The 288,358-nt window shown below is 36.4% G+C and overlaps 16 protein-coding genes across 18 annotated transcripts; 7 read left to right on the top strand and 9 right to left on the bottom strand.

Moving 5' to 3' along the window:
- Positions 1-6,650: 6,650 nt before the first annotated feature.
- LOC129238609 (uncharacterized) lies at positions 6,651-12,110 on the top strand. Its single transcript, XM_054873684.1, has 3 exons — positions 6,651-6,766; positions 8,019-8,354; positions 12,039-12,110. The coding sequence occupies exons 2-3, from the start codon at positions 8,064-8,066 to the stop codon at positions 12,108-12,110; spliced, it is 363 nt and encodes a 120-aa protein (XP_054729659.1). The 5' UTR covers positions 6,651-6,766; positions 8,019-8,063.
- A 97,217-nt stretch (positions 12,111-109,327) lies between these two features.
- Positions 109,328-120,990, top strand: LOC129241181 (transcription factor kayak). Its single transcript, XM_054877387.1, has 3 exons — positions 109,328-110,748; positions 118,803-119,097; positions 119,176-120,990. Exons 1-3 carry the CDS (start codon positions 109,555-109,557, stop codon positions 120,435-120,437), a joined length of 2,751 nt encoding a protein of 916 aa, XP_054733362.1. The 5' UTR covers positions 109,328-109,554; the 3' UTR covers positions 120,438-120,990.
- A 13,766-nt stretch (positions 120,991-134,756) lies between these two features.
- Positions 134,757-144,454, top strand: LOC129241160 (short-chain dehydrogenase/reductase family 9C member 7). 2 transcript variants are annotated; one of them, XM_054877361.1, is made up of 5 exons: positions 134,757-134,874; positions 135,023-135,137; positions 140,376-140,772; positions 140,890-141,251; positions 144,283-144,454. In XM_054877361.1, the coding sequence occupies exons 2-5, from the start codon at positions 135,028-135,030 to the stop codon at positions 144,413-144,415; spliced, it is 1,002 nt and encodes a 333-aa protein (XP_054733336.1). In that variant the 5' UTR covers positions 134,757-134,874; positions 135,023-135,027; the 3' UTR covers positions 144,416-144,454. The 2 variants fall into 2 exon arrangements, with proteins under 2 accessions (XP_054733336.1, XP_054733328.1); XM_054877353.1 differs by having other exon boundaries at positions 134,944-135,137.
- LOC129241175 (zinc finger protein-like 1 homolog) lies at positions 144,424-146,350 on the bottom strand. Its single transcript, XM_054877375.1, has 5 exons — positions 145,898-146,350; positions 145,719-145,830; positions 145,449-145,642; positions 145,170-145,383; positions 144,424-145,108 (listed from the first exon to the last, which is right to left on the bottom strand). Exons 1-5 carry the CDS (start codon positions 145,997-145,999, stop codon positions 144,807-144,809), a joined length of 924 nt encoding a protein of 307 aa, XP_054733350.1. The 5' UTR covers positions 146,000-146,350; the 3' UTR covers positions 144,424-144,806.
- An 87-nt stretch (positions 146,351-146,437) lies between these two features.
- Positions 146,438-148,422, bottom strand: LOC129241142 (probable DNA-directed RNA polymerase III subunit RPC6). Its single transcript, XM_054877329.1, has 4 exons — positions 148,317-148,422; positions 147,804-148,253; positions 146,785-147,036; positions 146,438-146,722 (listed from the first exon to the last, which is right to left on the bottom strand). Exons 2-4 carry the CDS (start codon positions 148,194-148,196, stop codon positions 146,486-146,488), a joined length of 882 nt encoding a protein of 293 aa, XP_054733304.1. The 5' UTR covers positions 148,197-148,253; positions 148,317-148,422; the 3' UTR covers positions 146,438-146,485.
- Positions 148,397-148,996, top strand: LOC129241152 (uncharacterized). The gene is made up of 2 exons (XM_054877342.1): positions 148,397-148,492; positions 148,597-148,996. Exons 1-2 carry the CDS (start codon positions 148,400-148,402, stop codon positions 148,942-148,944), a joined length of 441 nt encoding a protein of 146 aa, XP_054733317.1. The 5' UTR covers positions 148,397-148,399; the 3' UTR covers positions 148,945-148,996.
- Positions 148,863-150,565, bottom strand: LOC129241131 (26S proteasome regulatory subunit 4). The gene is made up of 3 exons (XM_054877319.1): positions 150,447-150,565; positions 149,403-150,374; positions 148,863-149,329 (listed from the first exon to the last, which is right to left on the bottom strand). Exons 1-3 carry the CDS (start codon positions 150,447-150,449, stop codon positions 148,985-148,987), a joined length of 1,320 nt encoding a protein of 439 aa, XP_054733294.1. The 5' UTR covers positions 150,450-150,565; the 3' UTR covers positions 148,863-148,984.
- Positions 150,566-151,459: 894 nt separating this feature from the next.
- Positions 151,460-152,241, top strand: LOC129241122 (signal recognition particle 14 kDa protein). Its single transcript, XM_054877306.1, has 4 exons — positions 151,460-151,549; positions 151,621-151,693; positions 151,762-151,862; positions 151,932-152,241. The coding sequence occupies exons 1-4, from the start codon at positions 151,526-151,528 to the stop codon at positions 152,061-152,063; spliced, it is 330 nt and encodes a 109-aa protein (XP_054733281.1). The 5' UTR covers positions 151,460-151,525; the 3' UTR covers positions 152,064-152,241.
- Positions 152,223-160,736, bottom strand: LOC129241094 (endoribonuclease Dcr-1). Its single transcript, XM_054877257.1, has 13 exons — positions 159,950-160,736; positions 159,715-159,884; positions 157,930-159,644; positions 157,251-157,547; positions 156,951-157,190; positions 155,632-156,870; positions 155,424-155,556; positions 154,091-155,352; positions 153,802-153,915; positions 153,640-153,745; positions 152,945-153,582; positions 152,640-152,881; positions 152,223-152,579 (listed from the first exon to the last, which is right to left on the bottom strand). Exons 1-13 carry the CDS (start codon positions 160,576-160,578, stop codon positions 152,414-152,416), a joined length of 6,951 nt encoding a protein of 2,316 aa, XP_054733232.1. The 5' UTR covers positions 160,579-160,736; the 3' UTR covers positions 152,223-152,413.
- Positions 160,737-160,908: 172 nt separating this feature from the next.
- LOC129241113 (chromobox protein homolog 3) lies at positions 160,909-161,911 on the top strand. The gene is made up of 2 exons (XM_054877295.1): positions 160,909-161,184; positions 161,239-161,911. The coding sequence occupies exons 1-2, from the start codon at positions 161,075-161,077 to the stop codon at positions 161,828-161,830; spliced, it is 702 nt and encodes a 233-aa protein (XP_054733270.1). The 5' UTR covers positions 160,909-161,074; the 3' UTR covers positions 161,831-161,911.
- Positions 161,912-161,920: 9 nt separating this feature from the next.
- On the bottom strand, positions 161,921-163,027 carry LOC129241109 (mitochondrial GTPase 1). Its single transcript, XM_054877284.1, has one exon. It carries the CDS (start codon positions 162,904-162,906, stop codon positions 161,974-161,976), a length of 933 nt encoding a protein of 310 aa, XP_054733259.1. The 5' UTR covers positions 162,907-163,027; the 3' UTR covers positions 161,921-161,973.
- A 97-nt stretch (positions 163,028-163,124) lies between these two features.
- On the bottom strand, positions 163,125-164,578 carry LOC129241103 (O-glucosyltransferase rumi-like). The gene is made up of 2 exons (XM_054877271.1): positions 164,343-164,578; positions 163,125-164,288 (listed from the first exon to the last, which is right to left on the bottom strand). The coding sequence occupies exons 1-2, from the start codon at positions 164,485-164,487 to the stop codon at positions 163,195-163,197; spliced, it is 1,239 nt and encodes a 412-aa protein (XP_054733246.1). The 5' UTR covers positions 164,488-164,578; the 3' UTR covers positions 163,125-163,194.
- A 4,494-nt stretch (positions 164,579-169,072) lies between these two features.
- LOC129241070 (ubiquitin carboxyl-terminal hydrolase 46) lies at positions 169,073-273,567 on the top strand. The gene is made up of 3 exons (XM_054877225.1): positions 169,073-169,644; positions 250,413-250,714; positions 269,378-273,567. Exon 3 carries the CDS (start codon positions 269,660-269,662, stop codon positions 270,899-270,901), a length of 1,242 nt encoding a protein of 413 aa, XP_054733200.1. The 5' UTR covers positions 169,073-169,644; positions 250,413-250,714; positions 269,378-269,659; the 3' UTR covers positions 270,902-273,567.
- LOC129241063 (endothelin-converting enzyme homolog) lies at positions 226,141-228,398 on the bottom strand. The gene has a single exon (XM_054877214.1). The coding sequence runs from the start codon at positions 228,381-228,383 to the stop codon at positions 226,263-226,265; it is 2,121 nt and encodes a 706-aa protein (XP_054733189.1). The 5' UTR covers positions 228,384-228,398; the 3' UTR covers positions 226,141-226,262.
- On the bottom strand, positions 239,341-247,353 carry LOC129238600 (uncharacterized). The gene is made up of 3 exons (XM_054873674.1): positions 245,223-247,353; positions 245,049-245,115; positions 239,341-241,559 (listed from the first exon to the last, which is right to left on the bottom strand). Exons 1-3 carry the CDS (start codon positions 247,295-247,297, stop codon positions 239,424-239,426), a joined length of 4,278 nt encoding a protein of 1,425 aa, XP_054729649.1. The 5' UTR covers positions 247,298-247,353; the 3' UTR covers positions 239,341-239,423.
- Positions 261,756-262,714, bottom strand: LOC129241081 (uncharacterized). Of its 2 annotated transcripts, none has more exons than XM_054877238.1 (3): positions 262,510-262,714; positions 262,350-262,444; positions 261,756-262,205 (listed from the first exon to the last, which is right to left on the bottom strand). In XM_054877238.1, exons 1-3 carry the CDS (start codon positions 262,522-262,524, stop codon positions 261,950-261,952), a joined length of 366 nt encoding a protein of 121 aa, XP_054733213.1. In that variant the 5' UTR covers positions 262,525-262,714; the 3' UTR covers positions 261,756-261,949. The 2 variants fall into 2 exon arrangements, with proteins under 2 accessions (XP_054733213.1, XP_054733221.1); XM_054877246.1 differs by having other exon boundaries at positions 262,350-262,441.
- Positions 273,568-288,358: the final 14,791 nt, after the last annotated feature.

The following is a 288,358-nucleotide window of genomic DNA, read 5'->3' as shown; positions in this document are numbered from 1 at the left end:
CCCGCGACCCCGCTCGCGTAGGAGTAGTTTTGAAGGATTTCGGATATGTATATAAAAGAATTACAAGCAATAATTTCATAGAAAATATTTGTTTATTAATAACCATAATATTACAATACCCGGCATCCGTTGCTATGCCTTGAATAAAATCAAAACAACCAATCAGAAAAATATCAAGCAAAATTATTTTTATTAATTTTCTATCTCCAACCGTTTTTTAACTTTGCATTTGGGTCATAGTTGAACAGCTTATGCGGATTATGAAGTCTAGAGTGTGCTATAAATAGTGGGAAATAGGAAAAACTAAGATTTTTTAGATTAAATTTAAGCAAATATTCGATTATTAGTGACGAATGAGAGTAGTGGCGCGGCCTGAGGCTGTGGGAAGGGAGTTCCATCATAAAAACATGCCTATAACCTTCATTGGGTAAAAATATGAATGTATAACAATTTTTACGTTATTTGGTGTTGTCGTTTCGTAATGATGCGCGGACAACGTACAAACATTCACCTTTATAGTATAGATTCATAAGCTCTAAATTATAGAAAATACAGTTATTTCGTTAAAAAATAACACAAAAATAAAAAAAAACCAAATTAAAATACACTTCAAAAACAACCGCCAATAAAGTCTTTTGCCATTTGCAGTAAATAGCCTGTTTCAAAAAAGGAAACGTGAATCAATATTTTGTAGGATGACCCCGAGCATCTATAACACCTGCCTGCTTCTTATGACATGAATTAATTTTTGTACATTATATTCCTGGGCTATGTTGTGCCATTTTTCGAAAAAAACCTCAAAATTTTCTATGGGACTAATATCGGGGCTTTGGGCTGATGCATCTAATAATTTCCTGCAATAAAAGCCACATTCTGACCATATGATGAAGCCCATGAAGCTTTAGATCATTGCACTGGTAGAATTCAAAATGAGGTTCGTTGCCAACAATAAAACCAAGTTTTGTTGCACTATTTGTCAAATGGCATTCCAGAATATTCAAATATTGTCGGGCATCCATTTTATCTTCTATAAACTCCAAATCCCCCATTCGCTTGCTGAAAGAAATCGAAGAACTTATAAATGAACAAAACATAGTGGCAATATCCGTAGGAAATCTCCCGCAGAATTGTTATTAAGATCATCAGTGGCGTACTATGTTATCTCCGTTATTTCCTCAAAAATAAAATTTACGCAATTATAATTCAGAATTTTCTGTAGGTCACGAAGTTTATGCACGTAATTATTCCGGAGTTGAAAGACGGGTTAAAGGAAAACCCTTCAAGTCATTGGTCAATATTTTATATTGGGAATAATCAAGTTTGATCAAAATCAGTTGAAAGTTGGTTCAGTCGTTGCGCAAATTGATACTCATCATAATTCAAACCACTCTGCTTACGACACTCACATTGATCAAGATTTTAAAGATTTACTATTGCATCGATGGCCGATTCAGGAAATTGCTCAGAATTAAAGAATATTTCTATAGTCAACGGTTCTTACGCATCAAGCTTCATTGATGAACATATTTTTAGAGGTGCGGTCAAGCGCGGCTCTCAGCGGTTTTGCAGAAATTAGCTATTTGGCTGAGGTAACCGGGGTCATGACAGAGGTTTGTTTAAAAGAAAAGTGCGTGTAGCGTAGTTCAAATAACAGAAGTGAAACTTTCAAGGCAGACAAAGAAAGAGGGAGAGACCCGAGAGAGAATGAGAGAAAGAGAGAGGGAGAAAATACATATCTAAATATATGCGCAACATTTGCAGAGAATACAAATATATAAAATTTACAGAAAACGGAGAAGGGTCGACCGGTATAGGTAAACGCCGGACCCAAGCCGTGGCAACAATGCGCACTACTCCGGGCGTTTATCACCCGCACAAACGCAGCGATTCCAAGGACGCAGCAACGGCACAAATTACCGTAAAGCAATACCAATAAATCCGACGCCGGAATGGATAACACTTTATAGTACGCACAAGCACTAGCCCGAAAACGGAAATAAGCGCCAAAAAGAGGCACCGAAAGAAAACTCCAAAAAAATTGGGACCAAAAAACGCCACAACAGTAGACACCAAGGAAATATAATGCCAAAAAGTAGGCACCAAATATATATTTCCCACACCAACAAACAAGCGCCAAAAAGTAGGCAGTATTATTTCTCACTAGAAATTGGCAACCACAAGGAAAAACCCAGGAAAATTAGCCTAAAGTGTATCTAAGATATATATAAGGTATAGCTCTCTCTCTCATTTTCCCCTACGTTATATCTTTTTTCTCTCTCGCGGAACGAAATTGCCCAAATCGTTGCATGACCTTGAAATTTTACTCTCCATTCTCGCTCGCCCATCGACGCCTAAGAAGTTTCCCTTCAAAAACTGAGATTGTGTTGGTGTTATATATGAAAAACATCAACACAATGTCACTTCATTGCAGTCTGATCAACGGCTGATTAGACGTGTGCTTGAGTACGTGTGAAATAAGCGAGCAGAATTCTGCTACCGAATACCCGGTGACGTGGCAGCCAATGTTACTCTCACAATTTTGTTTTTCATTATAACGGATGGCCAAACCTGGTAATCTATCATCCTTGTCAAGCTTCTAATACAAATAATTTCAAGCGATCACTGAAATCATCTGCTGCTGGTCATTCTAATCGCAATCACTTCAAAGCTGACATATTTAGTTGCTTGGAAATGTAAATTCTCAGCACTGATAATTCATTACTTATTATTCTACTGTTTGTTCTCTTTTTTTTTGGTTTTTTGCTAAGTGAAGTCTACTAGGTTGTTCAATAAGCTTTGCGGTTTGACAAGAGAAGGCGCTGTTACTAGTCTAAATATAATTTTGTTATGTTGGTACATTCTTCATGTGAACGTATGTGAAGTTTCATTCCAATCTGCCAATTCATTCTTTGTTTACAAGCTATCACCAGAAAGACTCAAGTATCGTGCAGTGATTGAATTTTTATTTTCGGAAGGTTTAAAAGCAAAGGAAATTACTGAACGAATGTTGAAAGTGTATAAGGACTTTTCGCCATCAATTAGTACAGTAGAAAGATGGGTTGCTGAATTTAAACGTGGTCGTGCAACGTTTGAAGGCGATCCATGTCAAGGACGTCCAAAAACATAAAATATTCCACATTGAAAATATTCTTAAAAGTATAAAAATTTGCTTATAAAACCTAATTGTTTGACAAAATCGAATATGCTGCAAGTTAGTTAACGAGTTTTTTGGAGAATACTTAATATATGCCGCATGCTAAAAAAAAGGATGTAAAGGGTGGGATAGAAGGGTGTATCCCCATCCTAAAACTGAAAACCGCAGACTTATAGTTTTTAAGTAATTTATTGTTAAATCTATTTAAATAAGCGAATGGTTATTATTGACAGACACATCAAAGCTCAAAGTTCAAAGTTGCCAGTTCGTTTGCAAATAGAATTTTACAGGGACGCTGACCAGAAGGGTGTTTGTAAATTTGTACAATTAGTCCAACTTTGGTTACGCTATCTACAGTATTTTAATTTTTTTTTTTTTTTTTGTCGGGTCAAGTAGCTAGTAAAAAAATAAATAATTGGCGCGTACACTTCTGTTAGGTGTTTGGCCGAGCTCCTCCTCCTATTTGTGGTGTGCGTCTTGATGTTGTTCCACAAATGGAGGGACCTACAGTTTCAAGCCGACTCCGAACGGCAGATATTTTTATGAGGAGCTTTTTCATGGCAGAAATACACTCGGAGGTTTGCCATTGCCTGCCGAGGGGCGACCGCTATTAGAAAAATGTTTTTATTAATTTTGCTTTCACCGAGATTCGAACCAACGACCTCTCAGTGAATTCCGAATGGTAATCACGCACCAACCCATTCGGCTACGGCGGCCGCCGTCAAGTAGCTAGTACAGCAGACAAAATTAAGTGCATGTACTGCACTCGGGTTCCCTTTTTAATTTTTTGTAAAAAATTTCAACTTTTATTTAGAAAAAATTTTTTTTTTTCAAAAAATTTCGAATTGTATTTTCAAACAATGTTTTTTTTTCATTATTATTCTGCAAAAATTTTATTTAAAAAAAAAATTTGTTTTGAAAAATGTTTCTTTTATTATTTCAAATAAAATAAATCTATTATTTTGACGTAAATTTTTTGTGCGAATGGCTTAAAATTGTTTTATGTCCGATTTTTAGCTACTGGGCGATGCTACGACTACTACCAAAGTAGCGACCTTCGATTTTTCTATGATTTTAACGACATTTTCGATGTCGGGCCTGCTGTGCGAGGTGTATCTTTAACTTCAAAAATACCTGAATGGAATCGGCGAAACCAAAATTGTACGTAATTAGCTATTACAGCATCGGCACCATAAACACCATTCACAGTTTCAGCGGCATGACTTAGATTTTCGCATTTGTCCGAAGAAATCTAAGTAGATCTTGTGGTGCCAAGAAGCCAAGGTGGTCGCTTCTTAACACACCAGCGCCAGTGATTCATTCTCCTCTTCACAAGCTGGGCAGAATACACCGTCTGAAATCCAACTTTTCCATGTGCTTCACCCACAGAAAGAGGCCCGTCAGCAGTCCAACCAGCTGTCTGCAGTCCTTTCTGCTTAATGACAGAAGTTAATATCAGTTTAGTCCATCTGCAGCCTCTCTCAGCCTGCCAAGATCGCTTGTGAGTTAGAGTAACTCGTTTTCTAACCGTGGCTTTGATGGCTGCAGAAGGGAGTGGCAGAACGGGCCAAGGAAGTTGGTCTCAATGCCCATTCTGGCTAAAGAGTTCAATGTCGGACAGGGGTTTTCCAATGCCGGACAGGGATCGTACCAGTTCCCATTGTATTTCAGCCTGCAGATGGCCTTCAAGGTCTCTCCTTCGATGAAAGCTTCAAGTGGTGATAGATCAACCAGAGCATCTAATGTCGGACCTGTAATCCGAAAAAAATTATCAATTTAATCATCCATACACCTTTATAAACCCTGATTGTAAAAAATTCATATGTTCAACTTCCCTTTCCCAATACCAAATCACAACTTTCATACGTCCGAGACACGGTCATACTAAACTAACACACGAACATCTCCTCGACTCTCCTTCCCATACTTGTCAGTTTTGTGGAGGGCATCTCTCAATCCCAAGAATAATAGAAACAAGATTGCCCCCATCAGAGAGTGCTTGACGTCGCATTAGCTGAGTTGTGCAGTGTTGCCAACCATTTGCTCTTCGCAATAATTGTAGTGCTTTTTTATACTCAAAATGCGAAAATTTTGAAGTTTGGTGTTTTTTTTTTTTTTTAATTTAAAGCTACCGAAACTGTAAGTTAAAAAAATGCATTATTAAACAAAAGAAGGTTAAAAACGGTCACTCTGAGAAGATTTTAGTGCTGATGATTTTGTTGGTTCTTATAAAATTTGATATTTTGAAAGTGAAAATTTAATTTTTTGCTCCTTTTAAGGTTATGCCAGAATATTAAATGTCCCTCCTCAACTCTTCTTAACAAAAATGATTTGAAAACCTTTTTACACATTTTAAAAAGTGTTTGAATTTACTGAATGCAAATTAAAACCATAGAGGGGTAATCGTTCTTCCGGTCCTCAATCCTTAGTGGGACTTAAGGCATCAGCCTTATCTTGTTACATAACCTCAAATATAGCAAAAAAGTCGTTCTTTTAACAAAGAGAGAGATTTGACTGCTGAAAGCAGAAGAACACCAACAACAACTGCAATCGTGGGCAATGCGACCAGATGTTAAAAAAAAGTAAAGCTAAATAAAACTGAGTGAATTATTGAACTAATTTTTACAAAATGTATATATTACAAAATTATAAACGTACGATTTTAATTATAATAGGCTAGAAAAATGTCATGAAAAAATAACTAAAACTCCGGGACTAAATAACAAAAAAAAAAAATACTAAATCAAGTTACGAAAACGGTAATCTGGTCATACTGGTGCTAAAACGACGTATGTAACTCATTGTCAAATTGTTCTGAGAGCAAAGTAACGTTACCACTATAGGCGCCATCTCATTATTCTTTCCATCGTGTGTCAATCCAACACATCCTAGACCTCTGTTTAACACTAACCACCAGGCCAACTACTGCATTCGGAATTTTTTACCTATTAAATAACGTTACTTTGACATTAAAGTAAATAATTATATGAAATGTATTAATATTATATATCAGACCATATTTAAAATGTATTTACTAAACCCGACCCAATTTATATATTAAAACCTAATTATTTGACAAAATCGAATAAGCTGTAAAATTAGTTAGCAAAGTTTATTAGTTTTTTCGATTTGGCCCAACAATCGAGCCACCCCTGTAAACATTGTCCACAATTGTATCTTTTGGATTCATTGAATTTCCAGAAATAAAGTGACTTTGAAAGCAATGCCTGCACTTTGTGTAGCAAGCAACGAAAAGTCTTTGCGCTAGACAGGGATGGCAATAGCAGCACTGGCGTGTGGCCTGTCCACTGGCGGTGGAATAACTAATGTGCTGGTGTTGGTGGTGTTTCTGTTGCTCGTACTAGAGCTGCCGATTGTGAATGCCAGAGGAACGTGGTGTGTGAATTTAGTTATTTTTCGCTTTTTGTTAAAGTAACGACGAATTGCAACGGCGCAACGTATTTTTAATACATTCCTGTGTATTATATTATAGTAATAAAAAGGAGTGCTAGTGCAAACGTATCCGAATATATGTAGCGTAGCTGTGCAGATACTCGGACCTACATACATACATACACACATACGTAGATGCATGTATATATTTGTGTAGATGTAGGTATATAATGCAAACCTGCTCTTTGACAGTGTCACAACAACAGTAATAAAATTGAGAAATTTAAGTAGATTTCGTTGGAAAGATTAAGCAACATTTTTATGGTAATATCGAATATGGTTTCGAAAATGCTTTAAGCAGTTGAAGAAAGTTCGTTCGAAAGTCGGTTATGTGTTTGAATACTGCGTGAGTGAGGTGTGAATTTGTTTATCAATTAATTACACGAACAATTGTGTGAGAAAAACAGTAATAGCCAAGAGAAATACACTCGTACAAATATTTGCCGAACCTCTTTCCTCGATTTCTTTATCGCAATTCGCAGTCAACCAACCAACCAACTAACTAACGAAAGTGTGTGGCTATTAACACAAAACACAAAATTGTAGAATTTCAACAATTTACGACGATACAAAGTACGGGTTTTGACATAAGATGAGAGTTGCGTAGTTAAAGGAGAACGTAAGCAAAACAAGGGAAAAAGCTGGAAAAAGTTTCAATTTAAATCACATCGGTGCCCCCTCAATACCGTTCGTGCCCCTCAGAAGTCGCGTCGCGCTTAGTTCGTAGTGGAGTGGAGTGTAGTAGTGCAGATTGGAGTGCGAATTGGCGCAGTTCACATCGAAAAAGCAACGACGGGGTGTGGTGCAACAACAATAACAACAACAAGTAGCATGACATAGAGCAGCTGAGTATTGAAAGAAAAAAAAAAAAAACAAATAATTTGATAGATTTTTGTTAGCTTTTCCGCTTGCACTTCGCGCAGTGGAATTCCAAAGCACAAAGAAAATATAGAAAAAACGGAAAACGTCAAAAGCAAAATTTTTGAATGCTGCTGACGCCATCATAAGCACCAGCGTGTATGTAAATTTCACACAAAGGCAAAAGCGTAGTGCGTAAAGTAGAAAACACAAAACAAAAAATACAATTAATACCATTGGAACACATTAATTTAGCGCTCCCGTTACGTCCCAGTGGCCTCCCCTTTCATTGTCCGCCTGTTTGCTTGTACGCCCCATATTGAGTGTGTGTATGTGCTGATAACCGTGTGTGAACAGCTGTTAATTACAGTGGATAAACTGTCAGCGACGACAGTTGCACATGTGACGAGTAACAACTGTCAAAACGTGTAGTGTTATTGTGCCTATAGTGTGTGCCTCGCCCGCAAGCTAACCCCAAAAACAAAAAAAAAAACGAAACATAATATTACAAGCCCCAATTGCCCTTTATTGAATTTACTTGCATTTATTTTAGAATTTTTCGCTCTGACGTAAGAAAAATTTAAATTAATCATAAACAATGAAAGTTAAAATCGAGGCCGCGAAAGCAAAAATTCCCGCCATACTCTCCTCATCAATCGCCCGACAGCAGGTCGATGTAGCGAGTGGAGACAATGCATTGGCATTAAAGTTGGAGCGACATGCAGACGAAAAATCAACCCCAACCGAAACGCGACACTTCCATGTAGTGGCGGATGACAATGAAAACGAGGTGCCGGACCTCATGAATACTTTTGATATTTTACCAGCTTTATCAACGTTGACATCGACGACGCCAACAACAACAACTGCTACACGGAATAATCTTATCGTAAGTGTGCAACACCAACAATCACTACGACTATCACAAGCAACGTTACCTACATACATACATACACCTCTTGAAATCCTAATCATGTTTCCTAAGGGGCTTCTAAGTAAATAGAATAATCTACATGCCTGCTTATATACAGTTACTCAAACAACTGACCACGTGCTTGAATACCCTATATTCGCATGCTTAACACCACAGAACTACTTGACTCAGCTTAAGTGTGCATTGGAAAAACAATCTTAGAAACCGGTATATTTTTAATTTCAAATATTTAAGTGCAAAAATTGGATATGGTTGATTTTTCGTGTTTAGAAGCAAACAAAGCGAGAATGAACTTAAACGATAGTAATAAGTACCACTGTGCTATGGGGGGAATGGCAATTGTTTTCCAAACGGAAATTTTTACCATCCGAATTTTGTAGCCGAATGGATAATCGAGAGGAGATGGAGCGGGAAACAGATTGGAGTTTTCATTGACAGTCAGGCTGCACTGAAGGCTCTGGAGAACGCGAAGCAAACCTCAAAGATTGTTCAAGAATGTAAAAAGAAGCTTAATTCTGTCGCAAGACAGAACAGGCTTGTACCTATATGGGTTCCAGGGCACTCCGGTGTTCAAGGAAACGAAATTGCCGATAAATTGGCCGACCGTGGATCAGCGGTTCCCCACAAGGGTCAGATCCAATAATCGGTATCAGTTCCGCAGGAATCATGAATTGGATCAGCGATTATGTAGCCAATCTACACGAAGAGCGATGGTTCGGTCTGGAAAGTTGTAGAACTGCAAAGTGATTTGTGATAAGTCCGAACAGAAAACTATCAAACTTTCTACTAAAACTAGGAAGGAAAGATGGTCGGTATCATTACAGGACACAACCCATAGGGTCAGCATATAACCACCATTGGAATCATTGAAGACCCGATGTGCCTGTCTTGCTTGCAGGAGGCTGATAGCACTGAGCACTTCCTCTAAGAGTGTTCTGCTTTTGCTAGAGCAAGGCTACGGGTTTTGGGTTCCGATGTCATGAGAATGAGTAATATTCGTTCCCTCAAACTGGAGGATATTTACAGTTCTGCCAAGGTATCTAGAAAATACTCAGAGGACTAATTACCTTTATCTCTGTCTTTATTCTTTATACCGCCTCCTGTCTCTTTCTCTGGTACTTTTCTCTTCCCCATCTTGACTATGTATGTACCCTCTAAGTACAATTGGCTAAAAGCCTGAGTGTTTTAAGCGCCCCCAAATCTCTTGTTGCTCCTTGGTTCTACCTATTCAAATTTCAAAATTTTCAAGTGAGAGTGAAATGAAAAAAAAAACAGTGAAATTAAGAATACTTAGACACTGGTTCGTAAATTCTTAATATCTTTCATCAGTTTCTAATAACTTTTTATCATTTTTAAAAACAAAAATGCATGTAAATACACTGAAACGCCTTCACCGGGCTATAGAAGCATTACGCCTTTATACAACTGATCAGAAATATGTTCTTTCCGCCTCCAGTCTGCGTAAGTTGATGCAAGAAAATCTAGAGTGCGGAACCAAAGCGTAAATTCTTCGAGATATGAGTCAATTTCAATTCGAAATGAGAGAATGTACAAAAAAGTTTGTACAATACGAGGGTGTTTGGGTGAGCTCCTCCTCTTACTTGTGGTGTACGTCTTAATGTTTTTCCACAAATGAAGGGGCGTACAGTTTTATACCGCCTCCGAACTTTAGATGGCTTTTTTATCGCAGAAACTCACACGAAGGTGTGCCATTGCAGGCGTAGCAAAGAAATGAGAACCAAGATGCTTAAATCTTTGCCCCGCAAGAGCAGAACAACTAAGGATAAGGTGCCAAGATGATTCCACCTCATTCTCCATACAGCTGCGGTAAAAAGCACTTGAAGTAATTCCGAGTCTCACAGCGTGCATACCACGCAGATAGTGTCTTCTGACGACACCTACAAAATTCGAGAGCTCAGGTTTTGCAACCTTAGAAGATCCCTCGAACGCCTCCGATCCACAAGTGACCAGAAGGATTTCGCGACTTAACAAGTTTGTGCACTTGCGCAGTGCTCGGTGAGTTGACGCGAAGCCCACATTTAGAGAAGCATACGGCAGGTGGTTAAGGGGATCCCTCTTTCTTCTCTCCTTTCGCTGGGAAACTACCTCAAAGGTCTGTTGCATACCCAGATCATTTGAGTTGAGTAACATTTGTGTAAAATTGTCGGACTGTGTTTTTATGCCCGCAAAAGTATGCTTGGAAAAGGATGGGGTCTTCAACCTAAGTATACTTTATGGCTGTGTGAAGCGGTTAATACGATCAATTTTATCATATGGATCGGTAGTTTGGTGGAAAGCTCTTGGAAGGGATTACAATATCAAATTACTTAATAGGATTCAAAGATCAGCCTATGCAATTACGAGCGGTGCATCTAGTTCATGCCCTAGGGAGGCTCTTAATGAACTGACAGATGTTACTCCGGTAGATCACCATATCATCCAGATGGCTACCATGAGTGCATTCAGGTTAAATGAAGCGAGGCGCTGGAAGGAAAAAACTTCTGGTCACGTCAGTCTATTATTGCGACAAACTCAGTTCACCACGGGGAGGACTGACTACATCGTCGTAAGGGTGGCATTCAATAGGAATTTCGCCACTCTCTTTCCATTTCAGAAGGAATAGAGTAAGGAACTTTGGCTAAATAACTTCGACACTACAGTGCACAGATGGTAAGAAAATGGATTGTGGTGTTGGAGCTGGGATATATTCTCATAGACTTAGAATTGAAAAATCTGTGCGTCATCCCAATACTTGCAATGTCTTTCAGGCGGAAGTGTTGGCCCCGGGGGGAAGATTGTAGACTACTAATTGCAAACTTCTCTTTTAAGTGCAATATCACTATGCTTTCGGATAGCCAAGCTGCAGTCCAGGCACTGCATACCAAATAACCATGAAACAAGTTGGTAGCGAGGATGTGGCAACAAAATAGTGCGGAAGCGCTGGTTGGATTCTGGATGAATTACCACTTGAAACAACAAACCAACCAATCATTTATGCAAACTCAATAGCTGCCCTCCCAAAGGTTAAGAGTCCTGAGAGAGATCGGGTTCAATTTATGATCCGTTCTGTTCATTAGTTTGGCATCACAGCCTTTCGTAATGGCTCTATCCAGCTCTTTTTTATTTATACCAGTTACTTCATTTATTCGCTATTTGTTAACGCTTAGCGAATCGATGCGGTCCCTTTATTACTACTACCAGAATACGGACTAACACCATCGGAATTGACCGGGATAGTAAACTGGATAACCCAAAAAACACCCTAAATATCAGTTAACCAACATCAGTCTCAAAAGAACTAAATGCAATAGTCTAGACAGACGGTGGAGTTAATTGGGATTAACGACATAATTCGGAATTATCTCAGGTATTAAATGTAACTAATGGGGATTGACAACTAGACTCAAATCTCATAATTTAAGCGGATTAGAGGAATTTTCGATGGCAACATTGCCGAAAAATTACGGTTAATATCTATTGTGAATGGAAAATGAACCGTTTAGAGAGAAGAACAAGAGAGACTGGATGCAATGCTAGTTTACACTAACACATTTGAAATTACATTACTTGGTTTTATATTTCGGAGCAGTTTGAAAAATTGCAATTTACGATTTTTTTAAGTAAATAATTATTTTTTAGTATCAGGGCAGTACAGTAATACCCGTATTTGTTGCCTGCGGTTCATCTTTCACTGACAAAACTGTCCTATAAACAAAACAGCTGTAGGTTAAGTTAGGTTAGCTAGGTTGCTTGTCTAAGACAAGACTCTGGGTGGCCATAAGGCCCATTGTGATACCTGCATTTAACCCTTTGTGGACGAGTGTCGGCATATAGCCACCCAAGCCGTTTTACCGTTCCGGACGCGTGTCGGCATATAGCTGGCCAAATTAGTTCGTAGCTGCAAGGCTCGCGACGTCAATCGTTCTGAGATATAAGATATGCACAGGTATAGTAAAATAGTAACGTTTTCATTCAAAGACATTAGGGGCCATGAGCGATGTAGTCTTATCTTCCTTCTAATGTAAACTTACGATGTGAGACGACGGTAGAGTCACAACGAATTTCAGTTCTTCGATTCAGTCTCTCAGGGTCACTGCCTTAGGAAGCAGCAGGGTTTTTATATATTTTATCCCGCGCACGATTGCTAAACGATCTAGAGATGATACGTTAGATAGTGACAGTTCTGACGAATATTACTTTGAATCTGGTAAGACGGAAGATGATGACATTACTTCGTCAAATGGAAGTGAAATCCGTGCAATAAGGAGTCCACTCAGACATTTCAACATTATCAGTGATAGCAGTTTGTTTATAATTATTTTTTTCATTTTATGAAACATTTTTCTTGTGTTAAATGAAGCCTTAGTTTTTATAACGTTAAACTTATTTATTTTCTTTACTGCGCACTCCAATACCTCTCGTCCTCAGCGACGCTCGCCCGTCGAGCGGCTCTGTCCCCAAAGAGTTAATTTCCATACCCTAACTAAGTTGCTTAAACCACTTCGATCTTTTTAAGAAGGTAACCAGTGGCGCATTTTGCAAATTTCCCAGCCTTTAAAGAAATAATCGCCAAAATATTTTGCACGGCCGCTTTGAAGTGCATGACATTCACAGTGAAGGTTTCGTAACGACTCAATTTCATCTTCATCTCCACAACTGCTGCAGAAGTCATTGTGAGGTACACCCATTCTACTGGTTAGGGTGCCAATAGTGCAGTGACCTGTTATAACACCTGTGAGGACGCTGAAATGCCATAATCAGAGTCCGACCATCACCGAGAGCAGATGAAGAGTTCCAGCTACCCCGAACGATCTGCGTAACTTTGGCAAAACTACTTTTTAAATATTGTAACGGGTTAAACTCCTATTTATCCAGAATTGACCGGGACTTACCAAACATATGTCCAGCATGTAGAGGAAAACCCCGCACGACACTAACCACCTTTTTATTTGCCTCATCAAATCCACTCATCTAGCACCGCTTTCCCCGTGGACCCAACCTGTCGAAATAGCAAATTTCCTGGGCCTACCTTCTACATATTGGTTTCCGCGACTACGCTCAAGTCAATCGCACTTTCCAGTTCATTTAAAGGAATGCTTAAGTCCTCTACAACTCGCTGAATGTCAAGCTCAGAGCCTTTCCTTGAACACTCATCCGCTCTTTCATCTCCCTCCACTCTGGATTGGCAAGGGGCCCGACAATGTGTGCTGTTGTGTTTTTGGATAAGCGAGAGTGACCTCCTGCATTCTTTAATACATCTTGAATTGGTGTGCATTGAGGCCAGTGCTTTGATCACTGCTTGACTATCAACAAAAGTGATAAGGTTCGGCGGAGATGAGTCCCTCAGTCTTATCGCTTTTACTGCTCTGCATATAGCTTAGTTCTCAGCTTGGAAGACGCTACACTGGTTTGGCTGTAGCTGTTCAGTAATCCGCGTAACCACCGTCTGCCACACTACAATTTTAAGCAGAATTAACTGCGTCGGTAATCTCGAGTATCGCCGCTGTCTGTCTAGGCTATAAGCGAACTTGGTAGTAAATTTTCAAGATTATATTTACCGTCTTTAATTTGGCTGTGCAAACGGGTAGATTTACTTTCGCTGATTCGATAATCATTAAATGCGATTATTTAGCATTTCTTTACTGGCCAATATTTCACGTGATTTCAGGATGGTGAATGGATCGGCGGATGCCGTTTATATCGATATCATCGGCCTTAACAACCGCGCTGTTAGTTCTGCCTTCTCCAAACTGGATAAACAGGCAAAGCGAATGGGTTTGGTGGTGAACGAGGACAAAACGAAGTACCCCCTGTCTTCAAACAAACAGTCGGCGCACTCGCGTATCGGCACCCACGTCACTGTAGACAGTTATAATTTCGAGGTTGTAAAAGACTTCGCTTATTTAGGAACCAGCATTAACACCGATAACAATGTCAGCCTTGAAATCAAACGTAGAATCTCTCTTGTCAACAAGTGCTTCTTTGGACTAAGTAGGCAAAGTCCTCTCTCGACGAACAAAACTAACACTCTACAAGACTCTCATCATGCCCGTCCTAACGTATGGCGCAGAAGCTTGGATGATGACAACATCCGATGAAGCGACGCTTGGAGTGTTCGAGAGAAAGATTCTGCGTAAGATTTTTGGACCTTTGCACGTTGGCAACGGCGGATATCGCAGACGATGGAACGATGAGCTGTATGAGCTTTACGAAGACATAGACATAGCGCAGCGAATAAAGATCCAGCGGCTTCGTTGGCTGGGTCATGTCGTCCGAATGGATACAAACGCTCCGGCTTTGAAAGTATTCGATGCGGTACCAGCTGGTGGTAGCAGAGGAAGAGGAAGGCCTCCTCTGCGTTGGAAAGATCAGGTGGAGGAGGACTTGGCTTCACTTGGTGTGGCCAATTGGCGCCGGTTAGCTCGGCCAAAATCGCGTAAGCGGTTATCGCGCCAATTAAGAAGAAGAAGAAGAATGGATGAGAATGAATGAAATATAAGATTTCCAGGCAAGCGAAATTTGCGAAAAAATTATCAGGTCAGTCCATAAGTTCGTGCGCATTTTACCCATAATTTCACTTTTGTACGATTTTCGCATACAAAAAATTATTCGCGGAATATAACGGAACTATTTTTGTTTTTTCTTTGATATATTGTGCATTCAACAAGTGATTTTAATCGCAGATAGAAGCACGTGTTGTTAAAAAATAACATGGAATCTTCGAACGCGTATAAGAGGCATATTTTGTATTTTTTTTTATAAAAGTGGTAAAAATGCAACAAACAACAACTGCTGCTGCAGAAATAAACACTGTTCACGGAGAGGATACCGTGAGTGTAAGGACTGCGCAAAAGTGGTTTTCAAATTTCCGAAGTGGTAACTGCGACGTGGATGATGTCCCGCGCACTGGTCGTCCTGAAGTCTTTAACTCCGACGCCTTGCTCGAATGGAAGCTGAGCCAAATTTGACAGTCGATATGATAGCTCAGAGGTTTAATTCATCGCATGGAACAGTTCACAGGCACCTGGTTCAGTTCGGAAAGGTATCAAAGCTGGGGAAATGGGTTCCGCATAGACTTTCCGTCGCCAACCTTCAGCAGAGAGTGAATGTGTGTTCTCAGCTGCTGCAACGGCTTGAAAATGAAAGTTTTTTGAACCGTATCGTTACTGGTGATGAAAAATGGGTGCCAATGGTTAGATAAAGATGAAACACCAGAACCGACCCATAGAGATGGCCTTCACCCCAGGAAGAATCTCCTGTCTATTTGGTGGGATATGGACGGTATTGTTTATTATGAACTTCTGGAATCAAACCAGACGATAACTGCTGATTATTATTCCCATCAGCTATCAAACCTGAATGAGGCACTTAACAAAAATCGACCGTCTTTAGTGAATAGACGCAAAGTTTTGTTTCACCACGACAACGCAAGACCTCATACCGCAAGGCAAACATTAGGCAAGCTGAACGAGCTCGGATTGGAGCTAATGCCGCATCCACCATACTCTCCGGGTATTGCACCTTGTGATTATCACCTTTTTCGTGGGCTTCAATCCCATATGAGTAACAAGAACTACTCCTCAAAATAAGCTATAAAAAGGGATATCGAGGCATATTTTGGCTCCAAGGACAAACAATTTTTTGAGCAGGAAATTAAAAATTTGCCTAAACGTTGGAAAGACATTGTAAATAATGAAAGAAAATATATTATTGATTAATAAATACTTTAAACATCTTTTTTATTAATTTTAAAACTACCTTTAAAAAACGCACGAACTTATGGACTGACCTGATACAATCTTCGATTTGACCATAATTAAAATTAATTTAAATTATCGCAATAACATTTTTATAATATTTCTTTTACTACGAAAATTTTTCACAATAATTTTTTTTATTTATTTTTTTTTTTTATTAATATTGGGAACTCCTTCAACTTGCTTGCAGACTTCTACAATGGCTTGCGAGAAATTTTGTCATAGAACTGTTAGAATTGCAAATCCTATTTATATAACCTTTGAAAACATATTTTCACACTTAAAACTACGTAATTTCCAAAAACGTAGAATCCAGTATCAACAAATACATGCTTATGTGCAATACATACAGATGTATCTATGCATATACATATATGTAGTCCGTCTATGTGTGTTGAGCTCTCATACAAATCTTTAAAATCAATTTAACAAAACTCGTTTCCGAACGCTAAACGTATTTATTGTTTAATTACTTATTTTTGTTCTTTGTTTTTCTTTTGCCTGCCCCCATCACGCCAACCCCTCTTGCTTTCAAACCTTTATTGTGCTTTATATCTTCTTTATCTGACTATCTGACAGATACAGTAGGTGCAATAGCGATATCAACGATGCCAACGACAAATGTACATTGTTCGGTGGAGGACGAGGAGGAGGAGGAGGAGGAGCGAAATATTGAGAAATACATTCACTCACATGTTGTATTGTGTTTGTTTTTTCTCATGCCAATGCCATTGTATTGTTGCATTAATGCCAGTATTTATTGTTGTTTCTAGTATGTTGCTTTTGCATTTTATATTTTATTTGGTACGCTTTCGGAATTTCAATTTACACTTTTCTTATTACGTCGTTGCTTTTGTCTCGATTCTGCTGCCTCTGTGCTTCTTATTATCGTCTCCTCTACTTGTCGTATTTCGTTGTACGATGGCGTATTTCTCCAGTTGGAATTTTTCTCGCTTTTGACATTTCAATGTTTATTTATACATACCCACACATGCATAGAAACTCTGGCGAAGAGTACCGCTCTACAGCCATACGATGGAGCAACTGTCTCTGTCTGTTTCACACTTATTTCCAGCAACGAAAACAAACTCTTAAATACATGAGAAAAATATTGCATGTAAGAAATGCCCGCTGTTTCTGTTATTAACATGCTGTATGCGGCTAACAGCGGCGAGCTTCATGTTAATGTAAACATGTTTTGATTATTTTTGCGTTTGCTAGCAGTATTCGCATTCAACACGTGCATGATGGGGCAGCAAATGTTTGCAGGCTTGTACATGCGCATACAATATATAATATAGGTATGTGTGTGTATGTGTGCCTACTTTTATGAGTTTGCTCTCATATGCATGCAAGAATGTATGGGGTATGATTAGCTCGTAAATGTTAGAATTCGCTGCGCATTCACATTATGCTCGAGTCAAGGTTGAATGTTGGAATAAATCTTGCAAATTGCGAAATTCGTTATTTCATTTATAAATGGATGTATTACATAAATAAATGTGGTAATCGAATGAATAGAGTTTACAAGTTGTTTTTATTTTTATTAAATCCTTACATGCTTGAACCAAATACATACATATACATACATACATACGTTTTTTTTTTCTTTTGGTGCGGTGAGGTAGGGTTCAAAATGCCTTCGCACTTACAGCGACCGTCGTCTGCTGCGTCGAGCAGGGTGCCACTAAAACAATCCCTCCCCTTCCTCTAATGGATGCATATTATCATTTTAATTTATTTTCTTATTTTTCGATGTTTTGATTCAATTCCACATAACTTCTTGCATGCCTTTGTGCTTTAATACAAGAAAACGTATAAATGTCAAATGTATGTTGGTTTTTTTTTTCAAAATTTTTCTAATGTTTTGAACTCTCGAAAAATGTTCAATTTTTGATAAACAAACGGTAGCGTTAATCGGAATTACCGCGTATTTAATTCAGATTAAAATTGTTGATGGTTGTTACGCGGATTAGTGAACAGCTACAGCTGATTTGCTTATTAGATAGTTTTGTCAGTAAAAGATGAATCGCGGGCAACAAATACGGGTATTAGCTGCCCTGATACTAAGAAATAATTATTTATTTATAAAAAACCTCTAATGGAAATTTCCCTAACTGCTGTGAAATATCAAAACAATTAATGTAATTCCGAACGTGTTAGTGCAAACTAGCATTGCATCCAATCTTTCTTGTTCTTTTATGACGTGATAACGTCTTCTAATTCGATTTAGCCGGCTGCACGCACGAAAAAATGTGTCGTTACCTTGCTCATTTATCGTTACCTTGCTCATTTGTCGTTACCTTGCTTATTTGCCGTTACCTTGCTCATTTGTCGTTACCTTGCTTATTTGTCGTTACCTTGCTCATTGTCGTTACCTTGAATGAACTGCAAGCGAAAGCGCGGAACGAACGACAAAGCAAACAAAGCAAACGAACGGCAACGTTCGACATCTTGCTCTCTCCTAATTAAGTGAGTGTATATATGTATGTACATATATCCGCATTTGTATATAAATTCACATATTTGTATTTGCATATGCCTTCTTCCTGTGTGCAGGTAATGAACCATTTCTCTGTTGAGAATAGGACGATGATAGAAAAAGTAGGAAATGAAAGGGAGTGTTTCGAGTGTAAAGTGTCTTGAAAAAGGCAAATCGATAATGGTGCCTCTTAGTGTGGTTGACTTATTAACGTCTGATGCACAATCGAAAATGAAGATATCTTTCATGAATTTGATAAATGTTTCGTCATTTTTCACGTTTGTGTAAATGTAACTTGACCTGTTCCATTGCAATTCCATTTACCTCCTCATCTATATCCATACAAAATATCTATCAAACAAATAAAATTAAAATTTTGTTTTGAAAATTGCAACCATTCCATCAATATTTTCTTATGACGTTGTCACGTTAAACTATCGTCAGTAAACCGACTTTACAGACAACCTCTTTTTTTTAAAGTTTCATTATTTTTCATTCACAATAGATATTAACAGTCACTTTTCGGCAATGTTGTCGTCCAAAATTCCTCTAATCCGCGCTTAAATTATCAGAATTAAGTCTACTTGGCAATCGGCATTAGTTGCATTTATTTGTGAGATAATTCCGAATTTAGTTGTTAAGAGGACAGATACCTGTAAACGGCCATATTTTTCCTGATTTTCATTAAAATTATTTAAAACTAAGAAGTCAATATATTTTTTTCAAAATTGGCATACAGTTTATTTATACATTAAAATAATATATTTACAATTTTCAAAAACTTACTAAATTCACATAGAAAGTAATATCGTAAATAAGATGTGTGCAAAATTTCAGGGGGATCGGTCAATAATCGTGGACGCCAATTCGAAAAATATATGTAGTTTTGAGAAAAACGCGTCTAAAGTTTGAATACAACGTAACTATACCTCTCCCAGCGCTCGAATGCAAAGAATAGAGTCGTCACGGTTGACAATCTATAATATCTGTGGTCATAAGCAATAATCGCCTAAGTCGACTTAAGAAAGAAATGAGTTATGTATACTAGCTAATTCAACTAATAAAACTGTATATTTACGCGAAGTTCCTATCACTCTAACTATTTTTTTAGTGTAAATATTAATAAAAACATATTAGCCTAACTCGCAACGAAGCGCTATTGCATTTACTATATGAGTCTAAGTATACTTAAGAAGATGATCAATTACAATGCTGTTATATTTAAATGGCCTATAATAACTTAAGTTGTTTTTGCACCTAATTTTTTTTTAAGTTTGTCATACACAAGAGAGTTGACATAAGAGCCAACGTGAAGGTGAGTGTTTGTTACAAATTGAAAATACATATAAGCATGTACTATCTCTTCAAAAGTTGTTAATGCATTATTGTTGTGAGTTTTTAAGAGCGCTATATCTTCATACGCGACAAATGCGAATGACATATGCTCTTATTCTTTTTTCAAAGTGCAGTTAGATTGGTATGCCTAAAGCGAGATTTTAAAATCATTTGAGTTAAGCAATTTCCTGTGATTAATGCAGAGGTTATAAGAGGTCAGAAATAAAAAGTTTCGGTTAAATTGAATATTTTCTGAACTAAAAAAATATAATAAAACAATTAATAAAAATATTTAAAATTAATGAAATGGAAAACGAAGTAAATGTAACAGGTAAGATTGAACAAACAAATAGCTTTGCTAAGTTGCTTAAATTTTTGCAATTAATAGGTTATGATGAAAGCAGTCACATGTCGTTTTTAGAGGGCAGTGGGGCTGATTTACCAACAAATGTTTCTAATACTCCACTATGCAGTGATAATGAGGCAGATAAATCAAATTTACAGGAAAATCTCCGTTTTGACAGTGATGACTCAGTCCTAGATTCCGACTATGAGGACTCAACTTCTACTAATAATGGAAATAGTAGCAATTTAGATGATGATGAACTGCTCAACGAGGCCCCGACTACATCCCAAAGAGCTTATTCGAGGAAAGAATCATGCACAAGACGGAACTTGGGAAAGGCATACGTTAATGTAAAGGGTGTTGTTGTGTCGGAAAGAAAATTGAGACCTCTTATTATTGATTGTCGCATGAAGTGCAAATTAAAGGTTCCGCTTGCATTTCAGAAAAGCATTTTTAATAAATATTGTCGTTGGGTACGTACAATCAGAGAATTTTGTTCATTGGTTCCTTAATTGAAATCAACGACAAAAAAACTCAATATATGCAAAAACACTCTGAAAGGCCACGTGAGCGAAAATTTCAGGCTGCTTATTATCTTGAGTTTGAAGGCCAAAGAGTGCAGGTATGCCGAAAATGCTTCCTGCAGTGTTTTGATGAGAGTGCCAGTTTCGTCAAAACTGTTTTGAAGAAGAAATTACACTATCCTAACAGTGACCTTGTTGATAAGCGGTGGAGGAAAAAATAGACTTACGGATGATAAAGTTCAACTTGTAAGGGACCACATAAACAGCTTTCCGAAATACGAAAGTCACTATACCAGGAGAGATACAAGTTGCCAATACTTACATGCGGAATTATCCCTGGCCCAAATGTATACTTTGTTTTGCGATAAATACAAAGCCAACGTAGTTAGTGTTTCCTCATACAGTGGTATTTTTAAAAGTAAGTTGCATCTTTAAGGCCTTTCTACACGATATGGCTTGTACATATGACTTGTCATTCTTTCTACACTCACGTATTGTCGTATGACTTCCAATGCTTTAAGTAGTTCAATTTATTTGCTTTTTTCTTACAAAAAATAAATAACTGCAAAAAATGTTGCCAACAAATTAAGGAATAGGTTAATGTAGTTATGTGTTACGCGAAAATAGAATCGTTTCTATTTTGATCTGCAGTTTTTTAAATAGACATATACATATGACAAAACATATAGTGTAAGAAGCCTTTTACGCTTCTTATAATTATTTAATTAAAAAATGTTTTACAGCCATGAATATAAAATTTAAGAAGCCAATGCTTGATACCTGTTCTCCGTGCGAAAAATTTAGAGCTAAAATTGCTATTGCTAAACAGGAATCCGATGATATTCTACTACGTGATTTAGAAAAGGAACTCTTAGCCCAACAGAGTAAAGCAGTTTTTGCATATGAGTCAAAAAGAAATGACAAAACTTGCGCTTTCGATGATCCCAAAGTTAAAGTGTATACTTTTGATTTGCAGCAGTGCTTGCCTACCCCATACTTAAGAAACTCAATAAGTTTCTACAAAAGGCAGCTTTGGACCTATAACTGCCACTGGCACCCCACATTGCTTTATGTAGCATGAGGCACTTTCTGCATCATGCTTATTCAAACATATAAACAATCTTCCACACGTAAATCATGCAATCTTTTATAGTGATTCCTGTATGGGACAAAATAAGAATTCATTCGTGTGTGCAATGTTCACATTGGCTCTTGAAATTAACCCCACTTTAGAAATTATTGATCACAAATTTGTAGAACCTGGGCACACGCACATGGAATGCGATGTGGATCACGCTGTGATAGAAAGAAAAGAGAAAAGAACTGAGGCACAAATACATCATCCACGTGACTGGTGCAATTTTATAAGAAGTGTACGTTCCAGAAATCCGTTCAACGTAATTGAAATGAACTTGAAGATTTTTTTTGATTTCCAGCTTTTCTTAAAAACACAGCTAATGTGGAGAACCAATAATCTAGATGGGGAAAAATTCGTTTGGAAAGATATTAGATGGCTAAGATTTACAAAGAGTAATTTTTGCAAAAATTCTTTATAAAACCACTTTAGACGAACATGCTCCTTTTAAAACATTGAACTTGTTAAAACGTGGTGTAAATTCAATACCAATAAGCGACATATCAATGCTAACTCAAGACATTAAGATCAGCTCAAAAAAGAAAAAGGATCTCCTTGATTTACTACCATTTGTAAATCCATGCTTTCATCCTTTTTATAAAAGTTTGTTAACAGATAACTCAACTGATGTACATCCAGACTTAGTAGAATGTGAATCAGAAACCGAATAACTTCGACTGATATATTATACTTATACTTTTAAATAAATATTACATATAAATATTATAAAAATAAGTTTTCGGAAAATGTCATTTAGTTTAAAATAATGAATTTGTAAAACTCCTTTTTTTTTAAATAAACTCGTATTAGTGAAATGGACTAACTCTTTATCTTGGTAAATTTATATATGCAATAGTTCCTTAACTCAATATGTGTCACACAAACAGCAACCAATTCTTTTACAATAAAAGCCTTAGTCAACATAGTCATTCTTATATCATATGTTATGTTTGCAATAAACACTTTTATTTCTTTTTATTAAATATCTCCTAAACAAAGGCAAGTTTCATTATAATTGTTTAACTGAGCATTGTGCTTAAAATGATCAATAATTATGTATATACAGTTTTTTAAAGCTCCTTTCTACATTTCTCAGAAACGCTTCTGAATATAAAAAGCTATTTATCTCGGAAGCAAAGTTAACGACTTAGGCGATTATTGCTTATGACCACAGATATAAAAAATACTTAAATTTACGTTCTAAAATTGACATATTCTTAAAGGATTATATTAACATTTTATGAAAAAAAAAATTTTTTTTTTCGAAATTTTACTGGTATCTGTCGCCTTAAACGATATGAGTTGTCTCTTAGACCAGATTCAACGTGTTTCAGGAATTTATATCATTGAAGGTGAAAAATGGTGGTGCACCCAGGAGTTATAAAAAGTGGGTTGATTCTATGCTGCCATCACCGTTGAGGGGTCAGAATAGGCTAGTTTGGGATACAGCCAGTACTCACCGCGCTAAAGACATGAACAACTTTCATGCTGATAGGAAGATTGATCAAATAATAATTCCGGTAGGAATGACTGGTTACCTCCAGACACTTGGCATTGCAATAAACAAGCCATTCAAGGTTCATTTGCGGATGGAAATCGATGAACAGGCTACTCATACAAGAAGTATTCATCTAACGATGGCTATAACGCAAGACATAGAGATTCGAACCTATGATTCAACAGAAAATGGATTTGGTGAAAATCAGAATATACATAAATTCAGAATTTTTTATTTATGACGATGTTCCAGAAGCAGATGGCATGACTCTAATTGAATAAATTTCAATTTCAGTATTCTGTGTAAAATAAATATTAAATTAAAATGTATGAATAAACTTTCATTTTTGCCCTAGCGCGTATTTTGGACCAAACAAGAAAGTAAGACAGTGTCTTATTTTCGGAAAAAGACGGTACGTTTGATTGTCACGGCAAAGTATTGGCAAAGTAGAAAGCAGAGAATGAATTCGCCTTGCTCCATTCTGTACTGACATCAAACAACAAATCAGCTGATTTACCGATACCACCTTTAATAGATTCGCCTTGGTTTTTTAAATGTTGCTTAAGCATTTTAGTTCTTTAAAACCTGAACATTTTTTTCGACTTTTTTCCCGATCAGAAAAATTTAAAACAGATTAAAAGGCATTCATAAAACCTAAACCAGAGACTGTATTTGTTTTGTGTACAGTTTTCTATAAATTATTTTTATATAAACGTTGCATCATTTTGTTAAAAAAAATCCAATTAAAAAAAACATGATAAGTTATTTCAATTTCGAAAAAATGCATAGATTTTCGCCACGAATAAATTCATCGCAATTAATCTAAATTCTGAGTGCACGATTCCATCAGTATACTCGCCTAAGGACAATTTGTGCCACATGCGCATGAGAATATTCATTTTGAAGAACATTTTGTAAATCACAATGCTTATGTGTTTGTATGTGTGTATGTGTGCTTTTGTATTTATTTACTTACAAATATTTATCGAAATATCATTGGTGTCAACATTGAATTCGTGCTTTCCCGTCGCAATGAAACCGAGAATGTGACGATGTAGCCCCTGCCATAAAAGGCGTAATTACAAAAAAGTTAAGATAAAAGCTTAATATAAAATTTAAAAGGAAATGGCAATACATTAAAAGTCACGATTCTGCATCATGGCGACCGCGAATAAATGCGTATAAGTGCATATCAATGTTTGAAATACCCAGCACAGAGAAGTGTGCGGACTTGACGAATCGCCGACATTTGTAAGAAAAATTACAAGGCAATAAAGTAAAATATTGAATGCTACGTTAAATTTGAAAAGTACTTCAGTTTAAAAGAAAAGATGTACCGCTCTAGAAAGACTTCTTATAAATTGCGCTATTTTTTAGTAATTTCAAGCAGAGTAAGAAATTTTATTATCAAGTGTAGGAAAGTTAAAAAAATTATTTTATGAACTAAAAATTAAATAATTTAAAAACTAAATAATGAAAAGCCAAACCTATTAATAAAATGGGTGTTTCGAACGTTGCAATTGATGAAATTCTTCTGGGGCAAGAGGGAGTTAAGTTGGTTATTAGACCATAAAAAGAACCAGCGACCACAATTATGTTTAGCTTTAAAGTTTTAACCAAAAATCATACTGAAAAATAAGTGCTGCGTGCGTAATCATTGTTGCACGATACATAAAGCGTTTTTCAATAGGTGCGCTTCAACTTTTTTCCGATAGGGAGGGCGAACGACGCAATATTTTTTATTTTTCGCTTGTCATTTGTAAACTTCATTAGTATACATTTCATCATGGAACGCTACACACTTGAGCAACGATTGCAAATCGTGCAAATTTTTTATGAAAATAATCGTGCAAATTTTGTATGAAAATTTATAAATTTTCCAAAAAATCATCTTCAGTGATGAAGCTTACTTTTGGCTCAATGGCTTTGTCAACAAGCAAAATATACGTTACTGGGCAGAAAGCAATCCACACGTGATTCATGAGGCACCGTTGCATCCCGAAAAAATCACTGTTTGGTGCGGTTTACATGCCGGCGGCGTAATTGGCCCATATTTTTTCGTTGACGAGAACGATCGCCACGTTACTGTGAATGGAAATCGATACCGCGACATGATAAACGATTATTTTTGGCCGCAATTGAATGGTATGGACTTAGACGGCATGTGGTTTCAACAGGACGGGGCCACAAGCCACACAATTGATTTGTTGAAGAGTAAGTTCGATGAGCGCATTATTTCCAGAAATGGACCGGTCGAATGGCCACCGCGCTCGTTTGATTTGACGCCTCTAGACTATTTTCTTTGGGGTTATGTGAAGTCATTGGTCTACAGTAACAAGCCGGCGACGATTTGTGAGCTCAGAGCCAATATTGAACGTGAAATTGCTGGAATTTCGGCTGATTTATGCAAAAGAGTGGTCGAAAATTGGGTTCAACGATTGGACTTCGTAAAACGTGCACGCGGTGGTCATGCAAAAGAAATCGAATTTCATACTTAAATGTATATGTTCAAACTCGATAATAAAAAAAAATAGTTAAAAAAGTAAAAAACCGTTTGTGTTTTATTAAAAAAAAAAGTTGAAGCGCTCTTACTGAAAAACGCTTTATATCTATAGCTGTACTTTTATTCTTCGCTTTGTTTACATAAATTATCTCGAAAAATTCAACTAACAAAGTTCAGAGTTTTTTATATTGTTTTGAAAAAATAATTTTTTTTAGATTTAATAGGACTATGAATAAGTTCGTGCGGTTTTACAACAGATGGCGTAACTTGATTATTATTCCATCGATCCACATTTCCAAACATTCATTGGAGAGCTACTGTCGTAAGGCACAAACGTCAGTATAAGTTTTTTATTTGAAGCGTAAACAACAATATTTTTACCACACTTGAAAATGTCGAATTTCGTGCCAAATAATGTGTTTTTGCGGGGAATTCTTCTTCATTATTTTAATATGAAGAAAAAAGCAGCCGAAAGTCATCGTATCTTGGTGGAAGTTTATGGTGAGCATGCTCTAGCTGAGCGAACGTGCCAGAAGTGGTTTGCACGCTTTAAAAGTGGTGATTTTGGCTTGGAAGACGAAGAACGCGAGGGTGCGCCGCCAAAGTTCATGGATACCGAATTGGAGGAATTGCTCGATCAAGATCCGGCTCAAACGCAAGAAGAGGTTGCAAAAACTTTGGGAGTTGATCAATCAACCATTTCCAAACGTTTAAAAGCCATGGGAATGATCCGAAAGGTAGGCCATTGGGTGCCGTATGAATTGAAGCCAAGAGACGTTGAACGCCGTTTTATGGCATGCGAACAACTGCTTCAACGGCACAAAAGAAAGGGTTTTTTGCATCGAATTGTGACTGGCGATGAAAAGTGGGTCCATTACGACAATCCAAAACGTCGGGCAACGTATGGATACCCTGGCCATGCTTCAACATCGACGTCGGCGCAGAATATTCATGGCCTGAAGGTTATGCTGTGTATCTGGTGGGACCAGCTGGGTGTTGTGTATTATGAGCTACTGAAACCGAATGAAACGATTACGGGGGATGTCTACCGACGACAATTGATGCGTTTGAGCCGAGCACTGCGAGAAAAACGGCCGCAATACGCCGATAGACACGACAAAGTTATTTTGCAACATGACAACGCTCGGCCACATGTTGCACAAGTGGTCAAAACATACTTAGAAACGCTCAAATGGGATGTCCTACCCCACCCGCCGTATAGTCCAGACCTTGCGCCATCCGATTACTATCTCTTCCGATCGATGCAACATGGCCTGGCTGACCAGCACTTCCGTAATTACGATGAAGTCAAAAAATGGATCGATTCGTGGATTGCGGCAAAACCGACCGAATTTTTCACAAAGGGAATCCGTGAATTGCCAGAAAGATGGGAAAAAGTAGTAGTAAGCGATGGACAATACTTTGAATATTAAATTTGTAACCATTTTACGTCAATAAAGTTTCAAATTTCGAAAAAAACCGCACGAACTTATTCATAGTCCTATTTTTAACTTGAAGTGTAACCATAATTTCTTGAGTTTTTTTTTTTGTGTTTTTGCTGACAACACGAAATTATTTTTGGATTTTTAATTATTGCTCAAAAAATAAAATACACTTTTTAGTGCTATTTGTTGCTTAAAATATAAAAATCATGTTTTGAGTTTTATTCTTTGCTCTGAAAAGTGAAATAATAATAATCCTTGTTACACTGCCTATCTAACGGCATTAATTTTTTTTTTTTTTAATAGTAGCGCTCGCCCCTCGGCAGGCAATGGCAAACCTCCTCCTTCTACCATGAAAAAGCTCCTCATAAAAAAATATCTGCCGTTCGGAGTCGGCTTGAAACTGTAGGACGCTCCATTTGTGGAACAACATCAAGACGCACGCCACAAATAGGAGGAGGAGCTCGGCCAAACACCCAAACACCCTTTGCGGAAATAAAAAAGCAAAATATGACGAAAATGTTCCTTTTAATTTTCTATTTTTCAACGAGCGCCAAACGAAAACTACGCAACCGATTAAAACAAATTTTTTTTATTGATTGACAGCCAACTATCAAATAGCAAAATAACAAAATGTGTTTTACATTTTAACTACGTCTGCAAACCTAAAAATTCAACTGAAGCCATCTATGAGTGAAATCCGCAATTACTTAGTTACCAACCCAGTATAATTAATACTTAGTATTTTACAGTTAATAATACAATAATACCTATATTAGTTTGGGGAAAAAGAAATCCATTGCCTTTGCTTAAAAAACCTGTAACTCACGACTGAATGGAACAAATAAACAACAGCAAAAAATGTGTTTAGTGTTGAATATCACCTTGACATCAATACTTTACGAGATGTCGATCACTACAACCACTTACTGAAAAAACAATCGATTTCTTTCCCCCCAAACTAGGTTAGGTTAGGTTGGTATGGTTGCCCAGGGAGTGAGCACACTTGGGCGAAGAAAGACTCGTCCTTTGTGATACCATTATGAAGGAGGTGAGGTGAAAGGGAAAGACCGATGGGATGCCGGGAGAGCGCGGGGAGAGGTGGTGATGGGATGGTTAGGAGCGTGCGGATTACGAACGATGACTATGTTTGCGTCAACCGCTTTGTGCTGCTGATGAAATTCAACAGATTTTTAATGTCAGCGCCAGCTATATCAGCAGGCGTGGCAAAGAAGTAAGAGCCAAGATGCCTGGATCTTAGCCCCGCCAGAGCAGAGCAGCTAAGGAGAAGGTGCTGAGATGATTCCACCTCATCCTCCATACATCCAGCGAAAAAAGGACTCGAGGTGATTCCACATCTCACAGCATGCATTCCTCGCGCATTGTGCCCTGTGAGAGAACCCACTAGATTAGAGAGCTGATATTTTGTCAGCCTCAGAAGCTCGCCCGAGCGCCTCCGGTCCACACGTGGCCAGAAGGATTTCGCGACATTACACGTTTGTGTATTTGCCCAGCGCTCTCTAAGTTGGCGCGATGCCCATCTTTCCAGGAGCAGACCGCAAGTAGTCAGGGGGATCCCAATTCTCTCCCTTCGCGGGGAAATAGCCTCACAAGTCCCTTGTCTGGCCAGCTCATCCGCCTCACAGTATCCCGCAATGTCGCTGTGACCGGGCACCTAGATGAAGCTGATGTCAAAGAATTCGGACGCAGTCGAAAGTGAGGTCAAGCATTCCTTGACCAATTCCGAATGCACCGTCATAGACCCGAGGGCCCTTATTGCCGCTTGGCTGTAGGCGTAAATATTTACTTTCTTGACTGTTTGTAAGCATTTGAGCAGCCAATTAGCTGCCGCCTTGATTGCGGCTACCTCTGCCTGGAACACACTGCAGTGGTCCGGTAACCTGAATTTGAGTATGGTGGGGAGCCCCTCGCAAACGACTCCTCCGCCGACCTTTCCTTCCAACTTCGATCCATCCGTGAACAAGTTCACCATGCCCTGCCCCCAAGTGTAGCCCTCCGTCCACTCTTCCCTTGACGGGATGTGAGTGGAGAATGTTCCGGTTGGACTAAACGCGGGTATACACTGATCTTCCCCCAAACTAATACAATATTAAATATTAACTTAGTTGGTTGAAAATGAATTTAGAAGAAACAGTGAGTAGCTCACTAACTTAACATACTGTAAAGTTGATGCTGATTCCATTTCAGCTTAAAGCTATAAAGAAATCTGATGAGGAGTTGTAATATGCCGACTATTTTTTCCTGAACCATTTTCGACATACAAAAACCAAATCAACTGACCTGAGCTCGTAAAAAGTTTAACTAACTTTTCACTAATTAAAATTTAAAATTGCTTTTCTACTATTTTATCTTTATAAATTGCTTAAAATTCGCGCCAAAATATTCATAGAAATTGCCATGCAACATTCCGAAACTATTAAGCAATCGCATTTGTGTTTTATTACGTAAGCTGATTTTAAACCTTTTATTGAAACCAGCCAAATTTGTTTCTTAGTGATGTGCGAATAACCAAAATGAACAGCTGTGTGTCGCTATCCATGCAATAAGAATTTAAATAACTTGCATCAAAAATTTTCTAACTCCTTATTTGTAAGTGTCTGTATTGTCTATGGTTCCTAAATCAGCCGCATATGTTTTATATTTACTCCGGTGAAATGAAATCTCTAACACCGGCGACTATAAAGCATTTTATATTCAAAATATAAGCAGTTAAATAAATAAGAAAACGAAAACAATCAACTGATGCCTACAAAGTCGCAAATTTCTCACATACACTCACATACACACACAAATACTAATAAAGTTTATTCAAAGTATAAGATCAAGCCTTTGCTAATAAAAAATTAATGGAAACGCTTAATCTTTGTTAATTAGTGAATCGAAAACGAATCGCTCTGTTTTTTTTTCTTCATTTTACATCAGTTTAAAATTCATAACGTCTCTTTGACGCCTACAAATAAATGACTTCATTGCATGCACATTCGGTTTTTATCTCTCCGCTGGCAGCCGACGAATGGGGGTGTAAAGACCTCTCACATATTTGCTAACAACAAAAACTCTTTAAGTTCACAATTTTCAAATGTCTTTTGTGTGCATTTTATGGCGTTAAGCTCAGGTAGTCGGCGAATACGTTACGCTAAGGCGCATGCATACACACACACACACACACATGTATACATGTATATACACATTCATCAGGTGTCTGTTTACACGAATCGGTGTGCCGCCAATTTCATATAATTGAAATAAAATTTGATACAGCCTTTATGGGTACATTTCATTTGTCGTAATAATGAATCGGCAAAATTAAAGATGTTCAGTTCGGTAACTTCGGTGAAGTGGTTAGTTTATTGTCTATTGAAAAATGCTCGTCTTTGTTTAGGAATTCTAAGATCACATTGATTGGTGTAAATCAACATAGGATAAATACATGTTCAGTATTCAATAGTAGAATTATTGTAGATTCCGCAATTTCGGGATGCTCTTTATATAAATTTTCGGGATCGCGGGATCAGTTTCTGGATTTTTTTAAATTAGTGCAAAAAACTAAACAAGATAAAGTTTTCAACAATCACCCTATATTTACTACATAAAAACTTTCTCCGAAATTTCGGAATACAGTTTATACACATTTTCGCGATCTCGGACCACTTTCGGATTTTGTTTTAATTAATGCAAGACAGTAAATTAAATTTTCAACAATTACTCTATATTTATTTCATAACAATTTTCTCCGAAATTTCACTTTATATACATCTCTGTGATATCGAGATCAGTTTCGGGATTTTTGTTTTAATGAATGCATACAACTAAGCAAAATTAAGTTTTTAACAATCACTCTTTATTTATGTCATAACAATTTTCTGCGAAATTTCGGTATACATCTTATATATTACCGGACCACTTTCGGATGTTGTTGTATGCAAAAACTAAATAAAATGACATTTTAAACAATCTTTAATTCATAAAAATTTTCTCCGAAATTTCGGAATACATTTTATACACATTTTCTGGATCTCGGACCACTTTCGGATTTTTTTAATTAATACAAAAAACTAAATAAAATTACATTTTCAACAACCACTCAATATTTCTTGCATAACAATTTTCTCCGAAATTTCGGAATACACTTTAAACACATTTTCGATATCTCGGGATCAGTTTCGCGATTTTTTCTTTTTTTAAATGAATGGAAAAAACTAAATAAAATTACATTCTCAACAACCACTCAATATTTATTCTATAACAATTTTCTAAGTGGTGGGTCCCAAACCCAGCGCACAACCAGCTATCCTGGATTGCTTCGCCTTCTCACGTTAGCTCACTCCCGAACGGGTGTTCGGAAGGTACCCAGAGGATACGTGGACTAATCCCGGACCTTGTGAGCTGCTTGAACCATATGCAGAAGAATCGTCCTGACCACTCCCAAGTGAATGGCGATCAGTAACTTTCCCCACTTGCGGGGACTTCTACACATGGAACCAGCGGACATAGCGCATTTAAAACTAATGAAGCTTTGCTCGTTTATTAAAGCTACCGAATTATTTGAAAAGGAACCCATAGGGTAAGGATAAGTTCTGTGGTATCACAATGGACCTATGACAGGTTTAAGTGCGTCATTGTGACAGCCACCCCACTTACCTACCTAGAAGCTTAGATATTTAAGTAATCGAAAGACTACCTTATCTTCATCCTCTGTTTATCCTAATTAATTCCTAACATTTCATTTTTTAGACTTCACCAAATTCCAGTCGGTAGTTTCGACTTTCGTTTCAGTTTTTTTATTCAATAAATCGATACAAAATCTCGAATCAAGAACTATAACAAACTTGGAAAAATTCCTACGTCACGTTTCACTTTGTGGTGACTATAGAAAATTAATATCGTTTAATGGACTTCTTCATACGTATTAAACATACCAACATACAAGTGCATACATAAGTAAAAAACGTAATTTCCTTACATTTCCTGAAATTCCATACTTATTTTGCGCACGCGATGCTTAAATAATAAAAGAAACGGTTTGTTATGAGTCAACTTGGTTTTCTGGTTTATTTAGAGCTTATGCTAAAAAACTGAGTGTCCGCTAAACACAGGTGGGGAGAATTAGGCGCCAAGCAATATGTCTCCCATATAAATAGGGGGTGGCCGAATGCAATACAAATGGCGCCAAACACGATTACAAGTAGGACTAATGTAGATATGGGTTTTTAGCAATTATATGTACACATACCTACAAGTGCATGTGTTAAATTGAAGCGCTAATGTAGTATTAGCACGTGCGTAGATATTTATTGCTCGCACACTGCATTGTAGTACCCCTACTAAATAGTCTGACGCCAAATGTGCATTGGTGTATTGATGCGTGTGAGAGAATTTACTATGACTATGGACATTTTGTAATGAGACAAGTAGAGTGAATCTGTTTGTGACAGAAATTTTTGGCATTTTCATTAACAGAAAACTTACATATACACAAAATTCTTAACAAAATGAATAGGAAAATTATTGTGTTAAGATCACAAAGAATTACACTGTACAACACATAACAAAATATGGCTTATGGTAAAGAATGTCAAGGAATAATACCTGAAATAAGTATTCTTTCATCTGAAGTAGAAAATATATTCAACAATTTTATGTGGAGTATTGCGAAGTTGATTTCGTGGAAACATATTAACTCTCTACTTTATTCACATATGGAAATTTTTTATCTCTTACGTACTAAACTTGTATGACAAACACTTTTGTACTATCTTTAAAGTTATTAGACAACTGATTTATTTCGGCTGCAAATGATAAAAAATAGACAAATGGAGAAGGAGGCGAAGAGTCAATACGTTAAAAAAAATAAATCGATCGAAATGATCTAAAAAAAATTATCGCACTATTCTATTGAAAATAGTGCTTATGGTTTCAGGAATGTTTCCAACCACATTCAGTGAGATTATGGAAGGAGCTTTGGTATTACTCAGCAATTGGGCCACGGACTGTGGTTTAAGTGTAAACCCAAGAAAAACTGTACTGATACTATTTACCAAGAAAACCAAGGTACCAAACTTTAACCATCCCAAAACTAAACAGCGTTAATCTCACGCTAACCCAACAGGCAAAATATCTAGGTGTTATCCTAGACCCCAAACTCAGCTGGAAGACCAACGTAGAGGACAGAGTACAGAAAGCGAGACTCAGAGACATAAGAAGCTGAACAACAAGGACGTACGGTCATAGTAAGATCCTCCTACAGGGGTCATAGTAAGATCCTCCTGCTCAAAAACAGATCAGACTACACTGTCCCGACCTTAACTGCAAGAAAGACTTTATGGTACGTTTTCCACCGAGAGCCGAATGGAACAAAGGGAAGGTGATTGGAAGATATGATAGCAAAATCTATACCGATAGTTCTAAGATAAACTGTGGTGTGGGAGCTGGCTTCCATTCGGAGCCACTCAACCTATCTCAGTCAATTCGTCTTCCTGACTATGCCAGCGTGTTCCAGGCAGAACTCTTAGCGATCAGAGAAGCATGCAAATCACTAAAACTCTACAAGGAAGTTGGTGCAAGAGTAGCTATCTTCTCAGACAGTCAAGCAGGCCTTAGACTCCAACTCCATTTCATCCAAACTAGTCTTACAGTGTAGAGAGGAGCTGGAATTGCTTAGTCATTGGCTTGAAATCACTCTGATATGGGTTCCCAGTCACATAAACATACGGGGTTATGATTAAGTAATTCAATAAAAATTTGGTATTTTATTTTGTTTAAATGAACAGTTTAGTGCGCTTTTGTATCCAAAGCTGGGCAACACTGTAGTAGCGAGAGAGAGGTTTGACTGCTGAAAGCAGAAGAACACCAACAACAACTGCAATCGCGGGCAATGCTACCAGATATTAAAAAAAGTAAAACCAAATAAAACTGAGTGAATTATTGAACTAATTTTAAAAAAATGTATATTTTACAAAATTGTAAATATTACTTTTTAATTAGATCAGACTAGAAAAATGTCGTGAAGAACTAACACTCCGAGGCTAAATAACAAAAAATGCTAAATCAAGTTACGAAAATGGTAATCTAGCCATACTGGTGCTAAAACGACGTAATAACTCCTGATGACGGTCAAGCATGCATGTCCTGCAGCTTGTATGTATGCGTGTCGGGTGCATGACGCTAATATCTAAAATTTTTGATTTTCATCATGCAAAAGCCGACAACAAGTATGTGTGACACGAAGCAAGCTCGTGTGTCACCCGACACGCACACATATAAGTTGCATGACATGCATGCTTGAGCGTCACCAGGAGCTATAACTCATACAACAAATTCGCTGAGAACAAAGTAACGGTACCACGATAAGCGCCATCTCATTATTCTTTCCATCCTGCCTCCAAACATCTTTTCACCATGATGTGAAGTTTAGCCCTTCTCCGCCTGATCTTTCCAACACAGAGAAGACCTTCCTCTGCCTCTGTTACCACCAGCTGGTGCCGTATCGAATACTTTCAGGGCCGCCTTAACCGCTTGTAAAATTTTTCAGGCGTAAAAGTTCAATAAATCGAAGCCTCCACTTCATGTCACCAACTTCGGAATACAATTCAACAAACAAACAAAAAACGAAATAGACAGCAATTTTCGTTAATCAGTTTGCATACTGGTAGGGTTACATACATATATGGGTATGTTATATTAAAAGAAAAAAATTTTGCTCTAGCTAAACATTAGTTTTTTATTGGAAATGCAAATCCTACGTACATTTGTAACTCCTTCATTTTGACAAAATTTATGTCATATAAAATGTGTCCAATCACTATGGAACTGCATTAGCAGTGTGGATCAAAAGATGCACCAATGCAAAAGCACACAGCTGTAAAGAGCCCGTAAGTTAACAACCATAAAAGCGTCTGTACGACACCAAAGGAATGCATTCTCAGAAATTTGCATTCCAGTACAACAATAAAATAAAAAGATATTGCAAATTCCGCAACACACACGCCTAATGGATTTAGCTGGTTTGAATGCTTTTGAGCGTAAATTTTCTTACTAAATTTCGCGTACCTTTGATTTCTTTTTGCCTGCGTCAAAAAAGATGCTGCAGTAGATGCTGCCGCAAATCACGTGGTATATATGTATATATGTAAGTATGTATGTACATATGTATATTCAAGAAAGGCTAAACGCACAAAAACCGAGTTCAATTGAAATAAACCGAAAATAAAAATAAAACAAAAATAGTAATAAAATGAAGAAAAAAACAGAAAAAAAATAATTCAAGCGCTTTCTAAGGAATTCAGGCATTAGCAGTGCTCCGCATATGTGCAAATGTATGTATGTATGTCTGTATGATATGTAGATAGATACGCACATTATGCCGCTACTTTAACGCATTTCACCATTGTAGCACGTCATTTGGACTCAGATGGTGTAAAGTTAAATTTCTTCTCGCCTGACCATAACGGAGTTGATTAACACGTTTAACAACGTTTCGAGGTTGTACGATTGGCTCAACGTTTATGGTTTGCTTTTAGGAGGGAATTTTTATTCTAAATTCCTATCTGGGTATTTCCGCGCGAGCGTAACCATTGAGTGAAATGTAAAAGAGCATACGCTGATTTAAAACGCACTGCTCTCTCGATATTCACTACTCTCTCGACATTCACTACTCTCAGCACTACTTCTACTCGCACTCTCTTTCAGACTGGTTAAAAACAAGTATTCAAATAGTCGCTTGATAGTACAAGTGGCGTTGAGTGTGTTGTGTTCAGAGCGCGCACGTCCTATCCACTACTGCTAATAAACAACAAAACCATCGAGCGAAGTAGGCTCCATACCGGCCCCAACAATGGTGCGCCAAAGGTGGGCAGTGAGCGGCGAAACTGCTTTGTTTGCTAGTTTGTTGTTGGCGCATACATACATACATATGTGGGTATTTACTTTACGCTTGGCACTTGTGCAAAGTCGCATGTTTTAACTTGAATTGAATTCTTGGTAATATGGATGAGTCATCGGGCAACAATGGTAGCGCATCGCGCCACTTTTGCTTGCTAGTTGACTGGTTCATTCATTCATTCATTAAAAATGGTATTTTACGTTGGCAATGTTTTTGTTATTGTTTTTATTTCAGCTTTTTTTATAGTACTTATTTAAATAAATATTTTCATACTAGGTTTTCCCTTGAACTACTATAATATTCTGCGAGTAAAATGCAAGTCACTACTACTCTTCTATTATTTTCATTGATAGTCATTTAGTGTCTGTGCTCTGTGTGAGATTTGCCAGCCACAAAAGTGACATTTTGCTATTTCCGCTGTTTCCTTTATGTAATACTCGTCGGAATGCTATTATGTTACATGTTTAAGTTGCAGTTGGAGTTGGAGAGCTAACTGTTGCCACTTTGGCCGTGCTTTATTAAAATAATCTCTGAAAAATATGTGAAGGGGCAAGATTTCAAGGGCGCCCAGCGTTGACGTTGACGTCGGAGAGATTTAGCTAGGGTGAAAGTGGCCATGACATACACACAAACACACATACCACTTACTTATACTTACTACATATACTTATGTGTGCGTGTATGTATATTTATACGATAGTTGCTTGCTTTAATCAATGACATCAAATTTACTAATACAACTGACTTGTAAATAGCGTCACGCGTATTCTCAAGCGGAATTATTGTTTTTTTTATTGATGCGGCAGTGCTTTGAGATAAATTGAAGGCGTCTAGAGCCAATTTCAAGGTTATCCATGACTCTTCAAAATTTGTCAGTACATTTGATTTTTTTCAATTTCGTCTTCCTAAAAGGCATTACGACGCCTGAGCGCTTTTGGGGTAATTCAAAAACGCGCACAATGGTTTTTTTTCAAGCTCGACCAAAGTAATACAAATGAAAATGGCTAAGTGAGGCCAAGCTGATAAAAGGTTTATGATGTTTACATTAATATACTTGATCCTGCCATAAGTTCTGTTACAATTAAAGGCCGTCATAGATATGAAATTATAATACTTTTTTTAATGCAGGTAGTTTTATTTAATGATGTAAATATTAAAGGGAAAATTTGGAAGCTTTAATACGTCATGTTTCGACTTGACTTTAGCAGAAGTTCAAAAAAAAAAATTAATAATTGTAAAAGATATCGCTGTTTGTATGGAGCCATGTCTCCTGCGGTGATCATCACAAGTCCTTGGAGATTCATCTAAAATCAATCGAACAAGAGAAATTAGTTTTGTTAATAGATAACCGTGTGCCTGATCGAAACTTTTTTTTTTAAATTAACAATAATCAGGAAATATTTTTCAGATTTTCGAGAAAAAAACCCACAATTAATTGGTTAAAAAAAATCGAAATTAAAACAAAAAATGTCGATGAGACACACGATTATCTATTAACAAAACTAATTTCTGTTTTTCAAAACCAGTACACATTTTTTTGAAATCTACCAAGCGGTTTTTAAGTTACAGTGATCACCAGTTCAAAAAACATAGTTTTGAGAAAAACGCATTTAAAGTTTTGCCTTCGATTCCGGATTGTTCCCTTTGTGAATTGATGAATAACTCGAAAAGTATTTGTCAGATTACTTAAAATTTTCACACAATATTTTTAAGACAGTATGCTTTAAGAAAATGCAAACAAAATCCAATTTTTTGAAAATTCTGACTACGCCTAACCCCTTAAGGGGGGGGCCTGCTTTAGAGGCTTCAAAAAATCGATTTTTTCGTGAATTTTTTTGGGAAGAAAAGAAATATTCGACTAAAACGAAACTTTCAGGTCTTATTGTTATATATTTCAACAGTCTTCTCAAATTTTTTCATTAAAATATATGTCATTTTGCATTTTGCATTTTGCCGAGGCGCCTCAAGTGTGCATGTGTCGTGCGGCGGGAAAGATGCAGGTCGCAATTTTCATTTGAAACCAAAAACCCAAAAAAATGTTTATAATAGTATAGTATAGCTTCTAGTTAAACCAAGAAACTTAAACAAAAAGTGAGAAATTTAACATTTTTTCGCTAATTAAAAAAAAAATCATTTTTTTGGAAAAACTAATTCACTTTGGATTGTTTAAAAAGTGGGTTAATCATAATTTTCTTAAGGTTTTTTAGGTTCAACTGGAAGAGAATTTAATTCCGAATACAACCAATGTTATCTCGTTTCGATAGGACGTTTAACTTTTTCCCTATCTTTCCCGCCAATAAAAAACCGAGAAATCGAACTTCGAGCGATCCGGCCCCTCGTATACCTGCTAGACGCTTGCTCACAATTTCTTCTGTAACTCCGAAAATATTTTGAATTTGCTCCAGAAATTTTGAAGACACATTTTTTGATAGTTTGGGAAGACATTTATACAAAAAAATCAATTTTTTCAAGCCTCTAAAGCAGGCTCCCCCCTTAAACGATTAATTCATTCAGCTATTGCACCACGGATATTGACCAAAGATTGTTTGAGACTCCCCAAATTTCTGAGGTCATCGACAGGCCATGAACCCTGGAATTGGGTTTTTCCGCCACTACTGGGTGGTTTTTGCCTTATGGGCTTGAACGGAATTCTTCTAGAATGCTCTCCAACACATTCGATTGAAGGCAGTACTGCTCAACTGCGTCCGCACGCTTTCGAAGACACCCTCCTGGTACACTTTTGATCCGGTCTTAACCCCTTTTTCGCCATTACGGAGCCTCGATGGTGGTCACGTTGAACCCTTGGAACAATATTTTTTCCGTCTTTAGAAGTTTTAGCGTAGATTTTGTCATTTTGCTTATCAAAAACTTCTTCAGTAGTGAACATTTTCTCATCTGTGAAAATAATATTTTCATGACCATTGACTGCGTGCCACAGAAGAAGCTGCTTGCAACTATCGAGTCTCATTTTCTTCAAGCGCCTTGTCAAAAGATCACCTGTTGAGCGACGGAAGGCTTTCTTGTAGAGATCATCTTTAATTAGTTTTGACATGGATCTGTTCGATGCATTCATTTCGCTTGACAGGATTTTCTGCTTTCGAAGGGGATTTCTGCGAATTCTTTCTCGAACGGCTTTTATGGCTGCCCTGGTTCGAACCACGCGAGGACGAGCACTTCTTTTTCTGTCTATCACTGCAGACGATTGGGAAATTGAAATATTAAGTTTTTTCAGCAATTCGTAAATCTCACTTGCACTTTTACCACATTCATGAAATGCAATCACTGCAATGCGATTTGTCTTAGCTTCCAACTTCAATGTTAACAAGCGAAATTTGTCACGAAAGTGAGTATAATTTATGATTAGACAGTGCATATGAATAAAAGCAAAAATAACGTAACCTTTTTCTGCGAATTTGTTCTTTTTTTTAATTTTCAAAAAATTTCAAGTGTTTTTTAATTCTCAAAAAAATGTAAACTTTTGAAGTGAAACTTCTTAGGCGTCAATGGACGAGCGAGAATGAGGAGTAAAATTTCAAGGCCAGGCAACGTTTTGGGCATTTTCGTTCCGCGAGAGAGAAAAAAGATATAACGTAGAGGAAAAGGAGAGAGAGAGCTATACCTTATATATACCTTAGATACACTTTACGCTATTTTTCCTGAGTTTTTCCTTGTGGCTGCTAATATCTAGTGAGAAATAACACTGCCTACTTTTTGGCGCTTGTTTGTTGGTGCAAACTTGTAGGAAATATATTTTTGGTGCATACTTTGGGACGTTATATTTCCTTGGTGCCTATTGTTTGAGGCGTTTTTTGGTCCCAATTTTTTGGCGTTTTCTTTCGGTGCCTTTTTTTGGCGCTTATTTCCGTCTCCTGGCTAGTCTTTGTGCGTACTATAAAGTGCTATTAATTCCGGCGTCGGATTTATTGGTATTGCCTTGTGGTAATTTGTGCCGTTGCTGCGGTCCTGGAATCGCTGCGTTTGTGCGGGTGATAAACGTTCGGAGTAGTGCGCATTGTTGCCATGGTTTGTGCCCGGCGTTTACCTATGTATCTATGTCTATTTGTATTCTCCGCAAATGTTTGGAATTTATTTAGATATATATTCTTTCTCTCTCTTGCTCTCTCTCTCTCATTCTCTCTTGGGTCTCTCCCTCTTTCTTTGTCTGCCTTGAAAGTTTCACTACCGCACTTTTTTTATGGTTTTTCATGATTTTGTGATCAAACTACATAAAGAAAAAATAGTGGTAGTTTGGTTAAAAAATTAATGTAACCTTGTGTTATTATTATGATATTATTGTTAATCTACGCTTTAGGCAACATTAGTCACTAACAAACTTTACAAAAAAAAAAAAGTAAGTTATCATTTAATAGAATTTTATCATAAAAGTTGTAAATATTTCACTTTGTGGGCCGTTTCACCGAATGCCGCATATTAGCTGAAATATATTTACCACTCTTTTAATTCCTTACCCGATTGAGTCGTTAAAAATTCACTTCAAAGTATTTCCCAGAATCAGATGGATACTTAAATTTCCACAAAAGTTACAATAAAAAAGTAATTGAACCTCAATTCAGAGCAACTGTGCGTATTTGCTTTACAATACAAACTGATAAAAAAATATATCACTGAGTTATTGGAATTCACTTGAACGGAAATACCAAAAGTGCACTTCAGCTTGATTTCCTTATTTATTTTAGTAGACTTTATGGCGCTTCTCTATTGAAAATTTATAAAACATCAGCGTGTCTATGATTTAATTTTATCAGCTAAAACAAATAAATAGCCCGTTTGGAAGATTCATACAGTTTACTGTGAAAAAATGTTTAACTCATGCGTTTTTTCAAGGTCACCCAAAGTAATTCACTGTGCAAGTATTTATTTACGCAGGTACTCATGGAACTCTATCTAACGCACAAACAGCTATAAGAATGCTATGTTTATTGAATACGTGCGCATAACCTTGGCGCAGCAAAACAAAAAAAAAAAGCAAAAAAGTAAAAGTCATCAACACAGACCGAATAGCTTCCACAGCTCTAATTCAATAAATTATGATTCTAGTTGCCAAAAATAGTTAAACATCACGTTTAATAGTATTCCGGCGACAGCAGAATATATTTAGAGGCAATAGACTTTATCTAGGAATACGCGTAGATGTCGCCAACGTAGGCGGATATTTGATAAGACCCACTGCACGCCATATTGTGCCCATGTGTACTATGCGTGTGTGTGCCTTAGAACGTTGGATTTGTAATGATATGCCGAGTATTGCCGAATGCAATACAGGCATACACACATACGTTGATTTTCGTGTATGTGACTGACGTTAGCCAATGGCCAAACGATTTCTTGGAGTTTTGTGTTTACCAATACGGCATATCGTAAATGAGCCACCACAAAAAAAATCTATATGCGTATATATGTATGTACATTTATTAAATACAAAATACGAAATATTAATTCGCCAGCTCTCCAACCCATTGCCGCCTTGCCTATACCGCAGCGCAACAGAAAAACAGTCACATTTCTTTGAATTTATTATCGCACTGGATACGTTTGTGCGCGTTCTTGCCATAAAAGGCGTGCTGTAGATAAGCCAATGCTGGCGAAAAATATACATAAACATATGTATGCCCATATCAGGCAAAAAATACTACATGCATAATCTCATATGTGGCTACACATACAAAGAACAAGTCATGTAAGAATTCTTAGGCTAAATTAAATTTGTAAGGCTGCGGATTTAGTATGGTTTTTTTCGCTAAACGTTAATTTGGGTATCGCCAGGCGTTAATTTGGGTATCAAATGAGTAGCTCTATCATGTTGTTGTAATCACTTATTTTTTGTTGTAATCACTTAATTAATTCAGTTTGGTTGTAGTAAAGTTGGGGTAAAAATAGTTTTTATACTTACAATAAAAAGCAGAAAGTCAAAAATATTAGTACACCATTAGTTCTAGTTTTTTAATAGTAAATTATAAGGTTCGCAGCTAAATTCTCGCTGTTCTTTTGATGAAAATACAACTTTATTCTGAAAAAATGGTTACAAGTGAATCATTGAAAGTAAGGCCAATTGCTGGCTAATACTTTCTCCCATCTTTCTGATAGATCTCGTATACCATCACAGTAAAACTGTTCATCTTTTGAGGCTATCCACGGATCAATCCATTTTTTGATGTCTTCATATGAATGGAACAGCTGGTCAGCTAGTCCATGTCCAATCGATCGAAACAGGTGATAATCGGACGGCGCAATATCTGGAGAATATGGCGGGTGGGGTAGAATTTCCCATTTCAGTGTTTCCAGGTAGGTTTTAACGGGTTTGGCAACGTGAGACCAAGCGTTGTCATGCTGTAGAATCACTTTTCCATGCCACTCCGCGTATTGCGGCCACTTCTCGCGCAGTGCTCGGCTTAATCGCATCAATTGAAGTCGATACCGATCCCCAGGTGATGATTTCGCTTGGTTTTAAAAGTTCATAATAAATAAAACCAACTTGGTCCCACCAAATACATAGCATAACCTTCGCAGCGTGAATATTCGGCCGAGACGACGACATAGAAGCATGTTTATGACGTTTAGGCTATGTTAGAATCGACTAGCACACACTCCTGAGGGCATCTATTGACAAACAGCGGGAACTTAGTTGCGCACCTAATAGTTGTGTCAAAAAGTTTTTAGTTCTCATATTTTGGGGGAAAAAAATCAAATGAAAGAAATAGTATTTAGTGCCAATTTTATATTATTAGGTTATAGATACTAAAACAACTCAACAATACCAATTTTTGTTAGTTTAAGGTACCTTTCTGGTCTAGAGACATGAAAAATGAAGGCGTTGAAAATTGAAGAAAAACAATCGGTATCAATCGAAAAGCATTTTTATTCATTATATCAATTATTTATTTACAAAAAATATATATATTTTTTTCAATGACAATAATAAAAAAATTGCTTCCCCTGACATAACACATGACACTGGCGTAACTGATTGGGCTGCTCAGATACGTCTGAAAAAAAAACGATCGATTATTCATTAGGAGATATGTCGCTATGGTGGGTAGCAGATTTACAAAAAAAAATTTTTTTAGATATTTTATCTGTTTATTGGGAAAACAAAAAAAAAGGATTTTTTTCACGTTCACGTTCTCTTAAAAAAAATAGCAAAATTGATTATAAAATTATAATTCTGCCACCCTGGAAGCCACAAGACTACTCAATAAGATATTAAAAATTCAAATCAATCGGTTCAGTACTCTTTGAGAAATTACCAAGGCCAACTGAAAAAAATATTTCGAGAAAAACACGGTTAACGCGCTTATACCTGGGCGCCGTACTCCAAACCGGTACCGTTTTAAGGGGAACGCCACTGTGAAAATTAAAAAAAATCGATTTTTTTTTACATAAATTGTTAGTGTAACTACTCAAGAAAATGTGGTAAAAATTTTAAAGCGAAATTCTCTTTATTATTTGCATTGAAGTGAGTGCCCGTCGGTTCGGCCCTGTAGCGCTTACGATACGATGCTTTATTTCAAACGCGTTTTTCTCGAAACGACTTTTTTGATACGGTGGCAACGATTTCCCGAAGACTAATGAACCAATTTTAATTTTCTTTTTTTTTTAATTTTTGTTATCGCATTGGCTATCGTTGTACGTAGCCGATTTTGAAAATAACTATTTTTTGTACCTGTTGAAAATCGAAAAAATGGTGAAAAACACACATCGTAATTCAAATCACCACCATTTTGTCAAAAACAAAGCAAAAAAAAAAAAAACAGCTACGTACAACGATAGCCACTATTGTGTAGATTCATAAAATTTTTGGTTTTTTGATTTCAGATGATTATTCATTGCTGTATCGCTGCCACCAGATGACGTTCTTTTTTTATAACTCAATACGTTTATTTACATACATTTTTTCAATTTTCAATAACTTTTAATAAAAATTTACATCAACATAGTTTAATAGATATATAATAAATTGCCTTTGGTCCGATCCTCGAATAATCATTCCTACTTCCAAAAAAAAAATTCCCAAAAATCGACTATTTTTGACCTCCCACAGTGGCGTTCCCGTTCCGTTAAAGGACTGTTACTACTAACCTCAACAAATTTCAACATACAAATTTGCCAGGATATTTTTGAAAGTGTAAACTATCATAACTTGAAAAAAAATCGATTTTTTTCGAAATTCTAGGCCAGAAAGGTGCCTTAATACGCCACACGAATTTAAGTTCCGTGAAATATGAGCTTATTTCTGGATATTTTTAAAATATTTAACATTAAAAGTTTTGATATGAAAAACATAAATTGACCTAAACTGATAATAAAACTAAAAGAAAAATCTGTGGAACGAAAAAGTTTCAGCCTAATGTTATTATTTTTTAAATTATTATTATATTTAAAATAAAGAAATAGAATTCTCGAGTTAAGTTTATAATTTAGAGCTTAGTAATGTGTGTTGGCTACTCCTTTGTTTAAAACTTATTGAAATCGTCGGGGTATTCATTTAATTAAGTTTTTTATAATATTTTATAAAATTTTGACCATCCAAAAACAATCGCACTTTTTAGTGATTTAGCGCCATTAAACTGCCTAACATTTTTGAAAACCGATTGCAAAGTATTGTCCATACATTTTCGATTGGATTTAGGTCAAGGCTGCACTTAGATCATTCTATCATAAAATTGGTATTTTTTTCGTTGCCACAAACTCTTCTGTTGCTTTGAAAGCATGAGCGGCTGCGTTATCATGCTGGAAAATCCACTCCTCATCGAAATAATCATCAAAAAAGTAATAAGTGCTTCGTCTAGAAGCTCGTTATACTTATCGCTATTCATTTTTGGGGATGTGATACTTATAGACCTTTTGCCCTTGACACTAATGGCTGCCCCAACCATGACAGAACTCTCTCCGAAAATACGAGCCATTCTCTCCTTCTTTTTCTTCCGTTTATCATGCCAATACATTTGGGAGCCATCTGATCCCCCTAGATTGAATTTTTTTTTTTCAACGGAAAAAATTACTCTTTCCCATCTTCTTCTTCATCTTCCCCAAATTGGTACTTTTCTACCTATGTCAATCTGGTTTGTTTGTGTCGCGTGATTAACTTGAGTCTAGGTACTCGTTTTACATATTCAATCTAGAATTTGCTTGTAAAATTTGCTGTACACGGCGTAGTAACTTTCAAATTAAGGGTGTGTAGAATGTCAGCAGGGTTATTTGATTTATTTATGCTAAACGTTTGATTTCCCGAACATTTCTAGCGTTAGTTTTTGGGTTTCTACCACTTCTCTTGGTGCATCCCTACATTTCTTTCAAATGGAAGTATTGTAAAACCACAATTTTGCTTCTTTTCAATTTTGAAGCTATCTCTCGCATTGTAAGGCCTCTCTCTCTCTCTCCATGCTAAAATTTGTTCCTCTTCAAATTCAGACAAAGCTTTTCCGCACGTCATATTTTTGTTATTTCTAAACCAAAACAAACCACATAAATATGATGCGGTATAAAACGAAATAAACCAATCAAAAACATTGATAATATAATAATTTTAACGTAATAACTTACAATGTAATCATTTAAATTAATATCAAACACTTTAAGACTTATAATTATTTCGTTTTGCACAGAACAAGAATTTGCCCAGCAATAAATGCGAAATAATTTCCGTTATTAGATACCGTTTTGAATATACCTACAATGAGTGAAACGATATTGGGGCATTTTCCTATTATTGCTTTAGCAGATATCATAATAATCATCTTGGTCTTATAATTTCCTCCTGCGGTGTATTTATTTATTTATATATTTTAAATATAATTATAAATAATTACATTACAATAGCAAGGCAACCAGCATCTGCGGCTATCTATCGGCCTGTTCGTGCAGTGTAGTTCGGTGGCTCACTGAATACATCGGTTCTCGTACGATCACCGAATCACCGATTAAGCAGCGTCGGGTGCAATTAGTACTTGGATGGGGGACCGCAGGAAAGTTTTTTTCTTGTTCAACTCTCTCTGTTACTCCATTACTCGCTCGATTTTCAATATTTTTCAATGAAAATTCAGGAAAATACTTTTCAAATAATGCAGAAAATACAAAATCCCCTTACTTTTTGAAAACCCCTCGTTCATTTTTATATGTATTGCGTGTTACTTCCAACCAGGAATTGCAAGTAACATTTCGCAAATCGCTTCATGAATGCACTTCTATTCATATACACACATAAATATGTATGTATGTAAATTTATGCATACTAAGTCTTTTCTGCACAATGTACTCGTAAATACATAAAAATGGCAATTCAAAGTCGAACTTGTTTACATATCCGTATATGCTCGATATGTATGTATGTAAGCTCAAATGAGTATAAATGAGTGTCCTTCAAGCTCAATGAGCGTACGCGGCTTAAGCGGTCTGCAACTTGTAAGTAGTATTTATTTAAATGTTTTTAATGCATTCAAAATAGGTTCATATATGCGCATGTATATGTGTTTGTATGTATGTACATATAAAATTGTTGCACTTATAAGGATATTTTATTTTATTTCTAAAATTTATGTAATTTGTATTGCATTGCTCTAACTTTAAAAACAGTTGCTGATTTAACATTTTTTTCTTTCTTTTCAGGTAAGCATTTTATACAGATTACATAGAGAATTACAGCTGAATGATAAGTATACATTTTATTAGTTCGTTAGTAAATATTATCGAAAATTCGTTTTAGATGTGGCATTTTTCAAATGGATGAACAAATAAAAAAATTTCTTATTTTTTTTAATTTTAATGAGTTGACATGAAACATGCAAACTCATAACAAGGCCTACTTGAACGAAAACTAAAATTCGTCCACTGTGGTGCCATCGCAAAGAGCGATGCAACAGGAGCAAAGGAATAGTTACTTCCTTTACCTAGCCTAGCTCGGACAAAATATAGTGTTAATGTATTGCATTTTTATTTCACCTGAAATAAAATCAAAAAAATGAAGGTGATGCTCGAACTGGCACCGCTTCACATAGTTATTGAGCAATCAGCTAAGTGTACCCTGTTGAATATTACTAGGGAAGGGTAATGTTTGGTAAGGGAAAAGTGATGCCATCTGAGAACATGGAATTGCTGAGTCTGCAGCTCTCACTTACCGAGCTACCTAGAGATGATATCACGAAAGTCATCAATTTGAACAGAAGTTCAGAACTGAATTGGAGGGTAAGGTAAACTGGAGTATATCTGCATTTGAGAGTAAACTCCAGAAGTGTACCCTGCACTAGTATACAGATGGCTTGAAGACACCAGAAGGCATAGGTGCTGAAATATATGGCCCTCGAACCAAGCGCTTCGTGCCGATGAGTAGTTTTCCAAGCATTTTCCAAGCGGAAGTGTATGCCATCTGTCTGTGTGCATAAATTAAATTAAACAGAAATTTCCGAAATTTGCGAATTACCATTCTGAGCGTCAGTCAGGCGGCACTCAAGATGCTGTCATCCTCTGAGATTAAGTCCTCATTGGTCCTTGAACGTATCGAGAAATTGAATCAAGCACAATCGCATCCGGCTAGATTGAGTCCGAGGATACAGGGGTATAACTGGGAACAAAATAGCGAACGCACTGACTGAAGAGTGACTCCGGCCTCGTTAAAAATAAGACCCGCGCTCTTTCTTGCTATGGAGTAACACACAATAAAAGAAAAGCTTAGGAGTGAAGGTCCTAGGCTAAGGGAGGTTAGGTTAGGTTAACCCGACTGACATTAAGCCACGAATACACCTTTTGGTCCCTAGCGATACCAGTTGGAGACTGACCTTCATTAAGGTTTAAAGTAAACATCACGTAACGATTTTAGCAAACCTGGCCTCGGTAGTCTAGCGTAAGTGCACTAGCCTGCCATCCCAGGGGTTGTGGTTCGAATCCCACGTAAAGCACGGTCCTTGCAATTTTCCAAACTTACCTACTTTCCTAGTTTCCAAAAAAAAAAAATTAAAAACAAATCATTCCTCAACCCCAACAACCCTTATCCTTCCAATCCTTACTTCAGGCATAAAAGTCAGCGCATTACTTGCATTGTGGTTGCTAAAACAAGCAAAAAAAACAAAGAAAAAAGAACCAGTTACACATTGCATCAGTGGCGCCAGCAAGAGGAAGCGGGCAATCGCGGTAATAGCGCAGATAAATTAAATTTAGCGAAGTCCTCAACCATCTGAGTGATCCTTCTGTCAGAAAAATGTGGCATACAGATGACGCTTCAAGCAGTAAGAAGGCGTTGCTCCTAAGCAACGATAGGTGGGCACTCCCACTACTTAGAACTGGTAGCGGCTGGCTAATCACCTACCCTGAGAAAGCAAAATAGATTAACGAAACCAACGCAATACTGAGTCTTGTCGCGGCCCTATGCTCCCGAGTGGAGTGAACAAGGAAAAAAAGCGCTGATATCCTCCAGACTCTCAAACTGTGGGGCTCCCAGACATTTCGAGCGCGTTTTGGATAGTGCGGACAAAAACATAGAAGGGAGGTTAGCTGGCGCCCCAAATTTTGGAGGTAAGCTAAATTCCTGCTGGGGGAGTACAATCAAAAGAGGTTAAGGAAAGTCATAACCCTGCCTAAGAACCCTAAGAATAAACTGAGAATGCTGACGGGCAATCTGACAGGACATTGCCGAGTTCGCAGTCATCTGCACAGGATTTGGATGTGATTCACTGACTCTTGTCGTTTCTGTGAGACTCCAACACACCTTTCCCTTGAATGCTGCGCTATAGCGCGGAGAAGTTTGAAACGTATCAACCTATCGCAGCCAGAAGAAAGGCATATACGCTCAACCCAACCCGACCCTATCTTGAGTTTAGTAAGGGAACTGGGTTTTGGAAGAGGTACTGTGGTGAGTAGAGGGCACAAAACGCCATGAGGTTGAAGTGCAAACCTCAAATGAAATCGAATCTGATCTAGTCAAAAACTATTACTTAGTTGCTTATATATAAATTGAGTTAATTGAGTGTAACCCAGGACTTATTGACAAATTTTAACAATTTATTTGCTTCTTATTTCATTATAATAATTTTTTAGATTTTTTTTAAAATAATTTTTTTATGAAAATATAGTTCATTTTCCGGCAAAAGCCATACACATATTTTTTGTTCTCCTTATTCACTCCTCTCGGAAGCAAGGGGCCTCGACAAGACTCTTCCATCGTACACGGTTCAATGTTGTTGTTTTTGCACCGTCCCATGAGATGTCGGCATCTGCTAGTTCGCGCAGCATCGACCTTCTCCAAGTGTTTTTTTTTGTCGACCGCGACCCCGCTCCCTTGCGGGTTCCAGTCTAGTACCATTCTTGTGATGCTATCTGGTGGTTTTCTCAATGTGTGACCTATGCATCGTCACTTTCTGCGTTTGATTTGCCTAAGGATCAGTTGCTCGTCGTTGCTCGCCACAGTGCGTCGTTACTGATGGTGTTTGGCCAGAATATTCTGCAGATTATGTGGAAGCATTTGTTGATGAAGGATTGTAGCCTCTGTGTGATGGTGTTAGAGACCAGCCATGTTTCGCTTCCGTACAACAATACGGACTTCAGTGCCTAAGACCTCAAAACGGATTCGAGCGAAGGCGGGGTAAACGCACAGGAAGTGGTCCGCCATCTGATCCTCCGCTGCACAAGCTGGGCAGAGTACACTCTCTGAGATGCCCACCCTTTCCATGTGTTTCGCCCACAGAAAGTGGCCCGTCATCAGTCCAACCAGCTGTCTGCACTCCCTTCTGCTTAATGACAGGAGGGTTAGCGAAAGTCGATCAGACATGACAGGTAGCATCAGTTTAGTCCATCCGCAGCCTCTCTCAGCCTGCCAAGCTCGCTTGTGGGTTATAGTAATCCATTTGCTAACCGTGGCTTTGATGGCCGCAGAAGGGCGTGGCAAAACGGGCTCTGGGCCAAAGAAGTTGGCCTCAGAGTCCATGTTAGCTAAGGAGGCCGAGGTCTCGATATCCACGATACCCACGTGTCCCGGGACCCATGTTGGCATCAGACTATTATGTCTGCAGACACAGTTCAGCCTGGATTTACAGGACTCGGCTACCCCTGATGTGGTTGGGCGGCTGTCTAAGGCCATGCGCGCAGCTTGATGCTTACGAACTCTCCTTTATAGCCTAAATTTGTCGATGTCTTTGTCAGTTGCAGAAGTAGTTGTAGATGGATGATCCGGATGAAGTAAACTTGTTCTCGGTCGTATCCATATGTTTCCGGCATTGCCTAGTTCTTGTTGTCTACCGTTTACGTTTTGAAGGCTTCGCACATACATTTTTTGTTTGTTTTTTTTTTTGAAAACACAAAACTTCAGACAGACTCTTTAATCAACTAAAGCCGAAATATCAAAATTCGCAGAGAACAACAAACAATGGTTTTGAAAAATCTACGCGTACACAATCTACTACATCGCTTTCGAAGGTGGCATATAAAAAGCTCGCAGATGAAGATTGTCTCAGCGCACCGTCCCTTTTATCCAGAAATTTCTGGTATTATTAAACAGAAGAAAAATAGAATAGCACAAAAATACGTAATATTTTAGTGTTAATAAATACAAGGCAACAACTATCGCTTTGAAAGCGATAGGTACTCTTATCAGCGAAATTAATAATATTTATGGCACTTCCACTATCGGTATGTAGTTATTTTGGAATGCAGCAAATAGCTAATGGCGATATATTTATATGAACGTTAAAGAATTTAATTAAAGCATGTTTGTCTAAGAATGAAGTGATAAAAAAATTCAAAATATATAAGAAAATTCGAAGGGCTTAAATGCATTTTACTTGAAAAATAATTTAGGACAGATGCAAGTAACACAACAACTGCATACCTACATGCATACTCACTCGTAAAGAGTTTTAACAGTATGACAGTGTGCCTATGGCTGTTACACATACATGTCTGTTTATTTATCGACATATGACGAGCATGGAAACGAAGTTGAGGGCTCGTAATTTAGCTGAGACACAAAATTTATAGTATGCAGAGGAGTTTTTCAATAGATGCTTTCCATTTCAATTCAACCGGGCTATTCGGGTCATGTTCTTCGATTTCGATGTAACTCAAATATGTTGCTCTCTGGTCAAAATAATGAGACACGTATTTTTTTGTTCGCCCGAAAAAAATTTTTTTCAAGAGTTATCGGCAATTTTGTTTTTCGGCTCAAACTCGATTTTTTTTAATTATATAAGAAAATTTTTTTTTTAAATGTCCATAACTTAGTCAAAAATGAACCGATTTTAATAATTCTGGGTTCAAAATGATCGTCATTACTTACAGAAGCGACTTAATGTAGAAAAAATTGCAAAAAAGTAGTTGAAAATTTTTTATTTAGCAAAAAAGAAAAAAAATTGAGATTTTTTCGAAATTCAATATTTCAAAAAGTGTATTTTTTTTTTTTATAACTTTTTCCAAATCAAGAGGACACCTCAAACTTTAATTGAGCTGAATGCCTAGTAGCTAAAATGAGTTGTTTTTGAGTAATGAATTTTTGAGTCAAAAACCTGTTTCGCACTTTTTGTTTTTTACAAAATAAAAAATTTTCAAATACTTTTTTGCAACTGTTTCTACATGAAATCGCTCGTGTAAGTAATGGCGATCATTTTGAACCCAAAATTATTGAAATCGGTTAATTTTTGACTAATTTATGAGCATTTAAAAAAAAATTTTCTTACATAATTAAAAAAAATCGAGTTTGAGCCGAAAAACAAAATTGCCGATAACTCTTGAAAAAAATTTTTTTCGGGCGAACAAAAAAATACGTGTCTCATTATTTTGACCAGAGAGCAACATATTTGAGTTACATCGAAATCGAAGAACATGACCCGAATAGCCCGGTTGAATTGAAATGGAAAGCATCAATAGAAAATAGCAAACTATGAAGCAAGCAGCTGTCATGCTGCAGTTTCGAAGAGCTCTTTTTACTAAATTGATGAATAATTGAATTAATATATAAAAGTGATGAGCTGTTAGCATATTTTTCAACTCTTAAATTGTCAACGATAGAAATAAAGGGTACACCATATAACTTTACGGAATTAAAAATGCTATAAAAAATATCAATATTTTTCCAAACTGTTTTTTTTTTATTTTGAAGTACAATCCTTCCGGTTAATGATCGAACACAACTTCATTCATATGGCTGCCTCAGCTAGCCATGCACCATCCCATACGATCGGTCCAATTTTTCAACTCATTTTCGATTGTATGCGGCTGTATTTCAGCTATGACATCGCGTATGTTGGTCTTCAGTGCATCAATTGTTGCTGGTTTGTTGGCATAACACTGGTCTTTGATAGCACCCCAAAGATAATAATCCAACGGCGTCAAAGCAAGTAACGCACATACGCTTCATTCGGTGCTTTTCTTCTTCCCATTGCCGTACGTAATTTTCGTACACATTCTGCAACATTACCATGATTTTCAAAGTAATGTCGCAATGTTTCCCAGCGTTCTTTGAGCGTATACACAACCATTTTCGTTCAGCGGAAGAATAAAACTAATTTTCTGTCAAATCAGATGACAGCTAAGTGTTACCATTCTTCAAATAATAAATACCTAGTTCAAATCCGTAACGATAGATGGCGGGCCCTGTAGAATTAGGCGCAGTTTTTGTAATTAAAATTATCGAAATTTTTTTAAGTGCAAAAACAGTTATTTTTTTTACGAAATATACTGACTTCAAGAAATTCAAAATTTGAAATAGAACCCCTTTTTAGGCCTCCGATGATAGCTATGACATTTTATATTTCTGTACCATTTTTTTTTTTTTTGACAAACGAAATAATGATAATTTGGCGGTTTTTTTCATTTTTGTGGATATTTTTGAGTACTCTTAAATATGCGATAAAATCGCCTTTAGACTACCGGAATGCCACACTTGTCGGAGAAAGTTGGACACATTTTTAAGAATATATATTTCCTTTTCGGTATTTTGACTTATATCTAATGGCCACATGTCTGCCAAATAAAGCACTTATTGAATTTTCGATTTAAAATTAGGAGAACAGCAGCAATAGTGTAACTCATCAATAAACTTTTTTAGCCCTCCGTTGGGTACCCTGGTCTGGCCTCTTTTCATCCTGTTCGAGGATCCTTTTTTAAAGGTTATATCCATAAATAGATAGAAAACTAAATTTTAAGAAGCTACCTGGAACCCAGAAAAGCCAGATACGTTTGGCCAACCCGGGTGCCCAATGGAGGTTTAAAAAAGTTAACCGATGACTGACGCGATCGTTGCAGTTCTCCTAACTTCAAATCAAAAATTCAATCAGAGCTTCATTTGGCAGACCTGTGGCCTAGTGCATATCTGGTGTGTGATATATTTTATACATTTTATCGTTAGAGAATTTATGACTACAAATACCCGATTTTTGCTTATTTTTGCATGGCTTTCCACGAAGAAAACGACCTACGACGAGCGATTTTAGAATTTTCATACATAGCAACGAATTCCGCAATGTTGTTGTTGTTGCAGCAGTTCAGTGTAGTTATTATTGTTGCAGGCAGTACGGTGTAGTCACCGGTACGGTAGGAGTGCCAACCTAATGCTGAAAACAGTCACCGACGTACGTAGTCCCTTACCGCAGCCCGTAGAGAACACAAAATTGAGCAAAACTCATCCCCTGAGAACAACTGCGTTCTTCTAGTTACATATTTACACAATACATCGGTTTGTGTGTATATCGCACCCTAAATACACAAGGGGCACAACTCAAAATTTTCCACACTCGAGCTTGACTTGTTTACAGTAGCACAGAAAACAAACTATGTGACATATCACGCTGAAATTTGCCACGTAAGCTTATAACAGTCCTACCAAAAACCAAAAAATTTATTTTTGCCATATGTCATCCGCGGACCGTTTTATTGATAACGTCTCGTTCATATTTGAGCTTCTGCTCATTTTGAGTTGTGACCCTTTTGTATTTAGGGTGCGATATGTGTTTGGTTGTATCTACACAATGTTGCCACTGATATTTTTGCTTACACACTTTTTCACACATCTGCGTTATCAGTAACAATTTTTCGTTGTTTAATAAACCAAAGCCAAAAACCAACCAATGCAAATAGTTTATTTATCTATAATTAACAGTATTCAACATTATTTTTAAGTTATTTTAACAAAAATTAAAATTTTTCCAAGTTTATTTTATAAATTTTTTCGAAATGTACTGTTTGGCAACACTGTGTGTGAGAGAGTAATCAGCTGACACGGTTCTACGGGAATTTTCAAAAATCCTGCTATAAAATCAATGATACTACGATACGGAATGAAAGTAATTTTTCATTTACATGGGGCTCTCATTAGTTTGATCGTAACAGCTGACAGGGGACTGCATTTACGTCGGTGACTGTTTGCAGCATAACAGCCAATGAGCAGTGACACACACAAGCCACGACCTTCGAGATGTTCTCTCTGCTCTCATGAGAGGTTGAGCAATTCTCCTGAGAAAATAAAGAAAATAATGCAGAATTGCATATGAAAAAATTCTTCGGACAGTTTGTGCTTAATTCGATAGTAGGTAAACAGAGAGTTGTGAAAAAAGTAGTTTGTAGAACTTACGCATGAGGTACAGAATGCAGAGCTGTGGCCTACATCAGACCGTTAACCGGCTCTCAGCGAATTTGAATGAATTTGAAAGATTGGCTGACGTAACAGGGGTAATGATAGCGCTTTGTTTACTCAAAATTTCAGGTTGTGTTGTTGGTGATATACGAAACAGATCAATATAGTCTACGCTCACGTTACTTATTTGCCAGCTGCACAACAACTTTATTGGGCGAGTGTAAGAGTACGTGTGAAATGAGCGGGCAGAATTCTGCTGCCGAATCTTTGTTTGCCTGACAGCCGAAGTTACTCTCACAATTTGGCTTCCAATTGCCAAATCTGGTAGTATATCATCTTTGGAGCTAACGGAAAATCATTACGGGTGTACGAGTACAATTATTTACAGTATTTTGAAGTTGAGCGCGATTACACTGAATAATAAAAGAACTATTTTTATTTTTATTCTTGCTTTCAATGCCTTCCTACTGACCTGTAAATAAATTTTCAATTAATTTTCGGCGATATTAGTATGTAGAAAAACATCGTAAAAACACTTCACTGATATGCAGAAATGAGATAAGTTGTTTGTTATCGCAATTTTTAAATAGTTTTACACATCGTCTCTAATTTTTTTGTTAGTCTTAACTTAAAAAAAGAAAAATCAGCTTTAATAAACCAAACCAGTTTTATTTGTAAAGGCAAAGGTAAAAAACTATAATTTCCCTAGCAAAAATATTTACATATCTACATTGTCAGCGCAATTTTATATCTCGTATATATGTACATATGTACCTACCTATGTATGGGTATAAATGTATTTGGTGCCAAGCACAGTACTTCATTTTGTTACTTCCTTATCTATCTTTCTTGGCGCAGCTGCGCGCAATAACGCACTCCTTTGGAACTTAGAAATTGAATACAAATTTAAAATTAGCTGATTATGTCACATGTGTTTGTGTAGATAGAAAGATAGTTAGATATACACACATTCACATACATATACATATTTATATACGAGGGCGACTCTTTAAGTCTGTGAAAATTAAAAGTGAAGGCGTTGTCACCTCACATGCAATACTTTGCTTGCCTAGAAGCATCAGTTGGCGACCGCCGTAGCCGAATGGTTGGTGCTTGACTACCATTTGGAAGTGCGTAGGTTTGAATATCCGTGCATGAAATAGCAAAATAATAGGAAAAAGTTTTGAAGTGAACCTTCTTAGGCGTCGATGGACGAGCGAGAATGGAGAGTAAAATTTCAAGGCCATGCAACATTTTGGGCATTTTCGTTCCGCGAGAGAGAAAAAAGATGTAACGTAGAGGAAAAGAAGAGAGAGAGCTATACCTTATAAATATCTTAGATACACTTTAGGCTATTTTTCCTGAGTTTTTCCTTGTGGTTGCTAATTTCTAGTGAGAAATAACACTGCCTACTTTTTGGCGCCATTCCGGCGTCGGATTTATTGATATTGCCTTGCGGTAATTTGTGCCGTTGCTGCGGTCTGGGAATCGCTGCGTTTGTGCGGGTGATAAACGCTCGGAGTAGTGGTGCGTTGTCGCCACCGTTTTTGTCCGGCGTTTACCGGTCGACCCTTCTCGGTTTATTGTAAATTTTGTCTATTTGTATTCTCTGCAAATGTTGTCTCTTCCTCTTTCTTTGTCTGCCTTGAAAGTTTCACTTCTGTTATGTGTACTACGCTACACGCACTTTTTTTCTAATAGCGGTCAGGCAATAGCAAACCTACGAGAGTATTTCTGCCATGAAAAATCTCCTCATAAAAATCATTCGCCGCTGAGAGTCGGCTTAAGGTTCCTTCATTTGTGGAACAAGATCAGGAGAAAGGAGGAGTTCGCCCAACAACTAAAATGAAGTGTACGCGCGAATTATTTATTTATTTTTTTTAGAAGCATCTTGCAAAAGAACGCGCAATAATTTTCTGACTGATCTATCAAGCAGTTTTTTTTTTCTTTACAACCATTTGCAAGATTCGCTTACAATCATTTTCGTAAAAATCGAATGAAGTAAATTTCGTGTGTTTATTGAATCAAATTTTAGAGCGAAATTTCCATTACGCAGACCAAATAAAAGTTTGAAAATTAATATGGGGCGGACACCCTTCCATTAGTTTACTGAGTTGAGGTGCAGTTGAACTCGCTCTGAGTCGCTCTGAGCAACTCGCTCTCCCCCACAGGAGAAGGTTGAGTTTTTGTGATGTTTCGTAAAGATGAAGAAAAAATAAATAAATCACAGCTTGCCCACAGATGAAATAACTATCGAGACAGTGAACTTCTTGTGGCGAATGGGAGCTGACGAATGCCAAGGTGCGTCTGTCGGCCAACAGAGTCAAAGCAACAGTTTTATTTAATGCGCGTTCATCTTGAAAAACATAAAATGCTCAACGGCGATTTAAGCAAAAAATATCATTTGACAAGGAAAAGGTTTGCTGCCGCCAGGAAAGACGCACAGAAGTACAAATTCGCATTCGAATTGTCAAAGCTACATGGATTAGGTCCACTATTAAGTAATAAATTTCACCTCATACAGATTTGGCTACTTGTGGAAAAAAGAGCTCCCACTCGGACGAATAATGAGGCAATAGATTAAACAAGTGCTTTTTTTGGTCCTAGAAAAATCGAATTATTTGGGGGCTTCAATAACTTGGATAAACATTGGAATAAGTTTATGGAGCTAAAATAAAGTTTCCACATTTTTTAGCGAATATAAGAGGAACTATTTATTTTTAAATTAAATGAAATTTCCCCTAATTAAATTTTCAAGTAACTATTGAACCACCCTCGTGCATATAAAAAAGTGGGTGAAAAAGTGGTTAAAAGGGAAACGGGCGGCACAAATTACAAATTGCATAAAAGCAAATAACAACGCAAGATACGGAGAAGATGATAAGCTTATTTATATATGTGTGTATGTGTGTATATATGAGATGTGCATATATATTTGCACCTGTGTTCAAAATAATAGCGGCGCTACATATTGCAAAATTTTGACTATTTACTTATTTTTGTTGAATTTTTTCTTCATTTTTTATAAAACTTTAGTTAATACTAATTGGCGGCCGCCGTAGCCGAATGGGTTGGTGCGTTATTACCTTTCGGAATTCACAAAGAGGAACGTTGGTTCGAATCTCGGTGAAACACCAAAATTAAGAAAAACGGTCGCCCCTCGGCAGGCAAGAACAAACTTCCGAGTGTATTTTTGCCATGAAAAAGCTCCTCATAAAAATATCTGCCGTTCGGAGTCGGCTTGAAACTGTAGGTCCCTCCATTTGTGGAACAACATCAACACGCACACCACAAATATGAGGAGGAGCTCGGCCAAACACCCCAAAAGGGTTTACGCGCCAATTATATGTATATATATATATATATATATATATATATAGTTAATACTATGACAGAAAACATATAAAAAAGTAAAAGCTTCAAACTTTCTACAAAATTTAAAAATTTTCAACAAATTTCAAAAAAAATTTCAATAAGCTACCTCCCTCAAACTTAAATGATGGTTTTCTAGCACCATTTCTTTGACTTTATCGTTGTTTTCATCCGTTGAAAGCATTGATGGGCGACCAGATCGGGGCAAATCTTCCACGACTTCTCAGCCCTCTGCAAAAGCCTTATACCGCTCGTAAACCCGTGTCTCGCTTTTGATAAAGCACACTCGCCATAGGCTTTCTGCATGATTTTCAACGATTCGGCATACGAAATCCCGTCCAAAACACAAAATTTAAGAAAGAGTTCTTTGTTCGATATTTGTATCCATAGTGAGAATCGCAGAGCATACCTGCGGTTGACTGATATAGTTAAATGCCAAAAAACAATAAATAATAATTGACAGATCACGCTCAAACTCTGCGATACTATAGAGGACAGTTGTACCAACATTCCAGCAAAAAAATTTTAGACACATGTGAAACGAAAAGTTTGAACTTTTGATGAAAATTTGTCAATTATTTTAAGCTTTGAGCTATCTGGTGTTTCTTGTAGTATGAATTATTTAATAAAAATTATTTTTATTAAAAATAATAAAAACATCACAAAAAAATAAAAATTAAATAAATAGTCAAAACTTCGCAAAATGTCGTGCTGCTTTTATTGTGAACACAGCTGTATATATCGCTCGTTTGCTGGAAGAGCGGCGTAACTTTAAAACCCGAAAATTCGAGAAAAATGGCTTGAAAGTTTTCAGCTTGCCATGTGGCTCTAAGTAGAAGTGAATACAAATTCTTATCCGTTCCCACAACAGTCGGTTCTAAGTAACCGGAATGACCCGAATTTATATCCGACCAAAGACTGTCACTCCAGCAGTATTCCCCGTACATGTATTGGGAATGTTTATGCCGCTACAACAACAACAATAAATTCTCATCCAATGAGATGTTGTCATTAGATTTCCAGAGCTGGTGGTAATTTCTACATGCTTATCTACAAAAAACTATTTTTTTTTATTTTTACTATTTTATTTTATTATTATATTTTTTTTTATTATGACACTCACGCAACAATTGAGCGATGTGTAGATGCTATACTGGTTGCAAGATTGTGGCGAATAGCTATAAGCTGAAATCCGCATAAAGTGACGAGCAGATACAGATTAAGAGTTATGATGATAAGAATTTAACTAACAGTAAAAAAAATATTATATTATTAAAACAAATAAAATAAAATTATATGTGCCCGCTTTTGCTCTTCTCCGCCCATATTTTGCACCAGGCAAAAAACACGCGAAATTCTTTGAAATATTAAGTGGCCACCACTCGGCTGTGCCAAATGAAATTCCAAACACAGCAATAATAACAACAACGAAAGCTATAAAGCATAAACTGAGAAACCTACTTTCATACATATACACGCACACACATATGCACATACACACACTTACCTCAATCGAATCATGAAAATTAGCAACAGCATTTTGGCACAGATTTCAGTAGCCTTATACATTTCACTCAAAATCCAATAAACATTGGCCCCCTACTGTGTAGTTGGTGCGAGCGCTGGCAATATTCAATGTCACTCATACGCCCCGATGGGCAAGCATTGCGATATATGCAATTGATTTTGAGTAGATTTGGCAGAGTGGATTGACAAGTGTGAAACAACGAGAAATGCGTAGTGTGTTTTGAGTACATCGCACAAAGAGAGAGAGACAGAGGGAGAGAGAGAGAGGGAACGAAAGAGCGAATGAGCGAATGAGTGCACATTGAGCAGCGCGCGTTCACTCATCTGTTATCGCCCCCAATGCACTGTCGTATTGTCGTTGAGCTCACTCATTGGCGACATTTCATATAAAAACGAAATTTTATAACGATGACGCATTCAGTCGATTCCAATACGTTGAAGACAATAGTACCAAAACGGCGCGATTGTCGCCATCGTTCAACTCGTTCACTCGTGCCAATCAAAACAAAGTGCGCAAAAATCACAAAATACAGTACGCGCTTATAAATAACAAGTAGCACAGAAACAGTAATAAAAAATTTGTATTATTAGTTTTTAAAACGGATTTCTTCAATGGCATGCTAAGAAAAGTGTGAGACCGGAAAAAACATTAGAAATATCAAAAAAAAAACTCAACTGGCTGTTAGCCGCAGTGTGTGCGTGTCAATAAAAATAAGTATAGTGCGCTAAATAGATTTTTTTTATAAATTCAAAAAAAAGCGCAAAAAAAACTCATTTTGAAAGTGCATTCAAATCAGTGCAGTTTACGCAGTGACTTTTCGTTTTTATTCAATTTAGACTTGTCAGTCGACAATTGGCTCGTTGTAATCGTTTCTGCGCAGCCAAACACAACTCAATACCAACAAAACAAATCGGCATAAATAACAACTGTTAAAACAGACACAGCAATAGCGACAACAACAATAGCAAAGACAACGTGTTAATATTTATTTATAAAACGTTTTTCGCTAGAAATCGTATTTGAGTCATCTGTTTATTTGGCCGTGTGTGGCATTTAAACGCAATTCCCTCAACATACACTTGTAATACAATTTGTGTGTGTATACGCGCTAACTTGGCCAAAACCACAAAACAAACGGCAACAACTTTTTTGTATACGTTTCTGGAAACATTTCACTTGCATTGAATTGCTAATTAATGATTTGAAATAGGAAAGTGAGCAAATTTTTACCGAAAAATACCGGAAGTAGTAAATTTCGCGAACTATTTTTTTTGTTTTGTTCTTTAAATACGCTGATAACGGAATTGTTTGAGCAGATAATCAACAATTGCAAATATGACGCTGGACACCTACAACATTTTCAGTGAAGATTACTTGAGCCTGCCGTTTAGTGCAGCGCTCTCGCCACTGCCCAAAGTAAGTACTGCGAATGTTGAGTTTTATTTTTTACAGAAAATTGTTGCGTCAGGTGAAAACGATATATTTGAGTTATTTTAATAGATGAATATCGAAATATGTACGAGTATGTTGAGAGTGCATTTCGCTACATTTTTCATAACAAATTGTTTTTTTATAGTTTTTTTCATTTTTTTTTTTTTGTTTTGATTAAGCAGATAAGTCTAATGTTTATACTTTAAATTAATTTAATTAAGAAATTTGGCGCCATTTTCGATAAAATAAACATGAACTCAAAACTTTACATTTTGTTGTGCTGAGTATTGTTTCATTATTAAAGTAAATGTTTAATATCGAAAAAATTAAATTTTCGATTTCCGTTACAAAACGCTGATGCCTGAGAATCCATTAACTTTTTTTTTGTCTTTGTGAGTAGCACCAAGAATTATAAGGTAAATCAGTAAATAATTATATAAAATAAAATAATATAAATAATGAAATAAAATCAATTAATTATAAAAGTCAAATATATAAATAAAAAAATAAAACAAATTAAAATTTATTAACAAAATAAAATAATTTAATTAATAAAATAAAATAAAATAAGTAAATAAATAAAACAAATTAATTACTAAAATGAAATAAATAAATTAATTAATAAAATAAAGTAAGTAAATAATTAAACAAAATAAAATTAATTAATTATTAAATAAAATTAATTAATTAATTAATTGGTGAAATAAAATAAATAAACAAACAAAATAAAACAAACTAAAAATAATAAATAACAAAATAAAGTTAATTATTATCTATGGATAAGTTCGTGCGGTTTTACAACAGATGGCGTAACTTGATTATTATTCCATCGATCCACATTTCCAAACATTCATTGGAGAGCTACTGTCGTAAGGCACAAACGTCAGTATAAGTTTTTTATTTGAAGCGTAAACAACAATATTTTTACCACACTTGAAAATGTCGAATTTCGTGCCAAATAATGTGTTTTTGCGGGGAATTCTTTAATATGAAGAAAAAAGCAGCCGAAAGTCATCGTATCTTGGTGGAAGTTTATGGTGAGCATGCTCTAGCTGAGCGAACGTGCCAGAAGTGGTTTGCACGCTTTAAAAGTGGTGATTTTGGCCGCGCCGCCAAAGTTCATGGATACCGAATTGGAGGAATTGCTCGATCAAGATCCGGCTCAAACGCAAGAAGAGGTTGCAAAAACTTTGGGAGTTGATCAATCAACCATTTCCAAACGTTTAAAAGCCATGGGAATGATCCGAAATTCAAATTTCGAAAAAAACCGCACGAACTTATTCATAGACCTAATAATAAATAAAATAAAATAATTAATTAATAAAATGAAATAAATAAATAAATATATTAAAATAAATTAATTAGTAAAAAACATAAATAAATAAAATAAATTAAAATTAATTAATTAACAAAATAGAATTATTTAATAAATAAATAAAAATAAATTAATTAATTGGTAAAATAAAACAAATTAATTAATAAAATGAAATAAATAAATAATGAAATAAATTATTTAATAAAATAAGATTAATTAATTAATAAAATAAAAATAATTAATAAATAAAATTAAGAAATTAACTAATTAATTAATAAAATGAAATAAATATATAAATAAAATAAATTGGTAAATAAAATAAGATTAATTAGTTAATAAAATATAAGTAATTAATTAACAAAATAAAATAAATTAATTAATAAAACAAAATAAAATTAATCAACTAATAACATTAATAATAAAATAAATTAATTAATTAAATAAAATTAATTAAAAAAATAAAATAAAAAAATAAATTTGTAGAAGAACCAAAAAAATTTAAATCAAAAATTTTCGTTTAAAACATTCCCTTGAAAAGAATTTTGACGTTTTTTCCATGTGTAGTTGAAATGTATGACATAATCTTTATACACTATGTATAGAGCTGGTTATACATAGGAACGGAAGTAACTTACTGAACGATAGACTATTAGTTTTTATTTTAGCACCAACGGCATAATTGTAGCCCTGCCGCTAGTGCCCGAATATACATTTTCTCCTTAACCCGCTAGGTGCCACTATTTCGATAATTTTTTTACAAAAATATTTTTTATCATCTAATTAATATTCGTTCTTAATTTAAGCCAAAACGAAACAAATATGCCTTTTCTAAATATCTGAACTGCAGCGCCATCTACGAAATCAGTTGGTGGCCTATATCGCGAACAACTGTCTAAGGCATAAACTAAACAACATTGATTGAAGTCCCTTCATTAGTTCGTGAGCCATTTAATTACAATGGAAACTACAATTATTTTTTTTTTTTTTTTTTTGCATATAAACAAAAAATATTTATTGCAGAGTAATCTAAGCGAGAGAATCATACGCTGTCGATTTATTTGTCTATTTGTAAGAAAAATAGAAGCGGCTGCCCCTTAAAACTGCACTTCAAAGACGCACTACCTCCATGAAATAGAGACCTTTTGCGATAACACGATTTAGTTTTGAGCCTCCATTTTGCAATCATCTACAGTCTCTGAATGAGCTGCATCACTCCTTTTACAGCGATGTTTGCTGACGGACTTAGGCTTGCCCACAGAAAACGTATCTTACCCTTCGCAGCATTTATAAAGACGGTGGAACATCTCTTTACAAAGCAGTTGAGAAATCATTTTTTGCAAGTTCTTCAGTTTATCCGTTCAGAAAAACGTTCATACTTTTCCGCGTGTCTTATATTAAGCAATGCCTTGCTACGACGACAATTTGTTTATAAATCCGACAAATCCTGCTTTGCTTGTATCTTTCACCAACTTCTTTACATGAGTGTCAATGCTTCAACTAGCAGTTCGCAAATGTCATGCGGCACACGGCATGCAAATGCACTTTTTTCAGTTCAACTAACAGACAACTTGCTTCTGTTTTGCCGCTACTGACGCTCCAAGGGAGATGAAGTTTTTGTATTTACTCTTCGCCTGCAGAGAAGCTTACAATGCAACATGAATGAGTCCATAGTCATAATTCTAGCCAGGCTGCTATATAGCCTGTATAAACGCTGTAGTTTCAGCTTCGACGTCGCTGCACCGTTCGAACTACTGAAAAGTTCAAGCTCAAGTGTAGAATAAACAAGAAGATGCACTGCTGTCAAGCTTTGCGCTCTGCAAGCAAAATTCGTATGTTTGTTTGAGTGGCAAATATAGCCTTAATTTTAAAGCTGGAAATTCGCACGTGTTCTCTAATTCATATAGCATTGGATGGGCACTTGTGTGTGAGACTCCAATAAAATGCATAGACGTGCATATGAAAAGGTCGTTGGACTTTGAACCTGCAGTTTAACTACTAAAATTTTAAAGTTGAAGAGCTTTTATGGCTTATCCGTAATAAAAGTCTACAACAATGGGTCAAATACTCGTATGTTCGAGCGCATTTATTTCGATAAAGTAGTATTCGTTCTTTCTTCATTTTTTTAATTTTTTTTTTATATTTTTATTTTACATTGTGGGTATGTTTTGCTTACATTTTGATTATTTTACTGCCATATCTCATTTAAGTTAAGCCCAAAATACACGATTTCATTTCCTACAACGCTTATCATATTGGATTGTTGCTGTATCGATATTTTTTTATCATATTTGGGTTTTCATTTTTTTGTCTTTTGTTTTTTGTTCTTTTTGTTTTTTTTTTTTCTTTTTTTTATATTCTTTTCTTTTTTTATATTTTTTTCTGTTTTTTTTTATATTTTCTTTGTTTTGTTGTTTTTGTGACTCCACTAAAGCGCAATCAAAGCCAACTTCCTTAAAAGGAGGTCATGAAACTGGTTCCTAATACTTTAATATTTCATACACAAGTAAAAGAGCTCCGACTGCCGGTGCCGCACCTTATCACTTCGCATGCTATATTAAATGCTGGATACTTAGGCCTTATCAGCGTCCAATGAATTTTCCAGAATGTCTTGAACAATGTTTTCATTATTATTGTTTACACACACGCAAACACAAGGGCACACACACAAATTGACGTCGGAATGGAAAAATTAGTTTATAGGTAGCTTTGGTTGCTAAAAGAGAAGAAGAATAAAGGAAAAAATTGTGTTTTAGGTAGCTAAAGGTGTTTTTGTACGTTCATAAATGAGAATACGTGTATACATACATACATATATACATACATAACTGTGCATTTTTTTCCAAAAGAAATTATTTAACTTTAGTATATTTCTTTTAAATCAGTAAATTCTGATATTTTATAGAAAAAGCAGTGAATTCTACATAAGAAAAAATTTATAATTTTATTGAAAAAATTTATACTTTTGGAGCAATGAATTCTTAGCTTTTGTAGAAAAAATGTTTTCTAAAACCATAGTTTGGCATAATTAAAAGTATACATATTATATTAAAACCCAACTATCAATGGTAGACGGCTGTGAGCCGATTTAACTTTTAAATCCTTCATGGCGAGTAGACTCGTCAGAGCGAAACGAAAATATTTCGCACATTGTCGAGTATACTCTTCGTGAATATAAAAAAAATCGCTTTCGTATTATTATTCAACGAATCAACTGTAATTATTTCCCCTGAAAAAGGGCGATTTTTTGCATTGGTTTCGTTAATCTATTTTGCTTTCTGACCGGGTAGGTGATTAGCCTCCCGCTACCAGTCCTAAGTAGTGGAAATGCTCACCTGTCGTTGCTTGGGAGTAATGTCTTCTTACTGCTAGGAGTGTCATCTGATGGTTGAGGGCATGGCTAAATTTCGTATCTCTGCGCTATTACCGCGATCACCCGCTTCCTCTTGCTGGCGCCACTGATGCAATGCCACTGATTTTGCTTGTTTTAGTAGTCAAAATGCAAATAAATAATGCGCTGACTATTGTGCGGGAGTAAGGATGGAAAGGATAAATATTTGGGGTTGAGGAATGTTTTTTGTTTTTTTTTTTTTTTGTTTACAGACAGGGAAAGTAGGTAAATTTGGAAAGTGCGAGGACCGTGCTTTGAGTGGGACTCGAACCCACAACCTCTGGGACGGCTGGCTAGTGTCACTTATGCTAGACTACCGAGAGTGAATAAAGATCTTTTAAAAAATGTACATTTTAGAATATTTGTTAGTCTGGCAACCTTATTTATTTTAATACACAATAGCTTGGTATTAAGCTGAAGTAACAAATTCTGGTTATTCTCAGCTGATTGTGCGATTTCATAGGTGAGAGAGCGAAAGGTGTAAGAGTCTTGTGGATTTTATTGGCAGGAAAAGTAATAGCAGATACTTTTATTCCTTTGAGGAAAAGAATTGTGAAATACATAATTTTAATTATCTCTACCAGGTGAATTATTATATTAGTGGTATGTCTTTAAACAGAAGAAACGCAAATGATAATTTTGTCGACTTCTGATAAGAGCTGTGATGAAGAAGCAGCTGGGAGTGATGAAAGTGCAGAAAGCAGTGTTCAAGTTGAATACGAGAGAGGTGTATTTCAAGAGATCAGTGATGAAGATGGAGAATGCAATGAATCAGAAAAAGAAATGTTTTTTATTTATTTATCTATAACTAGGAAAAACAATAAGTTATTTTTACATGAAATAAACAGCACTGGCTGCCATGGTCTTCGGCTCGAAATGAAATTAAAAATAAGTCAAGTTCAACATGGACGGCTGAGAGTAGAGTACGAGAATCTTTTGAGTTTTTATCTAACCCTGGGACGTCGATACGTCTTCATCTTACAAAACCAACTGTTTATTTTATATGGGAAAATATATGGATAATAACCCAATGAAAATAGTAGTTGATCAGACTTTTTAATTCATATTCAGTTAAGTGTTTGAAAAATTGGTCGCAATTGAAAAGAAATTCAACATCTAACAAATGGTGTTTTCTAAAAAAACCAACACGCAGCGTTTGATTTTTAGACATATGTAACTGTGTGCTTTTACGGGTAGAAACATTTTGCTCTGTTTATGTCGCGACATCGGTGTCCCCTTGACCGTTGTTAAAGGGAAACTACACAATTTCTTTCTAAAAAAGCGCAAAACAGATAGGGGTATGTCTCATCGTGTACCATTTCAAAAACACTATGGCCTCAATACGATATATACAGAACGCTTAAGGTGATGGGAATCCCCCGTCATTCAATGTCTAAACTCATTGCGGTGTTCACTGGTCATTGGGTGATCGGTACTCATGCGGAGAAGCTTCCGATTCCGTGCAGAAGCTGTGGGGATCCTGCAGAGAAAGAGACTGTTGAATACTTTCCCTGCAAATGTCCGGCTCTGGCGGCTGGCGCTTGTGATTCCTTAGCGTGCCATCCCCAGCCTAGGTCCCTTTTCTCTCTGGCCATCTAACTTACCTACCTACCTATGTCGAGTATACTCGCTGGAAAATAATTAAGCAGACAGAAAAAGTTCTCGAAACAGAATTACAGAATTACAGTTAACAACAGTTAAGAGGGTTAAGCTGTTTCATCAAAAGTTTAAAGATATGCTTGTAATTTAATTCAAGCACAAAAAAGAAAGAAATTAAAAATTAAAAAAAAATAAAATAAAAATTATTCTAAAAAATCAAAAGTTGAAAGATTGCATATGCTTGTAGTTTATATTTATTACAAAAAAAACAAAAACAAAATTGAAATATAAAAACTAAAAAACAAAAATAAAAAAGTTTATATAAAATTAAAAAATAAAACTTTTAAAATAAAATTAAAAAGAAAAAAACTTAAAATAATAAAAAATTAATAAACAACAAAAAAACAAATAAAAAATAAATAAAAAAATTAGAAAAAAAATAAAACAATTCAAATTAATTTTAGGTTACAAAAATGCTTGTAATTTAGTTCTAGTGCAAAACAGAAACACAAAATTCCAAATTAAAACGAAAAAAAAACAATAAAAATAAAAAAGTTTTTAATAAATTAAGAAATAAAAATATCAAAAAAAAATTAAAAGAACAAAAACCTTAAAATGAAAAGAATAAAATAAATCAACCAAATCAAAAAATAATAAAAACAATTAAAAAATTTAGAAAAATAAAAGTGAATAAAAATAAAAAAATTGTAATTAATGTTAGGTTACAAAAATCCTTGTAATTTAATTCTAGTGCAAAAAAAGAAAAAAAAAATTCAAAATTAAAAACGAAAAAAAAAAATAAATGCAAACGTTTTTAAAAATTAAGAAATAAAAATTTCAAAATAAAATTAAAAAGAACAAAAAAATTAAAATAAAAAGAAAAAACTAAGTAAAAAATATTAAAAAAATAAAAATAAAAACAAATAAATAAAAAAAAATGCAAGTTAATTTGAGGTTACAAAAATTCATTTTTTCTTTAGTTAAATAAATGCCTGCAAACCATCTCCACAAGTATACTCATATATATATGTATGCATACGCCTCTTTTAATGTGATACCCCCTTTTAATGTGATACCCCTTAGATTTGCAGTAAATAGCGCTTGCAAAATTCAAGCACCACCTTCAATATGTACTTCCAAATCCAAAACCACAAAAATTGAAATTTGCACAACCACAGCCTTATTTTGCTTATCGCACTCGCTTATCACACTCGTCTGTCGCCACAAAAGGGTGCCCGCCATACGCAGCGCATACGCGCCGAAAAAAATCGACTTGCATGCAGCGCACAAAAACAGCAAATGAAATAAATTAATTAAGTAAAGAAAAAGTCGCAAATTATTTTAAGCAAAATTATATGAAGTTTTATATAAAAAAAAAACAATGCAACAAAAACGCTTCATAGCGGTTGGCAAGGGTAGCAAGCGAACACATGGCATTATCGTGCATGTTTTCGTTTTTTTTTCATTTTTTTTTTTGTTGTTGTTCATACTCAGTGCCTACATAAATTTTTTGTGGTCACCAGTGCTTTTGCGCGGTTTTAAGTAGAAATGGAATGAAAGTTAAAAGAAAATCAAATATAATAAAAAAAGCCATCCGCCAAAAGTGCGCACCCACCCTCTTATCTTTGAAGTCGAAAGTAGCGCGCACCCACTCATTGCCACACTTTCGGTTCAAATAATTGCTTTGTAGTTGCTTGCTTTGGTAGTACATAAATTTTTTGTAACTTTAAGGCGAGAAATTCAAAACTTTTGCGATATTACAATATTTTCCACATACAAACACATGCAAATAGGTGTGGTGTATATGTACACACACGCACACATACACGTACTCAAATGCAAGTATGTTTGTATAGCACAAAATTGAACTCTTTGCATGCATATTTATGTAGCAAAGCAATTGCATATGTGTGTGTGTGTGTATCTAGATAAGCACGCTAAAAGTCGCTTGCTTGCATTTACTTATACGCTCGTACTTTTCTCCCTACACGCCTATCAGTTGGTAAGTTTCGTGTCATTTAAAACCACGCGAAACCAGCTGCTCAGCCATTTTTGCCAGCTTTTTTTTTTTGCTTCACTTTGTCGCTGTTAAGGGTTCAAAGTCCAGCAGGCGTCGTATTTAATGTGCAAAATTTAGTTATACTCACATGTATGTGTGTGTGTATGCACCTCTTGCCCCCATGTGCATGTCATGCAATTTGTTTGCCCTCGGGCATATAACTTTTTGCATTTTCATTACAACAGCTTTTTGACGGTTTGCAAATTTGGGGTTAAGCCGAGATATGCGCAAGGGTTAATGGACGTCGATTGCTGTACTTATGTACTCGTATACCGTTATCTGCAGGTGTGCGTGTGAGATATTAATATCAAATTGTCAAATTTAAGCTGAAATGTGTCTATATTTCTGACAGGCACAAAAATAATCCTTTAAATTGATCGAAAATGCAAAATTATATGGAAGAAGTAATTTGAAACTAAGTCTAAAAAAATGATTTTCCTGTCGTTTTATTTGTGCCATTCAGTTGTGAGTTACAGCGCGAAAACAAACGAAGTCAACCAAGAGAAAATTTTGTACATTTTACAAGTTTTCTTTGGTAAAGGCGAGATTTTTGTTTCGCCGTTACCGTTCAGGCATTTTCGATGTTTCGATTTTTTTTGTTTTTGTATAAATGTCTTCCCAAACTATCTAAGAATGTGCCCTCAAAATTTCAGAAACAAATTCAAAATACAGAAGAAATTGTGAGCAAGCGTCGAGCAGGTATACTAGCGGCCGGATCGCTCGAAGTGCGATTTCTCGGTTTTTTATTTTTGCGTTTTTTCCTAATTGGTGGGAAAGATAGGGAAAAAGTTAAACGTCCTATCGAAACGAGGTATCATTGGTTGTATTCGGAACTAAATTTCATTCTAGTTGAACCTAAAAAACCTTAAGAAAGTTATGATTAACAGGAAAAAACTTGATGAATCGAATTTGCATCTCCGAAGCCTTGGTGACACAGAATGAAATTGAGCCATTTCTTAAACGGATGGTGACTGAGGATGAGAAATGATTCACATACGACAAACGATCGTGGTCAAAGCGTGATGAAGCAGCTCAAACGGTGGTCAAATCCCGACTAACGGCCAGAGAGATTCTACTCTGTATTTGTTGAGACTTGAATTTTTATGAGTTACTTCCGTATGGCCTCTTTTCCTTTTAGTATTGCGATCTTTCGGCACTTGTCAAGTCCGATATGCCATTTAATATCTTTAGAGAAGATTTCAACACATTTCTAATTATTTTCTAGATGATGGCTCAGATGGCGACTTGCAGAGTGTTTTTGCCTCAATACAAGTTACTACTTATGTTTCATTTTATTTATTTGCTAATTATTTTATTTTACTATCTTATCATGGATCCCCCTGTCAAATCCTCATCCATTATGAATCGACTGCCTTCGCGGCCGCCACTCATATCGGATGGGTTTGTCTACTGAGATAGAAATCCATCTCAACACATTCTATGTGAATACAAGACTTTGTCTAGATCTGGGTACATATTTGTTTCAATCAAAGTAAAGATGATCTTTTCATCAAAAACATCATTTCACTGAAGACCAGCTGACTTTGAAGGGCTACGAATGTGATACTACTACTGGACTACTGGATCATTTGAAGCTAGCGATTGACCGGAATTGGCCAACAGAAGTGGAGTTGTGTTCTATCAGGAGAACGCAAGGCTACACAAGTCTTTAATAACTCGTCAAAAACTTCGGGAGTTTTGTTGCAAAGTTTTAATGAATCCACCATATAGTCCGGACTTTTAATCAAACGATTACCACCTCTTTCTCTCATTGCAAAACTTCCTGAGTGATAAGAAATTGGAATCAAGAGAATATTGTGACAATTGATTACTAGTATTTTTCGCCAATAAGGACCAAGACTTCTTCGAGAGAGGCATTATGAGTTGCCCTTTCGAATTTGCTTCATAATGCTTTGTCTAAAAAAGTAAAAAATTAAAATAAAAATAGTAGAAGGCCTCAGAATTTGATGCAGCCGCTAGAAGGCAAAGGTTCGTTTGAGAAATACTGAATTTTTTGGGAGCTCTAAATCTAGAATTCTCAACTTAATAATCCGGTTGTCATGTAATAAAGGGTGGTTAAGTTTCAAGGGCCGGTGTTGATTTTGAATAAAATAAAATTTTTTTAAGAAATTATTGTTACTTCTCTTTATTATGGTAATATTGGTATGGCTCAATTACATACGATACAAAATATTGGCCAAATAACTGCAGCGGCCTCAGCGGCACACCTCCAAAGACCACCAAATACAAATAGTTCCTTATCTAAAGGGTGGTTAAGTTTCAAGGGCCGGTGTTGATTTTAAATAAACTACAATTTTTTTAGGAAATTCTTGTCATTTCTCTTTATTATGGTAATATTGGTATAGCTCAATTACGTATGATACAAAATATTGGCCAAATGGCCGCCGCGGTCTCGGCGGCACACCTCCATCCTATGGTCCAAATTTTCGATGACGCTGAGGCATAATTGAGGTCCTATGCCGTTAATGTGCCGAATTATCGTATCCTTTATCTCTTGAATTGTTGCTGGCTTATCGACGTACACCTTTTTTTCAAAAAACCCCAAAGAAAGAAATCAACGACGTTTAGGTCTGGTTCACATGCAAAATCGGCCCTTGAAATTTAACCACCCTTTCAATAGACAGGCAGTAGCTTCTGGCTTTGAACTTTGCTACGTAGTTACTATTCCCAAATCCTTGATATCATATTCCACTACGTCTATCCATCGCTTTCTCGCTCTACCTTTAGCCCTTCACGCCCATTACCTTTCCTGTCATAATTTTCTTCACGGCACAGTCAGCAGACATACGGGTATCGTGACCTGGTCATCTCATGCGCTGCGCTTTAACAAAATGCACAGCTGTCTCGTTCTGAGTGAGATCGGTTAGTTCAGAGTTGTACCGGATTCTATAAGCACCATCACCTATTCTTATTGGGCGAAAAATCTTTCTTAAAATTTGACTTTCCATGTCACCAAACAGCAACTTTAAGAGTCCATACCTCACATCCATACGTTAAGATTGGTAGGTTAAGGGTCTTAATTAGGTTTTTATTTTTAGACAGGAGCCGGAACTTGAACAAGTTAAGGTAAGCTCAATATATTTTGTTGGTGACGTTGATGCGGTCCCTGACTGTAGAAGTTCAATCACGCTACATGCAAACATAACTCTCAAATATATAAATGCTGCACTGCTTCAAAAATATATATAGGCTCACACATGAAAATTTTGCACATGTGTAGGTCGCCTCGACCTCAGCAAATATTTGGATTTGCTCTCGTTCAGATCAATACTTTTCGCATTTTTGTTAATTTTATAAAGGTTTCTTTTAAATCGTTTGTATTCCTCGAGAGATGCCCGTAAGCACAAATTTAGGTTGATTTCATTAACAAGGCAGTGTAGCATCAAATGAAATATGACAGTTGAAAGGGCATCACCTTGTTTTACAGCTGTTCCAATAGAGTAAGAATTTGGCCTCCAAATGCGTACAAAAAATATCAAAATAATGTTTCTAAAAGGGGCCGAAAAGCAAGGGCAAACCAGCAGCTCACAAAAAATCCGCTCTCGTTGTGTCGAAGTACAATAGCATAAAATTGTAGCGCCTCTCTGTTAGTAGCACAACACCAATATGCACTTCACAAGAGGCGAAAACAAATCTTAGTCTAAGCAGCTTCCAAGTACCCCAACACCAGCCTCTTACTATTTTATAAATAAAATATTCACAAGCACACTCAGCTGCAGTGGCTGCTAAATTCATTTATTTTTTTATCTATTTTTAATATTTTTCTTTCACACTATCGCAGAAACTTCGAATGGAATGTGTTTGCTGGAATAAATTTAATAACTTCATAGCAAAATACATAAATATATGTATAGTAAATCAATTGTTCATCATAAAACACAAAAAAAAAAAAAAAAACAAAAAAAAACGAATTCCATCTTCCCAAATTTAATTTGAGTACTTGTCTATACGCGCCTCACGGCTTTCTGCGCCCAATCCACTCAAGTGGACCATAAAAGGAGTTAGAAAGTAATTTTACTCTTTTTGGAAACGATAAAAACAAAAATTTGGTTGTATTGGTTCAATAAAAAACAAGAAAAAAAAAAAACAAAAAAACAAAAACACAAAGAATTTCCTTATAAGTCGCATTCATAAAAAGTAATTCATCATTCAAAGTATTGGCGTAGGTGGCAATGTGTGCATGGGCTTAAGCCAAAAATATGAACGAGTGGATACAAAATAAATTCAGCAAAGAAATTCAGCAAAAAATTATTCGAACAGTAAAAATATCTCTGACACAGCTACTGAGAGTTTGCGGTAAAGATTTATTTGGAAAAATATTTTTGGATACTGAAAGTTTTGGATTAAAGAATTATTTGGAAAAATATTTTTCGTCTGCTGCTGACCATTTTGCTTTTTGCTTAATGAATTATTTGCTTTCAGCGAATTTTGCTTTTAAATCTCTAAATCACAATCTTTTCCAGACGAATTCAATTTCATTTCATTTTCTTAAAATTACTTTCTAATCTAAATTACTGTTAATAGTTAATAATTTTTATTTTTTATTAGTGGCCGACAATTTAATGATTGACAAGTAGAAAGTTGGAAGTCGACTTTAGTGGGCTTGTCAAAAGTTCAAAAAGATACCGATTTTTGAAATTATTATGAAAAAATATGAATTCTCACATTCATGTTTTTTTTTTTATATTTTTTATGTAAAATTAATCAATAAAAAAAACCTCTTTTTTTCAATTAATGACGCTAAATTTTTACAAATCTCGCATTTGAGGCCAACTATTAAGATTATATTTTGCCATTTACAGTGGCAGAGGTTTACTATTTCGTGGAAAATCTGAATGAAAAGTCGCAGACTTTTAAAAAAGTAATTTCAAATACCAAAAAATCTAAATTTTTTGAGTTTTCTTATAGTCGCTTTCAATTAAAATGTTCCGAAAAAAGGCATAAAAGGGCACATAAAAAATATCTCCCGTTGGAGGTTGGCCTACAGGGTGCTTACAATGTAAGTCAACAAAGAGAAAATTCGGTAAATTTTCTTTGATAAAATCGAAAATGAAGCCAGGTCGTTGAAATTGTGAATGGCGCCGATTTTGTAAGATAAGACAATTACGTGCAATTTTTGTTTTGTCGATTCAGTTAAGGCATTTTTGATGTTAAAGAAAATTTCGATAAAATCGCAGAAATAATCGAAGTTTACCGGCATGTTAGTAGTCATTGCATCGCCCAGCAGCTAAAGATCGACCATAAATCAGTTGTAGGCAAATAATAAACATTTATATATATATATATAGTGCCAAAATCTGTTCCTGTAAATGCATTTTTTATATGCCCACATAAAATCGGAGCTTCTCATATGCTTTTCAAATTTTTTTTTTTTTCATTTTTTTATTCAATTAAAATTCATATCGTGAAAGTTCCAGTCAAGGAACTTTAAACTGCAAAATTACAAAAAAAATTAAGACTAAATTTAATTTTTAACAGTCAAAAAACAACAATAGTAGTAATTAGAACATGAAATATTATAAATCATTTCGTGCGCCAACGTTTGGGTTGAGTTGCAATGTGGGCTTGGTTGTCTGACTGCTAACGAAAGCGGCAAAGCAAACAACAGCAGTACAAGGAAAAGCAAAAAAAAATAAAAATAAAAAAATGCAATAATTCACTGAGAAGTTGAGGAAATAAATTACAAGCGCAAATAAATTGCAGAAAATTTTGAGAAAAACGCAAAACAAGCGAATTGGGTGAATTGGGTGAATAAAGAAAATATGGTTTTAATGTAGCAAAACAAAAATAATTCCAATAATAAAAATAATTTACAAAAAATTCACAAAAACTGAAAAAAATGGAAAAGAAATAGAAAAAAAATATAAAAAACATTAAAAAAATATTAAAAAAAAAATTAAAAAAATATAAAAAAATTAAAAAAAAGTAAAAAAATTAAAAAAAGAAAAGAAATCCAAAAAAATCACTTTAACGTTGCACGCTTACGCTGTGCGCCACTTCAAATCAGCTCGCATTTCTTTGCTTGGCGCACGCTCAGCCACGAATAAATTTTGGATACTTACATACATGCAACAACCTACATGCACACACATGCACATATACGTGTGTATATTTAGAAAAAAAAAATTATAGTGCGCTTTAAATTTTCGTGTCATTCCAAGAATTCGCGCTAAGTGGTACTTAAAATTGGCTAAGATCGGCACACAATACTCGCCAATGGCATTTTAATGGCATATTTAAGTTTAATAGTATTTGTTGTAAAAAAGTTAATTGCTACGTCAATTAATTGAGCGCAATAATTACTATACATAGCAATAACATCGAACAAGCCATAAATATAATAATAAAAAAAAGGAATAAATATTTTTGAAGTAAATCTGCATTTGATTTGAGTGAAACATGGACGCCATGCACCTCAGCCCTTTAACCTGCCTTCTCTAACTGTGTCTACTCTCACAGCTTCAAACTTTGTTGTTGTGCAGTTACTGTCGCAGTGCTCGTATAAGCCACCTAAATTTGTGCTGTGTATTATCACCAATGCAATTTGACATTATTGAAGTGGCTGCAAACTGCGGCAACGACGATGCCACTCGAATTTGATGGGCCTGCTCTTGTCGGCGCACCATTTAATTTTTTCATTTTGTCCCTGTACTTTTGAGGCTAATTCACTCTGGCTGCCGCATATGCAAGAGTCCAATTGAATTTACTTCACTCCTTTCGCGTCACACGGCTTAGCCTGAATGGTCTAATGGTCAGGGCCAAAGCAGCCAATAATCAAATTGGCAGAAAAGCTGAGTGCCCTGTACTCTTTTGCAGCAAAAAAATTGGTACCAAAAATAAACAGAAAACATGTTGTAAAGTGTAATTGAATGGGCAATCATGCATGTGAGTACATATGTACTTATATAAGTAGATGCGCTAGCAATTCAAACTTTTAGGGACAATCTTATGACCGCATTTTTGCCCACTTGGCAACAACTTACGCCCAATAAGAAACCTAACTGGAATTGTAGCCAAAATAAAATTGATTTGCTGTACGTATGTATATGTATATGCGTATGTGTGTGTAAATACTTACCCAGATGTATTGCTTAAGGGGGGAGGTTAGCAATTTCAGTAAAAGTTTTGGGCACCACTTTCGGTTGCTTAATCAAGGTGGTAAAGCATAGCTAATAAAATATGTATGAAGGGTGTTTTTCCACGCCTTAAGTGGCGGATTATAATCTACCAAAAAAAATTTAGTTTATTTCCATGAAAATGGCTTTCTTCGACGGATAATTTTATGCCATTAATACTTGACAATTATTTTGGGATGATAATCTTAGTTTTTTAGAGATTAGGGAGACGCTTTGTGCCTTTATGAAAGAAATGCGCGCAACACCGCCCCCATTTCAAACTTGCATTTATTGCATGTTATTCTAAATTTTAATGGGCTATAAATCTGAGTAGACCAAATTTGTTTTTTTTAAATCTGGTTAAAATTGAAAAACAAATATTAATTAAAAATAAAAAAAATTAAAATTAAAATAAATTTAAACTTAAAAAAATTAGAGAAAAAAATTTGAAAAAGACAGTTATTTTTAAATTAAGAAAACAATAAATTAAAACTTAAAAAAATTACAAAAAAAAATAAAAATAACTTAAAAAAATTAGGAAAAAAATTAAAAATAAAAAAAAACATTAAATAAACAATAACTTAAAACTTAAAAAAATTAGAAACAAAAAAATAAAAATAACTTAAAAAAATTAGAAAAAAGAAAGGAAAGAAAAAAACTTAAAAATTAAAAAAAAATTAATAATAAAAAAAAATTAAAATTACAAAAAAAAAATTAAGTTAAAAAAATTTAGAAAAAAAGAAAAAAGAGCCTACTACGGCTATTCCAATTTTAGGCTCTAACCTTCATTAAACCTTTTTTCAAATAATAATCGCCTAAGAGGGCTTTTCGAATTCAAATGCGGCAAATACTATGAATACGATTAAGGTAGTAGTCTGGTCAAATGCTCATTTTTTATAGATATTTTTTAGGAATTTTTTTTAAGAAAATAAAATGCGATCGTTTTGATTTTATAGTATATTATTTATTATTGACATCAAATGGTATACAAAACCATTTTTTTTTTTGACATATTTTTTTGTAGTAGTGTAGCACTAAAGCAAGCGACTTAAAAAAATATAGGTGGCTCTTTAAGACAAGATTTTGGCTCTTTAGGACATCTGAAACGAAAAAGTTAAACTGACTATTATTCCGTAGGCTTGTCAGTTGCTACTTTCGTTTCTTTTTAGCCCTAACTTTCCATACTGCAGTCTAATTTCCACCCGAAAAACATACCTTTTCTTCAAAAGTCCGCCATTTTGTTATTTTTCAAACAAATTTTCCCATCGTAGCACTGCCAAAACCAAATTGATGAGTAAAGGCGCTCAATCCCTATCCGAACTGTTTTTTAGCTACACATTTACTCTCATATTTGAAAGCCATAGGGACATGTGTTGCTCTTCACTAGCTTAGAGAGCTTTCCGAAATTCTCAAGTATCCAGCTAAGCAAAGTTTAATCATGGAATTGTTTTATGTCCACTACATATTTTACGTTAAATGTCAATGGCTCTTTGAGGATTACTTAAATTCTTTACAATAGAGAGATGTTACTGAAATTTCTCAGTTTTTACTGATAACTAAACTGTTTCCTCTAAGTAAACACAAAATCGCAGGAAAATATATTTTATAATATTTTTGATTAAATTAAATAAGAAAATAAAATTTGAGTTCACAAGTGCAAAATTTATTTAGAACCAGAAAATATTTTAAAGTTGCCTATGGCTTCTGAAAGTAATTTTTTTGTGTCGTTCATGTCCATTAAAATATATTTCCGACTCACTTAGGAGTGAGTATTCCGAGTGTTCAAAATAAAAAGAAAGCAGACGCTCTGCATGCAATAATGACCGAACTTGGGCGCCCATAAAGAGGATCCAACAGCTTGATAAAACTCTCTAGGCGAACATCTCATTTGCTCGATTTGAATTTACCACAATAAAATAACGATTTCTGTGCTAGGAATATTGCGCCCATGAGCACTTTTTTGGAACACCAATTCGACCGAACATTACCCATTTATTGCCTAGCCATCTATTGGTTTAAATTAAAGCGAAAGAAATTGAATTTTTCACCTTAATACTTAAACCATTCTAAAGTTTTTCCATTTCTCCAATTTTCAGAGACAGTCGCCAACTCTGCCCAAACAACCAACTTCGCTGTACTTCGAATTTGATACCCTTGTTTTTGTTTTTGCTTTTGTTTTTATTATTGTTGTTGCCCTTCATTTAATTTTTTTTTTTTTGCTGTGGCTGACATTGCATTTTGTTGGCAATATGACAACGAAATTTTACGACAAACAAACAATAAAGTGTGCAAACTACGACAAATTCCAGGAAAAGGATATAAAATTAAATAGAAAGCACGCTCACTCCGCCACTGAATATATTTTAATTTGGAAAAAGGAGCTGACTTGAGCGTCACTGGGCGAGTGGGCTGTGTCGTAGTTTGTTGGTTGGCATGAAGTTGCATGAAAAGTGAAAATAACTTTTACTAGCATTTGCCGGCAGTCGCGCAGTAACGACCGACGCTACGACGCTACGACACTCCGACTCTCCGACTATTGACGTTCGGGGTCGTTGGCGTACAGAAACAATAACAAACACAAACAACACCAACAACAACAGCTGTGATAGTCAAAGTTGGCGTCAGCGCGATTCCTTCAATGGCGTGCTTTACTGCTAAAATTCCAAGTGCACAGACGCATACATACATACACACGTGCATATATCATACATATACATATATACTTTTATAAAATTAGTGGTATAAGTACGCTATGTGGGTGTCTGCTGCCATCGGTACGCCTATGTGCTAGTATGTGTGGGGTGTGGCTGTTTTTGCCTTGATTCCAATGCTCCTTTTTTACTTCCCCTCATATAACATAGTAGACACACACATACGTATGCGTAAGTGTGCATGCATGCAATACTTTTGCATTTGAGGTTTTGCGCTCTTACACTGGTAGTCGTCGATATTTTTAGGGTTTTTATTATTGTTTCTGTTGCGTCGGTGCGTCGCGCCAAAGTGCATATAAATAAATAAATTCATAGCGTTGTCGCGACAACGACATCCTCGTCTGGGGTTCGCCGTCCTTCAGCTTTTGTTGGCATGGGGAAGATGATTGCGGTTAAAGGGGGGTGGGTGGTTGTTGCAGCTGGGACTGAGACACAAACCGATACAGAGGCTATTGGCATTGCAGTCGTGTGCTTACTGATGTTTTTTTGTTTTCTTTTGTTTTGGTTGTGTTTTTTTCATCATGGGCCAAAAAAGGATAATTACGTACAAATTAAATTGGCTGCATTGAAAATTGATAGATGTTTAAAATTTCAAGCGATTTTGTACACTCGTATCAGATTTCATATGAGTGGGTGTTGATATGGCTGGATTGGAGTTAATAGTTAATTGGAAGCTAAGCACTTCTGAGAGGATAGTTAAATGCGAAAAATGGACATAGGATCTACTGTGTGGAAAGTAAATTTCCAGTTTGTTAAATTTTAGAAATATCGCTCATTTGCTGGAAGAACGTCATAACTCAAAAGAACAGGCTTCAAAAAAGAGCTTATAAATTTTCAACTCCTATAGTAAATACGTCGTTAAAGTAAATACCTCCTAAAAGTAAAAACACGGGCAGGTTTTAATGCGATATTCAGGCAGGTTCGGACAATTTGATTCAAGTTTTCTGTCCATTGCATTGAAATTCGCTCGGAAATCAATTAGAACCACAGAACCTGCCCGACTTTTAATAGATGGTTTGTTTGCAAAGCTTAGAAGAGAAGCTGTTAGTCATTTCTGCATACTCATCTAAGAAATTTTTAAAATGGATAATGACTTTTGCAGCAAATGAGCGATACACTGTGAGCGTGAAATTATAAGTTTTTACTATTAATTTATTTATTTTGTAATTTCAATTATTTTTTTGATACCCAAATCAAAACAAGAAATTGGCCTGTTTATGCAGAACCTGGGTCAGGAGTTTTTAGATTTTTTACTATTGTTTATTTTTCTTGTAAATAAATAACTAAATGTTTCAAACAAGTAAAACTGCAAAGCTAAAATGTTGATCATTTCATTGATTAGTTCCGGTACAAAAACATTTTTTTTTAAATTCTGCAATTTTTCATCAAATTTTCAAACTTTTTACACACAACTTTTATAAAAGTCTCGGTTATGCAGTTTTATAGATCATTGAGTTTTGGTATAATAAAGTGGAAATTTCAAGTAGAACAAAATCACTTTGATTTTCGAAATTTTTTTTAGTGCCAGTCTTTGGCATTTTCTGCATTTAACGCCTACTGCGCTTTTTTTATATATGGAAGAAAACACCCAACACCATCAACAAGAAAATTTTTTTAAAAATCAACGCAGTTTTTGAAGCACTTAAAGCTTGTACTTTATTATTCAACAAATTTTCATTAGAATTTCAAACTATGTACAGAAAAATTATGGATATGAAAAAATACGTAAATTTGAAGCAGCTTAAAAATCCTCTTGATTTTTAACAATTTTTTTGCTAATAGTTTTGGCTGTTTTCTTCGTTATAAAACAATATTCAGTAATCGTTTTAAGTAGCAAATGCACAAGACCGTCAGCAAAAAAAAGTTCGCGAAAATCAACGGAATTTGTTACTTTTCGTTTTTTATTTATTTGCTTAAAATTGCAATTAATTGTAAAAAATTATTTCACTTATAGCCCCGAAAGATGCGGCGTTAATCGCGATTAACGATTTAATTCGAAATTATCTCAGGAATTAAGTGAAACTAATGAGGATTGACAACTACTCTTAAGCGGATTAGGGGAATTTTCGATGGCAACATTGCCGAAATATGACAGTTAATATCTGTTGTGAATGAAAAATAATGAAACTTTTAAAGCGGAGAACAAGAGAGACTGAATGCAATGCTAGTTTGCACTAACACATTCGAAATTACATTACTTGGTTTTATATTTCGGAGCAGTTTGAAAAATTGAAATTTAAGATTTTTCCAATAAATAATTATTTCTTGGTATCAGGATAGCTAATACCCATATTTGTTGCCTGCGATCCATCTTTTGCTGACAAAACTGTCCTATAAACAAATCAGCTGTTCACTAATCGGCGTAACAACCGTCTGTCACACTATAATTTTAATCAATCCCCGATTGCCGATTAACACCGCCATCTGTCTAGGCTACTACTTACTAACTGAAGTGCTGGCCGGCAGCGCTTTTAGCTTCATTTTAAATTATACTCTCAGATAAGCAGGTTGAAAGTTGTCGAATAATCATTTGTCGAATAAATCATTTTATTTTTAAGAATTTTTTATTATTTCTAATTTAATTTATTTTACTTCTAATCAAATCGTGAAATCAAATAAGATAAAATGCCTTTATGGCTGTAGCCAGAACCGCTTTTCGAATTATTGACTATCTATGCATATATAAAAACAATGTAAGCGCAGCAGAAATATAGCAATTCGCACACTTGCATATTCATACATGTATGTCATATATGTATGTACGTATTGCGAGTAATGTAATTTACTAACAGTGCCACTAAGTGAGGTCAAGTTGAAATTCTCCACTGATATTCCTTCCCCCTCTCAGTCTTGTCAACGACTGATTTTTCTCGCGTATGCTCGCACTGTTGTTCGAATTAGGCAACTTGTATGCTGTTAAGCTGACATAGATTGGAGAAAATACATTATTTATGAAGTATATTTTTTACTAGTATTATTGTTTTTTTTTTCTTTAACGTACAAACAAATGTATATTCGACTACTACTATAAATTATTCCTATCTAAGCTATATAATATAATTAATATACCTGATATGTTCTTAACTATACAAATATCACATTTTTTAAATAATAAAAAACCCCTTTGTACAAAACTTGTAAGCTGTAGCTCACAATCCAGAATGTTTTTGCTATTCCCCTGATTCTGCAATATTTATAATATCATTACTGAAGCACTGATTTCGCATTTGTTATTTGTTAGGCATTTGAAATTTCAAAAAATTATTTCTCTTTTAAATAAATGGAAAATAATATGCAAATAAAAAAATGTTAAATAAAGCAAAAGGCAAGCGCACATGTTGTACTTTTGTTTACATACATACATACAAACATATGTACATTTACTAATAATAGTTTTATTTTGTTTACCAGCGTTTTTAGTTATAAAGCCGTACATATACATATGTATATATTATATATACTCATAAATGTACATATACATATATACATACACACGTATATTAAGCCACATATATAAAAAAAATAAAAAAATATGTACAAGCACTGTAATTAGCGCATTTGCGACTAGCACGAGCAGGTTCGCTAGAAGCGGAATGGATTGAGGCGAATTGGCTTTCGTGAAATTTTGTGACGTTTCATTATCGCATTGCTGTGATTTGTTTTGTGTAATTAATTTTTGCTGATTTTCTTATTTTTTTTATAAAAAAATTACCGTCACAAACCGAACAAGCTTTTAAAAATCGCTTTTATAATTTATCTCAATATGGAAAGGCTGTATTTAAGAACAAATCTTTGCGCTATTAGGTGATATGAAACTCTTTAAATCGCGACTGTTAAGAAGAGTGCAGAATACTTGCATGTATAAGTCGCTAATCAGACCAATTCGCACCTATAGTTGCGAGGTATGGCAAGAATGATAGATACCAGGTTTGCTCGTTAGGTATGGTGGAAAGTAAATTTTTGAGGGGAACTTTGGATTCTACATCATTCGTTTTGTGTTTCACTAAGCTAAAGCTAAATTTTGTGAAACACAAAACGAATGGCGGCGGCATATCTGTCAAATTCGCTCAGAGCCGAATAACGGTCTGCTAATATAATATTAACTTTCGACAGGAAAATACTCAGAAAAATATATGGTCCCCTTTGCATTGCAAAGGGCGCGTATCGAGTTAGATATAACAAAGGCCTCCATATACTTATAGGAAGAGAAAATGAAGTAAGGTATGTAAAGAGACAACGAATAAGATGGCGGCTGGGTCATATTATATTAGCAGAATGCCCAAAAATACAGCTACAAGCAACGCGTATCCCAGAACACGGATGGAAAAAAGAAGCAAAAGACTCAACTTTTTAAACTTTTTTATCTGAATTAAAAGAAAAGAAAGACATTTTGGGTATGCAGTTTTATAGCCCATTGAATTTTGATAAGAAATTTTTTTTTTTGAATTTTTCTAAAAATTTTAGTTTTTTTTTTTTGTTTTTTCCCCAAATTTAGTTTTTCTAATTTTTTAGAAAAAAAAACAATAAAATTTTAGAAAAATTCCGGCTAAACTTGAAACTTTGAGTTATATGGTTGTGGTTTTTAGTGTAGTCAGAACTATATTCTTTCCATATTTGCATATTACAACGCTGTTTTACACGCTGCTGCTATTGTGTACATAGGTGCATACATAGGTGTATTATATACACAATTTTAAAATTTATTGCATATGTGCATTTATATATTTATCTTATCAAACACATTAGCGCTTATCAAAATAATTTCACAAAATTTTGCTTTAGCGGTGATTGGTGTGTCAATCCCCATTTCAATACGAGCATGTAAATACATATGTAAGAATTCATACCTAGCAGGAAAAACTTGAACTAATGCAACTAATTAAAAGTTCAGATTTCGCCAATTTCGAAATACTCCGTTGCTAATTTCGGAAGTAGTGGCATTGAGAGAGTACAGCGTTAAAGTGGAAAAAGCAACTTAGATAAGCGACCATTTCGTACATAACGACCGTAGCCTACTGCCTCCGATGCAGTAAATATTTGGTAGCTACAGGCGTGGAAGAGATAATTCGTTAATTTGTTTACAAATTCCATAAATATAAGCTATGGTAATGGTAATGATTGTACGGGTCTAAGGTCTTTATGTCTTTATGTACTACGACCAAATTGACCTATGGTGCGTGACTGCCTAATTTTAATTATTTAGTATTGCGAGGAATCGAACCAGCTCCTTAGGAAAAGTCATATTAAGCAAATGTGAATTACAAAATTTATATAATTAAAATCAGCTTGAAGAAAAAATGTGAGAAAAATCTAAAACCCGAAAAGTTTTTAACTATTCGAAGAATCGAACACAGGCCCATGTGAAAGCGGCATCAATCCACCATTGCAACGTGTGAACTTGGCTACAGTTTTTCCTCTCATATAAATGATTTGTCGAATATAGCATAGGCTCGAAACCATCGGAAACGAATCGCACGGCGCACTGGTTGGCAAGAACAATTTTCGAACTGAAGCAATTTACAAATCCTAGGATATGCCCGTTTAAATTTAACCAGTTGCTTTTAAGTAACATCACATTTAAGTACTTGTACAACTTCCGTCATTCGTGTATAATTTTTTTTATCTTCTCTATCTGAGCACTTGCCGTTTCAACATTCCATTTTCAAACTGTCACCAAGCAAACCAGTTCGCTAATTCATTGTGCTCATATGCAACACCCCCTGAAGGGGAGTTGTCAAACTAACAATTAACAGTACATATTAACACATCTATGCTAAGAAGCGGTCGGCAGCATATATAGTCAACTGATATCTATGTATGTATATGTATATTACATACTATATATGAGTGAAGAGAGAATGAACGTGGATTTGGTTCAATATTGATAGAACTCAAGATTGCGCCAATCAAAAGGCGTGACTTCACCTTGGTGCGGTGTCGTAAGAGAAAGATGTGCAAATGTCCACAAGAATGCGGGGAAAAGAATAAATTACACAAACAACACACCAACGAATTGCATAAGTGTAACAACACACTCACAGCGTTTCTGTTAAACTCAGTGAGAGCAGAATAGCGGTACGAAATGGGTGCTACTTTTGCATACTGTGCATCCAAATTAACTGAAAAAGCACCAGTTCGGTACTAGTGAATCTCCCTGCAGGGCATGCATACTTTTGCATATGGATATGAGTTTGAACACACATACATATATGTATAGATAAAGGGTGCGACAGACATTATATTTGCAGTCATCTTGAGCTTTCAATTAAATTTCTCAGAATTGAATATTCGTACTCAGCTATAGTATGTTAATCTTTATGTTATATTCGTGTATGTACATATGTACATGTGTATATTCATGTATATTCGATAAATGCGCTTCGAGTGTCAGTAAGAATTTTGCATATGCAAATGAAATAATATTTTTGCCTATTCCCGTCCTTTATCTCCTAGATTTAGCGTTTAGCTGACCAACGCAATTATAGAAGTTTTTGTTTGAAGTTTGGACAGAGCAGAGAACATTTTTCAAATGAGTTGAATATAATAAAGGGTGGTTAAGTTTCAAGGGCCGGTGTTGATTTTGAATAAAATACAATTGTTTTAGGAAATTATTGTCATTTCTCTTTATTATGATAATATTGGTATAACTCAATTACGTATGGAATAAAATATCGGCCATATAGCCGCCGCGGCTTCGGCGACACACCACCATCCGATGGACCAAATTTTCGATGACGCTGAGGCATAATTGATTGAGGTTCTATGCCGTTAATGTGCCGAAATATCTTATCCTTTAGCTCTTGAATTGTTGCTGGCTTATCGACGTACACCTTTTCTTTCAAATAACCCCAAAGAAAGAAATCCAACGGTGTCAAATCACATGATCTTGATGGCCAATTGACATCGGCGACGTGAGATTATTCGGCCATCAAATTTTTCGCGCAAAAGAGTCATTGTTTCGTTAGCTGTGTGACAAGTGGCACCGTCGTGTTGAAACCACATAGCGTCCACATCCATATCTTCCAGTTCGGGCCATAAAAAGTTCGTTATCATCTCACGATAGCGAACACTATTCACAGTAACTGCCTGACCGGATTCATTTTGGAAAAAATACGGCCCAATGATGCCGCCGGCGCATAAACCGCACAAAACAGTCACTCTTTGTGGGTGCATTGGTTTTCCGGCAATCACTCTTCGATTATCATTCGCCCAAATGCGGCAATTCTGCTTATTGACAAATCCACTGAGGTGAAAATGTGCCTAATCACTGAAGAAGATTTTCTTCGAAAATTGGTCATTCACTGTTGCCATTTCCTGCCACAAATCTGACCGTTGCTTGATTATGTATCTTTCCATGGTTCAAATTGAGTTAGTCTAAAATTGAAAAATGTCGAATGAAATGCAGAAAAAAACTTAAAGTTTAGGTGTGGTTTACATTCAACATCGGTCCTTGAAATTTAACCACCCTAATACTTTTTGGTCCATATGTAAATTCTGCCTATCGAGTAGATATTTGGAATGGAAAATGTGGCTTACAGAAAAACTTCGAAATCAACTATGAACTTCTGCGACATTTGCTTAATAGTCCCTTAGACGTATTGCTGAAAAAATTATGACCGAACATTTCGCGCCTATCAACATCGCTGAAGTTACCGTCAATTTTAAAAAGATTTTACGAAATTTGGTGGGCAGCACTTCCGTCGGCCTTAAAAATTTTAGGTGATTAATTTTTTACTTATTAATAAATATTTTCATACAAAGTCGTAAAAAGCGCTACCAACGCCACAATGAAAGCCCCGAAACATTACACGCACCCTGTATATTAATGTATCTGTATATAAAAGCAGTCAATAAAGCGAGCGATTATTTATCAAACTTGCAAAATGCCAATAATACACAAAGGTTCCAGGTATTAATTCTACGAAAACACCTTTTGTTAACTGCGTAATTTTCCATGTAAACAGAAACAAGAATGTGCAACAAAGGAAATATTATATTTATGCAGATGCACATACAAGTATGCTTGAGTATGTGTGTATGCACATATGTATGTGTTTAGCTGTATGTGAGTATAGTGTGCGATAAACCATAAAATTGTTTTAACCTCAAAATTTCCCCATAAATTAATGCATATCTATCTGCAGGTATATGTATGTATGTATGTAAGTGCATATGCACAATTCGCGAAATATGGACATGCATGCATATGTATACATATGTATGAATTTATGTTTATCCTCCATTAGCATAAGTTATGCACATGGCTGAGTTTGAATAAATATTTTTGTATGCATATTTTTCACACCATTAAAAAGTGACGTCACGCGCTGATAAATGTAAATCAAAAGCGTTCCATTGTGCTTACATACATACATATGTACATGTAGGTAATCGGCAGCCAAAGTGGAATGGAGCCCACCCAACCGGCTGAAATTGGCTGCAACTGATTGAGTATAAAATATCGTCATTTTAGCGCGAATTTTCTCGTATGCTCCCATTGAAAGAAAGTTTAGTGAACTCCATACATTTTATTTGAATTATCAGCAAAGGCATTTGACCAATACAATTTTGTTTTTTTTTTTTATTATTTGAGTAAAACACAAGGACCAAACAAAGGCGCCTACCTTTTAGTTATGCTGGACATACATGCATACATACATACATACAGAGAGGATAAGTATATGCGCAAGTATTTCCAAATATCCATATAGTTTGTCCACACATCACGCCAAGCAGTCACACCCTTGGCACCAATTTTATTAATTTCGCATTTTAGCAGCCATAAATATTGGCAACTGATGCATGGCAATGGTGGCGCAGCCTGAAAATGTTGCTTTGCTTGCTAGTGGATGGAGCGGCACGTGTCGGGACCGCACATATGGTTGATGGGCGCCTTTTTCTCCTTTTTTTTGTTTTGGAGATTATCCCTACTTTTGTAAGCCGCTTTGCATTGGCCGCGCTGCACTTTTCGCATGAAATACCCTGCTCAATGAAGCGACACATTCACAACATTATTTTTCGTTTGCACACTCTACGGTTGGGATAATTTGAAATCCATATTCAAAAAAAAACAAAAACAAAAACAAAAGAAAAACAACAGTTAGTTACTCTTACATTCCATATCGCGCCTTGTTTTCACTGGCACTTTACACTTTGACATGCGAAATAAATTTGTTTGCGCTTTAAATAATTTACAGTAATTTATTGTATTGTCACCCTCAAAAGCACAGTAAAAAGAAAAGGAGGAACGTCAGCGCCATCTTTGCTGCTGCATTTCCAATGCAGTTCAAGGTGAAGGGGAGTCAGAGAGAGAGAGAGAGAGTGTGTGTGTGTGTGAGGACAATTGAAATTGCCATTGTTTTTGTAGTGCACCCAAAATGTATTTATTTCTACATGAGCTATTTTTACATAACAGTAATGTAAGCTATTTATTTGTGGAGTTGTGTGCGCGCACACGTATAGTACTTTGCCCCGAATTGTTTTGGCTCGTGTTGAGTTTGTGGAATGTTAGTGGAAGTGCAGCAACCCCACAGCTGTCAACTGCATGCCTAGCTGGAGTTTTTACGCTACATCTCTGGCACACGCGTACACGAGTAGATACGATGCACAAGCCTTTTTATGCAAACTGTGCAAATATGAAAATCTATTTATACATTTGTTAAAAAAGAGCAGAAAAAGGAGCATTTAAAAAGTTAAGTGTGGTGCAGTAGTAACAAAACTTTTAGGGAGTATCCATTTCTTGCTATGCACATACGCTTAGTATGTGTGTGTGTATGTATGTAATTGTGTCTCTCAGCATGACAGCTTTCAATGATGGATAGTGGTTACCGAGATCATGCACACATGCATATATACATATGTACATATATATGTGCATACATTGACATTGCTATTTATTTTCGTTTACTGCAGACTGCAAGAAAAATCAATGCAACCACACATCATGGCGATGATTTGATGATGTTGAGGCAGATGATTAGGAAATATTAAACCTTAATTTAACCAAATTTATCTGTTTGATAAAAACATGAATATTTTTGGGCTTGAAGTTTCATGTTTATTTAATCTATTGTACTTTATAAAAAAAATTGAGAAAAAAAATTCTAGGATCAGTAGAGTTGAGAGCAGTACAAAGCTTTACTATTAAACACAATAAATCAGTTTCGATGGATTCTGTGTTTTGTAATACCCATATATTTGCTTTAAATCACAAAGGGGCAAATAAAGGAAATGAAATTGACAATGAATTGGCCAGCTGCGTATCAGCGGTTGCCCCACATGGGCCATAATCAATAATCGGAATCAGTTCTGCAGGAATCCTGAAGTGGATCAGCGATTATGCATGCAATTTAAAGCACATAAAGAGCGATGGGCTAGTCTTGAACGCTGCAGAACCGCAAAGAAAGCAGTTGAAACTTCCTCTAAAACTTGGCATTACCATTGCCTACGGAGGAGCGACCGTTATTAAGAAAAATATTCTCTATCACTTGATGTTTATTACTGCTCACAGTGGGTTGTGAATACGAGCATTACCCAGTGGTAGTCACGCGCAAGCCATTCGGTTACGTCACCTGAAAAACGGTAGCGATATTAGATAATATCAAATATGCAAAGTCTCGGTAATCAGAATAGACTTATTGCAGAAGTAATTAATAAACGATATCTCGGTAGTAGCAGAGTTGCTTTCGTTCTTTCCACGAAATTAAATTTTCCCCCTTATCACGTGAAATCAATCATTTGCTCTTCATTTGCCCGAGACAATAATTCAAATATTCAAAATTTTTGAAGTAGCCTCTTTCACCAGCCTACAAACGTCAAAAATTTACACATTCGTCTGAGTACTTCATTGTCACAGTTTCTTTTTCAATCACTGACTTTTTAACATACGTAAGTATTTGTGTATGTATGTATGTATGTATGGATTTTTTTCTGCAAACTATTTTCGTATCTATGTCAATAGTTGTAATGCTAGAAAAACATGTGTGTGTGTGTGTGTGTGTACTCACCAAAAAGAATGCGCATTAATTGCTGATTTTCGCTCAACAACAACCATTAAATATGTAAGCAACAACAAAAACGTGTAACATTTTGCGTAGGCGCCTCAGTCAAGCAACCATCTGTTCCACACTCCAAGCTCCAAGTTCCAAGTTTATTGCACCGCTTGGAGCTGGAAAAAGCAGAACGTTTACCCATAAAAGGTAAAAGTAAAAATGTGCAAAGTTTAATGGCTGGCAATGGCGTTGTTGACCACGAAACGTACGTACAGAATGAGGCGCGCGAGCAACACACGCCACAGTAGTGGGACGGGTAGAAGGCCACAAGCAGCGTAGAAGGCCACGAGCGATATGACAGTGCTACCCTGTGTGTCTGGCACTACGAGTACTCGTACATGATGTCAGGTAGTGATATTGGCGCTACTGCCCGTCTACACGAGTTATTTCTGTTGCTAGCTGACATTCTGGCGACGGCACCGCCACTGCTGTCATCTAACCTATGCCAGCAATGCAATAAAGTAAATATAATAATAGCGCTCAAATCCGAGAAAACAAAAAGAAAAACACCCAAAGCGTTAATAACTACTGTACGCCACGTTGGCATTGTTGTTGTTAGTTTTTTATTTAGTACTTGCGGCCCGCCCTACGCTGCCGCATGCGAACGTTGCGTACAGGCGAGTCAATGACTTTTTTACTCCTAAATTTGTAGGTAAATATTGCGGCGCGTTCTTTTTAATTTTTTTGTTACCTTGCACACTTTCTTTAGGGGGATTTTTCATAGTTTCTTTTTTTTCAACTTTATAACCTTTCCCGCTCTTAAATTTTTAGCACAAAATTTAAAATTTTAGTCACGTTCATTATGCTTATGGAAAGGAAGCATACATGCACGCATACATACAAACATACATACATAAATACATATAAACATACATACACGCATACATACATACATACATACATACATACATACATACATCCAAACATACACTCATACATACATACATGTATACGCATATTTCTGCAGGAATTCGTCTTAGGAACGTCCATTTGCGTGTGTATGTCCGATCAATTGCATTTTGTACACTTTTTGATAATCGGAAATTTATTTTTTAGCTCGCCTGTCTTTTATTATTTTAGGAAATAAATAATTGTACGTGACTTAAATTTAATTGTGATATTTTTTTTTACTTTGAATTTAATTTAATATGCGCATATGAAAATATTTAAAAATAAAAACGCCGTCGAAGTTGGTTTATTGAAATTTGCAAATTCTCTTTCGAGGTAATAACTCAAATAAATATATTGCGCATAAAATTTTAAATGCACTTCAATAAATTTTAAATTCTATTGATATGAAAGCCTATGGCGCATGAAGCGTTTGAAGGCTTTACACTGGCCGAAGTTAACTTTGTATTAAAGCGCAAGGCTATTCCAGAAATTTCAAAAAATGCAATAATAAAAAATATGGTAATAATATGCATTTGTATTTTGCTTAAAAGAAGCCACAATACCTTATAGGTAACATAATCAAAGGATTCAAATGGTGAGAATATCTAAATGCTTACAAACTTACTAGGTTGTTCAATAAGTTTTGCGGTTCGATTAGAAAAACAATTTTTTTTCTTTTTTTTTTGTGTAATTTACTTTGTTATTCAATATAGTTACCCTGAACATGAAAGCACAATTTATAAATTCCACCCCTGAAGTGAGAATCTGGAGGGGCTGCGAAATACGCTCATTTGATCATTTGATGAGCATTATCCTGATGAAACAGATTTTTTTTCTTTTGCAAACTAAATCCTTTAGCTGAACTCAGAATTTATTGCTTTACCAGTTGGCCAGTAATCCACAATGAAATTCCTTTCGTATCCCAAAAAACTGATGCTAACATCTTCTTCGTCGATTTCTGGACACGAACTCGTTTCGAAACCGAGGACCCAGGTTCAGACCACTCTTTAGCCTCTTGTTTAGTTTGAGTATCATGGTGATAGACCCTATTCTCATCCATAGTGATGAATCGATGCACAAAATTTACTTTATCCTTTCGACAACGCTCTAAGTGTGGCTGAGAAAGTTGCACTCGAATGTGTTTTTGTTCCATTGTTAGCGAAAGCGGCGCCGATTGTGCATACAGCTTTCTGAAACCCAATACTTAGGGCTTCCACTAAATCTTTTTCAGTCACTCAGTGATTTTGCAATACGATATATGCATATATATATATATATATATATATACGTATAATTGGAGCGTACACCCTTTTTCGGTGTTTGACCGAGCTCTTCCTCCTATTTGTGGTGTGCGTCTTGATGTTGTTCCACAAATAGAGGGACCTACAGTTTCAAGCCGACTCCGAACGGCAGATATTTTTTTAATGAGTAGCTTTTTCATGGCAGAAATACACTCGGGGGTTTGCGAGAAAAAACTTTTTCTTCATTTTTGTCTTTCACCGAGATTCGAATTATGTTCTCTCTGAATTCCGCTCTCTGAGTCACGCACCAACCCATTCGGCTACGGCGGTTAGTACTAACCTTAAAAGGACAGCTGTTAAAATTTCATGTTATTCTATTCATTAGTTCGTGAGTTATTGTGCTAAGCGTGGCGCTACGTTTGTTATTCTCAAATGGGTGTTTTAATTTTACACGACTCCTTGATGGACAAAAATACCGTTCAAGTGAAGCAATGGCTTGAAAAGTGTCATAGGGAATTCGCTCCATCAGAAACAACAATAAAACGATGCTTTGGTGATTTCAAACGTGGTCGTAGAGAGACCGATGACGCACAAGGCAGTGGACGTTCAAATGAGGCGGAGGCGGTAACACCAGGAACATCAAACAAACCCACACAATCGTTTTGAATGATCGAAAAGTGAAGTTGCGTGAGATAGCTGACATCGTAAAGATGTAAAAAAAGGAACTGACTTTATATTGCATTAGTATTTGACTATGAGAAAGCTCTGTGCAAAGTGGGTGCCGCATCTGCTGACTCATTTTTTTCATCCAGACAACTCACCGTGTCACAAATCAATCGAAACAATGGCAAAACTACAACAATTTAACTTCGATTTGCTCCCACATCCACCAAATTCGCCAAATTTAGCTCCCAGCGACTACTGCCTGTTCGCAGACCTAAAATTATTTTCACCGGCAAGAAATTTCACTCGTATGAAGAGGTTATCGCTGACACTGAAGCCTATTTTGAGTCAAAAGATAAATCGTTCTACAAAAGTGGTATTGAAACGTTAGAGCGGCGCTAGAATGATTGCGTTGTTCTTTATGGAAATTACATTGATGAATACGCCTAATTTTGAATACAAAAAAAGGTGTTTTCTGTGTGAGGCTCGGGACTTTTCAGCCCATGTGTTAAGGTAAATATTCCGAAAAAAACTTTTCTAAAGTCACTTAATATTGGGCAGCGTACCAGGAAATGTGCTATATTTTCAAGCTCGCCAAAATTACACATTGAGCAAGTTTTATTTTCTGTGTGAAATCTGTTGTTATTTAAAGGTGCCATGTCACCGTCAGCGTTCATCATCCACATGCCTGATTCTAAGTCATTTTTTTTTTTAAATAAACCACACCTTTTGACCAGTGTAATTCCTTATATAGCCTACTAGTACTTAAGACTTTTTGTGAAAGGATGTGTACATTAGGGCGGGTCGATCTAAAAATCGCTCATTGCTCTGTGAAAATCGTATTCTAGTGATCAAAATAAGAAACTTTGCCGAAGGAACCATACCTCTAAAACGAATTCTGATGTCCCCCAATTTGGGTCGAGCGAAAAATCCCACTTTGACCCATTTAGAGTGCTCCAATCGAGTCCAAATGTATGACCGACCCCCACTAACTTTGGACGCCCGATCCACCCATGCCAGTGGCACACCCCGTGGAACTCCCCTGGGGGGTTCCCCATACAATCATTTCAAAATATCACCATTTTTGGCCTTTACATGAGAAAAGAAACTAAAAAGTTCGATCCAAATTGGGGGACATCAGAATTCGTTTTAGAGGTATGGTTCCTTCGGCAAAGTTTCTTATTTTGGTCCCTAGATTATGATTTTCACAGAGCAATGGGCGATTTTTTGCCTCCCCACAAATCGACTCGGCCTAGTGTACATCCTTGCCTGGTTGTGGTTTGTTAAAAGCAATTTTGCATATTCTATCCAACTTTCTGATTATAAAAAAACAATTCTAGATATTTTATCTTTGTATTGGAAAAACAAAAAAAGGATTTTTTTACGTTCTCCCCCTTAAAAAAATAGAAAAATTGATCATAAAATTATAATTCTGCTACCCGCGAGAGCCACAAGTCTACTCAGTAACATTTTAGAAATTCAAATCAATCGGCTCAGTACTCTTTGAGAAATTACCAACGCCAACACGGTTAACGCGCTTATACCTGGGCATCGTACTCCAAAACGGTCTCGTTTTAAAGAACTGTAACGTCTAAACTACAACGAATTTCAATATAAAAATTTGCTAGTATATTTTTGAAAGCATAAGCTATCATAACCTGAAAAAACAAAAGAAATCGATTTTTTCGAATTTCTAGATCAGAAAGGTGCCTCAAGGAACACTTCTAAAGTAAGCAAATGATTTTCTTGCATGCCGGTTTCCAAACAAATGTTTGAATGTAGTCATACAGGGTGGCTGATGAATTTTGCTACATTAAGAAACTCAAATAACTTTTTTTTTAGTGTATGGAATTCATTTATTTTTTTTTCAAGTTGAAGATCATTAAATTTTATTAAATGTAGCTTTACTAGTTTTAAAAATAATTAAATTTAAATGCCCCCCATGCTCGTTGACACAAGTGCGGCATCTTAGTAAAAAGTTGTTCATTGCTGCTTTGAGAGTTGCGACAGGAATAGCCGCAATTGTTGCCCGAATGGATTGTTTTAGTTCATCCAAATTTGTTGGCTTTGTTTTATAAACTTCTTGTTTACATAAACCCCACAAGAAAAAGTCAGGTGCAGTAAGGTCAGGCGACCTGGGGGGCCAACGAAATTCGGAGTTTCTTGAAATCAGTTTATTGGGAAATTTTCGTCGCAACTCTGTCATAACAGTCTGGGCTATGTGAGACGTTGCCCCATCTTGTTGAAACCACACAGAGTTGAAAGGAATTCTCTTTCGGCGTAGTTCTGGATAGAAAAATTCTTTCAGCATTTTCAAATAACGGTCTCCAGTAACCGTAACGGTGTGACCATTTTCTTCAAAAAAATAAGGCCCGACAATACAGCGTGAAGAAACCGCACACCACACTGTCACGCGAAGAGGATGCAATTCCGTCTCGTGGAGTATCTGTGGGTTAGAAGTACTCCATATTCGACAATTTTGTTTGTTTACATTGCCGTTTAAATCGAAATGGGCCTCATCAGACATGAAAAGGCAGTTTAACATGTTTTGGTCTTCTTCCACCATTTGCAGGATCTTCTGGCAAAATTCCAAGCGAATCGGCAAGTCTGCTGCATTCAGTTTGTTAACCATTTGAATTTTGTAGGGAAATAAGTCTAAATCTTTGGTAGCGGCTTTCATCAGCCACCCTGTACCTATGTGAAGGTAGCTTCCGAGTTCGCTTTCTTTATTTTTGAAAGCCAAGTCCACGAACGCGCTAATACCATTTGATATTACCAATACCCTCTACCGTTTGCTTGCAGCTCTTCTGTTTTCAACATGCGTTTTCAAATTCAAGTGAGGTATCATTTCCACTCCTAACTCAGTATATCGAGATACCTGCTTACTCGAGCTACTTACAAGAATATCTGACACTAGAAGTTTAATTATTAAAACGAAGTGTGCCTGCAATTAAGCACTGTACATATAATTATTTACCCAACTCAACTTCCTCCTCTCTACACATCTTGCAGCCAAATTAGTTGGCGATTTGAAAGTTTCAATGCTTATAAAATACATTTACCATATAAAGTTACGTTTTATCACAAACATTTGCGCTAAGTAAAAAGTAACAATTAATTTCGTTTTTATTTTTTTTATTTCTTGCATTTTCGACCTCGCCAAAGTTCAAATACCTCAGAATCAATTCACCAGAACTTATTTAATATTCATAAGGCGCATAGGGCGGATTTTTAATTGCCCATAAATAATTACAAAAACAAATTCGCAGTAAAATTTTCTAGAAGGAAATATATGTACCTATGTATGTGTGTATATACACGCAAATGGGCAAAACTACCCATAAGTGAGTGAAGTTGCAGTAAATGTATTAAAATAAATATAGAATTATTTATAAGTAGGTAAATATATGTAAGTCTACATAGGTATGTACATGCGCAAATAAGTAGCCGTTTGTGCAAATAAGGAGTAAATATAGTAGATGTTCGTTAACTTTTATAAATTGGAAAATATTTACATGCATACATAAACATTAAGGTGGAGCGATAGTATACGGAATCTATTTTTTATTTTATTTTAATTAAATTTTTTTTTTTTTTTGAAGTGAAACTTCTTAGGCGTCGATGGACGAGCGAGAATGGAGAGTAAAATTTCAAGGCCATGCAACGTTTTGGGCATTTTCGTTCCGCGAGAGAGAAAAACGATATAACGTAGAGGTAAAGGAGAGAGAGAGAGCTATATCTTATATATACCTTAGATACACTTTATGCTATTTTTCCTGAGTTTTTCCTTGTGTTTGCTGATTTCTAGTGAGAAATAACACTGCCTACTTTTTGGCGCTTGTTTGTTGGTGCAAACTTCTGGAAATATATTTTTGGTGCCTACTTTTTAGCGTTATATTTCCTTCGTGCCTACTGTTTAGGGCGTTTTTTTTTGGTGCCTACTTTTTGGCGCTTATTTCCGCTTCCTGGTTAGTGCTTGTGCGTACTATAAAATGCTATTCATTCCGGCGTCGGATTTATTGGTATTGCCTTGCAGTAATTTGTGCCGTTGCTGCGGCCCTGGAATCGCGGGTGATAAACGCGAGTAGTACGCGTTATTGCCACGGTTTGTGTCCGGCGTTTACCTACAACGGTCGATCCTTCTCCGTTTTTTGTAAATTTTGTCTATTTCTATTCTCTGCAAATGTTGTGAATTTATTTAGATATATATTATATTCTTTTGCTCTCTCGTTCTCTCTCATTCTCTCTCGGGTCTCGCCCTTTTTCTTTGTCTACCTTGAAAGTTTCACTTCTGTTATGTGTACTACGCTACACGCACTTTTTTTTTTGAATGACATAGCAGTGAAATCTTGCTTTCATAAGAGTTAATAAAAATCCAAAAATATTTTTGGAATAAATTTTATTTTTATTATTATGGTAGATAATTTCATGGCTTTTATTTTTGGAATATTTCAAACCTTGGTTTACGATATCCATAGTTCTCATGCAGCTAAAAAAAACAAAAACACCCAATACGAACGCATATATATACATACATAATTTAGTGAAATAAAAATTTAAAGCTTAAATTCAAATCTTTGAATTTTTAAAAAAATTAATGGTGTCGGGAGCACCTCTTAACATACAACAAGACGAATAGTATTTTCCACTCTTACTTCAGTCACAGAAAGCAACACGTTCTGTCTGTTTACCAAAAGTGATTTGAAAAAAGAAAAACAAATAATAATTTCACTCCAGCCTAATATACATACATACATTCACATGCATCTCGCCACATTAGGCAGGTATCACGCCTTAATGTCTAGCGCAAATTATTAATTACACTTCAGTGTATAGCTAATTTTTGTTTAATTTTGAAATCCATTTCGAGGAAAAAGCAAATTACTTAGAGGTGATTTTTAGTTCTCATATAAGTGCACACACACACACTTACATACTCTGTGTGCTGACTACCTAAAAAATATGCATGAAAAATTGTTCAAGGAAAAGGCTACTCTAAGCTTCCGTAGTCTTAATATATACATAAATGTGCTACATCTGTGTGCACAATAATAGCAACGCGCTACAGTGCCACGTTTTGACTACTTATTTATTTTTTTAAAACGGCTGCCAAATCGCCAACTACAACGAGTTTCAGCGTCTTAAGTGCTGAGGATGGACCCAAACGAAATTGCAAAAGAGGTCTAAAATACTATAGTAGGCTGTATGTGCCTCATAAAAGGAGTAGCCCAAGGAATGCCTGGATTGGTACAGTTAATGACTACGCCAAGACTTTCGGGCTGAAAAACTGGCGGGTGTCTGCAAAGGATCCAGATTTTTGGTCGAAGCTATTGAGGAAGCCAAGGCTCAATGAGGATCCTCACGCCAACACTGATGATGAGGATGATGAAAATACCTAACCTAAAAAAAATATAGTTCATACTAAAAAACTATACATGTATTTTAAAGTATTAAATATCGTAAACAATTTTCAGAAATTCAAGAAATTTTCATAAACATTTCAAACGTGTTAACCATCCGTTAACAAAATGGTGCGGAAGCGCTAGTTGGATTCTGGATGAATCACCACTTTAACCAACCCTCCGTTAGATACATTTTTTAAAACCTTTGGTTGTGCACCCACGTCTGGCCTTTTTTCGAACTGGTCGAAGATCCATAAATCGTTAGAAAATGAAATTTTAGAAAGCTACCTGGAAGCTCAAGACGTTAGCTATAATAGAAATATTAAATTCACGTCCAAAGTCGGAAAAGTCTGGCTAGATTCGGATGGCTAACGGAGGGTTAAGTAGTATTTTCAGAAAAATTTCGAGTATGAAGTTTTATTGTTTAAAGAGACTCACGCATCGCGTTGATTTTGATGGCAATTTTTTATTTTTTTTTTTTTGTTGTGGTGGTTTTATGCAGTTTTTTTTCATATAAACAAAATTTCCAGCCTTTGCTACATTAAAAAAATGCATAACATCGTGAACAAAAAACAAATTATATAAGGTCTACGCGAATTTTGTTCTACTTTTTAAACCTACGCTTTATGCTTCGTATTTGAAATTTTTCGAAAAATTTTACTTAAAAATTTTGAATTTCTTTAAATTTTTTAAAAAATTTGATACTTTAAGTTATATAGATATATTTTTACAATAGTATGTACTAGTATAAATTTTTCTAAAAATTCTGACCACAAACTTTAAAATTCTGATGAAAACTTGTTGAATTTTTTTTCACAAAATTTAAAACTTCAAGTTATGTATATGGATTTGTAGTACGAACTAGTATGATGTTTTCTAAAAATTCTGACTAAAAAGTTTGAAATTTTGATAAAAATTTGTTGAATTTCCTTAAATATTTATTAAAATTTACATTAAACTCACGCTTTAAGCGCTGTAAATGAAATTTTGCTGAAAATGTTTTTTTTTTTTGTTTTTTTTTCGATTTTGAATGAAGTTTGAAAGTTTATGTTATGTGTCAAAAAAACGAAAAAATATAATATATAAGTATAAAAAATAAAAATAAATGAAAAAGTAGTCAAAACTTCGCAATATTTCGGGCTGCTATTATTTTGCACACAGGTGTAACGCATTTAAATATATAAAGAAAAAATGTTTCTATAAGTTTTCTATAAATTCTGACCACAAACTTTGATATTCTGATGAAAACATGTTAATTTTTTTTTTAACAATATTTGAAACTTTGCGTTACATGGATTTATAGTATGAATATGATTGAATGATATGATGAAAATTTGTTGAATTTCTTTAAATGTTTATTAAAATTTACTTTAAACTCACGCTTTCTGCGCTGTAAATGAAATTTTAATGAATTTTTTTTTTTTTTTTTTTGATTTTGCACAAAGTTTGAAAGTTTACGTTAAATGATTTTAAAAAGAAAAAAAATATCTAAGTATAAAAAATAAAAAATAAATAAGTAGTCAAAACTTCGCAATATGACGCGCAGCTAATATCTTGCACACAGGTGTAACTCATTTAATATATAATAAAAAAAATTATAAAAAATAAGTAAATAACCCAAACTTCGCAATATTGTGCACACATATTTATGTATGTGCATATTTTATATTGCACATGCATACATACATCATTTGCTCTAATCGCCGCCCACTTTTCAAAGCGATTTCATTCTATATCGTACACCCTGTTCAATAGTGCAAATGCAAGCGAGCAACCGAGAGCACATCTGTCAAAGAAAAAAAATTTCAAAGGCTCTAGAAAAAAAAATACAAACAGAAAACTAAAATAGTTGTAAGAAATGTATAAAAAGAATAATTGAATACGGGCATATTAAACTGAATACACTCGAGCTAATAAAAACAATAATTTATGCACATGCATACACATACATATATTTACGTATTATGCCTAATCAATTTCTGCGCGCATGTACACACATATTTATTTATTTGAGTAACTATACAAAGCCACATACAAACATCCATTTATATTGTATTTTGTATGTATGCGCTATTAGATCGCCGTCATTGTCGTCCACAGCGTCGTCGTCTTCGTGGTTGTTTATTACGTCATTGCCTTGGTAAAAATTAATTTAAAAATAGCCCAACACGTCAGCTCCACTGTGCCAAAAGCGTGTATGAAACGCTTACGAGCCGTACTGCTTATCCAAATGCAAACGCGAGTAGTTCACACTAACAACAATAGTATTGCTTTTCTTCTTGCATCTGTGTTTACACATAATTTATTAGCTACTTTTATATCTAAGTATTTTTTATTAATTTTATTTTCACGCCGCTTTAAATTATATTCCTATCCAACAACAACTAGCAATTTTATTCAGCCGCTTTGTATGCAGCGTTCATCGTAGTATGTTTTAGTACCCAACCATAAAAAAACATTTAAACACTTCAAATGTTCGACAGCAAATGTTAACGTTTTACACGAGTATGGATGTAAATGATGGGGAAGTAGGGGTTGTGGAACAAAGTCAAGACGCACTCCACAAATGGTGGGAGAATGAGCGCGGACAAACAAAGGAATTCAAAGGTCTGCAAAGGATGTATGAGGCAATAATATATGTTTGTGCATATATCTATCTATCTATATATATGTATATACATATATATGCACACACAACCTACTAATAAGTTAGTTAAGTAATGTTTACGGCCAGCCCTTTGAACTGCGCGCCAAATATATATGTATGTGCTTGAATTGTACGAGCATTAGTGGATAAAGGCATTTAATCTCCTACACATGTGTATGCACGTATGTATTTAAGTATGTGTATTTATTTTTTTATGTAAGCACAGCTTTCTAAATTTGTTTATTTGTTTATAATTGAAATTATTAAAACAAAAAATTGGCGAGTGATCGTGAAAAGACCAGTTGCGTTGCTCACACTTATTTACTGTACTTTTTTATAGTTTTTTTTTTTAATTCTTTTATATTTATTTATTTTCTTCTTAATTTTTTTATATTTATTTATTTTTTTAATTTTTTTTATATTTTTTTTTAATTTTTTTTATGTTTCTTTTTAATTTTTTTTTAAATATACATATATATATATAGTATATTTTTTTTAATAATTGCCTTCTGCCTTTTGCTACTTGCCTGCCATTTGGTTGCTTCATATTTTCTGTTCACTTGATGGCTCTCAATTGACCTCCGCCCCTGTTTGGTGGGCACCACTTTATTTGACTGATAGTTTAACTTGCGCGCTTTCGTGATCAATAAAGCTTCATTTATGGAGCAAACTCACATACATATGCATGGATAAGTGTGTTCGTGTATTTACATACATACGTATTTACGTATAAGTACATACATGAAACTTATTGCCTGGGGAAAGAAAACTGATACGAATAGCAGTAATATTATTTCAACAATGCGATGATTCATTGCGCTATCGGTGTTTAATAATTCTTATTGTACAACATTATTAATAAAAAATAAAATAAAATTAAAAAAATAATAATAATTCATTATTTAAAAATTTGCAACGACCTGGTTTTGAAGTGAAAATAAATGGAAGCACTACTGGCAAGTACTTTTGGCGAGCTCAGCATTTATGACAACGCATAACTTTACGTGCTTGGGCAGCGAAAGTGTGTAAGGAAACATTTATTTATCAATCTTAGAGCCGTTTTCTCAATCAAACATTTTAGAGCTCACTTTTTCATGCCGATAAACACAGTTTTGCGCCTTCTAAAACTTGTGAAACTCCCGTGCTGATATACAAATGTTTTCAAAACTTTTTCAAGTGTTCTTGAAAACTTAAAGTCAGTTGTAAAACAAGTAAGGAACGCTCAATTCGATCCAAAACGCACTTTATACACCCGCGCTCACATTTTTTCTTTTACGTCGGGTCGTCGAATATGCCTGTCCCGACGATCAAAAATTAATCAATTTATCAAAATTGGTGCAGAATTCCTTTCAGTAAAATTTAATTTGGGTCGGCTGTTTTTGTTTTATGAAATCAAACAAACTCAAAGCAGTGATAGTAATAGTTTATAACATCCGGCGGACGCACGTAAATCTAGTATTCATCTTCTTATTCTTGATTGGCGCGATAACCGCTCACGTGATTTTGGCTGAGTTTAAAAAAGTGCGCCAGTTGTTTCTTTCTCGCGCTAACCGTTAATTGAGCACACCAAGTGAAGCCAAGTCCTTCTCCACCCTATCTTTCCAACGCTGAGGAGGCCTTCCACTTCCTCTGCTACCACCAGCTGGTACCGCATCGAATGCTTTCAGAGCCTTAGCGTTCGTTTCCATTCGGACGACCTGACCCAACCAACGATTAATTAACAAAATGGTGGCATCCGAAAGCTTACAGCCGAAAATACCATAATTTATTGTTTAAAATTTTCAATGAAAACAAAAATTCCTCGATCAAGTACTACTCTTTAATGCTTACAAAAAGCTGTATAAATTCAATTCTTGAATTGCATTGGTCCCCTGCTTCGGCATTAAAAAAATGCTTTTAACAGATTTCATCGTGGCCCCTCACACATCGGTGGATATCTCAGAAACTATATATTAAATCATTGGGAAATGTTCAGGAAATATTTTCGAATTAATTTAATGTTAGAAAATGTAAATAAAAAAATTTGGAAAAATTCTGACTCGTTTTGATAAGTACTTTTAAAATAGTGTTTTCGATCTTTCTCCTTATTCCTATATTTTTCTTGTTATAGTAGGCGTCTTCCATTTGCCACTTCTCTGCTCGCTTTGTTTGGGGTCTGTTAGATTGACAAAAAAATTCCATAAAAAAGCAACAACAAAGTTATCGATCAAGATTCGCCGCTGGCGAGTATGGTTATGCCCCATAAAATTGGTATAACTGACATTACGCTAGCCTCATTAGGCTCGGTTCACATATGGTAAAAGTTGCCAGGGCCACTCGTAACTTTTGAGAAAGAAGTAAATGGAGAAGGGAAAGGGACGCCGAACACGCTTTATGTTCTCGTTCTTCTCAATGTTGTTGTTGAATGTAGACTAAGAATAAAAACAAATGCAGCAACTGGATTAGTTGTGCCTGAACGCAGTCTTATTAATACCCAAATAATAGCAACTTATATTCAAATATGATAAAATTATGTATACTAACTAAAAGGCGGGTCCGACCCGCAATGGCGTACACCTCTGAATGCTGACCGCTGCCCGCTAAGCAGAGCGAAGGAGCCATGGGGCGGAAATGGGAATGCTGCGTTGGGCTACAGGCGTAACAAAACTGGACAAAATAAGCGATAATCATTTCACGGGTAGCTGTCATGTGACACCAATAATTAAGAAATTTAGGGAAAATCGCTTGCACTGGTATGGGCACATCCTGAGAAAACCAGATCAGCTTGCAACAAAGAAATTGATAACTCAGCCGCTTGCATCAATGGGGCGTGGCAAAGCACCATTAAAAATTATATGCAGCAGAATGAAGACAACGAAGGGACAGGGAAGGGCCGTCTCCAACTAATGTACCATGGCGAGGGGGAAGAGGAAGTGCACAGTTCGAAAAAAATGTTATATATATTAGGTGCGCAACTAAGTTCCCGCTGTTTTTTTCGTGAAAATACAACTTTATTCATGAAAAAATGGTTGCGAGTGAATCATTGAAAGTATTGCCCATCGCTGGCTACTACTTTTTCCCATCTTTCTGGTAGATCTCGTAATATTTATACCAATTTTTGTACAATTCTAACTTCAAAAGTGCTCTCCTCCAAAACAACCAAGTCCAACTTGAGCATTTTTTGGTCTTTAACACCGAATTATTTGTGTAAACAAAAATAAAAATATTTATTTTATGGTTTAAAAGTGCAAGCAATTTACAAAAACAAATATGTGTAGGTATGTGTTAGTGTGAAAAATATTAAAAACCCGCATATGTTTCTATACATGTAAATGTATTCACATATGTGTGTGCGTATATATGTATAATTTGTAAGCGGCTAAGTTAAAAGGATTTTTATATTGCTGAGGTTAAAAAAAATTGAAAATCAAAATTTAAATAAAATAAAATTTAACTGAGATAAAAATCGTCAAAACAAATATGGGCAAAGCACACAAAACAAAGTCCCAGTGTCTGTTACAATTTGAGCATGACGATCCCACTTTCGAAAAGGTGGTAAGCAAGAAAATTTAATAACGAAATTGCGCAAGCATTGAAATTAAATGTTTACTGCAAAGTGCCTACTTTTTGCTTGCATACACAAACATATAAAAATAAATGCACTAAAATTCAGATTTCAGCAGATTTTATTTTTAAAAACTTTCACGACACTTTAGGCGCACATTCAGTTACACAAATTATAGCATTTCACAGAACATAAAACTTGCATATGGATGAATCTACGTATGTGTATGTGTACGAATGCATACATACATATACTATAGCAAGAATTTGTGCAATCACGTGCTCTCTTATAATGTGCCACAAAATTTCTCACACAAAATTTGAAAATACTATATTTTTCAACATCTGTTCAGCTTTTGGACATCTGACTAAGTTTGCATTTCTTTAATGTGGCTAGAGTGTGCAAATCAAACTCATATGGGCGGGCATTCGTTCACTACATTTGCTTCATGTGTTTTTTAATGTTCACTTCAAAAGCGGTTCTAACATGAAATTCACGCGATTTCAGCTGCAAGCTAATTTAAACGAATTAAACGCATTGAAAACAAAAAAAAACAAGCTAAAAAATACAGAATTATGTGCTCAATGGCACACATTGTAAAGTAAAATGAAGCTAATTGCACATAAAAACACACCATTTTTCCACATTCGTATGCTCAGCACTAATTAGTTGAGTTAGCGCGTCCTCGAATGCTAGCGATCAGTCAGAGATCACTCAGATTTGAAATCAACGCTATGGGTAAAATGCGAGACACCTGTTTGTGGCGATGAAAAATGTTGACATGACAAACATTTATAGTAGGTATAAACGTATACTGGGCAAAATCAAAGAACTAGCATATTTTTTTATTTTTTTATTTTTTGTACTTAAATATTAAAAAAATTGAAAAACAAAAAATTGTGTCAAAATAGAACGCAGCAGCAGCAGCAGCATTTCAAATTCAGAAAATTGGCTATAGTAGTAAAAAAGCATAAATCACAATCACACTCACACACACATACACACCTACGAGTGTGGTACATGTTAGGTATGTTGAGTCAATCCCTATAAAGCACTTGCGGCGGCTGATTTTAATCACACGAGATTATTGCGCTACAATGAAAACGAGAATAAATAGCAAGGAATTCAGCGAAAATGGCGAGCAGCGAACTGGCACAACACACAACCAAACCAGCTTGAAAACTACATATTTTGTATGAAATAAAGCAATACAAGTTTCGTAAATAAATATAGTAGTAAAAAGCAACATTGTTGTTGCTACTTAGTGGAAAAAATAAAATTCGTATAAAAGAAAATACTGTGCATTTAAATAGCAAGTGATGAAAATGAGTGAAAAGTAAAAACATGCGCCAAACTAAAAATAAAATCGAAACATTTTTTGTGCACTTCCTCGCGCTCATTTGCGGGTTGCCAAGTAGCGCGAGCAGCATTTGCCATAATTTATTGGCCATGCCGATCCTTAAATTATAGCAATAATGTTTGTCCATATTTTTATTTGACATTTTCAAATGTTATGTTTGTTGCCAATATCCCAACGTAATATATTTCACTCAAAACCAACAATACATTACACACATCCCCGTATGTGCAAATGTTGTTGCCTTTTGCCTGCTGCCTGCGGCCTGTTGCTCTTTTGGCGCACGCTGCGCTGCGCGATCAGTTAGCGAAAGAGTAAAGCTGCCATTCATTGTCTATGCGATAGCACTGCCCGCTATTTTCGAAGAGCTTATAAGTATTTCAATATGTAGATATGTGCGCCTATATGCATGCATATGTAGTTAGTATATTTCGCTTTTTTCGTTTTCGTTTTAGTTTTTGTTGTTTTGTGTGGGTTTTGGTGGACCACATTTGAATTTGCAAATCGTGCGCTGCTCACGCTCATTGCTCTTTGAACCACATACACACACACGAACGCTGGTACTCGCACATTTAATACAGCTATGCTTAAATACATTCAATTATCCACTATTGTATTGGTGCATGTATTTGAAATTCTTCAATTTGAAAATTTCCACTTTGCAAATAGTGAGAAGAAAATTCAGAACTTAGTTGAATACGAGTATCGAACCCCTGAAGAGTGCCTGCCCGGTTGGCTGATTTGTGTGTGTCCGGTGCGCGAAATTAAAAACAAATGAAAAACCAAAACCATCCAAAGTAATAGTATTTGTAGAGGAACAAATAGGGGAAAACGCACCGACCCACAAAAACAACAACAACCACGACGACAAACGAACGGATAGCAAACTTCAGCGGGTTGAAAATTAACCAAGAAAATTGAGAGAATTATTTTAGCAAAAAAAAGGAGATCATCTAACTGCGTTTAGAGCATTAAAAAAGCGCAGCTAAGCGCGAAGAAAAAACGCAAAGCGCCAAACGATCATTTATAATCATTTCAAAATTGAACTTAACGAAATACAACCAAAACAAAACGAATAACGAAAAATAAAAAAAAAAAGATTTTATAAAAAATACAATATTTTGGTAACCAGTATACGAATTTGTAAATAATCAAAACACGAATTTGAAACGAACTTAAAAAGCAGCGTCAAAACACAGTTATATAATTGACAAAACGCAGCAACATACACCGCAAAAAATTTGTGTAGTTTTATCTTAGCACCTCAAACGTAGTAGTTCGAGTCCAACGCTATTTGCGCGACGCCACATTAAATTCACATTTCGTGTAAAATAAAATAATTGCACCAATCACCAACAAGCATAAATATTTATTTAACAATATTTTAGTGCGCGCCATATGCAGCAAAGGCAGTTGTTGATATTAAAATAAAACTGGGTGGCTCATATTATGGCTGCGCACAGCTAAACGATTTGACGTAGATCGAAATATTGGTTTCAAAAACAAACAAACCGAGTTATACTGAGATATTGACTTGTTGTTAATTTATTATGTTTTCGCCGACGATTTCCTACAACACAATTCAAACGTATACTGAAATCAAAAAGGCGACAACAAGAAAAACGGCAACAAGGCCGCATATTCACAACGACGACTTTCGACGAGTCAACGAACAGCGTGGACTCAAGAAACTTATTTTTAACCAAATTAAACCTCCAGAGCTACGTTTGGTGGTTTGACGTCGAACGTTAGAGTTAACGTAACGCCCGGCATTACAAACAAAAAATAAAACTAAAATCAGGAAAAAGGAAGAAGGCGGAAGGAAGAAGTAAAAATAAAAAGGAAGAAGGAAGTAGGAATAACGTCATCATAAAATAAACGACAACACCAAACCAACGAATGACACCAAACGTATGCGAAACGAAACAACGAATAACGAACAAACTGTACAACACGAATAACGAACCAACAAAAGTAAAGGAGGAAACGGAACAACAAACAAACAAGGAGAAAAATAGTGAATTCAAAGCAACGGTTGCAATTTTTTTCAGCGTAGTTGTGCCAAAAACTAAAACAAAAAGCACAAAAACCAAAAAACAATTTTTTGAATGGTTTTTAATTGCGTGTTTGGAAAAACGTAAAGTGCCGAAAAGTACCGTTATACAAACCGCCAATATTTTGCCAGTGCGCAATAACTATTGTAAATAAATACTAAATAAACAATAAATAAGCTGTTAAAGAAAATATTTTAGTAATTCTTTGAATTAGTATTTACATACGCACATGTATGTATATATATAAATTTATCTGTTTTTTTGTTGTGTGCTGTTGAAAGAAATTCGAATTGCATTGTTGAAATATTTATAAGCGTGAAAAAAATAGCTAATTAAATTTTATGAGAAGCGCCAAGCGAATATACGAAACACATTTTAAAGTGTTATTGCATATAATAAAATATATAACGAATTGCGAAACAAAAAAAATCATAAAAACATGAAAAAAAATTAAGAAAAAAAAAAACGATAAAATACAAACTAAAAAAATACTCAGTTTAAGTACAAGCACCAAATAGTTGACAAATTGCAACAACAAAAATTAAAAGATAAACGTTTTATAAAAATTAAACTTTACGGTTTTTAAACTGAATTTTAGCGCGTTACAGAACTACTGAAAGTGAGTTTTTACAACAACTAAACGTGAAAAATCGTGGTGTGTTTTTATTGTCATTTTCTGCATATTTTGCAAGAAGTGTAACAAAGACTTAAAGCTAGTCATTAGCGGATATTATCTACTATTTATATATTTATGTATCAAATATACGATTTAAGACATTTTACAATTACACAAATACATACATACACATTGTATACTGTTACTGTTCATTATATTTAAGTGAGTTAAAGACCTGTTAAGTGCACTTTCAACGCTGAACTGCGCGCATAACTAACAAATCCGCCCATAAATCAACTGAGTTGGAACGCCATAAAAGCCTAAATATTAAAAGTAATAAAGTAAAGCAAGGCAAGACAGCAAAACTGCGCTTGCTTTTAGTGTAAATTGAAAAAACCTTAACAAATATTTATTTAAAATAAATTAGAAAAAAAATTAAAAAAATAATAAAAATTATATATAAATTAAAGAATCTAAAACAAAAACGTATTCAATACGCAAAAATAACAAAGACAAAATAAATTAAGCCAAAAATATAGCTACAAAGTGTAACTATTGCATGATATATATTTTTTTTATTTTTTTGTTGTTTTTTTTTTCGTTGTATAAAATCCTCAATAATTCTCCTCTGCAAAACGTCGCAAGCTAAAATATCTTTATGAGAAAGTATAATTACCAACCGTACTCGGCGTACCAGCACACCACCAACGCACAACAGCAGCAATCCGCACTAAAAACACACAAACACTCAGCGCATCCATTACATCAGCAGCAGCAGCAGCTGGGCACGTACACTTCCCGCTTCGAGCAGCAAGAAGAAATAATTTTACCGCCTCCACAGCAGCTGCCAACGCCAACAATGTCGCCACAACAGCAACTACCCACACACGCTGGTTACCAGCAGCAACAACAGCAGCAGCAAGCACAACAACAGCCAACGCAGCAAGCGCAACTGCTGCAACAACAACGACAAACAGCAGAGCTGGAACATCACAAACAGTTGCAATTACAGCAACAGCACCAGCAACAGTTGGCCAACACCACGTTTGCAGAGAATTTTGCAGCCTTACAGCAGCAACAACAGCAGAATACAGCTGGGGCTGTTGCTGCCTCTGCCGCGAATGGCAATTTTTTTCCAACGACGTCATCGCAGCCATATACGCAAGCTAACGACTATTTGTCTTATAATCAAAATAATATTAGCAACAACAACAACAACAGTCACATGCATAATTGCCAGAATAGCAATAATCCAAGAAATGCAACAAATAATGATAATCGGCTGCAACAATTACAACAACAACAGCAGCAGCAGCACCAAACGCATTTGTCATTTGTAAATAATCAAAATCCCAGTAATCGGCAAATTCAATTTCAACAAAATCACCAGCAACAACAACAGCGACCACAGCAGCTGCAATTGCCTCATCAGCCGCACATGCAACGGCTGCAACAGCAGCAGCATCAATTTCAGTTGCATCAGCAACAACAACAACAGCAACCACAACAACGTCAATACGCCAGCAATAATAATAATAATAATCACATCAATGCGCTAAGTAATCAACAACAATTGCACTTGCAACAACTACAGCGAGTATTGTTGGAGAAACAACAACAAAAATTACTGCAACACCAACAACAACTGCAAATACCAACCTCAGTTACTACTAGCAACTGTAATAATGCCTTGCCTGTGCCCGCAACCACGGCGGTCAGCAATGGTGGCGGGGACTACAGCAGCAGCGGCGATGGCCTTGCCAGCACAGTTGACGAGGCAGCCGATTGTCGATTTTCGATGGATGCTTGCGAAATTGCAAATTTTCTGGCTAATGAGCTTTTTATGCAGCAGGTAGATAGATATTTATGTGTGTATGTGGGTAGGCAAGCTGTCAGGCGAGAAATGCGCACATACAGGCGCATGCAAGCATAGAAAGAAAATGGCGCGCCAGAAAAATAATGAAACAGACATACATATATTGAATGTATCAATTTATATGCACACACAAACACATTTATAAACATTTATTTGCAGGCGTATGCTTTTATAAATACATATTTATAATACATTAGGGTGCAGCACTTTCCATACCAAAAAATTATCGGTAGTGTTTCTACATCGGATTTATGAAACCTATTATATTTTAGGACTTACGCCTAAATATTTCAGAAAAATTTAAAGATTTACGTGAGCTGGCCCGATTTGACAGGACCTCCAAAGGTCAAATTACTTCCATCATTTGACGTGATTTTCTGAAAAAAAATTTTTTACAACTAATTTTTTTATTTTTAAATTTTTTTTTAAAACTGAACTAATATTTTATAAAAAAAAATTTTTTTGAGGTATTTTCAAACTGATCTAGCTCGCGTAAATCTTATTAAGTTTCTTAATTATTTTGGCGGAAGTCTTAACCTATTTTTTTAATTAAAAAATTGCTTTCAAAGAAATCAAAATTTTATAAAAAAATGTATAATGTGTATTTATACTTTATACTATACGTTTTCTGCATTATGAAAAACTTAATATTTTAAAATTTCCGCCAAAATATTTCGGAAAAGATTTACGTACGCTGGTACTCTCAAGACCTCCAAAAATCAAATTATTTTGATTTTGTTGATAAACTTTTTGAATATTTTTCTGCACACATCTTATGCTTAATCCCTTCTATCATTTCAGGGGATTTTCTAGGAAAAGCAAAATTTTTTTACTATTTTATTTTATAAAAATAATTTTTTTAAACAAGTTTTTTTTTATAAAAAAAATTTATTTCCTGTTTACTGTACTGTTTCCACATTAGATTTATGAAACATTTAATATTCTCAAACTTTCGATAAAACTTCCAACTTTCGGAAAAATTTTAAGATTTACGTACGCTGGTCCTCTCAGGACCTCCAAAAGTCAAATTATTTTGATTTTGTTGATACAATTTTTTAACATATTTCTGTATATCACTTAAGCTTAAGTCCTTCTATCATTTGAAGCGATCTTCTGTGCAAAACTTTTTTTTAAACTTATCTTTTCTATAAACAAAAAATTTTTCCAAAAAATCACTTCAAATGATAAAAGGACTTAAAAACATTTAAAACCAATTTTTTTCTCAGAAAAACACCTCAAATGATAAAAGGACTTAAGAACATTTAAAACTAATTTAAAAAAAAAATGTTTTTTCCTGAAAATCACCTCAAATAAAATACATAAGTGGTTTTCTGTGCAAGACTTTTTTTAAACTATATTTTTTTATAAACAAAAAATTTTTCCAGAAAATCACTTCAAATGATGAAAGGGTTTAAGAACATTTAAAACTAATTTCAAAAAAAGAATTTTTTTCCAGAAAATCACCTCTAATAAAATACATAAGAGATTTTCTGTGCAAAACTTTTTTTTAAACTAATATTTTTTATAAACAAAAAATTTATCCAGAACATCACTTCAAATGATAAAACGACTTAAAAGCATTTGAAACTTTTTTTTTTCAGAAAATCACCTCAAATGAAAAAGGACTTAAGAACATTTAAAACTATTTTTATAATATAAAAAAAAATGTTCCAGAAAATCAACTAAAATGTTGCAGGTTCTTAAAAACATTTAAAACTAATTTTTCTATAAAATTGTTTTTTTTCCAAAAAATCCACTCAAATGATAAAAGAACATTTAAAACTAATCTTTTTATTAAAAAACATTTTTTTCAAAACGATTTTTTTTTCTTCTAAAAAAATCAATTTTTTTGAGGTATTTTCAAACTGATCCATCTGGCGTAAATCTTAATCTCATTTTGGCGGAAGTCTTAAAATATAATAAATTCTATAATTCACATTGAGCAACCGCTACTTTTTTTGGTGAACCACCCCAATGTGCATGTGTCAAATATTTCTTTTTCTCATAATGTCTCATTAATGTATTCACTATATATCTGCATACATATACACTTTAATACATACATATGCACCTACTCGATATTGCTATTTTATAGCACCATTTATTTTAATTCTAAATCGTCCGAGCACAGGTATTTTACTGAATTGTTATCGTAGCTCATATTTATTATTTTTTTATCGTGTGATCGTGCACGCCTCGGTCACTCGCGCACTCGCTTCTTGGCGTACGTTCAATTTGTCACATGCAGAATGCAGTGCTGATGATTTCATTTCAAGTTATTTATTTTATTTTTCTTATTTTCCTTTGAATGGTTCTGCCATTGCATTCACTTGTACAGTTCATCAACGTTTCAAACAGAGGCACAAAGATATGTATAAGTATACATATATGTATGTATGTATTTACACTGTCGATTTCGCGCATTTCCGCTGCATTTATATTTGCATAGCTTTAATTAATATTGTATGTAGTATTTAGGTCAACATTTCGTTCAATTGGCATGCCCTTTAATTGCCTTGAATTTGTCCCTTCAAATATGTCTCTTGCCCGTGCAGTATTACCCAAATGTTGCCACTAGTAATAGTAATTCAATTGATATCGAATTATGCCATTGGAATAACCAAGTGAATACACATCGAGGTCAATCGTGTAAAATGCAAAAGTAATTTTTATGACTATGAGTGACATTTAATTGGAAACTGCAATCTACGAATAATTTCAATTTGCAGTTATTTTACTGTTATTATTATTATTAATATACAATGAAGGGATTTATCACTGTGACCTGAAAGACGACTTGTGCCCCCTCCAGGTATTCAAAGTATTTCTGTGATTCCAACTTGTCCATCCAACTTTCACTTTCATATTTAATTTATAATAAAGCATTGGCACTTAAGTTGAATAATAATAGCTTAAATTAGTTTCCAAACTAGCGATATTCAACTTTATTGTCACATAAAAAAATTCTTAATAAAAAAACAACTGCCCTTTAGAAATGATTGTAATTGTGTCTTCGGTACTTTTAGAGATAAGTCTGCATACTATTATCATATGTACTCGTACAGCAGTATATACAAGGTGACGCAAAATTAATCATCCATTTTTTTTTTAATAACTGTTTGAGTAAAAAAATAACATACATTTAAATAAAATAAATAAATTAAATAAATAAAAATATAATAATTTTGAGCGATAGGAATCTTTATTTTGACCTTTGCGCGCTCCATTGCTTGTCTGTTTGTATACTCCCGCTGTCTAGTTCATAAGTGTCAAATATGTTTGACATACGACGCCATTTGCAAAAATTATAAACCTTCCGATAGAGTGATTAATTTTGTGCTACCTTGCATTAAGGTGCAGTCCGACATAGCAAACAGAATGATTTTCAATTAACCCGTTGCCGTGCTTTAACGAGTCTGACTCGTGCTGAAAATTTTGGCCCAAACATGAATATGACGAACCAGGCTCGTGAATAGATCGTCGGGCCAAACGTAAATATCACGAGCCGAGGTCGTGTAAAGATAGTCGGATCAAACATAAACATCACGAGTCTGGGTCGTGATTGAATGTTAGTTTCTATCTGTCCACCCAGAGTCACGAGCCTCATAATTGCTGTGGCACTTGGGCCCGAGTTTCGTCGAGTTTAATAGCACGGCAAGGGGTTAGTCTCACTTTCGCGTCTGAACACCGAGATGGTATTTTGGAAACTAAATCCTTGGTTTATCCGAAATAATTCGCACCTCTGCCCTGCCGATCGCTTTCGAACATTCTGTTCAGTGGATCAATATGTAAGGGGCTGCTTTAAATAAGTGAAAAGCAATGATTTTAACTAGAAAGCGTAAAAAGCTCGGAGGCGTTAAAAGTACACATCAAGGCAAGGTGATCTCATGGAAGTTGAATTTCCTAGAGCAACAATAACATTTATATGTATTTTGTTTTTGCAATTTGGTCATTTGAATGTCAAAATTTCAATGAGAATGTTAACAAACTAATAAGTTAACAACAAAGAAGTGACTGACTTTGTCATTCCAACCAGCAAATCGCAAGAAAAACTACAAATTAGCTGCTATAGCGAATTTTCCTTGTGTGAACTCGCCTTGGATCAACCGAAGTGCGACTTCTTCTTCGGCCAAAAAAGTGCGACTCGGCTTTGTCCAAAAATTGTCTAACTTTAGTCAAACATTTTCTACTTTTGTTTGTATTGGAAGAGAGCCTGCATTCAGACTTGTCAAAATCGCGAAAATTAAAGTAGATGTTTTGGGAAGACGCCACCTTCAGCATTCAATTCGCCTTAGAAATAATGTTGTTCAACTCTTCTGTGAAATACCGAAATATACTCCAGATTAAAAAAAAATGCATTTCCTCCCACAAGCACAAATGCACACATACGCACACATTTATTAATTGGTAAAACGTTTGCTCTTTCTGCTTAATTAACTTTAATTAAATTTACGAATGTAGTAAGAAAGCACAAGCGGAATAAACAACAATCAAATGTGCGCTTTTCTACAAGCCTCTCCACACCATCCCCCTAACCCAATTGCTTCAATATAATCACCCGTGAAGCAAGAAAAGTAGGTAGCACTAATTTTGCGAGTTCATCTTTAAAAATACCAACCCACAGATAAAGTAAAAACAGACGAAAAAAATTCAAAATAAATAAAAACAATGTGAACATAAGTAAATGTGCAGAAAAATTTGGTTTAAGTAGAATTGAGAAAAAACACAGAGAAAATACAGCTCGTGTAGAGAAAACTAAATCAAACACTTCGGAAAAGCGGTGAGAATTCTGTGAAAATGAAAAATAAATAAATAGGAAGAAAACAATAGAAAAAAGAGATTAGAGCAAATGCGAGAGGGTGGGAAAGTGTTCGACGGGAAAAAGTGATCATTAGCTAGGCGTGCCAAAATAGCCGCATACATGCACACACACACTCGCACACTGCTGAAAGGATATTTCCACATAATATTTACAAATACAGCATTTTGTTGTTCTTTAATGACTTTCATTTCTCTGAAACACATTAGGAATTGATAAACAGCCAATTTGTTAAGCATTTAAATTGTGAGCACGACGCTTTTATGCGTGCGTGAGGGTCAAATTGGCATCTACTATTTAAAAAAACATGCCGGAAAAATTATAATTTTAAATGTTGTTTAATTTTTATATCCGATATTCTAAATCTTAGATGAAATCGCATTTAAATGAAGCAAAAAAATGGCGGATTTCGATTTAATGATAACGGATTTGCCTTTCAAAATTTAATTACACTGTTTTACAAATTAAAATTTTTTTATTTTTATTAATATAACTTTTTTTTTGTTGTATGCAGAATGGTTCGCTGGTGCCGAAAATCGTGCTAATTTTTATATATATTTTTTTTAATTTGGTAGTATCTTTCAGACTCGAGTCTTTTTAAATTTGCCTTGTATGCATTACTTATGTATATACATATGTCAACCAAATACATATGTGTAAAATTTAATTATATTGGTTTACAAATTTAAATTTTGTATTATTATTTTTTTTTTTTATACAGAATCGGTCGCTACTTCCGGAAATTGAGCTAATTTTTATAATTTTTCTCTCATACATAAATCCTTAAATAAAAATAAATAAAAGGAAAGTTCATACTACAACAAAAACTCGCTCGCTGGTTCCTAAAATCGAGCTATATTTTATTATTTTTCTCTCATACATAAACAACTACGATTTCTTCCCATATACAGCCCGTTGCAAAATTATAAACGCGCCACTATTTTTTTATAAAAGTATAGTTCATACTACAACAAAAACTATATAATGCAAAATTTCAAATTTTGCGGAAAATTCTTCAAAAATTCATCAAAACTTTCAACCTTTGAAAATATAAAAAAAAATTTTTAATTTTTTTAATAAAAAAAAATTTTTTTCTGATATTTTTTTTTTGTTTTTTTTTTTTTAATTTTATTAATTAAAATTTTGTTTATTATTATTTTGGTTAAGTTATTTGGTTAAATCTTCAAGACTCGATTGAGAATTGAGAATTTAACATTTTTTTTGCGGAAAATTCTTCAAAAATTCATCAAAACTTTGGACCTTTTAAAATTTTTTTAAAATTTTGTTTTTAAATTTTTTTAATTAAACTATTTTTTATTAATTTTTTTTAAATTTTATTAATTAAAAATTCTTTTTATTATAATTATTATTTTTTTAATTTGTATCTTTGTATCTTTAAGACTCGAGTCTTTTTAAAATTTTTTCTTTTATGTTTTTTCATTGTTTTATTTGGTTTTACCTTTAAGACCCAGTCTTTTAAGGCACATCTAATTTTTAGAATTTTTTTAGATAAATTTTATAGCACAATAAAATTATAGGTTTTTAGTACAACAAAGTGCAAGTTTCAAGTGACTACTAAATACCGTTGATTTTTCACAATTTTTATTTAGTGACAGTGCTGACTTCTTCTTCCATTTAAAAAATTCGAGCAATGCACTTTGTATATATAAACATATGCACTTTTTACGTGCATACGAGGGTAGTTCGAGCGTTTTTCGACATAGTCTTCTACTAGGCTTATCCACTTCGTCCAACGCTGTTCTACTTTGCTAGTTCCTTTCGAATAAGAGGATTTGCACAAGTCTGAAAAACAGCCATTCGTTTCTGTAATCACCTCCTCGTTTGAATAAAATCTTTTTCCCGCCAGGCATTTCTTGCAATTGTGGAACAAATAGTAAACCGAGGAATCAGAGGTAGCCAGGTCGGGAGATTAGGTGGGGTGTGAAATGAGTTGGAACCCCATTTCCATTAATTTTGCGACCACAATTGCTGTGACGTGAGCTGCTGCGTTGTCGTGATGCAAAAGGGAAATCACTCGACTTCCTCGATTCAGACGAATGCCAAACACGAAGAAATATACTGTATATATTTATCTGAAACTTGGTGTGTGTTCTTCCAAAAGATGTTCCTAAATATAACCTCGAGTAGTGTTATCTCGCCAGTAGTGCCATCTTTATAACTTTGGTGTGACTTTTAAACGACCTTCGTACATCGACATTTCGCGATTTGGGTATTTTCATTTGATCATTCACAACTGTCTTATTTACTAGGGGGTTTTCTTTATTAATACCTTGATTTTTTATAGAACAACAGGCTTTAATATAGAAATTGGCAAAGAAATCGTAAAATTTTTAATTTTATTTAATATTTTACACGTCAAGTCTGTTAAATGCGTTACCGCAATGTATGCAACAGACTCAGTGTGACAGGCCTATTTTATACAGTCCGAATAAACTTACGCTTTGATTTCGGCTCGCGATTCGTAAATTAAAAGGTTATACGAATAGCCTTAATGTACATTTATTTCAACTATTCCTCTAAGAGTAGGACGATCTGACACGATTGAGCAGGATGAGATTCGAAGGCAACTTGAAACTTGTTTGGTCAATCCTAATACTTCTCTCAGCTGCCTGAATAGATACAAAATTATTCCGATTCCTTTCTCTGCTCCTATTGAGGGTCTATTTTCTTTTGCGGATATAGGAAACTCTCCTGTTTGATTCTAAATTTGAAGTGCTATATTTAATGAAAGCAAACAATTTGTCAAGAAATTATAAGGAAAATTAAAAAAGAATTAAACAAATTTTCAGCAAACTTTTCGATCAAAATTTCTACCAAAATTCTGGATATGGAGTTTGCAGTCCATTCAATGTTTGCACAATATTGTGCAGTTTGTAGTGCTTAAGATTTTCCATTGGTTTTTGAGAATTTTTTTTTCTGACGGTGATACACATTGTTTCCATGTAAGAAACATTCTTCCGTATAAAATTATATTTTTATAAAAAAAAAATTGTCATAACTTTACAATATATTGCGCTGCTACTATTTTGGCCGCCACTGTATATTCATATCTATTTCGATTCTCTCAAGTTATGTTGTTTAACTCAAATACGTAGTTTAAAAATATTCTTGCATTATTTATTTATTTATATTACTTTTTTTTGGGTGTTAATTACAATAACTAACATTTTTTTTTAAATTCGTTTTGCAGCTCGTTTCAATGGATGGCATACAGAGTGGTGTACCTACGTTGACCACGTCCACGTTGACACCCACCACACTACGCAGCATCGAGGAGACATTCATACAGCTGACAACTGATCATTCGAATCCGCCCTGTCAGGCCGGTTTCATACCGCCGCCCGTCAGTTCTTTACAAAGTTCCACAAGCCCGGTATTCATCGGTGGCCTACAAAACTACAACGATGTCGACACGGACGACTCACAGGCATCCTGGACCAATTCACAATTGAATGAGGAAAATTCGCTGGCGACAACAGATACTTGTAAGTTCATAAACGCTCGCATATCTAAGAATTTAGCCTCACATAAAATTAAACCCGATTTTTGTCTCTATTTTGCAGCAAGCGCCGCCACTGATAGTACCTCATTCCCGAACGGCCTCAACGGTATTAGCAACGCTTCACTCGCTACCTCAAACACATCGTCCAAAAATGATTTCACCTTATTACACAGCGCCATCGCAGCGGAAGCTGGCAAACATGCCGGCCATCTGTTGCTCACAACTTCGCCCAATAGCAGCAACGTTCATACCTCAAACAGTGCCACAGTTACGCCCGCACCGACACGTCGCAACCAAGGCGGCCGTCGACCTGCCAAAGCGACCAACATGTCACCCGAAGAGGAGGAGAAGCGTCGTATACGTCGTGAACGTAACAAATTAGCTGCGGCGCGTTGCCGCAAGCGTCGTGTCGACCAAACCAATGAGCTGGAATTAGAGGTGGATCGCTTGGTGGGCATACGCGAAACATTGCAGAAGGAGGTTGAAGGCCTTAAAGTAACCAAAAATCGATTGGCCTTCATTTTGGAAGCACATCGACCGACCTGCCAGAAGATACGTCAAGATCTATTGAGTGTGCACACCTACGATGGGCTGATTGCGCCGGCGAACAGCAACAGCAACGACAGCAATAGCAATATTATTGGAGTTGATACAACGTTGTCGTCTGTGGGACGCAGTGGCTCACCCATCGATCTCAAGCCTATCATTTTGGACATCGTACCGCGCATCAAGAATGAACCTCTAGATAGTACGCTCGACTCGGGCTCATCACTGGACCATGACGGGCCACCATCACCCAAGCGCATGCTGCTCTCCGACAACAATCCGATGATACAGCCACCATTGCCAAATGTGGCCACACTCTCTGCTTCTTTGGCTGCGGCCTCTGCATCCTTAAATACACCAATTGTGACGGCGGCACCGGTAAGTTTTGCCAATTTCGTCGCCGGCACAAGTATTGCCAACAACAACAATAACAATAATAATACTATTGCGACCAGCAGTGCCATTACAGGCACATTGGTTGCGCCGCACAGACAACTTTTGAGTGGTAGCAAGCAGCGCCCCAACTCGTTGCCAACAAACCTACGCAGCCAGGCACAAAATCTTGCTCTGAACACCGAACGTCCGCCAACAGACATTAATGGTGTAGCCATACAAACGCCATCGACTGGCATGTTCAATTTCGACTCGCTAATGGATGGTGGCACTGGACTAACACCCGTCTCAGGCCCCCTAGTACCGACTTGTTCATCGCAAAACAAACATCCATTGGAAATGCAAACGCCTACCAGTGAGCCATCGAAATTAGTCAGCTTATAACAATAAAAAGAACAGAGAACAATGCGGAGCGGAGCAGGCTGGCGGATGAAGCGTTGGTTGGAGGAGACATGGTGTGATGGAGATGATGTGGAGGAGGAGAAAATGCGCCGGTCGAAGATTGAAATTTTTTCCAAGAGTATTTGTGGTATTGTGGCGTTGTGTTAGTGAAGCTTGAGAAGTTTTACAAAGTTGATGCCAGGTAGCCAGAACCAACAACAAACACTAAGATATATGCTTTAAAATGTATTGAAACGTGCCGTGTGTGCGGGCGGACGGTGCGTATGCGCAACCTATAACGCAATAAAAATGGGAATCAGTTGCAAATATGTAATAATCTATATGTATATGTAAAAATATGTACTTGTATATGTTTCGAAACAGATTTAACGATGCGAATGTTTTAAAGCGATTTTTTCTTCATTTAAAAAATCGACAATTTTGTAGAATCATTTTGTGCGTAAACGAATAATTTTAAGCAGTTATAGGCAAGGCATTAACACTAACATACATATAAAATGTTAAGTTTTCTTTTGTACTTTGTTCACATAATATTTTTCTAAAAATTATCTTCAAACTTAGTTAAAACAGAGCGAACATAGTAGAGGAAAGGAGAGGAAACGAAGATGGAAATCGAGGAGGTAGCAAAGCGTTAGTTTATGAATTATTATGCATTGTATGTCTATTATTACTTGCAAACACAAAAAAATTGTTGTTGTACGTTTTATGACTACTTTCTATTTTTATGTTTATGTTTATATTTTAAAAATTCCAATTATTTAAAATTTGCAATTTTGCTTTATCCAATATAATATTTAGCTTTATATTTTATGACTTTTTTGCCCATTTGAAAAGAGGAGCATAGAGCGTAAATATGTTTTAGTTGCAAAGCGTAGACTAATCGACGCTGTATTTTTGATTTAATTCATACTAAACAAATTTGTTAACATTTTTGACTTCAATCCTTGTGTTTTTTTTTTTTTTGTATAAAGTTTAACTAAAGGAATTGTGTTTAACGACATTAAGAAGGCGTTGTGATATTTTTAATAAAAAAAACAGAAAAAATAAACAAAAAAAATTATATACATATATACATATGTATTGTATTTGAAAACAAAAACAACTATTATGTATGTATGTTGAATGCAATTTATAAAATTTAATGCATTGATTTAACTTAATGAAATTCACTGTAATATTAACAAGCAAAAAATACAATAATATTGGCAGAAAAACCGCATGTGCAAACCTTTTTGAGACAAACAGTATCAACAGAACAATTGGAAATGGCCTTTATAGCAACAAAGAACTAAAAAATGTGACATTTTTTTATATTGTATTGATATACATATATATATGTACGTATGTATATGCGCTTTGGCACCCAGAAAATTTAAGAAATATTAGCAATTAGATGATAGGAAGTCAAAAATTAATTATTGGTATGCAAATATATGTACGTAAACGTAAATATAAATTAAAACACAAAAATGTGTAGTCATTGCATTGTACGTATTTTTCGTTTGCTAGAGTTTGGCTTAAAAGCGCTTAACTTTTAGTAAACTGTATGCTTAAGCAATAAAAAAATAAAAATTATTTCATTCTCTCAAGAAGGTGAAAAACACTTACATACATACAAAACGTCAACAAACACGTGCATATGTATGTATGTATATGCAAGTATACGTAGGTATGTATGTGCGTAAAATTGTGCAAAAGTGTCTAACTTTTAGTTGAGTTGCTTTTGTATTAATTGTAAATTCATTTTTTTTTGTATTAAAAAACGAAAACAAAAAATAACCCAAAAGCAATCTTCGTATTTTTGTAACAGCGAATAAAAGTCAAATAGTTGAAAATGTAAAAACTTTAAAAATGAAAAGAAAAGAAAACCAATAAAAACTAAATAAACAACATAAAATAGGTTTTTCGCTCACCACGCCTCCCCTTGGCGCTATGAAATTCCATGGAATCGTGAAATGCAATCCTATGAATGCAGGAATGCCAATGAAATTGAGAGACCGTAATGTATGTAGTATATTAACGAAATGGAAAACAAAATATATACATGTGTGTGTGTATACATATACATATGTACCTACATACACATGTGCATGGTACTCGTATATATTTATTTGGAAATGTATGTATTTCAGTACTGTATGTACATATATATAATAATAAAAATATTTAATGAGCTGAGCGCAAACTTTTGCAATAATTATACTTTAAGACAAACACCAAACTCAAAGAAAACTAAGAAAAAACTAAATAAATAAAACAAAAAACTGAAAACTGAAAAACGCTTTCTATTTCATTTTGGAGAAAGAGGAAATTATTGCCATGCTTTTAAGGTAAGTACGTTTGTATGAGCGACCGCCGTAGCCAAGCAGGTTGATGCGTCATTGCAATACGAAAATGCACAGATTCGAAGCTAATGGCGCGAAACACTAAATAATAGAAAAAGTTTTTGACGTGATAACGTCTTATAATTCGATTTAACAGGCTGCACGCACGAAAAAATGTGCCGTTACCTTGCTCATTGCCGTTACCTTGAATGAACTGCAAGCGAAAGCGCGGAACGAACAAAGCAAACGAACGGCAACGTTCGACATCTTGCTTTCTCCTACTTTAGTGAGCGTATATATGTACATATGTATATGCGCATATGTGCATATATAAATTCACGTATTTGTATTTGCATATGCCTTCTTATTGATTTTTATTAATTTGATTTACTTGAAGAATTTAAAATAAAACCAAGTTCGTTAATAATACCTGTTGTTTTAATGTTATTATTATTAATTTTTTTATTATATATGAAGGAAAAAATGTATGGTAATATTTACCATATCCCTTATAAGATATGTTGTATACTAATATATGTATATAAACATGCATATACATACACAATTTCGCGCAATTTTCAAAAAGAACAAATCTATATGTAAAGATGCATACAAGTCATATGGACATATCAAATATACGAATCTATTCCGCACGCAAGCAAATGTAAGCTAATGTGCTTGAACTGCAAGCGAGAGCGCGGAACGAACGACAAAGAGCACAATCGGCCGCCGCGTTCGGCAACGTTCGACATCTGGCTCTGTCCTACTTGAGTGAGCATATATATGTATGTATATGCGCATATGTAGGTATATAAATTCACATACTTGTATTTGCATATGCCTTCTTCCTGAGTGCATGGTAATGAACCATTTCTCTGTTGAGAATAGGACGATGATAGGAAAAGTAGGAAATGAAAGGGAGTGTTTCGAGTGTAAAGTGTCTTGAAAAAGGCAAATCGATGATGGTGCCTCTTAGTGTTGTTGACTTATTAACGTCTGATGCACAATCGAAATTGAAGATATCTTTCATGAATTTGATAAGTGTTTCGTCATTTTTCACGTTTGTGTAAATGTAACTTGACCTATTCCATTGCAATTCCTTTTACCTCCTCCTCTATATCCATACAAAATATCTATCAAACAAATAAAATTAAAATTTTGTTTTCAAAATTGCCACCATTCCATCAATATTTTCTTATGACGTTGTCACGTTAAACTATCGTCAGTAAACCGACTTTACAGACAACCTCTTTTTTTCTAATAACGGTCGCCCCTCGGCAGGCAATGGCAAGCCGCCGAGTATATTTTTGCCATAAAAAAGCTTCCTATAGAAAACCATCTGTCTTTCAGAGACGGTTTGACTCTATAGGTCCCTCCACACGGCCAAACACCCAAAAAGCGTGCAAGCGCCAATTCTGTACAGGGTTGCCAATACTCGACGAACCCATCTGGCAACCCTGTACCTTTTGACAGAGACGTCAGATCGCTTAATGACATACCGCGTTGGAAGCGTCAGTCCAAGCAGATTTTTACCATGGAACAGTACACGCCACGCGAGCGCTCCCAAATTGTTGAAATTTACATTCAACAAAAGAAGTCAATTGTGAAAACTCAACGTGCGTATAAAAAATTAAATAATGTGAAAAGTGCGCTTTCTAAGAACACCGTTAAACGTTTGTACGAAAAGTTTTCGACTGGTGATCTCTTTCTAATCCAAAGAGGCCAAATCAAAATCGACCAAGGCGTCGCCAAGGACATCCCAAAATCGCCGTTCTCAGCAGTTGGGCATTGCTCGGACCACTTTACGAGGACCACAACGAATTATCCGCATTGATTTGCATTTATTCCCGTATAAGATTCAATTGACGCAAAGATTGTTGCCTGCGGACAAGCCTCGTCGATTGGAATGTGCCCAAAGAGTCATCGAAATCCGTCGGTTCCGTCGAATATGGGCAACCCTGTACATACAGTGGCCGACAGAAGTCTTAATATACCCCTGTCTTGCGTTGTTTACAAAGTACAAAAATTTTGCTTAAAAATGTGTTTATGCAATTTCATTTGAAATTTTTCTCTAATCGACTTATTATTATTAGAAGGCCATTACGCACTGCGACCAGAGCTGATCTACTGTGAAAGGCTTATTTTTGTAACCCTAGAGTTTTGGGCTTTTTAAAAATTTTAGCACAATTTTGGGTTTGTTGTTCCAAAGATTGCATGGAGATACTACGATACCACCAAGGAGATGAAGTCTCTGTTTGCCCAACGCAGGACATTCACAAAGCACATGTTCTGAGCTTTCTATGTGCATTTCGCAAAAGCAGCAGACATCTAAGTCTAAGATAGACCAATATTATTTAGATGATACCTCAGGCTGCAGTGACCTGTAAGATATCCTGTTAAAAGACGCAGATCTACTCTGCTTAGTGAGAGTAGCTTGTCAGATATTTCTTTGTTGGGACTTAGAAATAGTTTGGCTTGACGCTGACCTTTCTTCTCATGTCTTAAAGAATTCATTAATGTGGGTTTTGTGAGTCCACAGAAAGGCTCAGTACCAGTAAGTTGCATATTTGCTCCTTGTTTTGCAAGGCCATCAGCCATTTCATTTCCCTCATGTCCTTCATGTCCCGGAATCCAGCCTAGTGTTACTATGTTGAAGTTTCCTAACGTGTTGAGAAGGTTTAGGCAATCATTTACCAATTTAGAGGTGATAGTTGTTGATAGAAGGCCTTTTAGAGCCGCTTAGCTATCAGAAAGTATGTAGATGTGAGTACCTCTCATTTTCCTTCTAAGGCATTCTCTCACATATATTTCAATGGCATGTATTTCTGCCTGGAATATTGTTAGGTAGAGTCCCATCGGAATCGAATTTAGGCTCATTGATTCCTGCGCCTGTTCTAACATTTTCCAATTTGGACTCATCAGTAAACCATAGCTGAGAGCCAGATTTGAAAGTGATAGAATTAGTTCTCCAGTCTGTGCGTTCATTAATTATAACTTGGAAGTTTCTGAAAAGTATCTATTTTGGTGATAGTATATCATCCCTATGAAGAATGGGACTATGTAGGAAGTCTTCTAAGACTTAACTAAAACAAATCCATTCTTTAACATAAAACAACACAGTTATGCTAAAAACAAAAACAGCGTTGACAAAAGTGTACATACAGAACCGGTTTCCTAGCTTGTACTCTGATATCCTTGTATGTTGTGATAACGGTAAAACACCGTTTGTCTTTCCTTTTCTTATGTTTGTTGCTTTGCTAATATTGATTTTAGTTGCAATTTGAATACTTAAGCATCTACAATGGCTCCTCGAAAAGAAATATCAGTTGGCGTTAGAAATTTAGTTATTCAGCACAGGAAAGAAAAAAAATCATATGGAGAAATTTCAAAAATCTTAAACTTAAGTCGTGCAACAGTCTCGACCATTGTAAATAACTGTAAAAATAGTGGTTCCACCGAAAATAAGCCGTGCAGTGGCCACCCGAGCAAACTATCTCGCAGAGACGTGAGCTTGATTCTAAAAGAAGTGGACAAAAATCCAAAAGTTTCTGCTCCGAAATCGGCCGAGGATATAGCAAGCTCATCCAACAAGTGTGTTCATCCAAGAACAATTCAAAGAGCTTTGAACGAAAACGGCTTTTATAGTAGAACACCACGAAAAAAGCCTCTTATTTCTGAAAAAACCCGTAAACTTCGCCTGGAGCTCGACAAAGCACACAGGGAAAAGAGGATGGATTTTTGGCAAAAAGTTTTGTTTACAGATGAGTCGAAGTTTAATATATTCAGTAGCGATGGAAGAGCAAAAGTGTGGAAGAAAAAAAATACTGCACTGAGTCCGAAGAATTTGGTTTGAACAGTGAAGCATGGAGGCGGCAATGTAATGGTTTGGGGAGCTGTTGCTGCATCTGGCGTTGGAAGATTAGTATCTATTGCAGGTAATATGGATCGTTATAAATACAAATCACTATTGGAAGTCAATCTGAAATCTTCGCTGGATGATTTGGAGCTTGGTCCAGGTTGGGTCTTTCAAATACAACTGTGTAAACACATTTTTCAGTAAAGTTTTTGAACTTTCAATCCAATGGAAATGGGGGGTATATGTAGACTTTTGTCGGTCACTGTATATACTTAGTCCTGCCATAAGTTCTGTTACAAGTGAAGTCCGTTATAGATATTTGAAATTATAATACTTGTTTTAATGAAATTAGTTTATTTTATCTTGTAAATTTAGTTTTCTTCCTAAATGGTCACCATTTGCTTTTACACAAGCCTTCAAAAGACTAGGCCATTCACCCATTACAGCACGCACGGTTTCCATAGGTATTGACCAAAGATTCTTTGAGACTCTCCAAATTTCTGTGTGGTCTTCGACAGACCAATTCTGCTTCTCCAATTCTGACCACAAACCGTAGTCCAATGGATTAAAATCTGCTCTTCCAGCTTTAGCCACTCTTTTAGCCACTGCTGGGTCGTTTTTGCCTTATGGGCTGGAGCGGAATCTTGCTAGAAGATCCAACGCTCCCTATTGAAGATACTGCTCAACTACTTCACCACGCCTTCTAAGACACCCCCCTGGTACACTTTTGGCCCGGTCTTAACTCTTTTTCGCAGAAATGAAGAGATGTAACGCCTTTACAAGACACTCCTCACCAAACCACATAGGATTTTGGATAGTGACCACGCTGGGCCCTTGGAACAAAATTTTTTGCGTCTTTAAAAATTTTAGCATAGATTACGTAGTTTTGCTTATTAAAAACTTCTTTAAAGTGAACATTTTTTCATCTCTGAAAAGAATACTTTCATGGCTATTGTCCGCGTGCCACCGAAGAAGCTGCTTGCATCTGTCGAGTCTAATTTTCTTCAAACTCGTTGTAAAACTATGACCAGTTGAGCGACGGAAGGCTTTCTTGTAGAGATCATCTCGTATTAGTCTTGACATGGATCTATTCGATACATTCATTTCCGTGGACATGATTTTCTGCTTTCTAAGGGTATTTCTGCGAGTTCTTTCTCTACCGGCTTTTATGGCTACACTGGTTCGAACTACGCGAGGACGACCACTTCTTTTTCTGTCTGTCACTGCAGACGTTTGGGAAAAGCGATTGATGGTGTGCGGTAAACAAATATTCTCGAAAAATTAAGATTGCTCAAAAACTCGTAAATCTTACTTGCACTTTTACCACATTTATGAAATGCAATCACCGCATTGCGATTTTCCTTACCTCCCCACTCCATTGTTGACAAGCGAAATTTGCCACGAAAGTGAGTATAATTTCTGAGTAGACAATGCATACGAATAAAAGCAAAAATAACGGAACTTTTTTTCTGCAAATTCATTCTCGCCGGCATGCATTGGAAAATTTGTCACAGAATTTATGGCAAGACTTAGTATAAGTGCCGTGTACTTTCTCGGAACGGACACATCTCTTAAGCGGACAGTTTTTTCAGTACATACCACAAATTCTTAAGCATTTTTTTTTAATTATTTTCTTTTAAGTGGACTACATATTATTAACTTTTTTAAAACTTCATAGGCAGACAAATTTTTTAGCCCGTAGGTGTCCGCTTAAGAGAGAAAACACTGTACATATAATATTTTATGCGTACTTTTTCACTGATAAACGCCAAAATTTAAGAAACAGGTGTAAAATTTGACGTAACAGGGCCATAACTGCTCAATCTCAAAGCATAAAACGCACCCTCGTACATATTAATTTTGTATGGCCAAAGAAATACCGAGCAAAATATATGTTTTTTACAAAACTTGTTTATTACTTTTTATTGAAGTTTCAAAACAATTGAATATCGCTTACAAATACAAATATTTTATTCATTCAAGCAATGTATGTAAATATGTATGTATGTATGAATAAAAGATTCCACACAGGAATTCATATAAGCCTGTTAACTCTTAAATGCACGATTTTGGTTTTTTTTTATATTATTATATATATTTGTTATTTAAGACCCTACACTAAAAATAATAAAAAAATCTTTTGACCGTTTTTAAAGTCTTATTTAGGTGAAAAATGGTAAGGACAACAATGAAAAATAAACCTAAAACCAGTTTGAACTTTCCAAAAATTTTAGAAGCTTCCTGATTTCCAAGACTCATTAAAAAATTGTCTACCTATTGCGGTGAATCTCCGTCTCTCCGATAGAGCAGGGCAATGGCACGAAAGGTACGAGATCGTCTCTTCCTCTTCCTCATTTAAATAGCTTCTGCAGAAGTTATGTTTTTGCACACCGATTCTCTAAGCGTCTCTGCCTATTAGACAGTGTGCTAAGACTATACTTATTTTGGTTAGCCAAAGCGAATGGGTGGTGAACGAGGACAAAACGAAGTACCTCCTTTCATCAAACAAACATTCGGCGCACTCGCATATCAGCACCCACGCCACTGTTGACAATTATGATTTCAAGATTATATGTAAAGACTTCGTTTATTTAGAAACCAGCATTAACACCTATGATAATGCCAGCCCTAAGTCCAACGGAGAGTCTCTCTTGCCAACAAGTGCTAAAGTCCTCTCTCGGCGAGCAAAACGAACACTCTACAAGGCTCTCATCATGTCCGTCCTAACGTATGGCGCAGAAGCTTGGACGATGACAACATCCGATAAAGCGACGCTGGAGTGTTTGAGAGAAAGATTCTGCGCAAGATTTTTGGACCTTTGCACGTTGGCAACGGCGAATATCGCAGGCGATGGAACGATGAGCTGTATGAGCTTTACAACGACATAGACATAGCGCAGCCAATAAAGATCCGGCGACTTCATTGGATGGGGCATGTCGTCCGAATGGATACAAACGCTCCGGCTTTGAAAGTATTCGATGCGGTACCAGCTGGTGGAAGCAGAGGAAGAGGTAGGCCTCCTTTGCGTTGGAAAGATCAGGTGGAGAGAGACTTGGTGTACCCAACTGGCGCCGGTAAGCACTAGAAAGAAACGACTGGCGAACTTTGTTAAACTCTGCCAAAATCGCCTAATCGGTTATCGCGCCAATCAATAAGAAAGAAGAAGATAGTCGGTTGCATCACACAGTTACAGTTTTTCCAAAAAAAACAAAGGATTTCCACTCTCTCGAGATCGTTCAGTGTTCATTGTCGTCTACCACTCCGGTATCTCGATAGGACCATGTAGTTAGTCTTTTGTTGGTTGATTCTTAGTGTACAAATGCTCAACCCTGATTAAGGCACTCTTCTAGTCACCGTAGATTTCTGTAGGCAAGGGAGATGTTATTTGCATAAGCAAAGATCTGTGGCGTCTATCTCATTTACCGTACTGCTCAGCATTGGGTTGAAAATGTAACTGCAAACTCTTCGAATGCCCCACCTTGGATATTGATTCTTGATGTTGTGTCTAGTTATTTATTCTGGAACACCAAACCTTGCCTTGTTACTATCTATTACTAACATACCGGTAAATTTCGACTATTTCATTTTCAGCATTTTCTTTGACATCAATAATGCCTGAATGGAATCGACGAAACCGAAATTGCACGTAATTAGCTGTTACAGTATTGGCACCATAAATAACATTCACAATTTCTGCGTCCTGGCTTGCATTTTCGTCTTTATCAAAGAAAAACAAATGTACCGAATTTTCTCTTTGTTGACTTCACAACTCAATGGAACAAACAGAAACAACAAAAGAATTTTTTAGTATGAAATGTCACCTTGGCAAACGAGTTTAAAATAATGGATTTCTTTTCCCCCAAACTAATGTGCATACTTATATCCCTAATGATTTAAGCTCACATATTTTCAAACTAATCGAAAGAAATCTAAACAAAGCCAGTTTTCAGTTCGTTGCATAGAAGCAACAATGGACATTCAAGGGTTAAACCGATCACAAATCGCTTATATTTCGCCTCCTTCAGCAAATTACTACATACACACACATACACATGCATACTCACACATGAAGCCGTAACCACAGCCAAAATTCTAAACGACTCAGAGGTTCCATACGAATGTCGCTGACATTCTGATTTCTCATCAATGGCAGGAACGAAAAGGCAGTGAAGTACGAGTTTTTACATATACGGCTCTTAAATTTATGCGCTTACCTTTCTGCCTATGCATCTCCCAGTAGCCTCTAAGATGACACAACTTAAAATTCGAAAATTTTAAAAGAAGCCAAAACTACTATGCACTTGCCTACGTTTTTGTATAATATAAACAATTACAAATAAAATGAGACAAATTTCAGTATCCGTATAGTGTATTTTCTTTTTTCTCATTGCTAGTAAAAATAAAAATGTAAAATAAAATTGATTTTGAGTAACGAGGATTTAAAAGTTGTCGAGCACTAGAAATGTATTTATGCATACCTGAATACAAAATACATCTGCAACATATGTACCACAGACACAAGTAATATTTACATACACTACTGTGCAATAAAATATACGTTTAATATTTTTACTTTCATTGTAGGGCGGCAGCCAGCCTTAGCAATGTGGATTGGCGCGTAACTGCAATTCGATTGGTGCCTGATTAAAAGCATCAAGAGATAGAAAAAGTAACTGTCGCACTTCTCGGCAAGCAAAATCTGCCGATTCGAGGCGACTAAAGCAGTTTGTAAGACAACATCCAGACGATAAGCACGAATGTCATTTAGGTTTGAAAAGGGAAAGAATTAAACACTGAAGTACAGCGGCAGGAGCTATGGAAAAAATCGCTGAAGCAGTTAGGTGAAAACGTCATCAAATGTCCATATACGAGTATGACCAGAAAATAGATAGAAAAGTCTAAAAATAACTACTACCAAAACGAATTCTGCACTAAACTAAAGAGGCAATTTTAAACTGGCACTACGATGCGCCACCACTGATGATACCACATTGATCAAAAAATTCCCAGAACAACCGCCAGGTGACACTCTAAGTCAACTGATTTGAGTTCGGTTTTTGTTTTTGAGGTGATAACGTCTTATAATTCGATTTAGCCGGCTGCACGCAGGAAAAAATGTGTCGTTATCTTGCTCATGCGCCGTTACCTTGCTTGAACTGCAAGCGAAAGCGCGGAACGAACGACGAAGAGCACAATCGGCCCCCGCATTCGGCAACGTTCGACATCTGGCTCTGTCCTACTTGAGTGAGCATATATATGTAGGTATAGGTATGTATACGCGCATTTGTATATAAATTCACATACTTGTATTTGCATATGCCTTCTTCCTGAGTGCATGGTAATGAAACATTTCTCTGTTGAGAATAGGACGATGATAGGAAAAGTAGGAAATGAAAGGGGGTGTTTCAAGTGTAAAGTGTCTTGAAAAAGGCAAATCGATGATGTTGCCTCTTAGTGTTGTTGACTTATTAATGTCTGATGCATGATCGAAATTGAACATATCTTTCATGAATTTGATAAATGTTTCGTAATTTTTCACGTTTGTGTAAATATAACTTGACCTATTCCATTGCGATTCCATTTACCTCCTTCTCTATATCCATAAAAAACATCTGTCAAACAAATAAAATTAAAATTTTGTTTTGAAAATTGCAACCATTACATCAGTATTTTTGTTGTCACGTCAACGTTGTCACGTTAAACTATTGTCAGTAAACCGACTTTACAAACAACCTCTTTTTTTTGTTTTTTGTTAGGTAATAATACTTTAAACAACTTCATGACGTAGAAGTGTTCGCGGCAATTATTTCTTGTTTTTTTAATGATACTTAAGAAAACCGGCCGTTTACGTGAGGCATGAACGCTTCAGAAGAGACCGTCAGCTTATCGAGGACGACGAGCGATGGCCTGCCCCATCGACATCGGAAACCGATGAAAACATGAATCCAGTGAAACAAAAGTTGTTCAATAATCGCAAATTCTCCATCAGAGAACTGGCAGAGGACTTGAATATGACATATGGGTCCGTTCTAGACATTGTATAGTAGTGTGTAATGATTTGGATTTGCACCATGTCGCTACAAAGTTTTCCCCAAATCACCTGCATTTCATGCAAGAAAGCGACGCTCACGGTTTTTATGAATTAAAACGGTATTGTACACCATAAATACGAAACTTTGCCTGGGCATTGTGATATCGAGGGGAACTGCAGGGCCGAGGGGAACTACCGACCGAAGTCCTCCAGTGAGTCATTCAAAATTGTTGTTTACGGATGACCAAATAACGGCGTAGTTACGGCCAACATTTGAAAGGAATTATCTTTAAAAAATAAATGCCATGAATGGTTCTACAGAAAAATAATAAAATTTGCCCAATCAATTTGAATTTTCATTGTTTTACTTCAATTTAAAATCTGATATCTCAAAATTGACCACCCTTTATGTACAGGTATATACCTATGAAATGAGGCAATTAGAAATCAGACAATTTGTGGATGCCGCGCCAAAATAATTGGCCGTCTTTGGCCGCAAACCAATCATTGATCCATTTTTTGGCTTCTTCGTGGGAATTGAAGCGCTGCTCGGAAAGTGCGTGGCCCATCGATGCAAACAAATGATAATCGGAAGGCGCCAAGTCTATTGAATAAAGCGCATGCACCAGCGGTTCCCAATCGTACGTCTCCACCAATTCCCGGGTCGCTCTTGTTCGATGTGGCGGTGCATTGTCATCAAGAAAAATTACTTTCTGACGCCGATCGGCATATTCTGGGCGTTTTCGGTGTATAGCGCTGTTCAAATCGGCCAATTGTCGTTGGTAGCGTGCACCGTCAACTGTTTCACCTGGTTTTAATAGCTCGTACCAAATCATACCACGCTGATCCCAGAAAACACACAGCATTGCCTTGCGGCCGAAACGATTTGGTTTGGCCGTTGTTTTTGGCTTGTGGCCGGGCGGACCATACGATCGTTTACGCTTGGGATTGGAGAAATACACCCATTTTTCATCACCCGTAACGATTCGATGCAAAAACGACTTCATTTTGAACCGGGAGAGCAGCATTTCACAAGTGGTTTAACGATGTCCGCAAATCATAGTTTGAAGACACGAAATTCGACATTTTTAAGAGCGACAAAAATGCATAGTTGTATGAAACGTAACAAACAATGAACTGAATATTGTTGACAGATGACAGACGAAAAAAACAAGACATTTGGGAAGGTTTAAAAATACTCCTAGCGACGTCAATGGACTAATAGACGAAAGTCTCATTTCATTGGTATATACCGGCATTATTGCAGTTCTAATTCTTAAAATACAGAATAATAATATAAGTAAAGTTAAACAAAAACAAAGATTATAAAAATTACAGTTATATAAAATTAATTTAAGCCGAATAAAATAATACTGCCCACGATTGGATAAAGGCGTACTCAATACCTAGACGCTTCTGGGATGGTTAACGCAAATAACGGTAAATTTTGAGTTAGTTAAATAAAAGTAATTTATGGAGTTGGCCTAAATTAGTAAAATAACTGGAATAGCTTGAAGAAATGTAATTAACATAGCTTGAAGAATTGTAATGTAAATGGTGGTTAAGTTTCAAGGGCCGGTGTTGATTTTGAATAAAATACAATTTTTTCAAGAAATTATTGTAAATTCTCTTTATTATGATAATATTGGTATGACTTAATTACGTATGGAACAAAATATCGGTCAAATGGCCGCCGCGACCTCGGCGGCACACCTCCATCCGATGGTCCAAATTTTCGATGACGCTGAGGCATAATTGAGGTTCTATGCCGTTTAGGTGGGGTTCACATTCAACATCGGCCCTTGAAATTAAACCACCCTTTATAATTTTTTTAAATTAAAACACGACATTTTTAGTAAAGCATTCCGTGAAATTTTTAGTACTCTATAAAAATAAAAACCTAAAAAAGTCCAGAAATTCTTAAAAGTTTTGTAAGGGGTGGCTTTAGTGAAGAGTGACTCCATTTTACTGCACATCACTGTATACCTACAAAAGCACCTTTTTTTTTACTTGAACGCGTTTTTTTCGAAACATTGTTCATTTGTTAAAATTTCGTTTTCCTTTGTGAATTAGTGCGATTTGATGAGCGCGAAACATCGCAACTTTGTGACGGTTTCCGGAATAGCGCCAGAAAGAATTTGGAGTTTATTAAAAACTTTGCGGATCTGTGCGCAAAACACTTACTAATTTGGTGAATAACGTTTGACGGTGATTTACAAGTCTTTTTAAACTAAATTCACATTCTTACTTATTGAATAAAATTAATTATTATTTTAGTTATTAAATTATCAAAAATAAAATAAAATATTTAATAGAGCACACCAGTGCGTGAACTTAATATTTAAATACATTTAAGCCACGATGACTTCACTTTGGTATGCACTTTTAAAGACAATCGGCTATGGAGCCGGGAAAATTAAAATGACACCGAGAAATGTTGTATTTATTACTGGCTGCGATTCTGGATTAGGGTGAGTGTTAAAATTAAGACAAACAGACACATCCATGCACACGTATTTACCTATTTTTAAGAGGTGGAAACTATAACGAAAAGAAAACCGCTTCAACTTTACTTTTGTGAAGGAAAAACGTACGTTAAATTTGCAAAATTTTATTTTATTGGCTATGGGAATGAGTTTCCATCCTTTCTTAGCCAAAGTTAGGAATTATTTAAACAATAAAATAATAAATGATATAGGGCTATCTAAAAAGCGGTGTTATTTTGATATTCAAAGAAAATTGCATTTTTTAATATAAATGATCGGCTGTATATTTCATTATAAAGAGGAAGGTATACCGTTAATAGTGGAAAATAACATCAGGCAAATGACCACCACGACCACGTCTACAGAACAATATCCTTTTCATGAAATTTTCCATAACCGAATTGCAAAGTGGCTGCCCTATGTCCTCGATAGCCTCACGAATCCCATCTTTGAGATCTTCAATCGACCCTGGGCTGTTGGCGTGGACCTTCTCTTTCACGTGGCCTCAAAGAAAAAAGTCACAAGGTGTCGGTGGTTAAATCACAAGATCTCGGTGGCCAATTGTGATCACACGGTCCGGAAACTTTTCCCGTAAAAGATCAATGGTTTTGTTGCTCTTGTGGCACGTAGCGCCGTCTTGTTGAAAATAAACGTTGTCCAAATCAATGCCATCCAATTCCGGCCATAAATAATCGTTAATCATCTCTCGATAGCGATAGATAACACCTGTTATTGGAAAACCCTTAATTATATGAAGTACGTGGCATTGGAAGCTACAACTTTATTCCATATTTCAGACAGCATACGGATTCCTCAGGCGAAAAATTCGTGTTCCATTCATTGAGCCAGTTTGCGATGCTCTCGTAAGAAGTTGAACCGCTCTCCAATAAAGGCTGTCTGCATTGATCGGAACAGATGGTAATCTGAAGGTGCAATATCTGGGAAATACGCCGAATAGGGCAAGATTTCCCAATTCAGTCCCTCAAAATATTTCTGGACCGATTTAGTAACGTGTGGCCGGCATTCTCATGCAGCAAAATCAGTTTGTCATGTCTACCGGCCCATTCCGGCCTTTTCTTTAAGAGCTCGTTTCAAACGCATTAGCCGAAGTCGGTAGCGCTCGCCAGTAATGGTTTCAGATGGCTTGAGGAGTTCGTAATAAAGGGTGGTTAAGTTTTAAGGGCCGGTATTGATTTTGAATAAAATACAATTTTTTTAGGGAATAATTGTCACTTCACTTTATTATGATAATATTGGTATAGTTCAATTACGTATGGAAGAAAATATCGGCCAAATGGCCGCCGCAGCCTCGGCGGCACACCTGCATCTGATGGTCCAAATTTTCGATGACGCTGAGGCATAATTGAGGTTCTATGCCATTAATTTGCCGAATTATCTCATCCTTTAGCTCTTGAATTGTTGCTAGCTTATCGACGTACACCTTTTCTTTCAAATAACCCCAAAGAAAGAAGTCCAACGGTGTCAATTCACATGACCTTGACGGCCAATTGACATCGCCGCGACGTGAGATTATTCGGTCATCAAATTTTTCGCGCAAAAGAGCCATTGTTTCGTTAGCTGTGTGACAAGTGGCACCGTCCGGTTGAAACCACATATCGTCCACATCCATATCTTCCAATTCGGGCCATGAAAAGTTCGTTATCATCTCACCATAGCGAACATTGTTCACAGTAACTGCCTGACCGGCCTCATTTTGGAAAAAATACGGCCCAATGATGCCGCCGGCCCATAAACCGCACCAAAAAGTCACTCTTTGTGGGTGCATTGGTTTTTCGGCAATCACTCTTCGATTATCATTCGCCCAAATGCGGCAATTCTGCTTATTGACGAATCCACTGAGGTGAAAATGTGCCTCATCACTGAAGATTATTTTCTTCGAAAAGTGTGCGATATGCATTTTGATTTGAACGCCCGTTTTCATAATAAGCCTGAATAACTTTAACGCGTTGCTCGACAGTGTATCTTTCCATGGTTCAAATTGAGTTAATCTGAAATTGAAAAATGTCAAATTAAATGCAGAAAAAGCTTGATGTTTAGGTGAGGTTCACAATCAACATCGGCCCTTGAAATTTAACCACCCTTTAGATGGCACCCTTCTGATCCCACCAACTGCACAACATAAACTTTGAAGCATGAATATTTTTTTTCGCTGTCGATGGCCCTGGTTCACTTGGCAGGCTCCAACATTTTCGACGCTTAGGGTTAGCATAATAGATCCATTTTTCATCGCCAGAGACGATGCGATGCTGAAAACCTTTTCTTTTCTGCCGTTCAAGAAGCATCTCAAACGTCACCAAACTTCTCTCGATATCCCTCTCCTTCAATGGATGTAGTATCATAGATTAGATTAGATGGGGGTTGGACAGGACCAAGCACTCAGTCAGGAGACCATTGTACTACCGGGATAGATTTCAGTAGAAAGAATAGAGATAGGAAAGAAAAAAAGTGGGTGGTAAGACAGATAAATTATGATAATTTAAGGTCACTCTTCCACAAATCACTTGGATTCATTGATGGATTTTAAGAGCTCCGGAAGCGGAAGAGCATGAACTTTATCCATACTCAGTATATCGCAACCCAATATCCTAAGTCTGATTCTGGAAAATGCAGGACAGCTACAGAGAAAATTCTTTGCAGTGTCGTCATTACAAGACAGGATAGGCATATCGGGCTGTCTAGGACCCCCATGGTAGCCATATGCTGACCACAGACGTTGTGCCCTGTGATTACACTCACCAGTACTCTCAGGTCTTTTCTGCTGAGTTTTAGAAGAAAGGTCGCTATTTTCCTGTTTGGTTCCACTTGGCTACTCAGCACGAGTTCAACCCAAACCAACGTTCTCTATGAGTAGACCTCATGAAATCGTCAATCCATAGTTGAATCGATGCAGAATTGACACCTAGAAAGGGTTCAGGGCCTAGTGGCATACTTGCACAGCCTTCATTAGCCAATTTATCAGCTAACTCGTTTCCTGTAATACCACAATGTCCAGGCACTCAAATAAGACTAACTTTGTTGTGTTTTGCAACACTGTTCAGTTTTGTCTTACATTCACCGACTAACTTCGAAGAGCAGCGTGGGTGGTACGCAGTGACCGACTTTCCGAACCATCGCGTGTAAACGTTTACCGACGATTGATCTGTCAACATCCAACTCTTTAGACATATCATCAAGGGTTCGACATGCGTCTTCATCCAATAATTCTTGTATGATAGTTGAGTATCTTCGAAGTTTTTCGGTGCCCCTTGGCGATCTTTATCACCCACTTTGGAAGCGTCGAACCACTCTTTACAAGTTGTATTTGACGGAGCGTGATTACCGTAAATATTGATCAATATACGAGACGTTTTTTTTTTGCACTTTTTAGGTAACTTTAAAAGGTAATAATGAAACTTGACTTCCCGCAAATGCTGTTTTTTTCGAGACGAGCGTAGACATTTTCGACGTCAGATTAGAAAGAATATTTACGCTTCAAACGAATGTCAGCTTCTGCGACCGAGACCTCGCATATTCACCTTTAAATCACCAGTATATTAATAGAGCGAACACAGAAGTATTATCGCAGGGACACCTCTTTTACTAGGGCGGAAACTTATTCCCATACCAATAAAAAGAATGTTTAAGACAATTTCATTTCGAATATCATAGAGTATTCAACTCAAACGCTACATACAAGTATGTATGTATGTATTTATACAAGTAAAAGCGTGCTTTCCTATGAGCCCTATTTGCTCACATTCTCACTCCATTGACTAACCTCTATTTTGTATTTTTTGACGTGATAACGTCTTATAATTCGATTTAACAGGCTGCATGCACGAAAAAATGTGTCGTTACCTTGCTCATTGCCGTTACCTTGCTCATTTGTCGTTACCTTGAATGAACTGCAAGCGAAAGCGCGGAACGAACGACAAAGCAAACAAAGCAAACGAACGGCAACGTTCGACATCTTGCTCTCTCCTACTTAAGTGAGCGTATATGTGTATGTATATGCGCATATGTACATATATAAATTCACGTATTTGTATTTGCATATGCCTTCTTATTGATTATTATTAATTTGATTTACTTGAAGAATTTAAAATAAAACCAAGTTTGTTAATAATACCTGTTGTTTTAATGTTATTATTATTTTTTGACGTGATAACGTCTTATAATTCTATGTAGCCGGCTGCACGCACCAAAAAATGCGTCGTTATCTTGCTCATGCGTCGGTACCTTGTTTGAAAAGCATGTTAGTTATGTTATGTTATGTTATGTTATGTTATGTTATGTTATGTTATGTTATGTTATGTTATGTTATGTTATGTTATGTTATGTTATGTTAAGTTATGTTATGTTATGTTATGTTATGTTATGTTATGTTATGTTATGTTATGTTATGTTATGTTATGTTATGTTATGTTATGTTATGTTATGTTATGTTATGTTATGTTATGTTATGTTATGTTATGTTATGTTATGTTATGTTATGTTATGTTATGTTATGTTATGTTATGTTATGTTATGTTATGTTATGTTATGTTATGTTATGTTATGTTATGTTATGTTATGTTATGTTATGTTATGTTATGTTATGTTATGTTATGTTATGTTATGTTATGTTATGTTATGTTATGTTATGTTATGTTATGTTATGTTATGTTATGTTATGTTATGTTATGTTATGTTATGTTATGTTATGTTATTTTATGTTATGTTATGTTATGTTATGTTATGTTATGTTATGTTATGTTATGTTATGTTATGTTATGTTATGTTATGTTATTTTATGTTATGTTATGTTATGTTATGTTATGTTATGTTATGTTATGTTATGTTATGTTATGTTATGTTATGTTATGTTATGTTATGTTATGTTATGTTATGTTATGTTATGTTATGTTATGTTATGTTATGTTATGTTATGTTATGTTATGTTATGTTATGTTATGTTATGTTATGTTATGTTATGTTATGTTATGTTATGTTATGTTATGTTATGTTATGTTATGTTATGTTATGTTATGTTATTTTATTTTATGTTATGTTATGTTATGTTATGTTATGTTATGTTATGTTATGTTGTGTTATGTTATGTTATGTTATGACGTTATCACGTTAAACTATCGTCAGTAAACCGACTTTACAGACAACCTCTTCATTTTGTTTTAAATACTTACGTGCGAATCCACCGAAATACTCATTGCCACACAAAAACAGACACTCACTGGCGCTGTATTGTCATTCCTTGAATATGACTGTTGTATCGGCCTGCCACAACGTCAACTCCGATGGCGCGCGCCTTTTACAAAACCTCAACGATCCCAAGCGCATGATCCCCATAGAAGTGGACTTGCTCAAGCAGGAGACGATTACACGCGCCTTCCAGTGCGTTACCGATTTGTTGCGCACCAACAACGAATACCAATTCACTGCTTTGGTCAACAATGCCGGCGTTATGTGTTTCGGTGAGTTCGAATGGCAAACTGCGGCGCAATTCGAAATGCAAATCAACGTAAATGTGTTGGGCACAATGTGTCTCACCAAGGTGATGTTGCCGTTGGTGCGACAGCATCGCGGACGCATCATTAACATTACTAGCCATTGTGGGTTGCAGGTGAGTTCGCATATTTGCATAGTTTTAAATTTCTTCACAAATCGACACCGGCGATTTCGTTGATTTTCTTGCTTTTTTCATGTTTCTTTTTTTCATGAAATTAATTCTCGTTATTAGGCTCTTCCGGCCTTAGGTCCATATGCCGCTTCGAAAGCCGCTTTGCGATTTTGGAACGATTCTTTGCGTATGGAAATGCGACAATATGGCGTCGAGGTGATAAATTTTGTGCCTGGCTCATTTGTACAGTTAAGCAATATATCGGCAAGGCAGCAGGATCATGCGAAGGAGATGCTAGACGCTTTTGACGTGGAGCAACGAGAATTCTACGGCGTCTACTTCAAGCAATTCAACATCTATTTGACAGTCATTTCGGGGTTCAAAGCACCAAATCAGTTTCATGACGACTCTTTGTTGAAAAAATTCAATGATGCACTAACGCATCACGTGCCAAGAGATATGTACATACACGAGCCGTGGCGGTAAGTACTTTTTGGTATTCAAAATGCGAAAGATTCGATCGAAGAAATTTAAAAGGTCGCATAAAATTGCCACGTACATATCTATGATGATGATTTACAGCAATACTTCTATTATATATGAAATCAGCAAAATTAGGTAAAAGGTTTTCCAATAACAGGTGTTATTTTGAATAGCCCGCTTTTTCGGTAGATGTCACTTTCGAAGCTGTCATTTTTTGATATTTGACAAGTAGAAACTACGCCATTAATAAAAATGGACCAATACACGCTTAAACAACGCACTGAAATTATTAAAATTCACTGAAAATGGTGAAAATTTGGCAGATGGATGGCCAGTTCGTAAAACTCGAACATTTTTGGGTCATCGTGAAGCACCTTATCGGACCGCAATACAGAAATTGGTGAAAAAATTCGAGCTGTTGGGGCAAGTTAGTGAGACTAAAACCCGTGCAAGTTGCTCAAGAATAGCCGAAAATATTGCTGTTGTAGCCGAAAGTGTTGAAGAAAACCCAGGTTTATCCATTCCTCGTCGTTCTTTGGAATAAGGCATTCCACATTACACCGTATTTTGCATAAAGATTTGGGTCTTAAGGCTTATAAAGTACAGTTAACACAAAAACTCAAGCCGGCCGATCATCAACAACGACGTGTCTTTGCTGATTCGGCGTTTAAATGCATGAAAATGTTCCGGAATTCCATCGAAAAATCATCTTGAGTGATGAGGCCCATTTCAACCTCGGTGGCTTCGTCAACAAACAAAATTGTCGGATTTAGGCCTCAGAAAATCCAAGAGTTATTGTTGAAAGGCCTCTCTACATATCATCAACGTGTGACTGCTTGGTGCGGTTTATGGTCCGGCGGAGTCAGTGGACCTTACTTTTTCGAAAATGAAGCTGGAACAACAGTTACGGTGAATGGATTGCGTTATCGAGAGATGATTAACGATTTTTTATAGCCGGTATTGGATGGTATTGATCTGGACAACGTTTATTTTCAACAAGACGGCGCTACGTGCCACATAAGCCACGAAACCATTGATCTTTTACGGGAACAATACCTCTTATTGGAAAACCCGTTAGTATTAACGCTTTCCTAAAATTTCACGTTTTAGATTAGATTCATTATGAGATTTGCACTTCGACCTCATGGTCTTTTGTGACCTCTACTCCATCACATTACCTCTTCGTTCCTTTATTAAACTCGGGATGGAGCTGGGTTGGATACGCTCTGTATAGGCCTTTCTTCTGGCTGCAGTTGGCCAAGATGTCTGACCCTTCTCTGCGCTATAGCGCTGCATTCCAGGAGAATTTGCATTGGAGTATCTTCAGATTGGTCGCAGAAACGACAAGAGTCCGTACACCAAATCCCGATCATGTACAGATGACTTCGCAGTCTGCAGTGGCCTGTGAGAATGGCCGTGAGCATTCGCAATTTATCCTTAAAAAGGGGTATGAGTTTGTTTTTTCAAATCTTAGCTAAACTAAATATATGTATGAATTTATTGTTACCTTTCATCCGGCTATGATCCATAGCGACCTATAACTTCGGAATACCTTTTAAGATCGGCAATTTATAAAAGGTGATCGGTTTAGAGGTATCGGATTTTTTTATTGCTTCCAAAAAATATTCTTCTTCCTCTTAATTGGCGCGATAACCGCTTACGCGATATTGGCCGAATGTAACAAAGCGCATCAGTCGTTTCTTTCTCGTGCTAACCGGCGCTAGTTGGACACACCAAGTGAAGCCAAGTCCTTCTCCACCTGATCTTTCCAAGGCAGAGGAGGCCTACCTCTTCCTCAGCTGGTACCGCATCGAATACTTTCAGAATCGGAGCGTTTGTATTCATTCGAACGACTTGACCCAACCAGCTTAGCCGCTGGATCTTTATTCGTTGCGCTATGTCTATGTCGTCGTAAAGCTCATACAGCTGATTGTTCCATCGCCTACGATACTTGCCGTCGCCAAAGGTCCAAAAATCACCGGCAAAGTCTTTCTTCATAGAACTAACAGCGCAATTGTTAAGGTCGATGATGTCAATATCATCGGCACACACCAACAATTGCTCGCTCTAATAAAAAATTGAGCCTGATCGATTAAGTTCTGCGGCTCCTGCGATCCTCTCCAACATCAGATTAAAGAAGTCACACGACAGCGAGTCACCCTGTCTGAAACCTCGTTTGGTATCAAACGGCTCGGAGAGGTCCTCCCCAATTCTGACGGCGCTTCTGGTCTTGAGCAACGTCACCTTGCATAGTCGTATTAGTTTTGCGGGGATGTCAAATTCAGACATCGCGGCATAAGACAACTCCTTTTCGTACTGTCGAATGCAGCTTTAAAATCGACAAAAATGGGATTGGAGATGGGATACGGTACACTAGACAGGTCGATGCTACCCCAATACCGACGGTAAACAACCCCAGAATATTGGGAGTCACCTTTGACAGCTTGCTCTCCTTCTCAGCGCATACAACCGCTATTGCAACGAAAGTACAGAATCGCAACAAGGTCCTCAAGTCGCTTGCCGGCAGCACTTGGGGCAAAGACAAAGAAATGTTGCTGTCGACTTTCAAGGCAATAGGCCGACCGGTTCTTAACTATGATGCGCCTGTCTGGTCGCCTGGAACCAGTGATACGCAGTGGACGAAGCTCCAGACCTGCCAAAATACTTCAATAAGGACCGCGACAGGATGTCTCCTGATGTCCCCCATACAACACCTACACGACGAGGCTCATATGCTACCTGTGAAGGAGCATAACAAACTGCTCAGCAAGCAGTTTCTGCTAGGGTGTCACTGTAGGCCTCACCCATGCAGACACCTGCTTGAGCCTGAGCCACCTCCCAGGCACATCAGGAGGCACTTCCTGAATTATGTGGACGAGATCCTAGACAAAACAGACAGACCCTTCTTTGTTTCTCACTCTTAACATTTTTTAAACCACTACGATCAATACGTCTATGTGATGGCTTTCAGCCAGCCAGCCAGGTCAACCTGACACTATATAAATTTATAATTAATTTTTTCCATTGCAGTTATAAACTGTACCGTTTCCTGTTCCGAATTTGCCCCACGCCGATAGTCGATCTGCTGACTGTACCATTCTGCGCTATGCCAACGTATCAGCAAGTTATGTCATCATCGTTGCCGCAGCACCAAAAAAAATAGTTACATAATTCTTACTTTATGATATTTAATAAATGTTTACATGTATTTTAAATATTATTTGCTTTTTCACGGTTACAGTACATTTTAAATAATATTTTATAGGTTCTAAGAAATTTATGAATTATTTCCATTTTAATTTACTTGGTTTTTGCTTAACGCCATTTAACGCATCAGCGCCAATGCCAATGAAATGCGCACAGTTTTAGTCATACCAATTGCACAAATTTAACAGTAAACATTAAATATAATATTGTTGTAAAATAAAAATTGTAAACGCGTAAATATTTATAATGTTTTACCATGCAATTATCAGTTTTCCATATATCAACATTTTTAGAAATTACATAAACGAATCATATTCGCTGATCTTTGCCATTTCCACTACTTCGATTCATTCGTAATGCATGTTTTGATTTGGGTTAGGGTTGGGATCATTCCAACTGTCTTCGAGTGAGTTGCTGCCATCACCACGTCCAAAAATCGACATTAAATAGATGAGTACCAAAAACAAGAGCACGCCGCTTAACACTAGAAACCAAGTGCGTCTCCAAGGAGGGCGCGAAGATGGCGCATAGAATCGGCGAGACCAACGTGAAAAAATCTCGGAAGGTGTACGACGTTTGTATTTATTTTCATCGCGATCAGTACCGCCAATTGGCGATTGGCGTGGCAGTAGAGGTCGTCTACTGCTAGCTAAACGGGGAGAAAATCGGTAGGTACTAAGAAGTAGGCACCAAAAGTAATTTATGCTTACCATGCACATCACTTTCTGACGGTGGACTGAAAGCGTCCATTAGCAGTACGGAATGTGGGCTATCGTGACGCATAGTTTGAGTCGAGAACACCCCATTCGCCTTTGAGCGCTCTACGCCGCTGGAATGATGCACTTTTGTCATGTTGCTTACAGCAGCTGTTTGCGCAGCTGCAGCTTTCACCTTTGCATTTGTTACTGACTGATCATTAGGCAACTAGGGATATAAATTAAGTTAAATAAAACTTCTAAGCTGCAGGTGTCAACCATTCATATCTTTACCAGAGAAAGTCCTAAACCATTACGACCCCAGTTCGCTTGTGACAAATAGGTTTTCAATGCATCCGCTACTGGCGAAACCAAATTGGAATTTGGAAATATCTCTGTCTCGCAAATGGGACACTGATGACCACGTGGCGTCGTGTTGGCCGGCAGTGACGACTGGCGTGCATTCAAACAGTCCCAATGAAACACATCTATAAAACATTGAATGGGAATACAAAATAAATACTACAAAGTTGTGTTTTAAGTTTTCATTTGCTTGACACTTACGGTAACAAACCAAGCGCACACATTCACCCTGTTCCAGTGTTGTAGAACATAGTGTGCAATTGGACACATAGTCGCTGTCACGTAGCCATTGCAGATATGATTGAACGATGCACTGCAATAACAAAAATAACAATTGAAACAATCTGGTTTATAAACAATAAAAAACGCCTTTAGATTACCTTTGGGTGATTTTGAACCATACAATTTTCACATACGTTGACACGGTGTTCAAAACAGAACTGATTCGTCACTTGCCGTTTAGGGCATTTGCAAAGACCCATCGTTCCGTGAAACAAATCCTATTTTATTTATTCGTCTAGTGAACGGGAAACTACTATACTTGATATAAAATGTTGTATATGCCAAAAAGCAATCGCACCGGGTTCACCAACATATATCCTAGGTATATTCAGAATAATTGTGCTTTGTCGATCTGCAAACAAATTTGCCTTAATTTTCGTGTTTCGTATTTTTTAATCTGCTTTGTCCAACTATTTTGACAGCAGCGACAGCTGTGGCCACGTACAGCAGCAAACAATAGGGTGAGCGCGAGTTTTTAGAATTGCATGGCAAGTAATTTTATTTAAGAAGTGACTCCAGCTACTCACTTCCTGACAGAGCAGTAGGTCTTTAGCCGTTAAGCGACTTTTCAAGAGTAAAAATTTTGAGAAATCCGATTATAAAGAAGTTTGTTATTTCATTAAAAATTTGCTTCTTAATAAATTTTCATGTTCATTTTATTTCTTGGTGAAATTTATCACATTACTTCAATCCAACCATTCTGTCATATATACACATTTATTTGGTGTGACATCACCGCATTTCGAGCAATTTTTTATAACGGGACATATGCCACAAGGCATTTGTACAAGACCAGGCGCAGCCAATGGCGCGTTAATCGCACGATAAACGAAAGAGCCATCGGACATCATAACACGTTCTGCGTTGCCATCATACACGACGGTCTTTAATATTGTTTCCAGATCATCTTCGTCCAAGTGCACCTGAAATCAAAAGTATCCTCTTGCTAAGCAAGGAAATTGAATTAATTTATTTCATCGCTTACCTTACTGATACCCAAGTCAGATATGAATTTATGCACCTCCTTGACCGTACAACAGGATAGACGCTTCACTGCCAATGGACCATCACGCTTCTTTTCGGCATTCTCGCGTGTTATCTGTAAGAACCTTAAGCATTGCTGATTGAGCACATCCACGAATTCGGCCTCAAAGTCTTGATCTTGATACCAGGCACCTCCAGTTACTGAACGGTCCGGCTCTAAATTGTACAGCATATAAACTTTCTTTTTACTAGCCTGAAATTGAGAAAGTGGTTAAACATATGTAATAAAGTGGTGCACAAGTCGACATATATGTGCTTTCAAATCATTTGCTAAATTCACACAACAATGCAGTGTTTTGTTCTCAACTAACAGTAACAGGCAATAGCAGCTAGAGAGAAAACCAAATCATGCTTTTGCACGACTTGTTTCTCTCTCAGCATTGTCACTACACACATATTTCGGCAAGATAGCAAGAAAAGCAATGACACTGAAAGGCAATGAAAAACAATTCAATTCAAACAAGTGAATTGTGTCAAATGTGGATTATTTACTTACATGAATTCCTGATATTTTAAAATCAAATAGGCAGTTAATGTTTGGTATGATGGTTTTGTAGAATAAAAATTAAATTCTTATTAATATTTGAATACAACTTACACTTTGCCTGCAAATATTCTCTGCTAATACACACTACGTACATACATACATATGACACCAATTCACACATTGTACTTGATGTCTTTCGGCAAAGCTTGTATGACAATGTTTTTCTACCATTGCCATGCAAGCATATAAGCAGCGTCGTGCAATTCGTGTACTGTCGATAGAGCCGAAGTAGTATTGCTTGTTGAAGACAGTTTTTCTTCGTTGCTGTTCAAGTTGTGTGCCTACATTGCTTTTTGTCATCACAAACAGTGTCACATGCAATGTGTGATTTGTTGCTTTGTAATAAGCAAGTCATTTGTGCACCACTTTAATATGTAAGCTAAAAGTAAACATTTCATTAAGGTTTGCCTTACGTTAACTGATTTCACCGCTTTGATCAGCTTCTTGGTCTCGAGATTTTTCAAAATTTTATTCAATTGTGTCATATTCAGATTGGACTGCATGCGTATATCGCGTATCCAGATGCCTTTATTGCCACCTTCCTCAATAATGCCATATATGATTTTCTCCTCGTTATCAGCATCTTTAGGCAGTGCACTCTTCTTTGGATCCTTGGCGCGATATATGAGTTTGTCGCCCTTCTTTAGCAATTCAATTGTGCCCTGTTGCAACAACTTATTTAAACCCTCTAGCCGCGCTTGTGCGGGGACATCTGATAGACCCTTGACTAAATCATCATTTGTCGCACCTGCTGGGACGCTCTGAATTATCGCCAATATTTCATGTGAGATATCGTTCGAAGCCATGTTTTCCGTGTCTAACAACTATTCGAAAATTTCAACTCCGCAATATTAACTCCTACCCTATAATTGTAGCAACAACGTAACAGAGACGAAATGTCATGTAAACAAAATAGCAAAATTTACAACAACTCCGTACACGCCAGACGTCTTTCGAATATTTGTCACTTCTCAAACAAAATCACTTTTTGTAAATAACTAATTTAAAAATGTCATTTAGCGGGCACACTTCTTCAGATGATGAGGATTTTAAAAAAGTAACCGAGGCCAATTTCCAGAAAATCCGCAGTAAATCCACTAAGGTAAGAACGATACGAAACACACAGGAAAAATACAAAATGACAATGCGGCTTAATAGCGCTGCCACCTGTATAAAAAATTTTTAATTAATAAAATATTTTTTAAGATTGGCTACCTGGACGGTGTATCGGACGGGCATGAACAAAGTTTTCAAACAGCTTTTGACCAGGGGTATGCCGATGGCCTGCGAGCAGGCTTTGAGCTCGAAAAGTACCGTGCATTTTTCGATAACTTAAGTACTTTAAATAATCAAAATGAAGAGTTAAATAAAGAAAAATTGTTATATTTAAACATTGGGACAGACAGCAGTCAGTACCGGTTTTCTGAACAAAACAAAGAACCCCTGAGTACAATTAGTAATCATCAAAACTGTTATGTGAATACATGTTTGGGGCAGTGTGAACAAACACTGCCACTATCAACTAATTTATTAGCGTCGCAAAATGTAGAGTAGAAATTATTTTACGATTTCTTATAATAAAAATAAGCGATTTTTATAAATATAATCCTTCGACTGATCCTTCTTTTTTGCGATACAAAACACTTTCTTTTGATTTTTTGAAGTCTTCGTTCGTCACTTTCATGCGTCGTTCACGTAGAGCCATTAAACCGGCCTCTGTGCATATAGCCTTGATGTCCGCACCGGATAGATCATCCTTAGCCATTATAAGCTCATTGAGGTTCACATCTTCTGCCAAGGTCATGCGAGAGGTGTGAATCGTAAAAATGCGACGTTTCGTTTTCTCATCAGGAAGCGGAAACTCTATTTTACGGTCAATACGACCAGGACGTATGAGAGCGGGATCCAAGGTTTCAATACGATTTGTTGCCATAATAACCTAGATTTAAACTGTTAAGGTCATTTTCCACACTTTGAGGCAAACTTAATAAAAAGTTTACTCATTTACTCACCTTAACGTCTCCCCGAGAATCAAAACCATCAAGTTGGTTCAGCAATTCCAACATAGTTCGCTGAATTTCTCGTTCACCACCAGAGTTGGAATCGTAGCGTTTTGTGCCCACCGCATCAATCTCGTCAATGAAGACGATCGACGGTGCGTGCTCTTCAGCTACACGGAAAAGTTCACGCACTAATTTTGGCCCATCTCCGAGATATTTTTGAATCAGTTCTGATCCGACGACACGCAGGAAAGTTGCTGAAGTCTGATTTGCCACCGCCTTTGCAAGCAAGGTTTTTCCAGTGCCTGGAGGACCATACAGAATTACACCCTTTGGTGGTTTAATACCCATTTCTTCATAATATTCAGGATGTGTTAGTGGCAATTCGACGGATTCTTTGATTTCCTGAATTTGTGTGTCTAAGCCACCTATATCAGCGTATGTCTCTTGGGGCGCCTTTTCGAGCTTCATCACCGTGACCATGGGATCTGTGTCATCGCTAAGTACACCGACTACAGCATGAACCTTATGGTTCAGTAACACGGAACAACCAGGTTCCAATTGATCCTTGTCAACAAAGGACAAAATGCTAACATAATGTTCCGAACCAACGGATGTGGAAACTATAGCATGATTGTCATCGATGATCTCTTCAAGGTTACCCACCGACATTGGTGTGCCACGTAAATCATCAACTTTTGAACGCTCTTCTTCATTCTTTTCATCTTGTGGTTTTAGACGTTCTTGATTACGTATGAATTCATCCTCCATCATAAGGTAATCCTTGATACGCTCCAACTTCAAAAGTTTTAGACGGCAGCGAGTGTGCGGTGTAACAAGCGGCAGTTTCATAGCAGCATCTGGACCCTTCGCCCGACGCTTCTTTTTCCCCACACGGGTAGGAATCGGAGGTTCATACTTCTTTTTCTTGTCTTTGTCATCTTTCTTATCGCCGGAGCCGCCTTGAGCAGATTGGTTTTGTCCCTGGTGGAAATATGATACAGATTGTTTACAAATTATAATGTTTAATTAAAATTATAAAATGTCCAACTTTACCATTTTATTTATATATTACTGCCACAAATATACCAAATAATTCTAAAATTGCAGACTGAACCCCAAACTGACAAACAATTTTCACAAGTCACTTTGTGATTACTTGAAGTTAGCTGTTATTGACCGTCCTATTTTTACTCGTACTGTACCAATGACCTAATAAAACTATGTCATTGTAAATTCATTTTCGATGGTAACGGACTCCAAAACTGAAAAACAAAAATCTCCATAGGAAATATAGTTACTTGTGTTAAATTTATAATAAAACTTGGCAAAATGATGTTCCATTATATTTGGTTATTCTAATTTATATTGCCTTAAATACGAACGCATCAAGAAATGACATTAGGAGGCATTAGTATGGGCGAGTCCGAGATGATTAAACTATCGAGAGAGTCGCAATTATTGCGAAAGCCAACAACCGAGCCAACAATGGGTTCAATGGCGTCTCGAGATTTTTTCCGATTGTTTTAAGACGACTGTCTTTTATATTATAAATATTATTTATATTAATTAAGAGGTATACGGATAAAGGAAAATGTACCAATAATATCGTTTATCAGTTTAATTATTATTAAATGGCAAAGATTCCACTTTTGCATCATAAAAATGTATTACATGTACGAATAAATCAGCCACGTGTACCATGATAGTTCCAAATATTTTAGCCAATTGTTTTTTAATATTAAACGCTACTGAAAACTCGTTGTAAAAAATGCCTGAGTGAATCATCGAAGCGTTTTAAAAAACGCGAGCCAGTGCGGGTCCGAGAGGTTATGGTTGTTGTTGTTGTTGCAGCAGCAAAAACATTACCCATATATGTAAGGGGAGTCGTGCTGGAGTGACAGTCCGACCAATATAGTAAATCATTCCGTTAATGTAGAACCGACTGTTGGGGGAAAATTTTGGTCACTTGTCATGTCGATTATTTACGATGAGCAAACCGTCTGTGACAGCAAATATCGATCTATCGAGATTTTTCAACAATCGAGACAATCGACTAAAACATTTCGGACTCTCCCAACACTAGCAGACACTTGTCAAAAGGGAAATCTTTTTTTCTGCCTACGCATACAAAGATGGTTCTGCTGGATAATTCTTCGGTGAATATCAAAACATAATTTTTATAAAAACCTAGATAGAAAATGACTAGCCGGTATTGCTTCTCTTACAGTTCATAATTCGATTAGAAAAGTTCGCAAATTCTGCGAAGAAGGATTCTTCATTCACTGTGACGTTTAAACGCTGTGAGTTTCCAAGCTACCTCTATTTGATAGCCTTAAGTTAGAAGCTAATCTTTCACTACACTCCACAGACAATGGCCACGAGCGACCAAAGCCGCGGGAAGGGCGACCAGCGCTACCCGAACCAGAAACGTACTTGTGCCTTATGCGTGCACAGATGAAATCAAAGAAGGTAGAGATTTGAAGTGTTATTTTAAGTTTTCTTCGTATTTCACCCACACTATCGAATTGGGAATTACAGATATCCACAATTGTGCGTCAAGAGGATGTACCCAAAATGATGAGCATGTACGCGCAATTCATGAAGAGCAACATGGATGGTCTAAAGCGTGTCAAAAAAGTGAAGAGCAAAGCGAAGGCGGCAAAGGGATAAACGCTGTCAACTCATCTGCTTAGGACATAATTTAGCTTTTAAAGAACCTTCTTGTTTGCCTATAAATTGCAAGTCAAAGTAAAACAGGACAATATTTGTCAATGTCCGCTATACCCCACTGCAAGTGAAGGACAATATAAATAATAAACATAGTTCTTTTAAATTGTGTAAAAATGCATATTGAAAAACCTATATTTGCACTGTAACGTTAGTCGCATGCACATACACGTATTCTTCTTAATTAAAATATTGAAAAATTTCTCATTACAAAATCTGCTTACAAATTAAAATATTGCCTTAAATAGGTAATAAGTAGATATATTTAATAGTTGCCGAAATCACAATACGGCTTAGTCCTTCTTTATCAAACCTTGCTTCTTTAATTGACGTAATGCGCATTTAGCCGCCGTGCACTTCGCTATACGATAGTTACGGCCAATACCACGGAATGTGCCTTTGCAGAAGACGTCAACGGTGACGCGCACCCGACGCCCATCAGCCAGTTTCTCGGGTTTTCTAGAAGAGAACACATATCATTATATGCACAAACATTCTTCTGTTACACTTTGTATTTACCCAAATTTGGCGGTCTCCGGTTCCAGTTCAAGCAATTCTCTAATAGGGGATTTTGGCACTGAGTTGCTAAATTGTTCTATCTCTGGCTTCATCATATTACTATACACCTGCCATACAACGTCCAAAGACATATTGGAGTCCAGGAAGATGGCGCCTGCAATTGACTCGAATACATCACCCAAAGCTTTTGGCACTTCAACATCTTCAGCATCGTCGCACTCTTCCTCCGAGAGTAGATAATACTGCGGCATGATAAAGAAACAACTTTAGTCTTTTAAGAGGCACTTAAAATCCACATTACTCACTTCTTCGCTTATGCTGTGACCGTTTTCGTTCTGTATGCGTACAAAACGATCGATGACTTCATTTAACCCAGGCGATAGATGTCGAAAATATTTGTGGAAACCATGTCGCACGGCCAGTGACGCAAATATAGTATTATTTACTAACGCCGAGCGCAAGTCGGTCAACGCACCCGGCGAGTGTTGCCTGGGATCTTCGTAAAGATGACGAGTAATCAGATAATCCAGCACAGCATCACCTAGGAACTCTAGGCGTTGGTAGCAATCTGTCAAACGATTTGGCGAGTAGCTGGCATGGGTCATGGCTTGCAGTAAATAGGAACGATCACGAAATTTATAACCCAATGTATTCTCAAACTCATCGAAACCCTCTAACATGGACTCCAGCTCCTGTGGGGCGTTGGGCGAATAGTGGAGCAGTGGACTTTTTGGCGCTGTCCACTCGCCATATACAGTTATTTCACCATTCACATCCGGATTAGAGCTACCCGGTATACGGGGCTCTTGTGGATTATATGGTTTGCGTACGAACGGAAGCACACGTATGCCAAGCCACGCCATAAACAACAGAGCGCCACGCGGACCGCATTCGATGAGATACGCGCCAATTAACGCCTCAACACAATCGGCAACCGATTTATCTGCCAACATTTTTTTTTTATTTATTTCACTTCATCGAATTTTAACTAAAAGTTTACCTGGAATGCTGTGTTGAGTCACAAGATTGTAAGGAATAAAGCAGGAAAAGTCATTGCCCTCAGCGATTTCATCGACAGCGCTAGCATCCTCGCTGCAATTATACTCCTAGGGAAAAGCATATTTATATACACGACAGACAGCAAAAAACCAACAACACTTACATCACCGAAGAGTCCCAATTTGTCGGCCTTTTCACGCACCAATGCGCATATCTCGGCGCTGTTCAACTTTTTAATGTTAGCCAAATCGACCAGCTTCCAGTGATGCGGCGGTATCTGTTTAAAGAACATAATAATTAATATTTGTACTTGCTGTAGCAGCAGCATAAGCATTCCCCATGCATATACGGGGAATGCGGCTGAAGTGACAGTCCTTGGCCGGATATAAATCCGGCTCGTTCCGGTTACGTAGAACCGACTGTCGTGGGAACGCAACTGTGCCGCAACCCACCTTTGCCTCGATCAGTTCCTTCTCAAGCTCTTTGGGCACGTAGTAGCAGGGCGGCAACCAATTGTCGTGCGGCTCGAATTTCGTCGCTATCATATATTCGCCCAACTTTTTTCGGCGCCCTAGTCGATATAGATTCAAGTTGGCCACTTGTTTCGATCTCAAATGACTTAGCTTGCCTTCGTGCACGTTTTCGTACGTTATATACAAATAAGTGGTAATCGCATATTTCAGAAATGAGTCCCCAATCGTCTCCAGACGTTCTAAATTGATGCCATCATTGGCATTCGACATTGTTAAACCTTGCAGAATGATGCTTGGGCTAGGTCCTGGGTGGCCAGCCAAATCCGGTTGGCGGTCGAAGCTAAACGTATTGCCTTGCATGTTTTTACTCTCCTGTTTTTTCACATCTATTAAGCTAACGCAGCCTGTTGCACTTGCTTTTCTCTCAAAATTCAACTTAATCAGCTTCTTATATCCTTCGCCCCAACCCTCCAACTTCAACATGTCCTTATCATTGAAATTATCAAAAATATCACCACAACCTTGAATTTCGAATAGCTCCAATGGATGCGATTTCAAATAGTCGGCATTTAAACGCGCAATATCGGCAATGGTCAGCACATTTGCCTGCTTGCTCAAAATAGACATTAGCACATCTTTATCAGCATAGGGCAAAAGTTTCAAAAACGCTTCAGTAGTTGCCGCCTCGCCGTGTGCAGCCGACTCGTTTGTGGTGCGCTCTTTACGTGCCAACATCACTGGCTGGTTGTATTTCACAAGCATACCGGACTGTTCAATGTTCGCTTTCAGTAGGCGAGTAGATGCAGTGAACTTGGCAATGGAGTCGCACAATTCTGCTTCTATATTCGGTTTTAAGTCCTCAAAGTTATAGCCCACAAGCAGGTTTTTGGTTTTCTGATAATTGCGCTCATTTGCATTGGTCGCTTGAATGATGGACAGTTTTTTATTGCGCTTTTCGATCTCCTGATCGGTTTCGATGGTTTCAGCCTCATTTCTAGAGGTGAAGGCTATACGCAAAGGACCACACTCATCATCGTCATCCTCACTATAGTTGGTTGGCTCATTACCATCGTAACTGGATGCGAATGAGTCGTCGGAGTCGTAATAGGCAAATGAATTTTTGCGAAAATTGTTCGTATCGGTGGTGTTTTTGCTTTGCGCACAATCGTCCGGTTTTTTATTTAGTTGGGATTCCTTAACATCCCAGAACGTGGGCGAGCCATAACGCATCTGCTGGTCGCCTGTGTTGTAAAAGAATAATTATTAATTGTGAACTGTGATTTTATAAAAATAAGCAAACACTAAAACTTACAAAAACTGACATTCGATGGAAAATATTTCAAACATTCCTCCTCATCGTCGTCTAATGAGTCCGAGTATTTATTAAAATTTATATCATTCGCCATGTCGTTGGACCAGGTGCCTATTTCTATAAAATTACTATCCTGCAAAGTTAAATTGAAAAGCGTTATGCGCTCTTATAAATTATAATACATATCAAATATTTCTTCTATAAATACCTTCAACTTCTTTTCGCCTTCTATAATAATTTCGTTTGCGCTCTTTGCTTTAGTTTGATTATCTTCTGCGCAAAATTCACCATTGACACCAATATCTTTCGCAAAACCGTTACTTTGTTTGTTATTTGCCTCCTTTTCCTTTTGTTCTTCCGTTTTCTTGTCCATCGACGCATTATTTTCTTTTGATCGCTTTAGCACCTCCGACAAACTCCAGCCAAAGTCCAGCATTGGCCACTCAAAGTCGTCGGGAATTTCTTGCTGTCCCAGCCCTATATCCAACGACACCTTCTTGCGTATGTCATCCGCTAACAGCAATCCGTTTATGCGGTACAGAATGCAGGGCAAGCAAACAGCAGTGCGCCACAGTGAGGCCGGAAATGGATGTACGGTGCACAGTTCCGGCACAAGAATTTGCTTTTGTTCGAGGTTTTCACGTTTGGCACGTTTCGTTTCTTCCGAGCTGGTGGGCAAGGCAACTCCTTTTCGATTTACATAACGCGGCGTTAGAAAATTCAAACGCGCACTCGTGTGATCCACATCCAACAGTGGCTGTTTCACATTCTGTATGGTTAAGCCGTATTTGAGGAAATAGTAATGCTTAAATGTGCGGTAGTTTTCGCCAGGAAAACAACTTTGCGGTGATAACTGCGGACAAATCTCGGCCACGTAAAAGTATTGCGGCTGATCTTGATTGCGATACCAAGGCATAACGACGGCATCCTTGAACTTGTTAGCATCAAAATCTATGGATTTACGTAACTCCTCGGGCACTGGAGTTGGCATCATACTTGCATTTCGTTCAATTAACTCAAGGAAGTCCCAGTCGATCACCTTGCCGCCATCTCGCTTCACTGTCGGCACTATGAATACACAATTTTCCGTGGAGTCAGGATCAAAGAGCATAAGGAACTTCTGCAGACGCAATACGTTTGTGAATGTATAATTGAGGAATGTATTGATGCAGCGTATTTGTGTTTCGGTGAGTACCACCCGCTCTTTAGCGAGCACAATGGACACTTTTACCTCGCCGGAACGTGTAAATATAGGAAATGAACTGACTTTTGGTATACGCTTTAAGGTAAGTATACCAAAACCTTGTTGCGCATCTTCAGGCGGGTATATTTTACGGCCACGAGTATTTTGCTCCTCTGGAATAGGGCACTGGAGAGTCAAGTCGATTAAATACAGATAGCAAGGAACACCGGCTGTGGGACGACAATCACTAAACTCCGAGGCAATCTAAAGCAAGAAATTAAGTTATTCGACATGTCGTAAGTTAAGTCTTTAAGGATTTTTATGAATGCTTGAAGACAACTCACTCGCTTATAGTAATACTGTCTGCGTTTTGTAGTGCCTGGGCGCGGCTCGGAGTTTTCAAGTACGATCTTGTCATCTTCCTCCTCCAAGTCAAAGTTCTCCCAATCGGGTTCCATAGCACGAAATCCCTCTTTTCCTATTGGCAGCAGGTTGTCGTCCAGCTCGCCAGTTTTGTGCAGCTCTATGCATGCTTGTAATGCGGCCATTCTACGCGCCAATATATTCGAAGACATTGGAAGCCCCTAACACAATGATAAATAACTTATTAACTGTTTTACAGCATACGCAGCATGCGAACTTACAACTATATCATATTTTAATGGCGAATTTATCGGAAGACGTATTGTGTATTGGTACATTTCGACACCACATCGAATGGTTTTTGTGCAACGCCAGAGCGCAGTGAGTTTTGTAAATGTGTCGCTTGGCAACTTGGAGCAGTATTTGTTGACTAACGCGATGGATGAAGTGAGATCCACAGAAGCACCTGTCAGCAGATGTTCACAGGGCTTGTAGCGCTTCACGCATTTGTTGAAATAGTCCGCCAGTTGGTGTTCTGCTTCCGATGGCTCAGTATTAGCACATTTTTGTAGAAGCATCTGAAATCAAAAATGTAGTTCATTCAAAAGCTTATACATATATATATATAATTGGCGCGTACACCCTTTTTGGGTGTTTGGCCGAGCTCCTCCTCCTATTTGTGGCGTACGTCTTGATGTTGTTCCACAAATGGAGGGACCTACAGTTTCAAGCCGACTCCGAACGGCCGATATTTTTTTAACGAGGAGCTTTTTCATGGCCGAAATACACTCGAAAGTTTGCCATTACCTGCTGAAGGGCGACCGCTGTTAGAAAAAACTTTTTCTTAATTTTGGTGTTTCACCGAGATTCGAACCTAAGTTCCTCTCTGAATTCCAAATGGTACTCACGCACCAAGCCAATCGGCTACGGCGGCCGCTAGTCAGCTATATAATAAATTACCTTCTCTATTTCCCGATACTCGGCCAATTGCTCCACTATTTTATTAGTTGTGATTTCTATTTGGTTGATAGTAGCATCGAGGCCGGTTTCCAAACCGTGTTGTGCACAGTTTTCATTTTCACAGATACAGCGAAACCGACGCTTCTCCTTTTTTTGCTTTGGTGTAACTGATGCTGAAGCCGGTGTTGTTGCTGTTTCTTCTAACACAATTCTAGAAGAGTTATTACTGCTAATGTCTGAAATCATGTCGCTAAGATCGAGCACATCGAAACAATCATGTAGCGACTCGTTGGCCACTGACTTCGTTTTAACTTCCTTTATTGAAGATGTTTCATTTTGCAGTTCCGTAATAGGAGCCAACTCGCTTTCAATTTCTACTAAATCAATGGTATTGGTATCTTCATTTTCTATGCCTTTAATGGCCGGCAATTCGTCCTTGATTTCCTTGAGCGTAATCTCGCATTTTGTTGGTGGCTTACTGGTAATCACTTCGGGATTTAATATTTTTACGATTCCCTTTGAAGAACCGATTGTAAATTTGTTACTCTTGCCATTGCATTCCTCCTCATCGTCGCTACATGAATCCGTATCGATAACGTCGTCCTGGCCAACCTCTAATTTACATAAATACCTATGGCTCTGGTCACTTAACTGTTCGTTTTCACAAAGAATTGCATTATAAGCTGGCGATACTAGTATCACATGGTAAGCCGGTGCTGCTCGCGCACGCCCTTTACATTGCACATAGCTACGATATGTTGTGGGTGCATCCCAGCGCACTACTAAATTACACTTTGGCAAATCAATGCCCTCCTCTAGCACTGAGGTGCCAATTAAGACATTGCAGTCGTGCATACGAAACCGTTTCAATACCTCTTCCTGACGCCTATGCTCGACCTCAGCTTCCTTGGGTTCGGTTATAGGATCAGCGACACGGTCAGTTGTGAACTGGCATTTAAGGAATTTCAGTTCCGGATCGTGGCGGCTCATTTCGCTCAGTAAATCAAAAAGCACACGTGCCGTGTAATTGGAGTTGCAGAAAATAATAGCGCAGAGCGTATCCAAGGCATCACCGCTGTCACGCATTTGTCGGCGGCTAAAAGGTCGCCGTTTGAAACGGCCATGTGAACCACCGACACCATGGCGTCGGTTTGTACTGGCGGAACTTTCCGTTTTGTGCGTTGTGTTCGCTTGCAATGTCTGCTGTTTTGCCACATCAGTTGTGGGCGATTTTACAATTGGATCTAAATTATCCATAATCGAGCGTGATTCGAGTTGTAGTTTTGTAGTCACATTTTCCACATTCTGGCAACTATATTCGATACTTCGGCTGAGTTTTTGAAAATCCATCTGATCCAAATCCTGACTCATTTTCTGAATTGTTTCGTTTTTGGTCAATAATTCTTCCGGCTTGAATAATCGTAAAATTTCCAGCAAACGAAAAACTTTAGGGCTCGAATAGCGTTCCACTAATTCTTTATGATTATTAAATTTTTTGAATGTTTGTTCGCAAATGGCATGAAATTCTAGAAGCGCTGTATTCACAACGCAAAGCAAAATGTAATGGCGTTCATGTGGCGTTTTTATTTTCTGTTTCTCTATGCGGTGAAACATGTTGACAGCAACACGATCTGCACACCACGGGCCCATTTCGTAGAGCACAAAGAGCATGATTTCCAAAAATTCCATGGGTTCTTCTTTCGGATCGGGAATATCTGCATTGATTGAGCAATTTTTATACATATTTATTACAAGAATATTCAAGATATTTAAGCAACGTTTTACCCTTTAATTCCTCCATATATTCTTCTGTACAGTATATTTCGAAAGGGTCGTAACGGTGATCTATTAAAAACGCTTTTCTCGTGCAAATTACCTCCTCTAGCACAGCGGTCAGCTCATCTCGCGGATATGGCGTGCATTGCACTATATACTCACTAGGTTTGGCGCAATACCTAAATGAATGATTATGATATATGTAGCAATCACGTCAAGATTTTATCTTGAAATATCTACATACCTTAATACTGTTACGATATCACTGGCTGTCTCTGCTTTGCAGTGCACACTATCCTCCAAAGTATTCAGCATTGCACTGAGTTCTTCTAGCGAGCATTCAGCGCTGTGAAGTGGTCCAGCTAAGCCCAACACTTTCGGCATGTCTTTGCCGGAAACATTGAAATGGTCTTCAAAGATTTGACGCAAGTCTCTATATACCTCCGCTTCATGACAGTCTTCCAGTATTAACAAATGCACATTCGTCATACTTAGCTTTCCACATCTCAAGGCTGCCAGACAAGTACGTGGATGAAGTACGTAAAGTTGAAAGTCTTTTGGTATATGAATTTCCTGCTTATCCGCCGCCCCCGTTCTCTCCTCTTTGTACACTTTCAAGTCAGTCAAGTGCTCTATCATCGTTGTTATAGATGGAGCGTTTTGTTCACAGGTCAGGTATAAATTAATCTTTTCCGCAATTCGTGCTGGTCGTGCCAACTCCTGTAGGAGCTTTAAGGCAATAAACTCCTTGGATGATTTGTGACCGAGGCATATCATTACATTACGCTCGAACGCGGCAGATAGCAATTCGATTTGATAATCACGAGGGGTAAAAATTGTGGTGTGAATGTTATCACACCAGTGGAACGACATTTTGGTGGCATAAAACACAACACAATTTGAATTTAAAAACACTAAATTAGTTAAAATCGAGAAAGTCAAACCAGAGCACAAGTTGGGAAATCACTAAATTTGTATAACCGGCAATAAATTGACAATGATCAGCTGACGGAGTGCCTACCACATCGGCGAGCAAAATGTGTGCACTGTAAGAGTTTTGAGTTGGCAGATTATAATATATAATACACAGTTTTATAGAAACGGTCGCGCACATGTCAAAATATTCGTGAATAAATATAAATTTATTACAATAACTTTACTCTATATCGCATACATATTTTTATTTTTTCAAAGAATTTGTCAAACAAAAATCTGCATACAGAATTCCTCAAACATGAGAAAATACCTTGGAACTCCACGATGCAACTCTGCGGCAAAGTCTCTGCAATTCAAGTTTTTTTGTGAATAGACGCCAAATATTTTTTAATTGTATTCAGTAAAGCAAAATTCATTTATTTTATTAAAAATAATGGTGCGCACAGTTAAAGAAACTGGGTTTGTTGTTGAGAAGATTGTGGACAAGCGCATAACACCCGAAGGAAAAGTTGAATATTTTATTAAATGGCGCGGTTATCCCAGGTAAAATGATAAGGGATGTACACAAGATAATTGGAGTAAAGAAATTTATTTTAGTGGCGAAAATACTTGGGAGCCCGAAGAGAACTGCGATTGTCCGGCTTTGATACAAAAATTTGAGGAATCGCGAGCAAAATCAAAGAAACGTGGAGAAAAGAAACCTAAAGTTGAAGAAATTCAAAAGCCGCGTGGTTATGAACGTGGACTTGCAATGGAGCAAATTGTTGGGGCGACTGATGAAACCGGTGACGTATCATATTTAATCAAATGGCAATTTTGCGATGAGCTCGATTTGGTAGCAGGCGAGGAAGTGCGTCAAAAGAACCCTGAATTTGTAATTGACTTTTTTGAGCGACGATCACCCTTCCAGCGTGTCATAAACGAGCGCTTGCTTGGTGTGCCGGACGAACTACGCGTAATGAATATGAATGAGATGCAAGTAACGGGCGTGAATGCTGATCAAATTACTACTAGCGCTTCAGTTGGTGGTGATGATGGAACTAGTGCTGGAGCTGGTGATGTTATGCAGCAAATTGCTAATGACGATACTGGCAATGTTGATAGTGCTGCAGTGTCGTATTCTATTCCTGTACCAGGAGTTGGCAACATAGCCATTGATGTACCGATTTTAGATAGTTCAGCAATGTAATAAAGCTTTTTCCTTTTATATACCCCATTATTTAAAAAATAAAAATTTAGAAATGATAATAAACTTAGATTAAAAATCAAACACTTTTTATGTACATAGTTGCATACGTTCTTTTGTTATTTAAAATTTAAAACCAAAATACATTATCTGTCTAGATTGACACCACCGAATTGCCCACTTCGAAAATTTTTTATAAGCCGTTGTGCAGCCACCAAAGTATTCGGTACATTTACAATTTGACCGTCGAATGTCCTGAGTTTTCTTTCTGCACCTAAACCCTTAGCATACATCATTAGAACCTCGGCAATGCTATCTGTGGGATTTTCCAATCCAACTTCTTTCACATACTCGAACCGACGATGTTTATTCATCCAGTACAACATGTAATCCGCTATCAGTTCTTCACCCACTAAATGATCTGGCAAGCAGCCGAGTGATGCCAATTTCATACCCATTTCATCGTCAGCTATTCTGGGCTCCAGAATTCCCGGTGTGTCAATCATATAAATTAAAGGAAATTCACTAATTTTAATGCGTTCCAGAACTGAGCGCGTAACCCCAGCAGTATTCCCCACTTGCGTCGCACTTTTCTTTCGCAGGTTCTTGTTACGTAGCACATTCAACAACGAGCTTTTGCCAACATTCGGCACGCCAATTATCATAATACTCGCCTCCTGTACCCCTGTCCGATTATAGCGGTCCGATGTAGAAACAAGTTTATGCGCTAAAGGTACCACTCGTTTGACACCTGGGCATTGTTGGTCCTTACAATTGGTGAACACAACATGCTCAATTCCCTCACGTTCTTGCAGCTCTTTGGCGATTTTGCGCTGTTCGCGTGTTTCAGTGAGATCTTTTTTATTTAAAACAAGAATGTGCGGCTTTGCACCACCAGATATTGTGTGTTTAAATTCTGGATTTCGGCCAGAAAAGGGAATTCGAGCATCATGCACTTCAACAATACAATCCACAGATCTCAGTTTCTGCTCCATTTGTTTTAGTCCTCTTCCCATGTGTCCGGGGAACCAGCGAACAGCCTGTTTGCTGACTAAATTATATGCCTCCCGAAATGACATTTGACTTATAATTTTATTTGAAAATTAACACGTTAATCTAATTTTTTATGGGTTTTATGCTAATATACTAAAAATCTTGATGCCTTCAACAAAATATTGAGCACATCTGATTTTGACATTTATTTATGACTGCGAATTTAACCTCAAAATGTATATTTACACCCTGAGTTAGAAATGTAAACATAAACAAAATTTCGAAATTTATTAAAAAGCCTACATATCTTTCACACATTTGTCTTATAGCTTTATTGAATATTGATAATACTTTTGAGATTCAATTAACACACTTCATAATTCTTGCCGTTGTTTAGGGTTAATCAAGATGAGATTAGGGTCGGCCACAACTTTGAATTTGAGCAACTTTTGATACTCTAATAACAGCTTCTTCCAGTAACATTCGACATCTTTCATGCGGAGATGCTTCCAAATAAATTGTTTCCCGCGTTCCGCAATCTCCTGAGCTAGTTCATCGTGATCACGAAAATACTCTAAAATCTTTTCTATTTCTTGTTCGCTTGGATAACTTTTTAGTGGTACATAGTGAACCCATGGCTTCAAAGCAAAGTAAAAGAACTCATTCCATTCATCGCCCACATGAAACACCAATGAGTTGCATAAAAATAAGTGCTTAAATCGAAAACTAGCTGCCACGCCTCTAAAATTGAAGAGGTATTTGAATCGGCAGTGCTCTTCAAATAAAACTTCTTTTGCTGGTTCAGCGTTAAGGGTATCTTTTGGAGATTTCCAAGCTTGGTTTCTAGTGTACTGGGCATCCACCAAATCTGGTCTACGCCTTGACAAAAGCACTAGTGCGTCACGCTCGTCAGATGTACGAGATCCTCGAAAAAAACCAAGAGGAAGTTTTTTAGACCAGTCTGTTTTGGAGCTTGCTTCCGTTATACTTTCACGTAATAAATCCCAGCGACCAATGCCCGTTGGATGTAAGGAAATGGCGGGCCCACCGGCCCAGAAAGTCCAAGCTGGATACATTATGTCTAAATAATCATTTGTTTTGGAAAAAGAGAATAATGGACCTATTCTGCCACCAAGCCCCGAAAGTACTTGTGGCCAATCACGCGTGTTTATTATCATATCCATATCTGGTAACTCGGGTAGCAGATTTAGCAGAAAATGTTCAATACCACTGCAGCGCGCGGGAAACATACATTCACTGTCACGGTAAAGACGGTGATTTAGTATTTTATACTTCGTTCCATATTTTGCAGAATTCTTCAACATTTCTTGTGTGACACCTTTATTCTGGTAGGGTTTGAGGTCATTTACGATAACATTGTTATAACATTGACAATCCTCATTTTCCGCCGCACAGTCAACATACGATTCAAGTGACTTTCCTATTTTTTTAGCAATAATGTTGTTGTCTACGAGGAATGTGAATTAATGAGTATTTAATTTAAACGTAACAAAATGCTTACCGTTTCTGCTTGATTCAGATTTCAAAGAGGAGCAATTTTCTTTATTTTCCGTAATACATACATCATCGGACTGACTATTCCCATTTGTAGAAAGTGCATGCTGATTTGCTGATATTAAACACAATAGCAAAAGTAACAATTTCATACTTTACAATATGAATCCTTTGTTTACTTTACGAATTTATGTGCCGGCAAACAAAACAATCCCATGCTAATTGACTCGAGTCTTGTTCGTTTTTCGTTGTTGGCAGTGTTCATAGAACACCCAGGAACTCCATGAACACCGCTATTGAAAATAAGGTAGTTTTTTCGAGGTAGAAAACTTCAAATTGGTAGTAGTGTTTCCCGTATTTGTCGATTTCACAGTTTTCGGTCATTTTAAGGTCAGTTTGGCTATACCTTATGGATAGACACACGAAATTCTTTTTTGAAAATTTTTCAAATTTATTTAGAAAACCATGCCGACTTAGACTTGCTCAAAAAATAATCGACATGTGCACCAATCGACGCGACAAATTTTTTAAATGAGTAAATAAATAAATAAAAACTACCGTGAACTGCCAATTCCACAATAACACAAAACAGTAATACCAGTTTAATTCTCTCCCTAAAAATCATGTTTAAGTAATTTTTGTCACCCGGGCCGTAAATTAGATAATTCACCCATAATTACCTGCTTCTAAAAGACATGCTCTTATTTCAATACCGCTAAAATAAAAAATATGTAATTTAATACTCGGGATCGCGTCGTTTTGAAGTTAAGCTTTTAGACGAATTCTATTCGTCATGTGTTATCAAGTGGCAACTAGATTAAGCAACTGGAAGGCGCTGCTAAAAATTACATTTTCAAGGTACACAAGAGAATTCGTTAAATTGAAGAAACAAAATTTGCCCTGTATGAACGCGCTCTAATGAAAGTTTCGTAATATCCGAAGAGAGAATTGTTAGCATTGAAAATATTGAGTTATATCAGTTTTATGAGGTACAACCAAAGCGAATCGAGTACTACAAGCGGCGTCTTCTCGAAACAGTTATTTTTCGTGATTTTGTCAAGCTGAAAGTCCGTTCCCTATCCAATACAACACAAACGGTCAACGAGTTCGACTGACATGCAAAACGCAGAGGGATGTCACAATGAAAGTAAGCCGTATACAAACAAATCAGCTGTTCTGTTTTAGCAGTTTACTGAACCCTGCCAGTGCGTTGTCTTCATCCAACTCATCTAACGGTAGGTCCCGCAAACGTGCTGTTTCGACCGGTTGGGTCCAGAGGGAGAGGCGTGTTAGGTGAGTAGGTTTGATGGGTCATGCGAATATGTAGTCAGTGTCGTGCAGTGTTCCTTCACTGCGGGAGATATATTGGGTATGCCGGGGTCGGTTCTGGAAAAGTAGGAGTTCAACATAATACATACCGGGACAAAGTTACGCGGGTCTCCCGAGACAGCTGAAGCTCTTCGTCTGCACTAGGTGGTGCTTGGACTCAGCTGCTATGCAATTATCACTCAAATATTTCAGGAGAGTTCAGTTTTTACTATTAAAAATAAAATTTAACTGTATGGAAAACAGTTATTTTTTGATAGCTAACCATTTTAAATTATTCAGTATTGACAATATATTAGTGCGGTATGGTCAATTAAGTATTTGCCCACTTTTAACAAAAAAAAAAGATATTGACAATATGTGTAACTGTAACAAAGTTCATTTGCTTAGCTTTTGGGGTTTCGAAGAAAAGCGGTTTGGAAGTTTCAGTTTACACGCTTAGTGACACGCCCCCTTTTTCAATAACTATCACTTTTACCACAGGAGAAGTATTGAAAATTTATATCAAATTTCATTATCTTACCTTTTGTGGTTCTGCAGAAAAGTGGTTTTGAAATTTCAGATCATATAGTAGGTGACGTAATGTATGTCACCGGTGTATATAATTTATGCATTCGTGTCACGTCTTAGTTCCCTTGGTTAATTGGGATGTATCGGGTGTATTGGGTGTATCCGGGTGTAGTCACCGGGTGGTCTCCTCACTGCTTCGGCTGCTCAGTGCTTGGGCTTGTCCAACCTCCCTCAAACCTAATCTAATCTAGTCTAAAATCCCAATCAAAATTTTTTTAGAAAAAAATATAAAAATATTAATAATTAATTAAGTTGTAAACAACCGGAGAAAAAGGAAACAATCTTCCATTTCCTCTGTAAATGCCCTGCCCTATGGAAGAATAGAATGTTAACCCTGGGCCAACCACTGTTCGAAAGTCTTGAACAACTGTCTGGCTTCGACGCCAACTACCTAATAAGGTTCTTAAACCGCACAGACTAGATGTAGTCATGCTGTAAATAACCCTTAAACAAATTGGTAAGTGCCCATTTACACGAGGAGACATCTGGAAGGGAAACATTTTGTTCGGGGGTGAAGGACGGCCGCGGAAGAGAAAAGGGAATTTGTCTCCTGTACTGGCGACACGCCTTGCTCTTCTTATTCGTATTTCCAATCTTAAAGCAATTTTTGACAGTTGCTTCATTTGTTTTCTTCTTTTGTGGGAGAAGGCTCTGAGTTATGTGTTGGTTTTCAATCAAACGGAAGATAACAACGATGACAAACATCCGAACACTGCTTGGGAAATGCACGATTATTTTTGCTAGTAAAGTAGGTATAGTTTAAAATATATTATGGGGCATGTTTATGTTGAATTCTAATTTTCCCCGCATTTCTAGATACTCAAGTTAATTTTTAGTTAATTATTTATGTATTAAGTATTTTTAATTTAATTTTTTTCATTCAAGTACAACAATTTATAAATATATTTAAATAAAAAAACAACAAATTATTTATTATTTAACCAGTTTGCATTTTTCATTCATATATTTAAGAAATTGTTGACGAACGTTTTCCGCTTTACATGTAAGCGTGTGCGAAAATACATCCCAACCAGACGATGCTAAAGCATTAAATGTCAAAATGTTGCCGAAAACAATTTTGCCCGTGTGGCCGCGAATGAGACATGAAAAGAGAATTTCCAGTGTCTCCCTTCCAGATGTCTCCTCGTGTAAATCGGGTCTAACGAGGATGTGGCAACAAAATGGAGCTGAAGCGATAGTTGGATCCTGGAACAATCACCACTTTAACCAATCAACCAACCAAAATTAAGGAAAAACTTTCCTTTACTACCACGATATATTTGAATGGGGGGCGGAGGGGGAGGGGGCGTGTCACCACCCACCACGCCCATTAGAAAGAGCAAGGTCACACCATTATAACTGTGAAAGTCCCAACCTCCTAGGGTCCTTATAGAACCCCCAGGAGAAGTTTAAAAATTAGGTTTTTTTCGACCACATTTGCAGTTTGTACTGAAATACAGTTGAAGAGAAGAGAATACAGCAGTCGACAACCCAGCAAGCATTTAACTTAGGTTTTATAATTCATAGCACTTATGAAAATGTTGTTTTATCGTAAAAGTTATGAGTGCCGATGGCGAAAATTTAGGCGAGTTTTATTCCAAATTTTCAGCTTTTGTAAAAATATTTGTTTTTTTAATATATATGTATATTTGAAAGCAAAAATGCGCCGCAGGCGAAAATTTGGACTAAAAATCGCGCGATTTTTATTCCAAATTTTCTGTATTTGTAAAAATATTTGTTTTTGTAATATATATGTATATTTGAAAGCAAAAAAGCGCCGCAGGCGAAAATTTGGACTAAAAATCGCGCGATTTTTATTCCAAATTTTCAGTATTTGTAAAAATATTTGTTTTTGTAATATGTATATTATGTATATTTGAAAGCAAAAAAGCGCCGCAGTCGAAAATTTGGACTAAAAATCGCGCGATTTTTATTCCAAATTTTCTGTATTTGTAAAAATATTTGTTTTTGTAATATGTATGTATATTTGAAAGCAAAAAAGCGCCGCAGGCGAAAATTTGGACTAAAAATCGCGCGATTTTTATTCCAAATTTTCAGTATTTGTAAAAATATTTGTTTTTGTAATATGTATGTATATTTGAAAGCAAAAAAGCGCCGCAGGCGAAAATTTGGACTAAAAATCGCGCGATAATAATATAAGAGTTATTCCCTTTATGTTGACTGGGTTTTCTCATTTCGCTTTGTTCTTCTCTCTCTCATCGTTTGTTTGACAGTTCGCTCCTCACATTTATTCTACACGGCATTACAAACGTTTAGAAGAACATTTGTAATAATAAAATTCTAATAGAATTTATAGTATTATTTAGTGAAAATAGCTTTAAATCAAATCTTCAATTAATAAAGAGTGTTTATAAGTGAATTCGTTACTTTTCTGTGTTTGTATTTAAGTGAAATAAGCGTCTGTAATAGGGCATTTTTTCAAGCTTATGCAAAAAAGGTGCATTTTTAACGTTAAATATTGCTATTAATTCTTAATTTTAATTTATAAAAAGTAATATAAATCAAAAGGCTGATATAGTGACTACATTTGCGTGTTATAATTTTTAAATTCGGTCCACGCACTTAGACATTATAAGCAAATATATCGTGGTAGAAAAGGAAAGCTCAGCCAAAATTAATATATTTAATTTACCAGCTGCGTATTAAAATACCAAAAATTTTTTTCATCAATTGTATCTATAAAATTACCAATAATAAATAAATGACTTGTGTGAGTAATATTATTTTCAAAACAGTAAAACACAACACGATTATGAAGTACTTTCGGAGCAACCCTGTACTTTCTTCTTGACTGTCGTCACCAAATTTGTTTTTCGCTACTTCCGAAACGAAATCGAGTAATCATAAACGAAAAAATTGACGATGCCGTCAAAATAAGTCCGTGTTCAAGATAAAAATCGAAATTCAGGAAAATATTTTCCACAATTTTCAAAAAGAATTGTTCACATGTTGAAAATAGTGAAATATTAATTGGAAATTTGCCCGAAATCAATAAGACAAGAGTAAAAGTAAAGTAAGCCATTGTGCATAATTTACGTGACAGAACCAAGCAACGAAAAGATAAAAAGCAGTGAAAGATAAACGTAAAAAGAAACGAATGCAGAAATACATATATAACTGCTAATTAAATAGTAAATTATTCAACAGTGTGTGACAAGAGAAAACCTTAGGATTAACGGTATAACAGTAAAATAAAATAATAACAAATACCTCTTATGACTGGGGCTCACCCACAATAGCTGCAACAACTGCAAAGCTGGAATTACTTTCTTGTACTTTGGTCGCGCTTGTAAGCATCCTGCTAAGGGCGAAATACCTGACCGACCTTCATTGAGTCGACGACGGCAACTTACGTTTGTTGAGAAATCGTTTCGCATTCCAAACTGAATAAGGTATGCAGGTACATATGTCTCATATACATATTTATTAATCATATTCCCGCTTACTAAACCACAATAATGCGTACTGCAAATGGCAGGCACGTATTTCATCGTGGGAAGTTGGAACAGTTTGAAGAGAAACAAATTGATTTTTAACAATTATTTGCAACGTTGCCACCTCTCTGTAGGTGATATCATATTGGAGCTTTACTTTTTGCAAGCCAAATTTAAATTATGTCATTTAAAATGTATACCCTCAATGGCATTTCAAATTCAAAAAACTATTATTTCGCACGTTGTTAATCTTATCATACGTACTTAAATACACATATGCGCGGAAATAAACTGTGTGTATTTTGTATATGCATGCATCAGCTTTTGTTACGCCAATTGACGTGAGTTCGACTGCAAAGAATTTCACTTTGCTTTACTACATCGGAGCGCCATTTCTCTTTATACATTTTATTTATTTATATGTACGTATATTTGCTAACCATTAAGTTTTTGCGAACAATCATCGACCAGTTTTATATGAACGTTGACTGAACACTTTTGTTGCTCACTTTGCCGGTGAAGAGGGCGGCTTGTACGCTTTGTTGTTGCCATTATTGCTGATTCAATTGGTTTCTAGTAAATAAAATAACTGGCCATTTAGCGCTTGCACTGAAATTTACGAATTTTGTTTAAGTTTGATGACTTCACACACTGAATGTCGCGCTCTGTGATCGATTTAACTACTATTGCACTATACATACTTGTAGTTCCTCCGATTTGTTTCTTATTTGCCCATTCTCGGTGTACTAGCAAAACGAATAACAAATTAACAACACTGTAAAATCTATCTATAACGGACAAGAATTAGGCAAAAAAAAACCGTTAAATTATCACATATTGCCTGAGTTTCCAAAATCTAAATAGCGCATGCGTTTGTGCTTTTCGCACATATACATTTGTATGTGTGCTATATGTGAGTGTAGTTTGATTATATACAAGTACGTTCGTTTTTGCATATTCATTTGGTAAGTTCGCTTTTTCAAAACTCTGCTGGCTTACAAATTTTGTTTGTCTGAGCAGCGTCTTGTGAATGAGTCAAACTTGCAAACCAGTTTGCATTTGCACAAGCTTTTGACTTTGTTGTTGTTTTTGTTGATATAGTAGTGTTATTTTGTCGTTACAGACCATTGATTTTCCTCGGTAGTAGGTTGTTCAATTTTAAGTTACAACACTTGCTGGGAACTCATATCACTGTCTACCTTTGTTTGCATATTAAATCTTTGTATGCATTATATATGTGTATATACAGGGTAGGTCATTTAAAGCGGGCCCATCGGGCAACCCTCTAACTTTTGACAGGAACGTCAGATCGACTAATGACATAGCGCGTTGGAAGCGTCAGTCCAAGACAATTTTTACCATGGAGCAGTACACTCCAAAAGAACGCGCTGAAATAATTCAGCTTTACATCCAAAATAACTTCTCAATTGTGAAAACTCAACGTGCGTTTAAAAAAAAAAATAAAGTTAAAAGTGCGCCATCCAAAAGCACTTTACAGCGTTTATACGCAAAATTTATTAACCACGGTAGTCTCAGCAATACCAGCCACGCATCCAGACAACGTACACGACGTTCTGCTGAAAATATCGAGGCTGTACGAGCCAGTGTTGAGGAGGCTCCGCGAACATCGAGTTATCGTCGTTCTCAGGAATTAGGCATCGCCAGGACAACACTCAGGCGCATGGAAGGCTACTGGTTCCAACAGGACGGGGCTACATGCCACACTTCACGCGCTACAATCGATTTTTTGAAGCCATTGTTCCCTGGAAGGTTGATTTCGAAAAATGGTGATTTTCCGTGGCCACCGAGATCACCAGATTTGACGCCACCGGACTTTTATTTGTGGGGTTATCTGAAATCCAAGGTATACATCAACAAGCCAAGGACTCTAACTCAACTTAAAAACAATATCCGACGCGAAATCGCCGCCATACCGGCCGAAATATTGGCCAAAACGATGGAAAACGCCGAAAAAAGGACACATTTGGCCATCAAGGCCAGAGGCAAACATTTGAAGGATATCATTTTCAAAAACTAGCTGGAACAAATCTCCTTGAATCAAAATAAATGATTTTTCATATCAACACAAAAAAAAATGTTTTTTTCAATGTTTTTTTTCAGAAACAAATGGGCCCGCTTTAAATGGCCTACCCTGTATTATATGTGCATACATATGTATGTTAGTGTAGTGTTAGGTAAATATTATTAGTTTTTGCAGCTGATTATTGAATCGTGTCAAATACTTATTTTGATTGATATTTTTCCCCACTCCTTCAATAGGCAACTACTTCACCCATCACTCAAATGGATGGAACGCTGATCATGTCTGTGAAGCGTACAATGATAATTAATTTCTTTTCCATATGGCATGACAGTGCTTATGCGATCTACTATTTATATTATATGTAGGTGTTCTTCAGTTTGTTACCTTAATATTAATATTATGACGATTCTAGAGCATAAAAACTGGGAGACGCTAGTAAACTTTTTCTACAACTAAAGAGTAGTGTTTCTCTGCATTACACAAAAATTTCATAATACATATGTATGTATATGTACATATGTATGTACAGCCGCGGTGAAAATAATAGCACCATAGGATGTTGGGAAATTCACACTTAAAAAAGTTTGAAAAAAATTCAATTTTTTTGAACATAAAATAATTTTACCTTATTAATTAATCTATCAACATATTTTGAATAAGAAGATACCCCATATTTCTTGCATATTTCAAAATATATTCACTTAATATAGTAAGTTGTTTCAGTCAAAAAAAGGCGGTAACAAAAATGGCACTAATTCAATCACAATGGCGAAAACAAAAAATGAACTTAAAAATGTAAAACAAAAGTTCTTTTAATCTATAACTATGCTATTTGACTAGTGTCTTAATACTTTGTTGAGTAGCCTTTATTGGCAATTACGGCCGCACAGCGCCTTGGCACAGAATCCACTAAATCCTGGCATCTAGTAATCGGAATTCTCTCCCAATTTTCCTTTACAACCATCCAAAGGGTCACATTATTAGTTGGATTGCAAGTGTGAACTGCCTTTTTAACATCAGTCCACAAATTCTGAATTGGGTTGAGATCAGAAGACTGTGGGGCTCATTCCATGACGGTGATGGTGTTGCCCTCAAACCATCATTGCCCTGCTGGAAGACCCATTTTAATGGCATTTCATCCTTTGCATATGGTAGCATTACATTTTGCAGGATATCGACGTAGACGTGCTGATTCATGATCGTTCTAATCCAATCAATCGGACCTTTTCCATAATAGGAAAGGCACGTCCACATCATAATGCTGGAACCCCCGTGTTTAATGGTTTTTTTCGTGTACATCGGTCTAAATTCTTCATTTGGTGGTCTCCTAACTTAACTATGAAAACCAGTCCCTCCATCCAACACGATTTTGCTCTCATCTGCCCACAATATGTTTCTCCACTTTTCCACTGGCCAATTGGAGTGTTGCTTACAAATTTCATGCCTTTAGCTGCGTGTTTAATGGTTAAATGCGGAACTTTTCTCGGACTACAAGCGTTCAAATTATTTTCTCTCAGTCAAGTGCGAATGATTTCAACAGATGCAGCAATATTTTGGACCTTTTTAAACTCCGTTGCTGGTTTGAATGACTCCTTCTTGCTCTGTTGTTGTTGTTTTAACAGCATAGGTAGCCCTGTCAGTGTAAGTATATCATCGGCCGTCTTCGTCTAGCTCATCTAAGGGTAGGCCCAGGAAACATGCTGTTTCGACAGGTTGGGTCCAGAGGGAGAGGGGGGTTAGATGAGTCGGTTTGAGGGGGCATATGAAGAGGTGGTTAGTGTCGTGCGGGGTGCCTTCACATGCCGGACATGTGTTTGGTATGTCGGGGTCGATTCTGGATATGTAGGAAATTAACCTGCTACAGTATCCAGAACGTAATTGTGCCAATGTTACACGAGTCTCACGGGGAATCTGGAGCTCTTCATCTGCGATGGGTGGTGGTTGGACTCCGATTACGGCATTCACAGGACGGGAGTTCATGAAGGTGGTGACGGTCTCCCGGTGAATGTCGTTTATTGACTGTCTAAATACTGTCCGGTCCAGCAGGTTTCGGTCAGTTTTGTCCTGGATTTCGTCAGCGTAGTCTAGGAGGTGTCTCCTGACGTGCCTGGAGGCGGCTCAGGCTCAAGCAGGTGTCTGCAGGGGTGGAACCTGCGGTCACATCCCAGCAGGAACTGCTTGCTGAGCAGTTTGCTGTGCTCCGCTACTGGGAGCATTTGTGCCTCGTTGGGTAGGTGTTGGATGGGTGACATCAGGAGGCACCCGGTCGCTGTCCGAATGGAGGTATTTTGACAGGTCTGTAGCTTTGTCCACTGCGAATCACTAGTTCCAGGCGATCAGACAGGCGCAGCATAGTTTAGAACCGGCCGGCCAATCGCCTTAAATGTCGAAAGCAACAGTTCTTTGTCTTTGCCCCAAGTGCTGCCTGCCAGCGATTTGAGGACCTTGTTGCGATTTTGGACTTTAGTGGCAATTGTGGTTGTGTGCGCAGAGAAGGAGAGCAAGCTGTCAAAGGTTACACCCAAAATTTTGGGGTTATTTACCGTCGGAATTGGTGTATCATCGACTTTTACCCTTTTTAAGCTCCTTTGCTGGCTTGAATGACTCCTTCTTGCTCTGTCTAACTAATCGCTTGAAGAGTAACGGCGACATATTAGGTTTTCGTCCACGAGACTCTACCTTTTGGACAAATTTTTTGGCATTACTAATCATTTTGTTTGAGGAGTCCAGGAACCGACTTATATCGGCGAAGGTTTTGCCCTCCTACATTTTTTTAATAATTGTCCTTTTATCTTCACTGCAGGGCTTTCCGCGGCCCATATTTGAAAAATAGATATTAAATAGATGTTTTATCTGTTTTGTCCTTTAAACAATCACCTTTTCTAACAAAAACGTGTTTCCCAATGATAATTTTCGCGCAAATGCTTTTTTTTTCGACAAAAACATGTGCTTGGTGCTATTATTTTTACCGGCACTGTATGTGTGTATATATACATACATATATTCTAAAAGATGTACAGCCGTAAAAATATAGCACCACTGATTATGGGTCCAGGGTGCCCCCTCTGGCCTCGATACACTGTTTTGGGCAATCTAAAAGCTTTTCGAAAGAGTGTTTCAGGCCATTGACCGGAATGTCCTTCAGGATGTCGGTACACGTCTTTTGAATGGCCTCTATGGACGTAAATCGTTTTCCTTTCATGACCAAATGCTATTTCGCCATATCAGGTGAATACAGGGAGTGATTGATTATTAAAATGCGAATTCTAGTCAAAAAATCAGTCACAAGAATGGATCGATGAGATGGTGCATTATCATGCAATAAGCGCCAGCTTCCTCCTTCGCGGTATTGAGGCAATTTCGACGAATGCAATGCAACAAACGCTTCAAAACGTCAAGATAGAAAATTTCATTGACGGTTTGGCCCGTTGGGACAAACCCCTTGTGGACAATTCCTTTGAAACCGTAAAAACAAATGAACATCGGTTTGATTTTTGACTTCTCCAAACGCGATTTTTTGGGTGGTGGCTCGTGTGGGGCCTTCCATTCGGCAATTTATCGCTTAGTTTTAGGTTCATGTGGGAAACACCACTTTTCATCACCATCACCGAATGTTGAATTCGGAGCAATTAACTTGTGCAGAATGAAACGTGGTTTGTGCATTTGTAAGCCCAAATGATCAGTTAAAATGCGATAAATCGATGTTTGAGAGATATTCAACTCCGATTCCATTAACTTCAACGATTATTTCGGTTCATTTCAAAGGAGCTTTCATCGTCATTTATGTCCTCACAACCATCTCTGAAACGTGTAAACCACTCATGAACTCTGGCACGATATAGACAATCATCGCCATAAACTTTTTTCATCAATTCAAATGTTTCGGTAAACGTTTTACCGATTTTAAAACAAAATTTGATATTAGCTCTTTGTTCGGAACTCATTTTTGTACCGATGACACAAGCATACTGACACTTTAGACGCAATAACTTCGTTTTCACTGAACCGAGTGTCACCAAGCTTTCACTGGAAGTCAGCTAGGGATGTAACTTCCAACGCACTAACTCATTAAAAAGATGGCGACATCAAAAACATTATTATGACGTCAGTCTTGTTTATTTTGGACTTCACCTTGTACATCCGTTTACGTCAGAGTTTTTTTTCTCCCTAAATGAAAGATTTTCCGTTCAACGCGGGCGAGGAGTCTAATGTGCGTTTTATTATAAGATTTCTGGGAATATCGGAACTGTTTGAGTCATATTTGAAGATTCTTTTGATTCGGTTTGTTGATTTATTGGTGTTTTTTTTAAGGATATTTCAGCTTTTCGAGGTACTTTTTGCTTTACTTTACTTTTTTAAACCATTTTTTAATTAAAATATCTGCTTTTCCTTTCCCATCTTCATTTAATTTTTTTGTTAAGGGTACCCGGTGGGGTACACGAAAATTTCACCTATTTTCACGATTTTTTTACTTTTGAAACAATATTTATTATTATAAAAATGCCGCTGAAAATGCCTCTCGAAAAATCGAATCCGGACGGCGTAGATGATTTCGAGACTTCTACTCATCTGAAACACAAAATTCAAGAAGATTCCTAATCAGAAAGAGTGCAGTTATGGTCGGAACTAGAACAAATCGGAAAAAATGAAAAATTGACAAAATGGCGCACTTTTGAAAAAAAAGTTCGTAAAATCGGGTTTTTTCACTAATTTTTTAGTTTAAAAAATAGTAAATTATTTAAATAAAATTATGATTCTAGTTCCGACGATAGCGATACATGTTGTGAACAACATAAAAGACGTTTCGAGATAAATGAGTTTAAACTTTGAGGTAGATGAGCACGCGGACCGCTCTCTACTCAGTTAATGGGCTGTAGAAGCTACATATAATATTGGGAATTTCCGCATGAAAATTGCACAGTATATTCTTAAGATACTATACTTTCGAAATATCGAAAAAAATCGATTTTTTGAAAATTCTAGACCACCGGGTGGCCTTAACATATAAAGAATTATAATTAAAAAGTAATAAAAAAAATATTATTTATTTTATATTTATGAATAAATGCATGAAATCAAAAATAAATTACAACCTTTTCTATGGAAAAATATACGAAGAAACTTGCTAAAGAAAAAATCATTCGAAATCTTCATGATAGGAAAACAAAAATGTAAACTAATATATCAAAAAATGAAATAAAATCTTTCTATGTAGATATGTTTTACAATAAAAAAAATCTTGTGAAATTCATATAAAGTTTACTTAGCAAGCCGCTGCGAATTTTTTTCAGTTTGGTTAGATGAATGCGCAAAAATTGCTCTAAAATGTTCCCATAAATGAACCTTAACGCTCAACACTCGAAAAACCGTCAGAAAACGGCAATTTTTTTAAGTTGACAAGAAACACTCCAAAAAAGCTCAAAAATAAGACTTATTTTAAATACTTATTTCAGAATCTTCGCCACTTGGCTAGCCTGGTGGCTTATGACCAGCCTTGGGCAGCCTAACCAATCATGACTTTATGAAATGTTAGAAAAGAAACAAAAAATAGATTATCTACTGGTATAAAAAAAAACTTCTTCTTTATTTGCTATTCGTAATCAAATGTAAGCGATTATTTAATTTAAAAGTAATACATTTTTTTTTTAATTTTTTTTTTTAACTATATTTGAGAACTAGCTTTAACTCGCGGCCCCGCTCGCGTAGGAGTAGTTTTGAGGGATTTAGGATATGTATATAAAAGAATTACAAACAATAATTTCATAGAAAATAATTTTTTATTCATAACCATAATAAATATTACAATACCCGGCATCCGTTGCTATGCCTCGTTGAATAAAATCAAAACAACCAATTAGAAAAATATCAAGCAAAATTATTTTTATTAATTTTCTATCTCAAACCGTTTTTGAACTTTGCATTTGGGTCATAGTTGAACAGCTTATGCGGATTATGAAGTCTAGAGTGTGCTATAAATAGTGGGAAATAGGAAAAACTAAGATTTTTTAGATTAAATTTAAGCAAATATTCGATTATTAGTGACGAATGAGAGTGGTGGCGCGGCCTGGGGCTGTGGGAAGGGACAACCAAGAATATTGCTTACGCCCGATATCTCTTCTTCCTTCTATCTTGCTCTGCAATATGAGTTGCAACAGTTCATATTTTGGGTTTCGTAGAATATGCCCCAAATATGAAGTTTTTCGTCGTTTGATTAGTCACTTGATTAGTTGTCTGTCGCTGTGAGCTCTTCACAGCACTTCTTCATTAGAAACGAGGTCGGTCCATGGTATTCATCTAAGAGAGTTTTATGGTCCAAACAAAAACAAAAACAAAATGATGTTATTTTTTCAGTGTATAAATTCTATTTTCTTAAAAATCGTCTTTTATGTATGAAAATTATCTCTTCACCTAAGTATAAATTAACAGTTTTAAAACAGCAACAAATCTGTCAACATTAGTCCCGTCTAATATATGCACACATTCATACGCAACGCAAAGCGTTTTTACTTTTTGTTACAAATAAAATCTCTTTAAAATGCTTTCCTCAGATGTACAAATACCATCAAAATTTTATTACAATCAGCATAAATTTGAGTGCTAGGAAATACTAGGAATCCATTCTGTTTGCTTAGCAATTTGTGTAATTTGTTGCACCAACAAATAAACAAGCAGCAAAGATGTGCTGATTTCACAAATCACTTGAAGTGGTCAGAGCAGCTACCGATGGGCGGGTGTAGTATTTTCATTTTTATTAGTTCAGCGACTTTTTCTCATTTGTTTTGACGCTATGTATTCTTTAGATATATTTGAGTGTTGTCTATAAATAAAATATCACCATGCAGCTAAAATAAAATAAGAAACGAAATATACCAAAGTCTTGAATGGGTCAGATAAGCGAAAGAGGGAGGAGGCATCGGTGTTGGCAGTGATGTTAGAGCCAAGCAGTCTGACCATTTTGTGCTGGTTTAGCCAGCTGCTACAACAACAACAATCACCAGTATGTGCTATTTCAATTAGATATTAGATTATAAAATATTTCTACTACACATGCGAGTATTCCCTGAAGATGTTATTGTTGTAATGCAAATGTGTTCACTGCCTAACATATCATGACTCAACTTGAAATTCAATAAACTTTGCTACCCTAATTACTTTCCGGCTTGTACATTGTTCATGCGGCTGTTAATGCATTCCGCCTATTTTCCTTCCGCTTTGGCAATAATCGGCATAGTAGTACTCATTTTGATGATCCCACGCATGTTTCATCCGTGCCGCTTGGTGCCACCAACCAAAATCACCCTACTTGGCCTCTTTTTTTTCAACGTGTTCGGCTTTTACAAACATTCTTACATACTTTTTCGATTTCTTTTTCTTTCTCAAATTTATTTTTATGGCTTTTAAGGCGGTAAGGCGCATGCTCCACCCTGCATATTTGGAATTTTGTGTGAGAGTTAAATATTAAATTCTATATCCATTTTGCTATGGTGAATTTTCTAAGGGTTGAAAGCGAATTCGCATGGAAAACAATACACTCACATCTAAAATAATTTATGTATATGCATGTTGCAAAAAGTTTAGAAACTAAAATGAGCAAATAGTGCATCCACAGCTTGTGCGTAGTTTTTAATGAAAAGTTTCTAAACAGGTACACCCATTCGTGGTGAGAATGCCCATAACTTTCAAGTTTGCATTCACTTCAAAGGTGTAATTACCATTTATGTTTTGCCATTAGATATGCAATACTGAGTCTGCAGTTCAGTTGTAGGAAATGAGTTTCTTCGTACCTTTTCTTCGTATTCCTTTATGCGTTTGCGTTGATTAAACTGACTTTTGTTAGTGCGTGACTTGATTGCAAATGTTACTATTTTTTATTTGATACCTTTTGATTCTTTCTTACAATATATCCCTGCATACATAAGAATATACAAACATATGTATTATATACTAAAAAATCTTATTCCATGAATTAACTAAAATGAACCATTTGATTTGAGAATGCTGATTAAAAAAAAAATCAGGAATCTTTTCCGATAAATTATTTAATTTTCCGAACTGTTTGACAAAAATAAATTTGCTAACGAGAAAGTTGTTTTCTTCAATCAGCTGTTCTATATTCATATTTCTCTATTTAATTTAATTTCAATTCATATAGGTACATACATATGCACTTCACTTTCAACCGAACTAAAAGTTTTAAAGAGGCACATCAACTAACCTTTAAATACTCATTTGTACAAGGTGAAGTCCAAAATAAGTTGAGCTAAAATAGAAACAACAGGAGCTTTGATCTGATAACTTCGAGTTTATTTATTCAAAATAGTCCCCTCTGGCCACGATACACTGTTTTGCGCGATTTTAAAGCTTTTCCAAAGATTCTTTCAGGTCATTGACCGGAATGTCCTTCAGGATATCGGTAAAAGCCTCTTGGATGGCCACCAGGCAAATACGGTGAGTGATTGATGGTTACAATGCGATTTCTAGTCAAAAAAAAAAAGAGGTTGTCTGTAAAGTCGGTTTACTGACGATAGCTTAACGTGATAACTTCATAAGAAAATACTGATTGAATGGTTGCATTTTCAAAAGAAAATTTTAATTTTATTTGTTTGATAGATATTTTGTATGGATATAGAGAATGAGTTAACATTAACATAACATAATATACTTTAACATAACATAACATAACATAACATAACACAACACAACACAACATAACATAACATAACATAACATAACATAACATAACATAACATAACATAACATAACATAACATAACATAACATAACATAACATAACATAACATAACATAACATAACATAACATAACATAACATAACATAACATAACATAACATAACATAACATAACATAACATAACATAACATAACATAACATAACATAACATAACATAACATAACATAACATAACATAACATAACATAACATAACATAACATAACATAACATAACATAACATAACATAACATAACATAACATAACATAACATAACATAACATAACATAACATAACATAACATAACATAACATAACATAACATAACATAACATAACATAACATAACATAACATAACATAACATAACATAACATAACATAACATAACATAACATAACATAACATAACATAACATAACATAACATAACATAACATAACATAACATAACATAACATAACATAACATAACATAACATAACATAACATAACATAACATAACATAACATAACATAACATAACATAACATAACATAACATAACATAACATACCATAACATAACATAACATTACATTACATTACATTACATAACATAACAAATTACCCCGTATTAAAGCACTTATCAACAGCTTTCATTTGATACCCATATTGTACATACACAACCAAAGGTTACCCGGGTCCACGTTTTGACCTATATCTCGAGACTCCAGTCACGGAGCGGCATGAAAAATACTCTGTACTAAAGCATTCACCAACAGCTTTCATTTGATACCCATATTGTACATACACGTCCGAAGGTTACCCGGGTCCACGTTTTCACCTATATCTTGAGACCCTATCTACCAATAGGTATTCACACTATACGGAAATCATCTTCAATACCTACTTAACAATGTGTGTAAGTTTGGTTTAATTCGGTTTAAAGACACGGCGGGTCCACGTTTTGGCATATATTTCGAGACCCTAGTCATCAATAGGTATGAAAACTACCCCGTATTAAAGCACTTATCAACAGCTTTCATTTGATACCCATATTGTACATACACAACCAAAGGTTACCCGGGTCCACGTTTTGACCTATATCTCGAGACGCCAGTCACGGAGCGGCATGAAAAATACTCTGTACTAAAGCATTCACCAACAGCTTCAATTTGATATCCATATTGTACAAACACGTTCTAGGGTCCACGTTTTGGTCTCTATCTCGAGACCCTATTCACGGAGCAGCATGAAACATACTCTGGACTAAAGCATTCACCAACAGCTTCCATTTGATACCCATATTGTACATACACATCCGAAGGTTACCCGGGTCCACGTTTTGACCTATATCTCGAGCCCTATTTCCAAAATAAAATATAATCCATGTTACTCGTGGATGATGTAGCTTTCGAATGGTGAAAGAATTTTTAAAATCGGTCCAGTAGTTTTGAGCCTATTCATTACAAACAAACAAAGTTTTCCTCTTTATAATATTAGTACAACATATCTTATAAGGTATATGGTAAATATTAATATACCATACATTTTTTCCTTCATATATAATAAAAAAATTAATAATTATAACATTAAAACAACAGGTATTATTAACAAACTTGGTTTTATTTTAAATTCTTCAAGTGAATCAAATTAATAATAATCAATAAGAAGGCATATGCAAATACAAATACGTGAATTTATATATGTACATTTGCGCATATACATACATACATATATACGCTCACTTAAGTAGGAGAGAGCAAGATATCGAACGTTGCCGTTCGTTTGCTTTGTTTGCTTTGTCGTTCGTTCCGCCCTTTCGCTTGCAGTTCATTCAATGCAATGAGCAAGGTAACGGCAATGAGCAAGGTAACACTAATATGAGCAAGGTAACACTAATGAGCAAGGTAACACTAATATGAGCAAGGTAACGGCAATGAGCAAGGTAACACTAATATGAGCAAGGTAACTACATATGAACAGTAATGAGCAAGGTAACACTAATATGAGCAAGGTAACGGCAATGAGCAAGGTAACTACATATGAACAGTAATGAGCAAGGTAACTACATATGAACAGTAATGAGCAAGGTAACGACACATTTTTTCGTGCGTGCAGCCTGTTAAATCGAATTATAAGACGTTATCACGTCAAAAATCAGTCACAAGAGTGCATCGCTTTAAAATTCCAAGATAGAAAATTGCATTGACGGTTTGGCCCGTTGGCACGACCTCCTTGTGGACGATACCCTTGGAATCGTAAAAAGAAATTAGCATTGACTTGAATTTTGACTTCTCCAAACCAGAGGTGGTGGCTCGTCTGGGGCTTTCCATTCGGCACTTTGACGCATAGTTTCAGGTTCATGTTGGAAACACTACGTTTCATCTCCAGTTTCAATTTTGTAAAGAAAATTCTCGTCTTTTCTCGCCTCTTTCGAATGTTGAATTCTGAGCAATTTTTGGTTCTCAGTTAACTTGAGCGAAATGAAAAGGGGCACAGACCTTTCGTAAGCCCAAATGATCAGTTAAAATGCGATAAATCGATGTTTTGGAGATATTCAATTCCGATTCCATGAATTTCAACGATGATTTCGGTTCATTACATCCATCTCTGAAACAAGTAAACCACTCATGAACTCTGGCACGAGATAGACAATCATCGCCATAAACTTCTTTCATCAATTCAAATGTTTCGGTAAACGATTTTAAAACAAAATTTGATATTAGCTCTTTGTTCGAAACTCATTTTTGTACCGATGACACAAGCATACTGACACTTTGCACGCAATAACTTCGTTTTCACTGAACCGAATGTCACCAAGCTTTCAGTGGAAGTCAGCTAGGGATGTAACTTCCAATGCACTAACTCATTAAAAAGATGGCGCCATCAAAAACATTTTTATGACGCCAGTCTTGTTTATTTTGGACTTTACCTTGTATATATCAGTCCGAGAGCTTTGGAGAGAATACATTTTTTTTATCGGAATGTTGTTGTTGTAGCAGTTCAGCAATGGGCATGATAAAGTGAGTTGTAATATTGGAGGCCGCCTTAGCCGAAGGGGTTGGTGCGTGACTACCATTCGGAATTCACAGAGAGAACGTCGGTTCGAAAACCAACATTAAGAAAAACATTTTTCTAATAGCGGCGGCCCCTCGGCAGGCAATGGCAAACCTCCGAGTGTATTTCTGCCATGAAAAAGCCATTCATAAAAAATATCTGCCGTTCGGAGTCGGCTTGAAACTGTAGGTCCCTCCGTTTGTGGAACAACATCAAGACGCACACCACAAATAGGAGGAGGAGCTCGACCAAACACCCAAAAAGGGTGAACGCGCCAATTATATATACATATATATAGGTACATATATATATAACTTTAGAAGGCAGTTCAGAAAATATCCGTGCGCTTTTTTGAGCCGCAAAATTAATGATGTATCTTCTGTTAAAACAAAGATGAAATTAAATTACCTCTATATATTATAAGTATTTCGGAATATTGGCGAACTTACAATTTTCCTATTTTTTTTAAATCATATGAAATACTAGCCCTACCTTAATATAATATATAGTAACCCTAAACTTAATATCTTGATTGAGGAAAAAAAAATACTCACACCACTTTCAAAATGTATGATTCTTATATTCTATCTATTCTATTCATCAAGGTGCAAGTTAGAGAACCTTGGCTTAAGCACGTTTTGAAGGTTGTAAGCGGCAGATCATAATTGTAAAATTACAGGAATCGTTAGGCACGAAAAAACCATGTAATGTATTAATTTAACACCACAAGACCCAGACTCCCTGTGTTTAATGTGGTATCAGTGAAAAATAGTAACCGAATTCTGCACGATCATTTCACACAAATATTCTCACACTCGCCCACACACATATTCACATACTCGTTCAATCGTTCAGTCGTTGGTCAGTTGGCAAAAAAGTGTTGTCATTGGTTGATTTTTTTCGTCTTTCACTAACACAATCTCATTTATTTAGTAAACCAATTGCTTCGGGACCCAAGGGACGCCAGCCGATTTTGTCAAATTCGCTCAGAGCCGAATAACGGTTTGCTACGTAGCACACTTCTAAAAATGGTTTCACCATGTCTAAATTGCATTTCATTCGCATGTGAAATGGATACATAAAAGGGAACGAGAGAGAACCTGGTGAAAAATTTGATCCACAATAGGTCTTATGCCGATTGTGTGTTAAACTCGATTACATTGTAACCCAATTAGTAGTGCCAATCTGACATACCATACCATTTAGAGGTGTTAAATTTGTAGGTAGTCACTAGAGAAATTTACTCAGCTAATACCCAACACTTTCATTGTTATGTATATTATATCCAAAGTGCTGGATAAGGTATTGTTGAAATAATGAAACCAAATGAGTATCAGCAGATTGCTTAAGTAACAGTTGGCTATGTAATTGAGTCTTGGATTCTTTAAATACATACAAATATTTTGTTTTCAATATGCCCGGTGTGTCGCAATTTGCTCTTCCAGCGATACGATCACTTAATATTTAAGATTTTGAGCGCAAGGGAATTATTGCCCAAACCACTTACCAAACGCCACGTCGTGTCTTTGTTACTTTAGGTGTTGTCAATATTTAGAATTTAATTTTCTTTTGGTAAATTACATCTGTGGTTTACCTTTTTTCATGCCTATCCTACGCCAGCTGTTTTTGTTTTCATTACAACTATAAGGAATGTTGTTGTTGTAGCAGCAAAAACATTCCCCTTACATTTAGGGAAAGGCTGCTGCAGGGACAGTCGTTAGCCGGATATAAATCCGAGTCGTTCCGGTAACGTCGCCGCTTGTCGTGTGAATGAAAAATCCCTTTGTGTTACACCGTAGGAATACTTAAATGCTTCAACATGCTTCTTCACTCAGGATCCATTTATGTTAACATGTGACTAAACAAGGCCGTGGCTAATGAAGTTTTTCTGGCTTTGTGGCTTGCAGTAATGTCGCCATAATACATTGCGTTGAATGCATTATTTGTTGCATGCATTATTTTTCATGATTGCAATATTATCGATAAATTGTTTAAGCTTCATTAGCTTGTATGCGATTTCACCTTATTTCCATTTATCTAAAAGTTATCAGTCTATTAAAATAATAATTTCTTGGAAGTAAATTGCCTATAAAATTGTAAATATGTGTGGATGTAAAGAAAAGCCAATCTTTTTTATATTTCCATATGTTTATTGCATTGTTAAGACTCTTTCCAGAGACAGAGAGGAAGAGCGTGCGAGTGCATAACACACAGAGAGAGAGAGAGAGAGAGGGAGATTAATTACAATCAAAGACGGAGTGCATTTCTATTATTTGATCATGTTGCGTTTTATCAACGAAATCGGCTGAGTATGTGTGTCTGGCTTTTGGTTTCGTGTTTTATTACACTGAATCTCGGCATACATTTCCAATGCAGCGTGTGACTGGCTGGTGACTGATACTGCCATTTATTGACGTGCAGTCGTGCATGATTGTGCATTCTTAACAGAAACTCAAAATAGGCTGTGTTAAAAGTCGTGAGTTTTGTGACGTTGGAAATTATCAAATTGCGACAAGCTTATTTTTAATTTCCAAAAGCAATTCGATTTGAATGCCTGCTCGTTATTGCAATTCACCACACCTTGTATATTGAATGTGCATATGGGGTAGAGGTTACCTGGTATTTCTTACTTCCATAATAAAATAATAAATACAAAAAGTTTGGCTTTTATTCTTAAGTTGGGCGGTTAGTTGCCCAATTTGAAGTTTTCATTTCCAAGAGAGAGAGAGAGAGCGAGTGAGAGTACGCGCTCACAAGTTTTAATGATACGAGTTTTAACCAGTAGGTAATTCAATTGGCTCTTAGCTGATGGCATACCAATTAATGAATGTTTTTGTTGCATACAAATAACTGACGCAAGAACGACTGAATACAAGATTTGGTCATCCCAAACCGTGACGTTAGTACGGCAACAAAATAAAGGAAGAGAAGAGGCAGAATATGCGAACGCTAAGAAAAAATATCTGCATTTGGAGATTTCATTGAAATTCGATCTTTCAAATATGAATACGTGACAGTTCATATTTGTTATTTTGTTTAATTTAAAAATCATTTGATTCACACACAGGAAACTTTGCCTGAGTAGGCCCCTCTACATCTTGAAGAGTGGTAACCACCGTAATCTAACCTAACTTTGCGCATAAAGGTTTCTTTATTTTCTTTGTTGATGTCACTCAAAGAAGCTTATTCAATCGAATTTGGCAATATCAAAGTAGTGGTTTACGGACGAAGTCAGCTTTGTATTTTCTACACCGTGTAACTGATGAAATTTAAAATAAAAATTATTCTGTGGCAACATACATTTTTTGATAGTTAGTATTAATTTTTTTTAATACAACTGAAGGTTATTTCCAAAATTTATAGCTTTGTTAAAGATTTTGTATTATCTAGGCTGAACTCGTGTCTGTTATCAATTCAATTTATACAAACAACTAATTTTTGGTTCTAATTAATAAAATTTCTAAAATACAGAGAAACCCCGATATAACGGACCAACTAATTTTTGGTTCTAATTATTAAATTTCTAAAATACAGAGAAACCTCGATATAACGGCCGTTGATAAAGCGAAAAACTCAATATATCCCCCTTAAAAAGCTTCATTGTTGCGACATTTTTCATACAAAAATGGTTCTTAGATATGAAGAAGAAATTTTGCGCATAAAAACCTTCGGAATATATTGACAGTTAGCCTTTTTAGAACAAAGTGTCGACTCAAAAGCCTATATATAGCGAATTCTGAATATGTTGACGGTTAGAGTCCCGTCAGCATGGTCTCTATATAACGACGCACTACAGTGGACTACACATTGTCAATCTGCTTTTGATTGTTGTCAAAATGAGTTATTCAGTGAATCGCGAGTCAATTGCCTACGCGGCAAAACTGCAATCAAAAGTTCTAAACATTTTTGGGTGAGAAACATTCTACACTGCATTATTTCTTTGAGGGTTTGATATTTGTAGGAAAAACGATTGACTGTGTTATCCAAAACGCGAATAAGTTGGAATTCAAAGAGAACGGAGGTTCGAATCTCGGTGAAACACCAAAATGAAGAACAAGTTTTTTTCTAATAGCGGTCGCCTCTCGACAGGCAATGGCAAACCTCCGAGTGTATTTCTGCTATAAGAAAGCTCCTCATAAAAATATCTGTCGTTCGGAGACGGCTTGAAATTATAGGTCCCTCCATTTGTGGAACAACATCAAGACGCACACCACAAATAGGAGCAGGAGCTCGGCCAAACAACCAGAAAGGGTGTACGCGCCAATTATGTATACATATATAATATATAGTTATAACGACGCATTTGTCCAGCCGCTTCAACTTCGTTATATCGAGGTTTGACTGTAATCAGTTTGCACGTATCGCAACTAGTAAGATACCATTATACCTAAATAATTTGGAAACTTACCTCAAGCAGCCATCGGTTCATAATGGCTATTATAGTTTTATCATCTGGTGTTTCCTGCCCAATACTATAATATAGAAATCACCCCCGGACCATCCAACTGTCACCTTTTCAAACAGTAAAAATTAGTCGATATGACTTTCAACGGGCCTTCTCCTTATATGTCATACAGCACCAGAACCTAAAAGTTTAAATTTATATTCTACTAAGATAATACATTTTCTACACTCAGTTCTAGTTCAATATTGTTTTATTTTGCCCAATAGAGAAGCTATTTTTATCAATAATGACCTTCTAGCAAAATGTCGAGTGATAACACAAGCATCTTGAAGGCCTCGACGAGTCGCGGTTTCGTTAAAATTTTGGTGCTGCCGTCTTCTATAAACTCTATCTAAAGTCTTCGGTGGTTTGGAAACTATTCAATTTCGTATATCTCTGGCTTATATTTGTAACTCCTGCTAAGCAAGTGGGTTTCTTCATATACCTGCTCCTCTTATAATTTTTAAGAAATATTGCAAGACGAAATTGCCAAATTCTAATTTTTCTGTTACTTCTCCTAGTACCAAAATTTTACTTCTGGTATTTTCAGTATTTTTCGGCTTACTTCATTGCAATTGTATTATCACAAACACAAATATTAAGTATTTATTAACAGTTATGTACACAATTGTACAGAATAAATGAATTGTACAAATAAGACCAAACGTAAGAAACAAAAATGGCTAAAATGTACATTTCTGCATTTGCCAAGTACAAATGTACATTTTTTTGCTCCCCTGATTTCAAACTAGTTTCCATTTGATGCCATTAAAATAGGGTTCCTCTCCCTGAGATTGATAAAATACTCACCATGTATACATTTATGTTTATATTCTCTAGGTAGATAGTTAACTTCACCACACTCATAAAAAACCTCCCTGCTCCAGTTTCAAGTACTGAACATAAGCACACAATCGCGACAGAGAGTGAGTGAGTGATTTATAATGTTATTGCTGTATTCTCTACTTGTGAGCCAATAATTATATTGGTCAGCTCCAGTGGGCCGGCAGCATACTTGGGTAGAGTACCTCAATGACATTATTCCACTGGAGGTGAAGAGCCAAATTATCCACACAAAAAACTAAAATAAATATACCATAGAATTGTGTTGAAACCTCGGTACTGGCAGCGATACGAGTTCACTCGCACTGTGGCTGTGGCGCGCGGAGTATGTGTGTTGTGTGAGCATAGATTTACCCATATCAATAGTACGTACGGCTGGCTACGTTCGTTTAGTGGGTATTGGTGGTGGTGGCCAACAATTTTGCTCTTAATCGCGTTCCATTTCTGTATCTACGCGGTAGCGCATTTTCGATTCCTCAATGAAACGGTTAACGACGATTTTAGTGTAGTAAAGCGTTTTGTGTTTGTGTCTCGGAAAAAGTGATTATTATTAGAATAAAGTACAAAGCATTTAATAATTTTTCAATTTGTGCAGTTAGTTTTAAAAATATAAAAATTTTCAGTCTTCTTCATTTGTACGCCTCCTACTACAACAACGCCTTCTTTGTTGGTGGAGGGTGTGTGAGTGCAATTTGCTGTAAGAAGAAATTCACCATAGTGTAAAGCAAAGCCATAAAGCAAAGTGTCGTCGTTTTGTGGGTAGTTTGTGTGCTCAATTTACATACATACAAGTATTTGTCTGCGAATTCTTTAGTGTAACTGCAATTTTAAGCGATTTTCCTCCCCATACCTTTTAATTTTTTTTTTTTCAATTCGGTTGGTGTATCACTGCAAGGCAGCATAGTGCGAAAAACTTAAGAAAGCAGAAATACTACACTACCTTCGGTGTTGTTTGTTGTTGTGGAAGAACACCCTTTTTGTGCTGAGACTTTTTCGTGTCAAGTTCGGTTGTTTGGTTGTAATATATTCGCCAAAGTTGTCTACATCTTCTACATAGATCTAAATAGTTGCAGCAAATCCGCGTGTAAGTTGGCTGCAAAATTTTGTTCAAAAGCAAAACGAAAGTAAAAAACATAAATGTGCTTTTATTATTTTACTGCTCAAATTTTTCATTATATGTAACTGGCAAAGTGCAACGTTGTAATCGTATAGTTGCAAGTAAAAGGAATATCTCACACAATTTTTTACAAGTGAAAAAATTGCAAGTGAAAATACAGTATGCCACAACAACTGCCTGTACGAGTATTCAAGGATAATACGTATATACTACGTGTGTATGTGCTTTGAAGTGCATATTGTTCTGATTGCTACAGCGCAGATTTTTGATGAATCGCCATAATTTGCTCACATTCATCGCAAGTAAAGGTAACTTTTATTTCCTTATTATTATGTAAAGTATGGTGAAGAAGAAATATAAATAATTGAATTTGACACTGGAATATTCGTCAAAGTAGCGACGACGGTCTATAACTTCCTGTATTGCCTTGGAAAAATCGATTTTGACCGCGGTTGGTTTCACCACTGCTTTTGTTTTTTCCTTTCCCGTTTTCGTAGCCACTGTTGTTGTGTATGTCTGACATTTCTGCTCTCAAATCTTCATATGTATGCCGTGGCCATCAGCTGGACGCTGTTTTCGGAGATTTGCTTATATCCACTTGCCTTTAAATGCGAATATATGCTTTATACCCAATCTGTTTTGGCAGATTTTTTATAATCAAAATTTTGGATATCTGAATTTATACTTGGGTATAATTAATATATATTTTTAATTTATTATTATTATTTTTCCCACGCCACTCTCCTCCCCGCATACCGCGCGAGGCGGGGTCCATTTTCACCAAGCACGACGGCAGCTTCGAACTGCAAGTCGTGTTGGCACTTTTATGTTTAGTGTTTTTTTTTTGTTTTATTATTTTATATAGAATTATAAAATATTGCTGTTGTATGGAGGATATCTAACTTCTCTTTTTAATTATAACTTATTATATTTTTTAATTTGTTATATTTCGTTAGAGCTTTAAGAATTTTCTTGCTAATTTTTTAAGAATCGCCGATTTTTGAATTTTGTGATGAACATTCGGGTATATTTCTAAATGTTTCAGATTGGGTATTATTATTATTATAAGGGGATTTGAATTGTGATCTAAAAAATCTGTTGTGCTCCGCGAGCTCAACTTCCTCCACAAATTATAGTATATTTTACTATGTTTTTGAGATTTATATCTTTCTCTGGTACCCAGATGTTCGTCTCGCTTATGCATCAGGGCTGGGCATGATCCCTACATCATCCCTCTACAGGATTGTATGTATATGTCTACACCCATATTTTTTAAATAATACAGTTTCTGAAAATATACAAGGTGAAGTCCAAAATAAACAAGACTGGCGTCGTAAAAATGTTTTTGATGGCACCATCTTTTTAATGAGTTAGTTCATTGGAAGTTACATCCCTAGCTGACTTCCAGTGAAAGCTTGGTGACATTCGGTTCAGTGGAAGCGAAGTTATTGCGTCTAAAGTGTCAGTATGTTTGTGTCATCGGTACAAAAATGAGTTTCGAACAAAGGGCTAATATCAATTTTGTTTTAAAATCCGTAAAACGTTTACCGAAACATTTGAATTTCTGTAAAAAGTTTATGGCTATGATTGTCTATCTCGTGCCAGAGTTCCTGAGTGGTTTACCCGTTGCAGAGATGGTTGTGAGGGCGTAAATGACAATGAACATACGGGCCGTCCAAAATCAGTAATCATCGAAAGCTTCATCGAAACTGTTCGTAAATTTATCAAAAATGAACCGAAATTTTCGTTGAAATTCATGGATGGAGTTGAATATCTCCAAAACATCGATTTATCGTATTTTAACTGATCATTTGGGCTTACGAAAGGTCTGTGCCCCTTTTCATTTCGCTCAAGTTAACTGAGAACCAAAAATTGCTCAGAATTCAACATTCGAAAGACCTCATTAAAGAGCCGAGAAAAGACGAGAACTTCCTTTACATTGCATTTGGCCATGAAAGGAAAACGATTTGCGTCCATAGAGGCCATTCAAAATGCTTGTACCGACATCCTGAAGGACATTCCGATTAATGACCTGAAACACTCTTTCAAAATGCTCATAGATCGCGCAAAACAGTGTTTCGAAGCCGGAGGAGACTAATTTGAAAAAATAAACTTGAAGTCATCAGAACAAAGCTTCTGTCGTTTTTATTGTAGCTCAGTCTGGGTTATTTTGGACTTTATCTTGCATTATGATTAGCCAGGTTGCCTGGCTAAGACAAGACATTCGGTGGCCCTAAGGTCCATTGTCATACCTGCATTTGATTTCCATACCCTAACTAAGATCTTTTAAAGAAGGTAACTAGTGACTCTGCAGTGAGACATTTTGCAAATTTCCCAGGTCTTCAAAGAAATAATTGCCAAAATATTTGTCACGGCTTCTTTGAAGAGCAAAGCATTCACAGAGGAGGTGTTGCGCTGACTCAATTTCTTCTTCATATGGCAAGACTAAGTAGAGGTCTATGAGGAACTGATATTGCTGCACATACATATTGCTGCACATATACGGGCAATGCTGCTGGAGTGACAGTCCTTGGCCGGATATAAATGCGGGTCGTTCCGGTAATGTAGAATCGATTGTTGTGTTTACCTGTGCTGCTCTTAGTATGTCCATTAACAGATTTATTCCCTATTAAGTAATTTTTCTAAATAATACAACCACTTTTTTCAGTTCTTGCTGCTCTTTTTCGATTCTATTACTACCATTTGTATCCCACAAAGAAAGACTTGTTTTTTAAATGACGAGTTAATAGAAATTCATTGATTCATATTTCTTATCGCGCACTCATTTTATTTTTGCCTTACTTTTAATCAGCTGCGATATGAGGCCGCCGCTTGTTCATTATTCATTTGACATTTGTGCAAATATTTAGTTATTGATAGTGACATATCAACCGATTAAAAAGGCGCTGCGTCGATAAAGGCCACAGCAAATTATGTAACTTGCATATTTTACTAAATGAACTTGAATGCAAAATGCTGTGTATTTTAAAGCTTTTACTAAATACGGATTGCGCTGTGATTGCTGAATTCGGAGTAGGTGTCTGCTGCTGCTGTCTCACATCTTATGCAAATGCGGTTCACTTTGTTCTTGATTACAAAGTTGCATATACAGAAATTTTTATGTTTTTTTTTGCATTCTGGCAGGAAATCGATAAAACTAATTACTTACAGGCAATTGAAAATGCTGGGCACATAATCAAAGCAATCAACGCTCAACAGCGGCAGCAGCAGCACTAGTTGGTACACCAATGGCCAATAGTAGTGTCCCCGCGACTGCCGCTAGCAAAAAAGGTGGCACACAATTGAGTTAACCGCATGCATTACTTGCATTACATACATACATATATTGGCTAATTTCAGAAACGTTGCAGCTGGAATGAACAAATACGGTTAGCTGATTGACTGTTGGTCTGCGCAGTAGTAAAAAGCCCACTGTTCTTGCCCCCATATATAGAGTGCCATGAACCCCACATAAATGTTGCATGCGCTGCAAATTGGCATCTACATACGAGAGGGGTGCAATAAGTACCCGCGTTAGAAATGAAGACATCATTTGTTTCAATTTCAATTACATTTGCGGCGGCAATTCATGCAGTTTGGCGGATGGTTGTGCTGGTGGGTTGTCGTGGTGAAACAGCACCTTCTTTTTCGCCAAATGCGGGCGAGACTCCTTTAATTTTTTGCAAGAACTCACTGTAGTATTGTCCAGTGAATGTTTCTTTCTTTTTCTAAAAAATTCATGAGGATGACGCCGTTTGCATCGCTAAGCATCGTCGCCATGACCTTTCAGGCCGATGGGACGGCGAAGACAGTTCTTTGGAGCAGATTCACAAGGAGAAATCCATTGTTTAGATTGTTGCTTACTTTCTGATGTGTAATCATGAATCCAGGTTTCATCAACGGTGACCACTCGACGGTGACAAAAATTCCTTCGGATCCTGCTTAAAGTGCTCCAAACACTGTTTCGATGTGAACAGCCGCATCCGCTTGTTGTTGCTTGCGAGCAATGGCGACACCCATCGGGCCGACAATTTTCTCATCGTCAACTTATCATGTAGGTAAAATGTGGGGCCTCTGTTACTTCGCGCACTTTCGTTTGTCGATCAGCGAGCACCATGTTGTGGACTTTTTGAATGATTTCCTTGGTAACCACGTCTGCCGGGCGTCCTGGTCGCTCCTCATCAAAAGCGGATATTCGCCCACGTTTATATTCGTTGAACCAATATCTAACTGTGCTTATAGATGGTGAAACGTCTCCACAGACAGCATCCAACTTGGCTTTTATCGTCTCGTATTTTTTACCATCCAAAAACAAAAAGCGAATTACGGAACTCTTTCTTTTGGACATTTCAACAGAACTCAGCAACGTCTCACAAAGCTCGAGTGAACCAAGAATGGCTAAAAAACAACGTTCCGAACTCCATAACGTCCACACAATGGCTCTGAAACTCATCACTCACCGATGGAATGATTCTCTTTGGCCCATTTTGGAGAGCAAGGGCCGAACTAAAAGATTCACCAGTCTCGAGGCGCTGGAAAAGCCATTGTCCGCGAGTGGGCCAAAATACTTGCGAGTCACATTCGGGCAGCTTGCGATTCGTTTCTGGACCATCTCAAGACCATAGTCAAAGCAAAAGTTGGTCATATCGAGTAAAAGTGAATTGATTCTTAATTTTTTTTTATTTTTATACATTTTTTACTTTGAATTGAGTAAAAGTAGTTTTCCAAACGAAATGTATGACCTTTTTAATTGGTTACACTTCGAGTGCCGCACCCTGTAGCCTATCAATCAGACCGAAATTTGTTTTGCCGTCGTTTGATAGATGGCAGCGCACGATGCTTACACCAACTTCTCTCAGGAACGCCCTCTGTCATCAAGCACGGGTACTTATTGAACCGCCCTCGTACATATATGTATATGTATGGAGAAGTAACATGTGTACGAGAAAATTAACTTTAATACACATATATTTATATACATGTATGTATGTATAGTATGTATCTCTGTCTTCTTGCGTTTTCTGCAGTTTGCTCCTGTCTGTCTCCAACGCCTTTTGGATGCTAGTCAATCGACTATCAATAGCACATTTTGATCCGCATGTGTGTACTTGCATACATACATATTTACAGCAGTACGTATGTGTGTATGCGTTTATGTAAAATACAAATTTCGCTTGCCTCTGCACTTTTGCAGTCATTTGTCCCTGCGGATAGCCTTCGGAGTTCAATTTGCCGATGTGTGACAGGTGCTTTGGGGGTTGCAAATGCATACGCCTGCACATTTATATAATGCTTTCGATTCTGGGGTGGCTAGCTGGCACCTCTTCTGTTTGCCGGCTGCCAGTTCATGTCTATCAGCCTGCGGTTTGATTGTGCCCCCGTCCCATTCAAACTTCTACTAGGAAATGATTTTTGCAATCAAATAAAAACGACTGGAAATTTAAACGCCAACAGTTGCAAACTTGAACTCATAAACTACGCGGTATAAGCAATATTTTTTCACATAAGCACATGCATACATACATACATACTTACATATATGTAATATAATAATAAGGAGCTATGTGTATTTGTGTATATATTTATATGAAGATACTTTCATTCAAGTAGCCCACATAAAATCCACACATATGGGCACTTCACAGTGAAATGTGTATTTAGGAGTGTGTTTTACGACTTCACTCTGCGCCATACCAGACCGCATACGAGTAAATATACTCTGCTCTACTTCTTAATTACCAACTTAATTAACGTAATCGCTTTGCTTTGCCTTTTTTCTTGGGTTTTTATGTCACTTCATTTTTCTTACTTCAACCAATTGTTACGCCATTTTCACTGTTTAAATAAATCTTGGTTACGCGCATGGTCTGGTGTTCGTCAGGAATTTCCCGCTTGCCGCCTATTCGTCTTGCCATTTTAGCGCGCTTCTATTTAGGCTTTCACACTACATAAAACAATATTTTGCACATGAGTTGCTTGAGCAACTACCGGGTGCGAATGTGCAATTATCATTAAAAAATAGTTTAACAAGTGGGCCTCGGTTGTTAGTTATGGAGAGACAGAGAAAGAGGTAACTCTCAGAGAAAGAGTTAACTCGCTTTGGGCTGCGTGTACGGTAAACGAGCTTAAGGACCTTTACAATGGGTTCTGGTTGGGTTAGGATAAATGGCTACCCTTGCGAGGGGCCCACATGGACAAATATTTCAAATTTGTTCGTTGTGATAATATGCAGGGGGAGGGAAGAGGAAAAGGGAGGAAAGTGGCGGGTCCCAAACCCAGCGCACAACCAGCTATCCTGGAACGTTTCGCCTTCTTACGTTAGCTCACTCCCGAACGGGTGTTCAGAAGCTACCCAGAGGATACTTGGGCTAATCTCGGGAGTTGTGAGCTGCTTGAACCATATGCAGAAGAATCGTCCTGGCCACTCCCAAGTGAATGGCGATCAGTAACTTTCCCCAGTTGCGTGGACTTCTACATATGGAACCATCCTCAAAGGTAGAATCTCTCTTGCCAACAAGAGCTATTTTGGACTAAGTAGGCAATTGAGTAGTAAAGTCCTCTCTCGACGAGCAAAATTAACACTCTACAAGACTCTCATCATGCCCGTCCTAACGTATAGTGCAGAAACGTGGACGATGACAACATCCGATGAGGCGATGCTTGGAGTGTTTGAGAGAAAGATTGTGCGGAAGATTTTGTACCTTTGCACGTTGGTAACGGCAAACATCGCAGACGATGAAACGATGAGCTGTATGAGCTTTACGACGATATAGACATAGCGCAGCGAATAAAGATCCAGCGGCTACGCTGGCTGGGTCATGTCGTTCGAATGGATACAAACGCTCCGGCTCTGAAAGTATTCGAAGTGGTACCAGCTGATGGTAGTAGAGGAAGAGAAAGGCCTCCTCTGGGTGGAAAGATCAGGTGGAAAAGGAGTTGGATTCACTTGGTGTGTTCAATTGGCGCCGGTTAGCACGAGCAAGAAACGAGAGGCGCGCTTTTTTAACCTCGGCCAAAATCGCATAAGCGGTTATCGTGCCAATTAAGAAAAAAAATAAGATACCTGCAGTTGTAGCGAAAAAAGGTGAGATCCCAGATGTTTCAACTTTGCGCGACGAGAGCAGGGCAGCTGAGAAGAAGGTGCTGAGATGAATCCACCTCGTCCTCCAGACAGCTTCTGCAGAAAGGATTTGCAGCAATCCTTAGCCAACTAATGGACAATGTCCGGCAAGTATACTTACCAAATTCGAGAGTTGCGGCTTTGTTAGCCTTAGAAGTTCCGTCGAGCGCCCCGATCTACCCGTGGCTAGAAGAATCTCGCGACCTTGCACGTTTGCGCACTAGCCTAGCGCTCGTTGAGTTGAGGCGAGACACATCTTTCCAGGAGCAGACCACAGATTCTCAAGGGAATCCCAATCCTCTAATTTTGCGATGAAACCGTCTCCAGGTCATTTGTTTAGTCAGCCCAGCAGTTTTCCTCTATGCCGCTGCGACCAGGAACCCAAATGAGCCTAATATCAAAGTATTCGTATGCAATCGAGAGAGAAGTCAGGTATTCCCCGCCTAATTTCACCGGAGCACTCAATAACCGTGTATGCGCCAATTATTTATTTATTTACTAAAATCTTGCTTTTAAATAACGCACACAATTTTATTCAAATGACCTTCACGGCTAGCCTTACAGTAAATTATTCAGTCAACCCAATGTTTTAGCGTATTTTAGCGACTTCGTCACTTATTTCATAAAAGCCAATTTCGATGCGCTGTTTCAACTTCTGAATCATCTCCGGATTATAGGCTTAACCTTTATTCTGAAAGGCGTCGTTTTTAATATCTCCCAACTTTGCTCAAACAAAAAGCGAACGAATTTGTTATTGGCTAAACATAAAATACATTTCTGGCACATCACGGAAGTTGTTTTCGCACGCAAAGTGAAAAAAAATCGATAGCTCAAATTCCATAAAAAAAACATTAAAAAGTAATTTATAGAATTCTAACCGCTGTGTGTTGCAAACAAGGCACTGGTACACAACTCGAGAGGAATGATCTGCACTGCTGTGACATGGAAAATATATCTCTTCCCTTATATATGAGTCTATTCTGGTAGATTTCTCTGTATTTCTGTTTTGTTTTTTTTGAAAGAAATTCAAAAATTGTGTGCATAAAATTCTTCCATATTCTACTGCTATTACTTCCTCCAACATCTACGCGCAATTTGTTTCTTTTAAATTTAAATAACTTTTCACAACCATACTCAGCCACCACCTACACTTAAATATATGTATGTAGGCACTCTCATTGCATTCTTCGCTTATAAGAAAATAAAGAAATACAGCTTCGCATAATTCAATTGCAAAACCACTTTGAATAATAACTTAGCGTTCGAACCATAAAAGGTGCGCCACCTTTAGCATTCAAGAATTGCTCGAAAATAAATAAATAAAAGAGAACTTGCAAGTAAATATTTTTAAGAGTAGGCTCACTCCAATAGGCGCGGAGATACCCTCCGATTTGCGCAATCTGACACCCACGACTAGGGAGAAAAAAGCAAATAATGCGAAAAAAGCTGCTGAAAAATGACAGACGCACCATTTGCAATTCAAGCGCTGCTGCTGCGCTTACCTTTTTGAGTTGAGTGAGTGACACAACAGCGACCAAACGAACAAACAAAGGTGAGTAATGACGTTAAACAGAGTAATAAGAATAGAGCAGCTTAAAATTAAATATAATAACAATAATGCAAACCAACACAAAGAAGAAAAAAAAACAAAAAAAAATATATATATATACAAAAAAACTACAAACATAACTGCAACACTTTGCCATTTTTTGTTATTTGATACTTTCACAGCGCGAATGTGAAGCTGAAAAATAAATATAAACATAATAGTAAAATAAACATAAAGGAATTTGCAATAAGGCGCTTACTTTTATTACCGTCTTAACTGCATTTCTAATTTTATGCTTTATTGTAATTGTACTGCAAGTGCTTGAACCGTAACTATACAAATAACAACAGCAATGAAGAAGAATTACTCGTCCGTTAGAATAAGCAACAGTTTGTATCTAAACAATGTTCTGCAACATATCTGGCGCTAGCGTTGTAATTGTACTGTAAGTGCTTTAACTGTAACTAGACAAAAAACAAGAACAGTGAAGAAGAATTAGTGATCCGCTGGAATAAGCAACATTTTGTTTCTAAACAATGTTCTGCAACATGTGTATCTGGCGCTTGCCATTTACCTTTTCTGGCTGGCTCACCTACCAGTCACATAAATGACAAAGTGCTTGCTGGACAGAGACCCTAAGCTCAAAAACACAATAGCAATAATTACAAAATGTGGCGTGGTACCAACGGACGACGCAGGCGTTATTGCGACAACTTGTTTTGGACTTCTGTTGCTTTGAGTAGAGCGATCTTTTATCTAGTGGGCCACTAGCGTTTCAGTTGACTACTTAACGATTCAAGCGTATGCCGCCAGTTATCCAATTGTCGAGACAGCCACCTAGCTTTTTAATGCTAACATCAGCTAGACAGTAGTAACTCCCATGTGATACCCAGTGAAACGCGCACCGCCGCCTATGCGATGAGCGACCCTCTTCTATGTAATTATAATCGCTTTCAGTTTCCCAACTCGATCGCTGCTCAACAACGTCGGCATTGTGAGTTCGAGTATTTTATTATTTCGCCTGTTTCTTGTGATTTTTCAACGCAACCGCATTTTTCCAGTTTCGCTTGCAACAAACGAGTTTTACTTTGTTTTGCTTGCAGTCAAACAGCCAACTTGCCAGCCAGCAGCGAACAGCGAGCAGCGAATGTTGTATTGTCATTTCTTTTTTTGTTTTCTTTTGCCTCTGAGTCCACACTTTCGCAATTCCTAATTCCAATTTCAATTCCACTTCTAATTATAGGCAACGTCACATAAGCAACTCTTACCACTTTGGCTTATTTGATGGCGCCGAAATGGAAATGCGCACTAAAAAGAGCATCGTGATTTTATGCTATGCCTCTTGGACAGTTTTTGTGTAGCAGGTGGTGGGTTGAGCAGGGCGGTAACTGCATTTTTTCCATAAACGCGCTTTATGGTTTTATGTGATTTGTTATTTTGTACGTCTTTTTAAATCTTTTTGGTGGTTCGTTTGGTTTTGTCTTCGTCCTATGATTTATGTTTGACTTTTATTATTTTTGACATAATTGTTTTTGCTGTTGACTTTCGTTTGCATTTGGCCAATGCCCATTTAATTCATACTTGACGTTTTTCGCCTTTCCTTGCATCTGAAAATGTGCTGCTGTGCGATGGGAGATGGTGTGAAAATAATTACAAAAATGTACAAATATTTCTTGCCTATTTTCGCTATGGCTTTGCCGCTGATGCAATAGCTTTTTATGTTTCAAGTTTGCATGCAACAAATAGACTTACTTGGTAATAATGGCATAAGCTTTGATTTGTTGAGCATTTTTTTTTTTTTTTTCAAAAAAGAAACCAATAATTTAAGTGTAATATTTGACAGCTTAAAGGAGCGCTGATTTGTGACGGAAATATGAAGTAATAAAAACTTAATGTTTTATGTGCTCTTGTGCTCACATAATCAAATTAAATACGCTGAAATGGTTGGAAGAGGTTTCTTGAGGTATTTCAATATATTATCTGAGATGGGCATGTGAATGTAGGTACATATGTATATAGTATGTGTGAACTGATGCCTTCCGTTATTGTGAGCAAGTTTGGCAAGCATCCCACGGCCTGTTTCTTCATGTCAAAATATTCAAGTAATATGGTCTGTTATGCACACATCCGGGGGTCATGCAATATTACTAATTGAGTTCTATCACAATTTTTGTATGACCACCTAATTTGGTTTCGGCCGTAGTTGTAAGCCATGCGGACCAACAGGTTTTTTTATGGGCTACTGCGTGAGTTGGTGCGGTTTTTTTCTTTTCAGCCTTTCTTTCCATTTACCGCGGTCAATTAGGGCTGAGGCTTCGCTATTTACATGGTGGCGTAGTCTTTCCACATGAGACCTAGCGTTTATGTTGATCGAAGTAGCAACTGATTCGATGCCAAGGTCGCGTTCGATATCGGTATTGTGGACGTACCAAGATGCATTAACAGCGCATCGTAGTACCTTATTTTGGAATCTCTGTATGGATTGTATGTTGGTTGAGCTTGAGCAGCCCCATAGCTGGATCCCATAGGTCCAAATTGGTTTAAGCACCTGCTTATATAAAAGAATTTTATTGTATAGGGATAAGGCTGATTGGTTGCCCATAAGCCAGTACATATTTCTGATATCTGATATATCTGATATCTAACTCTTCTTTTTTCTTTTTAACGTGAGCATTCCATCTAAGCTTGGGATGTAGTGTCATACCTAAGTATTTGGCGATGTTGTGATACGGGATTTGCACGCCGTTTATATGTATGGCAGATATTTGATTTTCTTCTGTGTGAAGTCTAAATGAGCCGATTTTGTTTCGTTTTTCGATTTTATTTAAATAAATTTGAAGGTTTTTGATTGAGTCAGTCTGAGTTTCTCCTACCGATAAGATGGCTGTATCGTCAGCAAAAGTTGCTGTGCAGCAATTTATTCAATTTAAATCACATGTAAAAAGAATATAAAGAATAGGCCCCAGCACGCTGCCCTGTGGGGCGCCAGCTTTAATTTCCTTAAGTTCGGAATATGTGTCTTCGTATTTTATTCGGGAAAAACGATCGGATAAGTACGATTTTAGAATATTAAAATATTGTTTTAGTAGAAGCGCATTTATTTTGTTGAGGAGCCCAACGTGGCAAACTCTGTCAATGCTTTAGACACGTCCAGAAAGACAGCAGAGCACACCTTTTTTTCCTCAAAGGCGTTTTCAATAATGCGAGTAATTCTGTGCACTTGATCAATGGTAGAGTGTTTTGTGCGAAAACCAAATTGATGTACTGGTATTTTATTTCTTTGCTTAATAATTATGTTGAGACGTTTGGCTAAAAGCTTTTCCATCAGTTTTGATATAATTGGTAAGAGCGAGATAGGCCGATAAGATGTGATATCTTAAAGATGCCCTTGAGGTACATTAGCTTTTTCTTCACTGCTTTTGGCCCAAGAACTGTCTTCTTGTTTGGTTGGTGGGTACTGTGCTACTGGCTGTGCAAAGTTTTTTGTGCATTTCCAAAGCGAGTAATCAGTGCTGCGCTCGTTTGATAAGGTCTTTAGATAAGTACACAGATATCTGTTTTTAAAATCTTTTATTTTCTTGGAAATTTCTTTCGTAGTTTTATTTAGTCGTTTTTTGTCGGATGGAGATCTTATTTGCTGCCATCGTCTACGTACTTTCGGGTTTTCTGCGACCATATCTTTAACATCTTTGGTATATTTAAGACTTGATGTTACAAACTTTTTTTCCGAAGTGCTACTGCAGGCTGCCTGTTATATGTGGTTAGATAATCTTAATATTTCATCATCTAAATCGGAAGTGTTGGTAATTTATGCATTGTGATTATCCGCGGTTAAGACGTTCCTAAAATATTTTCAATCGGTATATTTATTTGTTAGCCTAAATGGCAATTTCTTGATAAGCGTATTTTCGTATAATGTTAATAAAATTGGAGAATGACCCGAGTTCATATCCAACCCGCTTTTTATGCTGATATAATTAGCTGATATGTTTTTGGCAATGAAAATATTGATGCGGTCGGGTATTTTTTGTGAATCCGTTGCCCAGTATGTTGGAGTTCCAGTAGAAAATCTGATACATCCAGTCTGTTGAAGAGCTTTGCATAATTCTCTACCTTTTGTAGTGGTTAATCTCGAGCCCCAGTGTGTGTGCTTTGCATTGAAGTCACCGCCCATTAAAAATCGGTTATCGTGACTATTAATTAGCTCTATGTATTGGTCGCATTTGATATGATGTTTTGGGTGACTATAGACTGCAGTGACTGATGAATTCTTATCACTCTCCACTGTTGTGGTTATTGCATGAAATTCAGGTATAGAAATGCTGCCTTCTTCGTAATGCTTTATATTGCTTCTTATAGTAATAGCATAGCGTCTTCGTGCGGCGTTGTTTGGGTGAATTGAATGATATGTATTGTACATAGTTTTTGAATTTGATGTGTGACTGCTTGGGAAAGGGCGTCTCAGATATTAGACAGATGTCGATGTTTTCGGTTTCTAAAGTAATTTTCAGCTCGCTTTGATGTTTAAACAAGCCGTTTGCATTTCATAGCATTATTTTTAAAAATGTCATTTTTATTCAGCTAGGTGTAGTATTTTTTCGAGTTTCTGTAATCTCTTTTCTAGTGCAGTCATATACTCGTTTTGTGTCGTTATTTTTTCCAATATTTGTTGTAGGATGTTAGCGTTTTCCGAGTGATTGTTTTCTTTTACTATCTGCGAGAATTTGTGTCTTTTAAGTGATGTTATATTGTTTTGCAAAATTGAACTCAGAGTTGATATCGCTTGTTTGCTGGTAGAACTTTAAAACTTCTTTTTTTTTGGTTTTTTAAGTTTACAGGAATGACCACCAGCTCTTTATAATGTTGAAAAAATTCATGGTGATACATATTAACAGTAACTCATTAGTTGAACATGCGTCTTTGCTTTTATTTAGAGAGGGATAGTAAATTGAATTGGAAACGTTGTAGCCTTTTTCTCGAATTTTTGATTTTTTCAGTTTTTGAACGCCATTCACACCGCATTTGAACTATATACCTCAGCGAAATAAATAATGAAACACACAGTTTTTTTAAGGTGTCGCAAGGGTTTCGTCGGGTAAAAAAGGCCTATTTTCAATATTTTTTGTTCTATGTAAAAAATTATTTATTTAATTCAAACTGTTTTCTGTCTTATAGATACATATTTAAAGAATAATTTCTGAAATTTTCAAAAAAAAAAAAAAAAAAAAATTAAAACTCCACCATTGTGACGTCATTTCAGGTGACCTCTCGAAAAAAAGGTGCGTCCGCGTTGTCAGCATAACTCCTGACAGAATTATCGTAAATGAAAAAACAAAAATAAGTGTTTTAGTTAAGACCATAAACTCGTGCTTGAACGAAGGAAAGAAAAAAAAAGTAAAAATTGAAATTTTGGCAGACATTTTTCCAAAAAAATGAAAATTTCGGTCAAATTTGCTTGACAGTTTTTTTTTTTTTAAATAGTTGTAATTGAAAAAAAAATCCTTCGTTCAAGCACGAGTAAATTGTATCTCGAATACCTTCATCATGATCGGTTAAGTAGTTTTCGAGAACATTTGACAAGCGACTTTGAAAACACGGTTCCCAGAAAAACTCGTTTAAAGTTTTGAGTAACAATAAAAGCGGCTTGAAGCGCACACCTTCCAAAGGCTGTATCTCCGAAACTATAATTCGGATCGACTTGAAAATTTAAGATAATATTCTTGAGATGTTGTAGAAATAAATAAGGGGTTGGGTACGTAATGCTGTATGATACAATATTCTGTTTACAAAATGCTGTATACAAAATTCTGTATTTCAGAATTCAGACGAAATGCTGTAAGTAAATGATAAGAAATTCAACAAATTTTATAAAAAAGTGTGCACTTTTTTTCTTCAGTTTAGAATCCACCGTATTTTTGCGTAGAACTCCTTTTCGCGTGGGCGGCCTTCGGCCGCACTTCAAAAAAATAACCCTCATCAGTCCAACTCCGGCTACGCAATCCACCGTATTTTTGCGTAGAACTCCTTTTCGCGTGGGCGGCCTTCGGCCGCGCTTCAAAAAAATAACCCTCATCAGTCCAACTCCGGCTACGCAATCCACCATATTTTTGCGTAGAATTCCTTTTCGCGTGAGCGGCCTTCGGCCGCGCTTAAAAAAAATAACCCTCATCAGTCCAACTCCTACTACGCAATCCACCGTATTTTTGCGTAGAACTCCTTTTTTCGTTGACTTTTGTCAACACACAATTTTTTCAATACAGAATTTTGTTAATACAGAATTTTTTTAAGACAGTACAGAATTTTGTTTTTACAGAATTTTGTAAATACAGAATTCTGTTAATACAGAATTTTGTCACTGCAGAATTTTGTTACGTTAATTTACAGTATTTCGTACGAAAAGAATTTTGATATACAGCATTTTGTAGGGATCCCATAAATAAGCAAAAAATCGATTTTTTGAACCCACGAAACCCATGTAACCCCTTAAGAAATCAAAATAAGTACTTCATTTTTTTTGTTTTTAATTCCAATGTATGTATATTAAAGAAGGGAAGGAAATAACAAGACTTTGAGGACTATTTCATAAAAAATCATTTCATATTTCATAAGTGAAACATAACCAAACAATATATACAATTAATAGTGTAACAATTGAAATGAATAGGGTAACAAATACTCGTAAAAGTTGATAAAAATAAAAAAATACAAAAAAATATTTAATGGTGTGTGCTGCCCCCACTGTCACAGAAATAACTTCATTTAATCGATCGCGCATTGTTGAAATACGTTGGAGTTACGTAACTTCAATTTTGCCCCATTCAAATTTGCTACTCCATAAACATTCTCAATGGCGTTTAAGTCCGGACTACATGCTGGCCAACAGTCGATTTTTCTCTCTTCGAAAAAACCGAGAAAGAGTCAGTTGAGACTCGTAAATTGCAGCATTATTTTGTTGATATATCCAATTTTCTCCCCAAAACCTTTTTCCATATTCGATTAAACTATAATCAATAACCGCTGTGTACATTTGGGACTTCATGTGATTTGAAATGAAGTAAATAGGTGGATGTCAATGATGCCAAAAGCTGCCCAAAACCAAAAGGGAGCCGCTGACAAAATTTCCTTTTACTTCATATTTCCATCTGGTCTGTCCAAATTGAACTTTTTCTCATTACAAAAAATGACGTTAAGACACTCTGCCGACCAAAATTTATATTTGTCAACGAATTGCATTGATAAATAAAAAAAAGTACAAACATGCTTCTTCTTGCTTCTATTTGTCAAGAAGTTCCGTTTTTCTTGGAATGAGGGTAAAAATGTACATACTTATGTACTTATATATGTATGCATATCTACTAATACAAGGCGCAAATTTCCTCTAACGTCATGCTATAAAATGAGTTTCGTTTTCAGTCGGTAAAGTAAAGCAATTGTAAGATATCAAATATCGCAGTGGCGGGCGGTATGAGTAATTCACAAATGTAATTGCATTGCAATTCGCAGAAATGGGTGTCATACACATTTAAATATAAATATATATAAGTGCAACACTTGCATATATGTATTAAGTATACACATTTCATATATATATATATATTGTACATATATATACATAATTAATTGACAGATTGAAATGAAACTTCACTAACGTTCATATGAAGAGTGTACCAACATAACAAAAAAAATGTAGACTAGTAGCAATGCCTTCTCTTATCGAACCGCTAAACTTATTGAACAATCTAGTAGATATGCATAATATTTTCGTGAATCTATTCTTTATTCACTTTAAGCCATTACTTTTTGTTGACTGCTGGATACATACATAAGTACAAACATATGTAATTATATATCAGTCCATTCTAAAAAATGTAACAAATTGAACAATTTCTTTAATATATTCATCTTTTAGTTTCTAAAGTCGTCGTTGGAATAGACAAATGTGAGTGTCTCATCATACGTGTTGAATAACTTTTTGAAAGCCCTGCTTCTATTTACTTACCACCATCTTCCACTTCTTAATGAGAATGACCTAATTTGTTTATGGTAGATCGATAAAAGAGCAGAAAAGTGTACCTAAAGTGTTTTATTTTGTTTGTTTTTTTGCTTTTTATGTTTTGTAATAAATGGGTGCTTTTGCAGCAGTTAAAGTAAGTATACAAATAAAAAATAAGTATGTAGGATAGTGGTAATGGATGAGGAGCCTTCAATATTTGCGTATTTGGATAAATGAATGCGTGTACTTGAACACATACAAACTTATTAATACACCCTGCGGGAAAATCCACTTCTTGTAGTGAATTTTGAGCTAAGTCTTGCTCACCTATTTTACTTTTACGATATTTGATAAATTATATTTATTTCATGAAAATTTGGAAGTGACACAAATTTCAAATATGAAGAAAATACTCAAGAATAGGTTTGGGCCAGCCACTCTTGTGTAGAATTTGTGTCTGTTGATAGAGGCCGCAAACTTAAACAGATCTTTGGCCGCTTGTCGGAAAACCTTGAAGGGGACAAAAGCGACTCCACTGAACCAATTTTGATGTAGTTTTTGTTGAGTTGTGCGTATGCCCATAAATCTTTGTTTCGATCGGCCCGGTGGCGCTCGAGTCGAGCTATTTATAAAAATCGTAGTTGCCGACCATATTCCGAATACGCAAGTATTGGTCATATAACAATATATTTGCAAAAAAAAAACAGCCTTTGCTTTCAGACTAATTGGAGAGGAAGAAGTAAAATTACAATTCGAGGCTACAAAATTCCACAGTAGCTCCATTTTTTGTTTGTTGGGATGCTATATATGGTTTAACTGAGTTTGTCTGCAAATATATACATGTACATATATATATACATATCTGTATGTAGATAATATTTATGTGTCTCTTTACTGAGCACACAAATCCCATTATTTTCTATCACTTTTGTTAATGTGAATTATAGAAATTCAAAAATGTGTCAAAGTGGCCGAGAGTTTTCTTATGTAAATATGACATTAAAAATACCGGCTCACAAAAATAAATAAAAATGTTTGCACAACTTGCCTTTGTAGCTGAGTGTAGCGATGTCTTTTTTCGATTACTCATTCTCACTTTTTTATACAATATATTTTTATTTTCGTTTTTTGATATGCTGCTATCAAAATAAAAATGTATGTCAACATTATCTGCTTCACGACTATTCAAACATATCGCGAGATCTGTAATAACCATAGAGCTTTAAGTGCATATGTACTCGTATATATGTATGTATATGTGTATATGCATATATATAGAGGCAAGTGCACGAAAAAAATGCATATAAATGTGAAAAAGGTACAGCTCCCCTGCTCATACTCGAATATTTTACGGCTCAAGATTTCAGACGCTGTTGAATGCATTTTCAAGTACATTTGGTGCCACATTCATGTGTAGAGGGTCTTTCAGAAGGAACACTCGAAATTTGTTGAAACATAGTTGCCTCTTTAATTAGGCAACATCTGTTAAGATTTTGTTGTAAATTGTTCTGCGGTGCATGGCAAATCCCTACGCAATATTATAGCATCGAAAACCTTATTAAAAGAGAGAAACGGCCCTCTTATTAATTAATATTTACATATATTTATATTGAGTTAACCGGTTCGTTAAAAAATTAATTAGCGCCTGTATTCTACAATACCTGCTGAAGTCCTGCTGCTGTGCGTGGGAATATACGGGAGTGCTCGAGGCAGTAAATTCCTCAACGTTAACCGAAAGTTCTTTAACTTTTTCCTGCGACTTCAATTTGCCGAATTAAGTTGTTGTTGTACAAGTAGTAGCAATCTGTTGTTGTTGTTGTTGTAGAAGTAGTAGAACACTGTTGTGGTTGTTGTTGTTGTAGAAGTTGTAGTAAGCTATTGTTGTTTTTGTTGTTGTTATAGAATCAGTAAACTGTCGTTGTTGTAAAATGTTGATGTTGTTGTTGTATAATGTTGATGTTGCAGTAGTAGTCTACCATTGTTCTTGTTCTTGTTGCAAACGGTGGTTGTTGTTGTTGTTGTTCTTGTTATTATTGTTGTTGTAAAGTATTATTGTTCTAAACAATTTTAAAATATTATTGTTGTAAACAGCTGTTGTAAAATATTATTGTTGTAGACAGTTGTAAAATATTATTGTTGTAAACAGTTGTTGTTGTAGACTCCTGTTGTTCTAAACTGTTGTTGTAGTAATTGATTTGATCCAAAAACTAGAGGTAAACATCTTTACAAATTCTGTTCGACACTTATTCCGGGCGGCCGCCGTAGTCGAATGGATTGGTGCGTGACTACCATTCGGAGTATGTAGATTCGAGTCTCGGTGAAACACCAAAATGAATAATTTTTCTAAAGCGGTCGCCTTCGGCAGGCAATGGCAAACTTCCGAGTGTATTTCTGCCATGAAAAAGCTCCTCATAAAAATATTTGCCGCTCGGAGTTGGCTTGAAGCTGAAGGTTCCTCGATTTGTGGAACAACATCAAGGCGTACGCCACAAAGAGTAGAAGGAACTCTCGGCCAAATACCCAAAAATTGCACCCTTTTATAGTAGTTAATAATAATTACGGGTTGTCTCAAATTTTACTAAAAAAATTATTATTTTTCAGTGAATACAGTAAAATGGTTTAATTTTGGGGATGTTGTTCTGGTGTACTCATCAAGGCTGGTTTCTATTTCTTACCAAACAAAACTGACATTGCCATAATCGTCGATCGTCTACAGATCGAGGATAAGCAACTTCTTGTGGTCTAAAATAAGTGATATGGATATCAAAGTTATGTGGCTTAAGAACAGAATGACGTTACGTGTAACAGAACGCCGTTACATGGCATGAAACGTTACCATAAATATTCTGTAAGAGGAATTTTTGGCGTTTGCCTTGACTTGAAATTTACATGTTGGATAGAATACAGACCGGTGTGACCAACATCAGATCGTTAACCTCTCAGCCTCAGCGGTTTTGAACGAATGAGCTAATATGCTGGCGGTAATGAGGATGTAAAAGCCGTTTTTTACTTCGAGGCCGTCTTAACAACGACTGATTAGAAGACTGATTGTATTCATCTAACCTCACTTTACACATTTTGACATAACAGCCAAAGTTAATGTCACAATTTCGCTTCGGATAGCCAAATCTTGTAATCTATCATCCTTGGTATGTTTAAGCCTATAAACCGTAAACGATCCAATTTGTTTTATTTACATTTAAAACTCGAGCGTCCTTTTCGAAATACCCTTTTGTATTTGTACGCAACCAATTGTAAGTATGTGTGTAGATATGTTTACGCAGTCTTTGTTGGAGAAGTAATGACGTTGAAATCATAAAAAATCGTTTGCCATACATACCTACATACATATTTCTCCACATTTTTCTTGCTTTATATGTATGCACTTATGTATATACGTAGGTAATGTGTTAGGGATGCCAATATTGGCGGACAATTTTGATTCTGACATAATTTTGATGTAATCCCGAAATCTCGGAATACAACTTGGGATTAGCTTAAGGCCACAGTAGCCATAGCTATAAGCGTTTTGTATTTTATAGTTAACTATAAATACAATTGTCAATAAAAAAAACTTGGGATATAACTTTTTTAATGAGCCAAAATTGAAAGGCTGAAGTAACTTGAAATAAAACCATTTACAATTTTTGATAAACTGAAAAATCGGATGATTTAGGAACATTACAAATAACAGTGGCAATACATGGAGTTTTTTAAAAAATGATAACAATGTCCAACACTGGTGTGCGGGATAGACGGGTCACTAAGTGATTTCTTTATCCGCTCTCTCAAATAGATTCATAAAATTTTTAAATTCGGAATATTCCTCTTTGAATTTAAGTAGCGACATTTTCGGTAGTCGCGAGCTGTGAGGTGCAATAAACGATGTTTCGGCAATTGGCGATTCATTTGGTCTTTATAAAGGACCTTATTTCTACAATTAGGTTGTTGTTGTTGTAGTTATAGCAGCATACACATTCCCCCTATATGAACGGGAGTAGGACTTGGCCGAATATAAGTCCGGGCCATTCCGGTAACATAGAACCGACTGTCGTGGTCTACAATTATGTTCTCTAAATCCCCATGGGCAATGTCTTCCTCGTCGGTTCCTCAATTTTCGACTAACATTTCATAAGGTTTTCGCTGTGGGAGTTCAATATGTCGAGTTGACACGTACAAATGCTAATATTTATTAAACAGGATGTCTCCCAGACCTATTTTGCTGAAGACTGTACTAGCCCAGAGGGTTGGTTTTTTCCACCCGAAGGCAAAGTTTTAACATTTTGACCGAAAGTGCTATTAAATTATCGAAATGAATAAAACGACTTCAGATGAAATTTCTGTCACAGGCTACTATGGAAGAATTTAAAAAGACATTTTTTGTATTAGATTTTAATCATCAAACTGCTACATAAATTGGCATTTTTGACCTGTTGTTAGAACAGCTTTAATGAAAGGTCCTTAAAAAGACAATTAGAGGGGTGAAATGTTTCATGAAGCTGTTGTTAAGCAGCCAATTTTAAGGGGGCGTCGCCGAAGATGAAAGACTCTTATGGCTTAAGATAAGTGCGTAAGAAAGCTTAGTTTAAGCTAATAAATCAGTAACATTTGGCATAGATACATTATAAACACTTACACTTAGGCGTATTAGGGCGGATCGATTTGTATATAACGCAGATTGTAGGCCTTTCATACTGCATAAAATCATTAAATAAAAGTTAACAAAAATGACTTTCATTCGGAGTAGGTAAATTTAAATCTCCGTGAGACACTAAAATGAAGAAAAACTTTTTTTTGATAGCGATCGCCCCTCGGTAGGCAATGTCAAACCTCCGAGCCAAGCCCTCCACTCGTGAAACAACATCAAGACGCACACCATAAATAGGAGGACCAAAACCTAACGGAAGCATACGCGCCAATTATTTATTTTTTTGTTTTTACATACGAAACCTCCTGATCAAAAACATCTTTCGTCAAAAGGTATTCATAAGCCATTTGAAGTTAATAATCCATTTCTTCACCATTAAAAAAAATTTCAACTTATATTAGCTGCACGGGTTGACGGGTGGTGATCAGCTGATCCAATTCCGTCGGAAAATTCGGTAGGTTAAACACAATTGCGTTGGGTCGGGTTTCAGCTGACATTTTGTGGTTAGAATAAAATTAATTTTGTAGTGAAAGGAAATTTTGTCAAGCCACTCATTCTTACAAAAAAAAAACCACTTCTTTCTTAATTATTGATAATTTGCAAATACAAATCGAATATTAATTATTTGCGAGTTATTTGCGGAAGATGCAAATTAATCTAATTATTTTGCCGCCACGAAAATAACTGAGAAATCCGTTCCCGTCGCAATTCTGTGCAATTTCCTGCTACTAATTCTTTAGCATCACCGCTCGAAATGCGCGATGTACTCAAAATATCTTGCGTCGGCAAGACTTTTACTGTTTGTTCGAATGAAAAAGTATTTATTGGAATATTAAAAGAATTATTATAGAATATTAAAAGAATACCAAAATTATTTATTTTCCTCAAACTTTAGCAAAAAAAACAAATTTCTATTTTTTTTAATTCTAAATTTCTTTAAAAAAGTTAAGAAAATTAAAAAAGTAAAAAAAATTGTATAAAAAATTAATGAAAATAAAAAAACCAAAAAAAGTATATAAAAAATTAATGAAAAAAAAAATTTTTTAAAAAATTAATCAAAATAAAAAAAAACAAGAAAAAAAAATCTACAAAAACTAATTTATTGCCGATTATTTCGTTTTTTGTGACGGGAGAGAGTTTTTGTTCGCGCTGACTATTCCGCTCTTGGTGACAAGAGGGAGCTTTTGTTCGCGGATTATTCCGTCCAAAAAATTCAAGTGATAAGGAAGTTTATAAGGAAGTTTGCGTACATCGATTTAATAAATTTTCCAACTTTTTCTCCAAATTTTCTGTTTCTTGGCGCCATCGATATTTAAAACTTTTCGGGATCCCTCGGCTTCTCGGTTGCTGGAAATCGCAGCGGGATTGACATCCCTAGTATGTGTGCATGCATATTTGTAAATACATATGTACGTGCGTGTATTTACATTTGTGTCACTTTTTGTCAAGAATGCCTTTTCGCTGCGTGTACGCGTACAAAGCAAAGGATCAGCAGCAAAATTAATGGCAGAGCCAAAGAAATTATCGTTTGCTAGCTGGTGGGCCGCACCCCTCGTTGACACTTGCGCGCTGTGTAGGAAAATAAAAGCAAATAAAGACTTATTTTTGATACGGGGGACAGAATGGTTATGTGGCAACTAAAATACGCTGTGCCATAAAACTTTGCAAAGAATTTGTTTGTGTAAGTGCTGCTGCTGCGGCTGCTTCTTTGTTCGCTTAGCACGTACTTTTGTAAGCCTATGACATTATATCCATAAATAATCATAAAATGTAATATATGTGCACATGTATGTGTATGTATGCACTATACCTACAGGGTGTTTCACAAGAATGCATTCTCAATACATTTTTTAATATTTACATCATCTTTGGTAGCTCTAAAATGAGCTCTGAGGTCTTCATTGGCGAAAATGATGTTGGATTTTTTGCGGCTTGTGAAGAAAATGCGCAACATCGTCAAGGAAAAGATGTATCAAAACGCAATGACAATTTTAAGCCACTTAAAGCTGGCGCTTTGTTATACATTCTAAAATTTAATGGGCAGTTCAGTTATTTGCGTAGACAATATTAATAAGTGAAGTAGATTTTTTAGAGATGAAGTAGATTATGAATTTTGTACAAAGTTTCAAACTTTGGTTTATATGATATTTGGGGTAGAATGAGTTACATACATATATTTTTATAAAAAACTAATGCAAATTAAGAACAAAAACAAAAAGTTCTACAAAACATTAATGACAATTAAAAAAATGGAAAAAATAAAAACTCGCTTTATAAAATTAATGAAAAAAGAAAAAAAATATATATAAAAAATTAGGGAAGTTTGAAAAAACAAAAAAAAAATAAAAAAACAAAAGAAAATGCTTATAAAGGTAATAAAATTAAAAAATTAAAAAAAAAAATTCTTTAAAAAACTAAGAAAATTAAAAAAATTAAAACAATTTCTTTGAAAAATTAATGAAAGAAAATAAAAAATCTGTAACAAATTAATCAAAAAAAAAAATTGAAAAAAACAAAAAAAAAAACAAAAAAATTAATGAAAGAGAAACAAAGAAACTCATGAAAAGCACAAACAAAAAAGGTGTACATAGTTGGGTATAAAGGTAATAAAATTAAAAAAAAAAAAATTTTGGAAAATTAAAAAAATAAAAACAATTTCTTTGAAAAATTAATGAGAGAAAATAAAAAATCTATGACAAATTAACGAAAATAAAAAAAAATTGTGAAAAAACAAAAAAATTTATGAAAGAAAAACAAAAATTCATGAAAAGTAAAAAAATTAACAGAAAAAAAATAAAAACTTTCTTTATAAAATGAAAATTAAAAAAGAAAAAAATATATATTATAAAAAATTAAGGAAGATTAAAGAAACAAAAAAAAGTCCTTATAAAGGTAGTAAAATTAAAAAAAAAAATCTTTAAAAATATTAAAAAATTTAAAAAATAAAAACTATTTCTGTGAAAAATTAATGAATGAAACTAAAAAATCTATAAAAAGTTAATGAAAATAAGAAAAAATCTGTAACACATGAAAATAAAAAAAATTAGTGAAAAAAACAAAAAAAAATCATTAAAAGTAAAAAAACAAAACAACAAAAAAAAATAAAAACTTTCTTTATAAAATTAATGAAAATTACAAAAGAAAAAAAAAATTCTATAAAAAATTAATGAAGATTAATAAACAAACAAATAATAAAAATTCTTTATAAAATTATGAAAATTAACACACAAAAAAAAAAAAAAAATTCTTTAAAAAAATTAAGAAAATTAAAATACTAATAATTTCTGTAAAAAATTAATGAAGATAAAAAAACACAAACAAAAATCCTTATAAAGGTAGTAAAATTAAAAAAAAAAAAATTAAAAATATTAAAAAATTTAAAAAATAAAAACAATTTCTCTGAAAAATTAATGATAGAAATTAAAAAATCTATAAAAAGTTAATGCAAATAAGAAAAAATCTATAACAAATAAAAATAAAAAAAATCAGTGAAAAAAAAAACAAAAAAATTCATGAAAAAAGAAACAAAAAAATTCATTAAAAGTAAAAAACAAACCAAAAAAAAAATAAAAACTTTTTTTATAAAATTAATGAAAATTACAAAACAAAAAAAATCCATAAAAAATTAATTAAAAAACAAACAAAAAATAAAAATTCTTTATAAAATTAAGAAAATTAACAAAAAAAAAAAAAAAATTCTTTAAAAAAATGAAGAAAATTAAAAAAATAAGAATAATTTCTGTAAAAAATTAATGAAAATAAAAAAACACAAAAAAAAAAAAATTTAAAACCCAATTAAAAAATTAATGAAAATAAAAAAACAAGAAAAAAGATTTAAAAATAATTAATGAAAATTAAAAAAAAAAACAAGGGGAAAGCAGTTAAAACGAATAAAAATATCAATTTTCTCATATTTTGTGCATAAGTGTGTACCGTTACGCGCCGATCTTTTAGTTCATATATCTCATTCAATATTTAAATTTGAAAAATTTTGAATTTGAAAATTTTTGGTCATACTTTTTCAGAAAATTGTACTTCAAGAAAATGCAGAAACAAAAAAATCGATTCGTTGAAAGTTAAAACTAGACATAACTCCTCAAACAAAGGTAGTCCAGTAATAAAATTCTGAAATATTTCACAATATTGAACAATTTTTCATATCACAAAGTGCTAATTTGTAATCTCTTACCCACTTTTTTATCGTATTTGGTTGGTGTTTACGCACTTAGTAAGTCTTATTATTTATTTCTTTTCTTACTGCATTAGTTTTAGTTTCACTTTCCTTACGACTAATTATATCCGTTGGTAGAAGCGCTGTGGAAAGTAGTTAAAATTAAAAAAAAGAGAAAAAAAAACACTGAAACGAAAGACAAATGCCGTAAAAAAGTGGCTGATAACAAACCATAAACGAATTTCCCTTTCTAATACCTTAAGCACAAATATGCACAAACATACTCGTAAATCAGTAGAGATGCGTGCGTTTGATATTCCTTTACTTTCACTGCGACTAAACGTTTAGATTTTATAATTAAATCGACTGAGCGACTCTAATTTAAGTTCTACTATTTTTGCTTTAACTACAAATTAGTTATTTTCATGTGTTTTCGCGCGGTGAATTTGTTTTGTTTTCTGTGTTTTTTTGCTTATTTCTTTTTTCTTTGGTAGTTTTTTTTCCATGTCTGCGAATACTTCCGATGTGCATTCGCCAGTTGAATACGCGCAGACTCAAGCTGTGAAGGCGGAGTCAACAAAACAGAAAAAAAATATAGTAATGAATAATTATAATTATAAAATAATAAAAGCAAAAAATAAAATAAAAAATATATATAAATAAAATTAAAAAATATAAAAAAGAATATAAATGACAATAAAATATAAGCAAATAAAAATAATAATAATTAAATAAAAAATGCAAAAATTAACCAAAAAGTTAAAATAAAAAAAATTAATGAATAAAAAAAACATTTAAATAAAAATAAAAAAAAAAGAAAAAAAAAATATAAATAAAATAAAAAAAGTCGTATGGCGCTATGGAAAGAACGGTGGTTTGACCACGTCTCTATTTTGCACACTCTGAACAGTCAGAAACAAGAAATATACTATTCTATTCCTAGACTTACCTTCGACAAACTCTTCAAGACAAGTATACCGTCAAGAAGAGAGTGGCAGACACCAAGGCCATGGAGAAGGGGGAAATTACATTTTATAGATGGTCCAAGCTAGACGATAAGGTTGGCTATGGAGTATTTTCGAAGGAATTAGTACTGGGGAACTATGTGTTCGACTACCAGACTACTTCAGCGTCTATCAGGCAGAGGTTCTAGCTATATATAAAAGAAGTGGCTACATATCTAAATACGCATGCCATAACAAAAACGACTATAAATATATTTTCGGATAGCCAGGCGGCTATTAAATCAATGAATGTGGCTATATTAAGATCGAAGGTTGCACAGGAATGCCGGGCAGCGCTAAATGATATTAGCGTCGTATTCGAGGTCAGCCTTATTTGGGTTCCGGGGCGCAGGGATATTGAGAGAAACTGTTAAGTCGATGAGCTAGCTAGGAAAGGTACTGTTCTAAACTGCTCAGTGACAAAAGTACCAATAAAAATAATAAAATAAAAGACAACATTATCCAAGAGGCCAATAGGTCATGGAAAGATGAAGATACTTGCGTATCAGCTAGGCTACTATGGCCGCAAATAAACAAGAAAAGAACAAAAGAATTGCTTAGCCTCTCAAGAGATGATATCTCGAAGGTCGTGGCTTGTTTAACCGGTCATTTGGCTATTTGGCAGGAATTCCTTAAGACTAGGAGTATTCTCCCATGAATATTGCAAAAGTTGTAGAGATTAGGAAGAAGAAGAAACAGTTGAACACTTCCTTTGCAATTTTCCAGCCTTAGCTATAATCAGAGCAGGTTGTCTAGGTAAACATTTTTTCAATTGTCTTACAAAACCGTCTGGCGCGGGGATTATACCAATCCTGCGCTTCATAAAAGCCACAAAATGGTTTTATGAAAATAAATAAACAAGGTTCCCGTGTCTCAAGGTTCAGTGGTATCACAACGGACCTGTAAGGTCTAAGTCATACGAACCGACTACCACCATAACCTAACCTAAGTATAAATTAAAAAAAATAAAAAATATTTAAACAAATAAATATATTAAAAAATAAACAAATAAATATATTAAAAAATAATAAAATAAAAATGAAATAAAATAAATGTAAAAAATTTAAATAAAAATACAAATAAATAAACTTAAAAAAAATAAAACAAATAAATTGAAAAATATCAAGAAAAAAAAAATTTTTTAAAAATTGCCTCTCTTGGGTGTCTAACGCTTAACACTCGTATGCTTGTCATTGAGCGTTTACTTATATTTTTACATGGGCTTAAAAAATTTGATAAATGCTTAACAATATTTAAATATTATTTGTGAACTCGGACCATAATTGCTTTTGGAGTGCTGCAATGTGGGCTATAAGATGTTTTTTGCTGTCCGTTGCGTGCTACAAATGCCACTTATTTGTTGTTTCTTTAACTGAGAATGGGCGCCAGTTTAGTGGCGTTGAACTTTCTACATACATTTCATTATAAGTATAAAATAAAAAAAAATTATATATATATAAACTTTGTCTTGCATTTAACCTTGAGTAGTGTTTAAACTTGTCTTATACTTTTTTACCTCAAATTTCTTACTAAAGCATTTTTTCTTGTTTATTTGCAGGTGAGTTGCTTGTGACTACTAAGCTTGTCGGCTATGCGTGAGTGATCAATTAAATGCGGATTTAATTTTTTTCACTTTTGTTTTTCTTTTGCCATACATAGACTCCTCCCGTTGTTTTCTTTTTTTACTTTTTACTTTTTATTTTAATTATATTTTTTTAAATTTACTATTTCACTCTTTTTATAGTATTTAATTACTTCTGTTTGTTTTGGTTTTTTTGTTTCTTTTGCTGATAGAGATCAATTATATGCTTTATAACCGTTAACTATTCTAAATTGCGTGAACTTCCGTTGAATAAACTTTAAAGATAACAAATCCCCTATGGTTTCTCTTTACTTCAGTGGTTTTATGGCCGGAGATGATCATCTCGGGTAGGTTTAATAATCGAGTGCGTAAACTCAGAGCGCAGCTTATACTGAGGTGTGGTAGCAGCTCACAGATAGGCGAAGTTGTTTGATTATGCCTTCAATAACATTAATAATAATAATAACAAATTAAACGACTGCACTTTTCCCGTCCAACCCACGCGGAATTATTGCAGTCTGCATGACTTGCGACCATGAAGGGCAAGAGTTTTTTAAACAATTAGCTTTAAAATTGTTCAGCTATTGAAAAAAATCATCGGCCGAGTAAAAAGTTAGTGGCATCCCATGATTCCATAATACAAGATTCTGTATTCAGTGACAACTGAAATTTGACACTTCTTAACCTATTGTTGGATTTTGGAAGTAGAGAGAAAGGGGAAGAATGTGGTCGCCGTCTGCGAAAATTATAGTAGAAAGGTAGTAGAAATAGTACACAAGGTAAAATATATATTTGCAAGTGTTTCAATAGAAAGGTTGAGGAAAATATATAAAAATATGCATCGTTAATTTAACTGAAGTGATCATTATCAGTGCTACAACTGAAATATCTCTCAAAACTAAAGTGAAACTAGTTCGATTCTTAATGATGTAATTCTAGATGTAATATTGTTTCTTGTGTATAATAATTTAAATTTCGTTAGTATTTTATTCGAATAAATTTGTTTAGTTATAGTGGAAATTGTTTAGAGAAAAACCACTTTTATTGCTTAAAAGAGGCGCTTCAAGATGATAACGCATCACGGATATTATTTTAGCTGTCAAAGTCATAAAAATCGATGGTTCAAATTACTTCCGTTAGACTCCATACAAACAAAATTATCTAGTGCAAACGAAATGTATTTAATTTACAATATATTGAAATCACTGTATTACAAACTAAGCGAAATTTAAAATTATTAAATTGGATATTATCTTGAATCTTCACTCCGTATAGCTTTCAATATCAATCTCCGCCTCGTTGTCGAATTCGGCCACTGCATCATCGTTCCCCTTCAATTTAATTAAGAACATTTCATCGTCATCCTCAGCTATAGCATTTTCTCTCAGTTCCCGTTAACACTTCACGTATAATAGTTTTCAACGCTCTTTTGCAGCATTTGAAAGAATTTTATAATATTAGCCAAGTAATCGAAAGTCATATGAAAATAACACTCTTACTACATGCGATTAAGCGGGTCGTATTTTTGTGATAAGCTTTCCTGCAACGATAATAATGCGTGGTGCTGCAGTAAATCACTTTTATTGCCATGTGCGGATAATAAACTGTAACACCAATTCAAGTAGAATTGCAGCCGCGAACGATGACTTTCAGCAAGGAATGCGCAAAAGTATTGGGCAGCGTCGCACAAATCAGTTTTACTGCATAACTAGAAGTAGGAGTTATTGTAAGATCTATTTTTTGAACAAATTAATTCGAAATTACTATCTTTATATAGTAAAGCGTTTTTCAATAGGTGCGCTTCAACTTTTTTCCGATAGGGAGGGCGAACGACGCAATATTTTTTATTTTTCGCTTGTCATTTGTAAACTTCATTAGTATACATTTCATCATGGAACGCTACACACTTGAGCAACGCTTGCAAATCATTGAATTTTATTATAAAAATGCGTGTTCTGTTAAGAAAGTTTAAAGTCGAAAAATCATCTTCAGTGATGAAGCTCACTTTTGGCTCAATGGCTTTGTCAACAAGCAAAATATGCGTTACTGGGCAGAAAGCAATCCACACGTGATTCATGAGGCACCGTTGCATCCCGAAAAAATCACTGTTTGGTGCGGTTTACATGCCGGCGGCGTAATTGGCCCATATTTTTTCGTTGACGAAAACGATCGCCACGTTACTGTGAATGGAAATCGATACCGCGACATGATAAACGATTATTTTTGGCCGCAATTGAATGGTATGGACTTAGACGACATGTGGTTTCAACAGGACGGGGCCACAAGCCACACAGCACACGCTACAATTGATTTGTTGAAGAGTAAGTTCGATGAGCGCATTATTTCCAGAAATGAACCGGTCGAATGGCCGCCGCGCTCGTTTGATTTGACGCCTCTAGACTATTTTCTTTGGGGTTATGTGAAGTCATTGGTCTACAGTAACAAGCCGGCGACGATTTGTGAGCTCAGAGCCAATATTGAACGCAAAATTTCTGGAATTTCGGCCGATTTATGCAAAAGAGTGGTCGAAAATTGGGTTCAACGGTTGGACTTCGTAAAACGTGCACGCGGTGGTCATGCCAAAGAAATCGAATTTCATACTTAAATGTATATGTTTAAACTCGATAATAAAAAAAAAATTAGTTCAAAAAGTCAAACCGTTTGTGTTTTATTCAAAAAAAAAGTTGAAGCGCTCTTACTGAAAAACGCTTTATTTTCTCTAGAACTATATATATATAAAATATGGTTCATTTAGTTTTAGCGATATAGCAAATGTCTTAGAAAAATCATTTTTATCTGCAGAGTCTCGAATAGCTTTCCGCGTCACCTTCAAAGATAAATGAAAAGAAACTGAAACAACATTTGCAATTACGCTTAAAATTTACATAGCTTTTTCCTTATTTCACTACATTATTTACTTTATTCCTTTATCCAAGCAAGCTTGTATTATTGAATTAAGGTGAAATACCATCGTCAATCATTTATTGAGAGAGGATAATATCGTTCATTTAACGGCCAATATCTTATTGATCGAGCCTGATACCCCGATGGTGCCGAAATGAGAGTTAAATCATTCATTTTTCATTTAGTTCGTACTTTGTTTGACATCGTTTTAAATAGAAGTTTAAAGTTCCTTTTGATATTCGAGAGTTAAAATTAAGGTTAACTTTAGCCTGAAGAAAACGGTTGGAAATGGGCTGTGTGAGCAATTTAATCATACAGGGTTTGATTAAAAAGTAATGAGCCTTATTTTTTTTAAGCAATTTTATTAAACCTTTTGGCTTATGCAACTAATATTCTTCAAAATAGGACCCTTGAGTGTTAATCGGCTGTCACAGTTTTTTTTGGATCGCCTCGATGGAGTCGAAACGCCTCCCCTTCAGCTTTCTTTTCAGCGGGCACAAAAAGAAGTCCGGAGGGGACAGGTCTGGGCTGTAGGGTTGGTGGGGAAGCATTGGAACCCCCATCTTGCCAAATGCAGTGGTGCAGAGGAAGGCTGTGTGTGCCGGCGCATTGTCGTGATGAAGTGATTTGAAGAGAATTGAAGTGATGAAAGGGCCTTCCTTGTACGACTTGTGCCACCGTTTTACCTGGTCACTGGACAGAGATTGGTCCCCGCAAGCCTCCTTGAGTAGACCAATGGTTTCGGTACTCGTTTTGTTTAGCTTTACGCAAAATTTCATCGAATAACGTTGCTCCAACGATCGCTGCATTTTCGCCACTGCAAAATCCTAACATACTTTTAAAACAGCTTTCACCCGCGGAGCGATGTTGACTGCACCGCTGTTGCCAGCGAACTGGGACCGGTTTCTAGTAGAAGGGGAAGGTCCAACGATCATTTTCCCCCACCAGCCGATTCAGTTGATCGCTTGGCAGACGCTCCGCGCGGGAAGACTCGTTACTTTTTAATCAAACCCTGTAAATCTCACTCCAAGCACTCCGCCTTACGACTAGTGGGTAGGTGGGAGATAATGTAGTGTAATTACGTCGCAGTATCGGTCTTACTAATATTGTACTAAGCGTTTTAGCAGCATTATCTTGAACATTACTTAATATTTATATACAAGTATACCTCTAACTTTATTAATTGTGGCGTTAAGATGAAAATGAAATCAAATTGTTCGGTGGCAGCCTCAGTTTGCTCACTGGTTATCTGATCGGCCATAATCTACTACGTTTTCATATACAGCAGATAGGTCCCCCTACTTAGACTTTGTCTTGAAGGCGATAAGATGTGGGGACACATTTTCTGTGACGTTCTGGTCTTGGGAGGCCCACGATTGACACATTTCAAATCTTATAAAGTCGAACCCAAGAGCAACAAGAACTCATCTACCAAAAACCTTCTAAGTATGCGGGTAGTTGTGATGTAAATTTTTTAAATATTTACTCCCAAATACTTAATACAAGTATACATATACTATGTATGTCCGGTATGTGCAGGTACCACGCACGATAGAAATTCCAATTCGGGAAGAAAAAATTGTTCATAAATACAGAAAAAGGAAGGAGACGTCCATAAAGTTCGGAAATACTGTTCTAGATGTTATGATGAAAATTAAATATTATTTGCATGTAAGAAAGCCGAAAATGTAACAAAAAAGTTGTCATATTTTGTTACATGTGAAAATCTCAGCCAAACTTTTGCTTCGAATGTTTCAATAAAGCTTATTAAAAGTATATTTTACTGCACTTATTCAGGTTACATCTACAATTTTCAATTCGAACGCGCCATAGTACGATATTGGCAAGGCTTGACTCAAGTATTTTTCCTACTTTCTTAAGTATTGTTGTATCCATCCGGCCAGAATGAACTTCTTTTCGTCACTAAATACTACTTTTTTCCATATACCGGTATCGTTATTTGTAACAGAACTCCAAGCCATGTGGTCCCTTGCAAAATCGAGGCGGTTTTTTTTTTGTAATTTTTTATGCCTCAGATGTGGCGCTTTTAGAACAGCCCTTTGAGCGGTGGATTTGCTGGCTGTAATATTTGCCATTTCTTTAGTTGTTTTATGTTGGTTTGCAATACTAAGAATTTTGCGATTATCCTGCGGTGTCAAAGCCATCGCAGCTCTGCTATTGTAATTCTTACCATAGGAGTCGCCCTGTTCAGTTCATTTAAACAGTTGCATTATCTTATTCTTTTTAACGTGTTGTTCGCCGCTCGTTCATTTACGCTGTACGGAAGACTATCGGAATTTTTTGGATTGTCAACTTTTTATCTAAATAAATTAGTTTATCAACGGATTTAATTGTGAAACTTAAGTGCTTCCCAAAGCAGGGAAAGCGCCGCAACACACCCTGTTTCACGTTTGGACTTCAACCAATCTTTTTGCCAATTTGGTGATATGGCAGTCCCTCTGAGGTCAACATACCGATTTGACCTTTTTCGCGATCTGTTAAACCTTTCTGCTTTCCCATTTTATTAGAATTAAGAAGTTTTCTACCAAACGCAATGAATGCTTAAAAAAAATCCTTTTTCACAGCTCTAATGCGCAAATAATGTAGGCTAACTGAGCGCCTCTATTCAAGTGAAGCGATAAATCGGGCACAATATTACAACTGCTGAAGTTTCTCTACTTCGAAACACCGTTAGATAGGATAATATTTTGATGCACGTTTATTTTCGAGCAAAGTACAGCATTCACTTGAATTATCAGAAAACATTGGATTACTAAATAAAGTACGGTGGCTTTTCATCCATAAAAATTATTGCTTCTATTCAAGCAAACCGGACTGTGTGTTGCCAATAACTATAACAAAAAAAATAATGTTATTCCATTGCTTTTTAAAACATCTGGTCTGAAAATATACAAAATGTAATCCCTAAATAAATGGTAGGAATGCTAATACTTGGTAGCACTGGCCTAAGCCTGCCGCTTGTGAGCTAAGCGGCTATAAACAAAGTCGCTTGATAACACTGTGTGACAAAAAAAAAAAATGAAATATACTTTTATGGAGACCTAGCACAACTTGTGGCTATAGAAAAACTAAGAAAAATGGTATAGGAGAAATTTCCAATACACCCCCAAAATCTTATTTTATGGCCATAAAACCGTTTTCAAGTAGGTTGATGTGAAGAATAACTCCTAACTTCGCCAATTTCCATCCGATTTCGAATTTGCTTTTTTAGTTCGAAAGAACAAAAACAAGCCTTTTTGACAGTGTGTTGACATTTTTTCTGAAATGACAACTGACGAGACTGTAGACGGAAGTATTTGGAATTTTTTTATTTTTTCTCTATTTTTTCAACTTTGACATAATTTTTACGATATTATCCGATATTGAGGATTTTTTTTAGTACCCCACTGTTATAGTAAATTTAATTTTGCGTCAAATGAGCTATATTTGACTGTAATTGAGTTAAAATTAATAGAGTTGTGTGAGTTAAGATTTTTTTTTTTGTTTTTACTAATTTGGTATGTAGGTATAGCTTCGCTAAATGGGAATAAGGGCGTGTTTTGATACGTTATTATAGATACGTAATATTTATTGGAGTGTATATGTATACATAAGAGTACACTGTACTGCATACAACAGAACTGGTTAGAACTTACCAAAATATCTGACATATTATAGCACATTTTTTTTCAATAGAAATATGAAAAAGCTCCCAAGTGTACCAAAGTTCACACTGTGCATTGATTAACAAGAAGTTTGTTATTATAATTTAACCCTATTAAAACGTCAAAGTTTTATTGTTTGTTTCATTGAAATTCAAGAGATATAAATCAAAACGTTGCCAGAAAAGTCGAATTTCTCAATATTCTCCGATGATGTGGCATCCTCAGCCTTATCATAAACCAGATGATTGTTATTTTTGTAAAACGGTACGTCCGTACGGTCGTCATTATAAAACTCGAAAACACATAAAGTAGGCTGATGTTGCAACTGTTAAGAACCCCGTAGTCTTGGACGATATGATTGACTCAACCGCAGATCATGAACTGAAGGAAGTTCAACTCATTGCTGATGATGATCAAACTGATAACAATAAACCTGATGATGAAGAGTACTTTCCGTCTGGTTCTAAGTCTTCAGAACGACACATTGTATCAAATTCAGATTTTCAGGATCTTTCTCGTGATTTACTTCTATCGGGAAGATAATCTGAAACGCTCGCTTCTCGATTTAAACAATGGAGTTTAGTTGATGACGACTTAAGATGAATGATGATGATCGAATTTCTTACAGAGAAGTATTCAAAACTGATGAAGAGAATGACAAATGTACCGTACCATACTAAACTCCAAAGGGGCGTTTCCAATGCATTTTTAAGTTTGGAACCAGTTCCGTTGTGTACTGCACCGTACCGCACCGTACCATACCGTACAGTGCTGCACTGCACAATACTCCAATAAATATTATGTGTTTATAATGACACTTGTTATCATTTTCATGCTTCGAAACGAATACCAAATCTCGTAGTAAAAAAAAAAAAAAAATCTTAAAACCCACACAACTCTATTAATTTTAATTCAATTATATATATAATTCAAATATAGCTCATTTGACGCAAAATTAAATTTACTATAACAGTAATGTACTAAAAAAAATCCTCAATATCGGATAATATCGTAAAAATTATGTCAAAGTTGAAAAAATAGAGAAAAAATAAAAAAATTCCAAATACTTCCGTCTACAGTCTCGTCAGTTGTCATTTCAGAAAAAATGTCAACACACTGTCAAAAAGGCTTGTTTTTGTTCTTTCGAACTAAAAAAGCAAATTCGAAATCGGATGGAAATTGGCGAAGTTAGGAGTTATTCTTCACATCAACCTACTGAAAAACGGTTTTATGGCCATAAAATGAGATTTTGGGGGTGTATTGGAAATTTCTCCTATACCATTTTTCTTAGTTTTTCTATAGCCACAAGTTGTGCTAGGTCTCAATAAAAGTGTAATTTCACTGTCGCACAGTGTAATCGCTAAATTGTTGTTCCTGTCACATACAAAGGTTTTGCTTCACTGGCAGCGAGCAGAGAAGTGGTGAATCGGACACGATAGATGTCAGATTAGACATCATCACACTGATGTTGCCATTTTTTTTAAATTAATTTGGTGTACCGATGACGTCAGCGCTTGGCACCCAAACGACGGAGCTCAAAATGGCGCTCAAATAAGTTATTTTCAATAAAATGATGACTTATTAGTAATTATTAAATAGAAATAATTATAAAATTAAGTTTTTAAATTAAGATTTTTAATATATATTTTTTTCTATGATAAATGCAACACAATTTTTTTCATTATTTTTCAATATTTTCAAATACCAATACGTTTGCTTAAAATTTAATTTCACTTTAATACACCGTACATTTTTCATCAGGATTCATCTCCGCACCTGGCGTACATCCAAATTCGCGCGCAAACTCCACATTATTTGCCAACACTCCATTTACGTCGAAGAGTTCTTCGGTGTGTGTGCCCAAGGGCAAGAACGTCGGTGGCGGCTCACTCATGTATTTGGCATAGCAACGGGATTGCGCAAAACTGATGAAAAATAATTGTGTATTTGTAAAGTCAACACCGGGCAGAGTTTCACGCCTTAAAATTTCGCGATTGCTCGGATCCACCGACTCCAGCCATGCGAGATAGGCTTTGAAGGCCACATTTAAGCCCGCACTATCCGTCATTAGTTCACGCAATTTGCTGGTATTGTAGAATTCGTTTGGTATGTTGTATAAAAAGTTGCTGTACTGCATGCGATAGCACTCGGATATGTTATTGAATGCTTCCATAACCGATTCGTCACGTGTAATCTCAGTCTCTTCCTCATCGGGTATCATAGCGCCAACCAGCTCACGTGCAATGCGTTGACCGATTATGGCATACTTTAAAGATTTCGCATAGACATAATCATAGAAAGGTGGATGTAAAATACCCCAACCGGTAACGATGCCATTTTCCTCCAGCTTCATTTGTATATCCGTGTATTCGACGCTATTTTCATCTACCTCAGCATCGCCACCATAAAAACGTTGCTGCTCCTTGTAGCCCCGGTATTTCATGACGATATCTTGCATGAGCCAGAAATTTCTACGCTCCAGCGATGGCAGATCACGCAGATTGGCGTTTTTATTTTTGGGAAAAGACAGCGTTTCGTAGAGCATAAGTTTATTTTGAAAAATTCGACGCGCATTCTCGGGCAAACCATCTACATTCAAAGTCTCCCTCAATGCCTCCTTGATTGTGCCAAAAAGTTGCTCTAAATCGGCTTGAATCGCGCTACGATGATATGAAATGTTTGTGCTCGAATAATACAGCTGACCAATAAATTTAGGGAAGTAGCGCATGATGAGCTCTGTGCAATACGGTGCAGGCGGGTATTTGGCCTCATCGCGAGGAAAGTTGATGGCGGAGAGGGCGCGATACATTATGTAATTGGTCAGCGTTGGCTTGGGATTGTTGCGGGCAACACGCGCCAAATGTTGAAAATATCTCGGCGATTGCATAACAATCTCCACGTTTGCAGTGCTCGTATTCAGACTTATATCCAAATACTTTCCGAAATTGATTATATTGCCAAATTGTTTCGACAGATCTGACAAATCTCGTCCCTCGTAGACAATTCGCTCGGATTTGCTATCTTTCGACGGTGGCAACGATTCTTCTTCCCTCATAAACCTGCACAACTCGAACTCGAAACGTATAATATCGCCAGCTACGCGATCCGTTTCGTCGGCTCTTAGCGCCAACCAAGCTTGTAAATTCTTCGACACCTCCGTCTGCAATTGTTCGGAGATTGCATCGCGTTTGTCCGCATCCAGAGCGGAACCAGCGCTACACAAATTGCGCGGAATCAATGTCGTTTTCGGTTCAGTCAAAGATATGACAGCTCGGCCCTTTTTTTCAACGTCCATTCCAATTAGAAAGTCGAAACCGTAGTTGAGACGTAAGCGCGCGATTACTTGCACCCAATCGTAATTGATGTTCCAGTTGGTGACCGAAAGCAGAGGCATGCCGTTATATTCCTTAACAAAATTCATTAGGAAATTCTTCTGCATATCGGACGAACGCGCAACTGTCAAACAGGACATGTAGAATTCTTTAATTTTGCGTTTGTCTACATTGCGTTTACTGTTGGTCTTAGCATTGATTGCATCGAGCAGCCGTTGTACATCTGTTTGTACACGTTGAATCAGCTGTGTTTGGACTGAGATTAGCGCGTCACCCTCTTCAAGTTGTGGCTGATGTTCTGGCCATTTGCCGCATGCAAATTCGTAAAAGTTATTGCATGGATCGGCTAAGAGATTCATATATTTGAGTACCTCGGTTGCCTTAGCATTGCGTATGATTTTTCCTTCAATATCGCGGTTGCTCGCGTCACGTTGAGCCGCAACTTGAAATGCGAAACAACTCAAAGCGATTGCGCTGCTTAGAGCGACACACAAATGCAGCGATAACCGCACAAATCTCGGCATTTTGACGTAGCGAAACTAAAATCAGTACTGAATTGGCTGGAAAATCAAATATTGCTTTTAGAATTTTGCTGTGTACATCGTTTTCTTCTAACGCAAACATCACCTCGTTCGGCGATAAGCATTTGCACGCCTTACAAAGGGTGATCAGATTGGAAGTACTTTTCTCAATAGGGTTTGTTTGACAGATCATGCGTGACTACAGTCAAACTAAATACATAAATTTTTCATTATTCATTGACACTTCATAATGGAAAGATTTACGCCTCAACAACGTTTACAAATTGTACAACTTGTATTACGAAAATCACGGCGCTCCCAACTCATGGGGCTCAGCGATTAGGCTCATTTTTGGCTCAATGGCTAAGTCTAATAAGCAAATTACTGTATGTAGACTGAAGAGCAGCCCGTAGCCATCCTTCGAAAAAGATAGTTTGGTGTGGCCTATAGGCTAGAGGAATCATCGGCGCATATTTCTTCAAAGACGAAGCAGGCGCCAATGTAACAGTGAATGGCGAAGTCTATCGCGCCACGAAAAGCGACTTTTTGATGCAGGATGCCGGGTGCCGGAAATTGAAGTTCATGATCTCCACAACATTTACAACATTTGGTTCCCAACAAGATGGCGCTGATTGTCATACAGCCCTTGAAAGAATAGATTTACTGCGTCGTTGCTTTGGTGAGCAATTTATTTCTCGTCTCGGGCCAGTGGATTGCCCGCCAAGATCTTGTGATATCACACCTTTGGACTTTTATTTGTGGGGGTATGCAAAGTGTAAATGATTTGTGGATAAACCAGCTTCGATTGAGGCATTGGAAGCGAACATTACTAAAGTTATTCACGTGATGTCGTCCGAAGTCCTCCAGCGAGTCATTCAAAATCGGTGTTTACTGGTGGCCGAATTACCTCGCAGTTGCGGCCACCATTTGAATGGGATTGTCTTTAAAAAATAAATATCATGAATAGTTCCACACAAAAATAATAAAGATTGTCAATGAATTTGAATTTTCGTTCCTTTATTTCAATTTAAAATCCGATACCTATAAATTGATCACCCTTTACCTATCCCCCTATACATACACCCAAGGTCTAAATTAATCGCGTACGTGCTTCAGGAAGCAAAGGTCACAGTATTCACGATATTTTTGTTTACATTTGCACAAATGAAAAAATAACTCTGAATTATGCAAAAATATTAAACAAAAATTTCCAATCAAAAATTATTCATCAAATTGGAAATAGGAACAGATTTAGCCCCTATCTAGTATACTGGTCTTCGTAGTTTCTCGAGCTCCGTTGCGAAGCATAGGCCGAAAGCAAAATTTTTTCCATTTCGTTCCATTCCCTACGTGTGCTTTTACTTGCCATGAGTCCCTAGGTCTGCCTCGGTTGCGCTGACTCTGGAGTTTCCAGTCTAGTGCTTGCCTGCTGATCTCCGTGCCTCACTTGCGTAGTGTATGACCGAGCCACCTTTACTTGCGCCCTCTGATATAGTGTAAGTCGTCAGTCATCGCCGTCCCTACGTCTACCACGGGGAAAAAATAAAAACTTTCTTTATAAAATTTATGAAAATTAATAAAGCAAAAAAAAAAAAACAATTCTATAAAATATTAATGAAGATTAAAAAAAAAACAAAAAAAATTGGAAAAAAATAAAAACTTTCTTTATTAAATTAATGAAAATTAGAAAAGCAAAAAAAAGAACAATTATGTAAAAAATAAATAAAGATTAAAAAAACAAAAAGCAAATATATTCTTTATTAAAAAATTCTAAATTAAAAAAAAAAATCTTTAAAAAAATTAAAAAATTAAAAAAAAAATATTTCTTTAAAAAAAATGAAAATTAAAAACAATTTTTATAAAAAATGAATGAAAGTAAAAAAAAATTACAAAATAAATACTTTTTTTATAAAATTAATGAAAATTAAAAAAAAATATGTAAATAATTAATGAAGATAAAAAACAAAAAAAATGCTTTATAAATTAAAAAAATTAAAAAAAAAATTACATTTATTTATTGCACAATTTATTGCAATTTCTATAAAAAATTAATGAAAATAAAAAGAAAATCTATAAAAAGTTATGAAAATAAAAACAAAAACAAAAAAAAATGTATGTAAATAAAAAAACAAAAAAAAAAAATTATAAAAAAATTTATGAAAAATATAAAAAAATTGCTTTAAAAAATTAATGAAAATTAAAAAAACCGCAAACAAGGAAAGCTGTTAAAACGAATCAAAATATCACTTTTCTAATATTTTGTCCATAAGTGTGTACCGTTACGCGCCGATCTTACCTTTTAGTTCATATATCCCATTCAATATTGAACAGAAAAATTTTGAATTTGAAAATTTTTGGTTATACTTTTTCAGAAAATTGTACTTCAAGACATAACTCCTCAATCAAAGATAGTCCAGTAATAAAATTCTGAAATATTTCACAATATTGAACAATTTTTCATATCACAAAGTGCTAATTTGTAATCTCTTACCCATATTTTTATCGATTTGGTTCGTGTTTTCGCACTTAGTAAGTCTTTTTATTTATTTCTTTTCTTACTGCATTATTTTTAGTTTCACTTTCCTTACGACTAATTATATCCGTTGGTAGAAGCGCTGTGCAAAGTAGTTAAAATTAAAAAAAAAGAGAAAAAAAACACTGAAACGAAAGACAAATGCCTTAAAAAAGTGGCTGATAACAACCATAAACGAATTTCCCTTTCTAATACCTTAAGCACAAATATGCACAAACATACTCGTAAATCAGTAGAGATGCGTGCGTTTGATATTCCTTTACTTTCACTGCGACTAAATGTTTCCATTTTATAATTAAATCGACTGAGCGACTCTAATTTAAGTTCTACTATTTTTGCTTTAACTACAAATTAGTTATTTTCTCGTTTTCTCGTGCCGTGAATTTGTTTTGTTTTCTGTGTTTTTTTTGCTTATTTCTTTTTTCTTTGGTAGTTTTTTTTTCCATGTCTGCGAATACTTCCGACGTGCATTCGCCAGTTGAATACGCGCAGACTCAAGCTGTGAAGGCGGAGTCAACAAAATAGAAAAAAATATATTATTGTAATGAATAAAATTAATATTATAATGAATAAAAAATTCAAAAATTAACGAAAAAGGTAAAAAAAAAAATATATATAAAATAAAAATTAAAAATATAAATAAAAATAAAAAAATAATCTGTATATCAAAATATAAATAAACGTGGCCGCCGCCTCGGCGCTTAGCCTCAAAAGTATGGCGCTATGGAAAGAACGGTGGTTTGACCACGCCTCTATTTTGCACACTCTGAACAGTCAGAAACAAGAAATATACTATTCTATTCCTAGACTTACCTTCGACAAACTCTTCAAGACAAGTATACCGTCAAGAAGAGAGTGGCAGACACCAAGGCCACGGAGAAGCGGGAAATAACATTTTTATATAGATGGTTCCAAGGAATTAGTACTGGAACTATGTGTTCGACTACCAGACTACTGCAGCGTCTACATATCTAAATACGCACGCGGTAACAAAAACGACTATAAATACTACTGTGGGCAAAAAGTAAGGTGAATTTATTTGTCAAACTTCGCGGGATTAAAATTTCGCTCTAGTTATTTTTTTCATGAGTTGACAGCACTGTTAATAACATCTGGGCCAACTTTCATGTGAATGCCATTATCAGTAATATATTTACGCTTGTGTTTACCAAACGACCAAGAGTGCATTTTTCGATTTTTACATTGTCTGATTTGATTGAGCAGAGAAGTGCCATCAAATTTTGTTTGCGGAAACGTTTAGCATGCAGAAGGCATTTGGTGATTCGACCATGTCGCAGAAAAATGTTTATAAGTGGTGCAAAGACTTCAAAGAAGGTCGAGAACGTGTTGATGACTTGGAGCGCTCCGGACGATCATCGACGTCAACAGATGACCAACACGTTAATAAAGTGAAGGAGTTAGTGCTCAAAAATCGTCGGTTGACTGTTAAAGACCTTACAGATATGATCGGAATATCAGAAGGATCTGTGAAAACCATTTTGAAAGACCATTTGGGCCTACGAAAAGTCAAATCTCGTTTGGTAGCGAAAACTCTCAATTTCTTGGAAAAAAGTCGTCGCGTTGATGTATGTGAAACAATGCTTTCATACTATCAGGACAAGCTCGAATGCATCATTACGGGAGATGAGACTTGGATTTATGCTTACGACCCTGAAACAACCGACCAATCAAGCGAATATCGTGCTAAAGGCGAGGCCAGACCGAAAAGAGCACGTCAAAGTCGTTGAAAAATAAAGGTCATGATGACAGTTTCTTTCGATTTTCGATTTTCGTGGTGTGGTGCACTATGAATTCCTTCCACCTGGCCAAACTGTTAATAAGGAATATTATTTGAGCGTTATGCGTCGTTTACGTGAAGCAATTCGTCTAAAAAGACCAGAATTATGGGCCAACAACTCTTGGTTTTTGCATCACGATAATGCACCGTCTCACACTGCACTCGTTCTTCGTGACCAATTCGCTAAAAATTCCACGCATATCGTTCCGCAACCACCGTATTCGCCTGATTTGGCTCCGTGTGACTTCTGGCTATCCCCAAAACTCAAGAGACCACTCCGGGGAACGCGTTTCGAGTCGATTGAGGAGCTGAGTGAGCTGAATCGAAGAAGGTGCTGATGGCTATACCGGAAATGGACTATTTGGCATGTTTCGGGAATTGGAAAAATCGTTGGCATAAGTGTATTTCATCGAGAGGGGATTACTTTGAAGGGGATGAAATTGATTTACAAGAAAAAATAAAGATTTTTCATTTTACAACCAAATTCACCTTACTTTTTGCTCACAGTAGTATATTATCGGATAGCCAGCCGGCCATCAAATCAATGAATGTGGCTATACTAAGATCGAAGGTTGCACAGGAATGCCGGGCAGCTCTAAATGATATTAGTGACGTATTCAAGGTCAGCCTTATTTGGGTTCCGGGATACAGAGGTATTGAGGGAAACTGTAGAGTGGATGAGCTAGCCAGAAAAGGTACTGCTCTTCAACTGTTTCGTGATAAAAGTACCATTGGAATACCTTTGCCCACGAGTAAATTAATAATAAAAAACCACATTACCCAAGAGGCCAATAGGTCATGGAAAAATGAAGGATACATGCGTAACAGCTAGGCTACTATGGCCGCAAATAAACAAGAGAAGGTCAAAAGAATTGCTTAGCCTCTCAAGAGATGATATTTCGAAGGTCGTGACTTGTGTCACCGGTTATTGGCTTTTGGCAGGCATTCCTTGAGACTAGAAGTATTCTCCCATGAATATTGCAAAAGTTGTAGAGATTAGGAAGAAGAAGAAACAGTTGAACACTTCCTTTGCAATTGTCCAGCCTTAGCTATAATCAGAGCAGGTTGTCTAGGTAAACATTTTTTCAATTGTCTTACAAAACCGTCTGGCGCGGGGATTATACCAATCCTGCGCTTCATAAAAGCCACAAAATGGTTTTATGAAAATAAATAAACAAAGTTCCCGTGTCCCAAGGTTCAGTGGTATCACAACGGACCTGTAAGGTCTAAGTCATACGAACCGACTACCACCATAACCTAACCTAAGTACAAATTTAAAAATTTAAAAAATACCAAAACAAAAAAATTTTTTTAAAATAAATAAATAAAATAAAATGAATGTAAAAAATTTAAATAAAAATAAAAATAAATAAATTAAAAAAAATAAAAATAAAACAAATAAATTGAAAAATATCAATAAAAATTAAAAAAAAAAATTGTCTTTCCTGAGTGTCTAACGCGTAACGCTCGTATGATTGACATTGAGCGTTTACTTATATTCTTACACGGGCTTAAAAAATTTGATAAATGGTTAACATTATTTAAACGTCAGGTATTTCTGAACTCGGACCATAATTGCTTTTGGAGTGGTGCAATGTGGGCTATAAGATGTTTTTTGATGTCCGTTGTGTGCTACAAATGCCACGTATTTGTTGTTTCTTTGGCTGAGAATGGGCGCCAGTTCAGTGGCGTTGAACTTTCTACATACATTTCATTATAAGTATAAAATAAAAAAAAATATATATATATTATATATAAACTTTGTCTTGCATTTAACCTTGAGTAGTGTTTAAACTTGTCTTACACTTTTTTACCTCAAATTTCTTACTAAAGCATTTTTTCTTGTTTATTTGCAGGTGAGTTGCTTGTGACTACTAAGCTTGTCGGCTATGCGTGAGTGATCAATTAAAGGCGGATTTAATTTTTTTTTCAGTTTTGTGTTTCTTTTGCCATACATAGACTCCTCCCGTTGTTTTCTTTTTTTACTTTTTATTTTAATTATATTTTTTAAAATTTACTATTTCACTCTTTTTATAGTATTTAATTACTTCTGTTTGTTTGTTGATTTTGTTCTTGTTGTTTTGCTAATAGAGATCAGTTAAAATTATATGCTTTATAACCGTTAACTATTCTAAATTGCGTGAACTTCCGTTCAATAAACTTTAAAGATAACAAAACCCCAATGGTTTTTCTTTACTTCAGTGGTTTTATGGCCGGAGATGGTCATCTTGGGTAGGTTTAATAATCGAGTGCGTAAACTACTCAGAGCGCAGTAGATACTGAGGTGTGGTAGCAGCTCACAGATAGGCGAAGTTGTTTGATTATGCCTTCAATAACATTAATAATAATAATAACAAATTAAACGACTGCACTTTTTCCGTCCAACCCACGCGGAATTATTGCAGTCTGCATTGATTTTTTGAACAATTAGCTCTAAAATTGGTCAGGTATTGAAAAAAATCATCGGCCGTATAAAAAGTTAGTGGAATACCATCGTCAATCATTTATTGAGAGAGTATCGTTCTTTTAACGCCCAATACACGATGGCCTGTTAGAAAGTCCGTGGAAAAACAAAAACTACTTAATTGTTTGGGGTAAACCTTTTTTTATTTTCGGCATATTCTCTTTTAGGCTTATACACTTCATCCAATGCTCTTCTAGTTTGTTGGTCCCTTCCGAGTAATAGGATTTGTCCAAATCAGCAAAATAGCCATTCGTGTCTGCAATCACCTGCTCGTTTGAATGAAATCTTTGTCCCGCCAGCCATTCTTCGAATATATTTTAATTAATTGTGCGCCCATAACTGTTGAGGTGTAAGCTGTTGCGTTGTCGCGATGGAAAAAGAGTTTTTGTGAAAATAACTCGACTTCCTCGATTCAAACGAATGCCAAACACAAAGAATTATACTGATCTATCTGAAATTTGGTGTATGTTCTTCCCAGAGATGCTACTAACTAAGCATAACCTCGATACGCGCCACTAGTGCAATTTTTATGACTGTGCACGGACTTTTCAAACAACCCTCAACGATAACGCTGAAATGAGAGTTAAATCACGCATTTTAGTTCGTAGTTTGTTTTACATCGTTTTAAATAGAAGCTTAAAGTTACTTGATTTTGGAGAGTGGAAAATAAGGTTAACTTCTGTCAGAAAAAAAGGGCTAGGAATGGGCTGTGTGAGCAGTTTAATCAAAAATCCCACTCCAAACAGTTTTCTAAGACTAGCAAGAGTTGGAATATTGATGAGCTTTAAACGACTATTGTAAGGGTAGGTGGGTAGGTAAATGGATATATTCCATGTTCTCTGAGAGGCTACTAACCGCTGGTGAGAACAGTGATGAACTAATTACCAATAGGGCCAAGCCAGGATGCCTCCAAGGGATGTTCTGTTGTGGTGCTTCGTCGTAGATTCTAACGTCGTCTTTGCTAACGGAGATGCAGGAATTCGGACTTCATGTCCACGCAAATGCGGACGATGTCTGTGCGCTAATATCAGAAAAATCCTTAAGAAGACTGTATATGAAAGTGCAGAGAATTCTGAATAAAATCGATGACTGGTGCACGAAGCAAGGGCTTTTCGTCAATTCGACCAAGGCTATCTTATCTTAGTCTTGTTCGCGAGAAAACGGAAGTTCGATGGACTCAGTCTTCCAGCACTGAAAGGTGCAACATTCAGGCTTGCTGACGAAGATAAGAAACTGACTTGGATGACACATGTTTCGCTGAAGATGGATCGCGCATTAAAGATTTTTCAACAATGCCGTAAAGCCTTTGGAAAAACCTGGGGCCTGAAACCTGCTGGGCCCCTGTAAGCAACACTTATTTGACCAATCATCATTTCCGCAATAGTGGTGGCATTCACAAATCGTCGTAAAAGTCGGTGTTGCCAACTCAACGAATCCAGTGTTTTCTAATATTCATATATATTATTTGTTTAAATCACTAAGGGAGAAATAACTCCGAGAAGCTAAATTTGTTCCGACTAGCTGGTACTCCCATCAGAAAAATTTACCTATCGCAAAGGGTTAATATGAAGATGAAATAGTTAGGTGGCATCTTTAGTTTGCTCTCTGATTATCTGATCGGCCATAATCTACTGCCTTTCCATCGTTTCCATATACACCAGATCTGTCTCTCTACTTAGACTTTGTCTTGAGGGCGAAAAGATGTGAGGGATTGATACGTTTCAAGTTTTGTATAGTCGAATACAAAGGCAACAAGGTCTCCAACCCAAAACCTTCTATGTAAGGTTAGGTTAAATGGCTGCCCTTGCTTGGAGCCCACTTGGGCCCTGTCTGTGAACATGATTCCCTTGCCTTGCCGTCAAATTTTATACCTCGCCCACTCATCCCTTGAGGGAATATGAGTGGAAAAAGGTCCGCTCGGACCTAGCGTGGGTCTAAGTATATATATGTATTTTTTTTTTTTTGCTACCGCCAAATACTCAACATATGTCCTGCATGTGAAGGTACTCCGCGCGATACTGACCACCGATTTACATGCCCCTTTAAAACCACTCATCTAACTCACAAATCTCAGTCGCCAGCCCTCTCAGCCCTCAAACCGTCGATACAGCATATTTCCTGTGCCTGCCGTTAGATAAAATAGACGATGACGCTCGGTGAATACATCGTACTGACAGGGCTTGGTAAACGTTTACTACAACATCATCGTTTACCGCTGATGTATTACTATAACAACAACAATACTCGATTATAGTCATGGTAGCAGCTGCTCTGCTGGTGGCGCTTTTGTTCGTGCTTGCACCAATTTTCGCAACACTTTCTTCCATTGGAGGTAACACCAAAAGATTCGTTTCAAATGCACCAATCGCTTTCTTCAGGCGCCTGAAAAGTGATTACCTCGTTTTTCTCGTTAGTTCATTAATAGCATCGAACTTTTCTGGCACAACAACCGATTTGGACGAGCTTCACGACACTCGTCCTGCAGCGATTCACCAACTACCTAAAAAGTAGTGAATAAAACAAAAAAATTCCTTCCAATGTTGCATATGATTGGCAGCAAGGATGATAGATTACTAGGTTTGGTCTTCAGCTATGGTAAAAAACGAAATTGAGCGAGTAACTTTGGCTGCCATGTCACCGGGGACTTGGCAGCATAATTCTGCCCGGTCATTTCACACACTCGCCCAATTAGTCGTTGTACAGACGGAAACGGAGTAACATGAACGAAGGCTGTGTTTATTTTTTTTCGTATATCACCAATTCAAACTCAGTTTTTTCGTAAACCAACCGCAGTCATGACCCCGGTAACATCAGCTGATTTTTTCAAATTCGCTGAGCGCCGGTTAACGGTTTGATCTTGGCCACACTTTCTTAATTGTTTTCACCATGATTTGGTAGCTCTGTATTAATTGCGTTTTGACAAACTGTTACGTAATTCCATTCTTTTCAAAACGTTGGACTGTATGCCAAATGGTTTAATTCCGTCGTCATCCTCACCACAACTCCACTCCTATGTTATGCCTTAGCTTTTCAAAGCAATTCTTCTGAAAATCCGCAAAATATTTTATAATAAAAAAATATCTCAATTATATTTGGTAGCACTGGCCTGCTTCTGTTGCTTGTCATCTAAGCGGTTATAAACAAAGTCGCTCCATAATCGCTAAATTGTTGTTGCTCTCAAATATAAATGTTTCGCTTGACTAGCAGCGGAATTCTCTAGCGAGCAGAGCAGTGGTGAATCGAAAGTCGTAACTGCCAGTTTAGACTTCCTCACATAATGTTGCCATTTTTTTAAGTAATTTGGTGTATTTATTTTGTCATTGCTGGTAACCCCAATGACATTGCAACCCAATATACAGGGTGGTCCATATAGCGTTTGCTTTTTGAACCACCTATTTTTTTGAAAATGGTAACACAAATGACATGTCAAATGCGTTCATAATTTACTGAAAGGTTTGACATTTACGAAATCGGACGCTATACGCTTGAACAAAATTGGGAAATATTGAAAACTTATTTCCAAAGTGGTGAGTCTTCTTCTTCTTCCGCTGTTACAGTAAATGGCGAGCGTTACCGTGACATGCTCAACGAGTTTTTGTTTCTAAAAATTGAAGAGGATGACATTGTTACACCCGAACTTTTTTCTACCGTTTTTGAAAACCGAATAATCAGCCGAAATTCCGATATCAATTGGCCGCCTCGGAGCTGTGATTTAAGCCCGTTGGACTATTTTTTGTGGGGAGCCGTTAAGGACAAATGCTATGCGAACCATCCAGAGACGATTGATGCTTTAAAACAAGAAATCGAAGTTGTCATTCATGAAATTGGAGCCCAAACAATCGAAAATGTGCTTAAAAATTGGTTTGATCGAATGGCCTACTGTAAAGCCAGTCGTGGCAGTCATTTGAACGATATTATTTTTCATTCATAAATGACAATGTTCAATCTTGAAAATAAAACAAAAAGTTTGAAAAAATATTGATTCGTTGTTTTTTTATAGCCGATTCAAAAAGCAAATTTTACATGGCCCACCCTGTACATTGCATCCCATTTGCTCAAATAAATTATTTTCTATAACACGACTAATTATGAGTAGTTATTAAATAAGAATAATTATAAAATTAAGTTTTTAAATTAAGATCTTTTAATATAATATATTTCTTTTCTATGATAAATGCAACACAATTTTTTTCATTATTTTTCAATATTTTCAAATACCAATACGTTTGCTTAAAATTTAATTTCACTTTAATACACCGTACATTTTTCATCAGGATTCATCTCCGCACCTGGCGTACATCCAAATTCGCGCGCAAACTCCACATTATTTGCCAACACTCCATTTACGTCGAAGAGTTCTTCGGTGTGTGTGCCCAAGGGCAAGAACGTCGGTGGCGGCTCACTCATGTATTTGGCATAGCAACGGGATTGCGCAAAAGTGATGAAAAATAATTGTGTATTTGTAAAGTCAACACCGGGCAGAGTTTCACGCCTTAAAATTTCGCGATTGCTCGGATCCACCGACTCCAGCCATGCGAGATAGGCTTTGAAGGCCACATTTAAGCCCGCACTATCCGTCATTAGTTCACGCAATTTGCTGGTATTGTAGAATTCGTTGGGTATGTTGTATAAAAAGTTGCTGTACTGCATGCGATAGCACTCGGATATGTTATTGAATGCTTCCATAACCGATTCGTCACGTGTAATCTCAGTCTCTTCCTCATCGGGTATCATAGCGCCAACCAGCTCACGTGCAATGCGTTGACCGATTATGGCATACTTTAAAGATTTCGCATAGAAATAATCATAGAAGGGTGGAAGTAAAATACCCCAACCGGTAACGATGCCATTTTCCTCTAGCTCCATTTGTATATCCATGTTTTCGACGCTATTTTCATCTACCTCAGCATCGCCACCATAAAAACGTTGCTGCTCTTTGTAGCCCCGGTATTTCATGACGATATCTTGCATGAGCCAGAAAATTCTACGCTCCAGCGATGGCAGATCACGCAGATTGGCGTTCTTATTTTTGGGAAAAGACAGCGTTTCGTAGAGCATAAGTTTATTTTGAAAAATTCGACGCGCATTCTCGGGCAAACCATCTACATTCAAAGTCTCCCTCAATGCCTCCTTGATTGTGCCAAAAAGTTGCTCTAAATCGGCTTGAATTGCGCTACGATGATATGAAATGTTTGTGCTCGAATAATACAGCTGACCAATAAATTTAGGGAAGTAGCGCATGATGAGCTCTGTGCAATACGGTGCAGGCGGATATTTGGCCTCATCGCGAGGAAAGTTGATGGCGGAGAGGGCGCGATACATTATGTAATTGGTCAGCGTTGGCTTGGGATTGTTCCGGGCAACACGCGCCAAATGTTGAAAATATCTTGGCGACTGCATAACAATCTCCACGTTTGCAGTGCTCGTATTCAGACTTATATCCAAATACTTTCCGAAATTGATAATATTACCAAATTGTTTCGACAGATCTGACAAATCTCGTCCCTCGTAGACAATTCGCTCGGATTTGCTATCTTTCGACGGTGGCAACGATTCTTCTTCCCTCATAAACCTGCACAACTCGAACTCGAAACTTATAATATCGCCAGCTACGCGATCCGTTTCGTCGGCTCTTAGCGCCAACCAAGCTTGTAAATTCTTCGACACCTCCGTCTGCAATTGTTCGGAGATTGCATCGCGTTTGTCCGCATCCAGAGCGGAACCAGCGCTACACAAATTGCGCGGAATCAATGTTGTTTTCGGTTCAGTCAAAGATATGACAGCTCGGCCCTTGTTTTCAACGTCCATTCCAATTAGAAAGTCGAAACCGTAGTTGAGACGTAAGCGCGCGATTACTTGCACCCAATCGTAATTGATGTTCCAGTTGGTGAGCGAAAGCAGAGGCATGCCGTTATATTCCTTAACAAAATTCATTAGGAAATTCTCCGGAATATCGGACGAACGCGCAACTGTCAAACAGGACATGTAGAATTCTTTAATTTTGCGTATGTCTACATTGCCTTTACTGTTGGTCTTAGCATTGATTGCATCGATCAGCCGTTGTACATCTGTTTGTACACGTTGAATCAGCTGTGTTTGCACTGAGATTAGCGCGTCACCCTCTTCAAGTTGTGGCTGATGTTCTGGCCATTTGCCGCATGCAAATTCGTAAAAGTTATTGCATGGATCGGCTAAGAGATTCATATATTTGAGTACCTCGGTTGCCTTAGCATTGCGTATGATTTTTCCTTCAATATCGCGGTTGCTCGCGTCACGTTGAGCCGCAACTTGAAATGCGAAACAACTCAAAGCGATTGCGCTGCTTAGAGCGACACACAAATGCAGCGATAACCGCACAAATCTCGGCATTTTGACGTAGCGAAACTAAAATCAGTACTGAATTGGCTGGAAAATCAAATATTGCTTTTAGAATTTTTTTCTTCTAACGCAAACATCACCTCATTCGGCGATAAGCATTTGCACGCCTTACAAAGGGTGATCAGATTGGAAGTACTTTTTTCAATAGGGTTTGTTTGACAGATCACGCGTGACTACAGTCAAACTAAATACATAAATATTTCATTATTCATTGACACTTCATCATGGAAAGACTTATGCCTCAACAACGTTTACAAATCGTACGAATTCTATTACGAAAATCGCGGCGCTGTGAAAAGTGTTCATCGCGCATGCAGGCCAACTCATGGGGCTTAGCGATTAGGCTCATTTTTGGCTCAATGGCTAAGTCTTATAAGCAAAATTTGTAGGTAGACTGAAGGGCAGCCCGTAGCCATTCAAGAACAGATAGTTTGGTGTGGCCTATAGGCTAGAGGAATCATCGGCGCATATTTCTTCAAAGACGAGACAGGCGCCAATGTAACAGTGAATGGCGAAGTCTATCGCGTCACGAAAAACGACTTTTTGATGCCGAGTGCCGGGTGCCGGAAATTGAAGTCCATGATCTCCACAACATTTACAACATTTGGTTCCCAACAAGACGGCGCTACTTGTCATACAGCCCTTGAAAGAATAGATTTACTGCGTCGTTGCTTCAGTGAGCAATTTATCTCTCTTCTCGGGCCAGTGGATTGCCCGCCAAGATCGTGTGATATCACACCTTTGGACTTTTATTTGTGGGGGTATGCAAAGTGTAAATGATTTGTGGATAAACCAGCTTCGATTGTGGCATTGGAAGCGAACATTACTAAAGTTATTCACGCGATGTCGACCGAGGTCCTCGAGCGAGACTTTCAAAATGTGTGTTGACGGATGGCTGAATTACGGCGCAGTTGGGGGCCAACATTTGAACGGGATTATCTTTAAGAAATAAATATCATGAATAGTTCTACACAAAAATATTAAAAATTGCGCAATCAATTTTCATAATATATTTTTTATATCAATTTAAAATCCGATACCTATAAATTGATCACCCTTTACCAATCCCCCTATACATACACCCAAGGTCTAAATTAACCGCGTACGTGCTTCAGGAAGCAAAGGTCACAGTATTCACGATATTTTTGTTTACATTTGCACGAATGAAAAAATAAAATTATTCATCAAAATGATTGAAAATAGTAACAGATTTAGCCCCTATCTAGTATACTGGTCTTCATAGTTTCTCGCTTTCTTTTCCATTTCGTTCCATTCCCTGCTTGTGCTTTTACTTGCTGCCACTTCAGGTTTTTGCTCAACGCATTTATTGCACTCTCTTGTTTCAACGGCGACATGAGTCCCTAGGTCTGCCTCGGTTCCGCTGATCCTGGGCATTCCAGTCTAGTTCTTACCTGCTGATCTCCGTGCCTCGCTTGTGTAGTGTACGGCCGAGGCACCTTCACTTGAGTTCTCTGATATCTTGCGCGAGTTGTTTGTTGGCATCGCCGGTGTAAGTCGGCGTTCGATATCCAATTATCTGGTCACCAAATGTGTAGGATGTACCTAAGGCTGCGGTTTACAAACACTTGCAGCTTTCCTACGGCTTTTCCGGTTTACGAACAGCTTTCAGACTTAAAATTTGAATTAAAAATTCGAAGTTTGGTATGCACGCTGATTTTTCTGGACATCCACATTCGTCGGAGCCTAGCAAATGCGTTTCTTGGCTTCTGCAGCCTTGTGAAAACATCACTTTTGCATCGTCCACCTGCCGCAAATTGACTTCCGAGATATTGAAATTCGCTTACTTTCTCAATGCTGTTCTCTCCAATATTGATGGAGTTCACGGCCGACCAGCGCTGAGAAAACAGTACTATTCAAGATGCTCTATTAAAATAGGGTGCCATAACAAGGAGGGGTCCTTCTATGTTATCAATAGTGGTTAGAATTTCATCAATGACGACCAAGAAAAGAAGCGGGGAGGAGGTAATGCCCTGCCCCACGCTCGCTTCAGTTCGTATGGGCTCCAATAAGATTCAGTCATGCGAAATTCGGCGTTCTAAATCCTCATATTCCGCTTCTATTAAGTCAGTATTTATCAGTCGTCTTGGTGATGTCAATTGGTCATCTCGGCGCTACGATTTGACCATGTCAGACTTATTTCTGGGCTGCCGGGAGGAGCCGATTCTATGCGAATTATCCTTTAACGATTCAGGCTGTTATGGCGAATATCAAGCAAACCATTCGTGAGTTAGAGCAAGAAACTGATCAAGGTCTTGGATTTTCCCATGACAGTCGACTCTATATTGACGGAACGACCAAGGACTGTCGTTCTAGCAACATTCCCGTACATTATGCTGGTACAACAACAACAACCAAGGTTTTGGAAAACTGGGTTAATAGGAGGAGCTACTGCGAAGTCAGCCGAGGCGATCTTTTTTTTTGAAGGAACCACTGGCGGCATGTGCAGCAGAAACATTAAGTCCATTGTGTTGCACTCGGGTTCTCTTTTAAATTTTCTTTAAATCTATCCGACCTCCGAAGAAATCTGAGTAGATCTTGTGGTGCCAAGGAGCCAAGGCGGTCGCTTTTTAACACATAAGAGCCAAAGACCTCAAGCCTGATTCGAACGAAGGCCGGAAAGACGTACACAAAGTGGTCCGCCGTCTCATCCTCTTCTCCACATGCTGGGCAGAGTGCACTGTCTGAGATGCCTACCTTTTCCATGTGCTTCGTCCATAGAAAGTGGTCCGTCATCAGTCCAACCAGCAGCCTACAACCCCTTCTGCTTAATGACAGGAGGATCTGTGACAGTCGGTCGGACATGACAGGTAACACCAGTTTTGTCCATCTACAGCCTCTCTCAGCCTGCCAAGCTCGCTTGTGGGTTGAAGAAACCCATTCGTTAACCGTAGCTTTGATGGTTGCAGAAGGGAGTGGCAGAATGGGTTCCGGACCAAAGAAGTTGGCCTTTCGGAGCCCATCCTAGCTAAAAAGTAAGGCGTTGCGTTACCCGTGATATCCACGTGTCCCGCGATCCATGTAAGCATCGGAATATTGTGTCTACCGACATAGTTCAGCCTTGATTTAGAGTACTCAACTACCCTTGAAGTGGTTGGAGGGCTCTTTCAGAGCCGGAACCGTGCTCGATCCTGGAGGTATCCGTAAAATTGCGAAAACAGCCGAGGCAGCCACATGAACGAAAATATGTGCCGTAAATAATGGGAAAGCTTGTTCTTTCGAAAAGTCAAATAGGTGCACCGAAAGACATCTCGAGAAAATTTTATATTTTTTTTAAATTTATGCAAAACTAGTGCCGCACATTAGAAAGGTTTTTGTTTCCCTTGTTCATTCCACTCGTGAGCCTAGAACCTCGACAAGACTCAGTCTTGCGTAGGTTTCGTTAATCTATTTTGCTTTCTGGCAGGGTAGGTGGTTAGCCTGCCGCTACCTACATTAGAAAGGTATCCGCTTAGCATTTGCAACAGGGTTACCAACGTTTATAAGTGATGCAAAATTGGTGCTTTTCTTACGTGCCTCGCCCAACCCCATACTTTTCATGTAGCTCTTGGTTGTTTTTTTTATTTTATTAAGTGGGAATTATTTATTTTACATAGATATAAGTATATATTTTTTCTAAAAGTAATTTAAAGCTAAAATAATTGTAAAAACTAATAAATAACGCATTTATCCGGCGGATTCATTTCCACTCCCATCGCACAGCCAAAGTCTCTGGCAAACTCGATGAAATTTCGCAGCGGCCCGTTGACTGCAAAACGCTCTATCGAGTGTCTTTCAAGCAGGCTGAGTGTGCGTGCTGGTCCTGCTGAACCGGATTTCCTTGCCGCTGAACCAGCGGCATTACAATGCATTTGTGCAAAGGCAATGAAAAATAGTTGCGTGTTGGTAAAATTGAATTCGGGCAGCGTTTCTTTCGACAGCACTTCGAAATCGTCGGTTGGTTGCAGGAAGGCCAACCAATTCAGGTATGCATTGAAAGCCACATTTAGACCGGCACTATGTGCCACTATTTCGCGCAATAGTGTAGAATTTGAGAATGACAACGGATCGTTGTACAGATAATTACTAACTTGCTGACGAAAGCATTCACTACGATTTCTATACTCGAATGCAGTTGTGTGATCCCAATTTAGTAAGCCATTAGTCGACGTAGACCAAGAGATGTCATCGAATGCGCTGGCTAACAAACTGGCCAGTTTGTGACCGATCACTGCGTAACGCATCGAATTAGGATATTCTGTGTGATAGAGTGGCGCTTGCAGCAGTCCCCAGCCCATTTCGAAGCGTGTCTGTTGTGGACTGTAGAAGATGTGCGTTTCGTACGACTCCACTTGATCGTAGAGATTTGTGCGCTTTGGTGGAAAAATGCGTTGAAATTGTGCCTGTTGTCTATCTTTCATGAGACTATTCAAATTTTGCCAGTAACTGCTGCGATTTATGTTTATATGACTTATTTCCATTTTGCCATAGACGGGGAAGACTAGATGCATCTCCGCGAGCTTGCTCTCAGCTATGCGGCGTGTGTAGTCCTTGATCCACGGCTTTTGCAAGCTCATGCGGAAGGACTCTTTCAGCTTGTCGAACATGTTGAGCACATCATCTCTAGCGGCGACATTCACATGATTTCTATAGAACATCTCGCCGAGCACCTGCGGAAAGTAGCGTTTGGCCTTTTCAACGCAGTGCAATGCGCGTATGTTGGGCTGATCGTTGTGCGGCAAACTCAGTGCCAACAATGTCTGGTACATAATATAGTTGGCGATAGTTGATTTATTGGAGGCCGCAATGAGTTTGATTAATTGTCTGAAATACGGTTCGGCGGCCATGTAAACGGGTTTATGGATCGGTGTGCCAAAAGTGGCCGCAATGAAATCAATTTTATTTTCAAAGTGATGTGTAAAATCGTAGAGCGTCTTGCGTATATCGCTGTCGTAACTCTGCCACACAGCTATTGTCGGTTGATTTGCGTTCTTGCGTTTTACACCAGCACAAAGTTGATACTCAAACGTCACCAGTTCGGTCGCTATCTTTTGCGATTTCTCCATATCGAGCGACAGCCACATGTTGAGGTTCTCGGCTACTTCGTTTTCGATTATCGCATACTCTTCGGCGCGTAAATTTGTCCCATTGGTGGCCTCCTCGCTGCACAACTCGGGCGGTATGAAAGTGTCGGGCTCCACCAAATATATGCTATCCTCGTATGGATACAAATAGTTGAGATCGATTTTCACACCCACCAATATATTCATGCCATATTGGAAGCGTAAAGTGCCTACCACATCTGGCCAATTATAGTTGTGACTTTGCCATTTGGAACCCGGCACTGCCGGAAAGCCGCCATGTGCTTCTATGATTTGACTAAAGTATTCCTGTTGTATTAAATTATTACGTTCGACAGTTATACAGGACTTGTAAAAGTCCTTCAATTTGCGTCCATTCACGCCATCCTCTAATTTCGTTTGCTCCTGCAGCAAATTACGCAAATCGTGATCGATCTTGGTGCGCAAATAGATTTCTGGATTTTCCATAACCGGCTGCATGTATTTCGTGTCGATGTAGGGCTGCTCCCAACTGCCACAGGCGAATTCGTAGAAGTCCAGACATGGATGAGCGTGCAAATTCATGTATCTGGACACCTCGTTACGTTTCCTATTACGTTCACCCTCTGCGGCGTTGGCACTCCAAAGCATCAACAGTGTGCAGATCGATAGTGCACCTTTCAGCATATTTGCTCACTTTGTTTTACGATGTAAGTTTACGTACTAAGCCCCGGAGCGCACTGAATGTTGAGGCTGGCATTGGCAGTTGTTTGGCTCGGCTGCGTATATGAAAAATTGATAAGTTCGAATTGTTTGAATGAATGCTGGATGTTATGCGATTCTAATACTCCTGAGTGCTAGAGGTTATCTCAAGCGAATGTATGCTAATTCTGTAAAATTTATTCGAAATACCGCTAAGCTCATATATACGCGCGCATACATACATACAGACATAAGTGCGGGGGAATTCTAGTGGAATTGTGAGTAGTGTGGGAAGGGAAGGAGCATCACTGATTATAAATAGTGTAAGCTTTGTTTGATTAGGGCGCAGTTTTCAAATGCAAATAAATTAATTCGGCACAAGAATTTGTTTAATATAATATATCATTGCTCTCACTTTTTATATATAAAAAAATCTTGTGTCGAAGAGCTGATTGGAGAAAGCTGCTGCAAAATTGGTATAGAACTTAAAAAAGCGCCCAGTGAGTTTTCATTGTAAGAAAGTAAGCAAAATTGTAAATATGGCATGACCAGAAACTGCAGGGTCTCCAAAGCGCTTTGGCCGAAACTGCATCTTAAAAGCACAAAATGTCTGCTTGGATTCAACAAATCAACTACCCGCGTCCTCGCAGGTGTTATAAGGAGCACTGCACTATTAGCACCCTAGCCAGTAGAATGGATGCACCTCACAAAGACTTCTGCAAGAGTTGTGGAGATGAAGAAGAAATTGAATCAGTACAACACCTCCTCTGTGAGTGTCCTGCAGTTCAAAGAAGATGTGCCAAATATCTTGGCTATTATTTCTCTGAAGACCTGAAAAATTTGCAAAATGTCTCACTGGATTGAGTAGTTACATTTTTAAAAAGATCTAAGTGGTTTAAGCTACTTAGTTAAGGGATGGAAATTAAATGCAGGTATCATAATGGACCTTAGGGCCACCGAGTGTCTTGTCTTAGACAAGAAACCTGGCTAACTTGACCTAATCTATGACCAAAAATGTTAAAATTTTAAACCAGTTAACGGCTTGCTTTCTCTTTGAAATGCAGGTAGCCATCAGAAAAGTAAAAGGTTCCAAAGTCCGTGCCATCGCCTGCGATATTCCCCGTCGGCAACGTGCAAAGATGCAAAAATCTTCCGCAGAATCTTTCTCTCAAATACTCCAAGAACGTTTCAGCCGATGTTGTCATCGTCCAAGCTTCTGATGCTGAAAAATTTCAGTCCGTTAAGGGTAGAATATCTCAGAAGGGTCTTCAATTTATCTTTGGCCGCTCTCAAAGTTCCTGACAAGTGGAAAACTGGGAGAGTGGTCTCACTATTAAAACCTGGGAAATCCGCCAATCAAGGGGAATCCTATCCCCGATAGTGAAAGCACTTGAAACACTTTTATTCCCGCTCTTTACGAAACATCCTAGTTACACACTGGCATAGATTCCGGCGAGTGAACAGCAACACCACAGCATTCAGGACTTAACCAAAACTGCCCCTGCAAGAGCAGTGTCCTAATAACGTTGAACCTGTCGAAGAGTTTCGGTCCATTCAGTCTGCTGGGTGATATCCAACAGTCGACGTTTTCACTGGGACTGAAGAGGTGTGGTCTGCGCGAACTACTTGTGTGGTCGGCAATCTTTCGAGACCAAAGCTCAAAACGGAGGCGTATAAAGCGAGGAGTGCTGCAGCCTGGTGTTCGAAGCATCCCCCAACCACCAGAGGCAGTTTCACTCGCCTCCTATGCTGACGATTTTTCGTCCGGCAATGACATCAAGGCCTTGTGTTTCAAAGTGGACGATTATCTCGCCAGCCTTTCTTGCTTTTTCATTGTGAGGAATCTACAACTTTCCCCCACTGAATCTACGGTGACTCACTTTACCACCAGGACGAAGGGATCAAACTGCAGGTGAAAGTCGATGATACCTCATAATTTTGGTGGTAATCTTTGATAGTTCCCTCTCCTTCTCGGTGTACACAATCGTAATTGCCACTTAGGCCCTAAACCGCAAAAAGGTCCTCAAATCGCTAGCCGGTAGCGCTTGGGGCAAAGACAGAGAAATGTTGTTGTCGACATATAAAGAAATTGGCTGGCCGGTGCTGCGTTCATCTGGTCGCCTGGTACTAGTGAGTCGCAGTGGACATAGCTTTCGATCAATATTAAGCCTGCCATGGGCTGCCTCCGGGCTGAGAAGTGCAGTAAGATGCTCAGCAAGCAATTCCTGCTACGTTGCTATCGTAGGAAGTACACTGCAGGAGCTTTCTAGAGTCTGAGCTACTTCTCAGTCGAGTCAGCAGACATCTATTCGACGATACTGATGAGATCCAGGATCAAACACGACTACAACTATTGGGTCAGACAATACGAACGTCCTGATAGGAGTCCAATCACCACCCATCGCAGACGTAGAGCTTCAGATGTCTCGTGAGGCTCGCGTAACGTTGGCTCAATTACATTCTGGCTATTGTAGCAGGTTAAACGACCCCGACATACATACTTAATGCAACAACAACAGCGGCGGCTACCGGTAATAAATTCCTACAACAACAACCTATCAAAGTAATCTCCGCCCGCTTCCTCATGTTTTTTGTATTTTGCAACAGGTTCTGCAACGCCGTTAAATGCTTCTAATTCACGGCGAACCTTACGAACGACTGAACGGACGCTCTTAAGAAAATTAGAAATTTCTAAGTCGTTGTGATTTGCACATAAAGAGACAATAACCGCACGTCTCTTCACTTGTTAAGTTGTAGCCCCCTGTGTCTTATCTGTAAGTGGGCAAAAAGAATGCGCGGCATGTTCGCAACTGCCATATGCACCCTGAATAAGTAAAATTTAAAAAAAATGTTTATTTTTATAAAAAAATTGTAATACAAACATTTACGATGACAGTCTAAAAAGTGACTTAACTCAAAAAAAAAAAAAGAAATTAAATTTTTAAGTAACCTTTTATTTTAGTTCCCTTGCGCCGAATTGCGATCAATTGAGAAACGTATTAGTTTGCTCTCGTACATATGTGTAGATCTTTATTTTACCATAAATGATTGAATTTCAAAAACTCTGCTTCAATAACACTTTTCTTCCCCCCTTTTTCAGGTCATCCTTCAAACTAAATTTCTATAAAATCCAAACTCATTAACGGATAAGCCAAGTTTTTCATATCGATTTAATGCATCAGCGCGCATTAAATTTATTTCAAGAGAAACTGAGCGAGATAACATCAATAACAACAACACCAAAACTAAAGTGAAGTAATTATAGAGATTCATAGTATTGATGACGGCCTAGTAACACCGCATACGGACGCGTATCCCCGCAGATCCACAAACACCTTTCGCACAGCAAATCACCGCAACATTGAAGTGTTGGTGAAGGGAAGAAAGGAACTCTTGAACACGGTAGGTACAAAATAATAGAAATAAAATAAAACAAAAAAGCAATCAACTTATTTATCATCGTTTAACATTTTAATCACTTTCACTTCACACACACGCACACATACATATGTACATACATGTGCGCGTACAGTGTATATGTAGAGATGTGTATTACGGAAAAAATGCCAAAAAATTCCCAAAAATTTGCGAGTATAAATAAATCGAAAGATATTTACCATGAAACTTTGCGCCTATTTTTTTACACAAACTAAAGTTAATGGGCTTTTATAGATTTGGCTTCCTCATAATTTGGAGATTGTGATTTTCGATCGCCCAATTCAACTTGTGACTGTAAATGCATTAGCACGAAAGTAGTTTGCCAAAAAGTTTAAAAGTTGTTTTTTGTGCCAATTCACATTTTCTAGCTGCGGCTGCCACTGCATTTCGAGCACTCTCCGCTTGGGTTGCATGATGTACGGGCATAAATGTTGGCAAGTTTAAGAAGAGAAAATAAAATGCATTGCAATTTGTCCTTGAAGCAAATGTGCGCCAAGCGTTGTTGATTAAAAGGGGCAAAAAGCATGGAAAAGCTAAATTTTCAGAAACAATAACAGCTGACGCATTATAAAAGTCAACCTTTTTTCGAGTGTGTTTGTGAAGTAAAGAAAAATTTATTTAATAGAAAATCTTTAATAATTCACAAAAAAAATTTATTTAAAAAAAAAAATATTTAATAGAATAACAAAAGCTTTAATAATTCACATTCTGTAAGGCGACACAGAAGAATTTAAAAAAAGTTTTTGTAAGTTTATAGAATTTTGTGGAAAAGAACTTTACAGAATAGTTTCCGTGGGGTCTCAAAGGGTTGAATATAGTTGTACCGAATAACAGTGCCTAAGAACTCGCTTCTGTGAATGCTCCCAATTGGGTAGTTATAACCTAGGATGAATGCAGAAGTGAGGCCAACATCAGACCGTTAGCCGAATCTCAGCAATTTTGAAGGACTCAGCTGACTGGCTGACGAAACCAGAGTCATCACAGCGGTTTGGTTACGAAATAACTGAGATTGTGTTAATGATATACGAAAAAAAAATCAACACAGCCTCTATTAATGTTACTCTGTCGCCGTCTGTACAACAACTGATTGGACGAGTATGTGATTACGTGTGAATTCAGAATTCTGCTGCCGAATCTCCGGTGACGCCACAACTGAAGTTACTCGCTCAGTTTCGTTTTTCACCATAGCAGAAAGCCACACTTGTTAATCTAACAAACCGCTGTGTTTTTTGGGAAGGAAATTCATATCAAAATGTCAGAAACATCATCAAAAGCACCGTCGCTTTAGTGATATGTGGGGCACGCTCCCACTAATACTATAAAAATTATCCAACATGGCTAAATTCCACTCCGGGATCTAAAGATATTTCATCACAGTGGAACTACGTTTATGTCTGTTCACACAAGAGGTACTTGCGTCCAGATTCCTCTTCTGTGGGCCTTTCTCGCCGTCATGACCACTGTTATGTCAGCCAATCAGTCGATTTCTTTCAAATTCGCTGAGAGCCGGTTAACGATCTGATCTTCGCTCCACCTCTGAAATCATTTCTTCATGGTAATAAACCTACTTACATTAATCAAAAACTACTTATGCTACACACTTGGGGAGCTCCGTTAGATTTTGCTTTGAGAAGTTGTTTTGTTTCTAGTGCTTATTGTGTACCAAGGCTGAATACTCGTAGGTAGCTGTAATTACCAACCAACTTTTACTGCCTTCAAATTTACAGTCATGGTACCAAGTTTTGCGCGAGGGGCCATTATTGCCACGTTTCCTCCAAAAGGCCACTTAATCGTTGCTGTTGGTCTAAAAATATATCTTCTTAATCTTCTTAAAAGGTTTTTGAATTTTAGTTGGACCAAATTTTCTTCCCAAATTTAGGGATCCTTAGCTTGTTCCAACTTGATTCAGAAGTTCGTTTTAACTTTCATTTACAGTGCTCTTTTAATTAGTCCAAGTGGAAAGCGTAGTGTTATTGCATTGAATAGAAAATGACTCTAGCTAATTCACCAGTTCTTTCGTTACCGTATATGCTGTTATGTTGAACGGGAACCCAGTCGAGTGAGATTGCTATTAAATCGGCTCTCAAGTTCAACATTGACTTGCATTCTCTGCAATGTAAATTTTGTTAGTGATTCCAGAGACAAGAGTGTTGAGTGATGTATGCGTCTTTTGTGCTTTTAGTTACAGTGTCTTCCCTAAAATTCTGTAGATGAAATGAAAGGGAGAAACATCTTGTACTTCAGATGGTACAATTCTTGCATTTAAATAAAGAAAAACAGATTTGAAGGTTGAGTTTTGGCGCACTATGCAGATCTAGTTTGCTGGGTTGGCAGTCCACGGTCGAGAAAAACCCGAGTCACACCGGTACGTAGAACCGGCTGCGATGTGCCTCTCGTGGGACTCACATCGCCTTGGCTCAATTGCGTTCACCGTTCCTGGCAGGAATTTATAAACATCTACAACAATAACAGCATCAGCTTCGCTTTGTTTGGGTTGACACTGAGTATACTTCTGAAGGCCACGAGTCTGCCTGGACATAATTTTCTCATTATTTCACTATTCTGTCACCACTACTACATTGCATGGACTGTGGTGTTGGAGCTGGTATATACCTATATTCTCACAGACTTAAAGTTGAGAAGCTGAGCGTCTCCCTAATACCAGCAGTGTCTTCCAGGCGGAAGTACTGGCAATTGGGGGAGCCTGTAGGCTAATAATCGGAGATTTCTCTTTTAAGGGCAATATCGCTATTCTTTCGGATATGCAATCCAGGCACTGAGTTCGGCTACTACAACCTCTGAAGTGGTGGAACAAAGTAGGAATAGCCTCACCACCTTGAGTGAAAACCATAAAGTTACCTTAATCTGGGCCACGGGACATCGGAACATTGAAGGTAACGAAAAAGCAGATGAACTGGAAAAAGGGGGATCTGCCAAGAGCAACGCTCTTGCAGAATCGGTATTCACACCATTAGGTGCAGTCAAGAATATAATTTCCCAAAAATACCTCCGAATCGCGGATTGTAGATGGAAAGACCAGATGAAATGCAAAATTAGCAGAACGTTATGGCCCACCTACAACCTCAAGCAATCGTCGGCATTAATAAGAATGAAACGACGGAACGCCTGGAGACTAACGGCAGTCATAACTGGCTTTTGGTCTATCGGAGAGCAGGCAGCCAAAATGGGTATCCCTCACAATACATACTGTCACAGTTGTAAACAACCGGAGAAGAAGGGAACAATCTTCCATTTCCTCTGTGAATGCCCTGTCCTATTGAGGGACAGAATGTTAACCTTGGGCCAACCGCTGTTCGAGAATCTCGAACAACTGTCTGGCTTAGACGTCAACAACCTAATAAGGTTCTTAAACCGCACAGACTGGATATAGTCATGCTATAAATAACCGTTAAACAAGTTGGTAACGAGGATGTGGCAACAAAATGGTGCGGAAGCGCTGGTAGGATTCTGGAAGAATCACCACCTTAACCAACCCACCAACCAACTACATTGCATATAAAAATATACTAGAGCTCTCGATTTTGTTCACACATTTCAAAACAGCCCGGGAAAATGAGCAATGAGTGTACGCACATCTGTTCGATGGTCCTTATTTGAAATATTTCGAGCGTATGCTCAAGTATATCAAGCTTCTTCGAGTAATTCGAGCAGTACTAATGATTATTTTGACTTCTGTCAGACGTTTTTGTTTATATTTTAAATAATTTTTATGTACAGTACAAACCAAGGCGAATCTATTAAAGGGGGTGTTGGTAAATCAGCTTAGTTGTTTTTTTTTTTCATTCGCCGTGCCCATGTGGCTGTCAGCTCAGAATGAAACAAGGCGAATTCATTATTTGTTTTCTAATAGTATCTAAATACTTTGCTTTGACAATCAAACGTACAGAAGAGACTTGTTGGTCTTTAATGAAAGCGCCTTTAATGAAAGCGCCTTGGTGCGAGTGTCGTTGGAAAACTAAAGAAATGCTGATAAATAAAATTGAAAAATGTTCAAAAGTTCGTAATTTTCGAACAAACCAATTATGCCCGAAATTCGCCAATTGCTCGCGCTCTTAATCAGTTTAAACAGTTCTCATCTCTTATCGCGCTTGATTTTTCTTTGAATCTTATATAATTTGTGTTAGTAGACTGTAAAAATTTGTTGCTCATAGGCTTTGTATTTGAATAAATAAATAAACATTTGGCAGTTCGGTAATTAACTAATTGCGTGCGAGTATCGAACTAAAATTTGCATTGCTCGATACTCGTACTCGGAGATCAAATATGTACAACTCTTTTTCCGAGTTTCTTAATTAGGTTTTCTGTCCTGTCCTTCATTAGTGTTTCTGTGTACGTATCGGGTTATTACCACCGGACTACTGGTTGATTGTGTGATTCTGTTCCTGAATATTAATCAAATCTACCGATGATTAATTCTACATACAGGGTTTGATTGAAAAGTAATGAGCCTTCCCGCGCGGAGCGTCTGCCAAGCCATCAACCGAATCGGCTGGTGGGGGAAAATGATCGTTCAAGGAAGGCCGGGAGGACGTCGAAGACGAACAGCGAACTGGAAGGCCTTCGACGACGCAAACAGACGAAGATGTGAACCGGGAAGAATATGGGGGTTCCGGTGCTTTTTTTTTATTACAATCTGGTAGATAGTTTCACGGCATTTATTTTTTGAATATTATTGCATATCCGGCATATGTCTGCCGTGACTACGAGTTACATGTCCCATTCGATCAGTCCAATTTTTACTACTTTTTCCAAGCAATCTGCCTAATAAATCTAAATGGGACCAATTAGCGAAAGAAATGCGATGCAAACGAAGGTCAATTGGCTTAAATTTTTGCAGAGCTGTATTGTATAGGCACGTAAGCCTAGAAATTGACGTAAAATTTTTCACGTAGTCGAAGGATAAAGGCCAACAAGTTGAGAACAACTATGAATCGACATTTCGGCGTCTTCTTCAACAATGTTGTTCTGACGTTAAGCGATTCCTGATGACTGGCCAAACCTTACTGAACAGAAATGGCAACACAATTTGTCATTCTCAATAGTTAAATCAAAGCTATAGATATCGATAGCTCTCATGCAGCTAAAAAAACCACCCGATACAAAGAAGATGACTGTAACTTGGGAACTTCCCAGAAAATCAATCAGTCATTTAAAAAGTAGTTTTGTATAAAATTATTTTTAATTTAAAATTTTTTTTTAATTTTTTATACTGAGTCGAGCTGACCTAAGTCCATTTCAGCTACTTGAAGGTTTTTCTGAATGAATTGGGTTATAAGTCCCTCCTTATTGGATTTTCTTACTGGTCATTATGTTATTCCCTTACTCCCACTACGATGAATTTTGTTTACCTTTAAACTTTAGTTCATTGATTTCACCATACGCATACATACATATAGTACGACGAGTATTCCCTCAACACATCGACAAGTGCGTCGAAAGCTGCTTTGACTCACTTTTGCTGCTTCACTCACGACAATACAAACATCCGCACTTAATTGCGATTATTGGTTAATGTGTTTTGTTTTTATTTTTTATGTTGAAAATAACATTTTTAATTACGAAAAATTCCACATTTGCTATGCATTCTATGTACTCCCAAACGCTGGGTTCCTTTGAAAAGCTAATATAAAAAGTATTCTAACGTACTTGTATGTATGCTATCGATTACCTTCTTTACGCTTTTTATATAAAAAAATATAAAAACAATTTTAACATCAGTAAATTTATATGTATACCTGTATTTTGTACAATTCTTTAAGGGTGTACAGAGGAGGTGTCGTTATGCAGAGGAAATACTTGGTTTGGGGTTTATCAGCATAACAGAGTGCATAAAATAGCAGAACCGTGCTAAACTTATCAAAATATAGCATAGGATAGCATAGCAGAACATAACTTAAAACATAACATAAAACATAGCATAGCAGAACAGAACTTAGCATGGTATAGCATATCAGCACATAGCAGCAGATAACATAGCATAGCATATGATTGGAATATCATAGAACAACCAAACTTGGCATAACATATCAGCACGTGGCATAGCACACTTCTAGCACTGTTCAGCATACCATAACATAACACAGCATAATATAGCATAACAAAGTATTGCATAGCATAGCGTAGCATAACACAACTAAGCATAGCATTGCATAGCATAGCATTGGATAGCATAGCATATCAGCACATACCACAGCATAGCAGAACATAACTTAGCATAGCATTGCATAGCATAGCATATCAGCACGTAGCATAGCATAGCAGAACAGAACTTAGCATAGCATTGCATCGCATAGTATATCAGGACATACCACAGCATAGCAGAATATAACTAAGCATAGCACATCAGCACACAGCAGAGCATAGCGGAACATAACTTCGCATAGCATTGCATGGCATAGCATATCAGCACATAGCAGCACATAACTTACCATAGTATTGCATGGCTTAGCATAGCATAGCATAGCAGAACATAACTTAGCATAGCATAGCATATCAACACACAGCATAGCATAGCAGAACATAACTTAGCATAGCATTTCGTGGCATAGCATATCAACACATATCATAGCATAACATAACACAGCATAGTGTAACATATCAAAACATGGCATAACATATTGCAGCATAGCATAGTATAACACTGCATAGTGTAACATATCAAAATATGGTTTAGCATAACAAACCGCCAACACATACAGCATTTGTTTAAAATCAAATGAAAGCTCCAACTTCGTTTCGGCCATGTTTTTTAGGTTTGTTGTATTTTACGTTATTTTCAATTATTTGGCACACACTAATTTTTAATACCTCTAATACATATGTACTTATACATTATAGCTAGTTTTCATATTGCTATGTTTTGAGATTTTCTTATGTTTACTGTGCTTGTCACTATTAACTCCTTACCTATACGGTTTTTCGTATTTATCAAAATTACTTGCGATTTCTTCATTAGTTGACTGATGCTTTCGTGTTCAGCTGTCATTAAGAATATTCAAGCAAACATACACACATTTTACATGTGCATGCATGTGCTAATTACACCTCTTATACTTAATATGCGTATTTATGTGAAGTTGTATATATTCCTGCTCATTTTATAAACAGCTCTCTTACATGCATGTATGTATGTATGTGTGTGTATATCAACGATAGAGCTTTGTTCCACTGATGTTGCACTACTGCCGCATTGTTGTTGCGAACTTCGTGAACTAAGACATTTTTCATGTTGCTGGCCATGCAATTACATACCATATTTTTGTTGATGTTTTGCTTTCCTATGCGAACAACGTGAAGTCTCAATTTGTGTGTGTTTGTATGTACTCGTGTATAAATTACAGCATTCAAGGGCAAGTTTGAAATTAACTGAAATAATGATTATATTTCCATTCATATTAAGATTAATTGTGTCCGAAAACTGGTTAAATATTACAAAAGCGTCGCAGTCGTAATTGTTCTAGCTTAACATTTTCTTGTAATACAAATTTGTGTATACAGTTGGGGGGATGAGCAGTAAGCAACATTTTATTTACTCGATACACCTTGTCTAATATTTCTTGAATTTTTTAACAATGTCGAAATAAAAAAAAATAACATTTACAGAGACCTTTGCTCGGTCGAGTGCCTCTTAGTTCACGTTAGGTTAATCTTGCCGGTTTGAAATCAGATATAGACCGGTTGGTCCCTGGTGATACCAGATGGAGTTCGATTCTTTATGATTTGAAGAAAGCATAATTTAGTATATCAATGGTCTTCGCTAATTTTAGCTCTACTTTTGAGATGTCATGCAGCTTTCCTAATTGAGAGTACCCTCAGCAGGTTAATCAAGTTTTTGGGAGTTCAGGACACCGTACAAATGACTTTCATAGTTTTGTTGGTGACTAAACCGTTTCATCTTGCTGTAACCAGTCTTTTTCCGCTCGTTTATTTCATTATAGAAGTGTTTTAGAGGCACATTAGTTCTTTTGTTTGGGAATCTCATCTGCCGCTCCGTTTTCGTTTATTCCCTTGTAGGGGCACCCAATAGATATGTATCCGTCTCCTTTGCCACAGGACAGATGGCCGCGGTATTCCTTACAGAAGTCTATGCCATCTTGAATGCGGCGTACTGGCTAATTGAGAAAAAGTGGCGGGGCAACAGCATTGGAATTTGTAGTGACAGTCAAGTTGCACTGAAAGCCCTTGCTAACCTACGCTGCTCTTCGAAGTTAGTCAATGAAAGTAAGACAAAACTGAACAGTGTTGCAAAACACAACAAAGTTAGTCTTATTTGGTTGCCTGGACATTGTGGTAGTACAGGAAACGAGTTAGCTGATAAATTGGCAAATGAAGGCTCTGCAAGTATGCCACTAGGCCCTGAACCCTTTCTAGGTGTCAATTCCGTATCGATTCAACTATGGATTGAAGACTTCATGAGGTCTACCTATAGAAGTCGTTGGTCTGAGTTGAACTCGTGCAGGATATCCAAGTGCTTTGTGAAAGAACCAAACAGGAAATCAGCGACCTTTCTCCTATAACTCAACAGAAAGGACCTGAAAGTACTGGTGGGTGTAATCACAGGGCACAACGTCTGTGGTGAGCATATGGCTACCATGGGGGTCGTAGACAGCCCGATATGCCTATCCTGTCTTGAGAATGACGACACTGCAAAGCATTTTCTCTGTAGCTGTCCTGCATTTTCCAGAATCAGACTTAGGATATTGGGTCACGATATACTGAGCATGGACAAAGTTCATATAGTACTTTTCCTCTTCCGGATCTCTTAAAATTCATCAATGTATCCAAGAGATTTGTGGAAGAGTGACCTCAAACTAATTTATCCGTTTTACCATCCACTTTTTGTCTTTCCTATCTCTATTATTTCTACTGACATCTATCCGGGTGTAGTGCAATGGTCTACTGACTGAGTGCTTGGACTTGTCCAACCCCCCCCTCCCCCATAAATCTAATCTAATCTAATCCGTCTGCTTGTGGCCTGCCTGTTAAAGACTTCTCTTTACGAAGAAATTTTTCGGGATAAAATGCTGTTATGTTGCAACTCTGCATTTCCACGTACAGGCTTATAATGAAGTTGCATCCTTTCTCTTCCAACCTTCTATCTTGAGTGAGGCATATAGGTATTAAGAGAGGCATATACGTTGTCAGTGTTAAATATACTCCTTTTTCTAATTGCACTATGCCGCAAAATTCTCTATGTGAATTTCTCTATTGCCATCAATCTGACTAAGAATTTGACTACAACATTTGTGTCAGCCAGATTAATGGACGGCAGACTTTGAATTTTTTCGAAGGTGGACAAATGAGTTTAACTCAGCGCTTTTGTGATGCACAGCGCAGCTAAAGACCTCTTAATCCTCTTAAAATTTCCTACCGTAGTCCCACTTCTTCATGTTTTGAAACATTTAATATCCGCGGAAGGCTAAATCTGGACATTTGCTGAATTTGTAATTTGCCATTGCATGCTTTTGTGCCATAAAAAAACTTTTTTTCCTCCCCAAATGCGTTCGGTTTTGCTTCAAATGTGTAGGCCTCGAATCCATCCAACATAATATCTGCAGGCAATCGAAGTAAATGACGCTGCGCGTATACCCGAAAAAGCCGTCTCCATAACCTTGCTGGCCGACATATTTTTGGTGATTTATGGATTACTTAAATTTTTCGTTCGAAAAATGCGGTATTCGTAAAATAATTTTTTTAGAGTGTCCGAAAATTTCATCGCTGAAATCAATTTTTGCAACTGCTCTCATAGATGTAATATTTGCAATTTCAACTCACTTTTTCGCTCAAGTCCGCGCAACTTCGTCCGATTTCCAAAAGTATAAAGAGCTCCGATGTCTATTAAGTGATATCTCTGTTAGAAACAAAGCAATATTAGGTCCCTGAATTTCAAATGAAACGAAAATTAAAACCAAAAACACTAAAAATCATCAAAATGAAAATAAAGGCACTGGAAATGCGCTGTGAAGCAAAATTTTATGGGAAGTTCCTTTGCACGACTGCACCCAAATTGAGTAAACCAGTCCATCACTGATGCCACCCGTTTATCAATAGGGGGAATATATATTTTTCAAGTTGTTATTTGGCTAGCGTGAAGTTTTTTTGGTGCAAAAAATAATATATAAAAAATGCTGATTTCATTCTTTGCCTATTTTTGCGCAATTCTTCGTAGGCGTCTGCTTCAAATGGTTGTCAACAAAAATGTTTGACAGATCAGTCAGAAAATTCTGTTGCATTCTTTTTAAAGATGCATTTTGATGTGAAAATATGTGGGTGGCAACACAATTTGTTTTAATTTTTAAGTACTTGTTCTATCACCCCATATCTTATTACAAAACAAAAAATAAATAAAAAATTGAAAAAAATTAAAAGAAAATAGAGAAAAAATAAAAATAAATAATAAAAAAATATAAATAAATAAATACAAAAAAAAAAAAAAATAATAAATGAATACAAAAAAATAATAATAATAAATAAATACAAAAAAAAATATTATATAAAAAAAATAATAATAAAGAAATAAGAAAAACATAGAAAATAAATAAATTATAAAAAAAAACATTTTGTTTTTCTTCCTACACACTTTTTGTACCACCCTCTAAACGAAACTAACATGATAAAAATGTTCAGTCTGGTAAAAGTGTATTCTGTTAAGCTCTGCTGTTATCCCCTAAGGGCTGTTATATGTTATCTGGTATCGTTCTTAATACTGTTAAGCTCTGCTGTTATCTCTTAGGGCCTGTTATATGTTAATCTGTTATCCTAAAACCGCGAAATCTTCCACTTTGAGTGTATTCTGTTAAGCTTATTCTGTTATCTCTTAAGCTGTTATCTCTGTTAAATGTTATCTGTTAATAATACTGTTAAGCTCTGCTGTTATCTCTTAGCAAACTCTCAGCACCTTATTTTGAGTGCCTTAAGAAATTCGCGTGTACAAGCTTGAGCATACTTTCCGTAAATTAATTAGGAAACGCAATACAACAACAAAACCACTATACCTAACATTTTATTTGCGCTTGATGAAGTTGTTTTTGGTTTTTTTGTTGTCAAATTACTTAATAAGAAACTAATAAAAAAAATTTAATAAAAACCAAAAAAATATTTTAATCTAAAAAGAATTAATTTATCTAAAACCGGATACTTCTCTCTTTAAAACATCGAAATTTGCTATTACTTAATATTCTAACCGGCCGCTGACTGTAATACACCTGCGCTCAATCTTGACTGTGCCAGCGGAAGTGCGACGATGCGGTAATGCACACGGTAACCATTGTTATCAGCGATGTACTCGGTTGTCTCCATAAAGATTAGCCCAAATTTGTTGGCAGGACCAAATTCAGTGGTGCGGTTACCTTTGAAGACCAATTCCTCATTAGCGGTGCCTGCATTTTCGAGTGAGATAACCTCATCGCGGCTACTGTATCCTGGTTGATTTAAGCTGCGTGTGATAAAGTAATATTTTTCATTAAATTATATTTATACAAATAGATTTAATTTTTTATTTTTATAGCAAATGCAATTTTTATTTTTAGCAAATAGAATTTAATTAATTTATTTTTTTTTAACACCAAACCGAAATCACCTGAGTACGTTTAGCACTTTTGTATCAGCGTTGACAGTTACACACAGATTAACGGCGCATAAAATTAAGGAAATGAGTAGTAGTTCGAAGTGCTTCTGAAATAAGTTGAGTGAAGTTGAGAAATGATAAAAGAAAAATATTTTTCTCTGCATGCACTCACAGCGGCTGATGACATTTTTCGCTTAGCAAAAATTATAATTCTTATATATACACTTTTTTTAAATACTGTTTTTTTTATTGGTTTTTACTTTGACTAAGCTCACTTTTACTCTTAGCACTAGAACGTCTTCACTACTTCTATATCTCATCCGCGCTGGAACATGTTTTTCAATTACGCGTTTCGTCGCTAGTGACTGGCTGCTGCGCTTGCAAGTTCTATTTCTATACTGGCCAGTAAGAGCCAGAAATAAACCCAATTCAATCTGGTGGCGTTATTTGTTAGCATTGCACATTTGCACAAATATTTTGTTAAGACATGAAAATATAAATTTGCTTCTCCTTTTGTTCATTTGCATTAGCAAATATTAGCAAAGCCACTAAAACAAAAAAAAAAACCGAAAGTTTAGATGATTTAACAAAGGTTTGGCAAAAAATGAAAGAAAAAAACATTAAAATTCTTAATAACTGGCTTAGCAGTTACCAACATAAAACTGAAAATATAAATAATTATGCACTCATTCTGTGTGTTGCACTGGCATCCGGATGACTGTGGCCGCTGCTGATTATTAATGAATGGAGTTCTGAAGGTTGGCTGGCTCAAGCAAAGTGCAATCAGCAGGCACAAGTTCTGTACACTAAACTTGGCCATGGATTATCAGAATTCTGATCGAAGATTCGCATAAAAATTGTGCTCATTAAATTAACAAAAAAACTTGTTTCAATATTATTCGTAGTGCATTTACATATATGCTAACTACAATTTGCGAGAAAAGTATAGCACTTCGATACTTCGACAAGTTTTGACTATTTTTTTATTTTTTAATTTAGATAATTTTATATTTTTATAAGACAATTTGTACTATTTATATATATTTTTTATAAAATATAGTGTTTTCGATAATGAATGCTGTGCTAATCCATGTTTCATACTTTGTATAAAATTCATAAAAATCCGACAAATTTTCATCAATATTTTATAATTTTTTATCAGAATTAAGAAAAAAATTGAGTATGCATTTTAATAGTTCATTAAATTTAATCACAATAAACCACAAGTTTGAAGTGGCTATCGTTGATTTTTGATAATTTTTCCCCGCTGGCGGTTTTGCCTATTTTCCCCATTTAAAAAAATCGTGAATTTTTTATATGCTGAGAATGCGCAACACCGGTCATTGAGAATAATTGACAAAAAATCAACTGAGTGTTCTTGCAACTTTAAACTTGCACTTTATTATATAAAGTACTTAAATGGAATAGGCAATAAAATTACGTACCCAATTTTTTTTTATTTGATTAAAAAGTTTTAAATTTTGATAAGAAAAGTTTTTAATTTTGACTCTAATTTACCCAATTTTACTAATTTTTGGATTGAAATTTGGTTTTATGTTATTTTTGATATATAATGAAAAATAAAAAGATTATAAAAAAAGTGTTAAAAAAAATTACTTAAAAAAAATTACTTTAAAAAAAATCCTTAAAAAAAAAATTTAATAAAATAATTACTTAAAAAAACTACTTTAAAACAACTACAAAAAAAATTACTTAAAAAAATACTTACAAACAAATTAAAAAACAAACTATTACTTAAAAAAAACTTACTTAAAAAAAATTACTTTTTTAATATACTAAAAAAAATTGAATTGGCTATAAAATTGCAATTTTTTCTTAATTCTGATTAAAAAGTTTGAAATTTTTTCTTACTTTCAACCATTTTTTTATGAAGTTTAAAATTTGGTTTTATATGGTTTTTTGATATATACCGTACCATACTTAAAAAAAAAAAATAAAAATAACCTAATAAACTTTAAAAAAATTATTTAAAAATAAAATACTTAAAAAAATTAGTTTGAAAAAAAAATTGAATTGTCTATAAAATTGCAATTTTTTCTTAATTCTGATTAAAAAGTTTGAAATGTTTTTTTTAATTTTACCCAAGTTTTCTAAATTTGGTTTTATATGGTTTTTTGTTATATACTGTATATACACTGCACTTCTATAAAAAAATTATGACTTAAAAAAATAAAATAATAATTATTAAAAAAAAATACATGTCACAAAAATTAATTAAAAAGTTTTATTAAGAAAACCATTTCTTAAAAAAAATTAATATAAAAACAAATTACTTAAAAAAATACTTTAAAAAAATTACTTAAAAAAAATGAATTGGCTATAAAATTGGCATTTTTTCTTATTCTGATTAAAAAATTTGACACTTTTTCTTAATTTTACTAAATTTTTCAAATTTTTTCATGAAGTTTGTAATTTGGTTTTATATAGTTTTTTGTTATATAATGAGCTATACTTTTATAAAAAAATAATGACTCGAGAAAAAATTAATAAAAAAGTATATTACAATAAAATTACTTTAAAAAAATTACTTTAAAAAAAATTACCTTAAAAAAATTTCAAATAGCTAAAACTGGTCTCACCTGGTTGAGGTGGAATTTTTCTCGCGTACTGTATTTGAGTATGCCATTAAACGGGTATGCATGTTGTGGGTGTCTTAAATGCGCCTGACTAGGTCAAGTAAAAAATTCAGAGCATTTTTTGCGTTTTATTTCGACAATCTATTCGCCGATTGTTCTAGCCGCTTTTGCTCGATCGCTGCTTCAATCTTGTCAATTGTTGACAGTAGAGCCCCGATGTGAATGTTTGGTTCGGTGGGAGTAGTTCTAGTGGATGATTCCTTTCCGATGCCACCAAACATATAGCAACACTTTCTCTGCCATGTGTACGGGCGTGACTTGTTCTCGTATGTGATTAATATTTCATAAAGAAGACTTTCTGCGTCCTGCGTATATTGCCTACTGCGACCAAAGGGTTTTTGAAATACCACAGGAAGAAATGAAGTTCCATCTGTTCTGCGCTTTTCTGAGAAATAGTTATGCAATTCTCCTTTAACAACGATGGACAAGGGGATGCCGATGATCGGATGGGATACTTTTGAGACCAATTCAGTCGACCCCGTCCTGGCAAGCATATCAGCAGTTTCATTTCTCTCAATGTTCCTATGTCCTGGAATACAGATCAGATGTTACCTTCACGCCTAAGAGATTATTTGATCTGCTCCTTACAGGAGTTGACTAGTTTGGATCTGCACCATGGCATCGCCAGAGCCTTGATCGCAGCTTGACTATCGGAAAAAATGTTAATATCTGTGTGTACTGAACTCGGAACTTAACGAATGCTAGTTAAGCACAAACGTACTTGACTATGGCGGATTTATGAAATTTTTTTTTTCAGTGAATACATAAACACTTACATGCACACGCACACACACACATTCACAACACATAATTGTTTAATTGCAACACAAAATTAAGTGCTAACGTTTTTGCGCCATAGTTAATAACAAATAATGTTTTATTTGAGCTTTGCACTCTTCAAATCCATACATACATAGTTGCATATATGCATACATACATACAGACATACATACATATCTACATAGGCAAAAATGCATGCTGCAGTGTGTGACTTTGCATATTTCGGCAGGGCCAATTGGCAGTGCATACAATGTTAAATAAATAAATACACATACACATACATACATGTGTATGTGCAAATCAATAAAGAATATATAAACTTTGGCGGAAATAAAAATTTCATTTGGAAGGAATGAAGGTTTTGCCATGAAATCATTTTATTGCCTTAATGGCTGTGTGAATAAGAGAAGTTGTTGTGTTTGAAGTGAGCTTAACCGCTACGAAGCTCAATTATGGCCCCTTGCATACGGAAAACGCCACTGTTTGTAGTGTGGCTGAATTGCTGGTTTATAAATCTTCTGAATTAAAGATGAATTCAATGTTGCCGTGCAAGCGGAGCTGGACTTTATGACGGAATCCGTATAGTCGAAATATCCTTGCAATATCCTCAAAGGATTGTTGGGTATGTCAACTCGTTGGCCTATACTAATAAAGTATGGGAGGGACCAGAAAATAATGCCGTTTTTTTAAAGTAAATTCGAGTAAATAAATTTCTTACAAGCTTTTCTGTTTAGTAAATTATGTAATCACCCTGGTTGGCAACAACCTTTTGCCATACGGTATGCAAATTTTCCGGCACTGAAAAAAATTAATTGGTTTTTCAGTAAAATATCGGGAGCTGTATTTTTCATACTACGCAAATTTTGAAATTTCTTGTTTGTTGAGAAGTGTTGCAGTGCACGAAATAAATGGAATTCCGATGGCGCAATGTCGGGCGAGTATGGAGTGGAGGAGGCAACACTTCCCATTCCAATTCATTACTTTCCCAGCGTTTTTCTTGCGCAGTGCGGTCTTCCATTATCCTGTTACAAAGTCACGTCTTTTCTATTGATAATTGTTGGAAACTTTTCAATTAACAATTGATTTACTCGATCTGATTGTTCACAATGACAGTCTGCATTAACTGTTTCTCCAGGTTTCTCCAGTTTCTCACTTCAATTTCATTCCACAAATACTCCACCAAACACACAGAAGCGCCTTTTTGAGATGTAAATCTGGCTTAGCAGTACTTCGTGGCGGTTCTTTGGAGAGAGCCACTGCCTTTTGCGTTTTGGATTATCATACAGGAAATACCATCTACAGCGATCCACTGCTGTTGATGTAATGGTAGACAGAAAAGTGATCTAGTCTATCCCTACAAGACACACTAAGGAACCTCAAGCGCTTAGACGCCAAACACGGACAGCTGCAAAGAAAGTGTTCAAGCCTCTTTCTCTGCAAGATCCCCACAGCTTCTGCAATGTTGGGGCCGTCTGGGGTTGTACGGGAATCCAAGCTTCTCCGCATGAGTTCCAATCACCCAGTGGCCGGTGAACTTCGCCATGAGTTTGGAAATTGCTGTTTACAACCTCTTCCTACTTCTCGAACAATTTGCTAATGCCGTACCGCCAACATTCGCCTGGTCTGGTGTCAAAGAATTTGTTGGACCAGTTTTTAAGGATCTCTTTGTTATTGAAGCTAACGCCCTTCATATGATTTGACAGGGAGCTGGGAGCGGAAACGATGGTAATCGGCCGGTGCAAGGTCCGCAGAATATGGTAGAGCTCTTGGAGTGCGGCTTTGACGACTTGTGCAACATCGGGCCTGGCGTTGTCCTGAAAGAGTATGGTTTGACCATGTCGATCAGGTCTTTTCAGTCGAATAATCTCATTCACACGGTATCGCTGGGCATTATAGAGCTCCTCGTTGGCCGTGGTATTCTTTTCGAGCATTTCCCAGTTCACCATACTCTCCCAGTCCCACCAAACAACTGATCTTCTTTGGATGAAGATTCGGCTTGAATCTCGGCTTTGGCATATCTCCTGGAGCCACTCACTCCCCACTCCTTTCTTTGCTTCATATGGATGTAGAGGCACCACTCCTCATTTCCCGTGACGATTCGGCACAAAAAGCGCTGTTTATGACCGCGTGTTGCTCGATGCCGAACGAGATGCTCAGAAGCAATTTAAAGGCGTCTTTCTTTGTTTTTTCGTTGCGCTCGTGAGGCACCCACGCTCCCAATTTTTCGATAAATCCCATTGAATGAAGGTGATCAAGAATCGTCTTATGATCGCAGTTCATTTTTTTGTGCCAATTCACGACTGGTTTGACAACTTCTCTCCTTCAAAAGTGATTTGAGACGTTCTTCATAGAATTCAGAAGGCCTTCTGCTGCGGGACGTGTCATCGACATCAAAGTCACTATTTTTAAACTTTGCAAACCATTTCCCTGCTGTAGACTCGCCTCTGACTCCTTCCCCATACATGTCGCCTAACAGCAAACAAATCGTTGTAAAAGAAAATATAAAAGCGCTATGAACTTATTTCCTAACCCAATACTTTTAACAACAGAAGATCTCTGCTTGAAAATCACTACTAGTTTTCGTCAGTTTAGAGGAGACTGAAATATTTGAAATTGTGTTTGGCCAAAAAACTCGGCAGATTATGCGTAGACCTTCCATGTGTCTGAGCCGTACAGAAGGACTTCATGCTTGTGTTGAAGATTTCGGGATATAATTTTGGGACACCAAATTCAGCTTGAAGAAGGCTGCTTAGATTTGGTAAATTTTTTTGAATTTTATACGAAGTTTGGAACTTTGATGTACAAGGTTTTTGTGATGCCATAAGTTGTAAAAAAATTTGGCATCAAACAAATTGCGAATATTTCAAAAAAAAGAAAAAGTGTTTTAAATATCTGAGCTCAAGTGTACCTACATACAGACAGGCACATTTACATACATCAACTCTTTGTTAAAAGCATACAAACTATTCAAACTTATTCTTCCTTCTCCTTATTTTTGAAAACATACGTACATGCATATAAATTGTTCCAAATATATAAATATTTCTATAAAAAAATTACTATAAATAAACTGAAATAAATTTTTATTGTATTTGCTAAAGTGTAATTGTTGTAATGTTGGTGAAGAAAAAGAGACGCGTAAAAATTTTGGAGAGGGGATAATAACGTATTTTCATTTATAATTATTTTTCTGCTGCGTTAAAAAAGTTTATGTTTTAGTCCATATTCACAGAGAGGAGAGTAACAAATATATTTTACGTACATTTAGATACCGTTAGATACTTTTGCAGCACACCAGACTTGATTTGCTTACATTTAAGGGTTTTTAATCATTTTTTTTTTTTGGTTTTAATTTCATAACATTTCCCACTACATTCTTGTTTGTTTTTGCATTTTTCTTGCGTTTATTTGTTCGTTTGTTCGTTACTTAATCGCTTTCGTTATTTTTATTTTTGAATTTCTTTCACTAAACTAATTAGTTGTTTATGCGCTAGAATATTGTTTGTGTTTTATATTAAAAAAAAAAATAAATAAAGAATAAAAAAAATCGAAAATATTGCATACTGACGTGTATCCCCTCTTCAAAATTTTGTATATTTTCAGACGAGCAAATTGTATTGTAAGTCTGCGCGCCTAAATGTATGCAAACAGAATATAACAAATAGTCTAGAGTCACACGCACACACAGAAACGCTCATAAATGTGATAATTAATATTGTTGGTGGTGGTGATGGTGCTTTCGTACGTGTTAGTGCATTTTAACTGAAAACAAAGCGAGAAAGAACGAAAGAAAGAAAGAAAGAAAAAACGAGAGTCCCCAATTAGCCATTTAGAGCCTATTGCTGTTCACTTTCGGATCGAGCGCGCACGCAAGCTCACCACACAATGGGTGCCAATGTATCGCAGCTGGAGCGCGAGATCGGCTCGGACTTGTTTCCACCCAACGAACATTACTTTGGTTTGGTCAACTTCGGCAACACCTGCTACAGCAACTCTGTGCTGCAGGCGCTCTACTTTTGCAAACCCTTCCGAGAAAAAGTGCTCGAATACAAGGCGAAGAACAAGCGACCGAAAGAGACGTTGCTCTCTTGTCTGGCCGACCTATTCTACAATATCGCCACGCAAAAGAAAAAGGTCGGTTCGATTGCGCCAAAGAAGTTCATTGCACGTTTGCGCAAGGAGAAAGAAGAATTTGACAATTATATGCAACAGGATGCGCATGAGTTCCTCAATTTCCTCATCAACCATATCAATGAGATCATTTTGGCCGAACGACATGCCACCAAGAATGGCAACAATATAAATGGTGGCAGCGCCGGCGGCGTTGGTGGCACCTCCACTGCCAGCAAATCCTCTTCGTCCACTAGCACATCGACAACTGCCTCGAATTCAACGTCCAATGGCACTTGCACCAATTCGTCGGGTTCGCTGAATGGTGTGGGCGTCGGCATTGGGATCAGCGACAATGCTTCGACACCGACCCAAACGAATGCCGCCAACACCGAACCCACTTGGGTGCATGAAATCTTTCAGGGTATATTGACGTCCGAGACGCGTTGCCTGAATTGCGAGACGGTCAGTAGCAAGGATGAGAATTTCTTTGATCTACAAGTCGATGTCGACCAGAACACCTCCATAACGCATTGCTTGCGTTGCTTCAGCAACACCGAGACCCTTTGTTCCGACAACAAATTCAAATGCGACAACTGTTGCAGCTATCAGGAGGCGCAGAAACGTATGCGTGTCAAGAAGCTGCCAATGATATTGGCGCTGCATCTGAAACGTTTCAAGTATATGGAACAATTCAATCGGCACATCAAAGTGTCGCACCGCGTCGTATTCCCGCTCGAGTTGCGACTATTCAACACCTCCGACGATGCCGTCAATCCTGATCGGCTGTACGATCTAATGGCCGTGGTAATACACTGTGGATCGGGACCGAATCGCGGGCACTATATTAGCATTGTTAAGAGCCATGGACTTTGGCTGTTGTTCGACGACGATATGGTGGACAAAATTGAAGCATCAACCATTGAGGACTTCTACGGGCTAACATCGGATATACAAAAGTCTTCAGAGACGGGTTACATATTGTTCTACCAGTCACGAGACTGCGCGTCCTCATAGAGCGCGACTAGGAATAAGAAGAGGTTAAGAAGAAGAAGAACATTTAATGAATTTGTTGATTAAAAAAAAAATATTGTTTGTTGTCAAAAATTTTCCGTAGAGGAAAGATGGTTTAGCGAAAGGAAGAACCAGTTAGTAAAAGAAAGTACGAACAAGTTAGTAAAGGAAATTTCTGCAGACTATGCTAATATCCTTACTTTTAATTACAAAATTAGTAGATTCAGAAAATTTGTTGAAATTAGGTTATTTTGTAGCATACTTTTAGGAGGTGGATGTTATGCGTATTCAAATAAAAAGTTTACAGTTACAATCTGACTTTTTTGGTTTATCAGCAAACCGCATTGTGGAATTTCGGCAAAACAACTTAAGCCGACTTAACACTTTTTAGCTGTCAAGCTGTCAAGAAAATTTGTTGAAATCAGGCTAGTTTGTGGCATACTTTTAGGAGGTGAATGTTAAGGATATTCAAATAAAAAGTTTACAGTTACAATCTGACTTTGTTGGCTTATCAGCAAACTGCATTTATGGAATTTCAGCAAAACAACTTAAGTCGACTTAGCACTTTTAACTGTGAAGCCTCAAATTTCAGCACTTTAAAGTAATATTTGGTCTATTAATTAAACATTTCTGTGGCTTAAGAATCCGGTGTAAGAAAAATTAATTAAAACTGTTAAATATTTCTATAAAAAATCCAGATTCATTGATTCCAAAGCAAAACTACAATAGTTAAATTGGAATTAAGTTGTTTTGCAAAAAGTCTACAGTTGTGCACAGGATGGTTCGTATAGCGATTTTTTTTTAATTTTGAGCTGAGATTTTGGCAAAACAGCTTAAGTCGGCTTAACACTTTTTAATTGTCAAGCCTCTAAAGCGATTTTTAGTTTATTAATTAAACATTTCTGTGGTTTAAGAATCCAAAATTAATCAAAAGTGTTAAATGTTTTTATGAAAGACCCAGATTAATTGATTCAAAATCTAAACCAGTCAAATCGGAATTAAGTTGTTTGGTAAAAAGTCTACAGATAAGTATATCATATAGCGATTTTTTTCTCATTTTGACAGCTAAAAGGTGTCAAATCCGTGAGATGAGTCAGGTACGACAGATGTGTCAAAAAGTAAATAAAAAAAATTCATTGAAAAATTTGATTTCCTTAATTACAGCCAAGCTAAAATAATATCCGTCAAATTTCAGATGCGTCAGAAATTAAAAAAAAAAATTATTGCAAATAATTTTTCTAATTTTAGCCGAATTTAATTTAATTCCAAGTCTCTGAAAGAAATATGCATTATTTGCATAAGAAATAATAGCATTCAAGCCACTAGGCGATTTTTAAGCTGTTCCACTGTTGAATAAATCCCTGTTTTTACCTCACACATCATAAAAGTATGCAACACTATGATTGATTGTTTTTTTTTAATTAGACACTTGCACTGCTGCACTCAACAATGTTCGATGTGGTGATGAGACCTATTGGGAATATCCCGAAAAAATTGTATTTTATGGCAGGTTCACTCCTTAATTTAGAAAAATTTACGCTAGCATTTACTACATAGCGGGTCGGAGGCGCTTATAAGGCTACACTCGTGCTGAAATATTTCTGTTTCCAATTATTGTATAATTATGAGCTAATTGTAATCGTTTTCGATTAATTACGTTTAGTTAGTCTGATTTGCAGTTTCACTATGTTCACTTATTTTAGCAAATTAATTATTTTTCTTCAAATGAAATAACTGTTTCATAGTCCAAACTACTATGCACTTACCTATGTATACATGCACATTAGGGTGGGTGATTTTTTTTTTATCAACATCATTTTTTAGCAGATTCGGATACTACATGAGATTTTTAGAAAAAAAGGCCACTAGACGTAAGAAAAAAAGTTCGCCAGAGCTAAGAAATAAAGTCCGCCAGAGCTAAGAAAAAAGTCCACTAAAGTCAACTTCACAAGCTCCCCAAATTTTAAAGCAGCTGCCTTTAATGAACGCAGTTAATATGAAGAATAATATTGTTCATTGTATCGAGAATGTTTTTTTTTTTTAATACAAACTTGTATTTGGAAATTTTTTGATACGCAGAATTTATTTTTTATATCTATTTTTTATTTAATGAAGCCCGTGATGGCGCTACCAAGCAAATTATATATAATTTTTGAATATGGTATTATTTTATTTATTTAATTAATTTAAAAAAAAAACATGTTGCTAATCATTAATCTTTTTTTTGCATTTGCAATTAATTATTATGCGTTTATGTGCAATAGGAAGTGTATTTTTTGTACTTTCCATCTGCATTGCAACTCCCTCTCAATTTTCGCAATTATTCAAGTTAGCTTCTCTCAAAATTTTCAGGCGCTCGAAATTGACTTTAGCGCTATATTCTGTGGTTTTTTTCTTAGAATTTTATGTAGAATGCGTAACTGCTAGGAACGAAGTCGCGAAAAATCGTTCCATACATATTGGCCCACCCTAATATCCACAAATTATTGTCAATCATGTTTTTTTAGATGCAAAAAAAAAACGAAAAAAAATTACAAAAAAAATTTTCACAATAAATATGTATACCTAAATTTAATCCTATTATAGTATGTAGTTGCGTATGACTATTGATAACAATTATATACATATGTACATACATACATGCTTAGTATATACATACCTTAAAAACAATAAAATGTCGTTGAAAATAAATAAACAGAAATTCTTTCCTTTCAATTGGATAAATGAATGTCATGCAAGGTGATCGATAGACAGTCAGTCTACTTGATATATGTATAATTCACTTGTGGTAAATTTGCAATGTGTTGTTGCTGCATTTGTCATTTGTACCTATTATATCACGTAAATCTCGTTAGCGATAATTTTTTATTTCTTCAATTTCTTATATCTTTAAATTTAAATTGCTTTTTTTTCACTTACATTACAAGTATTTTTGCTTCTTTGTTGTAAGTGCAATTGCACCTTCAATTGAGTGATAAGCAATTTGTTCAATGCTTGTTGTTTTTATTGCTAAATAATTTCTCATTACGTGTATGAAATTAAGTGCTTGCTCTTCCTTCTCTTTGATAAACAAGCACACTCAGGCACACATTAACACCAACATACTTGCCTACGAGTACAACTGTACATGCATGCATATGTACATTCATTTGTTGGTAAATCGAACTACTTAAATTGTTTTTATAGTTGCTCTCCAATATTTTTGTTTACGTGCTCTTATATGATAATTATACTACAAATAAGGTTACAGCTATTTTGAAGTTGAATTTGTTGCAATTGCAATTGTGTAAATTGGTACATATACACATATACATACATATACCTGCAGTATGCATGCATAAGTGATACATATTTATGTATGTATTTTGACATCACCATCAGTAACTATGGAATTGTGCAAGCGATCGTAGATCAATTATCGCTTTTATTGGGTTTCATTAAGTGGCACAAAATTTATCTATTAAGTGTTTGCAGTTGATGCAATAAGTTGACCTACTATCAGGGAGCGGAAAAGTGGAATAAAATAAACTTGAATTGTGTTTTTGGGTTTTTTTTTGACAAACAAGAGGAAGAAGAAACTGCATTTATATGCCAAACAGTAAACAGTTAATTTACTACATCTGAAATATTTGACTGCTTTACAAAACAGAAAACAAAAAAAGTTAAAAATAATAAAAAATAATTATATAAAAAGATTAAACCAAAAAAAAAAATTAAAAATTAAAAAACTAAAAAAAAAAAATAAAAACAAATTTATAAAATAAATACATATTTAAAGGGTTTTCAAAAAAGATTTGTTATTTTGATATTCAAAGAAAAATGCCACTTTTTAATATAAATGGTCGGATGTTTATTTCATTATAAAGGTATGCCATTAATAGTGGAAAATAACATCAGGCAAATGACCATCACAACCACACTTGCAGGACAATATCCTTTTCGTGAAATTTTCCATAACTGAATTGCAAAGTGGTTGTCCTATGTCCTCGATAGCCTCACGAATTCCATTTTTGAGGTCTTGAATCGACCGTGGGCTGTTGGAGTAGAACTTCTCTTTCACGTGGCCCCAAAGAAAAAAGTCACAAGGTGTTAAATCACAAGATCTCGGTGGCCAATTGTGATCACCTCTTCGAGAGATAACACGGTGCGGTAAAATATCAATGATTTCGTTGCTTGTGTGGCACGTAGCGCCGTCTTGTTGAAAATAAACGTTGTCCAGATCAATACCATCCAATTCCGGCCATAAAAAATCGTTAATCATCTCTATTCTATTCACAATAACACCTGTTATTGGAAAATCCTTTATTATCTTGCGATTGTAAAATAAGAATAATAGAAAAACGGTTTTTTAGGCAGCCAAATATTTATTGAGTACTAAAATTTTCCATTCAAATCAATTTTTAAGTTCTATAGAAATCAAATCAATACCAATTTTCACATCCTTTTTGTTGAAATGTTGGCTTCACAGCCCTGAATCGTAGATAGTTTATCAACCTAAATAAGTGACTTGATACACCAACACATAAAATAGCTCCATAACCTCAAATCACTTGAACTTCTTCGCAAATAATTTTTTAAAATGACTCGCAATGAAATTTTTTAAATAAGTCACATGAATTCCAGCATCTTACCTATGGAAACATATTATATTAATAACAAAATATTTGTGCCCGTTTTATTTATAGCCGAATTAATTTAAATTTAGATTAATCACCCTGTAAAACATAAGCAGGTACAAAAACACGATTTTAAAGGCTACTTTGAAAATTTTACAAACGAAAATACCGACGGCAAGCAAGGTTAATTCATCTTTCTGGACGCTCTATTGTGTATTGAAATTTCTACCTGACCGGGCGAGAATTTTGTACCCCTTTAGCAACCATCTGGAGTGACGGAAATCTCTATCTTGATCTTTATTCACTCCATTGCTTATCTATTTACTAACTGCTGCTGTCTCCTTCGCAGGTGTCAAATCTGACTTACGTACGATGCCGCGACTTTGAGCCAGCCAGGGCAATCTAACGTAACCTAACGTACGATGCCAGCCAAGAAATCCATTATATAAAATTAAAATTTTTGCACAAATGGTTTAAAACTGTTTTATGGTCGATCCTTAGCTCCTGGTCGATGCTGCGACTACTAACAAGCCGGTCAATTTCGATTATTTCTGTGATTTAATATGTTAATAAGAATATATTGGGTTGTCCGGAAAGTAATTGCCGATTTTACATACAGACGGCGTTGATAATTGTTTTGAACAGCTCGTGACTATTTATTTAATTTTTTTCTTTTGACAGTTATTAGTTGCCACTTTTAGCCTGTTTTAGAAAAAAAGTGCGCGTAATTTTTTTTATATTTGTTTGTTTGGCTTCAATTTTAATATGGAGGCCACAAAAGAGCATTTTCGTCATATTTTACTTTATTATTTCCATAAAGGAAAAAGCGCAGAGAAGGTGGTTTATCAAATTCCGTTCTGCAAATTTTTCACTTAAAAATGAGCCACGCTCAGGTCGGCCAAGTGATGTCGATGAAGACATTATCAAGGCTTTAATCGAATTGGATCGTCATGCAACTTTGGGTGAGATTGGAGAGAAGTTAAATATACCAAAATCAACCGTTCATGAGCATATAAAGAGTCTTGGACTGGTAAAAAAGCTTGATGTTTGCCTACATCATGAATTGAAAGAAATTCATTTAACAAACCAAATCAACGCTTGTGATATGCATCTTAAACGCAATGAAGTCGATCCGTTTTTGAAGCGGATTATCACTGGTGATGAAAAATGGATTGCTTACAATAACTAACGTCAATCGAAAGCAATCATGGTCCAAGCATGATGAAGCGCCACAAACCACTTCAAAGGTCGATATTCACCAAAAGAAGATTCTCCTGTCAGTTTGGTGGGACTGGAAGGGTGTGGTATATTTTGAGCTGCTTCAGAGGAACCAAACGATTAATTTGGATGTCTACTGCCAACAATTGAACAAATTGAATACAGCCATCAACGAGAAGCGACCAGAATTGATCAATCGTCAAGGTGTCAAATTTCATTCATCAGGACAACGCTAGACCGCATACATTTTTGGTCACACGCCAAAAACTGAGAGCGCTTGGCTGGGAACTTTTGATGCATTCACCATATAGCCCTGACCTTGCACCGTCAGACTACCATTTGTTTCGGTCTTTGCAGAACTCCTTAAATGGTAAAACTTTCGGCAATGACGAGGATTATAAAATCGCACTTGGTTCAGTTTTTTGCAAATAAAGGCCAGAAGTTCTATGAGCGCGGAATAATGAATTTGCCGGAAAGATGGCAAAAGGTTAGCGAACAAAATGGAAAATATATAATTGATGAATGAACTTTAATTCTAATTTTTAATCAAAATGTATTTATTTTCTTTTAAAAAATCGGCAATTTCTTTCCGGACAACCCATATGCATGTATATATGCACGAATGTGTAAATTGCATACATTTTTTGTTTGGCTTTATGAAGCAACGTTTTGCTTTGCGCCTTTGCCTTGTCAGCATGTCCTTTGAAGAAAGCTCGTTCTTGCACAAATGTGACTTGACAATGACAGTGCTTGCCTACAACAAAAGCACACACACTCATGCATGAGTCATTTGCTTGTGTGACATATAAAATCTTTGTATTGAATATTTTTTCTACATTTCCCCTTTTCGTGTGGTAGCAGAGCCCTCGAGCGGCGATAACCTCGAGCCAACGTAATCTGCGCGTTGATTCAGTTGATTTATGAGCGCCAAAAGCCACTTGAGAACGTAATAACCCTTTGTTAACTAAAAAAAAACAACAAAACTGATAAAATAAGAAAATAAATAAAAGCAAGAAGAGGAAGAAAAACAATAGCATCTGAGTGCGCAAATATGCAGTGCATCTGATTGAAGTGTTTAGAGTTCAATGTTAAACACTTTTGCTTTAGTTTATGAATTTCACTTCCTTATCGAAATTGCTAAATAGCAAAAAAACAAAAAAAAAAAAGTGCAGGCAACGCCTTCTTAACGCCCAATCCGGATCAATCGCCTAAGTGAAAGTGTCACAAATCGGCGTTAGATTTCTACATCTTCTTTTCCGTGTTGTTGTTGGTTTTTAATGTTTTTGTTTTGTTGTTTTTGTGCATTAAGCGGTTGTAAGTAATTGTAAGCAAATGATAAATTCGTTCAAATGCGGAATACTTTCCAAAAGTTAACACCCAGTAATCTGTCATGTAGAGGCAGACTGCGGCCGGCCGCCTGCTCTCTGTCTGGGCGGCGGTGTGGCTTAGCGTGTTAAACCGCCATTTATTTACTAGTTATAACTGTGTGTATGTATTTGAATGCGTGCACGCAGGAAAATCGTCAAAATACAAACAACAACTGGCTGCTGCTCTATCGTTGGCTCCCTGCTGCCGTGCGCATGCGTGCACGCATCTAAAGCCGCCAAAGTCAATAAATAACAGCAATTTGCCGAAATCGCTACAAAAACATGTTTGACTGGTGTAATTGCTTGTCAGTGCCGGTACTGTTGTGTATGTGTGTGCGTGTGTGTTTTTTTTTTATATTTAATTTATTAGTTTTTCTCGCCTGTTTTGCACTTCTATGTGACGCATAATTTGCTACCAACGCAACGACTTACAACAAGAAAAAATAAATTACAAAAAAAAAAAATGCAAATAATGTGGGAAATACGCTTAACCACTTACTTAGAGCGAAAAACATTTGTCGTTTTTGCTTATCACGAAAATTTTCCTGCTGTTTCGTTCGCCAAAAAATCTCGTTTTGGTGCTTAAGATTTGAAAGCTAACTGTTTATTTAAAATGCAATTAATAGCAGTTGCTTGTAATTTGATATTTTGCACAGCAGCGATGCTGGAATGTCTTTTCGTATAAGTGAACTTTGCTTTTCTGGTTCAATTGAGTGGAAATTGGATTTGAGAAGTTGCATATCGGAAAAACAGCTGCCAAGCCAAACCCAAACGTGGTACTCTTCCTGTAAGAGAATGCGCGGGACATTTGAAGGCCTGCTGTAAAATATTTCAGAAATACAAAGTGGCGCATAATCAATCACCCTTTCGGAAGATTTATAATTTTTGCAAATGACTTCGTATGCCACTCATATTTGACACTTGTGAAGCAGACTGCTGCAGTATACAAGCTGAGAGGCAATGGATTTTTTAATATATCGGTCTTTGCGGTTGACTGGGGTATTTACTAACCAAAAGAAAAAAAGGCTTTGACCTGAAGTGAAAATAACCATACATATAAAAACAAAAACAAAATCAGAATACATATAACCATTAATTTTCCAAGTTTTTGAGCATTTTAATTAATCGCATGAAGTTTTTGTGAGTGAATAGCCATAGTGAAATTTTCCAAGGAATATATTTGTAGCACCTTTTTAACTCTATAATTTCGTTTTATCAGTACATTTGAGGTACTTTTCGAGTAAGGGTTCAATAAGTCCCTACGAGAGAGATAATAATGGATTACAGTGTTTTACGACAAATTTTCACCTAAAATTTTATTTCATATGCCCGAAGATAAGATTTTGCTCGAATTGATACTCAAAGTGTTATTTTCAATTTTTCGGAACAATATTGGCCACAAATATGAGAATCCATTTGACGACCAACATTTTTTTTACCTCCATTGATCGAACGATTTGAGGATTTTAATTTGTATTTGAAAAACTGCCTGCATAATAGCAGCAGCACCAAAAAATATGCTCTGGTTGTGCTGCGAAAGCAATCGTTTTTCGGAATACATTTTTAGCTTTGCTGTTTTGCGCACATTTCAACAGCCGCAGCAGCTGGAGCATAAATAATTTTCAGATGCGCTGTTTCAAACAGTTATACACTGTGGCTTTAGCTGCATAAAACCGGCAGCACAGCACAACAAAATATAGGAAAATATATATATACATATACTAGGTTGTTCAATAAGTTTTGCGGTTCGATAAGAAAAACACAATTTTATGGCTTGAAAAACATTTTATTATTCAGCAGGCAGACTACATCAATACACTTGTTCCAACGAAATTCGAATTTCTGAGCTCCATCTGTGAAGTGAGAATCTGCAAAGGCTGTTATGACCTCATCAATTGATGACGCATGAATTCTGAACATAAATTCATGGATTTTGCCATTGTCGCCCGCAACATTGCCCTGATGTAGCAGAATTTTTTTCTTTAGCTAACTGGGTGTTTTTCCACGATTTTTTTCCTTCAGCTGATCTAAAAGTTTACAATTATCTTCATCTTGTTTTGATTTCGCATCATGGTGATAGACCCAAGTTTCATCCGTAGTGATGAATCGATACACAAAATTTACTTTATCCTCTCGAAAACGCTCTAAGTGTGGCTGAGAAAGTGGCATTCGAATGTGTTTTTATTCCATTGTTAGCGAATGCGGCACCGAATGTGCACACAGCTTTCTGAAACCCAATACTTCAGTCAAAATACTTCTATTCTTTTTCTTCTACTGAAGCTATTACAGACACACGACGATTTTCCAATACGTCCAGAAACGAATCGCAAGCTGCCCGAATGTTACTTGCAGGTACTTTGGCTCACTCGCGGGCAATGGCCTCTTTCAGCGCCTCGAGACTGGTGAATCTTTTAGTTCAGTCCTTGCTCTCCAAAATGGTCCAAAGAGAATCCATCCATCGGATTCGCGTCTGGTCAATTTGAGAGCCATTGTGTGGACGTTATGAAGTTCGGAACGTTGTGTTTTAGCCATTCTTGGTTCACTCGAGCTTTGCGAGACGGCGCTGAGTTCTGTTCGGTTTTAAAGCAACCTCCCGAATAGTTTGCCGATAATATTTCGCATTTACCTTGACGATAGGCTCGCCAGGCTCGATGAAAACGATTGGAGAGCGCCCATCTGCGGTTATAGCGGCCCAAAACATTACCTGTGGGTGTACCGGGTGCTGCCTTTTGGTGGCCAATCGACGACTAAGGTTCTGAAATTCTCATATGAATGGTCGGTCAAATAAACCCCATCGCTTTGGGAGTTTACGAATAGCTCAATTTGAAAAATTTTCTCCTCAGAAAACACAAAATTCGAAAATTGACCGCTTTCGGCCAAGCGAAGCAACTCCTTCTCTCTCTCAAGTGAGACTTGTTGCTGCTTTGGTGCCAGTTCATGCGCCTTTTGGATCTTGTAAGACTTGACTTTGAGGTAATTTTCAGTATGCGGCGATTGCTGCGCTCAGATATTTTCAGTTCTTTCGCCATTTGATTGGCACTTCGTCGGGGATTTCACTCAAGTCGTTTCTTCATGTTTTGTACCATTTCACGTGACGTTGCAGTCTTTTGATGACCACCTCTATGACGTTTCGCGATGCTACTAGTATCATTGTAAGGAGTAATGGAGCGATGAATAAAAACTTTATTTACGTTTAGGTGTTCGAGCTCACGAACAGCCGCTGGTTGTGATTTTCTCAGTTGAACAACTGAAGGCTATTTCAACCGCTGACCAACGCTCTGCAAAGGAATTTTTCAACCCTCAAACCTTGGCCCATAATTGGTTGCACATCGTTCCTTCCTCTATCTTCATGTAAATTCCAATAACAGACGCAACAAAAAACATTTCCAATCAACTGCCTTAATGAAACGCTACTGAAATGACAGCCTTCAGCTGGCTGTGTGTGTTCATGTACGCATTTATACCCAAACTAATTTTCTGTCAATCAAAATGGTTAGACATTTTTTTCCTTTACATCCTGCATAGCGCCTAAAAGCTATTTGAAAAAAACTGCAATCATTTAAAATTTCAATCAACAAGTCAAAACTCATTAAATATGCTTCCGATATTTTTCTTGATTTCCAATTAAAAAAAAAAATCGCATGGAAAACTCGATATTTCAGTGCGCTGCAAAATGCATAACAACTAATTTATCTGGTACATAAATATTTATTATATGAATTAAATATCTGTCAATTTGTTAACGCACATCCGCATGCGCACAACAACTTAGCCAAGTGTCAGGCGGCAATGAATTTCAAAATCGATAATTTCGTGAGCTGGACACGCAGCACGCACGACGCAACGTTTGTTAGTTGCTACTGGTAGCGCGTCGATCAAAAGTAACGATGCTAACGATGTTGATGTCTGCGGTGTCGTTTTGTTGTTAAAATATGCGTAGGCATGAAATTTATTTTGCCTCCGACGAGTTTATCGCCATCAAACACTTACATGCAGGTACACATAAGTGAAAATCTCTTCAGTTGTAGCGCTGGCGATCAAATCTCTTGCTGAGCAGCTTCTTGGCGTCTGGGTTTCCTGCTGCTCTTCTTTGGTAGTCGGTTGGCATCGCCGTAACTGGATTTATGTAATGTCGTTGTCGGAATGTGTTGTGGCACAATTTATGTATATCGGTTGATGGCCTGAAAATTGCCAATCTACTTAACAATTGAAATGTTGTTTCTTTTCTATGAAGCCAAAAATGTGTTTTGTTTTGAATTTTGGATATTTTATAAAAAATTCGATTTGGAAGCAAAAAATTAAATTTTTTTTCTTAAATCAACGGTATTTTGTAGCGGCTAGGAACTTGCACTAAAATTCAATGAGCTGTAAAACTACATACCAAAAATTATTTAACCAATTTTTTATTTAAAAGTGTAAAATTTTGGTGCAAATTTGCAAATTTTCATAATTTTTGCAGGCAGATTTAGAGAACGATTTTTTATGTTTTCTTTTTGTTTTACTGTTGTTGCTTTTTTCTTTAAAGATTTTTATTTAAAAGTTTTAAATTTTGATGAAAATTTGCAAATTTTTATAATTTTTGCAGGCAGTTTGAGAAAACGACTTTTGCGCTTTTTTGGTTTTTTTTCCTTGTTTTGTTTTTTTTGTTTCTATTTTTGTTTTTTTTCGTATCTTTTTGTTTTTTTTTTCTATTATTGTTGTTGTTAATGTTGTTTCTTTTCTACGAAGTCAAAAATGTGTTTTGTTTGTAATTTCGTATATTTTATAAAAAATTCGATTTAAAAGCAAAAAAAAAAAATTTGAAATCAACGGTATTTTTCAGCCATTGGCAACTTGCACTAAAATTCAATGAGCTGTCAAACTGCATACCAAAAATTATTTAAAATTTTTTTATTTACATGTAAGTTTTAAATTTTGGTGAAAATTTGCAAATTTTCATAATTTTTGCAGGCAGTTTGGGGAAATGATTTTTTAATTTTTTTGTATATTTTTTTCGTATCTTTTTGTTTAGTTGTTGTTGTTTTGAATTTGGAAGCAAAAAAAAAATGTTTTTTTTTTTTAATCAACGGTATTTTGCAACCACTGACAACTTGCACTAAAATTCAAAGAAACTGTAAAACTACATATAAAAAATTATTTTAAACATTTTTATTTAATCTGCATTCTATCGCACAGCCAAGCTGCCCTACGAGCCCTGGATGCATTCCAAACAACATCAAGGAGTGTCTTACGTTGTCGCCAATCTCTAAATTAGATGGCCAAGCAATATCGTATAATCTCATGCTGGGTTCCAGGCCACAGAGATATACCAGGGAACTGTAGGGCAGACCAACTTGCAAGAGAAGGTACCTGTATGCCAGACATAAATAATTTTATGGAGGTAACTCTCGCAACTTGTAAGCTTCTCATTAAGGATGCACTAATCAGTTCTGCAAATCAAAGATGGATTAGCGTTAACATCTGTGAAATTGCTAGGCAAACATGGCCAAGACTAAATCTACGCCTGTCCAAGATAATTATAAAATTTAGTAGACTTCAAATTAGGACCTTAGTAGCGGACTTTGTCTCATAGGAAATGATGCAAGGAGATTAGGCGCTTACACGCATGATTTCTGTCGTAGCTGCAGAAATGAGGAGGAGTTGGAAACAATGCAACACCTTTTTTGCGCATGCCCAGCTCTAGTCAGAAGCAGGAACCGATTTTTAAAATCCTACTTATTGAATATAGATAATATGTACACTTTAGGTATGAACAACCTTTTACGCTTTGTCAAAAGCTCAGGATGGTTCAGTATGGAGAGGGAAATGTAGCCCAGCCCCGCAGCTCTCAACGGACCCATTTCGTGGTCTAAATGGCATCGTTGTCTCTATGTGCGATGCGGCTGCCAAACCTAACCTATATTTAAAAGTTTCAAATTTTGGTGAAAATTTGCAAATTTTCATAATTTTTGCAGGAAATTTGGGAATGTAATTTTTATTGTTTTTTTCTATTGTTTCGCATTTTTTGGTTTGCTGTTGTTTTTTTTTTTCTTATTTTTCTGATTTTTTGTTTTTGTATTTTCTTTTGTGTGTTTTTTGTTTGATTTATGTTTTTGTTTTTATTTTTTATTTTTTTATTTCTTTTCGTTTTTATTATGAGTTTTGAGTTAAATTTTTATAAAAAGTTAATAAACACTTAGTAAATTTAGGTAAAGTAAGGCACACCTATTTTATTTCCCATGAGTGTACGTTTTTTTTTTATTATGTGTTAAATTTGTTTATTCTGTGTGCTAGATTTTCATTTTCGGTACTTTTCAATTATCTAATCAATACTAACTTACATGCATATGTGTTTAGCCCTTGAAGAGCGTCTCTTAGTAGACTCCATTAACGCTTCAAATCACACTCGTTTTATTTTTTCATTCAATTTCAAAGCGATTGTGTGAAGTGTAAATGGAGTCTTATTTCAAAGCAAATTTTCTTAGTGCCTCACAGGTTGTACGCTTTGATATAAGGAAATGCCATTCAGAGTGTTGTTGCACACACTTGCATGCTTTGTTTACCGTCATCGAAATTAACTCCACAAGTGGTTTTTAAATAAATTCTGTGCAGCTCTATTTCTTGTCTTGTGTTTTCTCAACAAACGTATCAACTTCTCAAAAGTCAAAGTGTTAGAAAATAGTGCACTGATTGACTCACTCTAATGATGCAATATTTCACCCCTTACTTTTTTTCACATACATAGATGCTTCACGCGGTGTCTGAGAACATATGTCGTCGTTTTAACCGCAATGTACCGTAGCTAATTAGGTAGAAAATATAATATTGAGCCCTTGCAAGTTTTAGAATTTTGAATTTTCAAAACAAAATTCATTTGCTTTTTTTATAGTTTTGCCAACTAAATATTCATCATACCAATTTTCAAATTTTCGAACCATAAAACCCAAATACCTAAACTTCTCCTAAATTCACACTCCATTAGGAATTATGATTTTCACATGCAGCCACATTACGCACTTCTATAGGGAATTGCGCAAATTTTATAGCATATTTTTAGGCAAATTAAAATCACATAAACTTAATTGTGATCAGCGCGCAGCAGAAGTTTTGCTGCATTTGTTATGTTGCTTGATGGAAAATTTCTAAACGATGTCACACGAAACGTGACCAAGCGCTATGCAATAATACGAACAAAACGCACACTGTTATGCGAATAAGAAGAAATCTCCCACACAAGTTTCCCGTTAAAATAGATTCGTTCGCTGTTGTTCGGTTCGCATATGTATTGAAAACAAACCATAGATGCCCCACAAGTGAGTGAATGCTTGTGTTGTGCGGCGCTTGGGTTCCACATGCAGCGCTATAGATATAACAAGAATTTGTTGCTTCACCCACACATACACACACATACACCTTTGCTCGTTTCTTGTCGCTTGTTGGTGTATACACGAGTATATTTTGTTGCTTTGCATTGAGTCGTCGCATTGCTGATGATGCTCTCGCTTACCTCCCACTAACGGGGGCGGCGGCGGTGGTGGTGGTGGTGAGTGCAAAGTGCAAGATTTGCAAAATATGTATGCACATACATACGTAAATACATACATATGCAGTGCGTAGTGCATTACTAAATACCACCACCACCACTTTGGCGCACCACACCTTTACCACTTGCACTACTCTTTGTTTTTGCTGTTTTTCGAGTGCGCATTGTGGCGCCTGCTATTCCTTCGCAGCGGCATCATAATCATTGGCATCTCGATTTCACAAGGCCTCCTACTGCAGCGTCAGCACAAGCCATGCGGATGAGGCAGTTAATGCATTTGCACTTATTCGCTACTATTGTCTCTGGCCATAAAAAGGACCATCTCAGTGTGCCTGTGCGATTGTTGCTTTGAAACCACTTTTCACTTATTCCCTCCTGCATCGCCTCCTATTGAACTTCCTTTTTTGTTTACACTTATTGCTCGATTTATTTTTATATGGCTGCTTGCAGCATTTTCTCTGTACTCTTACGTATTTATGTATGTGCATATGTATGTGTGCTTCTAACGCCTTGGGTAACAGCGCGTATCGTTAATTGAATTTTCAGAAATTTTGTATGATTCCTCCAAAAGCATTGGGTGGTGGCGCCATCTACTCGTGCGCATTTGCCGTTCTTCCTTGGCAAAGGCGAAAATTAACTTAATAAAAATAATAAGATCGAATTATTTGTTGCAGGCAGGAGGTCCAACTACAACCGTAGAGCCATAAAAAACGTGCAATAATGGCAGGGATGCGTAGTGTGAGTCATAGTCTGTTATGGGTAGTTACCGATGACTCTTCACTTCTTTGAATAGTTTTTGTTTTTGCTTTTTATAATCGCGCGCTTGTGCTCGAGGGCATAAAATTGTGTTCACATAACGGTTGTGTGTAGCATAAAGGGATCGAGACAGATATAGACATACATACATTTGTCCAAGAATAATGAGAATAAAAAATGCCTAAAATGTCCAAACTAATGAGAATAGTCAATTTAGAGATGCCTGCTCGCTCGTCTGTCTGCCCGCCTCTGCGCACGATAACTCGAGCTAAAATTAATATATTTCGTACACTTACTACGATTTGCCCAAGAGAGTTTGGTAATTAACGGTAATTTTCAAAAATTAAAAAAAATTATTCCTCTGTTATAAATAAAGCAAATTATTCAAATTTGTTACAAATGATGAACCCAAGAAAAGAAATGCGATGCAAGTAAAATTTTGAAAAATATGCCGAACCACTCATTTTCTCCCAACAAATGAAGGCAAGTGCAAAGAGTGATTCAACAAATAAAAAGCGTCAAAAATTAGTTTTTAAAATTGGGTTTTGAAACTAAGAATCCATACGAAAAAAAAAAATAAAATAAAAAAATTTAGGCCTCTTTTTTGCCATTTTTGTGACATTTTATCTTCTACTTACTTAATTTACTCAAATGCTGACGTAGTGGATCATCAAGTATGATATATTACCAGGTATGGCTAATCTGCTAATGGTGAAAAATAAAATTGTGTGAATAACTTCGGCTGCCACATCACCGCAAGGATGGTAGGTACCAGGTTTGCTCGTTAGGTATGGTGGGAAAAAATTTTTTTGAGGGGAACTTTGGATTCTACGTCAATCGTTTTGTGTTTCACAAAATTTAGTTTTAGCTTAGTAAAGCACAAAACGAATGGCATCGGTATATCTGGCAAATTCGCTCAGAGCCGAATAACGGTCGTTGAGTTTTGCGTCGTAGATAGTAATAATGCCAAAAAATTTGTTTTGATTACATCTATTTATTTTGACATTTTTGTTCAGGTCAGTCCATAAGTTCGTTCGTATTTTACCCATAATTTCACTTTTGTACGATTTTTGTATACCAAAAATTATTCGCGGAATATAACGGAACTATTTATATTTTCTTTGTGCATTCAACAAGTGATTTTGTCGCGTGTTGTTAAAAAATAAAATGGAATCTTCGAACGCGTATAAGAGGCATATTTTGTATTTTTTTTATGAAAGTGGTAAAAATGCAACAACTGCTGCTGCAGAAATAAACACGGTTCCCGGCGGGGATACCGTGAGTGTAAGCACTGCGCAAAATGGGCTTTCAAAATTCCGAAGTGGTAACTGCGACGTGGAGAATGCCCCGCGCGCTGGTCGTCCTGAAGTCTTTAACTTCGACGCCTTGCTCGAACTCGTGGAAGCTGAGCCAAATTTGACAGTCGATATGACAGCTCAGATGTTAAATTCATCGTATGGAACAGTTCACAGGCATCTGGTTCAGTTGGGAAAGGTTGCAAAGCTGGAAAAATGGGTTCCGCATAGACTTTCCGTCGCCAACCTTCAGCAGAGAGTGAATATGTTTTCTCAGCTGCCGCAACGGCTTGAGATTGTAAGTTCTTTGAACCGTACAATAATCCTTTTCGCAAACGCCAATGGTTAGATGAAGATGAAACACCACAACCGACCCCTAGAGATGGCCTTCACCCCAAGAAGATTCTCCTGTCTATTTGGTGGGATATGGCCGGTATTGTTTATTGTGAACTTCTGGAACCAAACCAGACGATAACTGCTGATTATTATTCCCATCAGCTATCAAACCTGAATGAGGCACTTAACAAAAATCGACTGTCTTTAGTGAATAGACGCAAAGTTTTGTTTCACCACGACAACGCAAGACCTCATACCGCAAGGCAAACTAAGGCTATCGGCTTTCGAGCTGACAATGAAAACTATTGTAAAGTTGATTATAATATTAATTAATCTTTAATGGATGAACA

This window comes from Anastrepha obliqua, chromosome 1, assembly GCF_027943255.1.
Source record: "Anastrepha obliqua isolate idAnaObli1 chromosome 1, idAnaObli1_1.0, whole genome shotgun sequence".
NCBI classification, from domain to species: Eukaryota; Metazoa; Arthropoda; class Insecta; order Diptera; family Tephritidae; genus Anastrepha; species Anastrepha obliqua.
Note: the sequence above shows the minus strand (reverse complement) of the source record. Positions and strands in the feature narration are given on the sequence as shown.

Bases quoted from the DNA above. Each gene is read 5' to 3' on its own strand.
- LOC129238609 (XM_054873684.1), top strand. From the start codon at position 8,064: ATGAAAGTTAAAATCGAGGCCGCGAAAGCAAAAATTCCCGCCATACTC. The intron at 8,355-12,038 runs GTAAGTGTGCAA...ATTATTTTTTAG, and splicing joins CTACACGGAATAATCTTATC to TATCAGGGCAGTACAGTAAT.
- LOC129241181 (XM_054877387.1), top strand. From the start codon at position 109,555: ATGAGAAAGTATAATTACCAACCGTACTCGGCGTACCAGCACACCACC. The intron at 110,749-118,802 runs GTAGATAGATAT...TTCGTTTTGCAG, and splicing joins ATGAGCTTTTTATGCAGCAG to CTCGTTTCAATGGATGGCAT. The intron at 119,098-119,175 runs GTAAGTTCATAA...TCTATTTTGCAG, and splicing joins GCTGGCGACAACAGATACTT to CAAGCGCCGCCACTGATAGT.
- LOC129241160 (XM_054877361.1), top strand. From the start codon at position 135,028: ATGACTTCACTTTGGTATGCACTTTTAAAGACAATCGGCTATGGAGCC. The intron at 140,773-140,889 runs GTGAGTTCGCAT...TCTCGTTATTAG, and splicing joins CTAGCCATTGTGGGTTGCAG to GCTCTTCCGGCCTTAGGTCC. The intron at 141,252-144,282 runs GTAAGTACTTTT...TTTCCATTGCAG, and splicing joins TACATACACGAGCCGTGGCG to TTATAAACTGTACCGTTTCC.
- LOC129241175 (XM_054877375.1), bottom strand. From the start codon at position 145,999: ATGGGTCTTTGCAAATGCCCTAAACGGCAAGTGACGAATCAGTTCTGT. The intron at 145,831-145,897 runs GTAATCTAAAGG...TTGTTATTGCAG, and splicing joins TGGTTCAAAATCACCCAAAG to TGCATCGTTCAATCATATCT. The intron at 145,109-145,169 runs GTAAGCATAAAT...CTCCCCGTTTAG, and splicing joins GTCAGAAAGTGATGTGCATG to CTAGCAGTAGACGACCTCTA.
- LOC129241142 (XM_054877329.1), bottom strand. From the start codon at position 148,196: ATGGCTTCGAACGATATCTCACATGAAATATTGGCGATAATTCAGAGC. The intron at 147,037-147,803 runs GTAAGGCAAACC...TCTCAATTTCAG, and splicing joins AAGCGGTGAAATCAGTTAAC to GCTAGTAAAAAGAAAGTTTA. The intron at 146,723-146,784 runs GTAAGCGATGAA...TTTTGATTTCAG, and splicing joins CTGACTTGGGTATCAGTAAG to GTGCACTTGGACGAAGATGA.
- LOC129241152 (XM_054877342.1), top strand. From the start codon at position 148,400: ATGTCATTTAGCGGGCACACTTCTTCAGATGATGAGGATTTTAAAAAA. The intron at 148,493-148,596 runs GTAAGAACGATA...ATATTTTTTAAG, and splicing joins TCCGCAGTAAATCCACTAAG to ATTGGCTACCTGGACGGTGT.
- LOC129241131 (XM_054877319.1), bottom strand. The intron at 149,330-149,402 runs GTGAGTAAATGA...GTTTAAATCTAG, and splicing joins ATTCTCGGGGAGACGTTAAG to GTTATTATGGCAACAAATCG.
- LOC129241122 (XM_054877306.1), top strand. From the start codon at position 151,526: ATGGTTCTGCTGGATAATTCTTCG. The intron at 151,550-151,620 runs GTGAATATCAAA...CTTCTCTTACAG, and splicing joins TTCTGCTGGATAATTCTTCG to TTCATAATTCGATTAGAAAA. The intron at 151,694-151,761 runs GTGAGTTTCCAA...TACACTCCACAG, and splicing joins CACTGTGACGTTTAAACGCT to ACAATGGCCACGAGCGACCA.
- LOC129241094 (XM_054877257.1), bottom strand. From the start codon at position 160,578: ATGTCGTTCCACTGGTGTGATAACATTCACACCACAATTTTTACCCCT. The intron at 153,583-153,639 runs GTAAACTTTTAG...AAATGTTGGCAG, and splicing joins GACTCAACACAGCATTCCAG to ATAAATCGGTTGCCGATTGT. The intron at 152,580-152,639 runs GTAAATACAAAG...GTTCTCTTCTAG, and splicing joins CCGGAGACCGCCAAATTTGG to AAAACCCGAGAAACTGGCTG.
- LOC129241113 (XM_054877295.1), top strand. From the start codon at position 161,075: ATGGTGCGCACAGTTAAAGAAACTGGGTTTGTTGTTGAGAAGATTGTG. The intron at 161,185-161,238 runs GTAAAATGATAA...AATTTATTTTAG, and splicing joins AAATGGCGCGGTTATCCCAG to TGGCGAAAATACTTGGGAGC.
- LOC129241109 (XM_054877284.1), bottom strand. From the start codon at position 162,906: ATGTCATTTCGGGAGGCATATAATTTAGTCAGCAAACAGGCTGTTCGC.
- LOC129241103 (XM_054877271.1), bottom strand. From the start codon at position 164,487: ATGAAATTGTTACTTTTGCTATTGTGTTTAATATCAGCAAATCAGCAT. The intron at 164,289-164,342 runs GTAAGCATTTTG...CATTCCTCGTAG, and splicing joins ATCTGAATCAAGCAGAAACG to ACAACAACATTATTGCTAAA.
- LOC129241063 (XM_054877214.1), bottom strand. From the start codon at position 228,383: ATGCCGAGATTTGTGCGGTTATCGCTGCATTTGTGTGTCGCTCTAAGC.
- LOC129238600 (XM_054873674.1), bottom strand. From the start codon at position 247,297: ATGCTGAAAGGTGCACTATCGATCTGCACACTGTTGATGCTTTGGAGT. The intron at 245,116-245,222 runs GTTTTTACAATT...AACAACCAAGAG, and splicing joins GATAAATGCGTTATTTATTA to CTACATGAAAAGTATGGGGT. The intron at 241,560-245,048 runs GTTGGTAACCCT...TACTGATTTTAG, and splicing joins ATTTTGCATCACTTATAAAC to TTTCGCTACGTCAAAATGCC.
- LOC129241081 (XM_054877238.1), bottom strand. The intron at 262,206-262,349 runs GTGATTTCGGTT...TATCACACGCAG, and splicing joins AAAGTGCTAAACGTACTCAG to CTTAAATCAACCAGGATACA.
- LOC129241070 (XM_054877225.1), top strand. From the start codon at position 269,660: ATGGGTGCCAATGTATCGCAGCTGGAGCGCGAGATCGGCTCGGACTTG.